Source organism: Diceros bicornis, chromosome 6, assembly GCF_020826845.1.
Source record: "Diceros bicornis minor isolate mBicDic1 chromosome 6, mDicBic1.mat.cur, whole genome shotgun sequence".
Lineage (NCBI taxonomy): Eukaryota > Metazoa > Chordata > Mammalia > Perissodactyla > Rhinocerotidae > Diceros > Diceros bicornis.
This window is the reverse complement of record NC_080745.1, coordinates 8502113-8790470: the sequence shown is the minus strand read 5'-3', so window position 1 is coordinate 8790470 and position 288358 is coordinate 8502113. Positions and strand designations below refer to the sequence as shown.

General features: G+C 40.0%; 1 protein-coding gene, 1 long non-coding RNA gene and 1 pseudogene across 8 annotated transcripts; 2 read left to right on the top strand and 1 right to left on the bottom strand.

Annotated features, from left to right (window-relative positions):
* Positions 1 to 4724: 4724 nt before the first annotated feature.
* On the top strand, positions 4725 to 6077 carry LOC131406757 (uncharacterized). The gene is made up of 2 exons (XR_009220342.1): positions 4725 to 5014; positions 5851 to 6077. It is a non-coding gene; the product is annotated as an uncharacterized LOC131406757 (long non-coding RNA).
* Positions 6078 to 71716: 65639 nt separating this feature from the next.
* CCSER2 (coiled-coil serine rich protein 2) lies at positions 71717 to 260118 on the bottom strand. Of its 7 annotated transcripts, XM_058542805.1 has the most exons (12): positions 259932 to 260118; positions 213308 to 214763; positions 211697 to 211899; positions 165298 to 165388; positions 156567 to 156729; positions 143968 to 144163; positions 117889 to 117972; positions 112390 to 112476; positions 105887 to 105976; positions 85654 to 85738; positions 76435 to 76546; positions 73644 to 73786 (listed from the first exon to the last, which is right to left on the bottom strand). In XM_058542805.1, exons 2-12 carry the CDS (start codon positions 214722 to 214724, stop codon positions 73723 to 73725), a joined length of 2592 nt encoding a protein of 863 aa, XP_058398788.1. In that variant the 5' UTR covers positions 214725 to 214763; positions 259932 to 260118; the 3' UTR covers positions 73644 to 73722. The 7 variants fall into 7 exon arrangements, with proteins under 7 accessions (XP_058398786.1, XP_058398787.1, XP_058398789.1 ...); XM_058542806.1 differs by lacking the exon at positions 76435 to 76546 and having other exon boundaries at positions 73594 to 73786; positions 259932 to 260117; XM_058542803.1 differs by lacking the exons at positions 76435 to 76546; positions 85654 to 85738 and having other exon boundaries at positions 71717 to 73786.
* On the top strand, positions 234872 to 238505 carry LOC131406881 (structural maintenance of chromosomes protein 1B-like; annotated as a pseudogene).
* Positions 260119 to 288358: the final 28240 nt, after the last annotated feature.

Below are 288358 nucleotides of genomic sequence, written 5' to 3'. Positions count from 1 at the left end.
GTTTCTTTTTCCAATCCAGAGCAGTCAAGAGTTTTCAGCGGGCCAGCCTGGTGGCGTAGTGGTTAAGTGCGCATGCTCCACTTCAGTGGCCCCTGGGTTCACGGGTTCGGATCCCGGGCGCTGACCTACGCACCGTTTGTCAACCATGCTGTGGCAGTGTCCCATATAAAGTAGAGAAGGATGGGCACGGATGTTAGCTCAGGGCTAATCTTCCTCAAAAAAGAAGGAAAAAAAAGAGTTTTCAAGACTCAACGTCCCTCTTGCCCTTCAAACACCTCCAGTGAGGAACGCCACACCAGGAACAGGAATACAAGACGAGTACCACCTCCAGCTTTGTCCAGAGGCCACCAAATGGTCCACTTGGTGGGGTCAGCCCAACCAGCCAAGAAAGAGAAGCTGAGGAGTGTGTCCAGCCCTTGAGACTGGCTCAAAGAGAGCTGCCTGCTGGGAGCCCGGCTTCCTCTCCAGCCCCCCGGGCTGTCCCGACAGATAACTGCCTCCTTCCAGAAGCTCAGGGACCCCACGAAGAGGTCCTGCTGCTCCTCTAGCTCAGCTGCTACAGCCTCTCCCTTGCCCCACTGCAGGTCCCACCCCACCCCTGTGAGGCCTGCACCTGCAAGGCAGGCCGGCCTGCCGGGGAGAGGGAGGCCAAGGCACCGAGCCGGCTCAGCACCCCCACGGGCCCCCCGTCTCTCCCTGCCTTCCTCCACTGGACACCGGGGAGGGACCAGGGCCTCTCCCCGCGACGCCGGAGCAAGGGGAGCCTGGAGCAAGGGGAGCCTGGAGCGGGAGCACCGCCCACCCAGGAACACACGAGCCTGAGACGGGCAGTTGGCCTCCGCGAGCCAGGCTCGGGGAGAAGCGGAGACCGGCCCAGGGCCCAGAACGACACACAAATTCTAGGTGCGCCAATGCCACAGAGCCCCTTCAACCCAGGTTTTTCAAAATTTGCTCAACATGGTAGAAGGAGAAAGCAAAACAAATCCTGTGTTAAGACAAATTGTATGTTTCTTTCTGTTCCAAATAAGGAGTTGCTTTTATATGCAGAACATCACATCCCATTTTAACAAATTTAGGAGTGTCTCTCAATTCAGCTTCTCTGCGCCTTTCTTGAAAGCATTCACTCTGTTACACTCACAGAAGATGAAGATAACCCACAGGATACAGTTCCAAAATCTGGTGGAAGATATATTTAAAAGTTGTTTTCCTCTGGCGTTTACCTCAGCAAAATATTCAGTTATCTGTGGTTCTTGTTCTCTCCTTGGATGTCTGTTTGTTTGTGGGGGTGTGCAATTGTCTGAAATAGACACCCTCTTGAATATAAAAATTAGAGAAAAAATAACCCCTTCTTCCTGGTTGTCACGCACTCTTAGGTCTCAGGACGGCAGCTGACGCGACCGCCAGGCTCAGGCAGCCTCTGGTTGCTGGTCTCGGGCTGAGAGGTGTGGCCTCTGGTTTCTTCTTCGGTTTATGTGTGTGTGTGTCTGTGTGTGTCACAAAGTGCACAGCAGAGACAGGTCAGCCCTGGAAGAGACAAAAGGGGAAAGAGAGAGAAACTCTGAGGGTGTAGTATGGGGTATGTGTGTGGTGTGTGTGTGGTGGTGTGTGTGTGTGGTTGTGTAGTGTGTGTGTGGTCTGTGTGTGGCATTTGTGTGTATGGTATGTGTGAGTGTGCTGTGTGTAAGTGTAGTGTATATGCCTCTGTGCGTGGTGTGCATATGTGGTTTTGTGTGTGTGTGTGGTGTGTGTGTAATGTGTAGTCTGCATATGTGAGGGGGGTGTGTGTGCTGAATGTGTAGTGTGCTTGGTGTATGTGTAGTGTGCGTTGTGTGTAGTGTCTATGTGTGTGGTATATGTGAGTCTGGTGTGTGGTGTGTATGTGTGTGTTATGAGTTTGTGTGGTGTGTGTAGTGTGTGGTGTGTAGTGTGTGGTATGTGCGTGTAGTAGATGTTTGGTGTGGGAATAGTGTGTGGTGCATATGTGTGAGTGTGTGGTGCGTGTGGTGTATTTGTGTGTAGTGTGGTGTGTATGTGTGTGGAATGTGTTTGTGTGATGTGTGTGATCTGTGTTTAGTGTGTGTGGTATGTGGTGCGTGTGGTGTATATGTATAGTATGTGTTTGGTGTTTGTGTGCAGTATGTATGTGTGTAGTGTGAGTGTGTATGTATGATGTGTATGATGTTTGTGTGGTGTATTTGTGTGGTGTGTGTATACTGTGTGTTTGGTGTGTGTACGGTGTGTGTGTAGTGTGTGGTATGTAGTATGTATGTTTGTGTGTTGTGTGTGTAGTGTGCACTTGGTGTGTGTGTGGTATGTGCTGCATGTGTGTGGTACGTGTGTGTATAGTATATGTTTGGTGTATGTGTAGTGTGTGGTGTCTATGTGTGTAGCATGTAGTGTGAGGTGTGTGTGTAGAGTGTGGAACATATGTGTGTGTTGTGTGTAGTGTGTGTAGTGTGGTGTGTGTGTGGTGTGTGTGTGTGGTGTGGTGTGTGTGTAGTGTGGTGTGTTTTTGTGTGTGGTGTGGTGTGTGTGTGCTTGTGTGTGTAGTGTGTGTATGTGGGAGGTATTATGTGGGGTGTGTGTGTGGTGTGGGGTGTGTGTGTGTAGTGTGGTGTGTGGTGTGTGTGTAGGGGTATTATGTGGGGTGTGTGTGTGTGGTGTGGGGGGTGTGTGTGTAGTGTGGTGTGTGTGGTGTGGTGTGCGGGGGGTATTATGTGGGGTGTGTGTGTGTGGTGTGGTGTGGTGTGTGTGGTGTGTTTGTGTGTGTAGTGTGGTGTGTGTAGTGTGTGTGTGGGGGGGTATTATGTGGGGTGTGTATGTGGTGTGGTGTGTGTGTGTAGTGTGTGTGTGTGGGGGGTATTATGTGGGGTGTGTATGTGGTGTGGTGTGTGTGTGTAGTGTGGTGTGTGTGGTGTGGTGTGTGGGGTGTGTGTGTGGTGTGGTGTGTGTGTGTGTAGTGTGGTGTGTGTGGTGTGGTGTGTGTGTGCTTGTGTGTGTAGTGTGTGTATGTGGGGGGTATTATGTGGGGTGTGTGTGTGGTGTGGTGTGTGTGGGGGTATTATGTGAGGTGTGTGTGTGTAGTGTGGTGTGTGTGTGTGTGTGCTTGTGTGTGTAGTGTGTGTATGTGGGGGGTATTATGTGGGGTGTGTGTGTGGTGTGGTGTGTGTGTGTGTGTAGTGTGGTGTGTGTGGTGTGGTGTGTGTGGGGGAGTATTATGTGGGGGGTGTGTGTGTGGTGTGGGGTGTGTGTGTAGTGTGGTGTGTGTGGTGTGGTGTGTGGGGTGTGTGTGTGGTGTGGTGTGTTTGTGTGTGTAGTGTGGTGTGTGTGTGTGCTTGTGTGTGTAGTGTGTGTATGTGGGGGGTATTATGTGGGGGAGGTGTGTGGTGTGGTGTGTGTGTGTGTAGTGTGGTGTGTGTGGTGTGGTGTGTGTGTGCTTGTGTGTATAGTGTGTGTATGTGGGGGGTATTATGTGGGGGGGGTGTGGTGTGGTGTGTGTGTGTAGTGTGTGTATGTGGGGGGTATTATGTGGGGTGTGTGTGTGGTGTGGTGTGTGTGTGTAGTGTGGTGTGTGTGGTGTGGTGTGTGTGTGCTTGTGCGTATAGTGTGTGTATGTGGGGGGTATTATGTGGGGGGGTGTGGTGTGTGTGTGTAGTGTGTGTATGTGGGGGGTATTATGTGGGGTGTGTGTGTGGTGTGGGGTGTGTGTGTAGTGTGGTGTGTGTGGTGTGGTGTGTGGGGTGTGTGTGTGGTGTGGTGTGTGTGTGTGTAGTGTGGTGTGTGTGGTGTGGTGTGTGGGGTGTGTGTGTGGTGGGGTGTGTGTGTGTGGTGTGGTGTGTGTGTGTGTGCTTGTGTGTGTAGTGTGTGTATGTGGGGGGTATTATGTGGGGGGGGGGTGTGTGTAGTGTGGTGTGGTGTGTGTGTGCTTGTGTGTGTGGTGTGTGTATGTGGGGGGTATTATGTAGGGTGTGTGTGTGTGGTGTGGTGTGTGTAGTGTGTGTATGTGGGGGGTATTATGTGGGGTGGGTGTGTGGTGTGGGGTGTGTGTGTGTAGTGTGGTGTGTGTGGTGTGGTGTGTGTGTGCTTGTGTGTGTAGTGTGTGTATGTGGGGGGTACTATGTGGGGTGTGTGTGTGTGGTGTGGTGTGTGGTGTGGTGTGTGTGTGTGATGTGTGTGTTATGTGGGGGCGTGTGTGTGTAGTCTCTCCTGCGTGTGCTCTCTCCCGGAAGAACAGGGCTGGCAAGCCCCGGCGGCGCGCAGACGGGCGTGCTGGGTCCCCGCGTCAGTAACTGCCGCGCAGTCGCCTCCTGGCGGGAGTGTCCCGGGAGCTCCGGGCGGCCGCCTGGGCGTGGGGCTCCCGCCCGGCGGGCCGCTGCTCCTGGCAGAGAGCTGGGCGCTGAGGCTGGGCTGGGGGGCAGCGGGCGCAGCTGGAAACCCAGGCACCGCCCGCCTCCCGGAGCTCCCCGCGGGGCCCCTGGGGCCCTACGGGGAAGGGCCCGTTCTCTTGGGTCAGGTTTCCACACAGACCCTGTGAGGCTTTGTCCCCGTGCCTCAAGGGGACCAAGGAGTCTCCCCGGGCCAAAGCCGGTCCCCTGTATTGGAGCGCAGACAGGCGGCTGTGCTTGCAGCCCCCGCGCTGCTCGGGGCGGCCGGCCTGCACCGCACTCACAGGGTCTATTCCACCTACCCTGGGGGGTGGGGGGGGTGGGGGGCAGACTCGTCTCCACCGGCCGCTCCTTCTGGATCGCGCCGCCTGCGGGTCCCCAGGCTTTCTCTCCACCGCTCCTTCCACCCAGGCCCCAGGCAGTGGCTGCGAGAGACGAATCCACGTGGACAGAGAGTGGGCGGCGGTCATCATCAGCACGGCGGCACGGCCCACGGTGCGCTCAGCACTCGCTGCCAGAGGGGAACGAGCAGAAACCCCAGAGATTTCCGTACCTCCGGGCAAAAGAACGGCCTGTCAGAGCACAGGGCTGTCTCCACAGCAGCATCACCCCAGTGGCCTGATGGCAGGGTAAGAGGTGGACAGGGAAGGGGAAGGCAGGGCGCGGCTCCTTCTCCTGGGATGACCTACCCCAAACATGGAGTCAGGAAGCACTGGCAGGGGAGAAAACCCTAGCCTCTGCTTTACCTGAAATCTTTCCCTCTCCCAAAAACCATCACCCTGGACAACAGAATTCAGTGATCAACCAACCAAAGCAGGGACCACCAGGTGCCACAGGTGTGGACCTGAGGCGGGCCTGTGGTAAGAAGGAGCCGAGGGCTAGGACCAGTGCAGGCAGGAAGGGACAGTGCAGTGCGGGAACCCAGGAGGGGGTCTTGCCCTGTGGGCCTGGGCTGGCCCGCCATCACGCTGCTCTGTCCTGCCAACCAAATTAGCCTTCACCCAAAACACTGGGGAGAGTGTGCAAATGGAACAGGAACTGGCATCAGTTTCCGGGCAGGACGGAGGCCAGTGTGCAACCACACAGCCCCTCTCAGACAGGGGTGACGGAACTGGGAGGGCTGGCCACCCTACCACCGGGACAGTCAGGACTCAAAACCTTCCCCGCAACTGAGTGGCGTGTTAGGGAGCTGAGCAGAGACACAGAGAGGGCGGGGCGTGGGCTAAAACCATCTGATGAAAGGGCAGTGGCAGCACAGGTGCGGGAACATGAATGTTCGCTGGCGGAGTATTTCATTGTTGCCGTAGGTTTGAAAATTGTTATAATAAAATGTGGGGGGGGGGAGATATTTGCACCTGCAGAGGACAGGAATATAGGGTGACAGTAGTTCATGTGACAGTCCCTAAGGTCCTCAGCCCCTGCTCCATGGCCCCCACCACCAACTAATCAGCTCCCGGTCCTCCAGGCCCTGTCGGGAAGGTCAGCCATCTGGTGGGCGTAGAGTCCTCTCCCTCCCAGGCCCGTGATTCCACAGCCACCGGGACAACCGGAATCCTGCAAGACCATCCTATCTTCTGCAACCGTGTCCTTGGTTTTGGCATTAAAATGTTATTCTTTGTGTTAAGTGATGGTGATAACAGATGATGATTTTTTTTAAATGCTTACATTTGGCAAAATAAAAGGTTGACAGCCCTGGGTCGGTATCTTCAATTATTTTTGGAAATGGAACTGGCCTGTGAAAACCAGATCTGGGGACTTCTGATACAGGGGAACACGTGGACTTGGGTTCCTACAGCCATGGCCAGGAACCCCAGGTCACTGACCACTGACTGCCTGACCCTAGGCAAGTTTCTTCACTTCCGGGCGGTGGGGGAGGCCTTGGTTTCCACATCCTTCAAAAAAAATTTTTTTAATTGGATATTTCAATGCATGAAATTTAATTGGATCCTGATTTCTAAAAAAAAAAACAAGAGAAGACAATTGGGGACATTTGAGTATGGACTGGATTTTAAATGATATTGGAGTGTTATTAATTTTCTCAGGTGTGAAAATAGCATAGTAGCTATGTGACAGAAGGTCCTTATTTTTAGGAGATACATGCTGAAGTATTTAGAGGTGAAATTTTATGATGCCTAAAATTTGCTGTGAAATAGTTCAAGGGGAAAAAAGAGCAAGAAGAAAATTCGGCAAAATGTTAGCAGTTGTTGACACTAGGCAAGAGATATATAGGTGTTCACTACACTGGTCTCTTAAATTCCTTATGGTTTAAATGTTGGCATAATAAAAAGTTAGGGGGAAAAGGCTTTAAAAATACCTCGTTTGCTGATTTGTTGGGCAGATTAAATAAAACAACGTATCAGAGAAATTCTTGACTGAGAACAAGGTACAGAAGGGCAAATCTGTGACCCAGCCAGTCACCACTCTTAGGGCCCCCATTCTCCCCCCACCCCAATGAGATGGCAGCAGAAGAGGATCTTGGTAAAATCCTGCCCAAGAGATTCATCACTTCTAGGATATTCTAAATTTTCAACCCTGTCAATAAGCTCACCATTGTGTCTCTGGGATCCCAAGTTATGTAAATTTGATGTATCTCTGCGGCTGGGTAGGTGGCCAAGAAATTCCGGAAATAACAATGACTTCTGAAGCAATTATGAGAGAGAGACAGACAGACAGACAGAGACAGACAGAGAGGAAAAAGGAGGAGGGAGGAAGGAAGGAAGGAAGGAAGGAAGGAAGGAAGGAAGGAAGGAAGGAAGGAAGGAAGGAAGGAAGGAAGGAGGGAGGGAGGGAGGGAGGGAGGATGGAAGGAATGAAGGAGCGAGGGAGGGAGGATGGAAGGAAGGAAGGAAGAAGAGGAGAGGAAAGGGGGAGGGGGAGAAAAAAGCCCCTGAGATCCGTGGTCACTGGAAGCTTTTCTGAAGGCCAGACAATCAGACCAGGAGCAGAATAAGAAATGTCTGCGCCCTTAGCTTCACTATTAATTTTGGTTATTAATTATCCTTCTTGCTATTGCTCATAAGCCTCAGCATACGTTTCTACCTTTATGAAAGGCTAAAGGTAGAAATCCTCTTTCAGACTGACCTATTTATGGTCCTTGACCACTCACGTGCTGAATGCATGCCCAGGTCTGGAGTTGACATGTCATGGGGATGACAGACTGACCTCCAGATGACTAGTGGGGGAATATGCTGTGCCTCAGAGAGATCTGAGGGCCCAAAGGGAGGAGACGGGAAGACTGCTCAGGCAGGAGGTGAAGACAGTGTATTTCTAACCATCTGATGCCCTGGTCCTTCCCAAAATGGGAAAGTTCTGGTCTTAAACCCATCTTAGCAAAACTGAGTCGAGCATCAAGGGAAAGTAATCCCAGAGCACCTGTGATACCTGCTCTGTTCAAGAGGTCCTGGAAAGGGCTCCTTTGTGCCCAAGAGGAAAGGAAGGTAAACCCAGTGGCAGGTCCGGCAGCAATCTCTGACTAAAGACCAGGGAGTGAGCATGAGGACTAGACTGCCTTGGCCAGAGCCTCTGGCAATAGTCCGCGGCCGCCCTCCAGACTGGTGATGTTTCCCATTCCTGGTCCAAGACCCAACCCAGGAGCCACTCTAACGGGGCTGGCCAATGGAAGTAAAGAGTAAAAATTGCCACTGCGATGTTGTAAGCATGGTTCCCTGGATCCTAGAATCTTCCATAAACTTGGAGGGGGGTCAGCCCATCTCATTTCTTTTATATTCCCAGCTCTTCCAAGATGGGGCCATCAGTGTCATTGCCTGCAGAACCCATTCCTCCCCAACCCTAAGCTCCCTCCACGTCAAGAACCTGGAGCAGGGGTTGCTGAGTCAGAGCTGGCTCCTCCTAACTCCCCCTCCAACCCTGCCAGCTCAGTCTACCAGTCTGAGCCCCTACCTTGGTCCCACACGTCTGTCCCTGCTTCATTATTCCTAAAACTCTGTAGGCCTGGAGCTTAGAGGGCAAGGTCAAGGATGCCTCGCCCTGCAGAGAAGGCCCGTTCATCCTTCCCATAGTCTTCCATTTCCTCTGGTCCCTCCCAGTCCCCAGTTCCACGTCTCAGTCATTCAAAGCCCGGCACAGACTCCACGCTGCAAAGAAATCAAGGGCAGGGCGGGGTCTCTGGTAGGCAGTCACAGAGTCATTTCACAGGGGGACCACCCAGAGATTGTGGCCATCACTCCTCATTGCTAGTCAAAGTCCTTTCACTTCTCTGAAATTTCACGTGGGATGGTTTGTCTCCATTTGCATGGTCGTGTCCATGATGCAGGGCCTGGCCCTCCTGAAGTATTGCTACAGTCTGCCATCCCTTTATTCACACATTCTTTGACCAAGCATGCCCTGAGCTGCAACTACAGGCCTGGCCCTATACTAGGCACTGGGGAAAACCACTCCAGCCACTGCAAACCAGGGAACAAGAGATGCCAAAGGTCAGCACTACCTTGTCACTTTCCTCCTTAAAACTTCTAGATGGTTCCCTTTATCTCATGAAATAGCTCTGTACCTAAGCGAGTTATTAAGAAAGAAACTAACCAGTGTTAGTGTTACTGCACAAAATTGGGGTTCTCTTGCCTGATACACATAAACAAGCCAATTAATTATGGCGCCAGCCTTTGGGAAAGAAATCAGCGTTACTCTGTGAGATCCATCTGCAGGGAGACAGGGGATGTATGCCATCAGATCTGTCTCCCCAGTTCAGGATTTGGGGTGAAATTTAAGAGGTTAGGGAGAACAGGCTGGCATGTGGAAATGCTGGCAGGACAGGCTTTGATTGATGGGCTTCAAGCATTTATGGTAAGGTTCTAAACATTTATGACAGGGTTCTAAACATTTATGAGGAGGTGGAGAAGGAATTTTAACACCGGATCTTCCTGAATGACAGAGCCCTCGCTTCTGATAAGAGTCCCACTTTCAAGTTCCGGTCATGTCCCAGTCCTTGGGTTCCATGGGGAGGAGAACCTTTGGTTCCACAGTCATTTCAGGTCAAGATTTCTTCTTCTGCACATGCTCTGGCTACATACTTTGCAAATTTTCTGAAAGACCACTTCTTAATTACTCTGTGGGTAAGATGAGGTCAGTTAAACTGGTCCTGGAGGGCCCGCAGGTACATTAATATCTCCTTTCCCAGTCCCCACTCCAGGAAAGAGAGCCCAGCCACGTTTCTGAAATGCTGAGCTGTCCTCACTTCTTTCTACTCTTGAGACAGCTTAAGAGTTTTGTGTGTGTGTGTGCCTGTGAGTTTATGTGTGTGTCTACATGTTTATGGGATGTGTGGGTGTGTTTGTATGTGTATGTTCTAGGTCCATTAAAGAGAATTAGTCTCAAGTTGGTCCTGTAAGATGCGAGGATAAAAGTGTGAGCTTTTAGGATAGGGTCAGAAGCCAGCAGAGAGAGGCATTTCCATCTGGGGGCCAGGACAAGAACTCCACAGCTGCATTAGGGAACTGGAGGAGCCAGTGAGACCACCATGGGAAAGACAGACCTGGGTCCTCTCCCAATTTTTCTGACACTGGATAAGCTTGAGATTCTTTGACGAAACTATGGAGGAGAGGATAAAGTCTCTGGGTCTCCTGGGTCTCCTGCCAGCAGACAGGTGGGATCTAAACGCAAATTAAATCTGATTAAGATAAATAATAATAATACGCCCTTGTGGTCTAGTGGTTAAGATTTGGCAGTCTCACTGCCACAGCCTGGGTTCACTTTCCAGTCAGGGAACCACACCACCATCTTTCTGTTGTCATATTGTGGCAGCTGCGTGTTGCTGTGGCACTGAAAGCTATGCCATATTTCAAATATCAGTAGGGTCACCCATGGTGCACAGGTGTCAGCAGAGCTTCCAGACTAAGACAGACTAGGAAAAAAGATCTGGCCAGCCACTTCTGAAAACATTGGCCGTGAGAACCCTATGAATGGCAGTGGAGCACTGTCTGATACAGCGCCGGAAGATGGGAGGATGGTGCAAAAGACTGGGCAGGGTTCTGCTCTGCTGTACACAGGGTCACTGGGAGTCGGAATCGACTTGGTGGCACTAACAACAAGAGAAATAAAGGAATGTGGCATGTCACATACCTTGTTGCTGTGGACTGATTCTCACTACAGGTCAAAACTCCCTGGCTGAATGCTCACACCTCTCCATGATTAGACCCCATCCTGCATTTCTAGTCTAACCCACCCCCCCACCCACTGCCTAACGTCTATCTACCATACACTACACTTAAACATACCCTGTGCTTTCTCACACTGTTGCCTTTACAAATGCATTTCCCCTGCATGGACTGCCCTTCATTCTTTTGCTATCTGTGGAAATTCTACCCAGTTCTTCAGACCCATGGGGTACCTATTTATGACACATAACTGGATCCTCTCTCCAGACAGAAGTGCTGTATTCCTTGCCTCTACCTCTACCTTTGCTTGTACCACTGTGATATTTAGCATGGTCTGTCTCACTATAGAGAACTGCACACTTGTCCCCACTTCCCTTCCAGACTGAAAACTCCTTGAGAGAAGTATTAACATGAATTTTATTCTATATTAACTTTCAGTGCCTAGGGCAGTGTCCTGCAAAATACAGATTCATAGTAAATATTTGTTCAATGTATTAATGTATGGTTCAGTGACTGAACAGAGTGTTGGATGGATGGATGGATGGATGGATGGATGGATGGATGGATGGATGGGGTGGTCTGACAATCCTACAGGTGAGATAAAAATAGAGCTTAGCTTTGTGTGGCCCAACTTCATGTTTGAAAAGACCTCCCTATGCAAGTGTGAAGCCTAGGGCTTGGAATACCTTGTCTATGCACATGGGGGAAAAATTGAAAACATATTTCTGCTTTTTGAGTTTGGGAAGACACGGGTTTGACTTCATTTCTCAGTTTTCACCCAGTTCCTATGCAGATTGACCTCTGACTTTTTGTCCAGGAAGGCTGAGTGAGAAAAAGCTGTCTTCCTACAAGAGAGACAAATAAGGCCTGGGGACTCAGGCAGCACCTTGCCGGGCCTCCAGCCACTGTCCCTGCACACAGAGCAAAGGAAGCCCAAGACACAAGCCACAATCTAAGTGGATTTGTTGTGGAATGTGGTCTTTCTGCACATCCCGCACTGGGATGCTGCCAAATTGATTGAGTCTCTAACAAAGAAAGACAGCAGAGAAATTTATCAGATTTCATCTTGGAAATTCCACAAAGCCCCTGGAGCTAGATGTCCCCAGGGCTTGTGGCATTATTGCTTTAATGGAGAACATATCAAGAGCCATATCACTGTGTGTCATATGGTCCTGTTCAACTTCAGTGGAGGGAGAGGAGGGGAAAGGGAGAGAGGGAGACAACTGAGTCAGAGAGAGGAGGCTGAGGGAAGAGATGGAAGAGGAGGGAAGGGACAGAGAGGAAGAGGGTTCAAAGCAAGGAAAAGGGGAGAAAGAACTCACCCCTCAGACCTGGCAGGCACTTTTAGGGATGGAGGGGCAAGACTGATGGTGCCTTCCTCTGGCTCTTCCAGAGCCAGGTTAGTGTGCTTTGGGTGAGCTCACAGAGGGGAAATATTTTATTCAATAATTTTATTATTTTTATTCAATAATTCAGGTGGTAATGCAGATAGGGAAGGAAACACACATCTGCTGACTGTGCCACTGTGCTGTGCCCTTGACTCATTGAACCCTCAGGACCTTCTGAAGTAGGTACTAGCACTCCTGCTGAGAGACAAGGAGCTGGGACTTGATGAGGTCAGCTGATGTATGGAAGGTCGACCAGCTAGCAAGCAGCAGTGTCAGAACCCATCTCCATTCTATCCCTCTCCAAACCACCACACTGACAAACCGGTGCCACCCCCACCGCTCATTATGTCCCAACCCATAAAGTAGACTTGACGTGTGTTAGAGCACTCCTTTCAGACCAAAGCTTGTGAATTGTTATATTAAAAATATAGTATTTTGAAGCTATTAAATGATATCATGTTCAGAGAATAGGAGATGTGCAAATCTTACCCAACTCTAAGGATCCTGAAGGCTCAGATAATGATAAAACAGGAACCAGAATGTCACGTTCTTATTGGCAGGGATGGTGTCAGGAACCCGCAGAGTAGAGCTCTAATAAATCTGGTTTCAGATTTGGCTTAAGGTCGAGTCCAAGCTAGCCCTTCAATTCTTTCCTAAGGCACAAAGCAAATCTTGTTCCCCTATCGTTGTCTGGTCACCACGTGGAGCTGTGACCAGGATCCCCCAGTGACAGTGATTTTATAGAGTGTAATCTGAACATGCCAAAGGGGATTTTCCCACTCCACACATAACTGTGTAACCATTAGTGAAAGGTGACCCTGCTCCCTAGTAAACCGGGCAAAATCAATGTCTTTCCTCTTCCTCCCTCAAAGAAAAGCTAAGAAGGTTGTGAGCAGAGAGAAAGGCTTGGCACGTGGGAAGGGAACTGTGTGTTTCCCCGACGCTACTTTAATATTCAGCTATTGTCATATCATGAAAAATGGACCCAAAGACACATGGCCCATGTACACAGGGAATGGACCCCAGAGAGGCAACAAGGGGGTAGCTTGGGTAGGAACAAGCTGGCAACGTGAACAGATACTGCGTCCGTATCGTGGCTGAAGGAGGTTCATCCTGTTTATGCTATTCCTGAGGGATGAATAAGTTCAACTCCCCTTAGTGGAATCAAGGGGCGAAAGATTAATTGAGGCAGCCAACCTACCGCCATCATGAGTAACCCGTACTCACTAGAATCATCAGCAGCATGAGCTCTACTGCTCCCAGGACAGAGCTCCCTTGTGCAGTGGAGCTGCTATGTGGAGTCAGAAACACTCAGTGACCTGCAACCCAGCCAGCAGGATAAACTGCAGACAGGAACTGCCCAGGGGTTTTCAATACCTCAGGTCCAGTGCGCTCCTTCTCCTTTATCCTCAAATCAAACTTGTAAAAATATATATGGACTCATTATACTCACCACAGATTCCTCCCAAACGTCACTCTTATGATGGCCAGAAAATTTAAAACCTAGCCTCTGTTGTTGCATACTGTAGGAAATTGCAAATGATTCTGTTGGTATCAACAAGATCTGGGATTTTCAGCATAAGAGAAAGGAGATCCATATATCATTGATATAGTTAAGTAAAAACTCAACAATCCTGAATCAGAATTGGAAGTAGTAGTATGCATTCATGATATATTTTATTTAAAAACAAATACACATTTCCTAGCTATGTTTATTGAAAATGTCTAGAAACAACAACCAACCCAATAGCAAAGAGCACCCCTAGTACTCAGGCAGTGGTCTCCAAATGCGATTTCCCATCAAAGGAGCCAGAGTTTCAAGGAAAAATGATGGATTCCAGATCAGAACATGAACAAGATGAGTCTGTTACATCTTATAAAACCAGAAAATAAGGAAGCTATCAGTGACTACCAGGCTCACATCAACTGGATTCAGAAGCCAATTTGAACAGGTTCTCTCAGGCAAAGATGGGACAATTTGAGCATCAATAAGAATAATAGCTACAATGGATTGAAACATATCAAATCTCAAATATGTTTCAATCCCTAAGTTCCATGAAGACGCTCAATGGAAGAAAAAAACTACACTGGTCACCTTTGGAGGATGTTATGAAATCAGCCCACTGTTTTGAAAGCTTATAAGTAAAGGGGAGAATTAAGCATAATTCTCTTCCTATACAAACTAGATTTCTGGGTAATCCAATAACCAATGAAGTGAAGTTTTTCTTTGTAGATGTTTTCCAGCTTATAAAAGAAGAAAATAAAATTAGAATGGCACCATGTTGCAACCCCTAATGAATTAATGGACCTAGGCTATGATCATCACAGCTGCTAATCACGAAAGAGAAACCACCAGACGCTACATGCCTCCTAATGGAAGTCAAATCATAACACCTCCTAAGAAGTAGCCTTGCCCACAAATCTCCCCTGAGCCTGGTCAAGCCTCTGCGTCTATTTACAGGCAATACAAGGAACAATGAAGATGTGATCAATCCCATGAGGATGCTGTCAGCCAAACCAACTGTGGAGAACTACAGGGGAGACAACAAAAGCAAAATGCAGTGAACGAAAGAGAGACTTAAAAGACATCAGCTGATCTGAAAATGTGGATCTTTTTTGGATCCTGATTCAAATAAACTATTAAAAAAATCACATTTATTAAACATTCAGGGAAATTTGAACATTGGCTGGATGTTGATGTTGAAGGAATTATTATTACATTCTTAGATGTAATAATTATATTTTGGTTATTTTTTTTAAGTCCATATAATTTGGCAGGGATTTGTTTCAAAAGAATCCAGGAGAAATAGAAAAAGCAAGGTTGGACATGGTTGATAACTATGGAAGCTAAGTGATAGATACATAGAGGAGTTTCTCGCCTCTGCCTTTGTGTAAGTATTAAATTTTTCACAATAAAAAGTTTTTTGAAAGAAAAGAAAAAGGTAGTCTCTTCCACTTTTTCATGTCTGCCTCTCTTGGTAAATTGTTCACCTAGATACAGTTATCTGATTCAGCTGAATCAATACATTCTAATTCTACCCCTAAAAAAAGCATAATTCACACAATACTTCTAAACACAAACACCTGACAAGATAAATTTCTCATTCATGTTACCTAACCCAGAAATTTCCTCTATTTAAGTTTCTTTTTGGATTAGCATCCCGCCTCACCTCCTCCTCACACCTGTTGCAGATGTCTTTCTAAGTGTCTGATCGTCCTGTAGAAGGAACCAACTGTTGAACGGACCCCCAACTCTTATCCTGACTAATATCCTCCAACCTAGAAGCACTACAACTGGAATTGTAGTTGCCTCACTCAGTAAAAGCGGTAGACAATCCCTGGTCAGAAAAAGGACGGGGCGGGGGGCACACAGCCCCTGCTCTCAGGCCCCCGCATCTTCACTCTGCCTCTCACCCGCTGTGTCCCTTGGGCAGGTTATTTCCTCTCTCTTACTCCTCCATAGAGGTTCTTGAAGACTGAGACGTTGTACATAAAGATTGAAAAGAGGTCCAGACAAAGAGAAAGTGCCCAAGGCAGGCAATATTCCTTCCCACTTGAAATCGAGGTCAGCAAAGACAAGGGGACCTGAATGACGATAAAGAAGTAGACCCCGAGTCAAGGGAGCCCAGAGAGAGTGCTGAAGATACAGGTACAATGGCCAAGTGACAGGAAAGGAGAGCTACTTGGGATATCGTTGAGTAGGGACTATGGGAAATCTTAGTGGACCCGAAGGCAGTTCATCAGGTCCCAGGAGAGGGGGTAGCCACCGTGAGATGGCATCCACTTGGGACATATGGGGCTGCTGTTCATTCCTGACCTGCTCTCTCCACACACCTGCCCCACACTTCATATCTGGCCACCCTGGCACTGACCCCATGCAGTTCAGCCCACTGGTGGCTCAGCCTTTCCAGTGTGACCCATCCTTTAGCCTTCCTCTCTGTGTTACTTGCAGACTCCAACTGACCTTTTCCCTGGCACAACCTCTTTGTGCCTAATAATCTTATCCATGTGTCTCAGGCAATAGAAAAAAAAGTTCAAATAAACAGATCCTGAGGATCGATGGAATTGGCTCCTGAAGATCAAAAGCTACAGCCATGCACCACCCACACAGAGCTGGGGTCCTTGCCACACGCAAATCAGATTCCAGGTCAAGCCGGCCCCCTCCTCCCTCAGCAGAAGCCCCTCCCCTGCCCTAGGACCTATTTGCATGAATTGGCACATGGGTTTCTAGGCAAAAGAGAAAAGTAGAGATGAACAAATGAAGGCTATGTTGATGTCTTTTTCTAACTCACCCCACAGAGACAAAGTGACCACAAGTGAAAGAGTGGCTTTCATGAGCACCTGTGAGGCTCCAGACTACAAGCTGGGCTGCCTGGGTCCCAGGCGAACAAGTGGCACTGAGCGTGGGCTCCATCTTCCTGGCGCAGGGTCTGCTCTGAGTCAGGAAGAGTGAAGCATATACAACATTGCAGAGCCCTATTTGGAGAGCACTGGGAGGCGGCACCCAGAGTGAAAATCAGGGCTCTGACGAAGGGCAGGGAGAAGAGGCAGTGATGAGGAGCCTCTCTCTTTCTGACAGCCAGAAAGGACCAACGAGGAGATCAGAGCAGAAGAAAATGAGTGGACAGATTGGGATCACATCTGACCTTCCTCAGGGACTCCAAGATCTCCGAGATCTCCATGCACAATTGGGAGGCTGAGAGCCTGCCTTAGCTACGGGAGTCATCAGCCACAGCATTCCGATTATTAATACTGAAGTTATCTCATTGTAATTGCATGCTGGTGGTCCTGGGGGCCATTCAGATCACACACACGTATGGGATAAGCACCTCTTTGGGGATATTCAAAGAAAAGAGGCACCATCTTAGGACTGAGCTGTGGTTCCAAGGGCAGAGCTGCTTGCAGGAAGGACAGAGTTTATATTTGACCTGGGAGACCAACTATAACCACACACAATTGTCCACAATCCAAGGCCAACTGAATAGCCCAGCCAACAACAAATTTGAAATTCAGAAAAGTTCAAGGTCACCGTGTGCTGAGGGCTCCAGAGAGGCATCTCAGAAAAAAATGCATTTGCTCTTTCTCTGAACAGCTGGGCACTGCTCCAAGCTCTGGGGAATGCAGCAAAGTCAGAGCTGCCCTCAAGAGGCTTAGAGCCTTGTAAGGAGAGCTGACTGTGGTCTTGCGACAATCTCTCTGGTGCAAGTCTAGGGGCGCAGGAGGGGACCACTCATGCCGCCCAGGTGGGAGGGAGGCACAGAGCCTTCACAAGGTGACAACTGCCCCAAGCTTAAAGCAAAGGAGCAGGGACAGTCCAGGCAGGGGGCAGAAGCAGCAGAGCCCCCGAGCTGTGATGATATGTCCATGAAAGGTCTGTGGGGTTAGGGGCTGGGCTGGGGAGTAAAGGAGGGAGCCCGACCCCACGGGTCTTTGAGCAGAAAGTGTCAGAACGCCAGTGGGACTCCTGGTTCTGGGGAAAAGAGAAAGAACAAGCTTCCTCAGTCAGAGCAAGTGCTGGAGGAGGAAGCTAGAGCATCAGGAACAAGAAGGCTGCATCTGTGCAGCCTCCGGCCAGTCTGCCACCTTCCCCCGGGCTTCCCTCTCTTCCTCTGTCACGCAGGAGCCACCCTGCCCCGCCTACCCCTGGAGATAAGCATATAAGGACCCCGTGGACGGTGGTTTGTGAGAGTCCCGGGACTGGTTCCAAGGGCCTTACAACTGCTGGGGCGGTGAGCGCTCAGAGGCGGCCTGATGCGTTCCAGCAGCATCGAGCAAACAAACACCCACTGAATAACCACCCTCTCAGAACTGTATCCCAGAGGGACCGCCACTCTCCTCCAGGTAGAAACCAAATCTAGCTGATTGATTTGAAGTGCGAGTTACACAAGTCATCACCAAGTATGGATTTAAGCTTTAAGAATTAATGAAAGGAAATAATTGCAAATGAGCCCAAACCACAGTCCAAATGAAGCTTTGTCCTTGAAGAACCGTAATTTAAGATTGTCAGCTGTGGGCCTGATAACGAAAAGGAGACTTTATCCAGCCCCTTCTCCCAATAATAAAAATTGGTTTTTGACCAGGGCCAATCTATTGTTCCAGATCATTAACTTCAGAGAATAAATCATTTTCTCATGCAGTAAAACTGGTTTCTGGGGGTTTGATGTTTCAGGCGGCTGGTAATGCAGAACTGAAATGCTCTTTCAGCTGGAAGCAGCTTTGGGGAGGGCAAAGCGGCCTCCCTTTTCTGATTCTTTGGGCTTCCTTTGTGGCATCTGAATTCCAGCTAGACCTGGGTGCTTTCAAAAAAATCCCATTTTAACCTTCTCTTCCTGAGGCCTGAATTTCAGACTTTCCTTCAGAAATGCCCTCCGCCCACTTGTATTCCGGTCCACACCAGCAGCAGCTGACCCGTGGGGCCCTGGTCACGCCAACCTGACCCCCAAAGCAGAGCAGAAGCAAGTGGAGTGTCCTCAAGGCCAAGATCCATGGTGCTCATTCTGAATCACAAATCCAAAATGCCATAAGCAAACCTCATTATTATCAAAAAGAAGTCCGAATTGTAAGACATTCAGGAAAAAACCCATTCTTCTCCCTTAGCCGTGAGCACACAATGATATTCTGCAGATTCTTGTTCTAAAGGACAAAGGCTTCTCTTCTCAGCAGGGGGAGAAGAAACTAGCATGGATTCAAAAAAGCAGCAAGACACGTAGGACTAGAACCCCTTACCCTGCCATCTCACATGATTCTCACAGTAAGGGCGTGAGGAGAATATTGTTGAACCTTTTGTACAGATTGAAAAACTGAGGCTTGACGAGTCTCAGTGACTATCTCCAGACCACACTTCTGTAAGTGGGGAGTCGCAGGTAAACTCAGGCCTCTGGAGCCCCAGGCTCCATTCTTCCCACCAGCCCAGGTGGGATCCAGGGAGAAGGCACTTCTGCAGCCCATCTTTCTGGAGACTAGGTTGGGACCAGGGAGGATGCCGGGCACAGTGGGGACAGCCACAACAGGCCTCCTGGGGCCACTCCCAAGTGCCAAGTTCTTGTCAGACACAAGGTCACCCGGGAGGAGCTTTAGGAGACAGGGTCAGTGGGCAGGGACCCACAGGCAGTGTGAAGAGCCCGTGTTAGACCGCTGCGGGGGGGAATGTGGCTGAGTGCTCCTGCATCAACACGACACTCCACAGCCCCAGCCAGACTCCCTGTGATGCTGGGCTTGGCCAAAGTGTCTCCCTGGCTCTCATGGCTATAGCATCAACATTCAGAAAACCTCACATCTGAGCTCGCCATAATCCCATGAACCACGCCTGTCCCATGGAGGTAAATCCTGATCAGCCACGTGTGTGCAGAGTAACACATGACACACTCAGGATCACACTGAAGTGACAGCTGAAACATTTAATTACATGGTATTACATGGGACCAACCAATCAGAACAGACAACAGCCAGGAAAGTCGGGACCTGGCTCCCCAGTGCACTCACCAGCGACACGGCGCTGGAGCCACAGCTGGTCACATCTGGTACAGACCCTGAAGTCAAGCTGAGCTGATGAGACTCTGTCTCTGAAAATTCAGAATTAGGAGAACGAGAGTCTGGCCTCTTAATGGAGAAGTGACTGGAACTGCGGATGACCGACATTCGACATCCTACAGACCGAGAATCACATGAAGGCCAGCTTCAGAGAGAGACGAAAGCTGACATGGTAGAAGGCAGCGGAGGGAGAGGCCCTTCCCACCGGCGTCTCTGCTCGTGTTCCCGTCCTTCCCTAAGCTCAGCTGCATTTCCGCCCTTAGAGGCCGTGAAATCACACTTGATCCCTATTTTAAAACAATCATTTCCCTTTGCTTATGTATCAGGGTCAAAATCATCCCCACAACTCAGATTTGAAAACAGAATAGCATCCTTATTTTTCATCTCTATCCTCATCTTCTTTGCAGTCTCCCTTCCTGGTAAGGAAGCAGCTCTCCCTGGTTCCCCATGCCTGCACACGTGGGGGTGGGGGGTTATACTCGACTTGCAGTCAAAGGTAAGTTGATTTCTTTTGAGATAAAATAGCCCCTTTCAGGTTAGGAATGAATGTTTAGTCTTGCAGGTGAGCCCTCCCCCTTCTTCTAGCCAAGGTCACCTGCGTTGACAGTCCTTGTGGCCCTTGCAGGAGATCTCAGGGTGCACCCGTCCTCCAGTCCTCATTGGCTTCTTCTGTGGGGTGTCGAATGGCCTTGCCCTGCCCCCTGACGGCCTCAGCTGATACAATTGGTGGCTCCATGAGCTTTGCCCCTCAGCTACATTATGTGTTCCCAGCTGGGAAGGCAGACCCCCAGTGGCCTCCCACACGCCTGCACAGGCTACGGGGAACCAAGAAGTGCATTTCAAACTCTTTCTCTGCCCAAGCATCCCAAGCTGCCATTTTGTCCCTCTGCCACAACCAGCCCAGGTGGTTCTCAGGCCCCCTGGTTCCAGAATTTTAACCGTACTGGAGGTGCAAGCCCCTGTGCTTTTGGCTTCCTTTCTCAGCAGCCCGAGTTCCTCTCTTCTCAGCCCCACTGTCCCGGCCACCAAGAATCACACCAAGGAGAGCAGGGTGCTGATTTCCTCAGGGCCCCAGGCAAGATTTCCCCCAAACTCCTCCATCCTCACCACCATGGGGGCATGGCACATCCCTGCATCTTGTCCTCCTTCTTGCCCACTAGGTGAGCATCCTTATCCGGAAATCCACGCTTCCTGGACCTCTGAGACTCACGGTCCAGCCTAAGAGTCAGATTCAACACAGAGAGAAAAACTGCTTTACCCTAAGAGAAGTGTCCGGAGGAGGCATTTTAAAATTATTTATTTAAAATTACCCCTGTTATCATTTGAATGGGCTTGAGTCTCTTTCTTTTACTTGTGATGATTCTTAATACACACAGGACTGGATGAGAAGTTCCTGTCTGGATCTTTCCAAAGACAGTCCTTCTGAAGGCCCCAGGGATGAGAGGGTGGAGGGGGGTTGCCCTTTGTGTTCATGTGTCCAGTGACTCCCAGGGCAGAGGGGAGAGAAGGGACTTTGGGCTGGCCTGCTATACACGCCGCTCCTCAGGTGAGGAGGAAAGTCGGGAGACCTGGCCCTCTGGGGTTGGCTGCACCCTGACACGCGGGCCTCTTTCCACTTCCTGTGGCCTGTACCCTGCAGAGTGGGGTCCTATCCCAGACTCTAGGTGCTATTTGAGGGCTTGAACCCTTCCCACCTGCCCAGTCCTTCCTTCCAGGTCTGACCTTGTTCCTCATGAGCCAAGCCACCCACCACAGTGCCCCCTTTCTGCTCCATTGTCACAGACTCCTCAAGATCACAGCCCTGGGCACCTACCTCTGGGCCTTCCAGCCAGGGCCCGGAGGAGAGCAGGATCAGGAGCATGCCAAGTCAGACCTGGACCACCACAGCCAGGACCAGCTTTTTGGACACTGTCATTAGAAAGCTCACCCCTCATACCTCCTGGGTCAGGACTCTCTCCTGCTGCCAGCCCCAGCTCACTGCCCAAGTCTGCTCACCCCACCCCCATGCCATCCCCGGTCACAGGGCCCCAGCAAGGCTCACATTATCTAGGACACAATGCACCTGAGTGCCCTTAGACCCATAAACACAGCACTCCTCACCAGGAGATCTACAAGGACACCACCAGAAGCTTCTTGCCTCCTCCTGGAAAGTCATTCTGGCCTCTGCTATTTGTGGCTTGAGGGCACAAGAGGTAGTAACCTCCTACAGGGACCTCGGGTCCCCCCAGCCCCCAGTCTCCCCTTGCAGGGGCTCTGCTCTTCCTCTGTGTGGCTTCACTGTGGCTCAGTAGGTTGAATCCACTTCTGCCATCCTGGGAGGCTTGCCCTGGGGGAGGGCAGAGGAGGGGCACCAGGTGAGCAGGGGTGCCGATCGACGGAGAGCAGCAGCCACTGAGCTCGCTGGTCTGGGGGCCGCAGGGAGAGGGCTCCTGTAGGTTTGCTCCCCAGAGACAAGTAGCGTCTCCAGCTGACTTGCCTGCAAATGCAGCTCTGTCTGGGATTGAGTATCTTTAATTGAGTTTAATATCTGGACTCAAAAATGCATTACCATTTATAAAGACATCTTTAATAATTTCATACTATAATCTTCAAAATTTAATAAGCCCTCCACAGATAATTAATAACAATGTGACCTAACTTAAAAAGTAAAATGTAGTGGCATACAATCTTCAGCTATTAAAAGGCTGCTGTTCCGAGGCGTCCTGTCCCAGGATCCTCTCTCCACCATTCAGGACCCCTTGGATCACCCCCTGGAGGAGGGAGAAAAGATTCAGACCAGAACAAAGAGCGAAATTCCTACCTTTGATCTCAATTCCAAGAGCTGGGTGCTTAAAAGGGAGCTGGTTTTCCTTTGAATTTCAAAGGCTACATTTGACTCAGATGATCAGGAACCAGAGCTCTGAGGAGCTTAAGTCCCAGAGTGGAGGAGGTGAGTGTGAAGAAAGATCCAGAATAGGACTAAGAATCATTTCCCTGCCAAGATGGGGCTGAGGATCATCGACAAGATTTGGAAGTGGTGAGACCAAGAATGGGACATCCCCTGTGTCCCTTCCAAGAGACTCAGAGTCTCTTGGAGACTGAGTTACGTTGAGGGGGAACCTGAAAGCAGGAGGCTGCCCCACTTCCTGCCTGAAATTCTGGAATATCATCGCCTCCGTGCTACAGCAACACGGGGCCCCTGGGGAGCAGAGCTGGTGGCACAGCATCTTTAGGCAACACATTATCAGGATTCTTGGTTTCAACAAAGAAGCCAATTCTGGCTAAATAATCAGAAAAGCCATCTATTGGCCGGGTATCAGAGTGCGCACAGAATGGACAGAAGGGACACTTCTGTGGTGCAGGCCTCAGTCGAGAGGTCAGCTGGGAGACGTGTGCCTTTGGCCTCTGTCCGTGTAGATGCCACGGCTGAGTGTCTGCAGCTGCTGAATTCACGGTCTGTGCTGGCTGCACTAAGCTGGCCTGCCTCCTGCTGCCGACGAGGCCACCATCCTTGCACTGCTGACCCTCTGAGACTCAGCCATGCCCACCGAGGTCTCCAGCCCACTCCTCACTCACCGCTCGGACCATCCCCACCCCACAGTGAGCTCTGGCAGGCACATCATCTCTGAATCCCTGCCAACATCTGCATTCCTCCTCCAGGGGCGCAGAAATTGTTGTGGATTTTCTGCACGCTCTGCGGGAGCTGAGAGATACTAGGGTGGGTGGGCAGAGGCTTTCTCGGGCCCTCTCTGGCTCCAGAAATATTTCTCATTCTGGCTACCCAGAATCCAAACAGCTTTCCTATTTAGGAGAATCCCAGGAGAGAAGGGAGCAGATCTACCTCTGAAGCCAGGGGGTGGGGGAGAGCGGGCAGGTAGCCCCTGTCCCCACCTGCTGGCCCATGGGGTGGACACGTGGCCTGAGGGTGGCCAATCAGGTACTACCGCCAGGTCTCAGCTCCTGAGGGAGGCAGCTGGTTTCCATGGTGGCCGAGGTGGGATGACGTCCAGCAGTCTGGTGGCAGCAATGTCTGTAGCCAAGTTGAAGAGGGCTCAGCTCTCAGCTGCCGGATCCACAAAGAGACAGCTCCGTGGTGTTGTCGTGCTGCACCCTGCCTTCTTGGTACTCACCCGAGCCCCGTCCTGCAGCCTTCCTCCAAAGCCAGGACAACAGAGAAACACACACTTAGAACTTATCTCACCCCAGAGCTGAGGACAGGAGGAGGGAAAGGGGTCGGTTCCAAACTTGTCTGAATATTTAACCAAATCTTCAACATCTTAAACCAGAAGAAACTGCATTACATACATGTATACAGTACTTTTCTGCTTAAGGCCCTGGCAGCCTTGGGGCGAAAGGCAGTAGAGAATCAGCATTTATTGAGCACCTTCTGTATCCCAGGTATTCACTCTCAGAGGCATCATTTGCTTGTAAGGAATGGAACCCAGTCAAACTAACTCCAGCAAAAGATAGAATTTATGAAAAAAATCAGTTGAAGCTCACAGAATTAAAGGGCAAAAGGTGCACCCTGGAGAGAGTACCAATATTATAAATTTTGACAATTAAAATAACGCAAGTACAGAAAATCATCACTAGAATACCACAGTAATAACTGCTATAGGCAAGACCCCATTGATGCATGCTAAGAATTAGTGGGCAAAACTTTCAGGAGAAACAGGGATATTTGCATAGCCCCAAAGCCTCTCCACCAAAATATTTATTAATTACTTGGGTGGTTTTAACATATGTCCAGAAATTCTTTGGTACTCCTCCCTTCAGGAGGTGGAACTTAATTCCCTCTTGCGTGTGGGCTGGACTTAGTGACCCACTCCCAAAGAATGGACTACGGAAAAAGAAAAAGAGTAACTTTACAGTGGAGAAAACTGCAGACGCCACCTTAACACTGTGATCAAGGTTAAGATCACCAGTAATAAGTCACTTTGACATCAGGTACCCCTGACGTGATATGATAAGAAGGGCACGTCCCCCTGCACCCTGTTGTATTCATAACTCCAGACTAGTCATGAGAAAATATCAGACAAACCTAAATTCAGGGCCATTCTACAAAATACTTGACCAGTGTTCTTCAAAAGCGTCAAGGTCATGGAAAACAAGGAAAGACTGAAGATAGTGACGAATTGGAGGGGACTAAGGAGACACGACGACTAAATGCAAAGTGATGTCTTGTATCGGATCCGGGCACAGGAACAGGACACTAGTGGAAAAACTGGGGCAATCCAAACAAGGCTGTGCTTTAGGTAAGAGGGGGACCAACCGTCCTGAAGGGGCACTTTGGGCATGGGACTTCCAGTTCTAAAATTAGGACAGCCCTGGTTTGTCTGGACTGGGGGGGAGGGGGAGGCAGGCGCGGTGTGGGGAGCTTCCTAGTATGCGAGGCTTTCAACGCTGAAAGCAGCAAAGTCTCGGGAAACCAGGCTGAGCTGGTTACCCTCGTAATCCATACTACTGTGCAGGGTTCATTTCTCCGTTTTGACTAGGGTATCACAGTCATGTAAATGGTAACATTAGGGGAAGCTGGTGAAAGGGGTACAAGAACACTCTGTACCATCCTTCCAACTCTTCAGTAAATCTAAAATTATTTCAAAATAAAAAGTTTAAAATAAAACAATTGAAATAATAAAAATAGTGGGGAGGAGGCAAGAGGTGAGAGGAAGTATAAATATCCTAATATCCTCACTGCTCACGACAAACGTCAATAGATGCAGGCAGGGCTCGGGAGAGAACCAGAAATGGAAAAGCCTGGAAGAAGTCACTTCTCTGTCCACCCAGGCTGCACGGGCTGATCTCTCTCCTCTCTCAGCCCTTTATCTCCCAGCAGCCCCGCTTCAGTCTCCTTTCTCCCAGCTTTCTCTCTCTCTGTGCACGTGGCCATCCCAGCTCTCCACGAAGCCCGATCCCGGCACTCAGCACTACGTAGTCTCTGAGTCTCACAGTAAATTCCAAGCTGAGCAAATCTGAGTCTTGTGTCCACCTCTGACTCCATCAGTTATAGCTGGGGGTGTGAGACACAGCCCACTGCCCCTCCATCAGCAGATGTGAGAAGGTGGATGACAGGCAGGCAAATGGGTCACCAGGTCACTGATGCTTCTAGCGGGGTGAAGTGAAAAAAATACAAATAATACTAAAGAATAAATAATGTTGTTGAGCACCTCAGTGTTATTTGTGACAACTAAATAAAGCTGTTTTGTTAAAAAAATTTTTTGAAGGTACATATCCATTACCGCTCAAGGCAAAGACCAACAGCTGTGGGAGCTCCCTGCCAGGGTCACACACAGACCCCCATGAAAGACCCATGCTAGTCCCCTCCTCTCCAGCCTAGGCCCCCTTCTCTCAGCTCCCGGGTGCCATGGGGGGGTGGCCTCCTCCTCCCTCTATTTTCTTTCCAGTCTTATCATTGTGATATAAATTCTGTACCTTGCTTCACTTGGGTCTGCCCTTTTGAATCTTAAAAGCCTGTTTGGGGAATCAAATAACTGAAATTTAACTATTTCTTGCTATTTTCCTCCCCACTTATCTCACTTATCCTGAAGAACACGTGAATGTCCTACTTGACTAGAGGTGGGGATCAGGGAACATGTAAAACAAATGGCAGGGAAGGCAGTAAGAGTAATATTTCAAATTATTATTGTACACACCAAACGTGTACCTGAAAAAAAAGTTTAATGTGACAAAAACCCGCAATAGACCTATATGTTTTAAGTGTGTTTAGGGGTGGTTCCATCTTGGAGAGGAAAAATAAATATACTATGTAACCCCCCATTGCTTGTTTCAAAAGGTACAAAATCTTTGCCTGTTTTCCTTAATTTTGTTCTTTTCCTTCACAACCAAACTCACAGCCAACTGGTTCAACCCCAGTGAGTATCTGATTCAGGTAAGAGATTGATTACTTTTGGCACGCCTAACGGTTGCCTTCTTTGATTCTATTGTTTTAAATTTATGAAACCTACACTTCTTATCTGCACTTTCATTTTTTCTCATCTTCCTCTCATTTTAATAAAAGAAGGATAAAACGCCACAAAATGCTCAAGGAGTTGCATAAGGTACATGCTGTGTAGACACAGAAGGTGTGCCGTGGTCAACACTGGGCTGTTGGCCAGTGGACTGTGCCACAGGCACCAGCTGAACGGGTCAGGTTTTCAGTTGATGGGCAAATGTGTGTGTTCAACAATGCGAGGCTTCTTCCCTTTCTTAAACAGTGTATTAGAAATGTTTAATTTCATAAGAGTTTGATGTGCTCTTGTAAAACATCAAACAATGAAGTCATACGAAGAAAAAGTTAATTCTCTCCCTCTCCCAATGCCCCTTCACCCCCAGTGCCACACCTGGAGATAACCAATGTTAATTGCTTGGTGTGTTTCTTTCCACATCTTTCTCCACTCAAACATCAATGTATATAAGCACATGTAGGCAAACATTATTTTATGCTTTGTTTTAATCTTGATGGAGTCATACTATGGATATTATCTTGCAACCTGCTTTTTCAGCCAATAGTATACAGTGGACCACCTTCTAGGCCTCTGCATAGAGATCTAGTTACTTTTACTTTGTGCATAATACGTCATATTATGGATTTATCAAAATTTATTTAACCATTCCCCAAGATGAACCTTCAGATTAGTTCCAGTTTTTTAATACCACAATAAATTTCCTTGCACATTTACAGAAAAAAAAAATGGTCCTATTATTTCTGTAAGAAAGATAGCCAAAACTGGTTTTACCAAGCCAAAAATTGTGTGTGTTATTTATATTATTAGATATTCACCATATTACATTCCCAAAAGTTATAGAAACTCATGCTCCCACCCACAACGTGTAAAAGTGCTTTTTTCTCACTATTAGGGTGTGTTATCAATTGTTTTAACATTTGCCAATTTGATGAGTGAAGAAAAGTATCTCATTGTGTTCATTTGCATTTCCCTGCTTCATTAGTGAGATTAAGCATCTCCTGAAATGTTAATTGGCTAATTCTGTGAATTGTCTGTTCATATTCTTTGCCTGTTTTTCTGTTGAGTTATTGGTCTTTCTCTTATTGTGTAGTTTTCTATTGCTCCCACAACAAATTACTATGAACTTAACAGCTTAAACAACACAAACTTATTATTTTATGGTTCTGGAGTTCAGAAGTGCGAAATGGCTCTCACTGGGCTAAAATGAGGGTGTTGGCTAGATGGTGTTCCTTTTCAGAGGTTCTAGGAGAGAATCTGTTTCTTTGCCTTTTCCAGCTTCTAGAGGCAACCCACATTTCTTGGCTTGTGGCCCCTTCCTCCATCTCCAAAGCCAGCAATGACAAGCCCAGTCTTTCTTACACTGCCATATCTCTGGTTCCCTGCAGCCAGGAAAGGTTCTTTGCTTTTAAGGACGCACTAGATTGAACCCTCCTGGATGATCCAAGCATCGTTCTCCAACTCAAGATCCATTAATCACATCCGCAAAGCCCTTTTGCCACATAAAGCAACCTATTCATAAGTTTGGGGGACTAAGGCATGGGTATCTTTGGGAGCCATGATTCTGCCTTATACTTTTCAATGTATGGAAGTGCTTTTTAAAAAAGGATATTAGCCCATTGTCAGTGTAAATGTTGCACACATTTTTTAACCCTACCATTTGTTTTTTTGATATTGTTTATGACTCTGCTCTCTTCAGACTTACAAATATTTTCCACTTCCCCCACTTTAAGGCTGTGTGATTGCTGTGAGGTGAGCAATAGTCTCCTGCAGTTTCCTCATTCAAAGTATAAGCAGCTCGAAGAGCCAGAATCACAATGTAAGTTGAAATCACACCCTCACCAGGTCTCTCGTGGGAAAGTTGGGGTAATAATTGGGATGAACCCTGAGAATCGGGTCATTTGGGTAGACCTGGATGAACCTGAAACCCCGGAATTCCCAAATCCTTCTCAGTCATCCTTTGCCAAGAGACATCTCCCCTCTCGCTCCTCAGTGATGAGCGCAGAGCTCTGCCTTGCTTCAAGACACTTGACCTTCCCTGGGATCAAAAGGAGAGTCTCACCTTCCTTACGATCCATGCCCCTCCACTCCTTCTTGCCTGGAGCCCCATTACTAGGATCGGATCCCAGCATAACCCAGGATGTGAGTCTAAATATGACACAATGTGGAGCTCTGCTGGCTTCAAGCTCGTAAATACTGAGGGAGAGATTACTCTACCAGAGACGCTGGAAGCAGAGGCTCCTACCTGGCAATTTTGAGCTCCCAATGCCGTTAAACCAGCAAGGGGAATAACTACACAGACTGGTTACCTGATCCTGAATATCAAGGACAAACAGGAGTGCTGCAGCCCGATGGGGACGAGGGAGAATGTCCGAAATGATGAAATGATAGATGCAAAGTGCTAAGGAAAAATAACTGGCAACTAAGAATTTTATACCAGCATAAAAATCTTCTATGTCCTTCAAAATAAAGGCAAAATACAGACATTTTTCAGATAATCAAAAACTAAACAGACCTGCATTAAATGAAACACTAAAGGAAGTTCTTCTGGCAGAAGAAAATAATTCTAGAAGGAAGCATGGATTTCTAGAAAGAAATGAAGAGAATCATAAAGGATGTACATACATACCTATAGACAGACATATATAAATTTCGAATACTGACTGTATGAAACAACAATAATAATGACATCATGTGGGGTTTAAAAATATACGTGTAATTAAAATACGTGACGAAAATAATACAAAAGGCAAGAGATACATTAAAGTACTCTAAAGCCCTTGAATTATTAGGATGTGAAAGATAATTTACATTAGATTTTAATATATTAAGGATGCCTACTGTAGTGTCTTAGGTAGCCATTTAAAAAACTGTAAAAGATTTTAAAGCCATAAAACCAATAGAGAAGAAGGAAATAAATAAAAACTACTTGATGAATCTATAAGAAAGCAAAACAAGAAAGAGAAAAGAACGTAGAACCTCTGGAACCAATAGAAAAAAAGCCATTAAGATGATAGATTTAAACCCAAATATATCAACAATTATATTAGAAAGAAATAAGTTAAATATTCCAATTAAATGTAAAGGTTATTGTATGGATTAAAAAGCAACTATTATATGCTTCTTACAAGAGACATACCCAAAATATAAGGATATAGAAAGGATGAAAGTAAGAGATAGAAAAAATACGTACCATGCAAACACTAATTAAAAGAAAGCTGGTATAGCTATAGTAATATCAGACAAAATAAACTTCAGGGCCAACACAGTATAAGTGATAATGTGGGATACTTCATATGATAAAAGAGTCAACAATCTGTAAGATGGGAAAGAGTCTAAAACTGCCTGCACCTAATGGCATAGCATCAAATACTAATTCAGGGGCTGGCCCCGTGGCTTAGCAGTTAAGCGCGTGCGCTCCACTACTGGCGGCCCGAGTTCGGATCCCGGGCGTGCACTGACACACCGCTGGTCCGGCCATGCTGAGGCCGCGTCAGGCCACATACAGCAACTAGAAGGATGTGCAACTATGACATACAACTATCTACTGGGGCTTTGGGGGAAAAAAGGAGGAGGAGGATTGGCAATAGATGTTAGCTCAGAGCCGGCCTTCCTCAGCAAAAAAGAGGAGGATTCAGCATGGATGTTAGCTCAGGGCTGATCTTCCTCACAAAAAAAAAAAAAAAAATACTAATTCAGTAATTGACAAACCTAAAAGGAAAAAAAAATGAATCCACAATTTTATAGTAAAAAATTTTAATACATCTCTCTCCATAACTGAAAGAATAAGTAGAAAAAAATTCAGAAATAGAGAATATTCAAACTAATTTAGCACAATTTATCTAATTGACATATATAAAACATTATATCCTGAATTGCAAAATATTCCATTATTTTCAAGCGCACATAGAAAATTTACCAATATCAACCATATACTGTTCATAAAGCAAGAATCAACAAATTTTAAGAGATTAAAATCTCACAGAGTATATTCCTTGACTATAATAGAAGTAAGCTAGAACTCAGTACCGCAAAAATAACTAGAAATTTCTCAAATGTTTAGCAATTAAGCAGTATACTTCTAAATAGTACGTAAGTGAAAGAAAAAGTTACAATGGAAATTAGGAAATATTTGGAGCTGAGTGGCAGTGAAAACATGGCATATCAAAATGTGTGGGATTCAGTTAAAACTATGAATAGAAGAAAATGTTTATCATTAAATGTACACATGAGAAAAGATGAAATGCCAAAAGACAACAAATTAAACTCAAAGTGCAAGAAAATAATAAAGAACAGGAATTAATAAAATAGAAAACAAATGTAGAACAGAGAAAAGTCAAGAAAGCCAAAGTCCAAAAACAAGGCTTGCTCTTTGAAAGCACTAATAAAATTTATAAATCCCTAGGCAGACTAATCATGGGGGGGAAAACACAAGGCACCAGAAATCAATATTGGCAAAGAAAAAAGGGGATACGACGACACCCCTGCCAGGCACTAAAAAGAAAATAAGTGGAAATAATGAACAGCCTTTTGCCAATATATTTAAATATTTATACGAAAATTTCTAAGAAAACACCAAAAAATAGAAAATTTGAATTGTATTTAATTAAAATTTTCTGCATTTTAGAAAAATTGAATTAATTTTTAATAAATTCTGCATTTTAAAAAATTAAATGCATAACTAAAAACCTTTCCTCAAAGAAAACTTCAGGCCCAGACAGCTGCGTTAATGAATTCTTCCAAAGATTTAAAGAAGAAATAATGCCTGTTACACCCAAACTCTTCCAGAAAACAGCAAATAGGAAACACTTCCCTACTTGTTCTATGCAGCAAGCATGACCTTTGATTTCAGAATCTGAGGTCATCGCGAGAAGGGAAAATCACAATCTCTTATACACATAGAATCTAAAATTGTACCAATCTAGCAATATATAAAAATAATAATACATCACAACCAAGATATGTTTATTTCAGGAATGGAAGGAAATGTAACATTAGAAAATCGATGAATTTAATTTAGCACATAAACAGAATAAGGGAGAAAAATCATATGATCATTTTAATAGATAAAGAGAAACCATTTGATAAATTTAATACCCATTCATGATAAAAAAAACTCTTAGAAAATTAGGATTAAAAGGCAATCTTCTTAACCTATTAATTTATAGGTACAAAAAAACCTACAACCAACATTACACTTAGTGAAATCCTAAAAGCTTTCCCCATGAAGTTGGAAATGAAACAAGAATACTTGCTGTCACAGCTTCTATTCAACATTATACTATAGATTCTAACAGTGCAATTAAACAAAAACAATAAATGAAAGATTTAAGGATTGGAAAGAAAGATGTAAAAGTCATTACAAATTACTACATAGACTACATAGTATACAATAGAAAATACACAAAAATCTATAGACAAACTATTAGAATTAATCAATAAATTTAGCAAAGTCACTGGATACAAGATCAATACACAAAAAATAGTTGTAGCTTTATATTCCAATGAACAAATATAAAATTAAATTTTAACATATTTAAATTACAGTATTATAAAAAAATAAACCTGAGAATAAATTTAACAAAGAAAGTACAAGAACTCTATGCAGAAAACTACAAAATATTATGAGAAATTGAAGATGAACTAAATAAATCAAGTGATACACCATATTCATGGCTGGAAGACAATCTTGTACAGATGTTAATTTCTCTTGAAATTGATCTATAGATTCAAAGCAAATGCTATCAGAACTCCAGCAGAATTTTCCAAGTCAGCTGAAAAGTTGGCAAGCTGATTTTAAAATTTATATGGAAATGCAAAGGGTGAAGAAAAGTGAAGAACCTCTTGAAGAAGAAGCAGCAGGTGGGATAATATGAGCTACTCAATATAAAGACTTAGGAAGCCAAAATAATTAAGGCAGTAATTAAACCAACGGAACAGAATATGGAGTCCAGAAACAGACCCATGCAATATGACCAGTTGGTTTATAGCAAAGGTGACATTGTACATCAGGGGGGGAAAATGATGGTCTTTTAATCAACATGGTGCTGGGTCAATTGGATAAACATTTGGACAAAATTGAATCTTGACCTCTATTTTACACCATCCACAAAAATCAAACACATCTGGATTGTACATTTAGATAAAAAAATAAAACTTCTAGAAGATAATATGGGGAAATTTCTTCATTATCTTGGAGGAAAGAAAGATTGCTTAAACAGGACCCAAAAGATATTAACTTTAAAGGAAGTGATTGCTAAATTGGACCTGATTAATAATGAGAACTCTTGTTCTCCGAAAGATACTATTAAGAGAACCAAAAATAAGCCACAGAATGAGAGAACTTCTGCAATATACATATATAAGTAACAAAAGACTTGAATCCAGAATATATAAAGATCTACTACAACTAAATGAGAATAAGACAATGCAATAGAAAAATAGCAAAGACACTTGAACAGGTACTTCACAGAAAAATATAGACAAATGCCCAATAAACATATGAAAACATACTCAACTTCATTTGTCATCGAGAAATTGTACATTAAAACCACAATGAAATATGATTTCACACCCACCAGAATGGCTAAACTTAAAAAGATTAGCAATACCAAGCATCATTAAGTATAGCAGTTGGAACTCTCATATATGTTTAAATAAATTATGGTTCAGGAGATCCACACAATGGAATACCACTTAGTTTTTTAAAAAGAATGAGGTATTTATATGTGCTTACTAGAAAGAACTCCAATTCATGTTTTGAAATGAAAAGAGTAAAAGGAATAACAGTATATTACCTCATACGTACTAAAAAAAAATGAAAGGATACAAACATGTATCTATGTTTACATATATTAGTATACTTATATAAACTTATTTGGAAATATACACAAGAAGGTGTTAGTAGTGGTTTCTTTTAAGCAACAGGACTGAGGATAGAGGGAGGCTTTCATATTTCATAGTCTTTGAACTTATCATGTGCATATATTTCTTTGTGTGTGTGTGTGTACACATACATATACACAATACACATCTATACAAACACATGCACACATTCATTCATACAGACATTCTTTGCTTTAATGTCTAAATCTCTTTAAAAAGTTACAGTAAACTTTTTTTTTTTTTTTTGGTGAGGAAGATTAGCCCTGAGCTAACATCCATGCTAATCCTCCTCTTTTCACTGAGGAAGACCAGCTCTGAGCTAACATCTATTGCCAATCCTCCTCCTTTTTGTTTCCCCCAAAGCCCCAGTAGATAGTTGTATGTCATAGTTGCACATCCTTCTAGTTACTGTATGTGGGATGCGGCCTCAGCATGGCCGGAGAAGCGGTGCATCGGTGCGCACCCAGGATCCGAGCCCGGGCCGCCAGTAGGGGAGCGCGCGCACTTAACCGCTAAGCCACCAGGCCGGCCCCAGTAAACTTTTAAATGTTGGCAGACATTTACAAAAAATAGTGATGGGTTTTAGAATATTAATCTAGTGCCCTCAGTCTGGCAATTAGATAATAGCCTAATCTGCCTCTGAGGAGAGGCTTAGTTCAGAGCAATGAAACATTTCATCCCATTCAGGAGCATAGTCCTGCTGCGAGCAGGTCACCAAGCCAACTGCAGGGTGGAGAGTCAAAGCAGGAGTCTAGCCCTCAGACAGAGAGAGGGTTCAGCTCAATAATCTCTGCACAACTATGACTTCCTAAAATAATTCATACGCTACTCTACTAATGGTTAGCAGACGTGATCCAGAGAAACTCCAGATCCATCACTGCCCACCATCTAGTACTTGCCTTGTTTTGATCTTAACCTTGTTCCTGATCCATCTTAGTCCTTCCTGGTTCCTGACTCTGGGTTCACCTTCTTTGCTTTATCTGTGTTTTAACCTAACTTTTATTATTTCAACAATCTGTTTTTTGGTTTGCCCTTTATTGTCCCTAAAGATTCTGGTTCCTTCTACTTTTAGCTGACTTGGGTAGATAACTATTCTAACTTTTAAGACCCAAATCACAGTCCTAGTGCCCTTGGCCACCACCAGGCCTAGTCTACATAACATCTACAAGGGAGTTTTGGTTCTGATTATGTTGGGCAAGAACTTGCTTTTTCCTAGATCACAGCATGCGTAGTCTGCTCACAGGAGAGCCTTGAGCAAAGGTGTACGGGAGCCCAGCATTTGCAGCCAGTTCAATAAACCTCAGGCATGGTGACTGGCTTATTCTACCATCAGTACTTTCATTCATTATATCACTTGGAAAAAAGGAAACAAAATTATCTTAATTTATACATGATATAACAGTTTCTGTTGACAATCGAAGACTTTATTTTAAAAATACTATTATAATGAATAAGTGAATGTGAAATGGTGACTGGATACAAGATAATTATACAAAGATCAATAGACTGTTCTGTTTTGATTTTTTTCCCCTGTAGCAGTCAGAATTCTTAAATGTACACAACCAACTTAGGCTAGTTTAAACAGAAAAGAAATGTATTATGAGATATGGAAACTCAGGGAGAGCCAGAGAATCAGGCTGGGCATTTAGTCAGAGTCAAATTACTCCTCAGAACTGGACCAATGGAGCCACCATCGCCACATTTACTAGGCACAGACACTGAAACTTGCACCATAAACCCCGGGGATGTTAGGCACTGAATGTTACAACTAGAAAATCGGCCTCTGCAAACTTCACGTAGCTGCCTCAAACCATGCCAGAAAGCTTCAGTGCCTCTTTCTATGTCATTAACTTCTGACGCAAAGTCTGGAAAAGTATAACTAATTGGCAAGGCTGAGTCAAATACCTGAGTCTCAGCTACAAGGGAGGCTGGGAAATTTCCACGGGGAGGTGGTCTCTGCCTCGCACCAAGATGCATAAAGTGGAAAATTCCTCAAAAGTAGGAAATACGTTCAATGCTCCTGGGTAGCCAAAGAGAATGAGAACTGTCTGTTGTAGTCCACCCTTTAACTGTCCGACATCAACATATGGCCTTCTTCCCCACTTAATCTTCCAAATCACAACAACAATAATGGTCCCACCTAAAATAATGAAACTATCTGCCCTGGAAAAACGTACTCATGCTCTCCCCTAAAACAGAGACAATCAAAAGCCTTATTAGATAATTTCACCCAACTCCATATCTAGGCTTACTAAATAATGCCCATTCCTGCTCTAGTTCTGTGATAATCATGTAATGATATTCTGTGAATTGACAGACTAAATGGTGGAGTTCAATATCATAAAACATCCTACATAAAATTAAAGAAAAAGTAAGATGGAGAAAGAATATAATCAGTTAAAATAGACCATTATATCTGTGACACTGGAAAGAGAAAATACCCATATTTAAACTTCCAAACAATAAGATGCCTCCACCTAACAGTGCGACTAGGAGGTGTGCTAACCCTCCCCCCGAAAAGGGGCAACCCAGATCCCACAAGTCACTGTGTCTGTGTTTGGATGATGTCTATTCTTCACATCATTTAGTCACGATTCCCTTTTGCTCTCCTGGGTAACCTAAAACCACATTATAAGGTTAACTCCAACTAACACACATAATATAAACTAGTATGGAGAGAAGAAAGGGAAAATTGATTAATATGTAAAAATATATACATATCAAGGTAAGGAAGAGTATGTGGAGACACTACAATCCTCATTTCTCAACTAGGTATGAGGCCATATTTAGTGATTTAGTGATTACAATTTTCTGTTTCCCCTACCCATCCTATAATCCCTTTGCCTTCAGCCGGTCCTTTAGCTGAGCGGGGTTCTCTTCTTGGGTATTTCTCAACCCAGCCTAACTTGTCTGGCAGTATTCGGCCAGTGCTTGCTGGAAAAGAAGTCCTCAGTGAGTTGGGGGAGTATGAGGCTAAGAAGGCAGGGTGTGGGAGCCCAGCTCTGCCTGCTGCTGACACCTGCGCACTGCACGCTCAGGCCTTCTCAGGGCCCAGCCCCTCTGTCCAAGGCCTACAAATACCTGGAAGGACCCACTAGCATAGGATGAGGTCTGGTGACTGCATGTGACTGCACACCAGCTCTGTGAAGCGAAAACGGGTGTGCTGGGTCTGTTCCCAGATCCCAGGGCAATGTTTGAGTCACGGTGAGAAGGCAAGGCAAAGTCTGCATCAGAAGCATAGATCTGTGACCAGACAAAGCTAGATGTGAAGACAGTCTCTGACTCTTGTTAGCTCTGTGATCTTGTGCAAACTTCTTAATATCTCTGAGCCTCAGTTCTTTGTAAAATGGAAATAAATATGGCAACTCCTTTATAGAATCGTCTGCATGACTAAGTAAGATAATGCACACAAAGCTTAGCATGATTCTGGGAACTGGTAAATGCTCAAAAGAGTCGGCTAATATTATTTCTTTTTACCATCATGGGCACACAATAGATTTTTTTACTTGATAAGCGAGGCTACATTCAGGGAGTCTGGGGTGCCAGAGCTGTCCCCAGGTCCCTGCCAATTCTGTTTTGCTCCTAACAGAAGGTCTGAGGCTGAAGAGGGACCCACCTCAGAGCCCTGACTATCGCCGTGGGCCCGGGTCACCTCTTCGGAGCTTCTGCACATCCGGGTCTTGGCGGTGTCTGGGTCTGCATGCCACAGGAACAGAGCACCACTACTGGCTTAGTCATCAATCCCACCACCTCCCAGAGGCACCCGCTGCTGGACCCCACTCCCCACCCCCAGGTTTCCCCACCCCAGCCCTAGCTGAGATGTAGACGCTGGACCGAATGCCACCTTCAGCCCCTGTTCCATATGGACGGATAGCTGGCCTCGCCCAACTGGCCTTTCACAGTTCAGTCTCAGAATACTGAGGGCCAAGGCCATCCTGGGTGAGAAAATAGACTGATTTACTGAAAATCAGTTTGCCAAAGCCAATTTGTAAATGATTGAATCACCAAATTAGAATTAATTTTCGTCTTAGTTTCATCATAGCTTTCTTAACCACAGCGCAGCCTGCCCAGGTCAACTGAGTATGAAATCCCAGCATGCTTCACTGTTCAAAGGCAGCGAGCTTCTTAAAGGTGAGCAGCTGGACTTTCTCCTAAATTCAGGTTCCCGCCTTCTTCATTTTACCCCTCACCTTTGCTTCCGCGCCTTCTCTGCACGTGCTTCTCGCTCCGCCAGCAGAATGTCTGCAGCCACTCGTCCTAAACACAGTCGAGGGTGTGACGGTTCTCCGCGAATTGGTTGTTCAGTGATTTAATGATTCAGCAAATTTATTCTCAGCAAATTAACGTTTGGTGAATTGGCTTTCAGCAAATTAGCCATTCAATAAATTAGCTTTCATTGAATTGACCTGGATCCACAGGCAATCTAAGTTCCCAAGTGATATTTTAGAATAAAATGCCAACTGGCAGCAAAGTAAGAGTCACATTTTTCTTACACTCTAAGAGAACTAGGACTCACTAAATCTTAATCAGTGTGTGTGCAGATATGGAAGTGTACAAACACACACACACACACACACAATACACTCTTTTAACAAAGTATGCAGTTGCCACGTTACAGCATCCACAGTCTATTTAAACCAATCAGGTAGTCCTCGAAGGAAAGGAGGTGAAGAATACGGAAAGAGGCCACTTGGCATGCCGCCGCCCGGAAATTCATTTAAATCTCGAGCCCAAGCCACACTGTTTCTCCCGTGGTGGTCAAAACTTGGTCTCAGCTCAGAGGGAGTGTTGGAAAAGATGGTGTCAGGGCTGCAAGCCCACAGTGTGGAACAAGGCCACAGCCCAGGAGTAGGAACAGGAGACCAGAAGGGAAAGAGAGGAGAGAGAGGGAGAGGAACTGAAAGGTACTGAGCTCCTGCTCTGTACTGAGTTGTGGCCAGCACCTTCTCCCAACAGTCCTGACACTCAGGCAACGTCCCTGCTGCACAGAGAAGCTGGCTGAACCGCCCAGGGCCCACAGCTTTGAAGCGGTGAAGCCCTAGCTTTCAAATGGGTCTGACTGTAACGCCCAAAGACATCGGGCTCAAACGTCGTACCGAGTGAGCTGAGAAGAGAAGAGAAGACAGAGAACGGCAAGATCATCTGCTTCCGGGGCAGCAAAGCCTGGTTCCGTCAGGAGCACCACCTCTTTTCCCAGGGGCAACATTTGAGGAAACCCAAGACCAGAAACCCATCTCTTGACTCTTGGAAGTGCTTCCCAAGGAGTAGAAGGATGTTCTAGAGGCAGCCTCTCTTTCCTGGAGGCTGTCAGCCCTTTTATAACCCCCCTCCCAGCTGTCAAACACAGCCCACCGAGCCGTTTAATTTGGCAGAGCAAACACTGGTGATCTGCTGGAGTGCTTATCAAATGCCAATTAGTACTCTGCTGTAATTGACGTCTAATGAACATCCCACCGCCTGTTGTTGGATTCCAATTAAATGCCTAAACAGTCCTTTCTATTTTACTGCACCAACAAGACAGTAATTGTACATTTCTCAGTTCAGTAACTTTGGAGTTAATTTTATATTGTGAGCCTTTTGGAATATGGAAACCCAGAGAGAACTCTTGGGCAGGTATTTAATTGATATGCTGCTTTGATAATGCTCAAGTCCACCTTCTGTTCACTACCTTCCGGAGACATTAAATTATTCCTTTCTGTAAAGGTTAAACTCTACTCAAGGTGTGGGTACCACCGCTTGGGCGAACACACGTGACAGGAAGGAGCTGGACGGGCTGAGGGGGGAGGGAGGAAAGCATGGAGTCGGCTTCCCTCCCTCCCCGCCCAGACCGACTCTCTGGGAAGGGGCTTGTTAAGGGCGCAGGACTCACAGCGGAACAGGGGCTCCAGGGTACCCAGGAGTGGGGATGGGTACCAGGCTGAGTCCCAGGCCCTGCACACAGGGGACACACTGTGTACATTTCTCAGTTCGGAGAGGGACCCTGGCGCTCGGCCATCTGCACCCCAGGGAAGAGTAACACCCGCTGCGTGGGAACCTGAGGGATCACCCGGCTACCGGAGAGCCGAGCAGAGCCCACCCGGCCTGTGAGACGAAGCGGGTAAGGGGCAAGTCCTGAGGTACGAGAGACGAGGCCTCCCTTTGGCCGTGGGAAGATGTGACGGTTGTTAAGTAAGCGTCGGTCAGCTCCAACCCACGCCATCTCAGCTCTGTGATGCTGAGGCGGGAACCCTGCAAACCACATTCGTGCTCCGCCAGCAGCTCCGTTAGGCTCCGCCAGCCCGGGCCCCGGAAGGGGACTGGGAGGCTGGAGAAGGGGCAGCACTTGCTCCTTCCTGTCTGCCCCTGTTCCTGTGAGGGTCACCCCAGCAATGCTCCTTCCCCCTGGCAGGGGCAGGTCCTTCCTGTGGCAGCAGCGAATTCAGTCTGCAGTTTTCTCAGCCCGCTCTCCCCGCACCCCACCACTGCAGACACTCCCCAGCAGTCTGAGTCCCAGCCCCACGGGGCTCCTCGCCAAGCTTTGAGTTTTAAGAATCCCATACTCTTCCGTTGTTCTTCCAGCCCTAAGAGTGGGTGCGGCTTCAGGCCACTTCCCCTGTGACACCTCAGAGTCCTCTCTGTACCCCGTCAGTTATGCAGTCAACAACTTCATCTCCAGCAGACAATTCTCCATAGTAAATACTCTCTGCTCAGATAACTGATGTGGTTTCTGTCTCCCAGAGGAATCCTGACTGACAGGGAAGGGTGGACTAGAATTGGAAGGAGGCCTAACGGGGCCATGTGAAAGACACATGTACCAAAGGGAGGGGTGGGGGGGTCGGTTAGCCTGCAGGGTTGAATGCCGCTCTGCCTCTTGTTCTCTGTGTGGCCTTGGGCAAGTTGCTTAGCCTCTCCATGCCTCAGTTTACCCATCTGTAAAATGGGTACAGACTAAACCTGTAAAAATACCAGTCCCTGCTTTGTATATTTAATGATATGTTATGTGAAAGCATTTGGCAGAGTGCCTGGCATGGCAATGTTCAATAAATCCTCCTATTATCATCATTATCATTATGATTATGATCATCAGAGGTCGATTGGAAGGAGTAAGGAAAATGATGCACAGAAAGTGCATTCACTTGTGCAAGACTACAGAGCCAGCTACTGCCAGCGACTGCCTTGTGAGTCAAGGCTGAAACGAGGAAGTGATCTACTCAGCTGGCCTGACGCTGAAGCCTGTGAGCAGGGAGCATGCTAGGCAGCCTCAGTCCACAGCCCTTGTGAGTGCTCCTAAACCCTCCCACCACCCAGCTGACCTGCTGTCCTCAGGGTTTAGGGCTGAGTCTGCGGCCCACACTTCCTCCACATCCTCAGCTCCTTCAGTGGCGCTTCCCACTTGGAATAAAGCCCTTGGGCAGAAACACCTCCTGGATCATCCTCCCCAAGAAGCTGAGGCAAGGTGACCACTCAGTCCAGCCTGGAGGTCTGCCCAGGCAAAGGGCAAGCTCTTTCAGACACCTTGGAAGGAGCCATCAAATGGTGGGAGCGGGGGCTATGCAGACATGACACTGCAGGGGACCCCAGCTCTGCAGTGCGGCTGCCAGTCAAGGGGAACTCTTGGCAAAGCCTGAGTGACATGGAGAAGGGAGCAGGAGAGCGTGTGAAGCCATGTGAGGCGGTTGCCTGTATGAAATGACACAAGGACACGTGAGATAATGCAAGCAGCACAATGCCTGGCCTGTGTGATGCGCGAGCAGCCGGTATCTGGTGGCTCTCAGTCCCTGTACTGTCCTGACAAAAGCCTGCACCAGTTCCTCCCTCCCTGGGCCCCATGCCGTGGTCCTCAGCCTCGGCTGCACATGACGCTCACCTGGGAGTTAAAGAACTACCTGTGCCCTGCCAGACCTCAAAACTAAATTAGAATTTCTGGGGGCGAGGTCCCGGTTTCACTATGTTCTGAAAGCTCCGTCACTATCGCCATCTCACCTCCACCCCAAACAGACTAATCTGCAGCTGGTCTGAGAACCACTGACCTGGGGCTGTGGTTTCCAATATGAGCTCACACATTAGAATCAGCTGGGAGCTTTAAAAACAATCCCAGCCTCTAGGCCCCACTCATGGGGTCTGCTCATATACAGCTCCTCCGGCAAGGGAGGAGGTGGCCCCACCAGCCACAGCCACTGAATTTGCTGAGGGGGACTTTGTTACATAAGTGAGCCAAAGATGGTCTCCGGGGATTGGCCTCCACAGGGCTTATTTCTTCACTGCAAGCTGAGACCCCTTAGCTCAAAAGCCTGCTGGCACCAAACTCAATGCTTTGCATACCCACCCCCCCACACCCAACAGCTGTTACCTGTTAATCAGACAAAGCCTTGAAATTCTAAGGCCCCGAGCTGCTAGGGCCACAGAGCTCAGACTCCCCACAATGCTGCTGAGAGACCTCACCAGACACATGAGCCCCCTCTGTGTCCCCTCTCGCCTGGGAGTTCCCTTGCCCTCCTCCCCTCTGAGCTGCCACAGCCTCTGGCCAGACTGCTGCTACCAAGGACTTCTTCCCCCCACACGCAACCCTGTCCCAGCACCACCCAACAAAGCTTATTGTGTGTTACTGCCTCTCGTGGTCGTACCTTTGTCCTTAATTAGCCCCCAAATCCCTCACACCCCTACGGGACTGCAACCACCTGAGCAGAAAGGGCAGGTGTGAACCAGGACCCACATCCATCAGGAGCAGTGGCCTTTCCTGACAGGCCAAGGAAGAGGGGATGGGCCCACGACCCCTCGATTGAGAGGGGCTGGAGGTGAGGAAGAACGCAGCCTGGCCCACTGGGAATTGGAAACGCACTGCAGAAAAGATCCCCCCAGGACCTGGAACTTATTTCTGCTCGGGGGATGAAGCCAACTTTCAACTGTTCTTGTTTTCCAAATATTTTGCCAGAGGTTGCAACACCATCAATTAGATAATCATTTTTCCACTATTTTGAGAGGCTATTTTTATTATGAACTAAATTCTGATATTAATTGAGTATATTTCTGCATTTTAATATTTTACATTAATATATCCTTTTCTGTACCACTACCATATTATTTCAATTATTGTCCCTTTATAACGGGTTTTAATATCTTAAGGACGTTTAACATCTGGAAATTTTTCATCTCAGGGTTTTCTTGGCTGTTCTATGTCCATTATTTTAGATGAGCTTTAGGAAAAATTTGATTAAATGTTTCAAAAAATAAAATAGGACCCTGATAGTACTTTAATTGAACTGGAGTTCTATTTATAGACAAATTGGGGAGAGCTGCATCTTTAGAGTGTTGGACGTTCCAGTGCCTTCATTCATGTACTGAATGAATCATTACTGAGGCCTCCTATGTGCCAGGCACACAGAGCTGGGACAGGGGGCGACGGCAGCTACGATTCCCGCCCTCTCAAAGCTTATTTTGAACTTCATTTATTTGAAGAATCGTTCACACATAGGTGAGAGTTGAACTGTGGCCACACAGTGGCTGCGAGTGGGTATCCGCTAACTGAGGACACGATGAGGACTCCAGACTCCACTCCACCCCTCCCACGGCGCACGCTGGGCGTGAGGGCCGCCAGCTCTCGGTCCCCACAGAACCCCCGGAGCCGCCCTCCCCCCAGTGTGTGTCCAAATGGAGAGAGCCTGGGAGCCTATTTAATGACTCAGAACAGTAACAAGATAGGAAGAAACTGGAAACAAAGTGTCTAAATCTGAGTCCCGAGGATTGTTGCTAATGGTTCACCTTGGGAAGGGGCCTGAGAACCTGGCTTGCTGTGGCACATTTCTTCCTCCCCGCAAAGAGCTTAGGGAGGCCCCTGGAGTAACTGCTATCAACAGTCCCAGCGATTCTGCGCCAAGGCTGGAGCTGAGAAGGGCCTCTGGACTCGGGCAGCCTCCCCACCCACCTCGTCCAGGCCTCCATCTCCTCAGCTCACCGGGCCCACTGCTCCTGCCCGGCCCCTTCCCAGGCTTCTGCCCCACCCACTCCTCAACACAGGCCGTCCTTAGAGCACAGCCTTGCCCTTGGCCCCAGTTCTTTCTCGGGGCCTCAGTTCCCATCTTCCTGCCCCGTCTGGCCCTCGCCTGCTTCCTGTTCACTCAGATCCAATTCCAGGCGCCTCGTTTCCAGGCAGACCCATCTCCTCAACAGGCCCTGTGCTCAGGCAGGCCGTCCCATTCGTAGGGTCAGGCCGTTCCCCTGGTTCCCGTGGCTCATCTCCTTATCTCCCTTCCCAGCAAACACTCGCTGCGGGCTGGCCGTGTGTCTGGCCCTGAGGGAGATGCAGGGACACACTGAGGATAAGACACGGTTGTGTCTAACAGACGAAGAGTCAGCTCCGGACACACAGCAACAAACAAGCCACTAGGAAAACCGGCACCTCACAGAGGAGAAAACTGGAGTGACCAACGAACAGGACAAGAGGCTCAGCCTCAACCGGCATGGGGAAAGGCAGGTGAAACCCAACATCCTTTTCCTCTAGTCAGACGGACAGAAATTCAAAAGTTGCATAACAGAAAGTGTTGGTGAGGTTTGAGGGCAGCCCGGGACTGGATCCCTTGGAGGCATGTGAAGAGGTACAAGACTTTGGCGAGGACTCAGGCAACGTTTATTCGAGTTGAGGATGCACAGACCCTCTGTATGTACGAGCCAATGATCCCACACCACCGGTGGGTCTGCCCACACCTTCTTGCCTGTGAGCCCAGAAGAAACAGACAGGAATGTCAGTGTGCAGGTTCATCACGTTGAAAAATCAGACACAAATCCATTCAACAGGAGGCAAAAGATAAGTAAACTATGGTTTATTCTTGAAATCAAAAGCACTCCATTATGGTACCAGTGAACAAAATATATTTACACAAATCAACACAGATAATTCTCAAGAGCGTAATATTGGAAAGAGATTCCATCCAACTTCATGAGCCTGGGGGCAGAGGGAAAGGGAACGGGGGACTGGGGCTTTAGCTGTATTTTTTAATATTTATTTCTTCAAAGAAAGAGAAAGATAAAATAAATGTGGCAAATTGCTATTATCTATTAAATCTGGGTTGTGAATACATATTTGTTATTTTCTGTGGTTTTCTAATGTTTCCCAATAAAAAATTTAAAAGACTATTTCCTAGCATAGTCCTTAAGGAGCTCCCAGGCTCCTGGGGACATGAAACCAGCAGCTGATAAAGTGACAAAGAAAGAGCTAGCAGAGAAGCCCGAGCATGGAGGACTTCAGGGAGATATCACAGAACGGGCCACACAGTTTGGGTCCCACGGGACACACAGGAGTTTTCCAGATGGAGGACGGGGTGGCTGGGCACCTCGGGCAGATGAATGTGCAAACACAAGCATGGGCAAAGCACGATGTTTGGGGGCCCTGGATTGTTCCGAGGAGGCTAGGGCGGGGGCAGAGGCCTAACCGGGAACTGCTCTGTCGCCACACTGAGGGCCTCATCCTACAGGAATGGGGATCACCCAGGTATTCGAAGAAGGAATGGCATGCTCGGGTTTGTGTTTCACAAAGATTCCTCAGACAATACTTCAGGAAGAAAAAAAGAAAAATGGGAGCCCCAAATACGGCAGAAGGAAAGCAGGCAGAAAAGGGGCTGGGCCTAAGAGCCGGATGGAAGGGAATCCCACATTTGTGGGATCCACGCTGATCTGCCTTCCTAAAACCTCCCAGGGGGCTCCCGCCTGACCCTGCTCCATCCGACCCGCCACCCTGTCATCCAGTGCTGGCGGGGAGTACGGCTCACCAGACTTCCGGCCGTGACTCACAGAGGACCATCATTTGGGAACCATGTGATTCAGGTGGAGTCCGTGCCCAGGCCTGGCAGAGCAGAGCACCACATTTCGACGGGCACAAGGGTTGTTCGGGATGAGCACACGGCCCAGTCAGAGTCAAAGGTGGGAATGCCACTTCTGCTGAGTGTCGTAGAAAGGGACTCTGCCCCTTTCCCCAGAGCCTGACAGGCAGTGACTGCACTGCCAGGGGTAGTAGCCTGCCCAAGAGGGTAAGCCTAAGACAAGACCCAACGTGGAGGAGAATGGAGCACAAAGAAGGAAACAAGAGAAAAGACACCCTCATGGCTGCCTTTAAGCTCATATCAAGCCACACCTGAACCCCTTCTGCTTAAGCCAGTCTGGAACTAGCTTGCTGTCATCTACTTGAGTCAATCGCATGGCTTCAGCCCTTGCCCAGCTTGGAGTCAGTTTCCCTGTCTTCAACATCAGGTCCCTTGCTTGGCCCCTTTGACCATGGTCTGTCTCCTCCCCGGCCTCCTGTTGCCCAGGCCGATGACCCAAGGTTTGCATCTCTCTCAAGGACCCTCCTTGGGTCACCTCCAGGAACCCCTGCCCCTAGGCCTAGAGGGCCAGACGCCTGATGAGAGAAGACCAGAGCAGCGATTGCTTGAAAGACTCCAGGGAGGGGGCTCACAGGGGCACAAACATCCTCTTCTCCAGGAAATATACAAGTCACACGCTGTTTCTTCATCCTGACTGAAATGGGGCCTTCCACCTTGGCTGCATTGCAACAGGTATATTTGACATCACCCCTTTCAATCTGTGACAGCCACTTCTGCATTCTCTTCTCATCACCATTAACACGGAAATAGCTCTATAACGACACCAAGCCTTACCGAGCATCGCTCTCCGTTTATCGCATTACAAATGAAACCATCTTATTATCTGGGTAAACTGAAAACAGAAACGTTCTGTGTCAGATGTCACGGGGCAACTGTCCCTCATTATTTCATCAGACCGAGAGGAACTGGAGCAGCTGCTAAAAATCTGCTCCTGGTTTTGAGTTTTAGAAGCAACATTTCAGAGAAAAAGCTCATCTGTCCACTGCGGTGAGTCCTGTGGAGCCCCTGCAGGCACATTTCCTTACAACTCCCAGGAAAGTTTATTTCCTGTCTGCACAAAGCAACGCCCAGGAAAGACACGGGGTCGTGGGGGATGAGGAGGGAGTGGAGATAGGGGAGAGGTGCAGACCTGGCCAGAAAATTCCCCCAGTCAGCCACTGTGTCCAGGTTGGCAGCGAGGGAAGAAGAGGCCGCAGTGATGGCCAAAGGCCAGCTGTTAGTGCCCTACATGAAGCCGTGGAGGCCCACCTCCAGTCAGGCCAGAGGGTGGCACCTTGCGAATCCACCTCGCCTCCTCCTTCTCTGGGTTCTGATGCTGAATCTGCAGGGGATGCGGCCTGCCCACCACACCTCCGCCCACCGCTCACGGCACGGCTTTTCCCGGCTGGTGGCTGATTGCTTTAGAATACCTGTGCTGGGCCCGCAGGTCCCCATGCGCAGTGCTTTATGGCTCTTGGAAGCAAAACCACTTATCTGGTGTGTAAACTGGAGAAATATCGGGATCTTTAGAACACAATGTTGTACTTTAATGACAGGAGGGCCAGGAAGGCCATCGCGCTCAGAAACCCTGATCTAACCGGCAGCGGTATCTTCCCCGGCTTCAGAATATTGATGGGACAACTGCCCCCCACACACACAGAGGAAAGAAACAAAACCAGAAGCTGTTCACGGTGCTCAGTCGTTTGGTACGGGAAGGCCGCAGGACTGGAGACGACGGATAATGAGGTTGCATACCAAGCTGAGCTCATCTGTAACGTCTAGGAGGAATCCCCTTCCAGGCTGACGCCGGGTGGGAACCCAGCCCCTCACATGTGCTGGTCCAGGCCGTTTACCTAAACCCTGACTGGAGATTATGTCCCCTCTCCCCGCCACACGCACACCACACACCACACACACACACCATACAAACATATACATGCCTCACACACACACCACATATACATAACACATACACAACACATACACACATCACACATACACACATACTCAACCACATACACGCATCATTCATACACACCATACACCATACACACACATACCACACACACACCCCACCCATACATACACACAACACAAACTCCTCTCCCAGGAACGCCAACAAGTGTCTGGCTTGTATAATCTTCAAAATATTATTGTCTCTATGATTTCCTTTATCTTATGGAATTGGGCTATAACTCATTCAAGCCTGAGCCAAAAAGGCATGCTAGGTAGCCAGCTTTGCTGGACAACAAGCACAACTCTGAGAGGCTTAGGACTAGCCGCATTTATTCTCTTGCTTCTGAGGGTGGCCCCAGGGGAAGCTCCTCTCGTGTTCCATTCCCAGAGTGCAGGAGGCAGAGCCGATCCGTCAAGCACTTGACAAAGCCACACATCTGCTAACAGTCCACTGGCCAAAGTCCTATGGCCAAGATCAAGGTCAGGGAGCAGGAAGCACACCCTGCACAGCACAAGGCCGAGGGTGGAGGTGCGAGCCCACCACAGGTTGGTGAAGAATCAGGACCAATAACTGAATCTACTAGGGTGCCTTCTCGGGGTTTTTATGCGTGAGATACTCAGATTCCTAAGCAGTCAGTTGGCAACTAGGTACTTTCACAAGAAGACAAGGAGTTTAAAACTGGGGATGATGCCGAAAATCAACCGTTTAATTGGGGGCGGCTGTTGGAGGACTTGCGTTCCAGAACTCTGACCCAGGAAACTTGTTATCACAATGGGTCACGGCGGGAAGAGGGAGTGGGAGCAGATGTACAGGTTGTGAACAAAGATGTGGGAGACAACAGCCTGGGACCCTGCCCACACACACCCCTCGCTCAGCCTAAGGGGGGAGGAGGGACTCAGCTGAGTCTAGCTGACCAGCCTGGAAGTTGTGGGTGTGTGTGTGTCTGCGTGTGGCAGGGGGAGGAGGAGACGCGCTGAGGTGGTATTGTGTTCCAAGCCCAGGCAGTGCTGAGTCTACACTCGGGAGGCATGGGCAAACCCATCTAAACGGGGATCTGGGTCAGGCCGGGGTGGGAAAGGGAGTTAAGGGGTGAATCTGGGCCTGCCTGATCCATGTGAGCTGACTGCAGACTTAGCTCAAGACTACACCTTAAACCCGCAGTGATGGACCTAGGCCAGGGCTGAGGGAGAGACCCCGCCCCAGGGAACTCCTCACAGACGGACAGCGGATGACACCCACTCCGTCGCTGTTACAGGCTGAATGTTTGCGTCCTCTCGAGATGTAACGATGTTGGAAGGGGGGACTTTGGGCAGTGACTAGGCTGTGAGGGTAGAGCCCTCGTGCAGCGATCAGTGCCCCAGTAAAAGGGACCGCAGAGAGCCCCCTCCCCCCTTCCGCCACATGAGAACACAGTGAGAAGACAGCCATCTGTAAAGCAGGAAAAGGGCGCTCACCAGACATCACGTCTGTCAGAGCCTTGATCTTAGACTTCCAGCCTCCAGAGAACCACAAGAAATAAACTTGTGTTGTGTGTAAGCCACCCAGTCTGTGTGTTCTGTTACAGTAGCCTAAATGGACTAACACAGCCACCCTGTGTAAACTCTCTCCCAAAAAGAAAGAAATGCAGCTGGACCTCTCCAAAAGGGTGGAAGAATGGCCATCCTTGGCCTCTTTTACTTCTTTCTCAATTTTTTCTTCTTTTCCCATTTACTCGATTTTACACCATCCTGTTCTCCTCCAGAGTCTGGGATGGACCAGGACTGTGGCCAAGGGCCGGCAGGTGCCCGTGGGAGCTGCCCCCATTACTTGAAACCTGATGCCTCCTCAGCCCCGGCCTCCGTGCTGCCACTGGCCCCGTTTGTTGCTGGAGTTCCCTCCAGTTTACCTTCCTCCCCGGAGTCCCATGGGCCGTGTGGACAGCCTAGGCTTGCGGTCAGACAGGTCTGGGTTTGACCATAACCTGCTCTCACCCCACCCAGCAATGAGATGGGAACAACACCTGTGGTACCCGCCTCCCTGAGCGGCTGAGAACCAGGTGAGATGGTGCACGTGGACGGGGCACCCCGCGAGCCATGATTTCATGCCATCTGTGCCTTGTTACCTCGGGTTTGTTCAGTGAGAGGTGACTGCTAGCAGCTTGGGTTTCCCTGGTTGAAACACCAAACAGGGGAGGAGAAGGCCTGTCTTTGTTTAGGACCCAGCACAACGGCCCTGGGTGACACCTGTCAGAGCACGTGTGCACCCACTGCCAGGAAAGAGGCCGTGCAGTTGGGATGAAGGGGACGCGAGGTGGAGGTGAGGGTGGGACCAGCAAGAGCTGTGGGCACACGGCCACCTGATCCTGGCTGGACCCCTCAGTTGAGGGTGGGGAGGACAGAAGTGCCCTCAGACTGGGTGTCCACTCCGCCCCTGCTCCCCATACCAAAGTCACCCCAATCAGGAGGGAAAGGAGGAAGAAGAGGATCCCCAGCCAATCGACAGGAGTATCCACCCAAAGTGAGTGCACTTGAAGGAAAAGTCACTGACTGACCTCGGAGTGTCAAGGTGATGACTCTCCAGGGGAAACGTGGGCCGTGAGCCAAGTAGAGTTCTGTTGTAGGGAAATAACTTGACTATGTTGTACACCCAAGTCCACGACGGTAAAATTCACCTCTGCTGCGTGCTGTGCAGGAATTCAGCAAGGAGACCTGATGGGGTGCCAGCGTGAGGAGTAACCACATGGAGCGTGGTCGGGAGTCCCTCTGAGCGGTGACATAGGGCAGAGAGGGCGATGTCCAGAGGTTTTCCCTCCCAAGTGGGCAGGAGCTGCAGAGTCGGCAAACGAGAGCTGAAGGACAGCCAAGAGAAGCCACAGCACCAGAATAATGAGAAATTGGGATGTGCTCATCAACGAGCCCGGGCAGTGGAGCTGCTCCATCTGCAGGACCAGCTCATATAGCCGACAGGACAAATGGCAGCGTCCCAGAGGGCCCTCACCTGACCCCTGCGTGAGAGGGGAAAAGGCCTGAGGGGCGTGGGGGTGGGGCAGGAGGGGCTTCCTGCGGGGAGGAGGGGCTGGAGGCACCCACGTGACGACCACGCCCCAGCCCGCGGGCGTGCCGCCTACGCCTCCCAGCCTCCCTGCCTGCCCAGATGCGCGGCCTCCCTGGGTGCTGGGCAGCCTGGGGCCCGCGGGCTTGTGGGAGGGAGGCCTGGCCCTTACACGTGGGTGAGTCAGGCGGAGTGTGGGCTGCGCGGCAAAGCCAGGAGCCGGCGTCGGGGGCGGGCGACACCTAGGGGTCCAGGCAGGAACTGACACCTGGAGCGCCTGGCCCGGAAGCCCAGGGCACAGAACCGAGCGGGCAGGAGCCCCGGGCCCCCGCACAGCTCCCCCAGGAGAGGCCTGGAGTGTGGAGCGACAAGCACTTCGGAGTCTTGGGCCTGAGCTAAAATCTCAGCTCACTGCTTCCGCCATGTGAAACGGATTAGGTGTTTGTCCTCCCTGAGCCTGTTTCCTCGTCTGTAAAATTAATACCAGTTAACAGAGATGGTCTGTGGAGTTAAAGCAGAAGATAGGGGACCCCTAAAAGAGACAGACAAATGGACTCTGTGTGGCCGACCGGAACCTAAAACGAAACCGAGTCAAGCGGCCACGCAGGACCGAGGTGCGGTCAGGGGCTGTTCTCGGGAAAACACAGCTCGCGCCTGGAACCGAGCGCCCCTCCCCGCCGGCGGCCCGGAGCCCGGCAGAGCTGACTTGAGAACGCCAGGACCTATAAGGGAAGCAACGAATCAGACGCCCTCAAAACAATCCCCGAGCGCTAGGTCTTTGCCTTTATAAGCTCTGCCCTCCCACACCCCGCCGGAGCGCACTTTTGATTTGTTCTGGAGGCTGCGTCTCCCTGGTTTGCAAACTGAGAAGTACAGCTTTCCTAGCCAAATCCCTGTGTTCCAGATCTTTCTTTGTTGACAGGTCTCTGCCAGACAAGCCGCTCTACAGCAGCCCCTCGCACCCCTTCTCCTAGAAGCGGCCCCTCCTGGCTGGTCAGTCAGCGGTGCCCAGATGGCCCAATCGGAGCCGTCCCTCGGGATTCCCACACGGAGGCTGCGAGAATCCCTCTTCCCTTTCCACACCGTCGCCTGGTGGGAGGCGAGTCTAGGACGACCCCCAGACAGGCTTACCCTCACCCAGGAAGGGCCCATCTCCAGAGCAGCAAAGCCAGTGAACCCTGCAAGCGAGGCGAGCCCAGGGGCAGGAGCCCACACCCTTGAGGCCAGCCCCAGTTCTGCCCCTGCGGGGCCAGCAGGCCCCCTCGTTTGCCGAAGCCAGTCCAAGTTGAGAGCTGGTGGCCTGGGAGAGCCTGGGGGAGTGGCCCTGGCAGAGGACCTGTCCAGGACAGCGCAGGAAGAAGGAGGCTCCCACCTCCTCCCCCTACAGGCAGCCCACCCATTCTGAGTAGGACGAGGGCTTGAGGACTCCTTTGGCAGAGGAAGGAGCCAGTCGCAGACCTTGTGCCGCATCCTCATCCTGGGCTCAGGGACAGCTGGGCAGGCTGGCCGAGGAGGCCGAGGCAGCACTGTTTCCCGTCCACGCTGTCACTCTGTCTGCCCAGACGGGCGTGGCCCTTGTCCTGCAGCAGAGAAAGAGCAAGGCAAATGCTGCTCCCTGCAGGGGGCTGGGGTCTGAGAGGCAAGGTGGTCACCAGGCCCAAAGGCCAGGGACGAGGCCTGGAAGTTGCTGCGTAGGACTGAGACATCCCCGTGCAGGACTTAGGGGCAGGCACATTCATGCCCCTTGTCCTGCTTGGCACAGGGCGGGGCTGGGTGGGGCTTCTTATTCTTTTCTCTCCCTTTGCTTCCAGCTGTGAACAAGTGGGTGCCAGTGCCACGGGAAGGGACACAGAAGTGGCCAGCTCAGCCCGAGTGCTGGCTCTGTGCCCCTCCCTGGCCCCTGCCCCTCACACTGCAGTCCCGGGAGGAGAAAGCAGCCAGCGGCCTCAGGACCAGGGCTGGGCGCACCCCAGACACTCCTTAGTCCTCAGGCAAAGAGAGGCAAACAGGAACTCCTGAGGCTGAGGCAAGTGGGGCTCCCCACCTCAGGCAGAATGAGGAACAGAGCCCCACACGTGGCAGCCCTGCTGAGGGGCTGGGCTCATGCATGCACGAACATGTGCACTCACACAGAAACACACATGCGTACGCACTAACACGCAGAAACACAGGCACACACACTCACACAGAAACACATGTACACACGCTAACACAAAAACACAGAAACACATGCACACTAACACAGAACACACACATAAAAACACATACAGAAACACGTGTAAACACATACAGGAGCACACATAGACACTCCCACACACACCCCAAGGCTTCATCTACTCATCTCCACAATCTAGAAGCCTTGCTGCTCACATCTAACAACACACACGCTCCACAGTGCTCACGAGCCCCCAGGGATGAAGCAGGCAGTCAGCGCGGAGGAAGGACCTTCTGGGCAGCGCACAGGCCACCAGAGCTGGTGCCACACAGAGAGCTGGCTCCTGCCTCAGAAACCAGGGCCTGGAGCCAGCCCCGATGGCCTCTGGCTACAGTTCTGCGCTCACAGCTTTGGAGGCCCGGGCTTGGTTCCCAGGCGCGGAAGCACACCACCCGTCTGTCAGTTGCCATGCTCTGGGGGTGGCTCACACAGAAGAACTAGAAGGACTTACACCTAGAATATACAACTGGGTACTGAAGCTTTGGGGAGGAAAAAAAAAAGGAGGAAGAGTGACAACAGATGTTAGCTCAGGGCGAATCTTTCTCCGCCAAAAAAAAAGAATAAATAACATTATTTTAAAAATAGATAAATAAATTAAAACAAAAAAAAAACAAGGTCTGTGCCCTGTTTCCGGGGGTGCTGGCAGTGAGGTGAGGGAGGCCTTTGATGTCAGCCAGAGAGAGGAGTTTCCAGATCTTAGAGGGAGGAAAATGCCACAGAAACCACACAAGATGGGTGCCGGCGAGTACCCGAGACAGGCAGCCCATCCTCAGGGAGCTCGCGGGCGGGGCAGGCAGGCCAGAGCCCAGCACCGGCCTGCCGTGTGGGAGAGTGAGGCCAGGCAAGCACAGGCGCTGGGTGTCCATCAGAGGGGGACTCAAGATATGCCTCCTGGAGGAGGTGATGCCCGCGGAGACCCCAGGAATGAGAACTCAGAGGAGGAGGTTCTGGGGGAGAGCTGAAGCGTTGGAGGTTAACTGCAAGAGAGACAGCAGTGCCATGGCCCCAAGGCTGTCTTAGAGGGGCGGGGAAAGGAGACCCACAGATTTCTTGAAACCTTCCTTTCTAGGCCCTTTATTCTTGTTATTACCACAAGACTACTGAGGCTCAGGGACGTTAACTAACTTGCTCAAGGTCACATGACAGTTTTGAACTGAGGTCTGTTGGCCTACAGAACTCAAAATCACATCCCCACAGCTCTCATCTGGAGTCACGTTTGGGGGACGCTCAGAGCCTGGGGCCTGAGTTAGGCCGAGTCCAGCCCAGTGCACGGCCCTTGCAGGAACGCAGCATCAACTGGCAGACCCTCAGAGCTCGTCCATGGGCCACAGATGGGGAAGCAGGTAGAGACCAGGGAGGGTGGCTGGGCCCCCAAAGTCACCAGGCAGCAGGGTGACCAACCTTCTAGGTCTTCCCAGGACTGAGGGGGCCTCCCTGGTGGGGGACTTTTCAGTCCTGGAGCTGGACTCCCAACTTGAATCACGCAGAGACTGGTGCCCATGCACGTGGGGCCAGGGCGTCTGCCCGCAGGGAGACGGCCAGCATTGTGCGGGCAAGGAGCCCTGACTCCAGGGCCGCCCCATGCCCCCTTGCAGGCTCATCCACAGGAGACCTAACAAGTTCCGGAAGCAGGACTTACTGGCACGACCCTGGGGGCACACACGTGCGTCTGGGGGCCATGAAGCTGCCTCCTCAGCATGTCAGCTGGTGGAACTCCTTATGCTTTTAAATGAATCACTTTTGGAAGGTCCAATTCCAGCATTTCTGCCTGCCATCCAAAGTTTCAAATTCTGCGTATCTCAGAGTCAAATACAATTGTAACCAGCTACTCAGCTCGAGGACATTCAGCTTTTTGTATAGTTTCTCATCTCCATGTCCCTAACCTTGCTTTTACAGGAATTGCTGTCTCTGGAGCCTTCCAGACCATGACCCACCATTTTCCTACAGATGCCAGCGCTGAGGACTCTGGAGGCCCTCCATATGCACCATCTGCACCAGAGCTGGTCAGCTGTGCTCCTCACAGGTTGGAGGGTGGGGTCACCTGGCTCACCCCTGCCAGGCCCAGGGATCAAGTGACATGGCCACTTCTCAGTGAGGCTGCCAGACCTCCCACTCAAAAACGGAATCCCACACTCACACATACACACTCTCTCACACTCAGACTCTCTCACACACACACTTTCACGCACACACACTCTCAATACACACACATACACATACACACTCTCACATACACACACTCTCACATACACACACTCTCACATACACACACATACACACTCTCACGCACACACACTCACATGCACTTGTCTCTTGTCCTGTTTTTCTATAGCACACGTCACCATTTAAAGGTCTATTTATCTGACTTATTCTCTCTCTCCCACCAGAATGTAAGTTTCCTGAAAAGAGGCATTTGTGTCTTTTTTCTCCCCCAACTGGTGTATCCCTAACACCTAGAACTGAGTCTGACATGGAACAAACACCTTACAAATATTTGTTGAATAAGTGACTCCAGACTTGCACCTATAAAACACAGGAAAACCCCCCGGGAGTTGCGAGACACTCCCTGGCCACCCCAATGGGAACTGCGCCCCTGGCTCTGCAGGCTCTCTGCAGCTGCCTGCTGCTCGCTGGAAAAGCCCTTTCTTGATCCCCCTCTGGGCCTGGACCTGCCCTAGGTACCCCGCAAGAAACTCACTTCCCCCAGCAGTGCTGGAAGGCCTAGGTGCTGTCAGGCAAGGACGCCGAGAGGCTGCCGGACTACGAAGAGCGCGGAGACCCACCCTCGTGGGTCTGGGTCCCGGGCCACAGGGAGGCTGCATCACAAGGGAAGGTCCGGACCCCTACCTCTAGGGAGCTGAAGGCAAGGGCCTTAAGCTGCCTGTGCTTCCGTTTCCTTGCCTGTACAACAGGGCCTTGAGCACCCATGTCCCCGGGTTGAAGGGGGAGGAAGTGAGGAACCGCGAGGGGCCCGTAGTAAGCGCTGGGTGCTGGAGCCATTACCGCGCAGGCCCCAGCCCCTGCCGCCTGGTCTGCACCTGGCCAGGGCCTCTCCCGGGAGAGCCTGGAGGCGAGCTCCCCGTATCACCAGCACTGGCGGGGGCTCGGGAACCCCCGCTTCCGCTGCAACTCTGCGGCCAGCCCATGCGCCTCTCCACGGAGCCTCCCACCTGGGAGCCTAGGCTGGGGCCTTGCTGACCCCCGACAGACAGACCCATGCCCAGGGTCGAGGCCAGTAGAGAGTGGGGACTGCAGGGGGGAGGGCAGAGGGTCCCTGGTGAACACCTCCTCCTCACCCCCCCGCGCCTGGAGTACCCCAGCACCTCGTGTTCTGGGGCCGACCCCTCAATCTCCCATCTCTCGACAGCCCCGCGCGGAGGGCGCCGGCGTCACCGTCCCGACAGCGGGCTGGCCCCCGGCTGCGCTGCGGGCGGTCCCCGCTGGGCGTCCTCGGCTCCTGGGACGCAGAGTCGGAGGAGACCTCCAGGCGCAGCGGCGTGGCCCCTCTGAGGCTCCAGGAGGGTGCCGCATCAGACAGGCGTCCAGGAAGGGGCCGGGGCTCCTGCGACCCTAACCAGAGACGTCCTCGGCCCTCAGCCGACCCAGGCGCAGACCCGAGGGTGAGGCCGCTCCGGAGCGGGAGCCGCGCGCCCCCGTGTGGCCGTGCCTGGGAACACAGGTCTTGGAGCCGGGCCACCCCAGGCTCCGGCCGGCTGGGGAGGGACGACCCTCAGACGGCCCTCTGCCACCTGGGGGGCAGAGGGGCGCAGAGAGGCCCCTGGAGCCCCTCGACGGGCCTTACTCTCATTGAAAGGCACTTGGCAGAACTGGATCTCCTATGATTGCCACCCCCTGAGGGGAGGACTGCCAGGTGGCACAACCCCCACTCCTGTACCCCAAGGCTCTTCTTCCCCTTGGGGCTCACGTAGCACCTAGTGCCCCAGGGACTTTGCCCTCCCATGAGAGCTCTAGTCTGAGCAGGGTGCAAGGCCCCTCCAGGGCTGCCCTGAAGATTCGGGGGCAGCACCAGAGAAATGGCCCGGAGTAACAGGCAACAAGACAGAGCACAGCGCACTCAGTTTCATCCATTCATTCAGCAGGGCTTCTGGAGTCCCCACCAAGAACCAGTCACCTGCAAGGCTCTGAAGCTGTGTCCTCTACAGGCTAGGAGAGGCTTTCAAATCCACCCACCAAAACTGAGACTTACCAAAGGGCCAGACCCCCACAGTGAATTCTGTGTGCCTCAGCGGGGGGGCTTCTCATTGCCCCCTTCCCACATTTGAGCCCCAGGAGGAGGCCTCATGCACCTCTGATATGGCGACTCATATTTTAGAAAGGGTTACTGTGTGGGAGGCACAAACACCTCTCTGATAATTTGGGTGGATACTGGTCCTACCCAGTCTTACCTATGAGTCAGAGTGTGACCTTAGATGCATTAGAAGTACACTGGAAAGTTTGAAGAAGCCATCCAGGTAAGCTGCCTTCACATTTTTGCCAGTCTGCCCAGGATACGTAGAAGAGCTTGATGCCATCTTTTGGATTTTGCCAAAGATACCAAAGCTGTGCTCTGCTGTCCTCCAACAACTCTGGGCAGGAATTTGGCATCACTTAGTAACTACGGGCAGCATGGTACACCAGGGTCTGTTGACATTCACTCCATGTGACGGTGAGCGTTTGTTACTGATATAATTGGTGCAGAGAAAAGCCACTAAAACTTCTGGGAAATGTACTCAATATTGTAATGCATGGAATGGAATCACAGCAATGAGCTGAGTTATGTGACTGGGGACTTGTGGTTCCTGCATGGTTGAAAATGTGTGCACTTGTATGCGCTTGGGATTTTGATAACTTACCAAAAGCCTTATGCTCTAATTTCCCTGCCTCCAGCCTTTTCAAAATCCAAAGGAAATTTGCCGAGATTGGCCTCTGAAAGCCATAACTGATGCGACAGCAAATCAGAGCCTGCCTTAGTGGGTGGAGTCCCAACCCGGGCCCCCAGACCTAGACCCCGCAGAGGCCTGAGCAATCTACTCCTGGAGATAGAGAGCCCTCTACAAAAGAGAGGCTCACTTCAGGTACACGGGGTTGTGCATTCTGGACTCCAGAAGACAAACCCATTTTCCCCCCCTCCTCCCCCAGGACTGTTTGCACACATACAGGGAACCAGGTGTCCCAACTGGCAGAGCAAATTGGGACTACTGAACATTTTAGCCAAATTCTCCAACTCTAACCCAGCGTTGGTACGCTTCATATTAGGGTCTTGACAATCTCCTCTGGAGCCAGTCTCTTTGGAGCACAAGGGCAAGGTTGCTCTCCTTGATTCCATAGAAGATTCTTAGGGGTCCTGGGCATTGCACATGGCGACCACACTGCCGAGTCCACCTGCCCTCCAGTAGGAGCCAGGCAGAGGAGGGTACAAGGTCTGGACGGTGCTAACAGAAATACAATGCCAGCCACGTATGTAAGTTTGAATTTTTAGGAGACACATTTAAAAATTTAAAAAGAAATAAGTGAAATTAATTTGAATAAAATATTTTATTTAACCCAATATGAAATAATTTATTTCAAAATGTAATGAGCATAAAAATTGTTAATGAGCTATTTTACCTTTTTTTCAATATGAAATCTGGTGTGGCTTTTACACTTACAGCACATCTCAATTCAGACTAGCCACACTTCCAGTGCTCAGCAGCCACACGTGGCTCACAGCTACCTTATTGGACTGTGTGGTGCTAGCGTCCATCTCTTCATGACACAACTGAGTACCATCATTGCCATCCTGCAAAGTCCAAACCAGGGTGTCAGGTCCTCAGTGCTGCTTTCAAAACATAACTGTGCCAAAAGTACCATAAATGTGGGCACCTGGACCTGAAAGATGCAGTGGATAGAGTCTGCTGAAGCCTTCACAAGGCATTCCCATCCAGGAGTGACTGCCTGAAGAGAGAAGGAGGCTGAACCAGGGTTCCTATATAAACAAGCGCATCTGTTCCACTGAGACTCTAAGGTTGGCTTTTCCAGGTAAAGGAGTGTCCACACAGAGGGAACCTCCCAAGTTTTTAGTGCTCTTGTTGTTGAATTACTAATGAAGTCCAAAACCAGGGAAACTCTTGTGATGAATTGATCTACTTTTTTTTTGCCAGTGAGAAAAATGGAACACATACGTTTCCCTCTTTGCCTTGGCTGCCAGGAAACTCAGAGTCAAGTCTGTTCTCAGTTAAAAGGCATTGCCTCGGCTATACCTCCATTATTATGTAGTTGTTGTCCTTTCCCTCTTATTTTAATACTTTAGGGGTCTTACAGGGTTTTTGTCTTCTGAAATTTTAAGAAACTTGGACGTCTTTTGGAAACGGGCAGGGTATGTGTGTGTAAGGAAGTTCCCAGGCTTTACCACTAGGTGGCAGCATTGTGCAATAGACTGTCTTGGCTTTGGCCGCCGCACCCCGCCCCCCCCCACCAGAGCCTGCTCTGCTATTTAATAGCTGTGTGACTTGGCGCAAGCGATCCTTAAAACGTCACGTCTCAGTGTTATCACGTGAGAAAGGAAGGGCTGCTGTGAAATGGACTGAGAAGAGACTCCCCTTGAGAAGTGGTAACAGCCTTGTGATTAACCGCATGGACTCTGAACCAGGGGGCCTGGTTTCACACTCTGTTGTGCCATTTAGCAGCTGTGAGCTCTCAGGCAGGTTATCTGACTTCTCTGAGCCTTGGCTTCCGCTCTGTAAGGCAGAGATACAAGCACCTGCTTCACAGGATTGCTGGGAGACTTCAAGGGTTGCATACAGAGTGCTAGCGTGACAGCTGTACACCAGAACACCAAGGGTTGTGAGCTGTTACCACTGTAACTAACACACAAAGCACCATCAGAGTGCTCAGCACAGTGCTCATTTAGACGATGAGGTCTGTACTGTGGGCCTGGGACTATCTAAGAACCTGGAAATGGGGCTTCCATCTGGCCCACGGGCTCTTCTGTGACTCCTGGCCCTGCTGCTCTGAGGGTCAGGGACTTAGTGTGGAGGGAAGTGGGGTGTGAACAGGGCAGAAAGGAACCTCAGAGCAGCTCAGGCCGTGGGGAAGGCTTGCGGGAAGCGGGCCGGACAGCTGAGCAGTCTTTGTGAATGTCGCCGTGCAGACTGTGTATTTGGGTTCCATCACAGTTTTTGACAAAGCAAGTAAAGAATTGACACTATTGTGAATTTACTTTGGGCTGCTGGACGGTGTCTGGGATTTTCCATTGCACCAGCATCAACACTAAACAAGATGGGTCCTTCATTTATAGTGGCTGCATTTATAAAGCATTTAACTCTGTTCTTGGCAAATAGAAAGCCCTCAGCAAACATTAAGTCTTCTTATGTGACCAAGCTTCCTCAGTCCGCACCAACCTCGGCACCGTATTAACGGTATTTCTCCAGCGCTCTCCACCTGCAGTCTGTAGAAACCCCCAAACTCCACAGTGCCTTTGAGACTCACTGTATCTTCTGCAGTTTTCAATAAAAAAGATGATTTTGTTGAATTTAATTTTTTGGTTTATGTTGCAGCCCAGAAGTTCAGATTTGGAAAATAAAATTCAAATTATAGAAGTGAATATTTTGTCTTTAGAATACACCCCCATCAGACATTGTAATTCACCACACTGACAGCAGCCTGACCTTCCCTAAGGCTCCTTGGTTCCCAGGAAAGTAATGTCCTCCCCACTCCACCCCTCATCTCTGTATCTCTTCCTGTGCTACATATATCTGCATCAGACTCAGTTTGGGTAGCATACATCTAAAACCATAGGCCCTACGGCCTGGCATGCTCGGCTTCCCAAATGACTCTATGTTTTATTCCTAAGATTCCTGCTACTTCTCTCACTAATAAGGGAAAACTTAAGATGACTTTTTTGTGTGTGAGGAAGATCAGCCCTGAGCTAACATCCGATGCCAATCCTCCTCTTTTTGCTGAGGAAGACTGGCCCTGGGCTAATGTCCATGCCCATCTTCCTCCACTTTATATGGGACGCCCCCTCAGCACGGCTTGATGAGCGGTGTGTAGGTCCGCACCTGGGACCTGAACCTGTGAACCCTGGCCTGCCGAAGCGGAGCACACGAACTTAACCACTGCGCCACTGGGCCAGTCCCACAGGTGACTTTTATTAAGACACTTTAAGGTCACTGTTTGGGGCCCAGGCGGTCAGCGCCTGCTGCAATGTGTGTCTGGAGGAATGAGATAGCAATAAGACACTTGAAATCTTTAGCAGGGGTCTCAGAACTAGGGGGCTCAAACTAGGGGGGCCAGACGCCCCACACCCTTTATGTGCTTCCTGGCCAAGTGGGCTGGTGTGACAGGCCTCTGACAAAGTGAGTGTGGGCTTTATCCTCCCCCTCAAAGTTGGAAGGCTGTGTCGACTCATTGCTGCTGTCCCCTCGGGCCACTGAAGGCCACAGCAGGCGTGGTGGCCACACGGAATCTGTCACGTATGTCCCAGCATCAGCAGTATTAGCCTCAAGAGGGCCGTGCAATCAGACAAGGAAAAGGGAAAAAACGCACCCACATTGCAAAGGAAGATGTAAAACTGTCTATTTGCAGATGACATGACCCTATATGTAGAAAATTCCACGGAATCCACAAAAGCACCATTAGAACTAATAAGTAAGTACAGTAGTTGCAGGATACCAGATCAATATACAAAAATCAATTGTATTTTTATATATAAGCAATGAACAATCCAAAAAAGAAATTAAGAATACGATTCCTTTCACAATAGCATCAAACAGAATAAAATACTTAGGAATAAATTTAACAAAAGAAATATAAGACTTACACACCAGGATGTATAAAACATTGCTGAGGGAAATTAAAAAAGATCTAAATAACTGACGAGATAATTCATGTTCATGGATTAGAAGACTTAGTCTTGTTAAGATGACTATTCTCCCCAAATTGAACAGATTTCATCCAATCCCTATCAAAATTCCAGCATGTTTTTTTGCAGAACTTGACAAAATGATCCTAAAATTTATAAGATTTTTAAATACAACGAATAGCCAAAATAATTCTGAAAAAGAACAACAAAGTTAGAGGACTTTAACTTTCTAATTTCAAAACTTGCTATAAAGCTACAGTGATGAAGGGCCGGCCCCGTAGCTTAGCGGTTAAGTGCGCGCGCTCCCCTGCTGGCCGCCCGGGTTCGGGTCCGGGCGTGCACCGACGCACTGCTTCTCCGGCCATGCTGAGGCCGCGTCCCACATACGGCAACTGGAAGGATGTGCAGCTGTGACATACAACTATCCACTGGGGCTTTGGGGGGGAAAAATAGGTAAATAAAATCTTAAAAAAAAAAAAAAAGCTACAGTGATGAAGACAGTGTGGTTCTTGCATAAGGACAGACATATGGATCCACAGAACAGAATTGACCAGAAAAAATTTTTTATATTTACAGTCAATTTACTTTCAGCAAAGGTGCCAAGACAACCTATTGGGTAAATGATGGCCTTTTTAACAAATGGTGCTGGGACAATTGGATATCCACACGCAAAAAGATGAACTTACACCATCAACTCACACCCTACACAAAAATTAACTCAAAATGGATCACAGACTTAAATGTAAGCTAGAACAAGAAAATTTTTAGAAGATGACCTAGGGGAAGACCTTGAGTCTTGAAGAACTTGGGTTAGGCAAAGATTTCTGAGAAACGACACCAAAAGCACAATACATTAAAAAAGAAATTGATAAAGTTGACCTCATCAAAATTGAAAACTTTTGCACTTTAAAAGACATGAAGAAAATGAAGACAAGCAACAGATGGGGAGAAAATATCTTCGAAATACATATCTGGTAAATGACATCTAGAATAGAAACAGAATCCTCATAGGTCAATAATGAGAGACAAGCACGCCCATCGCAAAACAGACACAAGAGTTGAATCCACTTCTCCAAAGAAGACCTGTGAATGGTGAGGAGCACGTGAAGAGACATGCAGCACGTCAGTCGTTAGGAAACTACAAAGCAAAACCACAGTGAGACACCATTTCACCCTGGAGAATGGCTATAATAAAAAAGACAGACAAGAACAAGTGTTACGACAGATGTGGAGAAATGGACCCCGCCTATGTGGCTGGTAGGGATGTAAAATGGTGCAGCAACTTTGGAAAACAGTTTGGCAGTTTCTTAAAAAGTTAAACACGAATTTGTCATATGGCCCAGCAATCCCACTCTAAGGTATCTCTACCCCAGAGAAATAAAAACATGTCCATACAAAGACTTACACGTGAATGTTAGCAACATTTCTCATAACAGCCCAAAACTGCAAACAATGTAAATTGCCAACTGCTAAATGGATAGACAGACTGTGGTATGTCCATATGATGGAATATGATTTAGCAATAAAAAGAATAAACTGATTCATGCTATAACTTGGATGAACCTCAAAACATTATGCTAAGTGGAAGAAACTATTCACAAGAGACTACATCTTGTATGATTTCATTTATACAAAAAGTCCAGACAAGGCAATTTATAGAGACAGAAAGCAGATTAGTGATGCCTAGAGCAGTTGGTGGGGCAGGGACTAACATTAAATAACCATGTGAGATCTTACCGGGGTGATGGAAATGTTCTAAAACTGATTTATGCTGAGGGTTGCACAACCTGGTACATTCAACTGAAAAAATCATTGAATGTATGTACGCTTGGAATGGGTGAATTATATGATATGTAAAATATGCCTTGATAAAGCAATGTTTAAAAAAAAACAAGGCCACACAGCTTTGGAAAACCAACCTACTTTATCTCCCTACCAATGAGGATCAGGTCTGAGGGAGGGGGACAGGCAAGGGAATGATGCCTTGTTTCAAGATGTCTAATCAACATCTAATACAAAGAACTGAAGGAAATGGCAGAATCCTCTTGCTCATTGGGAAAACTCAGAAGCTGGAGTGAGAAAGTATAGGCAACACGCATTCACGGGGCTAAAAAGAGCGCTGTGTCTTCTCACCCACTCCAGGCAGAAGAGAAGGAGCACCTCCCCCCCTTGCCCCCCCGCCCCCCACACAGAGTCCCCCGTGCCCTGATCTGCACAGCTCATCTTACTCTGCACACGAGTCTCTCCTCCTCTCAGGCTCCGCAGAGGATCAGACCTTGAACACACTTGATGTTCTGAACTTGTCACATTTGATTTACAAACGTTGAGTGGCAGACGAACAAAATGGTTAGGTATGGGGAACTTATTCAGAAAAAAGGAAAAATTACCATTTTCCCAGGAGAATAAAAATAACCATTGGTTGAATAACTTTATTTGCAGTTAGAAGCTGTTAGAAAAGCAATCGTGAGGTTTGGCCACCAGCTACAGAAAATTAAATATTGATAATGAGAAAAATAGTTGTCGTGGGAAGAATTTTATTTCTGCATGCAAACTGAGTGAATGCAGGCTTGGGTGTCCACCAGGATGCCCGCTTTGAGCCCCTTTTCCTCTCCTATTTCCTTACAACGTGCAGTTGTGTGCAGCTCTGTAGGGGAGAAGCTCACGGGCCTGTGAGATGACGGCTGGGCAACTGGGCTCAGGTGGACTTTCCTACTCACTCCAAACCAGAGTGAAACCTTAGTGCTAAGGAAACCATAAATAAAGGGTATAATTATAGGCTGGAGTCTCCCTCCTTGGCCCAAAACAAACAGAATTAGGTGGACTGTTCCTCAACTCATCCAAGAATCGGAGGCAGCAGGGCCGTAGCTGACTAAACCAGAGAAGTCCTCAAGTCTGGGACCAAAGAGTGGCGGGGCAGAGCCCTGAGACTGGCCTGTTCTGGTTTCCAGCATCACTGAACCACACTTTTAAAATCTATCCAATTGCATGATGCATTCTTTCATGCCAGGCATGAAAGTCCAGTTAACACATGAAGAGCTGACCTCCCACAGCACACGGCCCTAATAATGCAGCGGGACCCAGGTGAGGCTCCATCAGTCCACACAGATTTTCCCTCACGGCACTCTCATGTGGGAGGGTGAGATGGAGCTGATGACTAATAAGAAAGTACTACATGGAGAAGGGTTGGTGTGTGGGGACATGACTATCTCCAGGCCTAACTAGTACAGGTTAAGGGTTCAAACTGTTCAAGTTTGGGGGAAATGTATTTTGTCACTGACGGTGGACCCATCTCTGCTGCATACAGTAATGTGTTCCCAGCCCCAACTACTTGGACAAAGGAGTAAAACATAATGATGCACTGGCACTCATTTCCGTGTCAGGTAGATCTGCCATTAGCTGTGTCTTTGCATCAGTGACTTAACATTTGCTGACACATCATCTTCTTATAACAGGATGTTGTGAACAAGGGCTGCTCACTGACTCAGTGGCTGTCCTCCTGTCACCAGAGACTAAAGGGCCTGAGGACCCTCAAGGAGATGAAGGAGGCCCGGGACACAGGTATTCCTGCTCCAGAGAAGTGTGGAGCACAGGAGACAGGGCAGCCATGGGGCGGGGAGAGGTGCAGGTGGATTTCAACAGGGAGGCGAGGAGGGCCTGGCTCTAATGGACACTGACCAGTGCACTGACTGGACATCGAGGTCGCCAGGGTGAATGGGCCCACAGATGCTGGGAAGGGAGGCTCGCGAGCTCCTGCTGTTCTCTCCTTCTGGCTCTGCCTCTCTCTGTGTAAGGATCACCACGACCTGTCTCATCTCTTCTTTGAGGGCCTCTCTCTCTAGGGTTTCACTCATTTTGTTGAGTAGCTTCACATGGTAAATCAAGTTAACCATTAAAGAAAATGCAACAATTTTGTGTGCCATAGATTTTAGTAATATTCCCAGTTCGTGTCAGATAGCCCCCTAGACACATCTGTCCTTGCTCCAGGCAGGTCTGGTGAGCACAGGAGATATAGTTTTGCTGAGGCCAGTTTGACTATGTAGTGACATACTGGTGACATCTCACATCCTGTTAGATCACATTCCCAGAAAACGAAGTATCCTCCATTTCAAATGTTTTAACTTGCTGTTGTGAGTTAGTAAGAGAAATTTTAAAGAACTGAAATGCCCCCCTCCATCCCTCACCACTTTCCTACCTTCAGCTCAACTAGTCAGGGAAAGCAGGGGAGAGGATTTTCCAATTCCGGGTCACTTTTTCTGCCGGTCCCATCCTGAGCTTCCATTCGTCCGCTCACGTAACAAATGTGCCTGTGACCACAGAGGCGTGAGCATCAGGCCCAGGGGAGTAAGGCCTGGTGGGAGGGCACACTGACTCCCGGGTGGGGAGGGCTCCCACCGAGGTGACTGCTTGCAGGGGCTGTGCGAATCCAGCAAGGGCTGCACTGAGGATTGCAGCGTGAAGGACCAGAAGGAGGTCAAAGACAGCCCAGGCAGGACCAGGGGCCTCGAGGAAACCTGGCTGTGCTGTCTCCTGTGGCTTTGCTTTCATCCTACTTAATGTTCCCGGGTCACAGCCCATGTCAGCTGGGCTCAGGGAGGGCTCTGGGTCTACCCTGGGCCCAAAACTTAAATGAGAACCATAAGATCGTGGCCATGACTCAAGCCAGAAATCCCCAAGGACAAGGCGACCCAACTCTCCCTTCCTGTAAGACTTTTTCTAGGCTCAAAAGAGCGTGTGTGTTGGGGGTGGGGAGTAAAGCGGATCAATTATTGAAGTCCTCTGTGCCCTGTGCTTTACAAATTTTGCCTAGGCAACAGAAATGCCCGTTATTTAAAGAGCACTAGTCTCATAATTAAAAGAAAATGTATACGATGAAGATAAAAATACCATTCATAATACTATCATCATTCTTAACATGTAGTTCTGTTATGTAAGTATTTATAAGCACAGCCATATTGGGACTGCAGTGCATTCACAGCTTTATTTTGCTTCTGTCCCCAGTTATAATGAGAATATTTTGAGTAAATGTTATAATGTGAATATTCTGGTAAATATTCTTCAATAGCATTAACTGACTATAGAATTATTTTGTCATATGGATGAAATATTTTAATCATTCTCCTACTGTTGGACATTTATTTCTGATTTTCCATTCTTTTAAATAGCTCTTTGCATATAAAGATATATAAACGACCTGTCATTCTACCCTGCCTCTCTCTACTAGCAAAGGTCAATTTTTCACATTTTATTATCGTTTTGTACGTCTGTGGTTGGTCCATTCTGCGACTTAAGTAATGCTTCTTGCAATACACACAAATGACTGTAAGTCTATGGTCTCCTCTGCTTCTCCCTTAAATTTTTGGGGAGCTCTGAAAGGCAAGAGATCATTATGCTCTACTCCCCTTCCCTCGGCCCAAGCGTCCTTTACAATGAGAGCAGTCAGACCGAGGGCCAGGGTTCTCTGGGGGGCCTGAGATGAGCTGTCCCCGTTGGGCCCAAATCCATTCCTGAATGCCTCCTTTGAGCTCTGTCTAGCCCTGGACTTATGAACCTGACCACAGTAGCAAAGAGTTCAGATGCATGTGTTTGCATCTCGGCGTTGGTCTGGAACACAACTTAAGAAAGAACATGGATTAGTAATTCATCACAGGTCCTATTACTTTTGCTTTTCATTGCAATTTATATTTGCACGTAACTACCTTCAATTTATATACATAAGAGCAAAGCCTCAACTAAAATTTGTCATGAAAATTCCCTATAACTCAGAAGTATTTGAACTGATCATGTGTTTAAAAATGCCTCAGGTTGGTTGAATATATCATTGCTTAGTACAGATTATGTGATAATGGTCTAATTTTTGCTCAGCTTTAACTTTCTTCCCTCTGACACAAATGTACACCTGTGGAGGAAGAGAGGCGGTGGAAGTAAGTTCACACGTGATCGCAGTCATCTCTTTACCGCACACTTAGCTCCTACAGTTCTGTGCTGGGACCTGTCTGTTCTGCTGGAATATCCTGATCTCTTCCACGGCAGGGACTGTCTCCTTCATCCCCACTACAGGAGCAAACCCAGGGGTTGGTACACAGCAGGCACTTCAACAATGTTTATTGTGAGGAATGAAAGAAAAGCTGTTACCTTTCACTTTAGCAGATTAACATTTGAGGCATACATTTGCAGAAAACTGTAATCACCTAAAATATTACCAAAGGACCATTATTCATACTCAAAATGGATGTGTGAATAAGTGAATTTACGTATGGATTAAACAACAGGTCATGTTTCAGAATCTGGAAAACAGCAATACCATTTTTATGGTTGAGCTATCAGAGAAATGTCTGTGAGGAACTGTTTCTTCTCTTCTATTTTGTCATGGGATGGATGCTAATTTGAGGGTTGTTGGGGGGAAATTCATGAATAGGGAAAAGGTTCTTCTAGATGACCTCAATTTCTCCTCAGAATCCACATGGCAAAAAATAACAGGTAACCAAAACTATCAACTAGCCCACCCAAGATATTCTGTCTATATGAGAGACTGGGATGGAAGGAAAACGAAGACTGGACATACACTGAGTGTAAAAATAGACTTCAGAACAGGAGACCTTATGAGCCAAGGTTCTAAGAGGGAAGGTGGCTCAAGACAGTTGAGAAATCTCAACCTTAAGTCCTGACTAATCACCTCAGGAAGACAATGCAGAGTATTTAGGAATATCTGACATGGCTAAAGACGGGGTTCTTGAATAAAATCAGATTATAAAAAGCCAAGTTTTCAAAGGGAAATGAAGGCATGTAACCAAGAATTAATATAATATAGAAGCAAAGATGAGAATAGTGCAAGGGAATTAAAAACCAGAATGAAATGCAACTTGAGAGGAAATGTCATCAAAAAGGAGTTTTACTGTTAGGTTCAAAATACGATGATCAACATGGAACGCAAGAGCATTCTTGAACTGGATGGCATGATGTTAAAAACCACCTGTGGGTTCTCAAGCTCCATGGAGTAGGGACCACGTAGTCTTCATCTCTGGAGACCCAGCAACTTGCTCAGTGACTGAACAGGTAAGACATCCCACTAAAATTACTTAAACCCAACTAACAGGAGGAGTCAGAATTAACTTCTATTTGTCTTTTCGGTGGGAAAAAAAGATTTTCAGAACAGAATGAACAACATAATGAGAAACAACTGAAATGGCTATACCTGATGACAAACTAAAAAGGAAAAATTTTGACTTAGTCTATGAAAATACTTGCTAGTAACTCAGAGGACCTTAAAACTGATACAGGTGTCATAAGAGGTTCCTTAGTAAATGCCACTCTCAAATTTATTACTAATGAAATTTCCTTCAGTCTTTTTTCCAGCATTTATGTAACCATTTTGGATTAATAACATATCACTGCATCAATTTTTATATCCTATTATATGACTATCACACATAGTTAAATTGGAAAATAAATATAAATTCCCTATTCCTTTGGTTCCTAAATACTATGTAAAATTTCATTAAACATTCCTCTTGCTTCAAGCTATTTTGTACATGTAATGTTTAAAAACAATAAAACAAAATAATTAAAATTATGCGTTCCCCTTTTATGCAGCTTTCCTAACTTAAAGTGCTAAAATTTTTAAGTAAAGATTACCCATTCTCTCAATATTTTTCTAAGCAGATATTTGATTAAAATGGAAACTGAAGTATTAGATCACTAACAGAGTCTGTGAAAACACAAGCAGCTTGTCAACTCCTACTCAATCAGGACTCGGAGTGTGATGTGCGTGTACAGGGGACTATCTGAAAGGATAGAGTTTGAAAACAAATCAACCAAGTGAACAGTCTTTCAGATCTACGTGGGAAAAGGATACCCAAGAAAAAGTACAGCGTGGACGTCAGTGTTGACAAGGACAAGAACACTTTCATAATTATGAACTTTATTTTTATTTACTATGCCAACATTTTCTGGAAAGAGACTTTACATTGTTTTTATAATTCATTTTACAAGCAAATTCTAATATACAGTATTTACTCTGAATTGGTTTTTTAAATCAATGGGAAAAACAATACTGCAGATATTAAAGACTGTGATGTTTTTGTTTTTAGTTAGTAATGACTTAGAGACCTTAATTCTTAGGGGTCAGTATTATTTTGTTATGGCAAAGCTTTACCAAGGAGAAAATGGGTAGCTTTTCCCCAGCAAGGGTAAAACATATGATGTATCTTTAATTAATAGCATAGCTGTAGATTGGCGCCCACCACAATTTTTCTTCCAAACGTACTGTTTCAAATTGCTGCAGCAGAAAAATTGAAGAGAGGTGTGAAAAAAAACTGTAATTCAAGCATCAGAATTAAGAAAAAGAGCAAGGCGATCACCCCCAAGGAAAAACATCAGGTATCTGTGTTACAGCTATAATTAATTTTCAGTGTGTGCATAAGCATGCAAACATGACCACCCCAACTAATCCATAGACACGAAAACTACTGTGTGAGACGGCAAGTGAACTGAGCCTGTGCTGCAGTCTTACTGATCCTCACTGCAAGTCCATTCAGTGATTCCAAACTGCACCCTCAGTGCCCTAGAGAGCAGGAAACCGCCGTGACAGCTCTGCTCAGGAACAGAGTGCACCTCTGCGTCTGTAACGCCCTCTATGCTACAGGAAGACTGAGAAGTAGCAGCTATAGGGGAATCATGTTCTCTTTGATGCACTAAGTAAAACACTTAAGGGGATAAGGAAACATTCAAAGAACTTAGTGCTTTAATGGGAAAAGTGACATGCTGAGGATATAATTCTGTGAAAGGCTGTGCTTCAAACGGCAACAATTATAGAGAAATTCATTTCAACAAAGAAAGCCACACCCAATAGGAGGCATTTCGATATTTCAGGCACAACTCCAAGCAATTAAGCTCATTTAAAGTGCAAATCTGATATTTTCTTTCATATTCAGATTTTTACTTGTTAAAATACTTAAGTTCCTTAATATCTATATAAATACAATGAACAGTAGTCTATACGCCTGAAAATATTGCACAAATTAAAATGAGACTCCAAAAGAAAAATGCTAAAAGGTCTCAGTTATTAGAAACATTCTAAACGATATAACTATATAATCCTTTGTTTAATGCCTTAAAATTATCTGCACCTGTACTGATTAACTCCTTAGGCCAAGCTTTCTTTACAGAATTTAATATGCATCCCATTAACAGCCAAATGTACAATTCTACATACTCTATTAATTTTCTCTTTCACAAATGTGAAACTTAACCCCCATAAAACTTCTTCCTTAGGATGTAGAATTCATACCTTGCAACCATCTTCACCGAAATCACAAGAACTAAGAAAAAAAGTGATCAGAGTTCCTGTGGAGGAGGATTTGGCAGAGCTGACTTAAAGAAGCACTAAACAGAGATCAGGCCGAATCAGAGAGTGTGACCTCTGATTACTCAGGCGAGCTACATCCTCATATCATTTGTGACTTAACATTTACTAATGAGCAGACTAGTGCAATAATTATTCTTGCAGTTTTTAAAAACTGCAAATACTTTGCTGTTTTGTGCAAGCATCCTAGATTGTTTTTCTCTTAAATACATTATGCTTCATAATTATATCGATGAGCCTTCGATTAAGGCTCAACAAAAGCACAGAGAAGTTGAACTGATTGGTTAATATTTCTGCAAATTCATCAGGGGGGAAATAAGAGCAGAAAAAAGATCAGAATAAACAAATACAGGAGTCCACATTTTTATATAACAAAGACATTTCCCTCAGACTAGGGGGGTAAAAATTTAAAACTTTTCCCCTAAAGATAAAGGCCTACTTGTCAATTATGTTTCACAAGAGTCTACAGCAACTTCTAAATAAACCAAAAACCTAATTCATCAGTATGTTCTACTTCAGGGAAATATGGTGTGATAACATCCCCTTTACAATATATGAGATCAGTTTTCTTTCTCACATGCACCCACTTACAGCCGCAGCGATCACTGCTCTTTCCAGTGAACCAACAAGAGTTCTGCGGACATCTCTGATCACTTACACTAATAATACTTGGATTGTGTGGAAAACTTTCTGAAATTCAGTGCTTCTGCGGCAGAAGTGCTATCAAATGAGAGTATGACGGTAGATTTGTGTTGCTCACCTGTCACCAAATCCTAGAATGGTCTGTACCCAGTGAATGGCAAATTCCCTGGAATGGTCCTCTGGTAGGTAAGGGAAGACTGCCTCAAAATGTAATAGACACCTCTTTTGAAATGTCCACTAAAGCACCTGCTGTTGTTTCTCTAAAAAGGCTCTGACAACTTCAACAATGCACATGTTTTAAAGGAATCCCTAGAAATTTGAGTGACTTTTTGGCCATAATCCCTTTTGATACATTTTTGGTCAGCTGATCACAACCAAAACTGACTTTGTAAAAGGCTGTCTATCTGAAAGACACTAATTCCAATTAAAAGAGCTGCAGGCGAAGAGCCTAAAGATGACATGATTCAGGCGAGCAGGAGGCACGTTCACGGAGCCATCGCCGAGCGGCCCGCAGCATGATTAGGTCAGTGCACGTGGTCCCTGGGAGGCTCCACAGCTGCCTTCCTAGCACACTAAAATAAATAAGCACAATGCCATCGAAATATCTTTTAATACCTTTTAATACAACACAATTTCTCCTCTCCAATTCTATTTTTCTTCCCGAATCTACTTTTCAAGAAACTGTCATTCAAACACACACCGACATAAAAGGAAAATCTGGAAAACTCAGAAAAACAAAACTTATGAATTCCAGCTTTCTCAAGATAGTCATACTTAAATTTATACTCATTCTCAAAACATTTTAACTTGTTTGGCTATAGAAAATAGTTTTAAATCCCTATGTATGAGATATTTATATCCCACCAAAGTTTTGTGCAAACATTTCAAGTCCATTATTCCAGTCTTCGGATATTAGCAGAAAGTCAATAAATATAAATATTACAGTAAGACTTAATTTAAAATATATGCTGTGGAACCTTAAAACAGCTATCATGGATCCATAAGCCTACAGGGTTCAAAACTGAATTACCAGCAAAACTCGAGCACAACATGTCACAAATGAATAGATCTTTAAGTACAGGTTTCAAGATGTATCTCAAGCTTTCCAAAATTTATCCAGTAGCAAAAAACAAACACAAATGGAGTGTGTGTGTGTGTGCGCGTGCACGTGTAAAACAAGATGTTAGAGCAACATATAATTGGTTTATATATAATACGAAACATTTTTAGCCTGGGGAATTTGTCTGGTAAATAAATAAATACTGAGACTAGCTTGCTGATCCTAGCAAGGAAAAATAAAGCTTACATAGGCTTCCCATTAAAAGCTGGATCTCCTTTATTCATCACAGAGCTTTTGCATAGACCTTTTAAGTATACAAACACTGGCCAGAACTGTGTTTACAGACTACTATCTTCCATTATCATCAAACCTTTAGTTAAAATAGTAACCATATTCACAGGAGGGACAAGTGAAAAAGGATGAGGCTCTGAGAACCACCATTAATACAGACCTTAAAAGGATTAAATCAGCAAAGCACATTTCTTGCCTGCTAAGTGGAATATCAGGAATTTTCTGATGTGCAGAGGAATGGATTACATGATTAGAGCCTTCTGTAGGCCTCTGAGATGGCTAAGCAAACTTTTGTGTTTACCTGAGACAAATATGCTCAAGTGCTATGTACTTCGACCAGGATATAAAATGGAAGAGCCAAACTAGTAGAAGCTTCCACATTTTAATTTTAAGATTTGCAAGCTTTCAATGGAACCTCCATCATGGTAGCAAATAGCACATAAAGCTATTACAGAACAGATTGTTTTTTAAAAAAACAAATTGGCAGGTGATGGCTAGGTAGTTAATGTATCTTTGGTTTAGGAAGACGAGAATATCGTGTAGAAGCCAAACAATCCCCAGAATTCAAATTGCCATTTGGATTCTGCATGATTTCTTTCTTTCTTGTTAGTGGCCTTGGGAGGCTTGTCTTGGCCTGGAAGTTTTGAGGCTCTAGTCGGGGGTTGCTTATTTGTTTTTGTTTGAAAGAGCCAGAAGGGGGGCGGAGCTTAGATGCTTTTGGATTTGGATTATTTGCAAGACTTGTTTGACTAGATGTTGGCTGAAGTTTAGCTGAATTACATGGTATGATTATTGGTGACTTGTTACAAGTGGGAGTCCTACTTGAAGATGATTCAGAAACTGGAGGAGGTACCAAAGAATTCAAGACGGATGGCTTAAAAAGCTGCAAGGACTTGGGCTGTGACATGTGGTCCTCCGGTGAAGACTGATTTCTTCCAACTCTCTTAGCCTGGTCTACTGTTCTTGACTGGGGAAGCGCCTGAAGAGAAGTGGGTACAAACTGCATGTCACTAATTTGATTATCCACCAAATGATAAGGCTCTTGAGCATTCGTGGTCATGTTCAAGTTTGCTTCAGAAGGGGTACTCTTTGCCACATCTGTAGTGAATTGCAGGCTTGAGGAACAAGGCCGGTCTTCCAGACCATGGTTGCTTTCTTGCGGCAAGCCGTGTGTGCAGCTTTCATCCAGACGTGCCTCACCCTGAGCTGTGCCCTGGACTGTGCATTCACTGAGGGCCTCGATACGTTGTGGCTTTATTAGTTTTCCCTGGGCGGGGTCTGTGAGTCTGGGAAGGCTGCTGGAAGGCTGTAGTACTTGAGGCTATTAAAATGAAAAACAACATTAGCAACAATTCATTTTAGAAATGCCACCCAGAATTAATATAAGTTCCAATTAGGCTGTGTTGGTACTTATTATGTTTTAACATGAGAAATATGTGAGAATTTTTTAATTAAAAAATAAATTGCAATATTCAAGTGAATTCATGAGACACACACAAGAGTGATAATGGAAACAAAAAATGATACAGGCAGGAAACACTAAACAAGATCCAAAATCAAACAGGGGAAAAGAAAAATCTTAAAGTACTGATTTATTGTAGAAAAAAGATTCCTGCCTTAATTGATCCATTAATATTTAAAACTTTACATATAATAGAGCTTACATAACGACTTCTATAGCACTCAGGTTTGATCTCCCTAAAGCATTCAGTTAGTAACTGTGACCATCAGGATATCACCCATTTTGAAGTTTTTTTTAAAGGAAAGCTGTTTAGCATGTTATCACACTTGACTAGTTGATGTGAAATTCTAATTACTTAAAAATAGGTCAATACATTTAGCTAATGCTAACCTACCTTTAATATTCTTGTTGAAAAGTTTCAGAATACAACGTTTTCACAGCTTATTTGTTCTGTCTCACTGCCATATGAGAGACCAACTAAGGTTCTGTTATGTGGAAAACAGACTTACCCTGCCCAAGAGTGGACATCCACTTAGTACAATTAAAAATGATCAGCCTTTTGAATGATGGCGGAGAGTAAAACAAATGTGAAATTGCCTGTAACTTGAACCAAAGCGCAGAAGCCTACAGGACAGCAAAGTTCTCAAGGCCAATGTGCCGACGTGCCGCTACTCTGGAGTGCACTGTGTGGTTCTATTCTACACAAATCAGAGGAAACAGGCAACTTCCATTACTTTTGGGCTAGGAGGGGAGTAAGAAATATGAATCTTAAAGTTATCTTTCAGTGGCCCAAATAGTTAAAGTATATGGGGCAGAGCCTATTGTTCACGTTCTGATACAAAGGTGGTTGCTATAAATGTATAAACACACACACACACTCACACATACACTTTCTATTAAATAATGCGGGCTGAAAATGTCAAAAACTTTGGCAAAGGGCTTTGAAACGTGAACTTTAAAGGACCATTTTTAACTAACAACTTTTTTTTTTACTATGCTAATCTACAAACAAATCTACACAGTATATCTTTAATTTCTCCAACAGAAGGGGCGAATATCTTTATACTGCATCATTTGTGTGTTGTCACTTTTTTCACCTCCTTGACCAGCACTGAACGATGGCTGCCAGGGTCAGGAGTCTCGGATTAGATCATGGCAGGGTTACAAGTTACTGAGAACAAAGTTCACTGACTCATGGAGAGATGGCTGGCCATGACAATATAGGGCTAGGGTTTTAAAAAAGAGTAAAATGCAGACAATGACCACTCGAATCCATACAGAATATGTTACATTAAATTCCTATGTTTAAAATAGGTAAGCCATCTCAGTTTCTGCTTCAAGCTAAACATCCTAGACTTTCAAGTCACTTGGCATTTTCACAATAAATCACCACAGAGACGAATAAACTGTCCTTCAAGAGAAAGGCACTCAAATCACCAGGTAACTAATTCAAAAGACTCTCCTTGTGGTTCCCTAGAAAAAAAATAACCATGCCAAAGTGATCATACACTTTAGAAAGATGAGTAAAAATATAGAGCAGGACCATATTAAGCAAATCAAAATCTACCAAAGGAAAAAAAAAGTAACCAAGGAGGAGAAAGGGGCTCCATCAAATGGTTGATTAAATGGGGATCTGTTTTCCCTTTTCACCTTCACAAACACTAAGATATTCTAGTCTAGAGTTAAAAATCTTGGAGCAACTGAAGACCTTTGAAAATAGTGACAATTTAAAAAATGACTTCATTGTAACATGTCTATTGCCACTAAGAAAAAAAAAGGTATAAACGTGCTATCAGCTCAAAGCATAAAAAGTTATGATTTTATAATTAAGACAAAGTAATAAATTGATTATTAAGATAACCAAACATCCAGAAAAGGAGTACTGTGAACTGTAGATCAGTTATCCATTTGCACTGTTCTGATCACTTATATTACCCAAATGACCATGGCTTATCAGAGCACTTAAGGGAAATACAGCAGATAGAAAGATATGCTGCTTGCATGCAAGAGAGCTCCATATCAAATATTAAAGAATTAGAAAATTATCAGGTTTTTAAGAATAAAATTTTGAGTCTTTTAACTGAGAGGAGTTAGAGCGAACAATTATATAAAAAATGTCTAAACTATCGCTTAATTACATTAAATAAATTAGTGGTTTCTAAATGCTGAATAAATAATGTAGATTGCATATTTTTATTAAAAGTTTACTTTAGTGGTATAATTTCCCCATCCCAAAATAAATCTCTTGTTTTATTAATTATTTGAAAATAGTTTGGAAATCAATTCTGTTAATGTAAAGAAAAAAGTCTTTGACTTTTTTCTTTAAAAAAGTCTTTGATTACAAGTTACAAAGACTTTAAAAAAGTCTGACTTTTTTAATGGAAAAAAGTCTTTCTTTTACTTTCTTTAATGTAAAGAAAAAAGCAAGGACCAAGGAAACAACCTGCTCCTGATACATGGAAGATTGTGTAGAACTGGTTACCCCACTAAGGTCTGTCATTACCTACCTGCTGGCAAGCAGAACAACAAGCTGCCTCGTAGCCTCTAGCAAGTAAAGCCAGGATGTGTTCTGATAGCTTGCTGCTTGCAGTATAATTTCCCCAAATTGTAAACACTCAACTGTATTAACATAAAGGCAAGATGTTAACAATTCATCTTGCCCACATTCACGACTGCTTCTATGCCCTCAGACATCTTTAGAATGAATTCCAAATATAAAAAGAAAGATCCCATGTTCTCATGGATAATAAGATCAATAAAGGAACATCAAATACCATTTATTTATTTTTTAAAAATGTCTACAACGTATCCTGCATTGTACTAAGTGTAGGAAAATATGGAACTGAACACAATGCTGTTCCTGTGGTTGAGAGGCGTAGTGAGGGAGATAGGTAAACAAATGATGAGACCACGCCTCAAGAATTACAACATATGGGAACAAAAAGAATACACGTGCCCGACTGGAGAGGTCACAGAAGGCATCCAAGAATTGCAAACATCTGAACTGAGCTTTAAGGTGAGTAGGAGTTTGCCAAGTAGACAAGAAGGGAAGAGCATTAAAGGCAGAGGGCCAATACATGCTAAGCAAAGAAGCAAAAAAAGAACATGGTTTGTTCTAGTAATTTCAAACAGTTAGACTGAATTTGGAGAGCACAGTGCTGATGGGAAAGTGTAGGCAAAGGCAAACTCATAAAGGCACTCATGTCAGGCTAAGCAGTCCTGACTTCGTGCAGTAGGTGATGGGAGAGACTGATGAATTTTGTTTAAGCAGAGGAATTAATGTGTACTGCAGAATGTCACTCTGGTGGAATCTGTGAGGGACGCAGTGGGAGGGGATGAGACTGGAAGCAGAAGAGCCAGGTAGTATGCTACTGCCAAGAGACCAGGTGACAAATTATAAAGGTCTAAAATTAGGATACTGGAATAAAACTGGGAAAGATTAGAAGAGATTTTGAAGGTGGGACAAATAAGTGGCTGTTTGGGAGGAATTAAGATGAATTTCAGGTTTCTGGCTTTGGAGATGCATGATGAGGTATTACCCTGTATCGAAAAAAGGCCTCTGGGGAAGTTGCCCATCAGCCCATTCGTTTTATAGCCTCAGCAGCCCACAGGACACAGAGGGCAAAAGGAACCCCCCACTACTGGGGGAACTTCAGGAAACTCCCTGTGGTCACAAATAAATAGAACTTTAGTATTCCATCCTTGCAACTTGTAGAAGGGTTGTTACTGAAGCTTCAAAATGTGGAACCATCTCCAGACTTAGAGTCAAGTGCTTCTAACTGGACTCAGCAACTTCAAGTCCTACTTTAGTTAGAGACATACACTGCAGCACACCATTCTGAGAATTCTCAGATGCAACGGTTACAGGTGTCAAGGTCTAGAGTGCCAGCAACAGGCACTACTGGGCAATTGTGCAGGGTATCGGTAGGCATTTTCCATGATAATTTTAAATGCATATTTTGGGCTGCTTACAAAGATAACCAGAGACTACGAGCTCCTTACAGGCATGCACCAGGCTTTATTCATTTTGTTGATGTAGTGGGTATCCCTAGTATTTGGTACATAGCAGGCATTAAATATATATTTGCCAGATCCCTGTTAGGGCAATGATGCAGCACTAATAATCAAATAGAAACAAGTTTAAAAAACACTGATGAAAAATAAATCTTATAATAGAAATAAAAACGTTTTCTCTAAATAAGTTTGGGGTTAGCTTAATGATTCATGTTTAGACTAGCAGGAAAGATTAATTAATTACACGTTAACCTGAACACAGCACCTCCCATAATGATGTACACCAGCTAAGCCACAAATGTTTCTTACTTGAAGACTAGACATTGCTAGATGAAATGAGCTGGGCGTTCAGCTCTTTTCCATTTCTAATTCTAATAATTAAATATGATTATACCTGTTAAAGGCTCAGCACAGGACCTCCCAGCACATCACAAGTGCTCAATAAATATCATCTATGATTATTAAAAGGTGTGTGAATGACGAATTCGAGCCATGGCCCTTTTGTAACAGGGACTTGAGGGAAAAAAAAAAGACAAGTTCTATAACAGTATAATAAACTAGTTGCTACAGAATAAGAGGTTTCTAGGGTTCAAATACATATTTCAATAATGTCGGTCCCATCTAAATTTTTTTTTTTTTTGTGAGGAAGATCAGCCCTGAGCTAACATCCAACGCCAATCCTCCTCTTTCTTGCTGAGGAAGACTGGCCCTGGGCTGTGCCCATCTTCCTCTACTTTATATGGGACGCCACCACAGCATGGCTTGACAAGCAGTGCGTCGGTGTGCGCATGGGATCCAAATCTGCGAACCCCAGGCCACCAAAGCGGAGCACGTGCGCTTAACTGCTGCGTCACTGGGCCGGCCCCACATCTAAATGTTTTAAATCCATAGCAGGCATATCTGATATGACACAGAGGTCAAGCTTCCTTAAGTGCCTCCCTGGAGATAAACCAGAGCTAGGACATGCAAGGCACTTTAAAGTTAAGGAAGAATTTACTTGTGGCAATATGACGAAGCCAGTACAACACAGTACTGAATCACCTGGCTTCTGGAGTCAGACGGATCTGGGTTTGAGTCCTGGCTCTATCTCTTACTATTGGTGAGATACTGGGTAAATTATCTTTCTCTTCTGAGATGGAATTTCATAATTAACAAAATGAGAGTAGTAACAGTATCTATACCTCACTGAACTGTTGTAAATAATAATTGATGACATGCATACAGAGTGCTGAGTATAATGCCTGACACATTACAAACCCCTGAGTAACCTTCTACTCTGGGCTCTGAGAGAACGCCCCGGGGCTTCCCTTCTTTCCAGGGGCAGACAGTCCAACTCTTAAGTTCACATACATGTTCTCCAATTATCCCAAGATCCTAGGTGGAAGGTATTGTCTTCTTTTTGTAAATGAGTAAAGTGAGGTTTAAAAAAGTTATGTAACATATCCAAATTCACACACTTTAGCAAATGGCAAAGCCAGAATTTGAACTGACAGAGAATTTAAAATGTAGCGCTAAAATTTTATTATTCTGTGCTATTTGAGTAATTCCAATGAGTTCACAGACTTTCAGAATACGCAATATAGCCAGATGATTGTTTTAAAAACTCCATAGGCAGATTCAGTACCAACATTCGGGTACTAACTTTTGTGGATCGTGCCCTATTTCTTTCTTAGCCGATCTATCCTACACAGGATAACTCTCAGACACCAAACTCAGGCCATGCTGTGGAGCAGTATTTCTGGGAAAAAGTAGTTCCAAGTGACCCACTGAAGGGAATACACTGAACACAAGGAAAGGCAAATTAGCACTCAGCACTGAGAAAAACTCTTCACCGGTTCACACCACTTCAAAGATTTCTAGCTTAAGAAAAAATATTCCTATCAGTTTCTGTAAACATTCTTGTTCTAGAGTCACCAACAATAAAATGGCAGCTGGAAACATCAAGTCCTGATTGAGTAAAAATATGTCAAAGTGTGTAAAGTAGAAAGCAGGAAATGTTCTCAAGTGTAATGATGCTACTGCATAACAGACACAGGAATTATCTAAAATTATTTTCTTGGTACATACAAGTTTATTATTATTAAACACATTTTAAAGGTTAAAAAGAAGATGGAAATGGAGCCATCTGTACCATGCCTGTAATTTCATGCAGGCTCTACATGCATCATGCAAACTGGGAAACAAAAACAAAAATAAAAAAGTGATTATGAGGAAGGTGGTAAGAAAAAATCTGAAATTGTACTGTACCACGCTTTGTCAGAGAAGTAATGGACTAACTTCTCAACTCCTTGCCAATGGCATAATGGGAGAGCAGAGACAAGAAAAAGACAGGACAACGGTGTCAGAGACCACACACAACACCAAGGCACTGCCATGACTGGGTAGCAGCCAACAGTATTTGCTTTGCTTCTGTTGTGTTTTTCTAGGCATTATTATTTTATTTAATATATTTGTATAAAATGAAAACATATTTTTAATGGATTTATACTTTCTTGCTGAAGTGGTTTGCAAATTAATGCAACTATTCATATCTACAGAATGGCGTATGTAAAACTTCTCAAACTTAAACTCCCTTGAAGAATCTCACCAAATAAAATACCAGAAAGAATTTTGATACAATTTAATATTCATACTCCAAAGATCCAAAAAGGTTTAGTTACTGTAATCTCTTACAAAGGAATAGAAATTTTTTAGTAATTTTAGAGAGTCTTGCACATTATACACTAAATACAACCCAATATTTATGTTTACTTTTATTACTGCTGCTGCATTAAAGAACAATAAAAGTATAATCTGATCTTCATGTATGTCTTAAATATGATGATCTAAATTATAAGCGAGGCTCCACACATCACTATAGAGATGGAAGACATAACTGGATCCCTAGTGTAACTAGATTCAAAGAATTCTGCTCTGTAATTCACAGGAACCCAATCACAGCTTCCAAGGTTTCTTGGAACCAGGAATGCTCTTACTCCTCTAGATCTCAGAGGACTTACAGAAGATACCTGATTGATAAATTTGAATTATAGATGAGCAAATTCTGAAATAAGGAGTTCAACAGCTTTTCTAAATCTATCAGTTAACTGCTTTTAAAAACTATCAAAGTGATTAATAGTGAGTTAAGTAAGCATTTACTATACAGGCACAATCAGTGTGAGATGGTTAATTTTCATGGGTCTATATCTCTAAACACAGAACCCATCAGCATCTACCTCTGGGATGCAGAGTAGTTAAGAAAACAAAACTAAATAGCATCATAATAGTACAATTCCATTGGTATGGCCAATATGCATGGTATATTTATCCAGAGTAGGATACTGCAGGCACTATCGTATAGCACCATATATGGCTAACAAAATGATCCCACAATCTGCAGAGCAGGCTGTTTTAAAAGGCTTGCACAGAAAACAGTAATTGTTGTGTTTCTCATAATTGCAAGATGTTGAGAGAGAAACTAACCCATGCCTAGGTTTACAGGACGGCCTCCTGGACCATGAGTTGGATGCACATTTCTAGCCAATTAACCAATGACTATACTAAACAGCACTTGAAATTAGCTACAAAAATGGACACAGTGCCATAGCCTATATTAACTACACTTAAAAAGATCACTGTAAAATGTAATTGTTCAGTTTTTACTGAGTTACTCTAGTTTCCATTTCACTGGAAAATATTTTATTTTTATGAAAAGTCACTCCCAGAGCTAATTTCTCATTAAAGCACTGAAATTGACGCTATCCTTACATTCAGAATTGACTACAGTCACAGGGTGGAGCCAACCAGATGAAGTCGCGTTAATGTATACCTTATGAGCATGTTTGACAGTTAATGCACATCATTTGTCCCTAGAAAGAGCACACTCTTTGATTAAGTAACATCCTTCTAGTAATCTAGCTAAGAGCGTGCTGACACTGATCTGTACTCAAGGACAAACTGCACTGCAATACTATCTCTATTTAATAGGGAAAAATGGAAACAACATCAACGCCCAAAATAGGAAAAGATTAAATAAATTCGAGTATATCCACATGACAATGTATTATCACGCAGCCATTAAAATAATGTTTTAAAGAAATATTTACTTATGAAAAATGTTCCTATAATGATACTATGTGAAAAAAAGCAAAATAAAAAATTGAGAAGAAAATATGCGAGTATCATATGTCCTAAGAGAAAGTACTGTTTTATGAATCTTATTGGAATTTTAAATACACACACATATGTGTGCTGGGTTGTAAATACATAGTTTTATTCAGTGAATACATACTGGGTTGTGATATAAAATAAATTTATAAGTGTCGCTTGTCAAAAAGGTTTGCAAAACACTCCCTGAAGGTTATAAGTGGAAAAGGAGGATATAAGACAACATAATTGCCATTCTTAGTGTAATTCTGGTGAATACAATTAGTTATTATAATAATATAAATTGAGAAATCAGGCAACACTACATCAAGAAACTGCTGGGTTATTGAGACATATGACTATTAAGACAAAAACATGCATTTATGTTATTTTTGTTGTTTAAAAACAATTTTTTCCTCCACATCTAAGTTATTGCACATAGAAGGTAAAAGTAGATAAGATCTCTAAACTTTTTCAAGCAAGGTGTTAAACAGCAAATTTTAAAAATCTTTTTAGGCATGATAAGAAATAGGTATTATTTCAAAATATACTTTTTGAAAAGTCAACTATCCCTAGAAGCATATGCTCTGGCAAGAAATGCTATTTGAGATTACCATTAAGACTTTTTACTTGCCAACAATAATTATTTCTATTAAATTTTCCCTCTATGAGGTAGGTTGTTTATCATTCCTAATTTACAGGGTTGGAAATTAGAAAGACTAACCCAACGCCAGTTAAGTCAATGTGGACAAAAGCTGAAGTGCCTACTGAAAATAGAAAGACCCCTGTAGGTCTAAATGTAGATAATTTCTGCTAACCCAAAGAAAAATTTAACTTGAAACGACAAGACAAACATCATCATGTTGAGACTAGTAATATACTCAAAAAAACAAATGTAAGTCAAAATTTCCTAGAAAGAAAAAAAATGCTTAAAGATCAGGATTTTCCTTTTATCTCCATTTTTCTAGAGTTATTCTTAAATTCAGCAAGAACTTCCTTGGTCAGTACAGCTTTCTTGAGGGACTAGAGCCAATATCTCCTGTAAGCATTAATCATTTCACTCTGCATATCTAGAACAGGCTATCTTTTTATGCTGAAAGGTCTACTACTCTTCTACATTTAAAAAAAATGAAACCAAAACCGGATTGCCTTACTGAAAACTAATAGCCAAGCCTACCTGGCTTCTGCATTTAGAAGAAAAAAAAGGTTAGGTTGATGTTCAAAAGGGCATCAGAAAGAACTTATTAATGAAACAGATTATAATACAGAAGAACTCTCAACTATCTACCATCACCTACAGAATTACAACCCCCCAAAATCAGCACTAGGAATCACATACTGACTAAACACAAAGACTAATAATATTTCACTGAATATAAGTTTAGTGTAGGAAAAGGAAAAATCTATTTCAAACCCTCTGAAAAACCACTGGATTTTACTCCCCTAATTCCATACCCTTCTCCTTCTCTATATTTTATCACTAAAAAAAAAAATTTTATTTGTAAACCGCTTCAGCTGCTCTCAGGGTAAATCCAAAGTAGTGCTGTAGTTTAGGACATTATTTCTCCTCTAAAGGAACCTCTCAAGCTCAGTAAGAGCTGTCAAACAGCTGTGAACAAGTTCCAGTTATCACTCTCCACAAGTAGGGTCCTATGAGTCTCAATGATCACATCCCAGGGCAGTTCTCTTAGCTGAGGAAGCCATAAGAACTTACCCAGGGAAAGACTCCAGTGTATACATCTTCCCCTAGGTGGCTAACACATCCCAACTCTGGAGAACCCAAACTTTCTTTTTGCTACCTTGGAGATGCAGAGGAAGAAGGTTTGCCTTAAAAAAGCCAGAAAGACAGATCTTGATAGCAGTGTTGCAGGACAGAGCTGCTTCATAGCTGGAAACGAAAAAGACAGCTCTGACCCAAAAGGAAAGGAGGAAGAAGCATTTGAAATTGGAGGGCCAATAACTCAGGGGAGGGACAAGAAAATTCTAAAGCTATACAAATAAGAAACTAGTGAAATGGGTGTTTCTGAGAAACGTGTTTTAAAAATAAATCTAAAACTATTTGCAATACAGAATAATTAACCTTAAACTTCAATTCCATATTATAACTAGCTGAGCGGAAGGAGAATGCAGGAGAATGGTGGAGGAAAAAGATGGGGACTGAAGGAGGGCTCCAGTACACTCAAGGTAGTTGTGTTAATCTGAGGTAAATCTGTCAAACCATGCTGGTTACAGGCTACAAGCCTAAGAATACATTATCATTTGTTACAACTGCCCTTTGAAATTCAGATTAGTTCACTAGCAATTTAGTGTAATTCCTTATACGCTAGGAATCTTTAAATGGAGGAGAAAAAAAGCAACTTACTTGAAGCTAAGACAAGTAAAAAGGAAGGCAGTGGGAGATGGAAAAGGAGGAGGAGGAGGAGGAGGAGGAGAAACTCCTTACTGCTTCCACTAAACAAATTAGCTTGCTGCTAAATTACCTGATATAAAAGCCTATATAAACTCTCCACTCTATTGTTCTTTAAAACTGTGCACAAGGGAAGGAGAGGTATAATAACCAAAATATAACTTCAAACCTTGTCTTGAATTCATGTTGATACTTCAAAATTTTGCCTAATTCAAGAAATAAATTTTTATTTGAATAAATCACATTTCTTAATTTTAATTAATTAAAATTTCCCCTTTTGGACCTTTGATACTTCACATAGATAAGGATAATTTGTGAAAAAGTTGATATGAATCACAAATCAGGGTAAACCCATGGAGAAAGCAATTCAAAGTGACTCTGACAATATTTATCTCTCTTTTTCATTAATATTAGCTTTTTTGGGTGACTTTTCAAAAAAGATAAAATATAACCAACTTACCAGGTGTACTTAAAGTACATAATACAAAATGATAAACATTGTTTTGGAAAGCAGATTTAATGTAAACAAAAAAAATTTTACAGTCAAATAATTACTAAATCATTAGAAATGTTAGTAAACCATGCATATTCAAAAGCCATTTCTTCTGTACTGTAAAGCAGCTGATAAATTACAGAGACACATTAGTTGTTAAAAAACACCCTGCAAAAATGATTTAAAAGCTGTTTCTTCTAGATAACAGTGAAATGCAATCAAAACCTTTTGATTAGGAAATATTTAAAGAAATGTGCAATGGTCTAGTAAGCCTGCTCCCTAAACAGTATGCATCTGTCCATTATACCACTGCAGATAGGGTGTGTATTTTTAACATAACTAGATTAAAAAAACAATTTTTCTTTACATATCTCAAGGTCATGAAAAAAGAAAATGCATTAAAAACAGATGCATGTCAGTAGGTCTAGGGTCACTGGCAACAGGTGTAAACAGCATTAGAGTGAAATTAACTTCAGACAGCTTTCCTAAGGCTCTAGTGGAAGTCTATTCACATGCAGTCACAGAAGTGTTAATTACGGGAGGAGAGCCCAGGCAGAGCAGGTTTAGCACATGCCTGCAGGTCCCTCTGGACGGGAGAGGAGGTGCTGGGGAGGGACAGGTCATGCAGAAGGGAAATACCATCAACGGGAAGCCAGAGCAGGATAGGAGTGAGAGACACAGACTCACTCTGTCTGCGGTGCGGCGGAACAGTCCGTGGGATCCCCTGGAAGGAGCCCTGCCAAGGAGAGAAGGAGGGAGCAGAATACCCACTCTGTGCAGAGAGAGACGGGGGTAGGGAGGTATAATAAAAAAGGGAACCGAAAAATAGAGAAACCAAAGTCATATTTTTTTAAAATAATAACACAACAATAGTGTTAACGAGAAGACAGATTGCATTTTTTTTAAATACAGGCAGCTCAAATTACGAAAAACACATCTAATCCAAACCTAGTTGTTTTTCATATATTTTAAGAAAAAAATTATTTTCCTCTAATATTTATAATTAATGCATAAGAAATAATATATTCTTTCTGGTATACATTACATTTATTATCACATATTCTCTTTTTAAAGTAGGAGATTCCAGCCTTTTGCAAAAAATGAAAGCATTTAAAAGGGGAGATAGACTTTAGGTGTTAAACACACAGAGACTGCATCAATTATAAAATCAGGCAATAAAAAAATTACCATATGAAAAAGCTTTCTTTTTAAATCATACATTTTCAGAGGATTAGTAGGTAAAATAAAGGTCAAAAAATATTAACTGAAGATAGCAGAACCAACATAGCTTAAAAAGACTGAGGATGTTGTGAGAGTGAGTACTGTATCAAGAACGTGACATATAGGCCACAGGTTACACATGCAAGCTTTTTGATTTGAATATTTGTGGCTTCTTATCTTTGCTTTTTTTAATCACAGATTATCAGAATTGGAATACACTTGAAATGTTGTTTACTTAAATTTCCTTACTTCCCAAATAAAACTGGGTCTTCAAGAAACAAAGAATTCGTTCAATGTCTGTAAACAGAACGAGATTGGCTCTCACGTCTCTCTGTTTCTAGCCTCCTCACTGACTGAAACATATCCATAAATAAAACTACTGGAACACTCACGACATCATCAAGGAAAATGAGCCTGTAAAATTATCATCATACCCAGTTTAATTTGCAAAAGAAAGTACGCATACTTTTTCAGACTAATTAATCTGACACAGAAATGATATATTAAAAGATTATTAACATAGTTTATCGGTGTTTACAGATTTCACCAACACTGGTCCAAATAAAATTTTTTTCACCTCTGAATCAACATTCTTTGGCTCAGTTCAGTACAATCAGACACTTCTTTAAATGTAAGAGTAATCCTACATTGCTCACAATACAGCAAAAACAAAGATCCCATTTTCTAAGTTGATGAAGGGAAAAAATAGCTACAAGAAACTAAGTAGAATTAACGATCTTTAGAATATCCTAGCAAATAAAGATCTTGTCTTTGAGATTATTATACTTTCTCCACTAATTTAACCAGAGATGTCTGCAAAACTAGCTTAGAAAACATTTAATAGGGTGATGACCCCAGGTGCTCTCCACAGATATTACCTGATATAACTCCATTTTGCTGTTTCAGGAATGTTTTGGTTCAAAAGCTTTACACAAAACAAGTCCTCAACCAAGAAGAGGCATGCACTTTCCTGCCTATGAGTTGCACCAGGGCCAAGTTTCTACCCACTGCCCTGGGTAAAAAGTCTTTCAGATAGGGATTTTGTATGTAAGCTAAACCAGCAGTCTCTCACAGAAATAAGTTCTCTCCGGAGGTCTGTGGCAATAGTACTCACTGGGAGTCAGGGGAACCGTGTTTTTCTTGGATCTTCCATAAGACCTGCAACTTTGATAAAGCCACTGACTGATCTTTTCTGAGCTTCAGTTTCTTCATTTGTAAGATGTAGATGGAATATGCTATAGATTGAATATTTGTGTCCCTCTCAAAATTTCATAGTTGAAATCTATTCCTCCCGATGATTTGGAGGTGGGGCCTTTGGGAGGTGATTAGGTCATGAGGGTTGAGCCCTCATGAATGGGAATAGTGCCCTTATAAAAGAAAGGGAGAAAGGAGAGAGTTCCCTCACTCCTTCCAGCATGTGAGGACACAGGGAGAAGACGGCCATCTATGAACTGGGAAGTGGGCCCTCACCAGACACTGAATCTGTCAGAGCCTTGTTCTTAGACTTCCAGCCTCCAGAACTGTGAGAAATAAACTTCTATTGTTTATAAGCCACCCCGTCTTTGGTATTCTGTTATAGCTGCCCGAACGGACCAAGACAGAATGATTTATCTCTAAAACACTTCTCACTTTTAGTTCTTATAATTCAGTTACTCACATATCTGTCCTTATCCCCACTCCAGAGTCACTGTTATCCTTTTATAACTCTATTTATATGGCATTCAAAACAATCAACTTTGTATGAAATTGTCTCTCCTGACGTATCATTAGTTCTTTGAAATAATTTAAGTGAAAGTATCTGTCACAATACCTAGAACCTGGCAGGACGTTTAAAAGATGATAAATGTCCCACCTTCTCTGCCTAACAGTCTCCAACACACAGCAGACTCTAAATAATTGTTTACTGATTTAAACTGAATTAAATCAAGTTATTGTGTTTATCTAGAGATGAAGCTATAACATCTGTCAGGCCTGGGACACACAGTGTAAGCACCTAAGAATCTTAAAAAAAAAACAATGATAACAATGATACTCATCTTCATTCCTCCAAGAACAACAAATCATGATCTCTGAAATGGGCCTGAGCATGAGAAGGAGAGAGACAATCTTGTGAGGTAAATACATCAACAGCTCTGCCTGCTATCGCCAAGGGGCACTTGTTTATTAAGCTGACTAAACAGTTGTCATTTGACTTTATGCCTAGAAAAGCAAAAAATGTTACTCGTCTTATTTCTGCCACTTAAAATGCCTCCTGCCACTTCCCTATCCCCATCTGTCAAAATCCTATCTAGCCTTCCCAGCTCATTTTAAACCCATTTCCTAAAAGCTTGTCCTGATCCTACCTAAATTAATTATGACCACTCTTGTTTATAAGCATCCACATCTCTTGGTGCATACTTGTCTCAGGGAATTTTTCTTCCTCTACTCATTATGTTGATTTGAATATTTTTCTTATTCTTCTATTAAATATAACCACTCTGACAATAATAGCTTTCTTACTTTTCTTGTTGTCAACTACAGCTTCTTGTTAAGTGACTTATACAGAGTAGAACCAACACACTGTTATTAAAATTTAATACAAGCAGAGGGGCTGGCCTGGTGGCGTAGCAGTTAGGTTAGTGCGCTCTGTCTCAGCGGCCCAGGGTTCGCAGGGTTCGGATCCTGGGCGCAGACCGATGCATCGCTTGTCAAGCCATGTTGTGGCGGCGTCTCATATAAAGTAGAGGAAAATGGGCACGCATGTTAGCCCAGGACCAATCTTCCTCAGCAAAAAGAGGAAGATTGGTGGGGGCCGGCCCCATGGCTTAGCGGTTAAGTGTACATGCTCTGCCACTGGTGGCCCGGGTTTGGATCCCGGGCACGCACCAACGCACTGCTTGTCGGACCATGCTGTGGCGGCATCCCACATACAGCAACTAGAAGGATGTGCAACTATAACATACAACTATCTACTGGGGCTTTGGGGACAAAAGGAGGAGGATTGGCAATAGATGTTAGCTCAGGCCTGGTCTTCCTCAGCAAAAAGACGAGGATTGGCATGGATGTTAGCTCAGGGCTGATCTTCCTCACAAAAAAAAAAAAATTTAATACAAGTGGGATTTCCAGTTTCAGCACAAGATAGAATACATATACTTTTCCCTTTTCCTCCTGCAAAATACAGCTAAAAACCTTGGACATTATGTATAAAACTCTGAAAGGTGGAGCTAAGAACACAGACCAGGTAGGGAACTTGAAATTCAGGAAGAAACATGGTAGATAATTCTCTGGGCTTTCTTTTCACCTAATGTATCCTAGACTAGGTGATGGAAAAGCTAGCACCTGGAAATGTCAATGGGCACAGACAAAAACAAAGTCAGTCTCAGAAAAACCTGCACCCTGCCAAACGACCAGGAAAGAAGTAGCCTAGTAATACACAAAACTTGTACACTATAACCTGCTAAACGCCACGGGAAAACCTGCCGCCCTCGTCCCCATCCCGATCAGAAAAGACCAACTGGGAAACCTAGGCTTCCACCCTCACCTGGCCCTAATATTATCTTACGTGGTTCTTAAGGTATGTATAGGCAAATATTAAGATATTTATATTATAAATGGGGGAGAGGAGGGACTTAAAGGGTAGTAAGGTTTCTATACTTAGTAGACTACATAAAGTTATGTATATATAATGTAATACCTAGAGCAACCATACATTTCCATAAAAAGAGTATGTAAAGTAAAACAGAAAAGATATACCATGAAAAAAAATCAAAAGAAAGCAAGAGTGGCTATATTAATACCAAATAAAGGAGGATTCAGATTAAGTCACCAGGTACAGAGTGGGACCTTATAAAATGATAAAATGGTCAATCTACCAAGAAGACATAGCAATCCTAAATGTGTATGCACCAAACTACAGAGCTGTACAATAAATGAAGCAAAAACTGAAAGAATAGCCAATCCACAATTACATCTGGAAGGCCAACACCCCTCTCTCAACAATTGATAAAACAACTAGACAATAAAATCACTAATGATATAAAAGAACTCAAGGACACCATCAACAGTCAGGATCTAATCAACATTTACAGAATATTCCATCCAAGAACAGCAAAATACATATTCTTTTCAAGAGTCCACAGAACATTTAACAAAACAGACCACGGTCTAGGCCATAAAACAAACCCCAACAAACTTAAAAGAACTGAAATGATACAGAATGTCTCTGACCACACTGGAATCAAATTAGAAATCAGTAACAGAAAAACAGAAAAATTTCCAAACACTTGGATACTAAACAACATAATTCATGCGTCAAAGAAGTAGTCTCAAGGGAAATTAAAAAAAACACACTGAATACAAAATATAATACATAATATCACAAGTTGTAGGGCACAACTAAAGCAGTGACAGAAAAGAGAAAAAAAAATCTCAAATCATTAAATTAAACTTCCACCTTAAGAAATTTGGGGAAAAAAAAACAAAATAAACCAAAAGTAAGCAGAAAGAAGAATACAACAAAGAGGGGCTGGCCCAGTGGTGTAGCAGTTAAGTTCACGCATTCTGCTTTGGTGGCCCGGGGTTCACTGGTTCGGATCCTGGGCGCAGACTTACTCACCGCCCATCAAGCCATGCTGAGGCGGTGTTCCATATAGAAGAGCTACAACTATACAACTATGATACACAACTACGTACTGGGGCTTTGGGGAGAAAAAAGAAAGGAAGATTGGCAACAGATGTTAGTGCAGGACCAATCTTCCTCAAAAAAATAACAAAATAAAGAACGCAATAAAGAGTAGAAACTATTAAAATTGAACACAGAAAAATAGAAGTAATTAAGGAAACAAAAAGTTGTCCTTTGAAAAGGTCAATAAAATTGGCAAACTACCAAGACTGATAAAGAAAAACAGAAAGAAGACACCAATTACCAAAATAAGGAGTGAAACGGGATATCAGTACAGATCTTCCCGTCATTAAAAGATAGTAAGGGAATACTATGAACAACTTTACAGTCATAAATTTGACAACTGAGAAGAAACGGACTAATTCCTCAAAACCACAAACTATCAAAACTTATCCAAGAGCCAGCCCTGATGACCTAGTGTTTAAAATTCGGAGCGCTCACTGCTTTGGTGGCCCAGATTCGTTTTCCTGGTTGTGGAACCACACCACCCATCTGTCAGTTGCCGTGCTGTGGCAGCAACTCACACAGAAGAACTAGAATGACTTACAACTAGAATATACAGCTGTGTACTGGGGTTTGGGGAGGGGAAAAAAAAAAAAACAGGAAACGGCAACAGATGTTAGCTCAACGCAAATCCTTCTCTGCAAAAAAGAAACTTACCTGAAATAAAGAGATCATTTGAATAGGCCTATAACAATTTAAAAACTCCCACAAAAGAAATATCAAGGCCCGGATGGTTTCACTGGTCCAAACATTTAAAGAAGAATTAATACTAATTCTATACAATCTCTTCTAGAAAGCAGAAGAAAGAACACTTTCCAACTCATTTATGAGGCCAAAATTACCCTAACACAAAACCAGACAAAGACAGTACAAAAAAAAAATTATATATATATATAGGCCATATATATATATATATATAGATCATTATCGCTCATGAATACAGATGTAAACAATCCTTAACAAAAAAATACTGAATAGAATTCAGAAATATATAACAGAATTATATACCATGACCAAGTGTGGTTTAGCTCAACAAGACTGATTCATTATTCAAACATCAGTGAAGGTAATCAATAGACTAAAGGGCAAAAAATCACATATTCATATACATTAGTAAAACAAAAGCATTTAACAAAATCCAACACACATTCATGATAAAAACTCTCAGCAAACTAGGAATAGAGAAGTTCCTCAACTTGATAAAAAGAATCTCTCAAGTGTCTACAGCTAACATTTACCTAATGTGAAAGACAATGCTTTCCCCTTTAGATCAGGAACACAGCAAGAATGCCTGCTCTCACCATTCATATTTAACATACCAGGAAGTCCTCGCCAGTGGCATAATGCAAGAAAAGGAAATAAAATGCATATAGATCAAAAAGTAAGAAAACTGTTCCTATTTGCAGATGACATGATGGTCCACATAGAGAATCCCAATTTACAGAAAAATCACCAGAACTAATAAGTGAGTTTAGTAAGTTCAACAGGATACAAGATCCATATACAAAAGTCAATTGTATTTCTAAATACCAGCAATAAACACATGGAAATTGAAATTTAAAATATAATACCATTTATAACCACTCAAAAAATGAAATAATAAATCTAAGAAAGCATATGCAGAATTTTTATTCTGAAAACTAGCAAATGCTGATTAAAGAAATCAAAGAAGATTTAAATTAATGGAGAGATATACCTTATCCATGGATTAGAAGACTCAACATACTAAAGATGCTATTTTCCCCAAAATGACATTTAGGTAGAACACATTTCCTGTCAAAATCCTGGCAAGACTTTTTTTTCTATAGACAAGTTCATTCTAACATTATGTGGAAAGGCAAAAGAACTAGAATATATAAACAATTTTGAAAAAGAATATTAATAAAGTAGGAGGACTCACTCTACTCAATTTAAGACAAATAGCTATAGCAATCAAGACAGTGTGGTATTGGTGGAGGGGGAGACACATGGATCAGTGGCACAGAATACACAGAAGCAGATCCACACAAGTACAGTCAACTGATTTTTGACAAAGGCGCAAAAGCAATTCAATAGAGAAAGGACAGTCTTAAACAAATGGTGCAAAGCGACTGGATATTCATAGGAAAATAATGAACCTTGACCTAAACCTCATATCTTACATAAAAATTAACTCAAGGTGGATCATAGATTTAAATCTAAAATATAAAACCATAAACATTTTAGAAGAAAACAGAAAATTTTCAGTGTCTTGGGCTTGGTGAAGAGTTTAGACATAACACAAAAAGCATAATCCATAAAAGAAAAAAATATTGAAAAGTTGGACCTCATCGAAATTAAAATTGCTTGCTCTGTGAAAGGCTCTGTGAAGAGGATGAAAAGACAAGCTATTGGAGGGAAATACTTGCAAACCATATACCTGACAAAGGACTCATATCAAGAGCAAATAAGGAACTCTCAAAATTCAACAGCAGAAAAATAAACAATCCAATTAGAAAATGGGGGCAAAAGACATGAAGAAACATTTCAACAAAAACGGCAAATAAGCACACAAAAAGACGTTAACATCATTAGCTGTCAGGGAAATATAAATTAAAACCACAATGAGACATCTGTACACACCTACCAGAATGGCCAAAATAAAAAAATAATTACAACACTAAATGCTGGTGAGGATGCAGAGAAACTGGATCACTCATATAATGTTGATGAGAATCTAAAATAGCACAGCTGCTCTGGCAAATCGTTTGGCAGTTTCTTTGAAAACTAAACATACAGTTACCATATGACCCAGAAATTGCACTACTGGGCATTTAACAGAGAGAAATGAAAATTTACATCTACACAAGATCCTCTACACAAATATTCATAGCAGCTTTATTTGTAATAGCCAAAACCTGGAAACTACCAAAATGTCTCTCAATAGACGAGTGGTTAAACAAACTGTGGAACATCCATCTCATGGAATACTACTCAGCAATACAAAGGAACAAATTACCGATAGACACAACTACTTGGGTGGATCTCCAGGGTGTTTCCTGGGTGACAAAAGCCAATCTCAAAAGCTCACACACTATATAATACCATTTATAAAAAATTCTTAAAATGATAAAATTATAGATACGGAAAACAGATTAGTGGTTGCTGGGGGTTAGGGGTGGTAGGGAAAGGAGGGAGTGGTTGTGACTTGTAGCACACAAGGGAGAAATTTCTAATGGTGCAATAATTCTGTATCTTAAATACAGTGGTTGTTGCAAAAATCTACACAAGTGATAAGATGGCATAGAACTACACATACACTAATGTCAATTTCCTGGTTTTGATATTGTACTATAGTTATATAAAATGTAACCACTGTGAGATATTAGGTGAAAGATACCAGGGATCTTTCTGTACTATTTCTGCAATTTCCTATGAATCTATAAGTATTTAAAATAAAAAGTAAAAAAAATAGAGGAATAAAACCATAATGTACATTACAGTAAAACAGAGGAAAATTATTTGAAATGCTGATTATATTGGTAGGGTCATATTTTCTTGGGGAGAGAAGGAAAACATGTTTAAGAACCTTCTCATCTCTATAAACTAAAGGTAATTTCCCTGAGTAAGAAAAGAAGAAAGATTGTGTATTCCTTTCAATAGCAAAAAACAACTGAAATAGTTATAAAATATGATATGACTGACTAAAGCTTGAGACCAGGCAAGTTCAGTGACAGCAGACATCTGAGGAACACTAAGCAACAGCACTAAGAAACAGCATGCATTAGCTTCCCTTGATTCCATGTCTACTGGAAGTGTTTCTACAAAAAAGAGAACTTGTAGGGGAAGAGCCTAACTCAGAAAGACTTAGGGTTTATAAGATGGAAGGAAATGGTGGGAGACCTGACCTTGAGTAAAAAGACAGCAGAAACAAAGAAAGAAAAAGCTCCCAGTCAGATGGACTTGTTCCAGCAGTGAGTGCTGGAATACACTATGTTCTAAACTGAAGACCACCAGAAGTCATGGCAGCTTGAAGATGGATTTGAGAGCCAGAAGGTCTAGTTTCCATATCTGGAAGAGACGTCCACCATCCTCTGGTCCAGAAACAGGGCCTCACTGTCCTATCATTTTTCATTTACCCTTTGCTCTCTATGAGTAACATCAACTAAGAATCAGGCAATGGTTTTGATTTAGTATCCAAAGCCTGTAGCACTGGGATTGAAATACAGAAAAAAACCAGTCAAACTTCACTGTATGAATGAATAAACAGACCTATGGTTTGCAAGCTGAAGGAATTTACTATTTTTTTGGTCAGTTCCTGGTACTTAATTCAGGTTTAAAGCCTAATCCAAGAGCTGCCTGTCCAATACAATAGCTAGTAGCTACAGTTGTGGATAGGCTTAATTGAAACGTGCTATAAATGTAAAATACACACCAGATGTCAAAGACTTAGTACAGAAAGCAAAAAACAAAAATTGGAATGTAAAATATCTCAGCATCTTCTTTATATTGATTATATGTTCCAACGGTACTACTGGGTTAAAGAAAATATTTATTAAAATTAGTTTTGCATGTTTATTTTTACTTTAATTTGGATACTAGAGATTTAAATTATATATGTAGCTCACATTATATTTCTATTGGAGCACTAATCTTAGAGGGCAGGAGACTGCATAATTCTTTCTTAGTTGATGCCATGAAGATCCCTAAGCTCCGGCAAAGAAAGGACCTTACGCTCATATGAGTCTACTTGAAATCTTCTGATGACTTTTAAGATGAAATGGTAGGTATGAGATGCTTTCTGCTAGAGAAACCACGGTGGTTGTATATAAAAACAAAAAGCAGTAAGTATGCATATGAATATATCCCATCCAAGGGGAAAAAAAATCTACTCGAAGGAAAACATAGAATATCTGACATATTGTTTAACCATATGCATAATATTCTAATTACACTTTAAATTGGCGGGACAGAAAAACACAAACAAAAACAAGATAAAGGAACACCAACAAAAAAAAACAGGCATGTCTAGACTCAGGGTTTTAGAGGAAACTCCTTGTTTCTCTCAAGATAAAGCCTAGTGAAACTAGTCTTCGTATAACAACACCTTTCTGTGAACTCTAAGGGTAGGGGACACGGCAAGGAACTGTGAGCCAAGTCCTCCAGAACATGTGCAGCTCTTCCTCAGACAGTTGCTTTTTCTTAAAGTGGAGGTGATGGGATGGGAATTACCACTGAGGTTAGAGGATGGGGAAATTTTATCTTAGCACTGAAGAGAGAAAACTCCTCGATTCACGAAGATTACTTTACATAGTCCTCCCTCTACTGAGAGCTTAGGAAGCTTCCTGGAATGGTCTGACTCGCTCCCAAGAGTCTGTGGCACTTGGCACTGTAGCACTTTATCCCAGTGGATAAAGCTCTATTACCACAGATTTCTGTCTTCCATACCTCAAGATCTCCACACACTTTGAATCCACATCTTTCCCTAACTTCTCCTGCACCTTTCAAGCGCCAATCCTATATAGTCAAACTCCTCTACTCCCTTCTGTCCTGCCAGAATTTCAAACGCAAGGGATTAAAATATAATCTAAAACCTCCTGCAGTTTCCTTCCCTAATAAAATCCTTTCTCTTGGTTTTCCTATTTTTATGACTGACATGCCATTTTCCCAGTCATCCAGGCTTGATAATTTATATTCACCTTCTTTCCTTTCTTCGCACCCTTCTCATCCAATCACTTATCAAGACAACAGATCCTGCCTGAGTGATCTCCTCTCTGTCTCCCAGAGAGATCACTAATCATAAGTCGGCCCTCATCTCCTCTTGCCTGGGCTATCATGATAACCTTCTCAGTTGTTTTCCCTGCCTTCGTCTGTCCTCACTGAGATTAACTCATTCCTGCTGCCATAGGCTAGACCACCAAGCACACAGGAGGAATGAGACACAGCCCTTGCTTCAAGAGACTCAGTGCCTCCTCTCATATACTCTTCCTGTAGCAAATACGGTTAAGCCTGGATCCTGCTAGAACCTTCTGGCTACAGGATTAAGTAGAAAGTTCTCAGTCTAACATCTAAATCTCTCTTTAATGTGATCCAAGTGTAACTCTCCAAACTTCTCTCTTCTCTCACCATATTCTCATGTAATCATTACTATTACCACCACCAATAACTACACTAAAATATGGGAAAGTATGGTAAGTGATTTAAAAAAATGGATAACAATCCAAATGTTACAGAGTTTTAATAGCAGAAGAAATTTCATCTGGTTGGTAAACTTTTATTTAACCCTTGCCCAGGTATTCCTTCTGAGAACGATAACAGGCAGCCCCAGGTGTCCAGAATTGATCTCATAAGCAATCTCACAGAATACCAAGGTTACTCTGAGACCATGATAACATGAAACAAGGCCACTTCATAATTTTGTCTAAGTACAGATAAAAACAAGGTCACTGTGCCGTCCAAAGTACCCTAGACTTTTCCACTTTCTGATAGCACCTAACAAACAAAACTCTGCTTCCTTAGACTCTCTCCTAAATCACCCAAGAAAAGCTCAAATCCTATCAAAAGTTCTTTCTGACACACATTTTTGAGATGGTTCCTCATGGTGTGTATTCTCCCTGGCCGCAACAAGTAATCCACCCAACTTGTTTCACAGGTGTGTTCCGTTTGTTCCTGGTGGGCTTTAGCTGAAGGTCACTGACACTTCACTGCTCTGAATGATCAGGACAGCTATACTTGTTTAGAAACTTTAGGACTGGGTAAGAGAAGTGGCATTATTTTCTGCCATATCAGGAATAGTAATGTAACTTTCTGAAAAACCCTCAGAGCATAACACTAAAGAGACATCCTCTAGGAAAAAAACGTGTTACATTTGACATTTAAAAAATAATACTTTTCTAAAACATCTGTAGAAATGTTTTTGTAATTATCTAAGACAAACGAAAAGTTAGAAAGTTCCAGCAAATAAAGACTTAATAAATTACCACTCTGCTAAGCACAGACTAAAAGAGGAGCAACTTTTATTACCTCTTATGGAAGCTGATAAGTTTCTTCTGAAAGACTGACTTGATCATGCTGTTTCTTGGCAACTAACAGGATCATCCACGTCTCACTGACTGCTAACATTCAATTCTAACAGTAAAACTGTGTTCTGCCTACACTCTCAATGTACGAGTCAGTACATTAAACTCTACATCACACAAATGAAATGGATCCCAGTAGTGGAAACCTTTGGTGTTATCCTTTGTTTTCTAACTGCAGTGCAGACAAACTTTGCTTCTTTTAATGGATACTTTAAACAAAGTTTTTTTTTTGTTTTGGTTTTTTATTTTTGTGAGGAAGATCAGCCCTGACCTAACATCCATGCCAATCCTCCTCTTTTTGCTGAGGAAGACTGGCCCTGAGCTAACAATCTATTGCCAATCCTCCTCCTTTTTCTTCCCCTTTTTCTCCCCAAAGCCCCAGTAGAGAGTTGTATGTCATAGGTGCACATCCTTCTAGTTGCTGTATGTGCGATGCCGCCTCAGCATGGCCGGACAAGCAGTGCGTCGGTGCACACCTGGATCCCAACCCGCGCTGCCAGTAGCAGAGCGCGGGCACTTAACCGCTAAGCCACGGGGCCAGCCCCTAAACAAAGTTTTAAAAATGCCTTTTATAGTTCTGGTATTTGGTATTGAAGGACACAAATTTAGATACTATTAAATTTATGACCAGATAAATCACTCAATTGTTATAATATCCATATTTAATTTGTTCCTAGCCTTGAAAAACAATTCTATTTTTCAGTTATTGGTGTTAGATGTATCCATGAAAACTACAGAACTATTGTTTATAAAAATCATTGTAAAAGATGCACATAATAGAATTCATGTTGTCATAAACACATGCATGCTAGAACGAGATGTGTCTCAGCAACACAGATTGCTCCTGTCAGCATTTAGCTCATTGAAACACAGGCCCGTATTCAATGGTCAATATCTAATACTGACTAAACATTAAACAATTTAAAAATAATTGCATGACCATATCATAAATATTACTTGTTTAAACACCAAAGTATATGTATATTTCACTTAAAATATCTCTAGTGGCATATTTTAAATACAAGTAATAGTGAATATAAATAAACAAAAGACCTCATCAAAGAAATAAATTCCTTAATTACCTTTGGAAACACATATGAATAGTAATGTAACATCTTTCCCATTGGGAGAAAATGGTACATCTAAGTTTAAAATCAGGACATTAATCTCACCTAAAAATTAAGCAACAATGCTGCCCACTTCCAAATCAGGAAGGCATATGGTCTAAAAGAAAAAGAACTTAGTTGAGATTACCCTTAAGACAAATCTTTGGGTTATATTGTTCCTTTTATTTAACATTTCATCTTATCTCCCAGGCAAGGAAAAAAAAGAAGCAGAATTCTGCGCTAGTACATTATCATGATTGCCAGAAGCTAGGTACACTCCTTCTCCTTTGGGAATTATAAACAGTTGACATGGTTTTTGGGATATGTCCATGATAAAGTTTTCTGATTTTCTCTTCTATTTTATAAATAGCTATGACAGGGACACACCTGATTCTGTATTTTGAAATACATGCATAATCCAGTACATCTGAGGCATAAGAACCTAACTGTAAGCACAAAGGACTGCTGATAATGTTGATCACGTTCCAATTGCTGAATTTATATAATTATATGCATATCTATTAATTATGCTATAAAATGAATTAATCTTTGATTCAGTACTAGAAACTAATTCCAAAAGAGCATTTTAAAATTCGTATTAAATCATCTTTTCTCATCCCTTTGCTACAGATAATAGAGTTTGTTCTTTTTTTTAATAATTTTATTTATCTTTTTTCCCCCAAAGCCCCAGTAGATAGTTGTATGTCATAGTTGCACATCCTTCTAGTTGCTGTATGTGGGACGTGGCCTCAGCATGGCAGGAGAAGCGGTGCATCGGTGCGCGCCCGGGATCCGAACCCGGGCCGCCAGCAGCGGAGCGCACGCACTTAACCACTAAGCCTCGGGGCTGGCCGTAGAGTTAGTTCTTAAAATATGAGAGAAAACTAGTATCAGACCAAATTGCACACACTCTGAGTTTTAACTGGTAGGCATATTTCCCACTGACACTGATATAACGATGTTTATCCTACACTCAATTTTCAGAGTAATCCACGTCAGGCCATTAGGTGATAGGCCAGGTGGATCCTTTGGGTCCATCTTGAAGTCCCTTCTTTGAGATTCAAGGGAATAAAAAATAAGATATTTGATGGTGTCAGTCTAGAAATGTTTTCGGATATTATGGCTTCTCTAGTTAATTTAAGATGTCTGAACAAATGCTCTGTAAAAAGTATATATCATGAAAATTTAGAATTTACTTAATGTGCAAAATAACTATTCAAATCTTCAAATACTGATATTAAATGTTTTTAAAATATTGGAAATACATTAAAAAAATCTTATAATGCAGTCCAAGATAACATTATTTATAAGAATATGCTTGTGCATGGATCAGTAATATCATACTATCTTTATAGTTTTTTAAGTTTATATGTTTAAAATGAACCTTGATTTCTCACATAATCACCATCTTCCTGCAGTACTCCTAGTCTCTTCAACCATTTATGTGTGAATGATTAGGCACCTTCCATGTTGTTATTCTTTCCACATTATCCATGTCACCATTTTACCTGGGTATTCTATCCCTCAGATGAGAATATTTGGTCAGAAGAAGACTCATCTACTTTCCTCTAAAGGTACCATCTTCTCTTACAGCTCATTTTTACTTCTTTTCCCTCTTTTTTCCCCTATCTAAATCTGTACTCCATCTTCATTTTCCTTTATTTCTTCCAAAAATTGCCTTCACTGACTTCCTCTTTACTTATTGCTCCAGGTAGTTTTCCTATATCCATCTAAGTAGACATTATTAGCTCTAGAGCTGCTTTGTCCAATATGGTATCCACTAGCCATACATGGCTATTTACATTTAAATTAATTACAATTAAATAAAATAAAAAATTCTCTTCTGCAGTTAGACTAGTCACATTTTCACGTATTCAATAGTCACATGTTGCCATGGCTACTGCACTGGACAGCACAGAAAGTTCTACGCGAGAGTGCTGCTGTACAGTGGCCTCTCATTCTCAATTCTGGATCTCAGTCCTACTGTGCCTGCCTTCTTTTCATAATGCAGGGCTCTGGGCAGTTTACGCCACCATGTTATTCCTTTCGCAAGCACAGGGTAGCCTCACGTACCCTTTATTCTACAAGGTAAGAGGTGCTTCATATTGGAACAGCATTTCCAATATGAAGCAAACTACAGTTTCTTGAACACAAACTATACTCGCAAGTGTCCTGTAATATGCCCACAGCATGTCTTAGGCAGCTCCCTGTAGCAGCAGGCACCTTTGTCACACCCTAAATGAAGAGTATCCAGCAGGTGATTAACTAGTGTCCTCTTGCTAGGGTTCAATTTCATAAATAACACCCCAACTAAACCCAAAACAGGTCTGATCTTTATCAGTAAAGCTCCAACACCAATAGTACCTGTAACATGAAAGCCAAATGTCACAACAGGCAGAAAGACATTCCCAAAATTCTAAGGATTAAAATACATAATGAATATATAAAAGCTGAGGTTGAATACATGCAAAAAAGAGCCTAATGAAGTGGTTCCTCGGGCAGGAGGAGGAAGGTCATAATTTGTAAGGTAAGAAAACATCACAAAACAGGAATGGTCATAACTAACATAGTTGAGAGTGGCCTCCAGTGCCACCTGAAATGATGGTGTGGGGACCAACGGGGAGCCATCCCGGCCAAAATGTTACCTGGCTTGTCAGGGCAGCAGGTATTTCTCTTTTGTACAGGTAAATATCGTAGGCTCTTGTAACCTGATGACATCAAACACTTGAGTCTACAATCTAACATCACGGCCATTTTCTGATCATAACTTAGCTGGTGGTAGTATAAACTGTATAAATCTTTCAGAAAAAAAAATGGTATTTCAAGAGCCTTACAAAGGACTATCCACTAAGAAAATTCATTTTTCATTAAAAGTAATGCATTCCTTCAATTTTGGTTTAGCAAAAAATCAAACAAAATAGTAATAACATCAACCACCTAAGCAGGTTAAAATACAGCACATCCACAATTCCATCTAGATAGATGATAGGCATTACATAAAAATTCTGGAAGACCAGATACAAAACGTTAACAATGACTGTCAGTGATTAGTACAATTTGAGTAATTTAAATTTTTCTTAAATTGTGTGGTTTCTTTATTTTCTATTTGCTATAGAATGAATACATGGTTACCTCTCAATAAAAACAGGGAGGAAGAAAGCCATTTTATTGTGTTTCTCTTGTAAGCATATACATTTTTTGACTCTATGTCATTCATAAAGTATCCTTAGCATTCTATTTTTTTCATATCTTTAAAGGCGTTAAATTTTATTATTCTTTCTATTGAGAAAATTACTTATGCAACCTACTACGTCAATAGATTTCTTCACACTAACATTGGAATTGAACCTAACTTGGTTGTGAAGGACTTTTCTTTTACACTCACCCTGAAACTATGCCTTTTCAACCATAAATACTTTTCTCCCAGCAATTTTAAATACCACAGGTACGTTCTATAGATTATCACTACGGACTGCTAAAATCTCTACCACACAGCGTAAACCTGGGCACCTGTTTTTCTCTCTCAGGAAAATAAGTCCTTATCATGATCTCTCAATGAGATCAAGTCTCTGTCCTTCCTTCCCAGAGCTATGACCCTGTTCTCCTCTCTCTTCCTTCTACCCACCTTGCCTCTTGCAGCCACTCAAAAGTGAGGCAAATAAGATGTTACCTACAAGGTAGAAAACCTGGTCTCTGGCATAACACAAGTTGCCTAAGTATTTGCACAAGTGGTCACTTCTTACTCTTAGCTTCTTCACGTGTAGGAAAAGAGTGAGATTAACACCATTTAGGCACACTAGAGGTTTCTGCAAGCACCCTAAGGGCTGGGACTGTAACTTTTTCATGTTTACACTCTCAGATTAGGACAATGCCTAGCATAGAGAAGGCACACAAACATCTGCTGAAAGAGTAAGTGAATATCTGCTTTTCTCCCTTTCTGCTGTTCTACTTCCTTGTTTCCTCCTCTTATTTCCTGTTGGTTCTCTACTTTAAAAATTTCATCTGTAGCCAGTAGGAGATACCAAAATTCTCTCGGGCAAATTTATGAACACTTAATGTTGGGCTCAACACATTCCAATTTCCATTGCTCTGCTGCTGCTGTTGGCCTACCACTCTCCTTCCTCTGAGTAAGATGTTTATATTATTATTTTTTTCCATATTTCTTTCTACCTTCTAAACGGCTGCCAATAAGTATTACAGGCAGTAGCTCTCTCTCCTCCACCATCCTTCTCTGCCTTCTATTGCAGCCAGATTCCTTCCTCCGATTCCAGGAAATGTTCAGAGGAAATGCTTAAATATGCCTCGCACTCTCTGAGGTAGATTCCACAATCCTCAAGTAACTGAGAGAGTATCAAGAAGGACATTTAAATTTCCCACGATATTACAGGGAACGGTGAAGAACAAGGACTCAGATTATAACTTTCAATCTTCCTAAAGGCTTATCTGGATCAAAAAAATTTTACCTATAATAATCATAGGGATTTTTTTAATATAACGTTTTGATTTCCAAAATCACTAACAAACTAGATGTTGTCAAAGAAGAATCCCACTGCATCTCCCCATCCTCATCATCAACATCTTGTTTAAATATGTTGGGTTCCTGCTAAAAAAAGAACGTGTAGAGTCAAGTGTAACTTATAGTAAATGGTTTCCAAAATAAAGTAATTTATTTCAAATAAATCTCACTAAGTTCAAAGAATGTAAAAATCAGAGAATAAACTCAATATTTAACGTTCATATTTAATAATTAGCACATAACTAAGTAATAAATATATGTAACTATTTCTTTAACTAAATAAATACAACTTAGTAAAACTATTTTAACAGCAATTCCTGAATAAAATTTTGAATTCTACCTTCAAGTGAGCTTTAACACTAACTTCAACTATTTCCCTAAACATACATCTGTGTTTCAGCCAAAATCATGTACTTACTATTGCCTAACTTTATCTTCCCACCTCTTTGCCTTTACTTGTACTGTTCCTTTTGCCAAGGATATTTCTCCCATTTCAATCTGCAAAACTTCTCCCAATCCTTCAAGGCTTCTCAGTGTGCTTTTAGGGAAAGGAACCTTGGACGAGCAGGCAGGAGTCTGAAGTTATAGGACTATCTCAGCCACTGATTAATTATGGAAACTTCAATATGCCATTTACTCTTCCCAGCTTTTGCTACATTATCTATAAAACAAACGTATTAAGCCAAGTGATTCCTACAGTAATAGATAAGGAAGCCTGAAGTCTGGGTTTGTGAGGAGTGATAGGCTGGAAAACTGACCTTCACTTCACCCAAGATCACAGTAAAAGTAACTCAGGAATACATTCAGGAATGTCTTGGGGTTGTTTTGCACCACACTTTTGTCTGATGAGCAGGCTGAGTTAACAGCTGGTTTCCAGGACGGTGAGGTTGAGGGAGCCAGAGATGGTATAATGACTCCCATGAGGATGGCAAAATGGAACTTCTCACACATAATGAAATCACCCTTCTACTGAGTAAGCCAGAAAGTACAAACATCCCTGTGAGGAACTGGAGAAACCTAGAAAGCCCAAACTTCCATCTAGAAACAAGAAGCATGTCTTTTATCTTGTAATCACCTCCAAACAGATTAAGTTTCCATATCCTTTGTCATTAAAGAAGTATTACATCATCTCTGACTACTGGCATCTTCTGCTCTGTATGATTCAACCACTACCTTCACCTTCTTCACCAAGCTCCTTGATTCTTCCAACTAGACTTTCCCAATCCTCTGAACCTTACAGAACTTCCTACACTTTAACTATTATCACATCACCAGTTCCTTTAATAAGCACTTGTTAATGGAGGAATCGTTATTCGTCTGTGTATTTCCTTCCCCAATTCCCTACTTCTACTTCAAGAGCCTTTATATAACTGAGATGGGAGAGGCTCACCAAACTTTGGTTGAATAAATTAATTATTAGCATCATACCTTATACAGAGCACACAAAAACTATTAGAATGAAAAGAAATAAGTATTGTATAAACTTTTAAGGCCTATAGCCAAGTTTTAAAAATTGGATTGCTGATTACATTAACCATTATAGTTCCCTGTTTATTTGTGTTACTACGATTCCACTGCCAAAGTAAGGCAAAAGAAGAGTCAAGGCTGGCTTATTAGGCATTCTCTTAAGAAATATCTATTACTTGGCACCATACAATAGGATAATGATGACTGATGGCCATATGATTATTCTCTGGCTCAGGCACATCCTGAACTGAGTTCAGAAGAACTCAGATTAAATTATGGTCAGTGTATTCTAGCACTAAATACGTTTTGAGATGTAACTTTTTTGAAAAACAACAAAGACACATGGAATGCATGGGTACCTTCGACTGTTTAGAAGAAACCATTCCCTAACTATGCTCTAAAACATAACCTTTACTGTCTGTATTTTAACGCATTTATACTTCCCAATAGCCTCAACATTTATTATAATAGAATTTTTATAATATACTATAATAATAGAATATATCTGAAAATAGAATATACTTCAACAAAAAACAGAATATGCTACATCATGTATTTTCAAAGAGTCATATGCTGCTAGAGAGGGAAGACTGCATTTTGGACTTCATTTCTTTTTGGGTAATCTACTCTCATAAATACACGCAATGAGAGGAGACTGGACACTCAAATAAAATGGGCTACAGTGAGCAGGATGGAAAAGCTATTAAATGCACATTCATTTATATAACACACACAACAAAAGCTTTAGAAAGCACGCAAACACCTAAGAGACAAAAAAAATCAACTTACCTAAAAGTAATTAACAGCCATGGCAAATTCAAAATTATTAGAGATTAGAGTAAAAAGAGTAGAACAAAACATCAAAATAGTAAATGACAAGAGAAGTTGTTAAGGGCATATGATTACTTACAGGAATTTTTCTCCAGGGTGTTTGGGTATATTTATCAGCATATGTGCATTTTTCCTCTTTAGATTTTTGGTGGCAGTTACACTGAGTTGCCTGAACAAAAACACAAATTTTTACATTGGCATAATTCTACATATACACATACACGTACAGACAAAAGTAATTAGGGTCTCTCTTAGGGGGTTAAAAAAACAACAACAAAAAAGGGCAAACATCAAAGTCTATTCAATAGTCTCCCATCTTATTCAGAGATTGGGTTCTAGCGTCCATCAGTAATACTAAAATTTCGAATAGTCAAAATTACCTTTGGCAATCTCTTATATTGTCCATAAATTACATTACCTATAATTTTATGTATATAAATATATACAGTACTATGTGTATATATATATATAGAATATATACAGCAATATATAGTATGTAAAGAATATAACTATAAAATTTTAAATATTTTCCTAAACTATTATGGTATGACAGTCACTACAGCATAGTTTCTTAAATTCATTTTTGATGAGACTACAGGATCTCATCAGTCCACAAGTATGGCTGTCTGTTCACACGGATAGTGCTTTTAAGCCCCTTTAATGATGTGTTGACTTTTTTGGACTGGAATATTTTGAAGGATCTCTGGCCTTTGACGAGATCCATCTGACCATCTCAGTTCACAAATGAATTCTCTACACATGATTCCGCTCAAAGCACGCTCACTTAGTCATTTATACTGTGTAAACTCTGGTCTCTCAAATATCAAATTAAAAAAAAAATGAACAGATTAATAATGAGAATTTCTCCTTACTGTGAAGTTGGAGTATAGCCATATTATTTGTTACACAAGCCCACTAGAGGTAAATATACTTTCTTGTAGGAAAACCCATATAACAAATTCTTTAAATTTTTTTTTCCAGGGGAAGATTTGCCCTAAGCTAACATCTGTTGCCAATCTTCCTCCTTTTTACTTTCTTTTTTCTTCCTTTTCCCCCCCAAAGCTCCAGTACATAGTTGTGTATAGTTGTGAGCTCCTCTGGTTCTTCCACGTGAGCCGCCACCACAGCATGGCAACTGACAGACGAGTGGTGTGGTTTCACGCCTGGGAAACAAATCTGGGCCGCCGAAGCGGAGTGCACTGAACTTTAACCACTAGGCCATCAGGGCTGGCTCACAAATTCTTGATTACTGCATCAAGTTAAAATTATAAGTTTCTACTTTAAAAATATTTACCAATATTCAAAATTTTTCTTAACGACAATCAGATTATTCCTATTTTCATATACAAAATAAAATCTAATTAAAAACAAAAATCTCTGTAGTACAGACCTATTTCCCATTCGTAAAAAATGGGATAGTCATTGAAACAAAATTCAATATATAAACAGGTCACCTTAGAGTCTCTTGGAATTCTCTATAATATGGCTTAACTTTTAACATATATGGTAGATAAGTAAAGAAGAGAAAAGAAAATATAGAACATTTATCTTAATGCAAACACATTACTTATTCTATCCTGACTAATGCAACTCCAGAAATAATTTCCTTTCTGTGGTCTGCGTGTTAACATATGAAGAACATTTGGCAAATATCTGAATTTTCCATAATTCGGAAAACCTAGTTTTTAATGACACTTCAATAGATGTAAAACGACTACCCAAATCATTCCCTCTGCAACTGCTTTCCTTAGTACTGACAGATTCTCTTCAGATGCTCACCTTCTATGTGGTCCCGTATTCAGGGAAGTGCATCCTCTCTCTTTGACCCAACGATAGATTTTGATTAGTCTGAACCAATCTGGTTAATCCTATTCCTCTATGCCTAGGAGGGGACCAAGAACCCAAATCTAGCCAATAAAACATGAGGAAAGTCTGGGTTATTTCTGAGAAAGTGTTCTTAATTTTAAAAATAGGCATGCTAGAGAAAACAGGCCCTTCTCCTACCTTTGGGGACTACTTTGTAAATATGTGACACACAGAGCTACAGCAGACATCTTGTAATCATGAAGGGACAGCCAAGAGGATTCCAGAAAAGCCAACCTAGAACTTCATCATTACCCAAATGACTAATTAAGCAACCATGGAAATGGATGAGACCATTTCCTATACACACACACACACACTTTCCTGTTATTTAAGTTTACAAATGTTCTTATTTTTAAGTCACTTTTAGTTAGGGACTTTTACTTGGAACTTAAAACATCATAAGATATGCACTGATTTACTAGCTGGTGATTTAGGGTAAGACATTAAATAAGAGTTACTATTTACCACCTACCTATGGCCCAGGTATAGCATTAGGTAGTTTACATACATAGTTCATTTAACTATTACAACCCTACATGGTCAGTATTATTTTTATTATCCCCATATACAGAAGAGGCTTAAGAGAAATTAATTTCCCTAAGAAAACATGGCTATTAAGTTTCAGAGCCAGGATTTGAACCCAGGTCTATTCAGCTTCAAAGCTGGTCATGGTTTTTCAAATATATTACATGCTAGCTATGTCTCCATAAAGAAGTTTGACATGGGGCCACCCGGTGGCGCAAGCGGTTAAGTGTGCGCGCTCCGCTGCAGCGGCCCAGGGTTCGCTGGTTAGGATCCCGGGCGCATACTGACGCACCGCTTGTCAGGCCATGCTGTGGCGGCGTCCCATATAAAGTGGAGGAAGATGGGCATGGATGTTAGCCCAGGGCCAGTTTTCCTGAGCAAAAAGAGGAGGATTGGCAGATGTTAGCTCAGGGCCGATCTTCCTCACAAAAAAAAAAAAGAAGAAGAAGTTCGACACTAGTAATTTCATAAAATTATTCTAAACTATTAATTTAGATAAATTATTATGTAACTGGTGTACTGAAGTGAAAATCAACTGGCATTCTTGCATGTTGGAATAAGGTTTGAATAGTCGATGTTCTACCTTTCAGTTAAATTCCTGGAGCACTGAAATCTGACGTTATATCTGCATATTTCACATAAAATATGAATTCACCACTTTATTTTTCTGAAAGTTTGCACGCAAACATAGGTTAGAGTTGAATGCATATTTTCAAAAAAAAGATAAAAAGCATAGAAAGCCAGAACTGGAAAGGGACTTTGAAATCACCTAGAAAAACCTCCACTTTTTTTTTTTTTTTGTGAGGAGATCAGCCCTGAGCTAACATCCGCCAATCCTCCTCTTTTTTTGCTGAGGAAGACGGCCCTGGGCTAACATCGGTGCCTATCTTCCTCCACTTTATATTGGACGCCGCCACAGCATGGCTTACCAAGCAGTGCGTCGGTGCGCACCCGGGATCCGAACCAGCGAACCCCGGGCCGCCACAGCGGAGCGCGCGCACTTAACCGCTTGCGCCACCGGGCCAGCCTGCAAAAAAACCTCCACATTTTTGATAAAGAAAACACAAGAGAGTGATGGAAACTGCCAATGTCAATCAGCTAATTAACACTGAAGATAAGAAAAGTCTTCTAATTCTCAGTCTACGGCTCTTCTTCTGCTACTTTAAGAAAAGCAGTTTAGTGATGTAAGGAAACAAAAAATAAATAAATAAATTGTAAATAGAAAGAATAAATTGCAAATAGAAATCAAAATTTTAATCTTGATAACGTAAAAAATGCTGTTAGCTATCTCTACTTCCAGAGGTTTATATCTTTTTAAATTCCCTTGATGTGAACAGGTGAGTTTCTAGAGTTCCATAACTAAACCAAAGATAGGTGATGAGTTTTTCCAAAATAAAATATGATTTCCAGGTTTCATATATCAAATACAGAGAATTTCAAAGCACATATTGCTAGAGTAACGCTTTCACCTTTCTTCTGTTTTCTTTCTTTAGGATTCTCTTAGATATTTGTAAAACCTTTCTAAAAATTAATTGCAAGGTGAGATATTGCTCAGGACAACTGGCCCAGTCTCTTCAACGAGTCAGGACAACAACAAAAAGAATGGTTTTAAATTAAGAGACTCAAGAGATATAACTAGATGTAATGTACAATTGAAAGGATATTTTTGGAACTGGAGAAATCTGAATATGGACTGGAATAAGAAGCTATTAAGGAATTAATATTAATTGGTTAAAGATGATAATATTTCAGCTACGAAGAGAACTGTTCTTATTTTATAAAGAAGTACATTGGGGTTAAAAAAACACTAGTAAAACTTCTCAGAACAAAAAGCTTTATCTTTCATTATTTATTAACCATATATCAATATAAAGTGACCTCTTTTCATAATTCTTTCAGTCTTAAATTTTTCTAATTTTAACATTACAACCCCAACTTTTTTGATGAGAATTGCATTCTGTCTGGCCCAACCTTTTATGTTCAGGATTATTGTGCCATTTTATTTCATCTAAATTTCCTTTATACAGAGAAAGTTAATGGATTTGGCTTTAAATCCTCAATGAAACTCTCTCCATAAGAAAAGATCATTTGCATTTACTATTATATTTATTACATTTGGTCTAATTTCTGTCACCTTAGTTTTGCTGTTTTTAGATATCCTTGGTATTTTTCTACTTTATGTCTTTTTTTACTTTTATCTTTTGCAAGATACAATATTCTAACCTACTAATAGTTATCTTAAAGTATTTCACGTTTTATAATTTATCTAAGTATATAAAAAATAGTCTTAAAATAATTTAGAAAATAATTTTAGATACTCATTCGTAGAAGATAAAAATTCAGTTCTTCTGACTTCTTCAGCATAGTCCTTATCTTCTTACTCAAACCTATTTTATTTAATCTAAATACTTTCAAAAATTAATAGCAATTCAAAATTTTAAAAATTAAAAATATTTTTTTAATTTCAAAAAAATTAAAATTGTATAAACTCAAAAAAAAAACGCCAACATTCAAATGACGTATAATTACATTAAGATGAAATAAAGCACAATAAGTCTTCTCCCATTAGTGGTTGGGAAGTTTATGCCATCTACTCTCTCTAAAGATGATTTTCGTTTTTTTTTTTTACTGAAGTGCAAAGTCCACTTTGGGACTTTACACTTTATTTATTTTTATTTATTTATTTATTTTCTGTGAGGAAGATCGGCCCTGAGCTAACATCTGCCAATCCTCCTCTTTTTGCTGAGGAAGACTGGTCGTGGGCTAACATTCGTGCCCATCTTCCTCCACTGTATATGGGACGCCGCCACAGCATGGCTTGCCAAGCGGTGCGTTGGTGGGCAACCGGGATCTGAACCGGCGAACCCCAGGCCGCCGCAGCGGAGCGCGCAGCACTTAACAGCTTGCGTCACTGGGCCGGCCCCTCTCTAAAGATGAATATCATTTTACCACTCATTCATTTCAATCTTTACTTTCTTATTCTTGAGTTATTTTTTAATTTCTCTCTCAGGTATTTCAAATGCATTATTAAGCAATTTTACAAAGATAACTGGGTGGTACGTTTTTCAAAACATTAAAAGTACGAGAATTTACCTTTGTTTATAAATAAAAATTTGTTTCAATATAAAATATGGGGGTCATAACCTTTTTCTGAAGTGCACTAGACACAACAACCTCTTGTGTTTTGTAGTACATCTTTGCAAAAATTGAAGCTTTCTCTATTTCCTAACACTGTCTTTTTTTCTTCTTCCTGAAAATTGGCTGGGTTGGTTGAGTCCTTGTCTTTAGCTTTGAAAAATAAAAATTAGGCTTACTATTTTATTTTTTAATTTTATATTTAATAGGTGCTCAATTCGCAATGTTCAATTACTCTTTTTTTTAGATTCTTAAGTTGTCTTTGTACCCTTAATCATAATATCTGTCTGTCCTTACTATTTATTCAGGAGCTGAATCTGTGATCTGACCTCAATGGCTCAGAGATTCAACATATCACATCCTTTACATTCTGAGTGAGATCAGTATTTTATATTGCTGAATTGCTTTGCTATACCAACATATGCTTTTGATTTCCAACAAAGATCTTCCTTGGCCTACTGTGATTTTTATGCCATTATGTTCTTATTATCCTGGCCTTTTAAACTAAATTATAACTAAATTCAAGGCACTTCACATATTGTTCTCATATGGGACTAACATTTGTCATTGTAACAATTACAAAATTAAAAAGGTTCAAACATGGCTCTGAGGGATCACTCAACATCATCCATGGGGAAAAAACATTTTTTTAGAATTTTTTACTGATGGACCTACAAATACCTAAGCCTGAATTCCCAATTTCATTCTGCTCTCAGAGAGAATATGCCCTGTTCTCAACTCACCAGTACTCGCATCTTTAAACATACATGAAGGAAAGACATTTACCCTGCATCAATAAATGTATGTAAATTGGTGAATTTCAAACCCCCAAAACAGAGGCCACTGAAAATGGATTGACAAAGATTTTCTTTCCACCTTGAAAACTTAATATTTAGACTGAGAGTACTTTCAAAGTACATATAATCTAAAAATACAATAGTACAACTTTGAAAGCCAAAAATAAAGTCAAATTTCAATTCTGACTAGAGTTTTATAAAAAATATATACTGCCAGTTTGAAAAGCCCCCACTTTACATACTACTCTATAATACTCACAAGCTGATGTTCTAATAGTTGAATTTTTTCATCTTTTTTCTTTATTTCCTCTTTAAGTTGTTTTATTTCATTTAATAAATCTTCATTCTGAAATATTTAAAAAAATTAACATGAAGTATTTAACTGTATTTAAAATACCCTAATGCGAAGCATTAAATCAATGATGAAAACTGAGTCATGAATGGTCTGCTCATTTAAGGGAAAAATTCTTCTTAAATATGCCAGCTATTAACCTATAAAAAAACAAACAGAAAAGCCACTTTAGTCTTCTAAGAATTCGGTCTAAGGGAATCTGACATGTAAACAATGAACAATAACAGCAGCAACAGCCAACTGCATTGCGTAGTTACCAGTGCCAAGAACTAAGTACACTTTTAGGTATCTAAGCATTCGATCCTGACTACATCCCTGAGGTAGGTACTATTATCCCCATTTTATAGATAACAAAACTGGGATATAGGCTATACAGCAAAAGAATTACAGACGAAACAGTATCTTGAGCTAGATTTCAAAGGATGTGTAAGAGTCGCCTGTCAGAGAAAACGAAGGGCACAACAGCAAAGGGAAGAGCGTAACTAAAGGCACAAGGTCATGTCAAGGCTAGTTAAGAAGTCAGCAGCAAGATAAACGCGCCTGAAGGGTAAGAAGGGAGATTCTTTTTCCACAAGCCACTTTCCTGAGAACTGCCTGAATCAAAGGGAAAATACCCTGTCAACTTAGTCTACAAGAAATTCCTAATAGTATTAAATGGAAACCTATTGTTAAGTTAAGCAGGAGTCCAGTTACATTTCATATACCCTATATACATATAGGGTAAAGTATCTTTACCCTACAGTTAGTGCAAGCAAGGAAATTAGAATATATAGGTGAATGATCTATCTTTCCAGAGAGAAAAATATATAAACAAATAATTATAATGTGTTGCTAGTGAGCAAAGTATGCCATCTCCTTCAGATATGTTAGAACAAAAAAAATATATTGTAGTTTCTTTAACAAGAGATCAGAAATAGATATTTACAAAGGCTTTAACATATCAAATAAGCATCACAAACAATGGGGAAGAAAAGATTTTTTTAAATGCTATTATGTATACTGCAATTGGGAAAGATTGTTTATTATATATAAAAAATTATTTCCAGTTGAATTTAAAAAGAGTTCAGGAATTTTAAAAAATCATAAATCAAGACCAATAAAAAGATGGACTGCAGATCACAAAGGATACATTTTTAAGCTATGTGGCAAATGAAGCTATTAAGAAATGATAAATATATTTGATTATATAAAATTTTTGAGCATCTATAGAGTTAACATTAAGTTAAAAGCTGGTGAAAACCTATGCAAATATGACAAAGGATTTATAGCGCAAGTATATTAAGAGGCTGTTCAAATTTTTAAGATCATTTTCTAGGACCTGATAGACAAATAACCAGTTCTCACAAACATACATATAATTGGAAAAATGTTCTTGAAGAAATACCAATTAAAGGATAAAAGGTATTGTTTTACAGGTATTGAATTTAGGGGAGAAATACTCAATGTGATTAACAAGACTGCAGAAAAAAATGATTCATTATTGAACATCACAGCTGACCTTTCTGGACAGACATATGGCTGTGTATATGAGAGTCATGAAAATATTTGCACTCTTTGATTCAGTTATCCCACGCCTAAGAATCTGTGACAAAGAAATGATCTTAAGTATGAGAAACCTACAACAAGGTATTACCTGAAAGTTCACAAATTTACAATTGTCCTAGAAGAGGACAATTGAAATAGAATGTAGCAACTTGATGGAAAACTACACACATCATCATTTAGTCATTGCTAGGTTCTGCCGGTACTGGAGAAAACGGACCCAAAAACAAAATCAAAATACAATGTGGTAATAACATTAATAGCCAACATGACATGACAATATGACTTTATGACAGGCACCACTCTAAGGATTTTACACATAAAGAGAGGCAAAGGAGAACACGTTAGGAAATGGGTAACTCCAGGGGAGTCTTAAAGGACGAGTAAAAAGTGCTGAAGACACAAAAGTGTGGCAGGCTTTGGATTTTAGGGTAAGGGATTCTAAGTATTGTATGACAACAAAGAGATGAGGACAAGCATAGCATATTTGGAGAACTACAAGTAGTGATGCTGTTGCACAAAGGCTGTGGTGAACAGTGGGGAGCAATGTGTTTAGTAAACTGGGTAAGGGCCAGATCATAGCGGGCCCGGAATCTCAAGCATGGCAGTGACAGATGGATTTGCATTTGAGATGGCTTTGACAGCTGTCTGGAGGACCAATTTAATGACAACAACAAAACCATGCTAGGGAACTTGTTATCAAGATGTTGTAATCCTTCAGATGAGACTAATAGCCTGATCCAAGAGAGTGATAATAGGGAGAAGGAATCAAAATTAGGAGATTTTGGCAATTGACTACACGTGAGAGAATAGCACAGAAGAGCAATCAAGAGTGACATCTGTATTTCTAGCTTGGGTGATATGGTGAATGGTTGGGCCACCAAAAGAAATGGAGAATAAAAGAGGAGAAACATGTCCAAAGAGGAATATTTGTAAGTTTTAAATATATTGTTAGAGGTACCTGTAGGTGGGACATACAGTGGAAACGTCCAGCAGGCAACTAGATTACCAAATATGAAAGAGAGATTTTACGTGAGATCAATATATATGTCATAAGTGAAATCATGACAGTAAAAAGTTCGAAGAGGACTGAACTAAAGACATAAATCTACATCCTAAAGAAGAGAAGGAATCTACAAAGGAAACGGGGGGAAAATGTTGAGGGGTATAAGGAATTTCACAGAGAAGTGGCACAAAAACCAAGAGATAAAGCTTTTAAGACAAAGGTCATGCAAATGTCTACAGCATTAAAACCAGTATCTATTTTCATTTTTCCAAGTTTCCATGTTAACTAGAAAGGGGTTTAAGGAGAGTCAAGGAAAGGTATATCTGATTTACTGAATTTAAGATAGGTAAAATATAGAAATTTATTAACTGAGAATGAAGAGGCAGTAGAGAAAGCACAGTGAAGAAGGATGAGAGGACAATGTAGTCAGGTCCTTAACAGCATCAGAAAATAGAGTCAAGAACACAAGAAAGGGTGGTCTTCCACAGCATAGCGGCCACTTTTGCCCTGTAACTGGAACGAAGTGAATGAGAATGATGATAGATACAGGTAAGTCAGAAGGCAAGAAGGGAGGTGACATAAGATCTGGCTTCATGAATACAAGGTTACCTGCAGAAGCTGAGAAGAGTGGCTGAGAATGAGGCCTGAGGAGAGTGGTCAATGTCTGGAATAGCTCATCAAGGGAATGGGAGAGCTGTCCCGAGATAAAGGATAGATAGGAGACCTGCAAGTCCAGTGGAGATTTCAGACTCTAAATTGGCACAAGTCACCATATTTGTATCATTTGAAACCGAACTGCTAAACCATTTTGGAGGAGAAGGTGACATAGTTGGGGATTTGCCAATGAAGGTGCAAGAGAGTCTAGTGTACCGGAGAGACAGTATCAGCTATCAAATCTCACCTGGAAAAAGAAGGAAGAAAGAATAGGAATGATCTGCCTGAAAGGAAATGGAGTGAGGATAAGAAATAAATACTATGTAACAATATTTCTGTCGTGTAATATTAAATATATAGACAAACTCCAAAGGAACATAGGAAAAAATGAAGACACTAGTTGTGGAAAAAAGATGGAATTAAATTTTTTTTCTTTAAAAAGAATTTCTTGGGCCAGCCCTGGTGGCCTAGTGGTTAGGTTTGGTGCGCTCCGCTTCAGTGGCCCAGGTTCGGTTCCCAGGCACAGACCTACATCACTTGTCTGTCAGTGGCCATGCTGTGGCGGTGGCTCACATACAAAAAGAAGAAGATTGGCAACAGACATTAGCTCAGGGTGAATCTTCCTCAGCAACAACAACAAAAAAAGAATTTCTTCACATGTAAAAAACTTTTCACAAAAAATTTTTTTTTTGGTGAGGAAGATCGGCCCTGAGCTAACATCTGCCAATCCTCCTCTTTTTGCTGAGGAAGACTGGCCCTGGGCTAACATCCATGCCCATCTTCCTCTACTTTATATGGGATGCCACCACAGCATGGCTGTGCATCGGTATGCGCCCAGGATCCGAACCGCTGAACCCTGGGCCGCTTGCGCCACTGGGCCGGCCCCACAAAAAAATTTTAAGAAAAAAGTCAACTTTACTTTTAAAATATCAGTCACAATACTTAAAAAACTGAGAGATAATTAGAGATCATCTAAGTCAATGGTTCCCAACTGGCACAAGTGTGTATGTAAAAGATTTTTAAAAAAGAGAAGTCGTGCTACAGACCTGCTGATTTAGAATATTATTATACTCAAAATAGGATGAAGCCCAAAGATGGAAAGAAATGTGAGCAAGGACAGGCATGTAACATGTTGAAAAGCCCAGATTAGATAACTAGATACGACTACCATCCTATATTCTTTTGATTTGATTGATTTGCATACAATCTTGTTCCCAGTAAGTCACTGCACATCCTATGAGAAAATTATGCTTCTCTGACCCCTAATACTAGGCTTGGCCATTTGACTTGTTTTGGAAGCGACCTATGCTACATCCAAGCAGAATCTACATGTGGTTCTGCCAATGCTCTTTTCCCTCAGGTACAAAAACAACACGTCCCAGGATAGAGGCTGATCCTTTAGCCTGGATACCAGAATGAAGAAGACACATGAAGCAGAGTCCTAGCTGATCTCCAGCCAATATGTAACATATTGAGAAATGACAAGTGAGAAATAAACTTTTGTTATTGTAAGCCACCAATATTTCAAGGTTGTTTGCTACTACAGATGACTATCAAACACTGACTAGCATACCCTGAAAATAACAAGAAAAGCAACCAATAATTTTACTTGGAAATATTTTAAAAAATCAAGAATACTTGTGTGTGCTTAAGAAATAAATATGTGCTTCAGAAATAGTTGCAAAAAAAAGAGTTTTTTCCAAGTAAAAATAGACCTAAAGATGAGAATTATAAAAAATATACTTCGAAACACTAAGATGCACCTGCATCCTACAATTATATTTTTAAATATGAAAAAAGAAAATCTCATTTTCAGTATATTTCTTCAATGTTGTGATTATATATGAGAAGTACCTATTAACCATTTTAAATTTTACTGGTAGTCATATTTTAAAAACTGTTATTCATAATTATAAAAAAAGAATTAAAAAATTTGATGATTTAAGAAAAAGAATTCTGTACCAGTAGTACTACAGGGACAACTGATTATCCAACTGATAAAATAAATTCAAAATAAAACACCACAGGGATATCATTTTAACATAATAAGGTAGCAAAAGTTAAAAGCAAACCTGATTAAAATCCAAGACAGCAAAGCTGCAGGTTTTAATATATTTCTTATTAAATGTTTTAATTGCTATTGCTTTATAATTTTAGTAATAAAAAAGAATTTTGAAAAATTCAGCATGACTATCTAGTCATACCTTATATATTTGATCACCATCCTCTGGTTCTGGACTGGATGGCAATGATAGTTGGATATCATGCAATGAACCACTTCCATCATGCTGTCAGAAGAGAAGGAAAACATGAGATTAATGTACAATAACTGCAGACATTCAGTTCAACTTGAATTCACTCTAGGCCAAATGCTAGCACAGCAAAGAACGAAAAGGAAATAAGATTTTAGAAATCTCCTTTCCATCTCTATGCACTGGTAGTAGGAAATGGGGAAGAGGAAAAAAAGAGAGTTAGGCCAAGAATAATCTGTGGAAATAAATAACAGACACTATATTAGTGGATGAAGCAGAAGAACACTGAAAGTTTTAGAGTGGCAAAAGGAATATGGGAAATTTCCTAAAGAATTTTAAGATTATCTCGCCTACGAAAAATGTAAAATAAAAGCCAAATTAAATCTGCTTTGATGTTTTGAGTATAAAGGAGTCAGAAACAATAATATTAAATAACTCAACAAGGCATGGCCACAAAAATCATCTGATTAAAAATACTAGGCACAAGTACCCTATTACATGACTATTTAAATGAAGTCTGAGAACTGGTAAAACTAACTTATGGTGCTAGAAATCAGAAGAACAGTGGTTGACTCAGGGGAAAGGATTACTGAGCAGGAAGGAACACTCGGGAACCTATTAGCGTGCAGGAAATGTTCTATGTCTTGACTGTATGGTGGTTACGTGGGTACACACACATGAAAAGTTCAAGCTAGACACTTAAGGATTGGTACACCTTAAGCACTTCACTGAATATATGCTATACCTCAATGAAAAAAAGCTGAAAAAGAGGCCGGCCTGGTGGCATAGCAGTTAAATTCGCACGTTCTGCTTTGGCGGCCCGGGGTTCGCCGGTTCAGATCCTGGGCACAGACCTACTCACCGCTCATCAAGCCATGCTAAGGTGGCATCCCACACAGAACAGCTACAACTCTACAACTATGATACACAACTATGTACTAGGGCTTTGGGGAGAAAACAGAAAAAAGAGGAAGACTGGCAACAGATCTTAGTGCAGGGCCAATCTTCCCCTCCCCCAAAAAAAAAGTTGAAAAAGTTAAACTTTTTATCCTTAAATGCAATAAAGAAAATGACAGGATAGTGTTAAGTCGTACCCCTTGCTGAACTGGTTTAGGAATAACCAGCTAAGAAATGGTATGTTCACTGATTGACAGACAACCTCAAAAAAGATGCACCAGTGAAGAATATTCCTGGGATGATGGTGAGGCAGTACAGCTGCGGTTTGACACCTTGTTTCTTCAGATGGTACCCAGCTGCCTTGGGACACCCACTGAATCAACAACCTTCGAGGAGCACTACCATTGCAATCTTCCTCAGACATATCTGCCCCAAAGGAAACTTCCCAGACCAAGGAAACATCCTGCATTGAAACAAGAGTGCTAAAATAGGAGACATAAGCATGTAGGTCATTTTCTTCTTTATTTATTGTACTGTATACCTGGTAAATCAGAATCTCTAGGGATAGGGCCTAGGGATGTGTATTCAGAAAAGTTCAACAGGTAATACTGATTGACAGCGAAGAATAAGCATCTGCCAAATTTCTAGCACAGGTAAACTACATTTTTATTGGTGATATGGACATTAAGAACTTGACCTGAGAGGGGAGGCAATGTCCTAACGCACAAAAAATGTTCTCAACGCCACATTAAAAAATGTTACAAAAAAACAAAGAAATTTTACAAGACTCATCTCGGTAAAAAGATCATCTCTGCTGTAAATGCCTTGACATATAAAAACAGGGCCAGTCCTACATACAAGGTATATATTTGATAAAAGAGGCACTGTAAAATTTGACTTATTTCCAAACATCTATATCTTCCTGTCCACTGCAACACAGGAAGCCCAAGGAATGGGAGATAACACAAGCATACACTGCTTTACCTTGGACATGGATGTAGTTGTGGGAAATATGCAGCAGAACAGGAAAAATAAAACATCAGCTTTCAGGATGGAGAAACAAAAAGGGGAGCCCAAGGAAAGCAAAAATATCAGGGAGATCACAAAGTACCAGGAACTCAGGAAAGTGAGCTAGAAAGTTGTATGTAAATTTCTAGGTTCACCCCAGAGCAGCATTTACTTGGATCTGATCCTAAATAGCATAGCAAAGACTTTCAGAAATAAACTAAGACCACTGCACAGGTCCCAAACTAGCCTCTGGAAGGTGTACACTCAGAACTGATCTGGCAAGCACGGCAAGGGCTTTGAAAATAGAACTGACATTACAACTACAATCCAAAGGTTGCTAGTTGGAACTTGTAGCTTAAACCCAAGCAGACTGTTTGCCTGCTTAAAAAAAAAATCAATATTCTCCATAGCATTTAAACAAAATGAAGAGCCTCATAACACAACATCCAAATACCTAAAATACAATCCAAAATTACTCAACATATAAACTACAAAGAAAATCTCAACTCACACAGGAAAAGACAATCAACAGACACATCAATGCCAAAATAACACAGAAGTTGGAATTAATTGGAAAAGATTTTAATAGATCTATTATAAAAATTCTCCAAAAGTAAGGGTGAACTCTTAAGGGGAATGTTAAGAAAGTATCAATAAAGAAACAGTGGAAGTGGAAACAGTTTCCATATAAAGTGGAAACAAATGGAAATTTTAGAACTGAAAAGATTCAATAACCAAAATTTTAAAATGCACTAGATGGACTAAATACCAGCATTTGAGTATCATTCATAGAGTGAACTCGACAGATCAAGAGAAATCAATCAATCTGAACAATGGAGAGAAAAAAGACTAGCCAAAAAAAAAAAAAAAGAACAGAACAGAGCCTGCTGAGGGAGCTGTGGGACAATAACAAAAGATCTAATATTCATGTCACCCAAGTTACAGAAGAAAGGGTGTGGGGCAGAAAAAATATTTGAAGAAATAATGGATAATTATACCTCAAATTTGGTGAAAGATCTGAACCTAACTATTTGAGAAACTCAATTTGAAAAAAGTGAAAATAAACAAAATGTGCTCTCTGGACATAAGGGAATTTTACCAGAAATCAATAACCCGAAAGATAATCTTCACACATTTGGAAAGTAAACAACAAACTTCTAAATCATCCACGGGTCAAAAGAACAAATCTCAAGGTAAATAAGAAAATATCTTGAGTTAAAGGAAAATGAAGACAATACATCAAAATTTATGGAATGCAACTAAAGCAGTGCTCAGAGGGAAAATTACTGTATGAGGTGCTTGTAGGAAAACAAAGGTGTTAAATCCATAACTGGAACAAAATAAACCCAGAACAAGCAGAAAGAAGAAAATAACAAAGAGCAGAAATTAATAAAATTGAAAATCAAGAAATAGAGAGAAATCAATGAAACTAAAAATAGGTTCTTTGACAACTGCAAAATCTCTGCTAAACAGCAAAAGATAGAAGGCATGAATCAGACACATTATCAGGACACAGAAGACATATATCAGGAATGAAAGCAGGGATAGAGTACAGATGTTTCAGGCATGAAAAGCAAACAAGGCAATAATACTGTAAGTGACTCTGCGCATACAAATTCTCCATGACATGGAGAAATTACTCAAAAACCCCAAACTATCAAAACTCACCCAAAATGAAAAAGACAACCTGGATAGATCTATGACTATTAATACAATGAATTCATAGTTTAAACCTTCCATAAAAGAAATATTGAAGGCCAGAAGTTTTCCTGACAAATTCTTCCAAAATTTAAAGGAATAGTATCAGTTCTAAACAATCTCTTAGAGAAAACAGAAATCAATTAGAAAATTAATCAAATCAATTAATGAGGCCAGCGCTTCCCTGATACCATACAAAGACAGTATAAGAAGACTATATAGATCAATATCCTTCATGAACAGAGACACAAAAGTCCTTAATAAAATATCTGAATCAATTTCAACAATATATAAAAAGGAAGACACATCATGAACAAATGGGGTTGATCCTGGGAATGTAAAGCTGGCTCAATAGTCGAAAAGCAACGGAATTTACCATATCAAGAGACAAAGGATCTATACAATTATCCCAATAGATACAGATAAGGTTTCTGACAAAATTCAACATCCATTCATGATAAAAACTCAGCAAACTAGGAATAGAAGGGAACTTGCTCAACCTGATAAAATCTATCTAAAAAACCTTACAATTAACATTATATTGAATGGTGAAAGAATAAATGTTTTACCCTTAAAACCAGGAACAAGGCACTCCTGTTCAATATTGTATTGGAGTTTCTACCCAGTGCAATAAGGCAAGAAAAGAAAAAACAAAAGAAGACAGACAGGTAGGAAAGGAAGAAATAAAACTTTCCATTCAGACAATATAAGTTTTGGTGTAGTAAACCCCTAAGTATCTACAATAACATTACTAGAACTAATATACGAATTTACAAAAGTCAAGATCCAAGGTCAATATACAAAAATATACTACTTCTATGGCAAAGAACAATTCGAAATTGAAATTTTTTAAAAAGATTACTATTTACAATAAACCAAAATCCACAAAACAAAAACCAAACAAAACCAAGAAACAAATGAAAATCCAAAATTAAGAAAAGAAATATTTAGGTACAAATCTAACAAAATATAGACAAACAAGCTATATTAAAAACAAAAACAAAACTGATGAAAGAAATCAGAGATGACCTAAGTTAATGAAGAGATACACTCTGCTAATGGATTGAAAGACTAAATATTGTTGAGATGTCAATTCTCTTCCAAATTCAACTACAGATCAATGCCCTCCCAATCAAAATCCCAGCAGAATTTTTTGTAGAAATTGAAAAGCTACTTCTAAAATTTATATAGTAATGCAAAAGAACTAAAACAGTCAAACAGTTTTGAAAAGAGGAATGAAGTTGGAGGAGTCACACTACTTCAAGACTTACTATAAAGCTATGGTAATCAAGAGAGTATGATATTGGCAAAAGGACAAACACTGATCAAAGGAACAGAACAGAGTCCAGAATTAGACCAACACATACATGCTCAAAGGCATTTCTGACAGAAGTACAAAAGCAATTCAATAGAGAAAGGACAGTCTTTTCAACAAATGGTGTTAGAACATCCATATGCAATAAAATTAACTTCACCCATACTTCATACCATATACAAAAATTCTCAAAACAGACTGTAGACCTAAATGTTAAACTTAAAACTACAAAAATTCTTCGAATAAACACAGAAAATCTTTGTGACCTAGGGCTGAGCAAAGATTTCTTAGATATGATACCAAAAACATGAACTGTAAAACAAAAACTGATAACTTTGACTTCAAGAGCAGAACTTCTCTTTCAAAAACTATTAATAGAATAAAAAGAGAAGCCATGGACTGGGAGAAAATATCTGCAATAATTCAGATAAAATACTGAACATAGTGCCTAACTCATAGAGAGCATTTATAAATTGTTAGCTATTTTTTAAACAATAGCAATAACAAAAATAATTATCATGTGAAGGTTTAGGGTTTTTACCTGACTTCATTAACTCAGAACTGCACACAGTTGCCCAAAAAGCTAATTCTATTTCTTTCAATATTCATTTGTTTCATCATTCACATACCTAATAAAAGACTTATATATAAAAATATAAAAAACTATCAAAAACCAATAATAAAATAGACAACATTTTTGTTAAGGGGCAAAAGAATAGACATTTCACCAAAGAAGAAATACAAATGACAAATAAGCATATGAAAAGATTCTCAACATCATTAGTCATTAGGCAACTACAAATTAAAACCACAGTGAGATACCACTGCACACCTATGAGAAAGTCTTTTGAAAAACACTGACAATATCAAGTGCAGTCGAGGATACAGAACAACTGGAACTTTCATTTATCACTGGTGGGAATACAAAATTGTACAGCCACTTTTGGAAAACAGTTTGGTAGTTTCTTAAAAAGTTAAATATACGGTCATGTGTCACTTAACAATGGAGTTCATTCTGAGAAATGCATCATTAGGTGATCTCGTCGTTTCATGAACATCACAGAGTGTACTTACACAAACCTCAATGGTATACCCTAATACACACCTAGGCTGTATGGTACTAATCTTATGGGACCACTGTTGTATATGTGGTCTGTCACTGACTGAAACATTGTCATACAGCACATGACTGTATACTTACCATACAACCTAGCAACCCCACTCCTAGGTGTTTACCAAGAGAAATGAAAACATGCTCACATGAAAATCTGTGCGTGAATATTTATTGTAGCTTTATTCATAATTGCCACAAACTAGAAAGTGATACAAATATCTTTCAACTGGTAAATGGATAAACAAACTATGGTACACGGATACAATGGAATACTACTCAGCAATACACAGGAACAAATTACTGATACATGGAATAGCATGAATCAATTTGAAATGTATTATGGTAAGTGAAAAAAAGCCAGACTCAAAAGGCAATATAACATATAATTCTATTTATGTGATAGTCTTGAAAAGGCAAAACTATAGAGACATAAAACAGATCAGTGGTTGCCAGAAGCTAGCAGTGGGTACAGGGACTGACGACAAAAGAAAAAAAAAGGAATTTTGGACGGTGATTGTAATAGCTGCACATTGTATGCATTTGTCAAAGCTCACAGAACTGTACAACAAAAAAGGTTGAATTTTACTGCATGTAAACTATACCCCAACAGAACCATACTAGGTTGAACAGCGTCCCCCTAGAAATTCATGCTAACCCAGAACTTGTGAATATGACTTCATTTGGAAATAGGGTCTTTATAGATGTCATCAAGTTGAGGTCATACCGGATTAGGGTGGGGCCTAAATCCAATATGACCAGTGTCCTTATAAGAAGAAAGAAATTTGGACACACAGGTCATGTGAAGATGGAGGCGGAGACTGGAGTGATGCATCTACAAACCAAGGAACGCCCAAGACTGCCAGCAACCACCAGAAGCTAGAAAGGCAAGGAAGGTTCCTCTCCTAGAGCCTTCAGAGAGCAGATGGCCCTGATGAGACCTCAATTTCAGATTTCTAGCCTCCAGAATTGTGAGAGAATAAATTTCTGTTATTATACGACACCTAGCTTGTGGTACTTTGTTATGGCTAGAAAACCAATATAAGACCTGACTAAAAAAACAATTAAAAGCAAACCAAAAGAGTAACACCACATAAATCTCAACAATAACAAGACAAATAAAGCTCATACAGCAACATTATTATAACACAAGAGGCAAGATGAAAAGTATTAATAACGATAAAGACTTTAGCAATCAGAGGAACAATCCACCAAGAAGGTGGGCCAATAATAAACATTTATATACCTAATAAAATAGCCTGAAGATACTAAACAAAAATTGACTAATTAAAAGGAGAAATTGAAAAATCCATAATTATAGCAGGAAATTAACATACTCTCAGAAATTCACAGATCAAAGACAAAAATTTAGTAAGAGTAAATAAGAATGAATGATACAATTAAAAAGCTTCATATAATAGACATACTACTACCTAAAACAGAATATATATTCTATTCAAACAAACACAGAACAATCAAAAATTGACCATGCTCTAAGCAGGGGTTAACAACTATGGTCAATAGGACAAATCCAGCCGGTTGCCTACTTTTATTACAGTCCATGATCTAACAATAATTACTACATTTTTAAATGGTTGCATTTTAAATGATTTTATAAATACCTACATAATAGCCTCAATTTTGCTTTTGCTTGAAAAAGCTAAAATATTTACTATCTGGCCCTCTAAGGAAAAGTTTTCCAACCCCTGCTTTAGGACACAAAGGGAATATCAACACATTATAAAGAATTTATATCATAGAGCTATTATACTTTATTATTAATGTACTAGGATTAGAAATCAATTAAAAAGATGAAAGCCCCATAAACCAAACCAATATTTTTGAAAATTGAAAAAAAATAGCTCAAATAAAATAAATGTATGGTATAGCCCAAGACATTCATGTTTAAGCTATTGCTATGCCTCAAAGAAAAAAAAAATCTTCCTTTTCTTTTTTTAACTGTCTAGCAGTCTAGATTCAGGAGATCAAAGAGGGAAAATACTATTATTTCCATCAAAGCACAAGAGCTTAAAGATCATGAATATAAGCTCCAACTGAATCAATTAATAAAACCACCTCCCCTCCAAATAACTCTGACACTAACCAATGGTAGTACTCTCTATAAAACTTTGACCAAGACAAAACGTGTCCAGGCCAAAAGTAGGAAACATTTTGAGAAAAGCTTCTTTAATCATTAGAAGGGATAAAAATCATAAAACAGACAGAAAACATTCTCTTTCTAAAAAACACTGAAGAAATAACAATCATGCATGCAATGGTCATACTTTACATTACGTAGACTAAGGAGCTAACATTTACCGACAGTGCTGGGCACTGTTCTAAGCATTTCGCATAAACATATTTAATAAATGTCTAGATGCAAAAATAATACATAAAACCAGAACACATCGCTGCACAAAAAATAAGAAATTCATAATTAACTGACTGTCCAAGTATTCTGGGCTGCTTTACTGAGTGAAGTGTCTCAGCAGTTTCGATGGGTTCCAGTTAGGATTTTTGAACTCTGAATGCAATTAACCTTAAGTTAATTAACTCTTGTGTTATTAGCATCTGATTAAGATTCAAAAAGATAAACCTTCCTCTATTCTAAGAGCATTAGGGGTCTACTGTCAGCAAATCATCTTCCACTTTTCTTTTCTGACATAGCATCAAGGTAAACTTTTCTTCTACTATTATTACTCTCCTACACATTAACTTGTTAGAAAACCCTACAACAAATTCCATCTTACCCAGGTGGTTCTTCCATGAGTTTGCAAAAACTGGGCTCTTCCTATGAGTTCCAGAGCAGCCGCAATGGACATGGACACTTAAAATGACTAACAAAAAAGTTTGGCAGCGTTGACCCATCTCTGCTGACAAGCATCATCAGTGATGTCAACAAAGCTGCCTTGTGTTTCAGATGCTACAACACAATCACTAGAGGCATCCTAGGAAAGGGAGCACAGGAAGAGGAGTGACTGTTTTTTCTATTTCTATTCAAAAAAGTATCTTCTAAAAATACAAAGGTATATAGATGAACAATCACATCACAACACATTGACTCTACAACGTGCACTGAGAATAACTTTTGAGTAACGCTGTAATTCACCTATGAAATTTAAAATCTAATAATTGAAACTATATTTGAGAGGATTTAAGAAATACAGACTTAGAATGCCTGATTTTCATTAAGTGCTTCAAAGAAGAGGTGATCTTAACAGATGGTTGGGACAAAGACATTTTAAAACAGAAAAATCAACCTGGCATTCAAATTGACTAGAATGTTATATATGGATACACTCTTTATAATATTCTAAGCAAATATTACTTACAAATTTCTTCTGTTTAGATTTAATTAAACATGTTTAATTTGTACATATCTGAATCAGAATATCCTTTTCTATAGGTTTCTTTTGTCCCTTAAAATTATTGTGTTGTAAATTTCTTCTAATTTTTCTATATTTAAAAAAAATTCAAGTCTTCAAACCATCTGAGTTTACTATAGCATAAAACAAAAAACTAAATAATTGCTTCTATACTACTGAGTTTTTCTCAACATCTATTTTAAAATCCATCTCTGTCCAATCGTTTTCATCAACACCTATTTCTGGGTTTTCTCTTCCCTTCCATCACTCTAGGTTTCTATTTGTGTCAGTATTACATCGTGCTCTAAAGGGTATGTCTCACCTTCTCTTTTTGTCTTTCTCAATGTACATAAACCTTACCCTCTAGTGCTAACAATTTTGGAGTCATTTTGATGAATCCCCAAAATAAAGCTGTTGTGATTTTGGATGAAATTATATTACATCTATATACAGTACTAGGAAGAACTATAGGTTCCAATCATATAGCCACTATAAAGTGGCTGTCTTGGTTACTATACTAACATCCATGGATTAAGTTAATGTTTACAATATTTAGCCTTCTTATAGAACATAAGTATTTTCTCTACATTTTTTACACAAAGTTTTGTAGCTTTCTTTACAAAACGTCACAAACAACTCTCAGCAAATTGATGACAATGTTTTATTGATGCAGTAATTATTTCCAGTTTAAATCTAAGATTTATTATCCTTGGAGTCTTGAACATAGTACTGTTTATCTACTAGAACAGGTCTTTTTTTTTTAGGCAAGGTCACACAATAAGAAATACATTTTATATCACAACCAAGTACACATATATATACACACATACACATGCATATGTGTGCGTGTGTGTGTGTACATATATCTACATAAGGATGGATGGTGGACAGACAGATATAGATATCATATTAAAAACAAGTTTCACAAAACAGTATTTGTCCTTATTACATGTGATGTCCCCTGATAGTTTCTATACTGTTCTACTTTATTAAGAAAAAATAATAGTTACAATGGAGAACAAAACTGATTTCAAAACCCACTAAACAGCTGTAATGTGCAATTTTAAGAACAATGCAGTAGGCAGGGGACAAGAATTGTGACTTCTTTCTTTTTATCTTCATTACACCACGATCCTTGGTGCTCAACAAGTGCTTAATAAAGCATACTGAATGATGGAATAACAGTAACTAAATGAATATTAAATTGTGAGCAATTCAAATAATTAAAAACCCTTGACATTCCCATTTTTATCATTATTGTTCCCATTACTGTTATTAATATAACAACTTATATACAGCTAACATTTATTAATTACTTTCTATGCATCAGACAGCATGGTTAGCACTTTATCTGAATTTCCTCATGCATTCTTTTTTTTTTTTTAACATCCACAACACACCAGGCAGACATCTCATGCATTCTTTACAACAGTCCTGAAATACAAGCTATTATAATCTCTATATCTTTTATGAGGAAACTTAGGCATAGAAAGTTTAAGTCATTTGTCCAAGATCACACAACAAACAAGCGGAAGAACCGGTCTGATTTCAAGTCTCAACTTTGGAATTGTCTAATTTTTTGAAATTACATTTATTCTTATTAACATTCATCATTAATATGCATAGAATTAGCATTATTCCAATTACCCTACAACTAAAAACAACTCAAATGTCTATCAACAGGTAAATGGATAAAAATAAAATTTTGGTATATATATGTACAATGGAATGCTATTCAATAAAAAGGAAATGTACTGATACTCACAAAACACAGATGAATATCAAAACCATTATGGTGAGTGAAAGAATCCAGAAACAAAAAGAGTACACGTTGGATGGTCTCATTTAGATGAAATTCTAGAAAAGACAAAACTTTAGTAACAGAAAGCAGACCAATGGCTACCTGGGCCAGGTTTGAGACAGGACTAACTGCCAAGGGACATGAGAGAATTTTAGCAGCTATAGAAATGTTCTATATCTTGATTGTGGTAGTGGTTACACAACTATATATATTCATCAAAACTCAAGCTGTATACTTAAAATGGGTGCACTTTATTTAAATGTAAATTCTACCTCGATAAAGTTGATAAAAGTTTTTTTTTAATTTGCTTCTTTTTCCACTTCATTTTCCTTTCCCTTCTTGAACAAGCCAAAACAGAGTAAGATAGGTCTTCACCCAAAAAGAGAGCCCAGCATGAAATCTGAAAGCCTAAGTAAGTTGAGGAATATGACCTTGCGGGGGACAGCTTACCAAAGCATGTCAGAGCCTAAAAGGGTGAAAAGGACATCCCCAGGGTTCTGCAGGGTATGAGGGAACAATATGATACCAGAGTCAAGCCTGAGTAGAATGACCAGGGCACGTGCACATATGGGCAAGCTGGTGGGCTGTCAGAGTCCAAGTAGAGTGAGGTGGGCATCCACACACAGGATGGCCTGGAGAGGGCTGCCAGAGCTCAAGCAGCATGAAGAGGGCATCTATACAGGAAAAGGCCCAGTGTCAGACCCAAGTAGGGAAAGGAGGGCATCCATATGCAGGCATTAACTGACATGTGGTGTCAAGCCCAAGCAGAGTGAGGAGGCATCCAAATAGAGAGAGAGACTGGTGTGGAGTGTCATAGCCCGAGTTGGGTGAGGAAGGTTTATACAGACAGTGGGGAGCAGCCAGGCATGGGGATTCAGAATCTTAGTGAGGAAAGAAGGACAACTACACGGGAAAGGTGATGACAGCAGTGGTAGGAAATCGGTTACACCCAGGAGGACTGATCAAATGAGTAAATATATTAAAAAAAATAGAAACCAATTTTCACACTGTCAGAGAAGAGAGTTATAAATATGGGAAAGTAAAAATGCTTTATTTAGATTGGAATTGAAGTTATGACTACAAACTCACTGTTTTCAATATATTTAGACAGATACAGAGATACAGTCACAAGTATGCATATAAACACCCACAAACACATGCACACACGTGTGTGCGCACACACACACACACACCCCCCCTTGGAGGGCTTAAGGGCACCGAGGCCCCAACAGCAATAAGCACACCTAGCCCCCAGATCTTGGCTTCTAAATACCATTCTCCACTAAAAGGAACCAAGGCTCCTTGACATAAATGGCGGTTTCTAGGTTGGGATAGGGAAAATACTAAATAAGCCTAGACATCTTGTATTGCCAAAAAGGAAAGAAGTGCCCAAAGAATGATGGGTACAAGTCAAAAGGACATAGGAGCCAGCCTAAAAGAGCTCTCAAATGCCAAATCTTGGATAGTCTGAGCATCAAAATAAATTATATCAATAGATTATAACTGATCACATAATATGAGAAACCAAGAATATATACTAATATAAATAAATCACTGAATAAGTAGGAAATTTGACAATAGGGTATTTGTATAGTTTCAAAATTCCTCCCTACAGAATACTAATTTTAAAGAGGAAAAGAGTAATTTTACAGTTGAGAAGGCTTGCAGACAACACCTTTATCAAGTGATCAAAGTTAATATCACTAATGGGACAAACCAAAATCATGTGCCACCTGACAGCATGCAATGAGAACTAGGCAGCATTTGCTTCTGTGACATTCCTGTCGAAGATGCATAACCTAAATCCAATCATATGGCTACATACGACAAACCAAAATTGAAGGGCATTCTGCAGAATAACTAGCCTATAATATTAAAAGGCGTCACGGTCATCAAAGTTAAGGGAAAACTGAGGAAGTATTGTAGTTTGAAGAAAACTACGGAAACATGACAACTCAAAGCAATATGCAATTCTGAAGTGGATCTTTCTGCTATAAAGGATATTACCAGGATGAATGGCAAAATCTGAAAAGGCTCTGAGGATTACATGGTATTAATGTATCAAGGTTGATGTTCTGATTTTGATAACTGTATTGTGGTTATACAGGAGAAAATCCTTATTTGTAGGAAATGTACACTTAACATTTGGGGGTGACAGTCTTTAACAGGCAACTTACTCTCAGGTGGTTCAAGAAACAAAGTTCTTGAAATTTGAAGAAAGTACCTGAAATGTTTTTGTAAGAAAGAAAATGTTCCAAAAAAATTTTTGTTTCAAAAAAATTAAAAAAAAAAAAACAAACACGGGAAAGGAAAAACATAATTGTCATTACTGCAGATTACATACTTATCTAAATAAAAATTCCAAATAAATCTATGTTTAAATTATTATAATTAATAATAATTGTATCAAGGTTGCTGGATACATAAACTCAATAAATAAAAGTCTACTGCACTTCTGTATACCAGCAACAATCCATTAGAAAATGGTAGCATTCACAACAGCAAAAAAAACTTTAGGTACTAGAAATAAATCTAACAAAATTGTACATCTTTTAAGGAAAAAAGTATAAAATTTCACTCAAAAAATTTTTTTAAACTAAATCAATGGACCTATATATCACGTTTTTGGATACAAAGTCTAAATATTCTAAGATGTTAATTCTTCCTGTTGACCTATTGATTCAATGCTATTCCCATTAAAATCCCAAAAGAGTTTTTCATAGGACTCAACAAAATGATTCTAACATTTTATGGAAAAGCAAAAAACTAAGAATAGTTATGACACTCTAGAAGAAGAGTAAGATAAGGAACCATGATGATGTATTATCGAGTCTTATTATAAAAGCAACAGTTAGATTATATAACCTGGCACTGGGATTGTGTCACGCATATGGACATCTGGCTTTTTTAAAGAGTAGGCACTGTATATTAGAGGAGAAAAAATGCACTCAACACTTTTAGTACTGAACCTACTGATTATCTACATGGAGAAAAATGAAAGCGGATCTCTATCTCACACCTGATGTACACCAAAATCAATTCAAAGGTATTTGTAACTTAATTGTGAAGGTCAAATCTCTCAATTTTTTGAAAAGAATACATTATTTTTATGACTTCAGAACAAGGAAGGATTTCTTAAACAAGAATTTCTACAAGCACAAAGAAAAAGTCTGATAAAATCAATTACATTAGAATTGAGAACTTTTGTTCATCAAAGGATATCAAAGAGTGAAAAAGCAGGCCACAGAATGGAAGAAGACTTTTAACACACACAGCCAACAAAATACTTACATCCAGAATATACAGAAAACTAAATCACATACACACAGACAAACGATATGCTCAGGCAATAAACACTGCATAAGCATACAAGGAAGCTCCACTTAGTCAGGAAAACGCAGAGTAAAACCACAATTAACTATCACTATATGCTCACCACAAGACCAAAATTAAGAAGTTGGATAATACCGAGTGTTGCACAGATGTGGAACAATGGAAAACAGCATCTGCTATTTGAGGGGAGTGAAACAGATTGAACAATTTTGGAAAATAGTCTGGTATTTCTAGAGTAGAATATTTCCATGCCCTATGATTCAGAAATTCCACTCCTAGTTAGTTAACTCCAGAAGAATTTTTGCACATGTTTACCAGGAAAATGTTCACATCAATATTATTTGTCACAGCAAAAAAACTGGAAGGAAACAAAGTTGACATCAAGAGTAAAATGGACAAAGAAATTATTGTTTGCTCATAGAATAGAACAATATAGAAATGAAAATTATGGAAATAGAACTAAATATAAATATGAATGAACCTTAAAGAAAACTCTGAATAAAAGAAATGTCACAGAGAAATACGTACAGTATAATTTAATTTATATAAAGTTCTAAAAGAGGCAAAACTAATATTCACAGGGATACAAACATAGGTGGTTCCAACTTAGAAAAACCAGGGAAGCGCAACATTCTGGAAAGGGAAGGTGCTCCCATCAGGAAGGAGCCCAGAGGGAGCTTCTTCATGTCTCATTTCTTAACCTGGGTGGTGACTACAAAGCTGTTTTACATTATTCATTAAATTGTACCCTTATACTGTATACGTTCTATGTATATTTCATAATCTTTTTTTCTTCTTGAGTGATGAGAAGAGTCTAATGATAGAGAAGCATGAGCTCCCTGGCCTTTCTGTGGGTCTCTGCCACCAAGTGGCAATCATTCAGCAGCTCCTTAACTCTTAGTGCACTCAGCCAGAATGCTGCTGCTCTAAATATTTCATCCACCTACCACTACACACACACACACACACACAAACAAATAGGAAAATTATGTGAAGGAAAAATTACTGATTTTATTCTCAACATGGGAGATGAGAGGAAATAAAACATCTCTATACCATACTTGACAATTCATAAAACACTATTATATACTTCTTTATTTTTATCCCCAAAACAGGTAGACAGGGCATGAATCATTGGGATGAAATATTTTGCAATCCCAAAGAAAATGTAAAAAAGAGGTATCATCATGCTCTTCTGATTATTTCACGTCAGATTGTTCATTTCCTACTCCAAGGTCAAAACAGATGCTGAATGTGATAATATAATAAATGCAAACATGGAAAATAATGAAACAAAAGGGAAGAAAGTAGATGAGCATAACCAAACTGTTCTGCAGTATTTACTAAAGCTAAATATCTACATACCTTATGACTCAGCTATGTATTCCACTCATAGGTATACACCCAACAAAAACACACACATATGTCCACCAAAAGACATATACTATAATACTGTAGCAGCATTATTCACAAAAACCCAAAACTGGAAAACTGCCTAAATACATACCAACTATAGAACGAACGAAATAAATTGCGGTATATTCATGTCATGAATTACTCTACAGCAATGAGACACACTGCAAAAAATGGATGACTCACAAATCTAAACGGAACAAAAGGAGCCAGAAAAAAAGAGTATATAACATATGATTTCATTTATATAAAGTTCAAACACGGGCAAACTCATATGTTTTCAGAAATCAGGTAGTCACTGTTAGAAAAGCAGGGCAGCAACTAGAAGGGGTTAACGTTCTGGGGTTCTGGTAATGTCCTGTTTTTCGTGGGTGCTGGCTAAATGGGTATTTTCAGTTCGTGAAAATTCATTGAGATAGACATTTAGGAATTATACCCTTTTCTACATGCATATTATGCTTCAAGTGTTTGAAATGGGATACAGCAAAAAATTATTTTTGCTCCATGTTCCCATGTTCTTCAGATCAGAATCGAAATCCTTATTTAAAATTCTCTAAATTGGGTGACAGAACATGAGAAGTATTAAGTTAAAATAATTCAAAAGCCCTAAGTTTAAAATGCATTGTGGGGGCCAGCCCCGTGGCATAGCGGTTAAGTGTGCGCACGCCGCTGCCGGCGGCCGGGGGTTCGGATCCCGGATGTGCACCGATGCACCACTTGTCAGGCCATGCTGTGGCGGCGTCCATATAAAGTGGAGTAAGATAGGCACAGATGTTAGCCCAGGGCCAGTCTTCCTCAGCAAAAAGAAGAGGATTAGCATGGATGTTAGCTCTTCCTCACAAAAAAAAAAAAAAAAATGCCTTGTGCATTCAATCTGAGAATCTCAGTTCTCTGACCATTAAAATAGGATTACTACTGCTGTCCTCCCTATCCCACTGTATTGTGATTAGGAAAACAAGGTACATGAAAGTGCTGTTTAAACCGTGAAGTAATCTTGAGCTGTGTGTAACAAAAACAAAAAATAGATCAAAGGCCAATACAATGGTTTACCATTTTTAAATTTATATGTGTGCAGTGAGAACTTCGTTCAAGTGAACTCAAATACAGAGGCCTATTTAATAAAATAAAGACTCCATTGCTCCGGGTTTGGCTGAGGTGATACAGAGCAATGGTGAGGAGAGTGCTGGAGCCTGCCTTCACACTCTCCTCTCCCTGTTGTCCCCCAAGGTATCTCCTAGAATGCTGCTGTGTGCAACAGGCCTTGGAGTCATACAGACTGGGGTAAAAAGTCCTGGTTTTATCACTAATTAGCTTTCTGGGCCTCAACTTATTCAACATGAGATGAAGTCAGTATCACCTACTTTTCAAGGACTAGAGATAATGTATGAGAGAATCTAGAAGAAGGCCCAGTATGCAGTGTATGACCACTATATAAAAGTTTTACATACACAATCTGTAAAACATATGCATGAAAAAAAGCACTAAAATTCAACGATTTTCAAAGCAATTAAATTTAACAAATTTAGGTTAACACTTGGATGTCTGCAACAGCCACCTAAATATTACGACTGAAGTCATTCCTTCTGCTATTCATTTTCCATAAATCTCTTCAAGTAATATTTTTAATGTACCAATTTGGTCATGTCACTCATTGGCTTACTACTGCCTACAGGATAACACCCAACTCCTCTTGTGGCACACAGGACCTTCACAGTCTGCCCTAAGCCTCTCCATCACTCCTGCCTCTTCTCTAACACCCAACATTTTAACCATACCCAATTATTAATTGACCTTTAAATAGGACATGTATTTTGTCAATAACCTCTTATTTTTTCAGAAATAATAAATACATATTGTAGAAAATTAGAAATTATAAAATGTAGATTTAAAAAAAAATTATAGTCTCACCATCCAGGTATCATCACTATTAACACCTTAGTGCATAACCTTCTGGAGATATAGATATATAGATACATAAAGATACATGATCATAATGTACATACTGTTTTACCACTTGCTTTCTTCAGTCAACAATCTCTGTCTTTCCATTTCAGTAAATTTCTACTTATCTAATACAGAGACCACATTCAAATTTCCCCAATTGACCCAAAATCTCCTTTAGAGTTGATCTGTCCAACCAGTATCCAATTCAGAATCTCACATTACATCTATTTGTCCCTTAAATTTCTTTTAGTGTAGCACTGTAAACTCCCTGCATCAACTTTTTAGGACACTAACAAGCTAAAAAGACATCACTATTTTTCTTACAGAATTTCCAGCCATCTGAATTGGTCTGGTTCCTTCCTCTCTTAATACTTCTATCACTTGTTTTTCCTGTACAAAGGAAGTTGTAAGTAATGACTAGAAGAATTAAAATTAAATATTTTGGGCTAGAATGTATTATATATAATTCTGTGTATTATACATAATTACGTATTTTATACATAATTCTGTGTAGCACATAAGAAGATACACACTATCTGGCTAACTCAACTCATTAAAGATGAGAAAACTAATCACTGGATTAGAGTGATGACAGTTTGATCTCGTCAATGAACAATTATGTGTTTTCCTCTTGCAACCATGAAGTAATTTACATAGCGTTACTCTGGCACTATATAAACTGCCTGGGAATCCATCACCCATTCACCTAATGGTTGTAACAACAATTACTAATCCTGGCATAAAGCAAGAATTTCATCAAGGTTTATAAAATGATGTTTCTCTAATTCTATTACCCCTTCTACATTTGTTTGCTGGCATTCTTCAGCAAAACTGAATTATCTTGCATCAATGATCTCTAAAGAGATATAGATACACAACCAACTATAAATGCAACATAAATGCTAATTCTTTCCCATTAATAGACATTTTTAAAGTAAGAAGGTGTATTACTAGTCACCTCAAAGTGCACTAACTGAGCACTGGTTTTTCTGGCTTTCTCTTTTTTGAGTATCTTATGTTCTCACAAGTTTTCTGTCAGTCATTGTGAGGAATGCAACTCATACTTTCAATAACCTGCACCTTTGCTCATGCTGATCCCACTGATCTGCCCAAAATTCTTCACTTGATAAACTCAACTTCCAGGAACCAAAATATCAGTATCATGTCTTCTCTATAATGGCATACAGTGAATTTCTTCATTTCCATTCCCAGAGCAATTTTTTCTCTCTGCAATACTACATAAAGATACCTCTGATAGAACATGCGGTTGCATATCTTTTTCACTCCCTGAATTTGTCTTTTACAGGTCAGGACAGTATTTCACACCAATGTTATTCACAGTTTGATTCATAGATCAGTTCTGGCCCATAAACTGTTTCCTGTCTGTGACACAATAAAAAGCTTGAACCAGAATATAAATCAACTACTCACTAAACACACTGTTTAGTTCAGATCACTTGTTTTCTTTGGTAACAAAAATATGCAGAAGAAGGATGAAATGTGCTGATTTCTATTCTGGCAAGAGCTACTTTAACTTTCAGTGGATCAATAACAAACATTTCAGTATAAGCTACTTTGAAATGTACTGTCTAACTGTCAATTTATCCTTACTGCCAGGAACACAAAAGGAATATAAGTAACTGTTTGTAGAGAGAAAAGGCAGTGTAGCAGAAGTGGGGACCAGGGGCATGTTGAAATATCTCTTCTAAGAAGGTGAGGATAAGTTGTCACATCTGGATCTTCCTACAACAAAAAAGATGTACAACACTTAATGGGCCTCTTTGGATTTTGGAGGCAACATATTCCTCATTTGGGTTTATTATTCCAGCCCACTTACGAAGTGACTCGAATAGCTGCTAGTTCTGATTAGGGCCCAGAAGGCTCTGCAACATGTTCAGGCTGCTGTGCAAGCTGCTCTGCCACTTGGGTCATAAGATCCAGCAGATCCCATGGTGCTTGAAGTATCAGTGACAGGGATGCTGTTTGGAAATGTTAGCTGGCCCCTACAGGTGAATCTCAGTGCAGGTCCTTAGAATTTTGGAGCAAAGCCCTGCCATCCTCTACGGATAACTACTCTCCTTTTGAGAAACAGCTCTTGGTCTGCTAATGGGTCTTAGCAGTAACTGAATGCTTAACCTTGGGCCACCAAGGTACCATGCAATCTGAACTGCCCATCATGAACTGGGTATTATTTGACACAAAAAGTCATCAACTTGGGTGTGCACAGCAACACTCCATCATCAAATGGAAGTGGTGTATACTTGATCAGGCCAAAATAGGTCCTGAGAATATAAAGAAGTTACAGGAGGAAGTGGCCCAAATGCCCATGGTCCCCCCTCCTGCTACACTGCATTTTCTCTCCCAGCATACACTGTGACCTTATGGAGAGTTCCCTACGATCAGCTGACAGAGGAAGAGAAGACTCAGGTCTGGTTTACAGATGGTTCTGTATGATATGGAGACAACATCCAAAAGTGGACAGCTGCAGCACTATAGTCCCTTTCTGGGACATTCCAGAAAGACAGCAGTGAAAGCAAATCCTCCCAGTAAGCAGAACTTCAAGCAGTAGAGCTCATTATTCACTTTACTTAGGAAAAAAGATGGCCAGACATGTGATTATATACCAATTCATGAGCTGTGGCCAATAGTTTGACTGAGTTGTCAGGGACTTGGAAGGAACATGATTAAAAAATTGGTGACAAGGAAATTTAGGAAAGAAGTTATGTGGACAGACCCCTCTGAGTGGGCAAAAAATATGAAGATATTTGTGTCATATGAATGCTCACAAAAGGGTGACCTCAGCAGAGGAGGATTTTAATAATCAAGTGGATCAATGACCCATTCTATAGACACCAGTCAACTTCTTTCCCTAGTCACCCCATTATTGCCCAACAGGCTCACGAACAGAATAGCCATGGTGGCAGGGATGGAGGTAATGCATGGACTCAGCAACACGGCATACCTGGCTACCATCACTGCTTAATACCTAACTTGTCAGCATCAGAGATCAACAATGAGCCCCTGATATGGCACCATCCCCTGGGTGATCAGCCAGCTACCTGGTGGCAGGTTGATTACAGTGAACCACTTCCATCATAGAAGGGGAACAGACACTTACTCTTTTGTCCTTACTGGAATAGACACTTACTCTGGATATGTATTTGCTTCCCTGCTCACAATGCTTCTGCCAAAACTACCAGCTGTGGACCTAGAGAATGCCTCCCCAATGTGGGTGGGCCTCATTCAATCCGCTGAAGGCCTGAATAGAAGAAAAGGTGGAGTAAGGGAGAATTCACTCTCTCTCTCTGTCTGACTGTCTTCAAGCTGGGACATTGGTCCTCTCCTGCCTTTGGACTCAGACTCATACTAAAACTTATATCACTGGCTCTTCTGGTTCTCAGGCCTTCAGACTCAAGACCAGAACTATACCATCAGCCGTCCTGGGTTTTTAGCTTGTCAACTGCAGATCTTGAGATTTCTCAGCCTCCATAATTGCATGAGCCAATTTCTTATAATCAATCTCTTCATATATATATGTACATATTATATATATGTGTGTGTATATATATGTCTCTCTGTCTCTCTCTCTATATATATATACACACACACGTATATATACACATACACAGACACAGATATACACACACCACATATACACAACATTAGTTCTTTTTCTCTGGAGAACCCAGACTGATACAACGGCAATTCCTTCAAACTGGTAATAGGCACTAAGGGAAAGTCTAGAAAATGCAAAGGTGGTTTCTCATTTGTCCTTATCAAGCAGGGCCTCTTGATCAGGTTCTGGAGATCAAGAAAAAGACAGCAAGAGAGTGTACTGGATTAAGGGATAACCAGCAACTAAGGAAGCTAAGGTACTTGTAAAATTGTTTGATTCAACTCAATCTAACACATATTTATTGAGTACTAGGTAACAGAAATTTTATATATTTATATGTACAGTTCTCAGGAGCTCTACAAAATTCTGTTGTTTCCAATAAGAATCAAGCTGCAGAAATCATTTTTATGCTATTTATATTTTCAATAATCATTTCTCTTTAGTTTTCTTACATAAATTTAATTCAATCTTATCAAGGAAATAGCCTAACTAAACTTTGCTAAAAACAGTCAAGGAAAAGAATTCTGTCTGAGTTTAAGGAACATTGCCTTAGGGTAAGCCACCTGGAGGAGAGAACACAAAAGTAACAGAACAAAAGAGATTATGCAACTACATCTTTCTATGTGGACATTCGTCTTTCTGAGCTAGTAGTTAGTCAAATCTTGGAAAGCTTCATGTTTTACTGAAGTAAGAGTGACTCCTCCCCATAATATCAATCTCTTATGGGTAGCCCCCCAAGCAGATACTGGTTGCTCGTGCTTATTTAAGTTCTTATGTTTGCAAATGAGTGTAAAACCCCACCTCACTACCGGCAAATCCAGCAAACAACATCAATGTGCAAGGATTAAACCAAATGTTGAGCTGTGATACACTGAAGTTTGGTAAGAAGCATTCACACAACTTAATTTTTAAAATATTTTTCTCTATTTTTTAATAAGGAGAGGGCTTTTGATTAGAGATATTTTTATCTTCTCTTTCTCTTAAACCTATACTAAAACGACAGTAAAAATTTTTTGAAAACACATAAACCATAACAATAAAGGGAACTGGGGAGGGGACATAGCAGACAGAAACTTTCATAACTGATTTAGCAGGACCAGAGGAAGACACACTAAAGTGTGTATAGATGAGGAACTAAAGGGGAACCAATTTGCTCTGCAAAACCCCAAAGAGGGTCAAAATGCTAGATACAGGAAAAGGTAAGTATATGACCTACTAGGGTTAAAAATACAGGACTTAATTGGAAGTCTGCATAAGGCAAGAGCAGACTCCCAGTCCTCTATCTCTATTTCAAGCAAAAAAAATTAGAGCTTTCTTCTCTGGAGAAACTGCAACGACCTCAGAAGGAAAAATCTTCCACTTAGTAAGTATTGAGGGTCCAACAACATCCATCCATCACTATATAATGAAGCCAGCAGGCTGACAAGCCCAGTGCATGTACAAAGAGTCCTGAATCAACTTTTTAGTTCCTTACTCTCAAATATTAATAAATAAAAAAGAATCACTACATATTTGAAGAAAGATTCCAAAAGAAAGAGAAACCAAAATAAAGAACAAAATGACCATGTACAAAGAGAATGCAGGGAACCTGAAAAATCTTAACAAAACAGGAAAAAACAGTCTACTTAATGTAATTACAGACAAAACAAGAACTGAATGATATGAATAAGGAATGGTATACAATAAAGAGTTCTTGGAAACTGAAAATACAATTGCCAAGATAATAATTCAACAGAAACAGCTGGAATATGAAGTTGAGGATATATACCAGGAAACCTAATCAAACCCAAAGAAAAGGAAAATATGAAAGAAAAAATAAAAGATTAAGAATCCATTCAGAAGTTCGAGTTTGTGATTACCAAGAATTCCAGAAAGATACAGAGAAAGTGGGGTAAAGAAAATAATCACAGAAATAAGAAAATTTCACACTACATGAATCTCCAAAGAGCCCATTAATTACCCACACATTAAGTGGAAAACAAACAAACAACTACAACAAAACTCAAATCCCAGGACATACTGTGAAACTGCAGAATGCCAGAAATAAAAGATTAAAAATCTCCCAGAGAGATAAAAACAAGCAAAATACAACTCAAAATGAATCAGAATATAGTGGGCTTTTCTCAGTGGCTAAACTGGATCCTAGAAAAGCAATGCCTTCAAATCGCTAAGGGAAAATGCACCTCCATCCCAGCCAAATTATTAATATCAACTAAATGTGAGAGTAGACAAAAGAAATTTTCAGTCTGTGGTAACCAAAAATCTTTACCATCCATTTGCCCTCTCTTAGGAAGTAAATTAAGGATATACTCCAGCTAAATGAGGGAGTAAACTGAGAAAAAAGAAGACATGTTATCCAAGAAATAGTGGACCCAATCCTAGAGAAGCTTCAGACAGTAACCTGTTCAGATTAGGAAAGGCTGACTGAGGTGGGAAGAGTGACAGAAATACTGTTCTTTCATTAAGATTCCGGATACTATGTTAATTTTTTTTGTATTATGTATCAAACTGAACTTTTTAAAATTTAGTAATATTAAAAGGGAAAAAATTAAGAGGCAGTTATATGAAATCTTTAACTCATTCAGCTTTTAACTTTTATTAGCATTTTGGGAAACTTTAAGATGCCCTAAAAAGATTCTGCAATTTTCTCCTCCTAATTTTGTTTTTACTATATAAACAAAAAGTAAAGTCAATCTGATCAGTGCGTACTACCTACAATTTCAAAGGTCATAACGACAGAAAAGAGACATTAAGAGATTCACAGCTGGGGCCAGCCCAGTAGCATAGTGGTTACGTTTGTGCGCTCTGCTTCTGCGGTCCAGGGTTCACGGGTTTCGATCTTGGGCACAGACCTACACATCACTCATCAAGCCATGCTGTGGCGGCGTCCCACATACAAGACAGAGGAAGACAGGCACAGATGTTAGCTCAGGGACAAGCTTCCTCAAGCAAAAAGAGGAAGACTGGCAACAGATGTTGGCTCAGGGACAATGTTCCTTACCAAAAAAAAAAAAAAAAAGGAGATTCACAGTTTTTCTATTTTCATAGTACTTATCACTGGTTACCAATTCACCTATACTGTCCTTAATTATGCTACTTCTCTCATTATTAGAGGTGGCCTGGTCTTATTAGCTGATATTTAATCATGCTTCATGTTTCAGGGCAATAACCCCGGTACAAAAGAGGGTATATGATATAGCTACTACAATGACTGACTCAAAATAGATATTTAACATATTTTAGCTATTTCCCACCCTTTCTACCTCCTCTTTGTTTTACTCTGAAGCTCCTGATCAGAAAATCTTCTCCCCAGACCAACGAGCAGAGAAATACTATAAAACAGAGTCTATCTCCTAGTTACAGTTGAACTAAGTTGTAAGTCCTATGTCTGGATATTTCAATCATGGAAACTCTTTCTGTCTTGAGAGGAGTCCAAGAATCTCAGATCCAAAAAGGATCTTCCACTTTCTTTCTTCCAGCCTTAGCACAGAACAGTTTCTCTTCAAAACGTAGTCAAATATCCACAAGAATGGAGAATAGTAGCCCAGAGAATCCATAACTGAGTAATATAAAACCATATGCATGACTTCAACAGAATATTTACACTAATCATCATTACTAACACAGGAGCCATACTTCACTTCAACTAGCCTTTACTGAGCATATATCATGAGTTGGTTTTGATGGCCACCAAGAATTCTCAGACTTGGGCCCTGTATATAAGAAGGTAGAACATACAATCCTGAGGAAGGTAACTCGCAAAGCTGAGCAAAGAAGCCAGACTCTTCTTTCTCAACCATAATTTTAAGCTAATTTGGCTAGTCTACAAAACACAAATACAGATTTAAAACTAAACAAAAGATATCTATAATTTAAAATTAGTATTTTATTTCTCAGTTTCCTGCTATGCATCTGACCTTGTCTGTAAGTGCTAAATGTTCAAGCAAAGAAAGTACTATTGAATCAGAAGCCAGGTTCTACCATCAGCTCACCTTGTGTCTTTGGACAAATCACATCACTATGAGTCTAGATTTCTCTCAAATAAAAAAATGAGACGACTGGGGAAGATTAAACTTGAAGGTTTCAAACAAGAGTGAAATTATATGACTATGATTATCTAAGTAAAAACTACTATTTCTTATCTCCCACTTAGCTGGAAGTCTAGTAGCAGCCACTGATGACTGAATGCCTGCTGTCTCAGGTATCAGACTGTTCAGGTTACAACTACTATTTCTAACTCTTTCAACAACTTTATTGTAGGTACTATAAAAATGAGGACGCAGAAACAGAGAGATTGGCTTACCAAATATCACACAACTCAGAAATGCTGAGGGCTGTACTGAGACCATCATGTCAAATCCCATGGTTTTTTTTCTCTCAGAAAAGGTTCTATTATGTACTATTTACAAGCATTATTTCTACAGAAATCTAAATAGACATAAGAAACCCAATTAACTCTTTTTTTAAAGTCAAGTCACCCTATTTTGCAATTCAAAATATCAGAGCTGAAAATGTTCATTATACACTCACCTGATGCAGCAGACGTTTCAGTTTGAGTAACTGGGTTTTGACAGCAGTGCAATCCTGGACCATGTGCCGGAGGGTCATCTCATCCAGTATCACTGTATTTTCGGGTACATCTACAAACATCTTCTGAGCCTGGAAAAAGGGGGTCCCTCCATAGCTTTCAAAATGTCCCAAAGGAGATTCTCTATAGGGAGAGCCTCTGGAAGGGTAGGGGAAGAAATCGGAGGGAAAAGATATACAATATAATTTCAGAAAGAAATAAAGGTAATGAAATTATCGCAATGATTATTACAAATCATTTATCATATCACAAAGCCTCTGACTTTTATTCACCTCAAACACTGAGTTTGTTTCCACTGAAAAGTCCTATCAGTTCTAGCTGTCATTAATACAATTGTCTTCTGTATTCCCCCTTTTGTGTGTATTTCACACATTGGTTGAATAAATCTTCTTCCTTAGGAACTAGAATAGAAACAAAAAAATCTGGGGAAAGGCCTTGCCTGGAAAAAATTATACTTATTTTCATTTTCTGCACCGATTTGTCTGCTCTTTATTTAGCTTTTGACTTGAACTGGCCTCTTAAGTTTCACATCTTTTTTAACCCCATAACTATGCTACCCACATTAATTCCTAGTTTGGACACAGTCCTGGACTCCTATTCCTTGAAAGTCCCAGTAGATAGTTAAGACAGACAAACTATTATTCCTTCTTTTGTTTTTACATTGTTAGTAAGTCATCTTTTCCAATAAAGATTAACAAAGTTTTATAAAAGTCTCATACACACCACATACTTTCTAATACTAAATTATATTTAAAAAACCTACTCTAAAAAATTGAAACTTACCTTTAGTTTCATATAATAACATACATGCTGAATAAGAGAAGGAAAAAAAAAGAAAACTAGGGATAATGTGTTTCATGGACATGAGAAACACAATATTTTAACCAGAAGTTATAGCTACAGCAGTCCAAAAATGACTACATTCACATTACACATAACGCCAGCTGGTTCTTAAGACAAGAACTTGTTATCTATGTGAAATCTCAATATTTATAATAACACTGAAAAAGTATTCTCTGCAATATAATGGCTATGTTAATATATCAGGATTAAAGTTAAATTCATGATGCATCAAATCTGCAAAAGTCACAACACATTAAATTTTAACCATATTGAAAAAGTATAAATATGGTTTCTACTAAATTTTCTAGCTTTTAACAAATATTCCCAAATCTCTAAATTCTCAAATTTTCAACACAAGCTTGGCTTTCACAAGATTATTTTTCTCTGAAACTACTTCTCAATACTTGATTTTAGGCCGATTTCAGGCCTGGTTTTTCTTTCAACTCAAGAAAAAGATTTTTAAGAACTTTTAAATTGTTGATCCATAGGTAAGACTCTAATTTGTTCACATATAATTGTTTTATTTTTATTGGTTCAAAATATAGTTGAATGATTAATTTCAAATACTAATCAATTAATTAGTAAGAATTTACAATCCATGACTGAATAGATGGACAATCTAGACATGGACTGATGAAAAATGTATAGTAATAAAAAGTTAACAAAATAATCAAGACAAAAATATAGAATCACCTGGCAAATGAATTAATAGAGATGATAAGAGCTATGTTTTCAGACAAAAAAAGTTGACATACTTTGGGAAATTTTCCCAGGTAGAAAATAACTTGGGATGAGCTATAAAGTATGAGGTTTGAGTTTCACTAAAACGAAAGGCTAAGGGTTTCTAGAAAAAGACGACGAAAAGTAATGACATAAAGTGTAAGGCACATTTTTCAGGGTCAAGGAGACTCTTAAATATGGCTTATGAGGCCATAGATAGCCTGAATCCAAATTTATTCTTCAATTTCATCCCTTAACGCACCTGCCTCCCTCAACTGACTTCTTAATCCATAGCCAAATACTTGATTTTGCCAAAGCATGGGACAGCCTTCCTCATCTCCAAACTCATGTCCTCAACCTCTCTCTACTCTCAGCAAGTCTACCCATCCTGCCCGCCACCGCACACTTGATCTGGAGAACGACAACTCCTCTTTATCTGAAGTTAGTTGGCATTTCCTCAGGGAAAGCTCCCTTAATCCCCTAAGGCAGCACTTGGTACTCCATAGGTGTCCGCATAGAGCCCTGTACTGAGTCCCATTACAGTACTTGTCACAGTATATTGTGTTCATTTACAATCTGTGCTAAATTATAAACTCCATGAAGAGATGGACTATGTATTCATTTCCTCTGTATCAGATAGAGTTCGTTTTTTTTTGTCTGTTTGTTTTTGTTGTTGTTGTTTTTTGTAAATGAGTAAGAAGCACTGATTTTACCCACCAGGTTGATTTTTTTTTTTAAGCTTCCATCTCTGAGATTCTAAAATTCTTTTGTTGCGACATGAAAAAGCATTACTTCAGAATTATAATCTAGAAGCAGTCACAATAAAAAGTTCCAGTTAATAATCAAATTAAAATTTATTTTTTATTTTACCAGTTTAGTAAAAGAAAGATTAGAGAAGGAAGAGACTAAAGGAGATTGGACTACATGAGAATCAGGTACAAAATGAGGGTTTATATTAGACTGACATAAATATGAACCACACGCATGAAACTAATGAATTAAAAACTTCAAAGGAAAAGGCAACAAGTCTTGATCACTAACTGAATACAGGGACAAAAAATTAGCATTTAGAAAAGCCACAGTAGTGTAAAAGAGCCAGCTCCAGCCTAGGATTTAGGTTTAAATTTTGGCTGACAGTAACTAGCTACTAAAAATAATTAACATCTTTGGGCCATAGTTTCTTTAACTCTCAATGTTCTTCAATGCTTAATGAGTAAAACATGCCTTAGGGGGCCGGCCCCGTGGCTTAGCGGTTGGGTGCGTGCGCTCCGCTGCTGGCGGCCCGGGGTTCGGATCCTGGGCGCGCACCGAGGCACCACTTCTCCGGCCATGCTGAGGCCGCGTCCCACATACAGCAACTAGAAGGCTGTGCAGCTATGACATACAACTATCTACTGGGGCTTTGGGGGAAAAAAAATAAATAAACTACACTGGTCTTTAAAAAAAAACAAAAAAACATGCCTTAGGTTGCATTTCAAAATAATTCCACCATTAGATCCAAAAGTAAACTTACATCTATTCTTAGTACTGAAATGTTACTTCCTCTAGAAGCCCTTCCTAATCCCTTCAACTAGATAAGACCTCTGTTTTATGATCCTTAATTTATTTTACAGCACAAAGTAAAGAAATCTGTGTATGTATCACCTCTAAGTACACTGTAAACCCTTTGAATATAGGGCCATATCTTATTCATTCTTATGTTACTTGCACAAGTTATCTGAGCTCAAATCTCAGCTCTGTCACTTACTAGATATATAACACACAGGGTACTTAATCTCTCTATGCTTCATATTTCTGATCTATAAAACGGGGATGATAAGAGTACTTACCTCATTAGGTTGGTATGAGAATTAAATGAGGTAATATATGTTAAGTGCTTGGAATGGTGACTGATACACAGTAAATGTTAAAAAAATTATTATTGTTAGTATCAATAATTTCCAACTTCTTTATATTGAAAAGATTTTCTAACAGAAATTCAAAAGAATACTATAATGCCCTATATCCTCCACTTATATTCCCCAATTAGTAAATGTTGGACACATTTGCTTTATATCTGTGTATCTGTTGTTAAACCATCTGACAATAAGTTGGAAATAACACCTCACTGGAGGACCATCTGAAGTCTGCTGGAAAAAAATAAATATAATTGAGAAGGCCAAGAGGCAGAAGAAGAAAAAGATGGAACAGAAAGCAAATATATGAGGTTATTTTCAGAAAATAAAAGGATATTATTAAGACAGGAACAGAAAAAATATAGGATAGGAAGAAAGCTAATGAAGATTCTGAGATTTCACATTCTGAGAAGATAATGCAATTCACACTTGAGAACTTGAACCTTCAAAACAGAATGAGAGGTAAAATCACTTTCCAAGAGTGCAAGCACAAACCCAGGGACAAAGGCATAGAGAAGGTGATGAAATACGAACACGAGACAATAGAGGAATTAGTGGCCACAACACTTTGTATTAAGTTGACAGGCATAAATTAGTACTTGGGTACAAATTTTAACAATCACAGATTTCTAGTACAGAAATTAGATGGTGAAAGCAACAAAAGACTGCAAGCTGCTTTGGGGAACACACTGGAAGGCTAGCAGTGTGTTAGTAAAGGCAGAACCTATGTGGCGGATCACAGGCCAGATGGGCTAGTAGATAAGAAGAACTGAACCAGTACAGAGATGGATGAAAGCAAAAATGAGTTCGGCTTACAGAAGCAAGAGAAAGAAATGCCCACTATCACTAATACATTGTTCTGTAAGTCCAGCCAATAAAGTCAACAAGAAAAATATACGACCAGAATAACTACAAAAAGGAATCTTTAAGAGAAAGCCTTTTTTTTAAAACTCATTTAAATTGAACCCACATACAGTGGCAGCACCTGATATTCAATCCATATGCCTAATAATATATGCATAATCACTTATTGCGGTTTTAAAGGAATCTCCCCTAATGACATGACTGTATCCATATACTCATATTTTTCTCCACTTTCACCCAAGCTTCTTGATTACTAAGATGTGTGATTCTGTGCTAAAATTAAGGTTTGTGATTCGTAAGTTAGACTAGCAAGTGGAGGGGTGTGTGTGTGTGTGTGTGTGTGTCTGCATATGTGAGAGAGATTTTTCTTCTTCATTTATTCGTTATTTATTAATCTGAGTCGCAGTTTGACTTTTACAAAATCTTTAGCATTTCTTTCTTCACCATTAATAAAGTTTCTTTCCTCACCATTAATAAAAACTAGACATTTTATGTTCACAGTTATATATTTTTAATGGTAAATTCAACACAATCTCAATCAAAATCCTAGCAAGTCATTTAGTGGATACCAATAAAGTGATTCTAAAGTTTATATTAACAAGCAAAAGACCCAGAATAACCAACACAATATTGAAGAAGAAAGTTGGATGCTGACACTATCTCACTTCCAGACTTACTATGTAAAATGAAATAATCAAGACAGTGTGACATTAAAGAACAGACAAATAGATCAATGGAACAGAATAGAGAGTCCAGAGATACACCCGCACAAATGTAGTCAAGTGATCCTTGACAAAGGAGCAAAGGCAATGCAAAGGAGAGATGATAGTGTTTTCAACAAATGGTACTGGAACAACTAGACATCCATATGCAAAAAAAAGGACCTGTATATACCTTTCACAAAAATTAACTCAAAATGGACCAAAGACCTAAACGTAAAATGCCAAACTACAAGATAACAAGGGAAAAAATCCAGGTCACCTTGGGTCTGGCAGTAAGTTTTTAGATACAACATAGAGAGCACGATCCATGAAAGAAAAAATTCATAAGTTGGACTGCATAAAATTAAAAACTTCTGCTATGTGAAAAACAGCATTAGGAGAATGAAAAGGCAAGCCACAGACTGGGAGAACATATCTGTAAAATATGTATCTGATAAAAAACTGACATCTAAAATATACAAAGAACTCTTAAAATTCAATAAAACAAACCCAATTTAAAAATGAGCAAAAGATCTAAACAGATATCTCACTAAAGAAGACATACAGATGGCAAATAAGCATATAAAAAATACTCAACATCACATATCATTAGGGAATTGCAAACGAAAACAACAACGAGATACCACTACACACCTATTAGAATGGTTAAAATCCAAAACACAACACCAAATGCTGACAAGGATGTACAGCAACAGGAGCTCTCGTTCATTGCCAGTGGAAACACAAAACGTACAGTCACTTTGGAAGACAGTCAGGCAGTTTCCTACCAAACTAAACATACTCTTACTATATGATCCAGCAATCATGCTTCTGGATCAATATTTACCAAAATGAGATGAAAACTTAAGCACATAAATGTCTTGAGCAGCTTTATTTATAACTGCCATATTTTGGAAGCAATCAAGATATCTGCATATAAATGTTTAGAGCCATTTTATTCATAAATGCCAAATTTTGGAAGCAATAAAGATGTCTTTAGGGCCGGCCCTGGGGCTTAGCAGTTAAATGTGCTACTGGCAGCCCGGGTTTGGATCCCGGGCGCGGATCCCGGGCGCACACCAACACACTGCTTCTCCAGCCATGCTGAGGCCGCGTCCCACACACAGCAACTAGAAGGATGTACAACTATGACATACAACTATCTACTGGGGCTTTGGGGAAAAAAAAGGAGGAGGACTGGCAATGGATGTTAGCTCAGAGCTGGTCTTCCTCAGGAAAAAGAGGAGGATTAGCATGAATGTTAGCTCAGGGCTGATCTTCCTCACAAAAAAAAAAAAAAGGTCGTCCTTAGGTAGGTGAATGGATAAACAAACTGTAGTATATCCATGCAACGGAATATTATTCAGTGATTTAAAAAAAAAAAAAAAAGAGCTATCAAGCCATAAAAAGACATGGAGGAACCTTAAATGCATATTGCTGAGTGAAAGAAGTCAATCTGAAAAGGCTACATACTCTCTGTTTCCAACTACATAGCATTCTGGAAAAGACAAATGTATGGAGACAGTAAAAAGATCAGTGATTTCCAGGAATGGGGGCAGGGGAGAAGGAAGGGATGACTAGTGGAGAACATGAGATTTCAAGGGCAGTGAAATTATTCTTTATGATACTATAATGGTAGATATGCCATTACACATTTGTCAAAGACCAAAGAATATACACACACAGAGTAAGCCCTAATGTAAACCATGAATTTTAGTTAATAATAATGTATCAATATTGACCCATCAATTGTAACAAATACACCACACTAATGTAAGATACTAACAATAGGAGAAATTGTGTATAAAATGATATGAGGGAATATATGAGAACTCTCTGTACTTTCTGTTCAATATTTCTATAAACTTAAACTACTCTAAAAAGTGGTCTATTAATAAAAAAAAAAAAAAAAAAAAAGCATGACAGAAGAGAAGGAAGTACTTCCAGAACAGCAGAATAAAGATCTCCAAAAATCCACTCCTCCATCAAAGCACTGAGAACAGTAGTAAATTTATCAAAACCAACTTTCTCAGAACTCTGGAAATCAACCAAATGCTTACAACAACCAAGAAGCACTTATTCAAAAAAACCCAGCTGAATCTCAGAACAAGTTCTGTGGCATTTTAATTTATTCTATTGCCATGCCTATCTTCCTAGCTCTGTGATAGCTTGAAAAACAACAGCCTTACAAGCATGGTAGCTGTGAAATTCAGCAATCACTGGGCAGATGTAAACTGGGTTTGGAATTCTCCAAAAAGTGCCATTTCCAGGGAACTGTTACTATTTGACCTAACTGGCACCTCCCTAGAAAAGCCTCATTCTCAGGAGTTGTTTTATTTGACTGGATTCAGAGCTCGCTCAGCCGTAACAGCCTTATCTGCAGTACATTTGTTGAAAAAAATTAGCAGTGATTGTTTAAAATCTCAGCTGCCTGAGATGGCAATACCAGTTGGGGCAAACAAGAAGGTGACCAAAAAACTCAAAAACGAAAACCTGAGGAATGAGATGTCCATAGGAGGATTTGAAATGCTCCACCATATTCTTGGGCATAGAGAAGGCCACACACAAGGGCTGTGTGCATGCCAAGGAAGTACCTGAGAAGGCCTTCATCTCTCACCTTTGGCTGACCTTGAGCCTTGGAGCAAGCAGGAAACTAAGGCCAAGGCAGAGCTGCAAATGCTTACTAGGTTGTGGAATTCATCTCTGAACACACACACACACACACACACACACACACACACACACACAGCTCCTTGGCAAAGGCTGGAAGACTTATCGGTTCAAGGCATCTAAGGAAATTGCTATCTAACCGTTAGCTCAACAAACTCCAAAATATGATAAACTTGAGGAGAGACATATCATAGTTAAACTGTCGAAAGACAAAGAAAAAATGAGAATCCTGAACACAGCAAGAAAAACGTGACTTGTGACTTATCATGTAGAAGACATGCTCAATAAGATTAACAGCTGATTTTTCATCACAAAGCATGGGAGTCAAAATGTTAAAAGGAAGACTTTCAACCAAGAATTCTATATCCAGCAAAACTATCCTTCAAAATAAAAGAGAAATTAAAACATTCCCAGATAAACAAAAACTGAGAGAATCTGTTGCTATCAGACCTTCTCTACAAGACACATTGAAGTTGGATACTTCAATACCTCCTTTTCACTAATGGATAGAGCAACTAGGAAGAAGATCATCAAGGAAACAGAAGACTTAAACAACACTACAAAGTAATAAAAACTAACAAATATCTGTAGAACATCTATAGAGATTAAATTAGTAATCAAAAAACTTGCCACAAAGAAAAGCCCGGGCCAAAATAACTTCACTGGTGCATTCTATAAAACGTTCAATGAAGAATTAACAAAAATCCTTCACAAACTCTTCAAAAAATAGAAACAAAAGGAACACTTTCCAATTCAATCTATGTAATCATAACAGCAAATATATCTCAAGAAAACTATCAACCAATAGTTCTTATGAATATATACTCAAAAATCCTCAACAAAATACTAGCAAATTGAATCTAGCAACATATAAAAGGTTTATATACCATGACCAAGTACGATTTACCTGACAAATACAAGGCTGGTTTAACATCTAAAAATCAGTCAACGTCATATACCACATTAAGAGACCGAAGGGAAAAAAATGATTATCTCAATAGACACAGAAATAGCATTTGACAGAATCCAATACCCTTTCATGATAAAAAACACTCAACAAAATATAAGCAGAAGGGAACTTCCTCAAACTGATAAAGAGTATCTACGAAAAACCCACAGTTAACATCATACTTAACATTGAAAGACTCAAAGCTTTGCTCCTGACATCAAAAACAAGACACAGACGTCTGCTCTCACCACTCCTATTCAACACTGCACTGGAGGCTCTAGCCATAGCAACTATGTAGGAGAAAAAAAGAAAAGTATTCAGATTGGAAAGAATAAAGTAAAATTATCTCTGTTTTCAGATGATATGATCTTGTATATAGAGAATCCTAAGGAACTAGAGAGCCAGAGAGTTAAATGAATCACGTACATGAATAGTGGAGCCATTGAGGATTGTAGCAAAGCTTACGATGAAGAGGGAAAGTGAGCTGAGGGCCAAGATTTTTGTGAGGTAGGAGCTGATACAGTCAAATGCTCTAAGTCTCAAGAGATAGAGACACAAGAATACTTCATTTAGAAATGACAATGAGGAGTGAAAAAAAAGACCCCACCTCTAAACAGTAAAGTACTAGAGTGACTGGAAAAATAACACTTCTTCATGAAAGAATGCTACTGGAAAATTAGTACATTTAGGAAAAACTTAGATTTCAGCTATGTCCAGGAGAATGCAGGCGAAGAGGTCAAGGATGTGAGTTTGTTAGTACGTAAGAGAATTCCATATAGCAAAGTGGAAGGTCTAGGGAAATAGGGAGGTCTGGGGAGAAAAGAGGAGTGGAAGGTTAGGCCAGGGGAAAAGAGAGAGCAGTATTATGATGAAAATATAGAGAAAGCAGATCAATGGTTCTCAACCACCAGTCTTCTGAGTTATGGATAAGACATAATTCTCTAATTAACTACACGATGGGAGATGAAGGACAGACAGGAAAAAGAACCAACATTCGAGAAGCTATAGAATGGGATGAGGGACTTTTTACACATGTAACATTAAAAAGGCCCTGTGGTTAGTGCATCCAAACCTTTTTAATATGAAGGCACAGAGAGAAAATGATAGTTTTAAGGTATGCTGGGCTAAGGCTTGTCTTGGATGAGGTTTCTCTCTCTACCACCCATTCCCATAACTGGCTTTGGGGATCTAGATGTCTCAAACCCCACACAGCCACCCCAAAGCCTGAGGGGATCAATAAACTGGTTAACCTATAACTAGTCACAACAAACTGGTGTGCCTCAGCCCACTTGTTGGGAAGTTCTGCCCTAAGTGAGTCAGATTAGCAACCTCCAAGAATGCTGTGCATTTCTCTCTTCTCATTGACAATCACCAGTGTGGATGATCCACAAGTCACTAGTCCCTCAAAATAAATGGTGTAGAAGGGATTTGTAGTCATATGTTTTGGGAAATAGCTACATATTCTATTCTACCATCTGTTGCAAAATCATAGTACTATATTTATATACTAAAGGTCCTGTGGAGTCCACTATTTAAAAAAACTCAAGTAAGTTTGTTCCCATACGTATTTGATCAGAGAATCTCTCTTTTCTGCACCTACTGACATCCAGAAACAGAGTTTTTGGAAAATGTTGCTTAGCTTTCCTGACAGAAAACTAATCAGCCTCAGCTTGATCATTCCCAGGACAGAGATGACTATCTCTAAGTAATTCCTTCCATTTTGAAAAGTCTGATTAATAGGCTCACTTCAAGCTGAAATTTGCCACCTTTTATCTTAAAATGCATAGACGTTTTGCTATCCCAAGTTACAGATCATATCTATTCGTTCCTCCAAATGACCTAGCCAATCCAGCTATGAACTTAGAGTAGTTGTCTGAAAATGCCATACCATTTCCTACATGATTTTCCACATGCTATTTCTTCCATCTGAATACTCATCCTCCTCCTCGAGAAACCAGTCCTCTGCAATCTCTACAGTCATACTTATCAGTTCAATAATAACTTCCTTTATACAACACTATTCTAGACAAAAAACAGTTGCTGCATGTTCCTGGAGTCCTATATACATCACTTTAGTGAGGCACCCATCATCATTGCTTTGCACTAACACCACATTGCAACTATCTGCATGCCTATCTCTCCCACAGACTCTGAGCATCCTGGAAGCAGGAAGTATCTACTACTACTCTTTGTACAGAATGGAAGAGGCACACGAATCTTCTACCTAGCCAGTAATTGCAATGATTCCAACTGAGCTCACAGACTACATAATTCTTTTTATCGTCCTCAAAATAATGCTCCAAGAAGCCACTATCAATCCACAGCTTTCACCTCTCACACCATCTCCATATTTACCCCAGCTTCAGAATTTAGCACAGGATTCAACATACAGGTTCTTAACAAATATTTGTTAAATAGATGAATAAATCTTATCTGGAGTATAAGCAATGGTTCATGTTTTAGTTAGGCTTCTAAATTTTCTTAACTTGGCATTAAATTTATCTTCTTATAAACCAACCATCAAAGATGAGGGAAGCATAATCTTCATTATTAGCAATGAAAACTATCTTTATATCAGATTCTTGACTAATAATACCAACTCTCTGATGTCCATTCCTTATCAAAAGCCCAGATATGAGAAACAGAATAGCCAAAATAATGCCCAGAAGGTTATGTGCCCCGTGCATTCTTCCAGACCTTCTAAATTTTATCCTTGCATCAAATTACACCAACAGAAGGATCTTTAGCTGGACCTCATCATTTCATGACCCACTGCAGACCTGCCTTTTCTTACATGGACTAGAGTTCTTTGTAGCTTGCAATGAAGAACATAAGTAAGAAACAGACAAGGAATTTATCATTATTTCTACTTTGGGAAGCCGTCTGAGACCTGTCCACTATACCACAAGGTACTCTCTCTATAAGAACTCATGCAAAGCAACCTCTTTCAGGTTTCCATCTCATAAAAGCAAATCAATTTGGAAGAAACATATCCTTTATCTTATTCACACTAGAAATCTTGTAAAGGATCAAGTTTTGTTCTTTGCTTTTGCTGCAAGGAATCTTAGAACAAATTTTTTTTCTTACTTTAAGAACTATATGGGGCCATATATTTCTCTTCCATTATTTCTTTATCCCAAGTTTATTATTTGTACTGTTAATGTGCTCCAAAATGACCTCAAATCCCTAGTGGATTGAGAGTGTAGAAAGACAAAAAATGAATAACAACTACAACCGGGTGCCTACTGTAAGCAAGATATGGCTCCCGGCACTCTTATCCCTGATCCTCGAACAGTGAGAGAAAGGTATTATTAACCATGTTTTACAGATGGTAAACTCAAGTAGAGAGGGGTTAAATGAATTATCGAACCTCGCAAAGCTAATTTGTGCCAGGCCAGGGTTTGATCCCAGGTGTGAATTACTACAGAGCTATATTACACATAAAGTCTGATCAAATTAAAGACTATGCTAGCATTATACAGTACCTTCTTCTGTTCCTAATAGTACTTGAGGAATTCTTAAATTTCAATTTATTATATAAGTAAAAGAAGACAAATCACTTGGTACTAAATTTATACATTATTATTTAAAAAATAATAAACTTTAATAAAGTCAACATTTAGTCATTTCCAAATGAGAACTAGCAAATCACACCAAAACTTACAGTCCAAATAGCAGACGTAAATATTTATATTTATAATAAAGCTAATGAAAAAAGATTTGGACCAAAAGTAAAGAATTAAACATATTTTTCCAATTAATACCACACATAACTTGAAATGTTTTTTGGTGCCTCTAAAAACCAGACCAAAAAAAACACACAGTTTTTGAGGGGTAGGGAGAGAATTAGGATTCAAAATTAATCAGAGGATAGAAAATGTAATCTAAAAGAGACGCACCTGCTCAAGTCACTTTTCCCGTGGTGATGATAGTGGTCAGGATGGCTGAGGTGGTAATGTTCCTGTCCACTCCACCTCTGGGTCGGCCTTTTCCAAAATCCCTCCTGAGACTGCCGAACATTCCTGTCTGATCGGTCAAAGCGGTTCATATCGTCACACTCCACTAGACAGATTCAAAAGCAGAACACTATAAATATGTACACACTCCATAAAAGTTAACTACTTACAGGTTGATAATGAAATGCTGCTCAAAATATGAAAGTAATATTCTAAAAATACCAGCCATTTATATCAGTTAATCACAAAATCAAGATTTCCAAAAGAAATATAACCAGAAATAATGTTTTGGTGAAAACTGAACTTTATGTTATTCAAACTGAAGTAAACTATAAAACTTCCATATCACAGGCACTTAAGTAACAATGGTCCCACTGTTTTAAAACAAACAAATTATCCTTGAAATCGACATCATACATTTTAAACACCAGTAATCAGTTTAGGTCATTTTCATTATTATCACTAGTTGGTTCTGACTTCAGAATGAAAATAAGAAAAAGCACAAGATTTTAAGTCTAGTAGGGAACTTATTCCTAAAAATGAAGGCCACAATTAATTTTCACTGATTTTAAGAAGCAGAAATTAACTTTTCAACACAAACAAATCAAATGCTTTCAGCTCACAGTTTTAGAAAGTAAGACGCTTCAATCTGCCTGCAATAGAGCTTGTTCAAAAAGTCTAAAATACCACTGAAAACAAAGCCAGTACTTTGCAGCAACAAACAGTACACTCCCTGAAATCCAAATGCCACAAAAAGACGAAAAAAATCTCTTTGAAACACCCCAAGCTTCTCCTTCACTTACCCAAACACTTTTTCATCACATATCTGAGCACTCACTAAGACAGTTACCGTGTACAAGGGAGACATTGTGTCGCCGACTGCCTACTCAGACATAGTTGCATACAAGGCACTGACAAACAGGCCTTCCTTCCTGCTCAACTCCCAGCCCTCCCTGTGGGAAGCAAGCCCAGTTTACCCTGTGACTCCATCTTCGCTCAGTGCTTACATAGCTACTGAGTTAGGACTGTTACTAAAAATACAACTAAACACTACCCCAAGCCAGAAACAGGAAAGGTTTCTCTAGTCTGAGAATTATTACATGACAAAGTTCAATCCTGCATGTTCAGAATTCCTTGTGATAAAAAAGGTTTAGAAATCAATGTAGTCCCCAATTAAAAAAAAAAAAAAAACTCACTATTTAAATGATTGTTTTCACTTAACCTAAAACACAAACTTGAAATATGGAAAAAGTGTTTACATTATAGTACACCAGATAAAAACAAACTTTCTCATTCCAAAAAAGATGATGTAGTTAAAGTGTAGATGTTCTATTTGCATAAACACTGAACTCGCTAACGTATTTCTTTTAAATGCATAACAATTTAATTAAAGTTTTAAAAGACATTGAAATTTTGTTTACATTCATTAGAGGAATCAATTGTAGGGAAAAATGATATTTATTATAGTTTTTAAAAAAGTTTTGTAAAAATTTTTTTAAAAGAAGCCTCACATTTAAAATTATTTCAAGCAATTTCTTGTCATCTTATTGGGATAAATTAAGATCTACTTTTTTTTAAAGTTCAATTACAGAAAACCTGACTGTTAGGTAAATAAAGGCATGGTGACCAGCAGGCAGAAAAAAAATCAGGAGTAGAAAACCAGATTGCAAAAGAAAAATAAATTTAAAAATAAACCTAAAAACGCTTCAAATTGCTTTAAGTTCACAATTGTATTATACTCATAGTTTCCGTTAAGTTCCTTAAGTATTTCTACATGGTATTAAAATGTTACTTTAGTTTAAGGAACTCTGTATAGCTGAGGGATAATCTACATTTACTTTTAAATACTCTGAATTCATATTTTTTCTTAATTCAGGCAAGTAAAATTCCACTTACTCCCCAAACAAGAAATTCTGTGACAATAAGAACCTGATACATATGATACATAAATCGGATATCATCAACACAGTGCCCACAGAGCAACAAGAAGCAAACAAACCAGACAAACAGGCCAGGAGATGGGTTAAATACTATGGGAAATCACAATGCAGAAATTGATGTGTTGCTTTTGTGTTTGCTAAAGGTTGTTGGTACTACACACAGGCTCCAAATTAAAGTACCTTTACTGAAACATGAACTCAACCATGTGCATAACGGCAAATAAGCACTGGAAACAAACATTTGCCATGACCACAAAAGACTACTATTAGAAACTGAGACAGAGGGGGCATAAACTCGCAGAGAAATGACTGCTCCAAGACCCTGTAGGAAGGGCCCTGCTTATACTCCTACCTGAGGCATCCATCAATCACGTTTATATACTTTAAAATGTTACTAAGAAGATAATGTGAAATAACATTAGCAGTGGTTTCTTAGAAAAGGTTAAAGGCTCTCTGACACAATCAAAGAAATAACACAGAAAAGAAAATGGAAAGCAAATAAAATTACAAGATGGAGATAAATCAAAACCAGAGCCAATGAAGGAACAGGACAAATGAGACTAGGAAAGGAAATCAATCCCTCTGAATGTGTAATACCATAGGGAATGATGGGGTGAACCTAAAGGCATCCCAGTTCCAAAATTTTTTAACTCAACATGCTGATCAAAACTATCTATACACCAAATTTGGCCCTAACTATGAGTTTAGGACTAAAGAATAAATAAAGACCTTCTGAAGGAGGGTTCCAGCTCCAAAAGTAAAAGACAGCAGATTTTTGTAGTTCTTTCACTATGAGTAGGAGACAGAAAGATAATAGGAGGATTTTTACCCTCTGGAAAGGGAAAGAAGATCTAACATAGCTAACTGAAAGGTATGGGATGTGGGGATACCTTTATCTAATACTCATCATACCTATTTCTTCTGATTTGATAAAGGCACAAAATACGACACCAAAAGTAACCGAGATTATTTCTCTAATAACTTCAAGTCCTAAGAAGATAATGGATGACATAGGTAGTATTACCATCTGTGACTGACAATTGGCTATGAAGATAAAAAAATTACACATCACAAAGCCTGAAAAGAATGTGCTTTGCAGGAGGCTTTACAATTTGATCAGGAAAGCCTTTAACTGAAATTTGGGTTGAAAGAAGAAAAACTCAAGTAAAAAAAAAATCATGAACCTTATTATTACTAAACACAATTAGTACTGAAAAAGAAAGATAAATTTCCAGAAGAAAATATAGTAGTAACTGGAAAGTGGCCAAGACAATACTACTGACCTCACAACTCTATCTCAATAACAAGTTTAGCAAAAATGTGGTCTTAGGAAACATAACATGAAATAAGTACATTTTAATAAGCACCATGACTTGGTAGGGTAAGATTCAGGAAGTAATTAGAAAGACATCTTCTTCAACAGAGAAATGTTTAACACAGAATGAGCAGAGGAAACAACACATGGAAGAAGGTATACACTATGGAAATTTCATAAACCTGAGGATTATACTAAGAATATGCTGAAGGGGAACAAAATATGTGACTCCAAAATATGCCACTTCGACACGTAATTATTTTGAGCTGAAGGCAATCAAGATCCAGCAGATTCGGGGCTGGCCCGGTGGTGCAAGCGGTTAAGTGCGCGTGCTCCGCTGCGGCGGCCCGGGGTTCACCGGTTCGGACACCGGGCACACACCGATGTACCACTTGTCAAGCCATGCTGCAGCGGTGTCCCATGTAAAGTGGAGAAAGATGGGCACAGATGTGAGCCCAGGGCCAACCTTCCTTAACAAAAAGAGGAGGGTTGGCAGATGTTAGCTCAAGGCTGATCTTCCTCACAAAAAAAAAAAAAAAAAAAGATCCAGCAGATTCAAGAAAAACTTTTACCTCTCCCTTAACCATCTAAAAGACTTTAGATAGGGGGCCTGGCCCAGAAAGAGAGCTATTACCAGAGATAACGTTTTATCTGAAAGATCTATCTGTATGGCAGTGCAAACATCTAATTATCAAACATCTGCTGTTCCCATTATCCTGTGAATTATCCTTCTCTCCTCTGAATCTCCAGCCTCCTATCTCATTCCTCAGCTCAGGAAAGCATATGAGCCTCAACTGCCCGAGTTGTCCTTGAGTCTCACATTTTTATGGGGCTCCTGTACATACAAAATGAAATTTGTTTTTCTCCTTTTAATCTGTCTTATGTCAATTTGACTATTAGACCCGCCAAAGAATCTAGCAGGGTAGAAGGAAAAATTTCCTCCCCTACAGTGCTAGGCTTTAATCTGTAAGTAATGAGTGACCATTAGAAGTTCCTAAGAAAAAGAAGAAAGCAATACCAACTGTGCTTTTGATATAACAAAATTATTCATTTCAGGAACATTTTAGAAGAAAAAAGGAGCAAATTTCAAATACCCAGTGGTCTACCAAAAGAAATTCCGATTCCAAAACTGTTTAAGAGATTCCTTGACCAAGGTAAAAGAAAAACATAAATGAATTAAAACATTTTTTCTTTTAGATCTTCCCAAATCACAACTCAAACCTCAAGTCCTTTCTCCTTTTATTCGTCTGTCATTCTATGCTCTTCGATTTCCCTCTGTCCTATCTCTCCCTCTGAACTGTTCCTCTACCTCTCAAGCTGGTCAGAAACCTCAAAAGCTCAATACCTCATAAATTTAAACCTCCTTCAGAAGAGGGAAGAACTCCTTAAGGTTGATTTTAAGACCTGGTCTCATTCTGGGCTGAGAGCTATGGCTACCTACTTTCAAAGATCTAAACATGAATGGGAGAAATTTGCAGAGGAATTTAGAAGATTTAGGAATTGATAATCCAGAGCCCCCTGATCTATACCCATTAGTTCATACATCAGCGGGAACTCCAGGTGCAAAAAAACAGAATGGAAAAGTACAATGTGAAGAACCTGAAGAAGATTTAACAACCTGTGATTAATTGTGTAGAGGAGGAACGTTTTTCTTGATCCTTTTAGGGTATGAAAATGAAACTGACAAGACAGATTAACAGGAGAAAAGGATACAAATTTATTTAATATAATACATGGCACAAGAGCCTTCATAAGGAAATGAAGACTCAAAGAGACAGTTAGACCTATGTATTTTTATTCTAGGTTTGATGAAGAGGGGATAGTCATGGAGGAGTCTGACAGGTTAGGGAGTATGAGGTAATTGCATTAAACTAGGGGAAACTTAGCATGGCCTGTCTGTTAGGATTCTTCTTGGTGTCCCTTTATCTTTGAGGATAAGGATGCTCCTTTCCTCCAGGTATAGGGAGGAGGGCACCGCTCGCATGAGGCTTTTATAATGTCTCAGGGAAGAAGGCCGAAGCAGGGAGGAGGTCAGAATTATCTTCCTGTTTCTGCTGTTTTCTCAAACTCCTTCAGCTTAAAATATTCAAAATGGGGGCCAGCCTGGTGGCGTAGCGGCCCAGGGTTCGGACACCGGGTGCACACCAACGCACCACTTGTCAAGCATGCTGTGGCGGCGTCCCATATAAAGTGGAGGAAGATGGGCACAGATGTTAGCCCAGGGCTAGTCTTCCTCAGCAAAAAGAGGAGGATTGGCATCAGCTGTTAGCTCAGGGCTGATCTTCTTCACATAGACACAAAAACATTCAAAATGCCAAGGTGCCATATTTTGGGGTAGTGTGTCCTGAACTTCATGAATTGCATAGGAAACCAGAAGAGGCCTTTCAGAAGCCAAAAGGCCTTTCAGAGGCTGTCAACAAAGTGTTTTCTGTGAACACAGATTGGGCTCTAACTCAGTTCTGTAAACAAAGGACAAATCCACTGCAGACTTCAAGGACAGACTAACAGCTGTAGATATCATTCAGAAGTAGATTCTGAAAGAGATGTGCCCCTGTCTCTCTCTCCACTTTCTGTGAAAGATTTTAAGGCAGAAAGAGGGTAAACAGCCTCATTGTTAGATTTCCAATGCTTGGGAAGAGCCTTAGGAAAAAAACAGAATAAGACTCAGAATAAAATGATGTCCTTCACATATAACAATTAGACGCCTCCACCTCAGTCAATTAAACACTGAAGGAAGGAGTCTCATAGACACACTTATAGATACCGTAAATAGCAGGGCATTGGAAAAACAAGTGGTCTGCCTCGTATAAGAAATAAAAGAGAAAAGATAAGATAAAGTGGGTGATTAATCAAAGTATTCTGAGGGGGAAATCAAGCACCCAATTTCTGGTTTTACCCTTACACTCAAAGATAAATTTCTCTAAATATTAAAGGACGACCTTGCAAATGTTTTACTGCTACAGGCACTACAATATCAACCTTAAATCCTACTACTGAACCCATCCAGGTTCAAAGTGCCTCATCCAAAACTCTACCCAAATTTGCATAATGGCCTCAAAAACCAGAATCTAAAGGGAATTGAAACCAATCGTCCCAAAGTATATTAGAAAACTCCTTAAACCTTGTACCAGTGCTTGTAACATTCCTATCCGCCCAATCAAAAAACTCCATGAGTGCATATAGTCATTTAGGACCTCAGTGCTATAAAGAGAACAGCCATTCCCTACTTCCTAGTGGTAGCAAACCTCAATATTATTATCTTTGGTGTCTCTGAAGGCTACATATTTTAGATCCACGTTTTGCTTTCTTCAGTGTTCCATTAGCTCAAAATAGTTAATACTTGTTTGCCTTCTTGTAGGAAAATCTATATCTGAGTTGTTACATTTCAGGAGTTCCCTCCTACTTTTCACAAGTCCCCAACCAAGACCTCAAAGACTTTAAATTTCCCTGTGATTCTACTTTTATCTAAAATGTGGACAACTTTTTGTTGTACTCTAAAGATGAGGCAGGCTCTAACACCTCTACTTCTTTTTATCTCAGAAACGGTATTAGGTTTCCAAAGGGAAGTTGCTATAACTGTGTCAAAGTAACACGTATTATCTAGGATGTGATTTATTCCAAGGAGGTAAATCCCTCACACCTCACTACCAGCCCTTTAACTCACATTAAATTTCCTGAGTCATGAAGTCTCATTATTTTTTCCCCTACAATTTTCAATGGTTTATGTTTTTCCTCTGTGTTCTACAATATTTTTCCACTTGATCTTCCTGGCCACTAATTCAGATTTCAACAGCAGCTATGCTTTCTGTCATCTACTGAACTGTCGAAATCTTTTATAGCTCCAGAAAGAAATGTGCTGCGATTGAATCTCCCTAAATGCTTTCATCATCTCTTTCGGCCACTCTGATCCTGAGAGTTCTGTTGTTTTCCCTGTCCTTCTTCCTGGGTGTTGGCTGCGATTTTTCTTTCTTGGTTCACTAGAACTCAGCTCTGGTTGCTAGAGTATCCCAAGCGACAGCAGAAGCACAAGAAGGTGCAACAGTCTCTACCCCTGTGGTAGAGCTGATATTGTTCTCAGCTCCTCACTCTCTCCTTTAATAGAATTATACATCCAATGTCCTCTGCTGCAGAGCTTCTCACTGTGAAGAGAGTATACTTTCCAGTCCCACTGGTGTTAGGCTTGGCTGTGTAACTTGCTTTGTCCCAAAAGAATGTGGGTAGAAGTAACAGTGTGCTGGTTCTAAGTCAAGACTTTAAGAGATATTATCTGTATGTTCCTGCTCACCCTGTAGTCCTGAAATCTGCCATAAGAACAACCTGTTCCAAGTAGTCCTGGTCTCAAAAAGAAAGAAACAAGGAATCGATCTGAACTCAGTCTCACAGCCTGAGCAGCCTCAGCTGATCCACAGATCCAGGAATGAGAAAAATAAATGTTTATTTTGAAAGCCACTGAGATTGTGCGATTGATTGTTACCTAGTATCCTGGCAATGCAAAAAAAGCCTGACCAATATGACAAACATGAGCAGTAAGCAGGCTCCTAGTACCTCAGTGAAGCACTAGAACAAACACTACCCTCTCTAAAATATCCTTGCATTTTTCTAGCATCATGTATAAAAAGGACTTCACCATCCTTTTTAATTCATGCCTGGCCCCTAGGAGGCCTGAGAGACCAGGCGAACCGTTGACTGATAGGGACTCCATAGATCTCTGGAGCCATTCCTCTTCCCAGGAGGATCTCCATTTCAACCCGTGCCCCAGGGGCTTTCCTAGGCTGATCTCGGCTTCTTAACCAGTCTTTAAGATAGAAAATCCTACAAATGCTATGTCAGTGGAGGTAAGAATGCCTAGGCCTCTCCTGCATATGGATTATCTAAAGCCCCATTCCAGCAGTTACTGGCATCAGGAGAGGAAAACAGACTGGATTTGGGATTTAAAAGGGAAGAATAATTCATTCAGAAGGTCATTATTTTCCCCAAATTGATCTTTTTATAAAATATTTACCAACTTAATGATTTTTACTGCAGTTTCACAAGTCAAATGATTTTCTCTGTTTCTCTAAATGTGTTTCTTCTTAGAATCAAAACGAGACCAAGGGAGGAAAAACTGGATACATACACAGGAAAAAAAATGACAAATCCTACCTACCACTTACTTTATGGTATAGGTATACAATGTTATTGGATCATACAATGTTACTGGATCAAACAGAATTATATCTAAGACCTACAAAATCAGGTTTTAAACATTTAAATAAGTTTTCAAATGAACCTACCTAACATATTTAAGATTGATTCTCAGTCTGAAAATGAAAAGGCTTCCTCTCTTGAGATTAGGAAGTCTGTAAATAACATATCAAATTGGGTGTAGTCAGGTAGCTCCACTATATGTCTCTGGAGGTTCAATACTGTCCCCACTTACCATTGTCAAGAGGTGCATCCTCAGGCAAATCCACATCAAGCATAAGGTCATCATCCTCAAGGTCACATGATTCAAGATTATTCAGAATATCCTGTGGAAAAAGCAGTAAAAAATGCCATAACCTAGATCAAAATATGTGTGTAATCATTGGTTTTGAAAATATAACTATACCATAATCTGAATTTACTCAATGTTTGTGTTTTAAGAATAGATTGTAAAAAAAATTTTTTAATGAAAAATGCAGATTCAACTATTTTACTTGCTTCAACTATTTGTAACATCTTTCTCGTAAGTCTTCCTCCCCATCAGGAGATTTTTATTTTTATTTTAAAAAACTTACAGTGCTTACTATCTACAAGATATTGTTCTAAGCACTCTACAAATATTAATTCCCTTATTTAATCTTCAAAATAATCCTATTATTTAGTGACTAGTACAGTCCCCATAGTATATATCATGAAATCAATGCACAGAGAGCCTAATACCTGGCCAAAAAAGGATGCGAAAACAGGAGGACTGTCTCCTGATTCCATGCTTCTAACAACTTCCCTGATAACACAAATAATCAAAAATGGTCAAGAATCTCCCAAAATTTATTCATATTCAGTGTGGAAGGTTGTTTTATTATCTCTAGGGATTGGACCACTTATGTAAAATAACGAAATAAGCCTTTAATGATGTGATTATTCCATTTCTTTTCTTGTGCCAAACCTACCTACCACTACCTTGGGCACCACTGCTACCTCCTTGGTTTGCCTTAATTTGTTCTTTTTCTATAACAGAACTAGACTATCAAATTGGTATAGGTAGCCCTTCCAGGATTCTATTTGCAACCTTGCTAGCTATCATCTATCCTTAGAAAAGCAGTGTTTTGCTTTCAAAGACTCTTGTTCTGAAGTCTAAATAACTAAATTAACAAAAACTAAGTTTCAGGTAATGAACTCAGTTTGACCTATAGCCCACTAGAGGATCCTACCAATCCAAGAACTAATCCAATACTGCAAACCTTTCCTTAGTATAATATAAGTAAAAAGATCACAAATCCACAAATTTTTAAACGACTTACAGATTATAGCCTTGAAAAACTCTTATAGAAAGGGAATATCGGGGCCAGCTCCATGGCTTAGTGGTTAAGTGCGTGCACTCCGCTACTGGCGGCCCAGGTTCAGATCCTGGGTGCACACCAACGCACCGCTTGTCCAGCCATGCTGAGGTGGCATCCCACATACAGCAACTAGAAGGATGTGCAACTATGACATACAACTATCTACTGGGGCTTTGGGGAGAAAAAGGGAAAAAAAAAAAAAAAAGAAAGTAGGGGGGCCGGCCCGGTGGCGCAAGCGGTTAAGTGCGCACGCTCCGCTGCGGCGGCCCGGGGTTCGCTGGTTCGGATCCCGGGCGCGCACTGACGCACTGCTTGGTAAGCCATGCTGTGGCGGCGTCCCATATAACGTGGAGGAAGATGGGCACCGATGTTAGCCCAGGGCCGTCTTCCTCAGCAAAAAAAAAAAGAGGAGGATTGGCGGATGTTAGCTCAGGGCTGATCGCCTCACAAAAAAAAAAAAAAAAGAAAGTAGGATTGGCAATAGATGTTAGCTCAGGGCTGATCTTCCCCACAAAAAAAAAAAAAAGAAACAAAGGGAATATCTACTTTATTACAGACAATATGAATAAAATTAGAATTGTCCTTATGTTGGATATTCCACGCAAACCTTTCCCATTTTGTGTTGCTGGGCCTTCCCTTCCAGGATTCACTGAGGACTAAAAGTAACTGGAATAATTGTTATTATTAAAAAAAAAAGAAAAAGCTGGATAGTTATTTAACCTTGGCACAAAAAAGACATATTTCACAGAACCCCTTTCCATCATGAAATGTTTGCTGTCCTTAATACTCACTCTTCCTAAAAATCAAGAAAAAACATGAACAAGAAAAGAAACTGGCAAAGGTCACAATGGACAATTCACAAAATAAGCATAAAATAAATGGCCAATAAATATGATGTAGGAAAAAATACTAACACAAACGTTGATTTTTCACAATTGAGAGGACTCTAGTACTCATCTATACTCCAGATAGGACTAGATTCATACAACCTTTCTGGAGGTCAATTTGTTAAAATTTAGCTAAAACCTTTTTTAAAAAGATAAATTTTTCCTTTCTAAGAATTTATCCCTTAGAAACAGACAAACACAGAATAAGTATGTATAAGTGTGCTTATTGCAGCATTGTTCAGAATGGCAATAAAGTAGAAATAACCTAAATACCCAACAATAGAAAAATGGTTAAACAGAAAGTATGATATAGTCATACAGCAGAATATTATGCTGGTCTTAAAAAAAGATAATAAAAATATATCTTACAGAGAAGGAAAGATGTTAATTGGGGAAAAAAACAGACTGGGTTGATTCCAATCTTATGCTCTTACAATGAATCTCTGTAAGTCAAAAGTAAATTGAAATACATGAATCTAACTGTGTATCAAGCTGATGGCACAGCACTCAGAGCAACTATTTCAAGTGCAGAAAAAAAAAAAATCCTCAAACTGTTTTAAGTAATTATATTATCAGTATGGTAGTACTGGTGTTATTATTCTGAGATGGTTGTGTATATACATGGGTATAAATGAAAGGAGTTATATTGGTGTTTGTGGAAAAATGGATTCTCATCTTAGGAAAAAGGACATAAGGATGTAAAAAACAATGAAATTAAAAAAAAAACTCTATGTTCCTGGATATAAGTGGGAAGTATCAGTATGAACACAAGAAATTTTTCACCTTATAAGAAAAAGTGCATTTCTTCCACTGAGAAGGCCTAGATGTTAACTGAAAAAAAATCAAGTCTCTAAAATAGCATGTACAGAATTATCCATTTTATCAAAAAAACACTGTATAATATGCATAGAAAAAAGTAGGAAGGAAAACAAAACACAGGTGAACTCTGTATTTTAGGATTATGGATTTTTTCTGCCTTTTTTTGTTTAGAGCACCTGTATTTTCTCGTTTCCTGGAATAAGCATTATGAATTACGTAATTTTACCCAAAAAAATCACATCCTCTATACAAACATTTGGCTCTTTATGTATGTGTGAGTATGTGTGAAACAAGACGATACTAGGTGGCCCAGGCCAGATGAACAACTGACGACAAAGCAAAGAATCAAAGGCAATGGAACTGCATCTTCCAAGTCCAGAGCAGGGCTTGCTGAGACACAAGTCAGCAAAAGGAACACCACCACCACTGCCAAAGAGGTGCTCAACTTCTAATAACTAACTAGACTCTTCAATTTGTTTTGTGTGGTTTTCTGCAGGTTTCATTTTATAATGAAAGGTTTAAAAAAACAGTCTTAAAGAATGGGAATGAGCCTGTTCTAATTAATGCAAAAGTGGTGGAATAATTATGATACCATTTTGAGAAGTTATTAAGAAAGCCCAGTGGAAAAGGAAGCGGAACACAGTTACCAATAGTTACAGGGAGGAAGGGAGAGAAAACTATCCATATTTATGCCTCAAGTTAACACTCATCAATAAATTATTACATATGATGTTTAGGAAACTTATCTAGTCACATGGAAAAATGCTTTGTAAAATGGGGGTGGAAGGGAGAAACAGATCACATATGCACAATATGACTTCACCTTAAATGCTGAAAAATACATTTAAATAGCTGAATGGTGGTAAACCAAGAGATTGATATAATTTTCCATTATGCGAGATAATATGTACTTATTATTTTTATATTCTTCTTGATTTTTATGTAATAAGGACATAGTGCTTTTATAATCAGCAAAACTTCATGTTGGAAAAAATCTACCTCCCTTGGCATCAGCCAGGAAGTTCAAACCATGCAAATCTAGCCTGTGTGTGGGAGCCCTCAGCCCAGCCCTTCCTCTAACCACAATAAAATCCAGAGCCATCTGCCCTCCCCTCTTTACCCAAGCCGTTCTGGACCATTCTGGACGTTCTGGGTGCCTGCCCTGCTCTCCCCACAAAGTCTCATTAGGTGAGCAATAAATCCTTTCACACCCTCTTGGTATACGTGTGGCACTATCAGTCGTAACATCCGAACAAATTTTGGTGGAGAGGAGTTGATCCTGCCCCTCCACGTGGCAACCACAAGACATACTCCCAATAATTCAACACATATAAAAACCAATACATGTGAGGTACAATTCTGAGCACAGGATATACCCATATAAAAAGACAATCTCTGTCTCTGTGGAGAGTTTAGCCAAACTACTCCATGCTATTGCTGCCTCGGCATCCATTTTGTGTGGCCAAGTAGCCTGCAGGGCCCTTGAACTGAAACTAGCCCCGCCACAGGCCCTAAGTAACAGCGCCAGAGTTACAAGCAAACGTAAGTTCTTGATATGACCTCCCCAGCAGCTCTTGTGAGCAACAGTCTCCTCAGCCTCCCAGGGCGTTCCCCTTGTGCCCCCCTTAGAGAAGACCCCCATGGAGCTTCCCAACACCCTGTTCTTTTTGGTTTGAACTGACAATCCAGTCTCACCCTGGGAACCCCAAAGCATTCCACCACGTACCCTAATAAAGCCATGTGCCCCAGGTCCTGCTGCTCTCTCTGTTTGCACTTGTATGGCCCCTTAAAGCATGCCAGGCCCTCAAAGCCTTCCTCCAAGACCTGTAAGTAATAAACTTTTCTATTTCAATTTCCCTTGTGGTTTTTTGTTGAACTGACGTTCACCATCCAACACTCCAGGGCTCTAGTTAACAAATGTTAATTTAACAAAGTCACAACAACCCTCCAAGGCTACTTGTCTCCCCTCAAACAGACAGTTCCTTTAGAGTATGTAACTGCTCAAGTGCCAGGAGAGCACATCAGATGGATATCTAAGTCTCAGCAAGTCAGAGACAACCTAAAACAAAGTCAAGTCAGAGCCAATCTAAAGAACTAGCAAACTTGGCCTCTAGAAAATGAAACAGGAGAATACCTTCTGTATAAACAGTATGGTAAGCAAGGAAGTAGAAAGCATAATCTAGTCCAAGTGTTGGCAAAAATTTTTTCAAAGTCGAGATGTAAATATTTTAGACTTTGCAGGCCTACAGACAAAATCAAGCATATTATATAGGTACTTATATAACCAGTTAAAGTATAACTAATTGAAATGTAAAACGCATTCTTAGTTTGTAGGCTGTGAAAAAAGATGGTTGGTCAGATTTGGCTTACAAGACGTAGTTTGCTGACCTGATCTATTCAAACAACTGTAAGTAGTTCATTAATCCTTGTTATGGACTGAATGTTTGTGTCCCCCCAGTTTTATATGTTGAAGCCCTAACCCCCAATACGAGGATATTCGGAGGTAGGGCCTTTGGGAGGTAATTAGGTTTAGACAAGGTCATGATGATGGGGACCCTGTGATGGGATTAGTGTCCATATAAGAAGAGAAAGAGACCAGAGCACATACTCTCTCACTCCTTGCCATGTAAGGGTATAGTGAGAAAGCAGATATCTACAAGCAAGGAAAAGGACTCTCACCAGAATGTGAATATGCCATCACCTTGATCTCGGACTTCCAGCTTCCAGAACTGAGAAATAAACGTCTGTTGTTTAAGCCACTCAGTCTACGGTATTTTGTCACAGGAGCCCGAGCTGACTAAGACAACATTCAAACACAGAGTGTAAGGGGAAGAAACAGAAGTAGATCTACACCATGAACAACTATCTAGGCCATATTAAGACATCTGGACTTCATTTGAACAACAGGGGTATGATGGATGAATTCTAAGAAGTGACAAATTGAGATTTACGTTGAAGAAATATTATTCTGGCTGCAATATAGAGAATGGATTTTAGTGAGAAAGAAAAACCAGTTTTGTGGCTATTGCAGAATCCATGTGACATATAATGGTAGCCTGATTATGATTCAGTGTCAGTGAGAATGAAGAATAAGCAGTTATGAGACACACTGAGGAGTTAGGATCTATAGAACCAAAGTTAACTGAGAAGTAAGAAAGGAACCATGAATGATTCCTTGGTTCCTCGCTTGAGAAATAGATGGATGATTCCCATTTACTAAAATAAAGTATCCCAGATCTAGTAGGAGATGAAAGAATTAATATATAATTTTTAAACCTACAATTTTGACATACTTGCTGCATCTTCGAGAAGACATGTCCAGCAGATAACTGAATATACAGGGGTGTGGAGGTGAGCAAAGATTTGAGGTGTGGGAGTCACCACCACATAGATGACAAATGAAAGATGTTGAATAATGAATTTGACAAGTGACACAGTGCAGAGAGAGGACTGGACTCCAATACAGTCATGCATCACTTAACGACGGGAACATGTTCTGAGAAATGCATCATTAGGCTATTTAGTCACTATGCGAACATCTTAGAGTGTACTTACACAAATCTAGATGGTATACTCTACTACATGCTCAGGCTATAGAGTACTAATCTTACGGAACCACCCTTGTATATGCGGTCCGTCTTGACTGAAAGGTCATTATGCGGCCCATGACTGTGTCCGTCTTAGACAATTTTTCCCCTATTCATATTCATAGCAGGTCTATGTTTCTCCAATAACAGATTTTGAGAAAAGTTATATCAGAGATATTATTAAACCTTTCAGTAAGGTTCTAGGCAAAGAGAGAAGGAAACAAATTAATCTGCTATAACTTTTCTTCACCGGTTTAGAAATTTACCATTTGCACAGGCTAGCAGCTGCATTACTACAGGAAGAAAGGAAGCCAGGTAATGCGGAGACTGGTTAACGTGGTAAAGAGCTTCTGTTCCATGTTTGTTATGGCAGGCTCTTTTTCTAACTGGCAAGTCTGCACTTGTTGGAAGCCAACATCTACATACCTGTTTTAGTTGGGAGACCAGCTAACACAACCATTAGGTGGGAGTACGACAATGAAAACCTAAATCTGTATACTCTTGAGCTTCCAGAGGCCTTCCAAAAGCTTCACTGGAATTAAAACTCTGATGAAGCACATATTGGCAGAATTGCCACAGAACTTCCCTGACCTCCGAGAATGCTGTTCCATTCAAACAGAGTGAACTACAAGACAGTGAGCCAACACTTCCTTCAACAAGTTTCTCCTTCACTAAAAAATTGCAGAAAGCCAAAATGTTTTTGACAAATGAATGGTACTATCACTAGATTTGTTTTAATTATCATGCAGTAAAATTAATTTTTTCTTTTCGTATAGTTTATTAATTTTAAAACACATATAAATTTGTGTAAACACCAATACAATCAGGACTCAGAACAGTTTCCTCACCCCAAAAAACTCCCTTGTACTATCCAGTTATAGTTACATCCTCCTCCCACCTATAACCCCTGGCAAACAATGATCTGTTCTCCATCACTACAGTTTTGTCTTTTAAGAATGACACATAAATGGAATCATGCAGTATGTAACCCTTTGAGACTGGCTTCTTTCAATCACCAGAATGCCTTTAAGATTCATCTAAGTTACTGAATATATCAATAATTCATTTTTTTTTTGGAGGAAGATTGGCTCTGAGCTAACATCTGTTGCCAATCCTCTTCTTTTTTGTATATGGGACACCGTCACAGATGGCTTGATGAGCTCTGTGTGGGTCCGTGCCCATGATTCGAACCGAGCGAACGGCAGGCCGCTGAAGCAGAGTGCACAAACTTAACCACTATGCCACCGGGCCAGCCCTCAGGAATTCATTATTTTTTACTGCTGAGTAGTATTCCATTGCATGGATGTACCGGTTTGTGTATCTATTTACTCATGACAGACATTTTGGTTTTTCCAGTTTTCATTTATTATAAGTAAGACTACTACGAGCACTCATGTAAAGGTGTTTGTGTGAATATAAGTTTTCACTTCTCTATGGTAAATACCCAGGAGTGGGATTGCTTGAGGTAGTCAGTACATGTTTAACTTCATAAGAAACTTCTAAACCATTTCCTGGAGTTGCTGTAACAGTCTACACTCCAATCACTAATGAGACTGGCTTTCCAATAGGTACCTCCTCAGGCTGACTACAGAGTTGAAGCCTAGTTTGAGATCCTGGTCCCTTGTTCCAAAGGGTACAGTGGAGACCTTATTCACAAAGAATTGTATTTGTCTGCTCTAACCCGTCTGGGGTTCCCTGAATGACTAACACAAAATGCTGGTCTTTGTTTTGCCTAACTCAGAATTCACTCAAGGCAGAAAAGTGGTGGGCATTGCTCAAAAACATTGTAAAGCAAACAGACAATCCACAACCACCCTGGGGCAAAAGATTCTAGTTCAGACATATAACAGAATGCTGAAAGACTGAGAGAAAAGGCTGGGGAGAGAGTTTCTTTGGGAAACTAGGTAATTCGAAAGTGCCATGTATACTGGGTAATTTAGAAAGCCACAAAAATGACCAGGGCAGGATGCACGCTCAGTAATGGCCTAGGAAGGCTCAAAGCTTTCAACTCTGGCTGATCTCTAGGCTCAGAAGCAGCAGCCAGTGAAGGCTATGGTAGAGTCGTAAACGCTCAGGCTAAGCACTGAAGGAGTGCCCCAACACAGAGACAACATGCAAAGACAAAGACAAGAAGAGAGTTTTTTTTTAATTTTGAGATTTTTTTATTCTTTTTGTTTCTTTGTTCTTTCTCTGCCTCCCTCCCTCCTTCCCTCCCTCTCTCTTACTCCCACTCTCCCTCTTTTTTCTTTTCTGTTTTTCTTTTTTTTTTGGCTTCTGGCATTCAGGGGTATCTCTGCATGAAAGACTAAATAAACACAAGTTAAAGTAACACAGACTCCATAGACCACACGTTACAAAAAGACTCTACAAAAATAGTTTAGAAAAGTCACTAAAAAAATAAACAACTATAACCTAAGGCAAGTAACAAAAACAAACCCTAAGGAGAGTGAGGAATATGATTTCCATTGTTGCCACATTAAAATATTCAGAATGTCCAGTTTTCAACAAACACTTAGGGGTATGCAAAGAAAGCATCATCCATTCACAGAACTATTAAAAAATTAACAGAAATGATCTCTGAGGAAGCCCAAGCATTGACCTTAATAGGCAAAGACTTTAAATCAACTGTCTTAAATATGCTCAAAGACCTAAGGAAAACCATAGAAAGGACATCTAACCAAGTACAGAACATCAGTGAAGAGGCAGAACATAAAGGAATGAAAAACAGAAATTCTGGAGGTGAATGTATAACAACTTAAATGAAAAACTCACTAAAATTTCTGGGTCTATATCCAAAATAACTGAAAGGAGGATCTCAAAGAGATATTTACACACCCATGTTCACTGCAGTATTATCCACAATAATCAAGAGGTAGAAACAACTTAAATGTCCATCAACAGATAAATAAATAAATAAAATGTGGTATATACATACAATGGAGTATTATTCAGCCTTAAAAAGAAGGAAAGCCTGTCACATGCAACAACATGGATGAATCTTGAGGACATTATACTAAGGGAAATAGACCAATCACAAAAAAACAAATACTGCATGATTCTACTATTATGACGTACCTAGAGTAGTCAAACGCATAGAAACAGAAAGCAGAATGATGGTTACCAGGGACTGTGGGGAGAGGAAAACGAGGAGTTTATTGTTCAGTGCATATAGAGTTTCAGTTATGCAAGATAAAAAAGTTCTAGAGATCTGTTGCATAACAATGTGAATATAGTTAATGCTCCTGAACTGTACATTTTAAAATAGCTAAGGTGGTAAATTTTGTGTAATTTTTTTACCACAATTAAAAATTTAAAAAGAAAGAACAATTAACTGACAACTCTTAAGAATTAAAGGGATTATACAGTTGTAACTTACATTTACTGCATACCTACTTGGTGGCAGGTATTGTGGTAAGCATTTCTAATAAATTATTTCATTCAGACCTCATGAAAAAAAAATCACTACAGAGTTTCAATACCACATTTGAGCAGGAAGAAGAAAAAAATCAGCAAATCTAAAGACTGGGCAATTGCAATTATTCAGGCTGAGAAGAAGAAACAAAAAAGGAAATAAAAGTAAAAAGCCTAAGAGACTTTTAGGACACAGTCAGGCATTCCAAAACATGCATGATGAGAACTTCAGAAGGAGGGATGAGTGAAAAATGAGCAGAAAGAATATTTGAAAAAGTGATGGCCCCAAACTCCTCCAGCTTGAAAAACAGACATGAATCTATGCACTAAGGAAGCAAAATCAATTATAAAAAGGATAAATGTAGACAGCCACACCAAAACACATTATATTCAAACTGTCAAAAGACAAAAAGAAAATATTTAAAGCAGCAAGAGACAAGTGACGCGTTATGTGCGAGGGATCCACAGTAAGGTTAACTGCCAAGTTCTCATCACCAAGCACGGAAGCCAGAAGGCACTGGGATGGCAGTTTAAAGTGGGGAAAGAAAGAAATTCAACCAAGAATTCTATACCCAGAAGAACCATCCTTCAGAAATGAAGGAGAAATTAAGAGATTATAAAATGATGGAAAAAAAAAAAAAACTGAGTTTGTAACTAGTAGGTTTCCCTTACAAAAAATGCTCAATGGAATCCTTCATGTAGAAATGAATGGATAACAGAGAAAACTTGAAGCCATACAAAACAAACAAAAAAAAGAACTCTACTAAGTTTGAACTACATGGGTAATAATTAAACCCAGTATTATTGTACTTTTGTTTGTAATTGCTCTTCTTATTTCCTACATGATTTAAAAGACAAATACATAAAACAAAAATTATAAATCCATGTTAACAGGCACATAATATATTAAGATATAATTTGTGACAATAACATAAAGAAAAGCAAAATAGAATTGTATAGGAGCAGCTTTTGTATCCTATTGAAGCTAAGTAGGGAACAATTCAAACTAAACTGTTACAAATTTAGGATTTTCATTGTAATTCCCAGGTAACCAAAAAGAAAATATTTTAGATATACACATAAAAAGAAATTAGAAGAGAATCAAAATGGTACACTGAAAAAAATCAATTAAACATAAAAAAGGGCAGTAATAAAGGAAACGAGAAATAAAAGAAAGTATAAGACATACAGAAAATAGCAAAATGACATAACTAAGTCATTACTTATTAGTGATTACTGTAAATGTAAATGGATTTAGCACTCCAATCAAATGGCAGAGATTGACAGTGTGGTTTAAAAAAAAAAGTGAGTCAGCTTAGACTCACTTTATATCCAGAGACACATACAGGTTGAAAGTGAAAGGATGAAAAATATATTCCACGTAAATAGTAACCAAAAGATAGCTGGGGTGGCTACACTAGTATTAGACAAAATACTTTTAAGTCAAAAATTATTACAAGAGACAAAGAAGGATATTATATACTGATAAAGGATCAATTAATCAAAAAGATATACCAATTACAGACATATAGGTACCAATCAACAGAGCAAAACATATGAAGCAAACACCTACAGATTTGAAGGAAGAAACAGTTCTACAATACCTGGAAATGTCAATACTACACTTTAAATAATGGATAGAATATCTAGACAGAAGATCATTATGGAAACAGAAGATTTGAACAATACTATAATCAACTGAACCTGAAAGATATATATAGTCATACATCGCTTAATGATGGGATTCATTTTGAGAAATGCATCATTAGGCAATTTCATCGTTGTGCAAACATCATAGAGCGTACTTACACAAACCTAGATGGTATAGCCTACTACACACCTAGGCTATAGAGTACCAATCTCATGGGACCACTGTCGTATATGCAGTCCGTTGTTGACCAAAGCATCATTATGTGGCGCATGACTGTATAATTAAAATTCACCCGACAAAAGCAGAATACACATTCTTCTTATGTGCACGTGGAATATCCTCCAAAATATACCATAGTTATTCACAAAACAATTTTCAATAATTTTAAAAAGACTGAAATCACAGAAAGAATCTTATTGGTCCAAATGCAATGAACTTACAAATCATAACAGAAAGAAATCTGGAAAATTCACACATATGGAAGTTGAACAACATATTCTTAAACAATCAATGGATTGAAAAGAAAAAAGAAGATTGAAAAGAAGAAAAAAAATCACGAGAGAAATTAAAAAATATCCAGATTCTCTAAATTTAAATGAAAACACAACATACCAAAACTTACATGGGATGGGGCAAAAGCAGTGCTCGGAGGGAAACTTATGGCAGCAAATGCCTAGATTAAAAAGAGAAAATCCAAAAATCTAAAAATCAGTAACCTAACTTGAAAGTTTACAGAGCTAGAAAAATAACAGAAAACTAATCCAAAGACAGCAGAGGGAAAGAAATTATACAAATCAGTGTAGAAAAACATAAAATAGAAAAATACAGAAAATCAATGAAACCAAAAGTTGGTTATTACAAAAGAACAAAACTGACACACCTTTAGCTATATTGACAAAGAAAAAAGAGGGAAAATAAACAAATAACTAAAATCAGAAGGGAAACTAGGGACATTACTACCAACCTTACTGAAATAAACAGGATTTACAAGAATACTATGAACAATAGTACACAAACAAATTAGATAATTAATATAAATGGACAGATTTCTAGAAGCATAGAAATTACCAAAATGACTCAAGAAAAAATAGAAAATCTGAACAAACTTATAAAGAGAGGCAGAATCAGTAATCAAAAACTTCCCAATAAAGAAAACTACTAAATCGGATTGCTTAACTGATGAATTCCAGCAAACATTTGAAAAATAATTAACACCAATCCTTTTCAAATTCTTCAAAAAAACAGATGAAGAAAACTTCCTAACTCACTCTATGAGCCAAGAATTACCCTGATACAAAAGCCAGACAAAAAGACTACAAGAAAAGAAAACTACAGACCAATATCCTCATGAATATGGAGTAAAAATACCAATAAATACCAGTAAATTCAATCAATCAGCATATCACAAGAATTATATACCATGAACAAGTCAGATTTATCCCAGGAATTCAAAGATAATTCAACACATGGAAATCAATTAATGTTATACATTCCATTAATAGAAGGAAAGAAAAAAATCACATCATCTCAATTGATGCAGAAAATGCATTTGACAAAATCGAACATCCTTTCATAATAAAAATACTCAGAAAGGTGGGAACTTTCTCTACATGACATAGGGCATTTATGAAAAACTCACACCTAACATACTTAATAGTAAAAGACTGAGAGTTTTTTCCGTAAGATCAGAAAGAAAACAAGGATGCATGCTTTCCCCACTGCTATTCAACAATGTACTGGAAGTTCTAGCCAGAGCTAGAAATGGCTAGAAGACAGGAAAATGAAATAAAAGGTATCTGAATTAGGAAGAAAGAAATAAAACTCTCTCTTTTCACAGGTGAAATGATCCTATATATATAGAAAACGCCAAAGAATCCACAGAAGAACTATAAGAGCTAATAATAAACAAATTCAGCAGAGTTGCAGGGTAACATACGAACACACAAAAATCAGTTGTTTTTCTATACAACAAAAGGAACAATCCAAAAGACAAATTAAGGAAACAATTCCATTTATAATAGCATCCAAAAGAATAAAATACCTAGAATAAATTAAACTAAGGAAGTAAAAGACTTACGACACTGAAAACCACAAAACACTGCTGAAAGAAACTAAAGACGACCCAAACAAATGGAAAGACATTTTATGTTCATGGATTGGAAGAATTAATATTGTTAAGATGGCTACTACCCAAAGTGATCTATATTTTCAATATAATTTCTTTCAAAACACAAATGGTCTTTTTTGCAGAAATGGAAAAGCTGACCCTAAAATTTATACAGAAGTGTAAGGGGCCCCAAATACCAAAAACAGTACTGAAAAAGAACAACAAATTTGGAGGACTCACACTTCTTGATCTCAAAACTTACCTTTGTGTAATCAAAACCATGCGATTACAGATCACCACAGTAATCAAAAAACAGTGAGCTACTGGCAAAAGGACAGACATACAGATCAATAGAACAGAACTGAGAGAACAGAAATCAATGTTATCCATGGCCAACTGATTTTTGACAAGGGTGCCAATATCATTAATAAGGAAAGAATCGTCTCTTCAACAGTCGATGCTGAGAATTAGATAACCACATGCAAAAGAATGAAGTGGGACCATTACTTCACACCATATACAAAAACTAACACAAAATGGATCAACAACCTAAATTTAAGAACTAAAACCATAAAATTTTTAGAAGAAAACATAGGGGTAAATCTTTATAACTTTGCATTTCGCAATGAATTCTTGGCTATGACATCAAGAGCATAAGCAAAAAAATAAATTATACTTCATCAAAATTAAAAACTTCTGTGCAAAGAATATTATCAATAAAGTGAAAAGACAATCTACAGAATGGGAGAAAATATTTGCAAATCATGTATCTGATAAGAGTCTAACAACCAGAATACATAAGACATATAAACAACCCAATACATATAAACAACCCAATTTAAAAAATGCGCAAAGAACTTGATAGACGTTTCTCTGAAAAAGATATACAAATAGGGGCCAGCCAGGTGGCTAGCAGTTAAGGGCGCACGGTCTGCTGTGGCGGCCCGGGGTTTGGATCCTGGGCGCGCACCCATACACCGCTTGTTAGGCCATGCTATGGCGGCGTCCCATATAAAGTGGAGGAAGATGAGCACGGATGTTAGCCCAGGGCCAGTCTTCCTCAAGCAAAAAGAGGAGGATTGGCAACAGATGTTAGCTCAGGGCTGATCTTCTTCAGCAAAAACAAACAAAAAAAAAGATATACAAATAGCCAACAAGCACATGAAAAGATGCTCAATATCAGTATTCATTTGGGAAATATAAATCAAAACCACAACAAAATACCCCTTAACATCCAGTAGAATGGCTATAATAAAAAATCAAAAACAAAAACCAGAAAATAACAAGTGTCCTCAAGGATGTAGAAAAACTGCAAAACTTACACACTGCTGGTGGAATGTAAAATGATTCAGCTGCTATGGAAAACAGGTTGGCAGTTCCTCAAAAAGTTAAACACACCAATTACTACGTAACCCAGCAATTTCACTCCAAGGTATATATCCCTCAAAAATTTAAAGCAGGTACTCAAACAAATACGTGTACATGTGTGTTCATAGCAGCATTATTCACAATAGCCAAAAGGCACACACAACCCATAGGACCACCAGTGGGTGAATGGAATAAACAGACGATGGAATATCATTCAGCTTTAAAAAGGAATGGACTACTGATACATGCTATACTGTGGATGAACCTTTAAAACATTATGGTAAGTAAAAAAAGCCAGACACAAAAGGTCACATATTGTATGATTCCGTTCATATGAAATAGCCAAAATAGGTAAATTCATACAGACAGAAAGCAGATTGGTGGTTTCCAGAGGCTGGGGAGGGGCTAATGGGGAGTAACTACTTAATGGCTATGAGGTTTACTTTGGGGTGATGAAAATGTTTTGGAACTAGATAGCGTAGTGGCGGCACAATTTGCAAATGTACTAAATGTCACTAAAATGTTCGCTTTAAAATGGTTAATTTTATGTTATATGAATTTCACTCAAGAAAAAAAAGAACTTTTGAAAATTAAAAAATGTTGCTCAAATATCTTACAAAAGTTTACTTGTACATTTAACATTTAATCCAATATCACAATTCTATATATCTATTCCCAAAATACAAAGACAAGGCTATTTATTAAAGAATTATTTGTAATAGCAAAAGCATAATATATATGCTTAGAAACTGAGAAGTAAATATATTCATATTTGCTTACTTTTTCTAAAAAAAGGGTAATAAAAAATTTAAACAAAAATCCATATATTCACACCCTTTCCCCTACTTAGCCTCATATAATATGCTATTCTTATGTAATATGAATATTATTTGGATGTTTGGGTTGTTTCCAATCTTCTACTATTACAAATAATGCCTAAATAAATCTATAAAAATCAAAAGTAAAATGATAAACACAAATCCAACTGGTTATTGGAATAACCATACAGAGAGAAACTATTTTAAGAGGGAAAAAAAAAATTCTCAAAAGTTATTTTCAGTAATTATATTATTGGTGGTGGGATTATTATTCTGAGACCTTCATAGGACAATAATCCCATCAACCCTTGCATTCCTAACAGTAGCCTCCCTCTATGAAGACTTCACCAAGCAGTTTTGGTTTTACAACACTAAGTAGGACATACTATCCTTTTCCATAAAACATTCAGGTAAAGGAGACCAACCACTTCACATAAAGCCCGTGTAGGCATACCAGTTTTCATCTGAACTTTCACCTTAACCCCATCAACCCATGCATTACTATACTCTGTCAGTCTAAAAGTGGCCTCGGTTAGGACATCATCAACAGGTTTTAATACCAAAATACAGGGGGCTCCTGTGTCAAGGAGTCCCAGAAAGGTCTCTTCTACACGCGGTGACCATTTTACCCACACATAAACATAAAACTTTAGGTCTCCGGAGAGGAAGTGTTAAGAGCTAAGGGATCCTGGCCCCTCTGTCAATCTTCATTTTAACTAATCTACCAGACCATTGTCCCAGGTGATTTCAAGTCAGGTTCCCCATTTTCATCTTCATGTTTTAGCTTTTTAAATTCCTCCAAACTGGGGTAAAAAAAGTGGAGTTGTTTAGGGACCTTTAACGTTATGGAACCAGCATTGGCTCCCACTGGTGCACTCAATCTTCAACAGTGCTGCATTAACACCTTTGTTTCAACCTCGTCAATGTCCGATATATTCATCCCATTTCTTTTTTTTTTTTTTTTGTAAGGAAGATCAGCCCTGAGCTAACATCCAATGCCAATCCTCCTCTTTTTGCTGAGGAAGATTGGCCCTGGGCTAACATCAGTGCCTATCTTCCTCTGCTTTATATGGGACACCTCCACAGCATGGCTTGACAAGCGGTGCGCCAGTGCGCACCCGAGATCCGAACCTGCGAACCCCGGGTCGCCAAAGCGGAGCGCAAGCACTTAACCACTATGCCCCTCACTCCATTTCTTAATAAACACTGACCCCTGATGGGATGAGTCCCTTGGCTCTTCCCTTCTGTCTTTCCCCCTTCCTTGTTCATGACTTTAATTTTGTGTGCATCTTTAATACCTACAAAGGAAACTGAGACAGCAAATATGATAAAGTTTCTCAGACAGCTGCTTGGTTTTACAGAAGTATAGTTACATGGGGTGCCCATGTAAAAGTGGCCCCCTTAAGCACAGCAGTTACAATGACCTGGTTAAGACGCATATTCAGGGCCGGCCCCGTGGCTTAGCGGTTAAGTGCGCGCGCTCTGCTGCTGGCGGCCCGGGTGGCGGCCCGGGTTCGGATCCCGGGCGTGCACCGACGCACTGCTTCTCCAGCCATGCTGAGGCCGCGTCCCACATACAGCAACTAGAAGGATGTGCATCTATGACGTACAACTGTCTACTGGGGCTTTGGGGGAAAAATAAAAAAAAATTTAAAAAAAAAAGACGCATATTCAGTAGCTGAATATCCCAATCACCATAAAGTCAGTCCAGCATGGCTTACTATAAAGTGTACAGCCTCTTCATCTGAGGTGTTCCACTTGGCATTTAGAGGAAAAAGACAGTCCCTCTTCTCAGGTAAACAAACTTTACTGTAGCTTTTATCCCGTTCACCATGCTACCTGCACCCTTGGGAATAACTTGCTGTGTATAGCCATCTGTGATTGTTCTATAGTAAGCTGTGGATCCTATATCAACCCATTCTCTTCTACTCTGTAGCATTCAAAACCAAAAATACCGCCCCCAAATTAGTCACTCTCTCAACCCCTTTTAGTAAAGGTCCTTCAGGAAGCTGATGACACAGATCTACAAAATGAGACAACTCCTTGGCACTGTAACCTCTGGTTTCAGTAGTTTCTAGGTTTTGCCCTCCCCCCAATTGGACTATCTTCCTGGTAATCAGAGGTCACAACAGTACTGGGTGTTGTCCTAGAATAATCTTTCCTATTGGGGGTGGCTTTAAGGCTACTGGTCATAGCTCAGACTGACTGAAATCTAAGCCTGGCCCAGTATCAGGATCAGCCCCAGCACTCTCTATACTTTTGTTTTAACGACAACAGGTAACAAAAACCAAAGGATTGTATATTTAGTTTCTTATTATCCTGCATTTCCTTATGTATCCAGTGCACCATCTCATTGGGTCTTGAATCCACCACCACTTCTAAATTCCATTCCACAACTTTTGCCTTTAGTAATGGATCACAGCACAGTTGCAGTTTCATATCAGGAGAGACTAGATAGCCATCCAAGAATCAAAAATTCCTCACCCCTGCCCTTTCATTCTTTCTTTTTCCAAACCGTATGTTTCAGTGAGTCAAGCTTGATCTAGCAAATTCCACTTTTTAAGTCACCAACTACAGTGACTTTTGATGCTAACTACCCAGAGTTAGGACAAACTTCATAGGTTAAGGGCACAGTCTTCCACAAGGCTGACCTTAATTCAGATACAACCAGCCAAAGCTCAGGGGTTTCCAGGCCCTGTACTTCTGACCAACTGGCTACAAATTCAGAGGTTCCCACTACCCCCTCAGGTTCAATAATTTACTATAACAGCTCAAAGAACTCAGGAAAGCACCACATTTTATGATTCCAGTTTTATTATAACAAAAAAGCTGTAAATCATGACCAGCCAAAAGAAAAGACACACAGGGCAAGGTCTGGGATGGTCCCAAACGCAAAACTTCTGTGTTCTCTCCCCATGGAGTCAGAACAGGTCATCTCCTTGGCACACTGATGAGTAACAAGATGCAGAGTATTGTTAACCAGAGATGCTCACCTGGGATTCAGTGTCCAGAGTTTTTATTGGAGTTTCATTACACAGGCATGATTCACTGAATCACTGGCCACATGCCTGAACTCAATCTCTAGACCACTTCCCCTGCTCCCCAGAGGTCAGAAAAATATCACATGGCTCAACGCCTCAACCCTTTAATCACATGTTGTTTTTCCTGCACGGCCTACCCCTATCCTAAGTCACCTTGTTAGCATAAACTATTAAGGCCCATGAACAAAAACCATGAACTATGAAACATGGTTCATGGAGAAAACCATGAACAAAAACACTCCTATCACTTGGGAAATTCCAAAGATGTAGAGGCTCCCACACAGGAACTGGGGCCAAAACAGCTGAATTCTTTATTATACAACACATGACTTACTATAACACAAAGCAGGACAATCATCAAGACAGCATGTTATTGGTGAAAGCAGAGACAAATAGATCAGTGGAACAGACCAGAGAGAGCAGAAGTAGACCCACACAAAATACACTCAACTGATCCCGACAAAGGAGCAAAAGCAATTCAATGCAGAAAGGACAGTCTTTTCAACAAAGAGTGCTGGTAACTTTGACAACATTATATGCAAAAAAAAAAATTAACCCAAACACAGGTGTTACACAAAAATTAATTCAAAATGGAACATAGACCAAAATGTAAAATGAGAGACTATAAAACTTCTTGAAGTAAACAAAGTAGAAAAAACTACATGACCCTGGGTTTTTTTAAAATACAACACCAATAGCATGATCTGTGAAAGAAAAATTAATAATTTGGAATTTATTAAAACTTCTGCTCTGTGAAAGACATTTTTAAGAGAATGAAAAGACAAGGCAGAGACTGGGAGAAAATATTTGCAAAACACTTATCTGATAAAAGACTTATAGCCAAAATATACGAAGAACTCTGAAAACTCAACAAGAAATCAATTAAAAAATGGGCGAAAGATCTAAACTAACACTTCATCAAAGATATACGGGTGACAAGTATATAAAAATATGCTCAACATCATTTGTCATTAGGGAATTGCAAACAAAACAATGAGATACCACAGTACACCTATTAATATGCCTAAAATCCAAAACACTGACAATACCAACTGCTGGTGAGGATGCACAGTAACTGGAATTCTCACTCACTGCTAGTGGGAATGCAAAATAGTATAGCTACTTTGTAAAACAGGTTGGCAGTTTCTTACAAGGCTAAACATAATCTTACCATTATGATCAAGCAATTGTACTCTTTGGTATTTTCCCAAATGATTTGAAAACATGTGTCCACAGAAATACCAGCATGTGAATATTTATGGCAGCTTTATTCATAATGGTCAAAAATTGGAAGCAGCCAATATGTCCCCTGATAGCTGAATAGATAAACCAACTGTGGTACCTCCGTACAATGAAATGTTATTCATCAATAAAAAGAAATGAGGTATCAAGCCACAAAAAGACATAGATAAATCTTAAATGTATATTGCTAAATGAAAGAAGCCAGTATGAAAAAGCTATATGCTGTATGATTTCAAATATATGACATTCTTAAAAAGACAAAACTACTGAGATGGTCTACAGAAAAGTGTTTGCCAGAGGTTCGCTGGGGAGAAGAATAAATAGATGAAGTATAGGGGATGATTTAGGATGGTGAAACTATTCTTTATGATATTGTAATGGTGAATACAAAACATTAAGCATTTGTCAAAATCCATTGAACTTTACAGCACGAAGAGTAAACCTTAATGCACACAAATTTTTAAAAATCTTTTAGAAGGTCAGGGGACCTAGATGGAATGCAAAATGTAACAAAAATCTAAATGTGTTACAAATTTATGAAACAACCTCACTTAAAGGGAGTGAGGGGAACAAAGTGCTGTCCTAAGTAATTCTGGAAATGAATGGGATCTGTAAGATTAAAGGCAATGGAATTTTATATAAGCACCGTACTCTAGTCGATACAGGTGTTTCCTGTGGGGGTACAAATTAACAATTCTGAAATGACTATACATGTATACTGGAACTGAACAATTAAGTAACTGGATGGCCGATGGTAAGCATAGGTGTCTTACTGCTGGAGTGGGAGGTTACAAATAAGCAATGGCAAAAAGCAAGAATGATGCATGTGGTAATGGATCAGAGCTAGAGACATCAGTATTTAAACTCACATTTACCATAAAACACAGGTGGTTACATACCGAAATATTTATAGATACGTGTATATACATGGGTGAGTATACACACATATATCTCCTTGCTCTTTCAGCTGACAGAGCCTAGAAGCACACCTCACATCCAAATTTTGGTTTCCAATACTATTCTCCAATTCAAAGAACTAAGGCTCTTTGGAAAAATGGCTAAGACCTAAGACTCTAGGACTGAGGCAGGAAATATACAAGATGAGCCTGGAGCATCTTGTAGTGCCAGAAAGTTAAAAAAGTGCTAAAAAAAAAAATAAAAAAAACACACAATGATGAGAGTATGGACTAGAACCAAAAGTATAAAATATGTAAGTCCATACTGATAATAAAGAAATGACTGAATAAATAAATAAATGAAGGAAAAGAGACAAATCCTTTTCAGTCTTGCAGGAGAGATCCAAATAATTTATGCAGATACTTTGCCCTTAAGCAGGTGGAGTATAACCAGCCACTCCTTAGTGTGGGCTGCCCACAGAGATTTTTTTCCAAAGAGTAGAGTATAGAAAGAGAGAAAAAAAAAGAGCAATCTTTCTGTGGAGAAACCTGACAAACATCATCTCAAGCCAGGCAATCACTGTTAACATCAACGGTGATACATCATATCCATATATGTATCCTTGATATGATGTGATGAGAATGCAATTCCCCTCTGTGGTCTTCCTTCCAAAAACACATTACCCCAATCTAATCACAAGAAAAACATCAGACAAATCCCAGTTGGGCAACATTCTACAAAATACTTGATGAAAACTCCTCAAAACTGCCAAGGCCATCAAAAACAAGGAAAGTATGAGACACTGTCACAACCAAGAGGAGCCTAAGGAGACATGATGACTACTTGCAGTACAGTATCCCAGATGGGATCCTGAAACAGAAAAAGGAGAAAACTGAAAATATCTGAATAATATAGACTTTACATATTAAGATATCAATATTTATTAATGTGACAAATGTACCATATTAATGTAATACGTTAATAATAGGGGGAACTGGGTGTGGGGGATACAGGAACTCTACTATATCTGCAATAATTCTGTAAATCTTAAACTGTTCTAAAATAAAAGTTTACTAAAAAAATTAAACATTTACTGGGTTCTTAATGATATTAAGAAATTATTGTTAATTTTTTACAGGTATAATAATGAATTATGTTGTCTTAACAAGAGTCCTTATCCATTAGTAAGACATTCAGAAATATCTACATATAAATGTTTAAGTACACATTTAAATATAAATATTTTTGTACTACATTTAAATTATGATGATACTCAAATTAATCCCAGTTGGGGGAGAGGAGTAGGTGAATAGGGATATAAATGAAAAAGGACAGGCCATGATTTGATTTGATCATTGCTGAAGTTGAGTAACTGATATAGGGAACTCCCACGTCTCTTCTCTCTAGGTTTGAATATGTTTAAAATTTTCTATAAAGAGTTAAGTAATTGCCTGATTTAAAAATTTAACAGAAAGGGCCAGAAAAAAACTCTAGGAATAATGTCTCAAAAAGACAAAGGACAAAAGGAAAAAAGTGAAAGAACAAAGAAACAAAGGTTAAAAAAAAAAAGAACAAACAGAAAACAGGAGAGAAAACAGGCTCATGTGAGATATAATATCTATTAGAAGTTCTAGAAAAGGAACACAGAAACAGTGGAGGAGATAAAATAATTTAAAAAAAGCAAAAAACTTACAGATCTGAAAAGGATAATGGAGTAAATTCCTCACTTAAGAAGGATTAAAAAATACTATTATCTTGTTTACAATTACTACCTAGTAGGTACCCAAAACATATTTAGTGAGTGAAAATAAATCAATTCAGACTAACACTCAGCTCTAGTAACTTCTAACACAGTGTCCTTCTTTATCTCATCTCTCATCATGACACCCAAAAACACCACCCAGAGAAATTTCAGCTATAGTATTGCTACAAGACTCTTCATAGAAAAAAGGCTGAGGCAGTTAGTGTAACCCTAAGGAAACCTGAAATGGCCAGATACAGTGAGAGTGACCAGGTTTAAATAAGCTTACGGAACATCACCACAATACAAGCATTATAAATAAGAAACTTCCTTAAAATAGAGCTGGTTCCCAGACCTGGAGAACAGAAAAACAGGGATCTGCTGATGTGTCTACACAAATTCTTTCCAAAGAATACCCTATGAAACAAAATCTTACTTAAAAAAAAAAGACTGTTCATCATTGTATTCCTTGTGAATTCTAACCAGAAAGGGAAGACTTCAGCTATATCTAAATTCTTTATAAGTTTTTCTTCTGCTTGCAAGAAATGATTATCTTAGATTTTCCTCCATTCTTCCCAGGAACAAAACTACCGTCGTTAACACCCAGAAACACCTTAAAAATAATAAACACAGCATATAAAAACACAAATCTAAGAGCTCCAGAGGAAAAAATGACTACTCACTGTTTCATTTTGGGGTCTCCATACTGAAATTATGATTCCTCACAAAGTACTTTAAGAATTCTACTACAATAAAAATAGGAATTCCAGAGAAATGGAATCATTTTCCTGATAAGCAGAATAATCCCTGGAACCTGTGAATATGTTCAGTTACATGGTAAAGGGGGAATTAAGGTTGCAGGTGGACTTATGGTTGCCAGTCAGCTGATTTTAAAATAGGGATATTATCCTGCATTAGCTGGGTAGGCCCAATGCAATCACTCCTTAGAATGGAAGAGGGAGGCAGAAAAGAGCCAGAGGAAGAATGGTCAAAGAGATGCAGTGTTACTGGCTTTAAAGATGAAGGAAGGGGGGCCATGATTCAAGGGCAGATGCTAGAAATTAGTAAAGAAATGGATTCTCCCCTAAAGTCTCCAAAAAGAAATGCAGCCCTGCAGACACCTTGATTTTAGCCCACTGAGACCTGTATCTGACTGCTAACCTACAGAACTATTGATAACTTTGTGTTGTTTTCAGATACTAAGTTTGTGATAATTTGTTATTGTTGGTAGCAAGAGAAAACTAATTTATCTGTTTCCTTGAACTCTATAATTAGACTTATTTCTGTTACTTTTAAATCTAATCCTATTCCTAACAGCTGTACTTTTTATACTTTAAATATTTGTTCCCTCCTTTCTGTGGTACTTCCCAGTGGACCGAAAGAGAGAGCTAGGCCAACACACACGCAGCTGAAAAGGAAGGAGAGAAGAGTCAGTGTGATGTGAGGTCTTGTGTGGGATGGGATCTCCAGTGGCTGCAGGTAAACTCACCTGGCCCTGACCGTCTTGTATTATGTTGTGAACCTCATCAGTAAGTCCAAGTCAAGTTCTGTTTGACCTGATAAACATTTTAAAATGTATTTTATTTAAGCCTTTATAGGTTTCAGATGAATAATTTTAGCCACAGTGATTATAACGGTGGTTGGCAGATTTCAGTTAATGTGTTAATATGTTTGTCGACAGTTTAGCTAAGCTTTACTCCATGGTACTGCTGCCTGAGCATCCCTTTTGTTTGGCCAGGCCGCCTGCAAGATCCTTAAACTGACACTAACCCCTCATACAAGTGCAAGCCCTGGATAACAGCCCACAGAGTCACAAGTAAATGTTAAGTTCCCTGCCTCCCAGTGCCTTCCCCTTGTGTGCCTCTTAGACAAAACCCCTGTGGAGCTTACCAAAACTCCCAATGTTTTTGGTCTGAATTGACCAATCCAGCCTTAGCCTAGGAACCCCAAAGCACTCCAGCCATGGACACTAATAAAGGCATGTGCCCCAGGTCCTACGGCTCTCTCTGCCTGTACTCTGCCTTGACCTCCCGGTGTGGCCCCTCAAGGTGTGCCCTGTACTTCCTCCAGGACCTCTGAGTAGTAAACTTCTCTATCTCAATTTCTCTTATAGTCTTTTGTTGAACCTCAGCTCAACATCCATCACCCTAGGGCTCTACTTAACAAATGATGATTTAACAAAATCAGAACAACGTTTAATAAATCAAAATGCCAAGTGCATTAGTGATTTACTGTATCCTTTGTTGGATGATAGAAAAATGAATGTATTTAATGGACCCAGTTCCTTCAGCAGCCTGATTTCCTTCTTTTAGATTCAATTTTCTGTCCTTAAACCAGTCAAGTTACAGTGCACCAGCAGTGAGTGCCCATTTTAGCTGAGCATCAGAATCACTGCATGTTTTATCAAATGGAGTTTCAGAAATATGAAAAAAAGCATTTCCTTTTGTGGGGCCGGCCCAGTGGCGCAAGCGGTTAATTGCGTGCGCTCCGCTGCGGCGGCCCGGGGTTTGCCGGTTACGATCCCGGGCGTGCATCGACGCACTGCTTGGCTAAGCCATGCTGTGGCTGCGTCCCATATAAAGTGGAGGAAGATGGGCATGGATGTTGGCCCAGGGCCAGTCTTCCTCAGCAAAAAAAGAGGAGGATTGGCAGATGTTAGCACAGGGCTGATCTCACAAAAAAAAAAAAAAAAAAGCATTTCCTTTTGTTTCATTACATTGTAGAATTTCACATCTTAAGGACACTGTACTTTTTTAGAGGGGGGGAGGTGGCAGTACAAAAATATCATGAGATGAAATTTATGAATATATTCCAGTAACTCCATAGGTTTATTAATTAAAGAATTTAAGATTTGCCGATAAGTTTTGGATAAGAGTCGAAGGTAACTGGAATGTTCTAGGAAAACAGAGTATCAGGAATAACAACCATCATATTGTAACACTGAAGAGCACTTTCCTATGAAAAAATTTTTAAACAACTGAATAGGAGCTGGTATGGACATACGTAAGGCAACAAGAAGCTTTCCTTTATTTAAATTATGAAAATAAATATGCACTAGGATAGTCATTGCAGCACTTTATAATTGCACAATATTGGAAATACCCTTACTGTCCATTGTTAGGAGACTAATTGAATAAACAATGTATATCTTCAAAATAAAGTAGTATATTTCGGTAAAGGAACAATAAGGAAGATCTCTATAAAGTGATATAAAGTAAATAAATAATTTAAATGACCATGATGTGGAGGGAAGGACCTCAAAATGAAATACAAACCTAACAAATGAACCTAACGGTTACAAACGAGTAACACAACCGCGCTGAAGGGGATGAGAACTAAAAGAGCTAACCTAAGTAAACTTGGAGAACAGTATTTTGACTGTATATTGTAAGGCTAAAGTTAAAAAAGAATGGTACAAAAATATTCCAAGTTAGTAAATTTATTCTTCATGGGGTATGGGTTAGCAATTCTGAAACTGTGTGTGTGTGTGTATACATATACACACATAATATATATAATATTTATATATATACATATATACACATACACTAGGATTGAACAACTAAGTAAATATATTGTGATTAACAAGAGCCAAGTTTCTCACTTCCTGAGAAAAGGGTTAAAAATAAGAAAAGGAGAAAGGCTAGAAAAAATTTTGTTACAATAGATTGGAAGCAAAAGTATCAGTATGAACTCTTGGTCTTTAACATACTAATAAATGGATACATAAATAAATATACAGTCACACACCACATAACGATGTTTCTGTTTCTGTCAATGACAAACCACATACACGATGGTGGTCCCAGAAGATTAGTACCATATAGCCTAAGTGTGTCATAGGCTATACCAACTAGGTTTGCGTAAGTACACTCTATGATGTTCGACAAGGACAAAATTGCCTAACACCACTTTTCTCAGAATTTATCCCCATCGTTAAGTGACGCATGACTGTAGGTGTGTGTATATACATACAATTTCCAGCTCTGCCTGTTACAATGCCTAAGAGCAATTACACGTCACTAGCAACAAGCACGCCTAGCCCACAGATCTTGATTTCTAAATATCATTTTCCAATAACATTCTTCCTTGGAGAAATGTTGATTCCAAGGCTGTAGGAAAAATACAAGATTAGCCTGGAACATCTTGTATGACCAAAAAATAACGGGGGCATGCCAGAAACACAGAGGAATCAACCTGAAGCAGCTCTCAATGACCACATCTAGAACATTTTGAACAAAATAAATAACAATAATAATGGATTATACATGTAGAATAAAATAAATATCCATGAGCCCATACTGACATAAATAAATAAATAAATAAATGGGAGACAGCTCTTCTTTATAGTAGAATTCCAATTAATAAAGAATCAACAGATGCTAAAATTAATAGGCAAAACTACAAAAAATAGAACACTTGCATAGTCAAAGTATCTGTCCACAAGACACTTATTAATAATAAAGGGACATACAGTAACTTTGCAGTAGAGAAATCTGGCAGATCCCCCCCTTAGTCAAGTGACCACAGTTAACATCATAAGTAACAACATATATTGAAATCACGTGCTTCCTCATAAGATGTACTGAATAGGGTACAACATCACCTTTGTGGCATTCTTGCCAAAAATGCATAATCACAATGTAACCATGAGAAAACACTATACAAGCCTACACTGAAGATTATTCTACAAAACAATTGGTCAGTACTCTTCAAAAGTATCAAGATTATGAAAGAGCAGGAAAATCTGAGAACTGTCAGAATGGAGGAGCCCAAGGAGACAGGACAAGCAAATACAATGTGGGATCCTGGATTGGATTCTGGACCCGATGAAAGACATTAATGGGAAAACTGGCAAAATTCGAATAAGGTATGCAGATTAATTAGTACTGTATCATACTTAATTTCCCAATTTTGACAACTGTACTATGGTTATGTAATATGTCAACATCAGGAGACGATGAGTGAGGAGTAGACAGAAACTCCTATGTATTTTTTAAAATTTCTCTGTAAGTATAAAATTATTTTGAAACAAAAGGCTAAAAAAAAAAAAATCAAGCTATATCATATATCCCACATGGGCAAGTAAAACATTCTCATTTGTCACCTTCAGATTAGCCAGAAAGCCTTTTAACGACTAACAAAGAGACTCCCAAACAAACAGATATATTTAGGAAATGAAAATTTTTCAAGTAGAGAGAATTTTCAAAACAAATATCCCCATTTCTTCTAGCACTAAAAACAAGAAAAGAGACAGTGAACCCCAGAAGGAAGAAATTAGAATTTCAAAGCTGGGAAAAGTCTCAGATCACTTGATGTTACCTCTTACAATGAAGACCACTGGTAGGTTATGTCATATGAAACACTAATTGATATAGCTAAGGCTGAAACATGGGCTTCTCGATGGTTGGTCTGATGTTCTCATGTTATTTTCTACTTCATCACATACCAAAAGGTAGAAAGTTTCCATACACCAACCTTTCCACTGTACCTCCACGCAACCCAACTTAAGCTACCAAGTTGGTAGCTTCTGCAAATACAGGCTGCCTGACTCCTAAAACCAGGAAAGGGATAAAAAGATTGGAGGAGTACCACCTAAATGCCACTAAAAATTGAAAAGCCTAAAGGCAATACATTCTGGCTTTTGTTCTAATCACCACAGGACAATAAAACAGAATAGCCTGAGTTGGAAAATACTTACTCATTCAGGCTAGAACACCAACTTCAATAACTCCTAAAATTCGTCCAATTAGTGAAAGGCACTTAAATTCTCAGCCTCAGTGCCTTCGTTAACCAAAACTAGTTTATAATATCTATCTGAACCGAGTCACTCAATTCAATATTTTCTTCATAACTATTACTAATTACGCGTCTACTCTATGCCAGATCTTATGCTAGGTAAAAGGGACTTGGTAGTGAACAAATCACTTTTTTTTTTTTTTTTTAAACAAATTACTTTTAACTAACTTTTTCTCTGAAACATAGGCTTTAACCCAGAAGGAGTTCAGATAGCCCAATAACCCCATTTTTATGAAAGAAGAAAAAATACTCAGAAAAAAATACTCTGCTCGTGGTTCCATACCTAGACCAGAAGTGTGTATGAAGATCTGAAGTACAGATACTGATATATTTAAATCATATCTGTCTTACACTATTTTAAAAATATGATTTGTAAACATCATTTGCCTTTTCAGTTTGAGATACAAGATTTTTCTTCCTTTCCACCTTCTTGATTCCCTAGCTTCATCTCTAACCACTCTCCGCCTCACACTCTGTACTCTTAGTAATTCTGGTATTCCTCTCGCACATCATGATTTTATGATACTTCCATGCCACTGTACATGCTGTTCCCTACGCCTAACATGCTCACCTTCTCTTTTCTTCGGCCGGTGGGTCAACTTTGAATTCATGCTTAGAAACTCAACTCGAATATCACTTCCTCTTCAAAACCTTCTGAACACATACAGACACACACACACAATTAAACCTACCTTCTGTGTTATTTCGAGACCACATGCATACTAATCATAGCATGCATGATATCACTTATAAAACTATACTACGAAAATCTATTTATAATATATCTGCCTATCATACTAGACTGAATTCATTAAGGACAAACACAACCTTATCTATATCAATATTTTTAGCACTTAACAGTATGTCTGGGACATAATAGAATAGAATGCTCAATAAATAGAAGCTCATAACAGAGGCTCAATAATTACTGAATTGACCTTCATATTGTAATAGACAATCTATAAGAAAAAATATGGAGTGAAGAAAAATATGTTTAGAGGGTCACAAAAACTTTATTTGATAAATTTAAACTTTTTTCCAATAGAAAAGTTATATTAACAGACCAAAAAGAAGCTATGCTAATAATTAAATGCACATGAAAGACTCACTAGTCTGGCAAAAAAATGTGAATTAAGAAAAATTTAGTTTCCTCATCTGTCCCTTTATCTGTAAAACAATAGAATTGGATTAGATCCCTTTTATGACTTCAAATTCTGTATGTATCAGAGGATAGCCAAAAGTATCAATATCAGTTCAAGATTTTCATTTACCTATATTAGGACGTCTCAACTTTCTATAAGCCGTCCCTCCACTATCACATCTATGCTAATGTCACATTTTTAGTTACTTTGCAGTTTGCTATTATGACACGTGGTACCTTAGAAACTTCCTTTGTAAATAGGTTATGTCACAATGTGTATGGAAAAATATTGAACAGTATTAAACAGTACCTTTAGTTTAAGTGTTTCTACTTATTTTGAATTAAATGGAATGACATCGTGGCACCCATTTCAACAAGTATATAGTGAGTCCTTACTTAGTGTCAGAAACCTACCAGAGTAATGAGATAATGAAAATATCAACTACATTCAAAACACGCAGGAGCAACTGCAGATTAAAAGCAACTAGATAGACCAGTATAAGGTGAGAACAGATCATGGACAGCCAGTCAAAGGAGTTTAGATTTGTCATTACAAGGAATTGGAAAATAACAAGTCAAACTAGCAATTTAGGATGATTTTGGCAGAATGAACGGACACAATCTTAGTCATAATTTCTCAAAAGTGAGGAAGTGACAATTTTCTCTCCTACGGTCAATGAATAATGGAATTTTTCCAATTGTACTCTCTAAACCCATTTTCAAAACTGTCCACCCCTCTACATCCCACTCTGCCACCATCTTAGCCCAAGCCACTACCATCCCTCACTTGAATGGTAGCTTCCTGTCTAGCTTTCTCCTAACTGAATCTTTATACAGAACATTTTAAAAATGTAAATCCAATTATGTCCCTTTCCAGCTTAAAATCCTCCAAGAGCTCCCCTTCCATTTTTAGGATAAAGACCCAAATCCTTTGAGCTCCATAAAAGCTGTGTGTCAGTGCTCAGGCTATCCTGGCCTTCTCACAGTTCCTCAAACACTCCATGATCCCTTCCTGCCTCAAAGCTTTCCCGTGGGCCATTTACTAAAACATGCAACATTCTTCCAATTACACATACCCTTTTTACCTACTGTATTTCTGGACCAACTTAGCCTAAATATTGTTTCCTGACAAAGCCTCACCTAAGACCCACACGAGACCAGGTTTTCCAATAACATTCTTTCACACTTTGTAATTTTCTTCTGTAGCACTTTCCTCAGTTGTGAATTGAAGATAGTTAATGAGCTAGCTACATATTACAACTTCCTCATTATAATACAAGCACCACTAAAACAGAACCTGTAGTTGTCTTGATCACTATCATCCTCAGTGCTTTGCACATAACAGTGGCTCAAATATGTTTAATGGATTGATGGATGCCTTCCACTTGGGCCCAGAGGAAGAATGGCACTAGGAATGACAATAAAGAGAAAATTCAATGCCTAAAAAGTTTACATAGACTTGTATTCGGCTTAAAAAGCTAATTTCTGAGGAGCTGGTCCAGTGGCATAGTGGTTAAATTTGTGGACTCCGCTTCGGCAGCCTGCGGTTTGCCGGTTTGGATCCCAGGTGCAGACCTACGCACCACTTATCAAGCCATGCTGTGGCAGGCATCCCACATATAAAGTAGAGGAAGATGGGCAAAGATGTTAGCCCAGGGCCAATCTTCCTCAGCAAAAGAGGATTGGCAGCAGATGTTAGCTCAGGGCTAGTATTCCTCACCAAAAAAAAAAAGAAAAAATTTAATTTCTGAATCTTTAGAATTATCTGCAGTGTTCTAATGTAGGGGTCAGCAAGCTTTTTCTTAAAGGCCAAAGAGCAAATCTTTCAGGTTTGTGGGCAATACAGCCTCTGTTGCAACTACTCAATCTTGCCACAGTAGCATGAAAGCAGCCATAGACTATGTAAATTAGAGGGCATGGCTGTGTTCCATTAAAACCTCATTTACAAAAACGGGTGGGCAGCCTGCAGGCTGTAGCTTGCCAGCGCTGTTAATATATCTCAAAGAAACAGGAGATAGAAATTAAACAAATGCAAAAAATATTTTCTCTTCTCACTTTAAAAATAAGCCTTTCTTGAAATACCATACAAACCTCCCCAAACTCTGAACTCAAAATGGGTTGGCATATATTGTTAATCAGAAACACACACCGAACCTTACTTTAATAGTCAGAATTCAGTATGTCTCCTCTCTGAATTTGGATCATGAGTTTCTGCTAAGGTAGCAAATTGTCTCTTTCTTCATATGTATTTCTTAGGGTAGCAGTAGCACATAGTGGGAATTAAAAAATACAAGCTGAACAAACGAATGAACCAAAAACAAGAAATATATAGAGGAAGTCCTCCATATATTAGCCTTTTCTCCTTTCATTCTCCCAGTCTACTATAGTTGGGTGTAGAGATGAACAAGAGGGGAAGCAGACACTCTAAATGATTTGATTTGGTATTCTCCAATAGGACTGCAAACGAACCATTTTCCAAAAAGGCTGACATTTGATAACAAACAGAAAACAGAGGACAGCAGTAAATAGGTACTTCTTTACCTTAAAAGAGAAACCCAGTATAAATCTACAGTGGCACATGGTACAGTAGAGACAATGACATGGGAGTCAGTTATTCCAAGTTTTAATTCCTCTGTGTCTCTTAAGTGATTTGTGTGACTTAACTTTCTAGGCCTCAGTATCTTTATCTACAAAATGAGTGGATAAGACCAACTGATTTCTATGTCCTTGATTCTATGGCATCTAACTTTTCTGTATGTAAAAGACACTACTGGGGCAGGCCCTATGGCGTAGTGGTTAAGTTTGGTGTGCTCCACTTCAGCAGCCCGGGTGAACAGGTTCAGATCCACATGTGGACCTACACCACTCATCAGCCATGCTGTGGCGGCAACCCATAGATAAAATGGAGGAAGACTGGCACAGATGTTAGCTCATGGCAAATATTTCTCACCAAAAAAAAAAAAGAGAGTGTATGTGTGTGTATACACACACACACACACACACACACACACACACACACACACACACTGGAATACTACTCAGCCATAAAAAAAGACAAAATCGTCCCATTTGCAACAACATGGATGGGCCTGGTGGGTCTTATGTTATGTTAAGTGAAGTAAGCCAGAAAGAGAAAGACAAACACTGTATGACCACACTCATATGTGGAATATAAACCAACACATGCACAGAGAAAACTGTATTGTGGTTACCAGGGGCAATGGGGGTAGAGCGTGGACACAAGGGGTGAAGCGAGACATATATATGGTGATGGACAAACAAAAATGTACAACCCAAAATTTCACAATGTTATAAACTATTAAAACATCAATTAAAAAAAAAAAAAGACACTACAGCTTTGCCAAACATTTGTAAAAGGCCAAGTGGAAGGAAGCAAATGCAAAATCTCATAAAACTGAATAACGGGGGTGGGGGGGGATAGTATATAGCCACCATTGTGATAGGTGTAACCAATATATCTAAAACGAAAATTCAGAATAAATGTACAAATCAAAAGTCACAGAGTATACATATGCCTAATGTCCAGGAAAACAAAAGCTGGGTGTTATAAAGTAATCCCATCCTCCTTTTATTTTAAATCATAGGGCAGCCATACCTAGTATTCTGAGCAGTCACAATACTCACATCTCAACAGAAACACAATGGAAATGCCAGACAATTAAAATAATCAAAGGAGTAAAAAGAGTCCATAGGAACAAGACAAAAAAAAGAAAAAGAAAACAACGCTTTATCCCTCAGTCAGAAGGAATCTAGATCAGTAATTATTTTAAGCAGCTATTGATGTAAGGCAATCAATATCAAACAGATGCATTTATCATGTACATTTTTAGTAAATAAAGAGTATATCATTACACTTTGTAATCTACAGAGTGCTAATCTAGTGTTATATGTACTTACTTGACAGCATGGACACTACTTTCAAGTCAGTGTCTATAAACAATTTTTCCTAGAAAATAGAGAGTTGAAAATATCTAAAATCTAACAAGGCCAATAACTTCATCATCCTATTAGTCCTTAATTGCCTTTCTTAGAAATGAAATCATCTTTAAATTCTATGTCAATTTACAGAAAATACAAACACACATATACACATACATATAAGCTGCTACAAGTTATTTCCAGCTGTTATAAGATATTAAATATTAAGATTAAAAATACTCAAATATCTCCAAATAAGAAAATTTATGATTAGCTATAGCACTATCATTAGTGAAGGCCACCTGAATAACTATGCCATCAGTTTAGGTTAACTTAAACTGAAAAAATTAGTTTGGCTAAACTGTGATTACAATTCACAATTTTATTCTTTAAATCAAATTTATAACTTATTAGAGCTAAATCTGTCAACCTCAAAAGAATAAATTTTTTAATTTTAAATTTAATTTTTAAATTTAATAAGAGTATTATTTTTAAAAAACACTGAGAAGTATGTCTCCAGCTACCTTAAGCAGAATAACGGCACCCTCAAACATGGCCACATCTTAATACCTGGAACCTGTGAATATGTTAGGTTATGTAGAAAGGAGGAATTAAGGTTACAGATGGAATTAAGTTTGCTAATAAGCTGGCCTCAAAATAGGGATAGTATACTGGATTATCCAGGTGGGCCCAATGGGCACAATGGTCCTTAAGTGGAAGAAAGAAACAGAAAAAAGGTCATAGTGACATAATATGAGACTCAACCCACCACCACGGGCTCTGGAGATGAAAGGGGGCTACAAGCTAAGGAATATGGGCAGCCTCTAGAAGCTGGAAAGAGCAAGAAAACTGATTCTCCGCTAAAACACTAAAAAGGAAAGCAGTTTTGTCTACCTTGCTTTTCTTTTAGCCCAGGAGATCCATTTTGGACTTCTGAGTTCTAAAACAGTAAGATAATAAGTTTATGTTGTTTTAAGCTACTAGGTTTGTGGTAATTTGTTACAGCAACAAGAGAAAACTAATACACCAATAGATTTATAAATGTGTTTTTCATTAAACTCTAAATCTAATTACAAAAACAACAAACATCAGAATGCCTACATTCTTAATGAAATTCTTTTAGATTAAAGAACAATAATTGTGTAGTTACCTCTACAAACTCATAAAAAAGATAGTATTTACATGTGCAATTTTTGCCCTTTGAAACAGTTTTGAAATAAATGCCTCTTGAATCTTTAGGGCTAAGCTGATCCCAGATTCTTATAAATCCTTCCAATACAAGATACTGTGCACCTTCCTGATTAATTATAAGTAAATATATTCACATTATTATGTGAATTATATATGATTATATAATTATGATTATATAATTCACATTTCCTAGAAATCACAGTAGTTTACACCAAATTTTGAATTTAACTAGTTTGAAAAATGAAGCTTTTAGCTCTCTGGGCACTTCTAGACCCAAGCTTCCATATTAATCACATAAAATGATACAGATCCTATAAAACTTATTACCCGTCGAATCACTTTTCATGATTTTTTTCTCATTCATTTTGATAATAAAACAGGTATATGTACAGGTCTGGGAATGTTTATACTGTATCTATATTATTAAGATTAAGATGTCCAAGAACCATCTCCATAAATATTTCTTCAGATTGGCAGGTATGACTGTAGGTGGGGGAAGTGAGACATGAGGACTCAGAGGCTGAGCAAGGTGAGAGAGGCATACACACAGAGGGGCAGCCAAACACAGGGAATTAGAACCTAAGTAATGTGAAAAGACCATCCATGAACAGGTTGGCCTAGCACATGAGGGCTTGAGCACATCAGGGGAAATGATGACATTCATGCTGGGGCATGGAGAGGGAGGATCTGAGGCATGGCCTGGTGTGGGGTATGAGAATTTAAGCAGAGTACATATGGAGGATGGCCTGATGTGGGAAGTCAGAGCCCAAACAGGGTAGGGAGGTCATCCATGCATGGTGGTGGCCTACTATAGGGGTTTCAGAACCCAAGTAGGGTGAGAAAGATATCAACAGGGAAGAGCAAGTGGTGGCAAAAAAGGGAAATTGGTTACATAGAGAGAGGTTGATCAAATAAGTAAATATTTTAAAGATAATAGAAGCCAGGTTTATCACCATCAGAGATGGGAGGTTACAAATACAGAAAGAGAGAAAACTAGATAAGAATCCTTTGGTGATGGATTGAAATGGGAGGTATTAGTGTGAACTCATGGTTTTCAATATACATAGGTAACAAAGAAATAAATATGGATGTAAGTGTATGTTTGTGTGTGTGTGTATATATATACACTCAAATATAGATACATATATTCCCTAGCTCTGTCCACTAAAGATGTCTGGGAGCAGCAACTTTTCAACAGCAATGAGCATATCTAGCCTCCAGAACTTGGCTTCAAAACAGCATGTTCAATTGAAAAGAACCAGAGCTCTTGGAGAAATGGCTGATTCTAGATCTAGGACAGAAAAAGTGTAAGATGAGACTAGAACATCTTGTACAAGAAAGCAAGGGAATGCTCAAAGAATGACAGATACAGAAGACAAGGACACAGAAGCCAGCTGAAAGGAGCACTCAACTGGCCAGGAGACTGAAGAGACTGAAGACCATGAGAACCAAAACCAACATGTGATTCTAACTTGGATCTCTGCTACAGAAGATATTATTAGTCAACTGCAGAAACTTGAATCACATCTGAGGATTAGATGGTAGTGATGTATCAATGTTAATTTCATGATTTCAATGGTTATATAATGGAATGTTCTTGTTTCTAAAAAATATACATTAAAGTATCTGAAAGTGATGGGGCATCAGGTAGGGAACTTACTCTCAAACAGCTCAAGGAAAAAAAAAAGTCATTTGTACTGTATGCTGTCACTTGCTAATATGTGCAACTACACTGATCTCTGCATCACTTTGTAGAGATCATCAATACTATGATCCCACCGTTCTCACCATCATTTCATGAATATGAATGAACAGGGAAAATAATAACACTGTCTCACCCACAGTGGCCCTGGTAGAAAGATCATAAGGAGGCTATTAATTCAGAGTGAAAGAAAGGACAAACATGAATAAGTTCAAAAGTTCAGCCATGAAACTCGTCCTATGGACCACAGACTGAAATTTGAGACTTTATTCTAAACCAAAACAATAGAATTTAAACATAAATAACAAGGAACTTTGCAAGATCTATGGTAACACCTGAGGGAAGTGGCATAAACATCAGAAAATGAGAATTTTACAAAGTAAATTAAAAAATTTAAACATAATTCACATCACTGGCACTTTAGTTATCCAGGTTCCTAATTTCATTTCAAAATACCAACAGGTTCTACCCTGGGATAGGAAAAAAGACAAATAAGATACAGTCCAGTTCTTGCCTTCAAAAGGCAAAACTTCAGTGTAGGTGAGGAGACCAATATAAAGTAGCACACCACAAGGCAAAATAAAGTGCTAAAACTGGGAGGAAGCAAAATGGTTAGAAGCAAACAAGAAAGAGTGACTAATTCTAACTGAAAGGAACCATTTACTGAGTACCTACCTACACACAATAAGTCAGTATTAGGGCAACAAAAGATGAAAAGAAGCAGTCTTCATTTCACTATCTAGCAGGAAGAAGAAAAGCAGAAAACCAGGATGTGATTTAAAAGTGCCATGAGGTCTCACCATTGAGCAGTTAACCCTTAGGGGGAGGGAAGAGAAGAGAAGTCTGAATTAGCCCTAGAGAAGGAACAAACTGGATAGGCAGAGGAAGCACAGGAAGAGAGCATGCGAGGCTAAAGAACAGCAGAGGCAAAGGCACAGAACGGGAGTATTTAGACAAATGTAAATAATCTCAAATGGTCTTCGTGTGGGGATGCAGGTAAGACAGAAGCAGCATAATAAAGGGCCCCTGAACATGCAAACAGACTTAAAGCAGCAGCAGCATGGTCTCACAAGAGTTAATGAAAATAGTTCCGAGAGAGAGGTATGAAAGACTGTAAAACAGTGTCAAGCAGAATGGAGACAAGTTGCCACCATTTCTGAGATAATATACGCGAATAACTTTAAAATGATTAAAGCATTTCCAGTCTCTTGCTTAAAGTAAAATAAGCCAGGCTAAATTAAATGACAGCAAGACCACTGATACATAATTAGAGAATAAGTTAACAACTTCCTGGAATTTCCTCTAAAATTCAAAGTAAAACCAAATAAGGAAAATACAAGCCAGATTTGACATTTTAAAATTCCTCTGCTACATTTTTAGACTACAGAAAATTACAAAATTCAGTACAAATAACCTAGGGAACTCATATTCCCACATAAACTACTGCTAAGAATATTATGACATTCAGCATACATTTAAGTCTCTATAATAAAGTCTAACAGCATCTGTCACCAAGGTAGAAACCCCAGTCCAGCTAGTTGTTCCGTTAGTAAAACACAGGTAAAGAAATTTGCAACAAAATGTTAGACCACAAAAAATGAGGGCATAGCTACTTATTGGAGTGTCAGAAGCATTCAAGCAAGAATCTGAATCTAAATTTTAAAGGAAATACTGTATTTAAATGATAAGGTTAAACTTGCCTACTATGTGAAGGTAAATCAAGGCTGATAAAACAGAAAAATAAAGCTAGATACTTCCAGTGATCATCTGGTTTGACCACTTTTTTTTTAGGATTCCTATAAAAATCCTTCCAAAAATAAAAGCACTCCATGTGATGATTTAAAATTATCAATTCCTAAATATTTTAGTGTTAGGAAATCAGTCATCACGACATTGTAGTTCAGCTCCTCTTCAATGAGAGCTCTCATTGGTCATAGTACTGCAGCAAAAAGGATTCTGAGTATGGCTCACTGTGCTTAAAACAAGAGGGAAAATGTCTTTTCCTAAAACCGTGCACATACAATATGATTCTGATAATATTTACCAGGAAAAAAGTTGCTGTATTTCACCTTTAAAAAAGTTAAACATCAATTAAAAGTTTATTGAGTTAAAAAATGCTCAGTTATCTTGAATAGATATAAGGCTAAAAATCAAGAATACCATAGTAAGAGTATAATAATTAGTAAACTAATGTCCGGTCTATCAATATCAATTTACTCAACTCCTCTGAAATTCATCCAAATCCAGAACAGGAGTTAGTAACTGGTCCATAGCTACTTCAAAGGACTATTATAAAAGATGATGAAAAAAAAAGATACTGGCATGCAGGGAACAAAGATAACTTTAAATAAGTACCTATGTCAGAGTCCTCAAGACCACCCCCAAGTTAGACAATTCACGAGAAGGACTCACAGGACTCAACATACACTCATATTCACAGCTATGATTTGTTCCACCAAAAGGACACAAAACAAAATAAGCAAAGGAAAAGGCACATGGGGCAAAGTTGAAGGACACCAGGTGTAAGCTTCCAACAGTCCTCTCCTACTAGTCACACAGGATGTGCTTAACTCCTCCAGCAACAAGCTGTGACAACACATGAAAAGTGGCGGATGTTCTTACGAAATCTGGTGTTTATTAGGTGCTGGTCATGTGGGCACCCTCTGCCTAGCACAGACCAAAACTCAAGAATCCCAGAGGGAAAGCAGGTGCTCAGCATGAAGCACACTGTCTGTACAGTTTAGGCACAGTGAGCCACTCTGACCATTGAGAGGAAGCTTTATATCAGTGTAGGGGAACCATTTACCAGCAAAGGGTCAACCTTTCTAAGGACAGGCAATCAGGCTCGCTACGTTAACTCTTTTCTGCACAGTACTCCAAGTATATTATGAAGGAATATTAATGGGGGTTAATTACTATGCCTCATACCAACTTCAGATGGATTAAAGTCTTAAATGTAAAAAAATTAAAACAACTAGAGGATAATGAAATAATAATAAACAGCTAACATTTACTGAGCTCTTGCTATACCCCTGGCATTAAGTATTTTATATGTATGACCTTATTTAACGTTCACAGCAATCCCCTGAGGAAGTCAAAGACGATACTCAAAATACTCAAAAAGCCAGTATCACATGGCTGTTACACCATTCAGGCATGTACTTCCTAACATCAGCCCTGGAGGTAGGTACTATTATTATCTCCATTTTATAAAAAAAAGGAACAAACAGAATCCAAGGACACACAGCTAGTACATGACAGAGATGGGATTTTTAACTGAGCTTGTTCCAGAGCTCTGGCTCTTAATGGTTGTGCTATATTGCCTTTCAATACACAAAATACCTGTATGGTGCTAGGATGGAAAAGATGTCCTAAACACACACACACACACCCACAGTAAAAACCATAAAGAAAAACATTACTAAATGTAATTACAGCAAAATTTAAAACTATCATGGTAAAAGGCACAAAAAACAAAATTATAAACCAACGGCTAAGAGATTATTTGTGACATATTTAACAAGAATTAAATTTAGACCACCTAAGAAACTTTTCCTTATCAATAGGAAAAAGGCAAACAACACAACAGAAAAATCAGCAAAGTATATAAGTAATTCACATAAAAAGAAACCAAACAGCAGTAAATACATGAAGAAAATGATAAAATTAGTAATGATGTAAATGTAAAATAAAATAACATACCACTTCACACTTCAGACTGGCTAAAATTTTAAAGTTAGATAATAGCAAGTAGCATGAAGACAAGGAGCAAGAGAAATCTTCATTCACTGCTGGGAAGTATAAAATGGCAGAAGCATCTTAGGGAGATATTTGGCAGCATCTAGTAAAGCTGAAGATCCATATATCCTCTGATGCAGTAACGCTATTCCTAGTTTTTATATCCTAGAGAAACTCTGACATATACGATCAAAGAGTCATGAGTAAGAATGTTCATTACTGCACTGTTTCAATTTTATAATTATTAGTGAGAAATAACTCAAATGTCCATTAGCAGAGGAACAGAGAGAAAAAAAGTATAAATGATATTACACAGCAGAAAAATGAATGAACTAGACCTATAATATAAACACAAATGTATCACAAAAACATAAAACTGAGTTAAAAAAAAGGATTTGCAGAACATTATGTATCACTTATATAAGTTGTAAAACATATACAAAACAATACTACGTATAGTTCATGGATACATAAATGTATAAAAAGTAAAAAAATGAAGATGGCTTATACAACATGGCTTAGAATTCATTGTTTTAAAGTAAGACACATTCGGGCCGGCCCAGTGGCTCAGCGGTTAAGTACACGTGCTCCGCTGCTGGCGGCCCCGGTTCGGATCCCGGGCGCGCACCGACGCACCACTTCTCTGGCCATGCTGAGGCTGCGTCCCACATACAGCAACTGGAAGGATGTGCAACTATGACATACAACTATCTACTGGGGCTTTGGGGAAAAAAAAAAAATAAAATTAAAATAATAAAAAAATAAAGTAAGACACATTAGAAGAAACTCACTCATATTTACTACTGGGGTGCTATTGAATGCATTATTTACTACATACTAAAGCCTTTTCTTTATGAGAATCCATATATATGTCAGAGGAAAAAAAGGCTGAAAATTGATGCTCTAGTTTACATGTCAAGAATTTTGGAAAAGAAAAAGCAAATTAAACTAAAAGAAAGTGGAAGGAAGGAAATACAAGTTATGAGCCAAAATCAATAAAACAGAAAAAAAGTAAACAATAGAGAAAAATCATCAAAGCCCAAATTTGGTTCTTTGAAATGAAGAAACAGACAGGAAACACCAATTACCAATAACAGGAATGAAAAAGTGAACATCACTACAAGCCCACAAAGATGTTAAAAAAATAAGATAATCCTGAATAACTTTCACCAACAAATGACAACATAGGTGAAATAAATTCCCAAAAACCAACACAAGAAGAAATATACATATAAATCTTAATGGGCCAATATCTATTTTAAAAATCAAATCTGTTATTAAAATCCTTCTCACAAAGAAAACTCCAGGTCCAAAAGGTTTTATTGGTGAATTCTTGAAACATTTCAGGAAGAAGTAACATCAATTGTACATAAACTTTTTCCAAGGGCAAGGAAAAAAAGGAAACACTTCTCAATTCATTTATAAAGCCAGCATAACCTTGATACCAAAACATGACAAGAACACCAAAAAAAAAAAAAAAAAGAGAGAGAGAGAAATTGCAGAGCAATCTTGCTCACGAACATAAATGCAAAAAACCTGAATAAACTATTAGGAAATCGAGTCTAACAACATTGAAAAGGATAATATATCACAACCAAATGAATTTATTGCAGGAATGGAAAGGTAGTTTAACATTTGAAAACCAAGAAATGCAATCTACCACACTAACAGAAAAAATAATAATAATTTGATCCTTTCAATAGATGTAGAGAAAGTATTTGGTAAAAACTAACATTCACTCACAACAAAAATTCAGCAAATGAAATAAAAGGGAACTTCTTAATTTGATGAAAGATATCTACAACCCGGCCCCCCAACACACACACACACACACAGAAACTTTAATGCACACACACACACACACACACACACACACACACACTTTAATGGTGAACTATTAATACTTTCCTGAAATTCTGTTCACCATTCAATTCAGCATTATGTTGCGGGTCCTAACCAACGCAATAAAGGGGAAGGTAGGGGGACAGACTTTGCAAATGGCAACATTGTATAGTATATGCAGAAATTCCAAAAACATTCACAGGCAAATTATTAGAACTAGTAGGTGAATTTACCAAGGTCATTGGAAAAACAAGTCAAAATACAAAAATCAAGTATATTTGTATATATTAAAAAAACTTAGAAAATAAAATCTTAAAAGTTTTTTTTTATTTATAGCAACAAAATCAAATTTATTTATAGCAACAAAATCAAATACCTAAAAATAAAGCATATATGTATATGTATGTGTATGTATAAAATTTTATAGAAAAGTACAAAACATTAGCAAGAAATATCTCTAAAGACTCAAACAAATGTAGAAACATACCATATTCAGAAACTGGAAGACTCACCATAGTAAATTCTCCCCAAATTAATCTATAAATTTAGTGCAATCCCATTCAAAACCTCTGCAGGTTCTTTGCCGAAACTGACAAGTTCATTCTAATATTTAAATAGGTTACAAATGGCAAGCTAGGGCAATCAGTACTTAAAAATGCTACAGTAATTCAAACATTGTAGCACTGACACAAGGATAAACAAAGAGACCAATGAACTAAAAAAGAGTCAAGAAATACATAGATACAGTCACTGATTTATGACAAAGATAACCCTGTGGTAGAGTAGGGGAAAGATGACTTTTCCAAAAAAGAATAAAATTAATCTTGACCTCTACCTTACATCATGCACTAAAATAATTTCCAGATGGCTTGTAGATCTAAATGTGAAAAGTTAAAAAACAAAGCTTTTAAAAGAAACCACTAGAACATATCTTCATGACTTCAGGGTAGATAAAAATTTCACACAGTTCAAAAAAGTGCGAACAATAAAGAAAAAAATAGTATATTGGACTATAGTAAAATTGTTAACTTATATTTGTCAAAAGGCACTATTAAGAGATTTAAAAAGCAACCCATATATACATAATATATACACATATATGTACATGTGTATATATGTCTGTGTGTATGTATATACATAAAAAATTTATATCCAAAATATATGAAGGATTTTTACAAACCAATAAGAAAAAATACATACAGCCCAATAATAGGCACTTTACAAAAGAGGATATCCTAATGGCAAATAAACCTATGTGAAGGTGTTTAACAAGCAGTTATCATAAGACACAAGACAAAAATCTCAGTGCAAACTATTGTACCTCCACCAGAAGAGCAAAAACACAAAAAGACAGACAACACCAAGTGTTGACTAGAAAGTGGCATTCCTGGAATGCTCATTTACTGCAGTGGGAGTGTAAACTGGTACAACCACTTTGGAAAACTGAAAGCATCTAAAACTATATACAGAAGTATATTTATAATCCAAGGATTCCTCTCCTACATGTTTTACCACGAGAAATGCATAAATGTTCACCAAAAAACATGTAGCAAAATCTTCACAGCAGTAGCAGTAGCCAAAAACTGGAAACAACCTAAACGCCCATCAATAGCAGGATAAAATAAGTTGTAGCATATTCACATAAAGATATATTATAAAACAAGAAGAATGAATAAACTACAACTAACAAATACATAACACTGATTCAAAGAAGCCATACATAAAATAGCATATTTATAGTTTTATTTATATGGAGTTCAAGAATATGCAAAACTAATTTACAGTGATGGAAATCAGAACAATGATTGAGCCTCTGGGTCAGAGGGTGAAAGAATGACTGAAAAGCACAGGAAACATTTTGAGGTGATGGAAATATTCCATATCATAATATGGATGACTGTTAAACAAGTATACACATTTTCAAAATTCCCTGTGCAGTATGCAAAAGATTTGTGCATTTTATTGTATTTAAATTATACCTCAACAAAACACTGTTAGTATTTAAACAAAAAGCCTAAATTCTAGACAAGTGCTATGCAAAGTAGTCTGTCCACAAACTGTTAGGGTCCACAACAAGATAAGGGGCTTGCACCAGAATGTATATAAACACACTGCTTACCTCAAAGAGAAGGTCTTGCTATGAAAATGATGTCAGCCAAACTAGTGGATTGAATTAAACTGTGTCAGTAGTGACACAGTTGACTTATAATCTAGTGAAAGCTCCCTATCTTGGACCTGGACTGGAATGAGCACTGTTGTAAAGACCATGGGGGGTGGGGCGGACAACACAGTGTCAGGAAATGTCTCTGGTGAGAGGCAATGGAGGGACCAAGAAAAATGAGAACACACTGAAGTTCTTTTTGGGTTAAGTTAGATACTAATCTAAACTACTTTAGAAAAAGAAGAAACAGAAAAAAGTGAGACAATTTAAATAAAAATAATAAGATGGCAGAGTGAAGTCCAAGTATATCAATAAATGCAAACATAAAGGACTAAACTCACCAGTTAAAAAGACAGAATGCACTTTTTAAAAATAATAATCTATTTGCTATATGTCAAAAAAGGCTGACAGTAAAAGGATGGAAAATATATAACTAAAACTGATAAAATATACTAATGTCTGAATAAAAGGGCCTTAAGACAAAAAGCATAATGAGGGATAGAGAGATCATTAAATAATAACTATAAATTCAATTCACCAAGAAAACAATTCTAAACAGGTACACGCCTAAGAAAATAAACTTAAAATATAAAAAGCAAAAAACTGATAGAATTTCATAGCAAAAATGGTAAATCCACTATCACAGACCTTAACACACTCTTCAACTTTTGGCATTAATTCTCCATCCTTTTCTCAGACTGTCTTCCTCTTAGATCAGAAAACAAAGACACAGAGACACCACCTTGTTCCAAAGCACAGAATGAACACTTTTGTTGCTTCCCATCCCATATGCACAAGCCTAATGATCAACGAAGAAACTCATGAATCTTGAAGACTAATAGTGAACCCAGGTGCATACTGAACTCTTTTATAGGCTGTTTTGTCATTAAGTTACAGGAACAGTGACCCGAAAATGGTGAGCCTCTGAAAAATGTTAGGTACCAACTAGCTTACTGCTGCCATCTGCTGGACACAATGTTCATTTCCACTTCAACCATATTGGCTTAAAAGTCCCAGGAAGAGAGCACATAAGACCTCAAACTGCAATCTTTTCTGAACTTCCTTTCTCTAATGAGACAGAGACACTTTCTCTAAATTAAATGTGTCTCCTCTCTCTGTTAGCGCAACTCAACAAGCCTCTAGTAGTGATGTTTATTTTTTCCAAGTCACAGGTTTATATGAGTGTAGAAAATTACATTGCCTGAAATCCACCTGGAATTAACAGACTACCAATTTTCCCATACAACTACTGGAAAATCGTATTTTGTATACTAAGTAATCACAATGAGTCACTTTAAGCACATCAACTACGCTTATTCACATGGCATATTATCCATATTACCTGCAATGTTTCTTAAAATATGCACGTACAAATACTTAGTAGGTCTTCTAGTGGTCACGCACATCTGGTTCCCTCGCAGGAAAACTACACTTCCTGCCCACTTAGTAGATAAGATTAGTTCAGGTCAACTGGCTGTGAATGAAACTGCCCTGTGCCATTTGCAGGTCAAAGCAAGTAACTGTATGCGTGAGGCCCTCCAGCACTCTCTTCCTATATCACAGGGACAAGACTGGGCCTCAAAGGGAGGTGGTGAAGTTCTAAGATCAAAGCAGTTTAGAACACTGAAGACAGTTGCCCTAGAGAGTTGTCCAGATCTGCAATAGACTTTCTAAGAGTAAAAAATAAACTTTTATTGTGTTAAGCCACTGAGAGTTGGAACCTGAACGTTATCTCAGCACAGCTTAGTCCAGGGTTTCTCAACAGCGGCACTAATGACATCTTGGGCTGGATAATTCTTTGTTGTGGGTGCTGTCCTGTGCATTGCAAGACGTTAAGCAGCATCCCAGGGGTCTATCCACTAGTTGCCAATAGCACCCCTAAATTTGACAACCAAAAATGTCTCCAGACATGCCCTCTTCCTCCACTTTGAGAACCATTTTGAGCTTAACCTGAACAATACAGTATGTATATATGTATGTATTACGAATATGTGTGTATGAGATTATATTCAACTCAAGTGTCACATGACACAAATATATGCTTTATTACATATTAAGATCAGATGTTTTATAGGCCCTTAACAGATAGGAATTCTCATTTCTCAAACTAGGAGAGTTAATTCATAAACTTAAAAAATCCAACCAATATCACAAGTCTCTCTACAGTAAGGTAAACAAAATGTTCCAAAAGCGTATATAAATCCATACATACTATGCTGTTCATTTCAGAGGATTCATAGCTCCCAACTGGATGGACATTTCCAATGGGCTCCAAGCCCTCTTCATCCCACATGTATGTTCCATCAGAGCTATCAGACGGAGAGAGTTCAAATGAAGAACCAGCTCTGTAATCTGTATCTGGTGAAATCAAGTTATTCCCAGAAGCATGTTTTCTACTTTCACTCCTGTCTTCAACTGATTTTTTAAAAAGAGAGGGAAAAAAAGTTATTAATTCACAAAAATATAATTATTTCATAGGTTCTAAAAATATAAGCTCTAATAATATATTACAGCAAAAAAGTTGGCCAAAAAAGGCATTCGTAACTGTAGCATTTTCTAAATCCTAAACAATAAAAAAAATCAAGAGGCAAAAATCTTAAAAATAACCTACTGAAATGTTTCCCAATAAACATGAAGAAAATTCACCGAGCCATGTTTCACTTTGCAACATTTCTAGAAATGTGAATAAAGTCTCATATTCTGTTAATATTTCCTAAGATATTTACTTTTTTTTTTTAGTGAGGAAGATTGGCTCTAGGCTAACACCTGTTGCCAATCTTCCTCTTTTTGCTGAGAAGATTGGCTCTGAGCCAACATCCCGGCCCATCTTCCTCTATTTTGTATATGGGATGCCGACACAGCCTCGCTTCATGAGCAGTGTGCCAGACCATGCCCGGGATATGAACCAGCAAACCCCAGGCCACTGCAGCGGAGTGCTCGAACTTAACCACTACACCACTGAGCCAGCCCCATAAGATATTTACTTTTAAGCACTGGCCAGGACACTCCTTACTCTGTGTATTTCATTTAACCTCACAGTTGCCTCCTTTATAAAGAAAAAACTTGTCCTGGCAGTTGCTCCTGACTAGCAGACCCTCAGAGAGTCAAGAGCTTATGCACATCTCTACGCACGGCCTAGTCTCCTGACCAGACCACACACCTACACCCAATCCCTTCAGTCTGTTCTTTTTTTCAGGCTATCTGGGCACACAGATACATTTTCTCCAGCATTTAGTGCCAGGATAACCAAGTATAAGAGGAAATGTCTAACAGGTGCTATCTCAGTTTCCTCAATTAAAAAAATACATAAAGCTCCTCTGAAAGCATAACTATAAAGTTTGCTAAACAAGAAATCTAAGTCCTCCCTTAAGAAAATGAAAATTTTCTAGAATAGAAAAATTCATTAGCTTGGACATAACCTATATTAGCTCATTTACCCTTTGGTACACCTTTACTCTTAACAAATTGCAATGATCTACTACCCTAAGGGAACAGATGGTTTAAAATGGCATGCCATTGGTTGGGGAAAGTGGGGAAAAAATAATTTTGAAGCAACTAGGAATAGGCCTGTGTATGACAAAAAAGAACAAAGGTAAGATACTTTAGGGGAAGAGCATTTTTACTGATGATGTTTTAGAGTGAAAAACAGGACAGGGAACAAAAGATACAAGGAAGAAAAAGGCTGCCCCACTCCAATTTTATCTAGACCCATCCCTCCATGTAATTGATAGTGTCTTGGAATTAATCAGATAATAATCCTAAATGTAAGTTCAGTTATATTATCTAGGAGAAAGCAAACAAACTTAAGGATATTAATATTTACCAGAGACACTTATATCTATCCACTCATCAGTTTTACTGAAGGATTTTTCATTTTCCTTGGGGGAATCAAATATATCCTTTGGTGGTACATTTTCATGCTTTTCTTCTTTGAGAGCAATTTCCTCTGGAGTTATTCTAGTTCGGTTGGAGTCTTCTACATCTATAAAATCATCACTAAAGTCTTCACTTAAATCATTCTTATCAGAAGATGACAAAGAAGACAAGGAAATGTCATCCACATCATCACTCAGGAATCTAGTTTTAGCATCATGCTTCATGGTCTGGTCATTTTCTGTTCTGTAACTATCATTTTCAATTAGTTCTTGGTCCTTATCAGTAGCTCTGTCCTTAGCCAAAAGTGCAGCATCTTCCTCTACACATGCATCAGCAGGTGAATTTTTATTACCATCAACTGTGATAGTCCCAGAAAATGGAGGTCGGCTAGATTTTAGTAGAGAGGGAGGAACCATCCTATAACCCAAAGTGGAAGTTACACCTGGGCCATTTGGTAAAGCCAACTTCTTTCCAGCAGCAGCGTAAGGCCTATTAAATCCATACCCTAAATGTTCATTCGCATTGAGTACTTCTGACTGCCGGGAATTTCTTGTTAGCATACTTGACCTCAGAGGCACTCTAATGGGTAGCTGTTGGTTCTGATAAGGCTTTGTAAGATCTGCAGCTCTATTGAAGGAATGTGATCTGGTTATAGATGACGATGGAAGGAATGAATTCTGAATGGAATGTGAAAAACTTTGTGACCTTACCATTTTTTCACAAGTAAGAGACTTAATGTTGTCTAGGGATTGTGCTAAGCTTTCTCCAGAACTGCTTCTGGTGGCACAGGAGTTTGCTCTAGGCCTTTGTATGCTACCACCTGATCGGTTTCCATAAAATCCATTCAACTGCGATTTCGGTGCACTGATTGAAGAATATGAAGTCCTTCCCAATAATTTGCCTTTGGTGAATTTACCCAAATTAGATGTTCCAGACAAAGTCTTTTGGTTTAACTCCTCTGTAGATGACACAAACATAGTGGACGGCTTTGCTAACTTTGATGTGAGTAAAGAAACACTTTTCAAACCTCCCTTTATCCCATTTTTATCAAACATTCCTTGAGTAGGTGCATGTTTCTCAGGATCAATTACTTTATCATGTGAACTTTGAGTATTGTTAGGCTCTTCAGCACTCTGTGCACTAAGCTGGTATTTATTTGCCGTTCTCCAGTTAAATGAATGGGACAACAGACAATCAGAGCCATTATTTTTGATGTAACTTTTGACATTGCCATTCTTGGAAGTTCCCAATAAATTAACAGGTGTCCCATTTGGCATTGGCTGCAGTGTACTTCTTACAGATTTTGTTCCATACTTTGGCAACTTGGAACCCAAAAATGTCTTGATTTGTGTTTTTTCTTCCATGAGCTATAAGGTGCATTTGTTCTTAAAATTTGACAGAATCTGAGGAGACAAAAAAGTAGATTAAACACTCCTAAATAAGGATAATTACATGGATTATTACACAATATGAATGCATATTCTTATACAATGAAATGCAGCAAATCCCAAAAGCTAGTCATGATTCCTACAGAACTCTTAATAAATATTGAAAGCACTAATTAAATTAATAACTTCAGGTTAGAAGAAAATAACATTTTTATAACACGTTTATAAACTTGGGCTATGGATGAGAATAGCAAAATCCAGAAATTAGACTACCAAATTTGATTGCATAAAAAAATAACACCTCTACAGCACAGCTTCCAATTTCCAACCCAAATTATTTTTTCACTTTGGGTAATATATCTCTTTAAAAAACAAGAACATGTGAATTTGTTTCTTTTTTTTAAAGCACACATGATTGTATAAAAACTGGAATAAATTTTTAAAACTTTCACTATTCAAGTCAACGGAAAGATGTAGGTAAAGAATACAATAGCACCAAAACAATTCTTCCGGCATTAAGGGCTGAGATATCAGCTGTCATTTGAAGCAATATCTCAAAAGAATTTCCATCCAGTAATATAAACAGACACTAGAGTACATGCCAGGGTGAGAAGTATAATAATTTAATAAAGTTGATTAGTCCATCAATTTCAACCTCTCAAATTTATTTTAAAGGTAATACAAAACAACAAACACAAAAAGGTTCAATATACACATAAAAGCATAGAACTAGAAACAACTAGTGTCCTCTATTTGAGTAACTCTTCAACAAATTATGACATGTCAGGATGAGATTACGAAGATGATACAGAAATACTAAAAAGTTTGTCCTAACATTAGCAGAAATATAATATGGTATGGTCACTACACGCTCACTGCAACTATATAAAAATTCAGTAAAAGCACAAACGAGAGCAAAATGCAAATAACAGAAAAGACATGCCTTAGGGCCATTTATGTTTTTCAATATTATGTATCTTATGACACTGTCTTCAATTTGTTGGGTTTATTTTTTTAATTAAAAAAAATTGATTCCAAGCCATCCCTGACCTTAAGAATTAAAAATTTCAAGAGTACACATGTGTTATTACTTATGTCAAAAGTAAATATTTAGGAACTCATATAGACTTGCAAGTAAAGATGGAGTGAAGTAAAATTACAGAACTTCCTGTCCCCAACAACTAATAAAAGGGACAGTGTATATATACATATATGTGTGTGTGTGTGTGTACAGTTTTTTAGCCAAAACTCATCAGCTGCAGTCAAACAAGAAACCATTTAAACTAAGAACCTCTGAACTTTAAAAAGTAGTGGCCAGAAAAAGATTCTGTATGGTGTGGTCTGGCTCGTAGCCTGATTATACTGCCTGGAAGCACTAATGCGAAAAATAAGTGAGTTAAGAAAACTTGAAAATTTTAACAAACATTCTCAAGTTTCGATAAAAAGATCTGATTTGCCACACCCTAGAAAAGCCCAAGAAAACATCTATAGCACAGAAGCTTTGAAACCTCAGCTGAGGCAGAGTAGCCACCAGAACCTGTCGACTTCCAAGGCACTATTCTGAGTTAAGGGAAGGGTCTGAAGCCCCTAAAAATATACTACACCCTCAGCACGATGGACCAGAACAGGACACTTAAAACCTAAGGAAACAGGAGAGCCTGGGACTCTAGAACAGTCCTCCCACCACCACCACCTTATACCCTTCAACTACAGAGAAGCAGAGAATAACACACTGCTCAAAAGGTGTACTGATGGGCTACAGTAAAAGGAGGAGACAGTCACAACTAAGGTGGGAAAAGTGTGGGAAAGAATTCACCTATGTTCTATCAAGGCAAATACAAAGTCTTGACCTAGCTATCCAAGTCTTTACCTAGCAAGACAAAAAGAAACGATCCTACAACTGTAAACAAGGGAGTGAAAGGAAGGGGAGAAACAAATACAGTCATGCATCACTTAACAATGGGGATATATGCTGAGAAATGCATCGTTAGGCAATTTTATCGTCGTGCGAACATCATAGAGTGTACTGACACAAACCTAGACAGCACAGCCTACTACACACCTAAGCTGTACAGTACTAATCTTATGGGCCCACCATCATATATGTGGTTGGGCACTGATGAAACGGCATTATGCAGTGCATGACTGCAATGACTATAGCACACAAAACAAGGAAGAACCTATTCTGAAAGAAAACATAATGCGAGGAAAATAAGGAAATCTCCACTGAGTTCGTTGTAACAAAGAACAACCTAATAAGAACATATATTTAATAAAATAAAAGCTCAAAGATAAAAAGACAAAACAGTGAGGCTGGCCTGGTGGTGTAGTGGTTAAGTTTGTGCATTCTGCTTCCATGGCCCGGGGTTCGCGGGTTCAAATCCCGGGTGCAGACCTGCACACTGCTCAGCAAGCCACGCTTTGGCAGCGTTCCACATGCAAAATAGAGGAGGACTGGCACAGATGTTAGCTCAGTGACAATCTTCCTCCAGCAAAAAGAAGAGGATTGGCAACAGATGTTAGCTCAGGGCCAATCTTCCTTACCAAAAAAAAAAAAGACAAAACAGGTAAATTGAAAAGTTATGGAAACCAATTAAGAAGAACACTGAATTTGTGTTCTTCTAATGGTGATGCAAACAATTCTTGTCTACAGACATGCAAATAAATTCTGTCCAGTTCAGCTGACTTTCCTCCGCCACTGTAGAAGAAGCCAGCTTTGTATCCATTTGCAAATTCACTTCAATATTCCTGATCTATAAATGTACCTGTTCTTTGCATTCTTCTTTGAAGTAGCTATAACATCTCTCTGACTCTCTCATTGACAATTTATAAAATATTTAACATGTGTTCATTTGATATCTGAATGGGAGTCATGATTTTATTCTCTTCTAAAATTTATCCTTTAAAAGTTTTGGAGATTCCAAGAGACCCAGTGTATGCACCAGACAGACACAGCTGGGTAATCCTTTGCCAGAGTGGTACATCTCACAGGCAGCTTAAGCCCAGACATGTCTTTCCTGTCTCCCAGAAGTGAAATGAGAACAGCAACAGAATTTTGCTAGCTTTGTCTACTTTAACTTTCCTCTCTTCTAATTTTGTTTTGTTTTTGTTTTTAGTTTATTTACAGCCATTAACTTCTTCCCCAGTGGTGATAACAACAATTGATAATTTGATTTTATGGACTGCCATTCAGTGATCTCTGTAAACAAATGAATAATTTATACAGATCTATTGTGTGTTGGGTGAGAGAAAAAGGAGAATCTGATTCATTAGTCATCTCTTTTGTTTACCTGTTTTGGGCTCAAATCAATTAAGAATTTCATGCTGACCAGGAAGGAGAATAGCTATTTGGGATCTGGACAGGTCAGGTTTTACGTTTCTGTAGCCATGGCTAAAATTTAGAATTGGAAATGATAAGCTCTCTCAGTATCTGTGTGGCTATGTGTCTGCAATTCAAAATGGTCTTTACTTCTCATTGTGAGTACATAATGCTTTCCTACCTCTAGAGGGTATTAATAAATTGGATTGTGAAGCATCTCGGAGCAGTTCTGTTACGATTGGCTTATAGAGATAAATATGCACTTATATAAGCTGAATATTACCCAAATTCCCAGAAAATAAGTAAATTGATCATCTAACATTTTAAATGTGTTATACTTTTTAAAATTATTTCTACAGAAACTAACTCAGAAAGGTTTTAAGAACCAAGTTCACATAACTAAGGTAAATGGCAAACAAAATTAGTTTAATAAATTTGTCTTCTGATTTTTTATCAGTGTTAAGCATAAGCATACATTTTTATTCCATTACAGTAACTTTTCTAAAACATATATAGGCAGGGCCAGCCCCGTGGCTTAGCGGTTAAGTGCGCGCGCTTCGTTACTGGCCACCTGGGTTCGGCTCCCGGGCGCGCACCAACGCACTGCTTGTCCAGTCATGCTGAGGCGGTGTCCCACATACAGCAACTAGAAAGATGTGCAACTATGACATACAACCATCTACTGGGGCTTTAGGGAGAAAAAGGGAAAAAAAAAAAAAAAGGAGGCTTGGCAATAGATGTGAGCTCAGGGCTGGTCTTTCTCAGCAAAAAGAGTTGGATTGGCATAGATGTTAGCTCAGGGCTGATCTTCCTCACAAAAAAAAAATATATATATATATGTATATATATAGGTGTACTGATCAAATAAGCCAATGTTACTGATAGACAATGTATATTATGAAAATGTAAACCTATGTTTAAATTGAATGATTATTCTGACAAACTTTTTATTTAAATAGTAATAATGTTTTATAGTATGTCAGCTTACAGATAATTTCCAAGAACTTTAGAGGTAACTTAAAACCTAGGACTAATGTTAAATTGAATTAATTAATGGATAATCCTTGGCTGGCTAGATGACTTCTAAGTAAGACAGAATACTAAAACATTAATTACCAAGTATAATTTCAAGTTTATATACTTTTGCTTCCTGTTATTGTATGCCACAGAAAGACTATATCTTTGGGACACATAAATGAATGTGTTCATTTTTGCTATTTTGAGAAATTGTACACTGGATGCCATTTTCATAAAAGTAACACTATAGATGATAGATAGATAGATAGATAGATAGACAGATAACACATAAAGATGCATGTGCACATATATATTTAAACACAACAAACAGTTAATAGTAGTTACCATTAGGGAAGTGAGAATTAGGTGAACAGAAGACTTCTTTTTACCTTTAAATCATTATTGTTTAAATATTTTAAATATGACATTGTTTTTGACAATTAAAAGGCTTTAATTAAAAAACTGCAATTTAAAAATAAAAACCATTTAGAGTGACATCAGCATCATGGCAGAGTGAGCTCTTCCCTTTGACTCTCCCCAATAAGATACAATGAAAAGGACATTCATATACCAACAGAGGACATTCACACAACACAAAAGACATCTGAGAGACCCATGCATCCATATGCCTGAAGGTGGAAGTGCTGGACCCACCAGAGGAAGTGGAAGGAGGTGAGGGGATCTTTTCTCCCTCCCCCAACGGCAGCGACCCAGGGCTCTGAGAGCCGAGGGCGAGGGGCAGCCTTCCATGGGAACACCTTCACTCTTGAAGTTCCCTCACAGCATGTGGGAAAGGCCCACACAGATGTGACTAAGCTATTGCAGGGGTGTCTTCATCAAGCCAGCACCACAGGAGAGCAGACAGCAAAGGCAGAGCAAGAACGTCCCCAGGATCCCACCAGCAAAAGAAAGCACCCCTCCCCCCGCCTGGTGCCCCAGCTCAGCCTGTCGGCCAAAGCACCCACATGTACAATAGAAAAGCCGCAGCTGTGAGCGAGTGAGCCCCAGTCATGGCAGGCTCAGAATACACAGCTCTTGACCCCCAATCAGTGGTGGCAGATGGACTATGCAACCAGATATTATCACTATGTAAAGGCACAAATCCATGGCATCAAACAGTATGAAAAAATATATTAATACTCCAGACCAGAAGGAAAGTGACAAGCACCCAGAAACCAATCCTGAAAGCACAGAAATTTATAATCTAAATGACAGAGAATTCAAATTCAGCTATCATAAAAAAACTCAATGAGTTACAAGAAAATACAGACAGACAGTTCAATGAAATCAGGAACTTCTTCACAAAAGAGATTGAAACTCTAAAGAAAAATGAATCAGAAATGTTGGAGACGAAAAACACAATGGAGGAGATAAAGAAAATTCCGGACTCCCTGAATAATGGAGCTGGTATTATGGAGAAGAGAATCAGCAGTCTGGAGGACAGAAATGCTTCAGATGGAGGAGGAGAGAGAACTAAAACTAAAAAGAAATGAAGAAATTCTCCGAGAAATATCCTACTCAAGTAGGAAAAGCAACATAAGGATTATAGGTATTCCAGAGGGAGTAGAGAAGGACAATGGAGCAGAAAGCTTGTTCAAAGAAATAATAGCTGAGAACTTCCCAAAACCTGGGGTAGGAGCTGGAAATATAAGCAAAAAAAAGCTAATACAACCTGTCGCTGTATCAACGTAAAAAGAGCTTCTACAAGGCATACAGTAGTAAAGCTGGCAATAGTCAACGACAAAGAAAAAATATTAAGGGCAGCAAGGCAGAAGAAAATAACCTACTAAGGAACCCCTATCAGGCTTTCAGCAGAAATCTTAAAGGCTAGGAGAGAATGGAATGATATATTCAAAATTCTGAAAGAAAAGCTTTCAGCCAAGAATCCTCTATCCAGCAAAAATATGCTTCAGATTTGATGCAGAAATAAAAACTTTCCCACATAAACAAAAGCAAAGGGAGTTTGTGGCCAAAAGACCCCCTCTACAAGAAATACTCAAGAAGGCCCTCACACCTGAAAAAAAAAAAAAAAAAGAAAGGGGTTACAAAGCTTGCAGCTCTCTATCAGAACAGGTTAGCAAACACTTAATTATAACATTAAACATCAAGGGAAGGAAAATGTCAACAATAATCTCATCATTTTAACCACAAATTCACAACACAATATGGGATAAGTTGTGACAATAATAACTTAGAAGGGGAAGAGGAAGGGGATAGAATCGAGTTAGTCTAAGGAAATAAGAAGCCTCAGAAAATGGACTATCTCATCTATGAGATTTCTTATACAAACCTCATGGTAACTATAATCAGATAATCAGAACAGAGACACAAATGATAAATAAAGAGAAAACTAAGAAAACCATCATAGAGAACTACCAAAGTGAATTGGTAGTCCAAAATATATGGGATGAGAAACAAGGGAAATGCAGAACTGGAAAATGAGTGATAAAATGGCAGCATTAAACCCTCATATATCAATAATCACTCTAAATGTAAATGGATTTAATTCTCCAATCAAAAGACACAGAGTGGCAGGATGGATTAAAACACAAGACACAACAATATGCTGCCTCCAGGAAACACATCTCAGCTCTAAAGACAAACACAGGCTCAGAGTGAAGGGATGGAAGACGATACTGCAAGCTAATGGCAAACAAAAGAAAGCAAGTGTTGCCACACTTATATCAGACAAAGTAGACTTCAAGACAAAACAGGTAATGAGACAAAGAGGGGCAGTATATAATGATAAAAGGGACACTCCACCAAGAAAACATAACACTTATAAATATATATACTTATATATAAACATACACTTATAAATATGTGGGCAGCATCCCACATGCAGCAGCTGGAGGGATGTGCAACTATGACATGCAACTGGGGCTTTGGGGAGAAAAAGGAGGAGGACTGGCAACAGATGTTGGCTCGGGGCTGGTCTTCCTCAGTAAAAAAAAAAAAAAAAAGAAGATTGAAATCATATCAAGCACCTTTTCTGACCATAATGCTATGAAACTAGAAATCAACTACCAGAAAAGAGCTGGGAAAGTGACAAATATGTGGAGGTTAAAAACATGCTACTGAACAACCAACAGATCACTGAAGAAACTAAAGCAGAAATCAAAAAATATCTGGAGACAAATGAGAATGAAAATACCCCATACCAACTCATATTGGATGCAGCAAAAGCAGTCCTAAGAGGGAAATTCATACCAATACAGGCCCACCTTAACAAACAAGAAAAATCTCAAATAAGCAATCCTGAACTACACCTAACAGAAACAGAAAAAGAACAAAGCCCAAAGTCAGCAGAAGGAGGAAAGTAATAAAAATTAGAGCAGAAATAAATGAAATTGAAACAAACAAAAAAAAACAGTAGAAAGGATCAATGAAACAAAGAGCTGGTTCTTTGAGAAGATAAACAAAACTGACAAACCCTTAGCCAGAGTCACTAAGAAAAAAAGAGAAATACAAAGGATTATAAGAGAATACTACGAAAAACTATATGTCAACAAATTGGACAATCTAGAAGAAATGGATGAATTCTTAGTTTCATACAACCTTCTAAAACTAAACGAAGAAGAAATAGAGAATCTGAATAGACCAATCACAAGTAAAGAGATTGAAATAGTAATCAAAAACCTCCCAAAAAATACAAGTCCAGGACCAGATGGTTTCCTTGGAGAAGTCTACCAAACATTCAAAGAAGACTTAATACCTATCCTTCTCAAACTATTCCAACATCACCCTGATAACAAAACCAGACAACGACAACACAAAGAAAGAAAATTACAGGCCAATATCCCTGATGAACACAGATTCAAAAATCCTCAACAAAATTTTGGCAAACCAAATACAGCAATACAATAAAAAGATCATACACCACGATCAAGGGGGATTTATACCAGGGACACAGGGATGGTTCAACATCCACAAATCAATCAATGTGATACACCAAATTAAGAAAGTGAGGAACAAAAACCACATGATCATCTCAATAGACGCAGAGAAAGCATCTGACAAGATCCAACATCCATTTATGATAAAAACTCTCAAGAAAATGTGTATAGAAGGAAAGTACCTCAACATAATAATGGTCATACATGACAAACCCACAGCCAACATCATACTCAACAGGGAAAAACTGAAAGCCATCCCTCTGAGAACAGGAACAACACAAGGGTGCCCACTCTTGCCACTCTTATTCAACATAGTCCTGGAGGTTTTGGCTAGAGCAATTAGGCAAGAAAAAGAAATAAAAGGAGTTCAAATAGGCAGTGAAGAAGTGACACTCTCACTGTTTGCAGATGACATGATTTCACATACAGAAAACTCTAAAGAATCCATCAGAAAACTATTAGAAATAATCAACAACTACAGCAAAGTTGCAGGGTACAAAATCAACTTACAAAAATCAGTTGCACTTCTATACTCGAATAACGAACTAAGAGAAAGAGAACTCAAGAATACAATCCCATTTACAATCACAACAAAAAGAATAAAATATCTAGGAATAAATTAAACCAAGGAAATGAAAGACTTATACAATGAAAACTATAAGACATTATTGAAAGAAATCGATGATGACATAAAGAAATGAAAAGATATTCCATGCACATGGATTGGAAGAATAAATACAGTTAAAATGTCCATACTACCGAAAGCAATCTACAGATTCAATGCAATCCCAATCAGAATCCCAATGATATTCTTCACAGAAATAGAACAAAGAATACTAAAATTCATATGGGGCAACAAAAGACCCCGAATTGCTAAAGCAATCTGGAGAAAAAAGAACAAAGCTGGAGGCATCACAATCCCTGACTTCAAAATATACTACAAAGCCATAGTAATCAAAACAGCAGGGTACTGGTATAGAAACAGACACACAGATCAATGGAACAGAATTGAAAGCACAGAAATAAAAACCACACATCTACGGACAGCTAATGTTCAACAAAGGTGCTAAGAACATACAATGGGGAAAGGAAAGTCTCTTCAGTAAATGGTGTTTGGGAAAACTGGACAGCCACATGCAAAAGAATGAAAGTAGAACATTACCTTTCCCCATACACAAAAATTAACTCAAAATGAGTCAAAGACTTGAAGGTAAGACCTGAAACCGTAAAACTCCTAGAGGAAAATATAGGCAATACAGTCTTTGACGTCGGTCTTAGAAGGATCTTTTCAAATACCATGTCTACTCGGACAAGGGAAACAAAAGAAAAAATAAACAAGTGGGACTTCATCAGATTAAAGAGCTTCTGCAGGGCAAAGGAAATCAGGAACAAAACGAAAAGACAACCCACCAACTGGGACAAAATATTTGCAAATCATATATCCAACAAGAGGTTAATCTCCAAAATATATAAAGAACTCACACAGCTCAAGAATAAAAAAGCAAACACCTGATCAAAAAATGGTAGAGGATATGAACATTTTTCCAAAGAAGATAAACTGATGGCCAACAGACACATGAAAAGATGTTCATCACTAATTATTAGTGAAATACAAATCAAAACTGCAATGAGATATCACCTTACATCTGTCAAAATGGCTATACTTACTGAGACAAAAAATAACAAATGTTGGAGACGATGTGGAGAAAAGGGAACCCTCATACACTGCTGGTGGGAACACAAACCAGTGCAGCCACTATGGAAAACAGTATGGAGATTTCTCAAAAAATTAGAAATAGAAATACCATATGACCCAGCTATCCCACTATGGGGTAGTTATCCAGTATTATTTGAATTGTAGAAATCAACAATTCGAAAAGACTTATGCACCACTATGATCACTGCAACATTATTCCCTATAGCCAAGAAGTGGAAGCAACCCAAGTGCCCAGTGACTGATGATTGGATAAAGAAGAGGTGGTATATATATACACAATGGAATACTACTCAGCCATAAAAAAAAGACAAAATCATCCCATTCGCAACAACATGAATGGACCTTGAGGGTATTATGTTAAGCGAAATAAGCCAGACAGAGAAAGACAAACACCACATGATTTCCCTCATACATGGAAGATATACTAACACTTGGACAAAGAAAACAGTTCAGTGGTTATCAGAGGGGAAGGGGGTTGGGGGGTGGGCACAAGAGGTGAAAGGGCACATTTATATGGTGACTGACAAATAATAATGTACAAGTGAAGTTTCACAACGTTACAAACTATTATGACCTCAATAAAAAAAAATGAAAAATATAAAAAAAAATAAAAACCATTTATTCAATACCAAGACTCTTAACAACAGTTCGATCTAACCAAAAAAATATTATTTAAAAATAAGTTTATTATATAAAAGATACTTAAAAGACATAAATATAGAAGATGCTTGCATTAAAAAGAATTTTTTTATTCAACAGACATTGTTTCTTCATAAGAAATTACCATTTCAATTTCTCCAGACCTCAACCTCAATTTAATATGTTTCACTTATGAATTTTATAAAATGTATTCTAAATTCACTATTTCCATTCCACAATTCTAGTTCTTACCCTTGTCATCATTTCCTGTATTCACAAAGGCTTCTTCTTACATTATCAAGACTCGGATCTCACTTCTATTCCAACTGTCAACAGTTATTCTCTTAAAGTACAGATCTGATATGTCATTCTATGGATTAAAAACTATGCATGGCCCAGGAACAACAAAATAAAACCCAAAATCCATTGTACAGAGATCAAGCTTCTCTGTTTGGTTCTACCCTATCTTTGCAGTACTATCCTTTCAAGCCAAGATGCATTGTTTGTCACTTCCCAAAATCCATCCTACATTTTCTACCTCCTATGCCTTTGCTAAGGTTGTAAAGACCACCTTGAAGGCCCTACCCTCAAAGTCCAAAATCCCTGTACCCAGAAACCTTTTCATTTAAAATTAATCTTGCATCCTTCTCTATTCCCTTCACATCAATGATACAGCTGAGTCTATCTTATAATTGTGTGCATGTCTACTTGACCCATAGGAAGTAAAGCTGTTGAGAACATAAACTGAGTCCTATATACTTTAGGGGCCTGCTATAGGACCACAAATTTGATAGATCATCAACTTTTAAGTCAATTCATAAGCTCTTAGTGCAAATTAATTTAATAAATAGTAAGTCAAGACTGAAAAATAACTTTGTATTCTGTGCTTAACTGGTAGTAGTTGCATTGAGCAATATGTTGAAAAAGATTCTGAAGTCAAATCTAGATTCTAGAATAAAGCATCACGCTCAAACAGCAATATCTGCCATGAGCAGAAAAAGGGACAGCGGCAATATCCATGCGAGATGACTGTTATCGCTTTTTTTTTTTTTGGTGAGGAAGATTGGCCCTGAGCTAACATCTGTTGCCAATCTTCCTCGTTTTGCTTGAGGAAGATTGGCCCTGAGCTAACATCTGTGCCAATCTTCCTTTATTTTGTATGTGGGACACTGCCACAGCACGGCTTGATGAGAGGTGTGTAGGTCTGGACCCAGGATCCGAACCTGCAAACCCCAGGCTGCCGAAGCGGAGCACGCGAACTTAAACCACTACAGCACCGGGCCAACCCCCATCTCCATTTTTGATAATGGTCTTTACCACAAAACATACTTTCACACCTACAAACACTTTCAGCATAATCATAAGGAAACTGATAATGATATTAGATATAAGGGTCACTCTGCAAATCACTAAATAATACATTAAAGATTCTGTCCTCTAGTGAGTCAGTCTATGAGTCAAAGAGGCTTTAACATTTCCCTGCCTGTCACAAGTAGACTGAGGACAGAACATTCTATTCTTTCACTTCTCTATGCCTCTATTTTACTGCCTAAAATCAGGATAACGTATGTTAATTTTCTAAGAACATCTTAAGTATTAATAACTTAGAGGTACAAGATAAGCCCACAAGAAAAGACACAATGTTACTACAAAGTGTTTGGGGTGCTACCACTCGGAGAAAAAAAGATTACAACCTGAATGCACTATTTTCTATCAAGAATATTTATTTCTAAATGCACAGATAATTACAACATAAATGAGATCATCTTGGACTGTGATCCTAAATCTAAGCTAATCTGATGTCTCAACCACAAAGTTTCCATATTTGCTCATAGTAAGAATATTGTCACTTCATCTGTTGATGAGCTACTGTCTGTCTTTAAATATTCACGAAATTTTCTCCTAATGTGCTTATAACTTTTAAATGAAATAATATAGACATTTTAGTAACTATGCCATCTTTGATGTACTTTACCTGATATGCAGTCTGTTAAGTGATTAAAAAATGCAGTCATAACAATTTGAAAAAGTACATGTTGGCTACAAATCTAATGATATAATCTCTGAAACACTTCAATATTGTCTGTGAGCTTTAATTTAATGCTGAACTAAGAATACCTGGTATAGAGCTTGGCAATGTCTGAGATTTTCTCAGTTAGTTTAAGAATAATTTTTAAAACTATAGCACATTTACAGTACTGGTATTTCACATTTGAAAGAATTTTCAAAACTACTTATAAATTCCTTTTTAAAACACTAGTAAATCAGATTTTTTTGCTTTTAAAATCCACAATTGGATGGAAAGGAGTAAACGTTATTGAGCACTTACATGATAGGTACCAGGCCTAACACTATCCTTGTCGTTTAATCTTCATCACATTATAAGGTGGTAGATTTCATCCCATTTTAAATACATAAACTAAGATTCAGAAAGGCTAGAATACTTGTCCAAAGTCACAAGTTCATTAACTAATGAAGAGGATTCAAGTTCAAGTCTACCTGATGCCAGGGTCCATGCAGACTGCCTTCCTGACAAAGGAATGAAATATTCTGAGAGGTTTACTGATAGCTAGGGACAAGCGTGAAGGAATGAACTGGACAGCTAAGGTTTGAGAAACATAAAAGACTACAAAGAACCTAGGTACAATTAATTAAAGGAGAAGTTTTGCAGAGGAACAGTAAGAGCTTTCACTTTTTCAAACTCCTTTCATATCCATTACCCTACCATCTGAGGAACCACCCACTCACATTCTTTTTTTAGTTCTTCAAATAGCTTTTTAGAAGGTATGAATTGCCTGTATTTTAGGGATTTACATAGGCATAAATTCACTACTGAGTCCAAGAGCATTTTAATTGAATAACAATGCTGATGACTACCTACCCATAACCAGTCACTTCTTGAAACTTGCTTTCACCTTCAGCTAACTACATCTTAATTTAAAAAAAAATTTTTTTTACCTTGTGTTACTCAACCACTTCCCCCATATCTCCTTCTCCCGTTTTTCCAGGCTTTCATCTGTGGCAGAAGCTGATTCAAAGGCTTGATTATAGCAATTAAATAAGCAAAAATGACACCTTCAGCCTAACGTTAAAGGTTTAAAAAACAGTACAACTTCATTCCAGATTCTCGGTTTTAAAGAGAGCACGCCAAGCTCAACACAAAGCCCCATCACTGTATCAAGCTGACCTTTCTGTCCTCCAGCTACAACTTTTTGCTCAAGTAGATGGAGATCAAAGCAATTTGTGAAAGTTATTTGCTCTAAATGAATTTTTGGCTTAGGAACATTAAATAATGTTATTAAATGTAGACTCAAGGTGTATTACTTTCTTAAATTTTAATTTAAGGGACAAGGAGACTACAAGCAGATAAAGAGGAAACAGAAGCTCTCCTGGCCAAACCATAAAAACTCTCCCTCCAAATTTTACCATTTAGTTCAGGTAAAACTCAAATAACTGTGTGGGGCATGCAAATGACATTAAGGTGATGGGGCCAGGTAAAGATGACAGGTGCCAAGTTGCTTGAATAATGACCAAGCCTAACACATGAGTAGTTACACTGCCTTTTAAAATAGTATACAGCCATAACAATTAAACGTAGACATTTTATAAACACTGGGTGCCTGAATAATCACAGCATGCAATCGTTTAGCATTTTAGTCTATTTAGGACCTGCTCCAGCAAAGTTCCTAAATTAAATTAAATAGGCAATGAGGACAGGGCTATAGGGGGTCAAGTGTTATGGAGAAGAGTGACATGGGCAACATTAGCGTGTAATTAACATAATCACTAGGCTGTAAGTTCACTGATGGCACAGACTGGATTTGACACACCAGTATACATTACCTAACCCCAAGCTTGTTCAGTATATGAGACACTCGATAAATACCCCAAAATGAAACATTTTGTTAATATTCACATGTACTGAAAGTATTATACGAAAGAAAAATCAATTTCAGTGGTAATTTTGACATAATAGAATACAACATGGCAGTAAAAAAAAAAGAGCTAACTATTGGTTACATGCAACAACGCAGATGAATCTAACAAGATCCTTTAAACAAAAGAATCCAGATACTTAAGAGTACATACAGCGTGGTTTCATTTATAGGAAGATCAGACTTCCACTTCCACTGAGGATGTAGAAAGCTGCAATGAATGTCACTACTACCTAACAACCTGGAAGAGCTAAATAATCTTCAAAATCCTAACTTTTCTGGAGCCCATCAGAGAGCTGATGCCTTCTTGGATCCTAATTTAATCAAACCCCCAGTAATAGAGAATTGTTCTTGAGACACTTCAGGAAAATTGAACATGGAATGGGAGATGGATCACATTAAGGATTTTATTATTTTTGTTGGGAGTGATAAGAGCATAATGTTCATACATTTTTTTAAGTCTGTTTTACACTAGAGCTACAAATACGAAAGTATTTAAACACGAAATTATATATTGGGATTTGTTTTGAAATACTTCACTAAAGATCAAGCCCCCCACCCAAAACAAGTGTTACAGACAAAACAATACTGGTAATTCTTAAAAGCTGAGTGATAATACACTAGGGGGTTCACCATACTGTTTCTCTACTCATTATGTTTGAAAGAATCTATATATAATTTTTCCTTTAAAAAAAGTAAACCTCAAATAAGGATGTTTCTGTTACCGCACAAAATTGGAGTTCTCTGCCTGATGCACATAAACAAGCCAATTAATTATGGCACCAGCCTTTGAGGGGAGAAATCAGCTTTATTCTGCAAGATCGATCTCCAGGGAGACGGGGGCGTGTGCCCTCAGATCTGTCTCCCCGATTCAGGATTTGGGACAAAATTTAAGAGGTTAGGGAGAACAGGTTGGCACACAGAAATGCTGGTGGGACAGGTTTTGACTGGTGGGCTTCAGGTATTTTCGGTAAGGTTTTAAACATTTATGATGAGGTTCTAAACATTTATGATGAAATTGGGAAGGAATTTTAACACCAGCTCTTCCTGAATGAGGGACCCCTTGCTTCTGATAAGAGTCCGGCTTTCAAGTTCCGGTCATATCCTGGTCCTTGGGTTCCACAGAAGGAGAATCTTTGGTTCCAAGGTCATTTCAGGTCACAATTTCTTCTTTCAAGCATGCCCTGGCTATGTGACTTTGCCGTCTTTCTGAAAGACAATCCTTAATCACTTTGTTGATAAGAGATAGGGTCTGTTGGAACTGGCTCTAAATGGGCCCGTGGTTACACTTCCATAGGAGGAAGAGATATGTAATAAACTACAGCACAATCCACATTATCCTCCTCCTCCTCTTAGCATTCACTTCCTCTCTCTCCCCCATCCATCTCTCCCTCCCTCCCTCTCTCTCCCTGCCTCCTCTCACTCAGGTGCACCTGCATACTTCTCCTATTCAGAGAACTCCTAATGCCTGAATCTCTACACGTAACTCCTCCCACAAAGGATAAAGTCCTCTTGATTTAGCAGTACCATGAGCCATAACCTGCTCTAATCAAGCCTTGAGAGGTTCCAGCAAGAGGAAAACTATCTTGGACAGTGGTAATGGGTAATGGTTAAGAGGGTTGTGGAGTTGCCCAGATTAGAATCTTATGCTTACCACCTCCTAGGAGTGTGGCCTAGGTCAAATTACTTGGGCTACCATTAAATCTGTTTTTTCATATGTAAATGATGGATAAATAATAGGACCTAATCATGGCTTTTATCTTAGGCTGCACTGTTTTCAGATTAACAGAACAACCCCATGAAGCCAATCTGGCCTGCTGTTTTGACATTTGCCAAGGGACATTTTGTGAAAACAGTATCAACAAGTAATATGAACAAGAGGCTTCCTTGACCCTTACCACACCTGAGTACTAGCTACCCTGATACAAAGCTCAGAGACGATGCAAAAGTGGCTGTGTCACACATTACTTTGTGGTTTACGAAAGTGAGATATTTAATAATTTATTTTTAAAGTACAACAAAGTGTTTCCACCAAAATGGTCAGGTCACAATGCAACGTATCCAACCTAGTCACAATGCAACCCATCCATTTTCAGCTTCATATCAGCACGGCACACAGCCTCTCTTTAACAAGCCCAGCTCCCTTCTCATATGCAAGCTTTAAAAGGACAGTATTTAATACAAGACACTACATTAAATCACAAAGCTAATATTTTAATATTAATCTCAAATATTACTGAACAACAAACATTTAAACAATAAACCAACCTGGCAAAATTAGGGAACAAATTGTTCTGATAACCTAATACTGAGTAATATCTAAAATTGACACTTGGTGATAGACCTATAGTGATGTAAGCTTTCTCTGATGATTCAGAAAGCACCTTAAGATCGTAGAAACTGTCTCAGAGTTATTAAAATGACTCAGTTATTTCAATGAAAAACTGATTAGAGATTTCTAGCCAAAAAAACAGCTGGATTGCAGTCCTCCATTCTTACACAATTTCAAGCAGGAATGGACATTCATCTTGTTCCAGATCCTGCAGAGTTGCAAGTGCCCATTAAGCAGATACATCAGGTTTCCTATCAACTCTTCAACTGTATAAAATATTATTAATACAGTAATGCCTGAATTAACTAATCCTTTGGGAATAACACTCTTTTTTAAAAAAAAAAAAAGTCTACCTATGAGCTAAGAGTTAGATGTTCCCATCACTTTGAATCAGTAACAGTGGGAGGAGGTTACAGAAGTCGTTTTGAGAAGCAAACTTCACAAAGCAAATCAGGGTCCCAGAACCAGGAGAAAGCAAATGCTAAAGGTTCACAGATCCCACACACACAGAGTTCCTCTACTCACTTTCAACTCATAAGCTTTTTGTAAATGTGAACAAAGCAAAGTGAACATATGAGGAAGAAATGAATCTCTTTTTCCCTCAATAGGTCTCAGTTGGTACATGCTTGTCAGCATGAGCATGTTACCAACAGTGTGATAGTACTATGTGAAGATAAGATTTTCTTGCAGAAGCCAACTACTCGAACTCACGCTCATGCAAAGCTGCAAAAAAAGGACTAGGTTGACCTTAAGTCACTATCTGTTTTTTTTCAAGGGCAATTTTGGCTTTACAAGATTTTTAACCTACATGCTAACTAGAATCTAAGCTCACACAAGATGTCCTATTTTGTAGTTATATATGTCCTCTGAATCACTGGAGGCAGGGGAAACATAAGCAAACAACTTAAGAGACAAGTGTATTCTCTATGAAGTCTAGAGGGCTAAACTCCATCTAGGAGGAAAGGAAAGAAAATCTGAACTGAAATTAAAAGGAAAAGAACCCATAGCTAAAAACATGCATTAAGTCACATTCTCTTCTCCAACAAAACTATTACTTACTGTATACTTTCCATAACACTATTAAAATGTTATCCAGAATAGCATTTATTTGTTGACTAAATATTACTGAGCACCCATTGTGTGCCAGTCACTGTACAAGTTACTGGGAATACAGCTATGACTAAAACAGACATGAACCTCGTGTTCACAGAGCTAATGGTCCAGCAAAGACTAGATAGTAAAATATGCATAAGAATATAATTTATGTTATAAAAAGGCGGTATCAAACACACTGCGAACCAAGTCCAAGGAAAAAGGGAGTCAGGGAATTTTCAAGGTTTCTATGGACAGTGTAGCTAGTCATTAGCCCAAGATTATTCCACTAACTACTTATAAAGGTTCATGGTTGATTTGTTGAGGAGTTTTGAGACCCACAGCTCCCACAACAGACCATGCTCTCCCATCAACTTGTGTTTGCACATTGAGTTTCTTCTGCCTGTAATGCACAACTCTTGACCCTGCACACATTCTTCATAGCATCAAGAAATCTTTGCAGAGCCCAGGCCCAACTCCTATTTCTTGTCAACAAGCCAAGAAGTGCTCCTCAGACCACTCCAGGTTTATGTTCCCTCCACTGGAGGCCAAGTTCTTTGAGAACACAGACTATGCCTTTCACTCATCTGTTTCCTCACTCTGGCCCTAGGACACAGCCTGGCACATAACTGGTGTTTTAGAAATGTAGGTTGAAAGCAAGAATGAAGAGCATATCCCTTAACATTGTCTTGCTGAGAATTCTGTTAGTTTTACCTCAAATCCACAATATCAACATTTATATATTTAAAGCATAACACAGCTTGACACAAAATAGGTAGTATATTTCAACTAATAGCTAAGATCCTATAGAACTGGCTTATAAGCTTCTGTTTAAAAGTTCCTTGTTTTCCTAGGTAAAACAGGTACCCAAATTCATGATATTTTTTCCCAACCCTCCACAAACCACACTGGGTTATTAAACCCAATGAACAAACCAGTCTCTCTTCCTTGATGGCTTCCTTCTTATTTAATAATTTATTCTATTTTGGAATCTCAATCCTTACCCATTACCTATGGCACCTAACTCTTTAGTTTTTTTCAACAAGAAACCTAAAATTTGGGGCATAAAACGTTGTTTTCTTTTTTAAAAAACACTAAATTAGAAAAGAAATGGGACATGACACAATCACTCCGTCTGACTGCTCTTTCAATGCTGACTCCTTGTGTGATTTAATTACAAAGTATTTTAGATAATTACTCTGCAACTTTTAATAGCAACTAGGACACTCACACTTCAACATTTTGAAAAAGTAAAAATCCTCAAACTAGCTAACAGTATTTAATCAATCCCCAGAGTACTGACACTGAGACTCTTCTTGATGTGGCAAATACCAAAGTGATTAAAGTTAGGTGCAGTGTTTCCATCCATAAGTTGATCATGACCTAAGACATGAGGACCACTGACTATAAGAGCAATCTTACTGTGCGTAGGACTAATGCAACTCAGCGTCTTCCTCGGCAGGGAAGCCCCTTAATCCACTGCATACCCCCACCGCAGATTACTACACTTTTTTATTAAGCACCTATGAGACAAGATCCTGAAAAATAAACAAGGTAAGATACAATGCTTGCCAGGAGAAGATTATGATCTTGTAAAGGAAGAAAAGTCCTTATTATGGCAATGACTTACAATACATTCATTCAGTCAGCAAACATTTATTGAAAGCCTATTATGAATCAGGCTCTGTGCTAGAGGCTGTGGATACAAGAAGACATTCCAGTATAGAGAAAAAGACATATAGACAAGAAAAAGGCAATGAAGTGCTATAACTGCTATAGGAGAGTGTGTGGGGTAACACATGGGCGCACAAAAAAGAACGTGATTAATTGGGAGAAGGGGATATCATAAATGGCTTCGTCTCAAATGATAAATAGTAAATAATAATAAAGACACTGAATGTGAAAAGCAATACAGGGTAAGTTAAAAGCATAAACAAAAGCACAGAACCAGCATGGCACATTCAGGAAACTGTTACTAATTAAACAAGAGTAGAGAACAAAGTTCAAAGAAATGAAGCATAAAAAGGGAGAACACTAGAGAAAACACAGCCTGTGGAAGCCCTTATATGCCAAACTAATTTGGGCTTTATTATGGGCAATTAGGCAATCAATGGATGTTAAGATGATAAAAAACAAAGATCTGACCTTAATTTTGAAAAATCACTCTGATTTCAGTATGGAGGATGGACCAGAGGAAGACGGAGAGATAGGTGAGGAAGTTATAACATGAGAAAGATGGCAAAGGTTGTAGCAAAAAGGTTAGAGAAAAGGTACAAACACAAAAGATATTAGCAATACTGAATCTTAAGAATTTTATCACAATAGTGAGCACAAAATGAGAGCACAATACTTAATAAATAAATGGAAGAATAACTGATTGATTAGATGTATGAGATGAAAGAGAAGAAAGGATTCTGGATTCCAGACTTGTCTGACTGGACAGAGGGTGGTGCCTTTAACTGAGAGCAAACATTATGTCTGGGGAAAGATATCATGAACTTTACTAGTACGTCAAGCTGACTTTGAGGAACCTACAGGGGATGCATGTGGGGTCTTTACTACTCACATAAAGGAGTCTGAAATGCAAGGACAAGGTCTGAATGGGAGAGAATGCTTTGGGAATTGTCAGCACAGAGATAACTGTCAAATGTTCCACCAGAAACAGATGAGGTCACCTGGGGAAGATGCAGAACAAGGAGAAAAGGGCTAAGAGCACTGTCCAGAGGATCGATCAGCAACACTTAAGGAATGGAAAGAAGAAAAAATGGCAACAGAGAAGGCTGAGAATGTATAGTCTGAGAGGAAAGAACAGAACTGGAAGAGAATTTGACAATGGTAATAGGCAGTAGTGTCAAATTCACAGATAAGCAAAGAAAAACTAAAAACTGAAAACAATGATTGGACTTGGTAGTTTGCAAATTTGTTCACCTTTGCCAGAGCACTTATGGGAGAAGATGAGAAAAAGAAAACTGACTACAAGGAGTTCAAGAGCAAAAAAAGATAAAGAAATGGAGTCAGGAAACATAACCCACCCTTGCAAAGACAAGAAAGAAAAAGGCAATGACTTGAGAGGATTACAAAGGCAATAAGGTTTGTGTTTTTTTCTCATTTTGTGCCCTCTTTTCTGTTTCTAAGATGCAAGGAAAGAGCTAAAAGAGAAGGTTAAAACTAAAGAAAATGGTGGGAACAATAGCTGGAGCAAGACCCCACAGGATATAAGATCAAGGTGGGCTTCCAGTCCCATTACGAGACCCGGAATGCCGGACAGGAAAACAAGGCAGAGGTTCTGACTCATGGCTGAGTCTCAAAGAAGGTGGCAGCCCGACAGGCACACTGCTCGGGGCTCCAGCCCCGGACACTGAGCACTGTACCTACAGCAGTCACACACAGAACTGCAGGCCACTCACCTGGTCAGCCTGGCGGGACCCGCAGGGTGTGGGGACTGTGCTTGCAGCTGAACAGGGCTGGAGAAGGCAGGGACTACGTCTTACTAAATATCATGAACAAATTCAACCAGTAAGAGCATGGCAAACTTAGGCAATACAAATAATCTCAAAAAGATAAGTATAATGAAAATGTCTATAATACATACTCAGCAGCTTAATTAAAAGACTCATTTTTTAAATTCTCAGCATCTAGCACAGAATCTGACACATAACAGACACCAGTGCACACAAATGAATGATGTTCTGGGTCTGTTGCAGGCCAATATCCCAAGAGACAGGAACACCTGTGGAAGGCACGCTCTGCAGTGTCTCCACAACCTGGGGAGGAAACTCTCCCCTCCTACAGGACCAGGAGGGTGGAAAGATCTAATTGTCTTTGCCGAAGACAAAAAAGGACAACAGAACTGTGAGGGGCCTTAATGATAATAGCTAATCTTTATTAAGAACAGTATGTGCATGGCACTGTGCTAAGCAGTTTATAAGAATTATCATATCTTAACCTCATTACAACACACAACAGGTACATTTATTCCCATTTCAGAGATGAGGAAACTGAGGTTTGCAGAGATTAAGTAACTTGTCCAGTTCATATAGATGATAAGGGACCAAGACCACTGAACCCAAGTCAGTGGCACTCAATAGGGTGGGTAGCGGTAGTAGCAGTAGCAGCAGCAACAGCAGCTAACACTTTGATGGCTCTTACTATGTGTTACCCAATGTTCTAAGGGTTTCATAAATATTAACCTATTTAATCCTCACAACTACTTTATGAAGTGTAATCTTTATTGTATAAATGAGGAAACCAAACACAAAGAGGTTAAGTAGTTTTCCCAAGGCCACACAGCCAGTCAGTGGTGGGGCCAACACTCAAAGTTAACCATTACCCTATATGACCTCTCTCCAATTCATTTTCTTAAGCTAACACTCAATATACTTGTGTTTTTCAAACTGCTGATCATAATATCAATTTATTGGTTTACGACAAGCAAGTTTTGTTGTAAATTAAAAGACTAAAATAGAATGGACTACCACATTCTTTTCCCAGCACCTTCTCTAGTGCTGGACGAGACGGCTGAGCTCCTGGGCACGGCAAACTGCAGGAAAAGCATAGACAGTGGATGTGTTTAGTTTTGTAACGGGTGTGGAAGGAAACAATCAAATTTAACAGTGAAAAATATTCAAAAACTTATTCATGGAGCACAAGTGAGAAAATCTGTTTCTTCTATAAGTGTAAAAGTTGTGTAGAAGAGGGAAAATGTTTAAGAATTATTCGAAGTACCTGCAAAGTCAATTTCAATGAAAATACCCAAAGAATAACCTGTTTTTCAAAGAAATCAACACTTTAGGGAAACCTTTAGAAGAAAATGAGAAAAGGGGTGGGAGGTTGAGAACAGAAAGCTGAAGAAGATGCTCAATTTAACTCTAATAAAAGAAAAAATGCAGCCACCAAACACAAACAAGTATGCAAAATTAGAAGAAAAAAAAAGTTACCAGAGCCTCCTGAAATGAAAATAAACAATGTAAAAACTGCAGTTTTTTCAAGAATATCACAATAAGAAAACAATTCATTTTTTAACAATAAATAATAACATGGGTAGGAACTCTATCTTAATGCAAACATAGCTAAGCCAAGAAAACATAGCTAAAGCCAAGAAAATGGAACGTGGAATACAAATCAGACTACCACAAACAAAAAAGAATTAAAGTCTCATACACTGAGTTAAAGAAGATACTTTTCACCACCTAAAGAATTATAAGTAGCTAAGAAATCAACAGAAGAAAATGAAAAGCAATGCTCTAAACAGGAAGATGACATAAAAGCAATGGAAGTAGAACTGGCTGATTCAGATGATGAAGAGAGAAGGTTTGAAAAGGAGTTTGAGGAAGAAATCTTAAATAAACGGAGAGATACTGAACTGGAAGCCAGTCAGCTTCATCATTAAAAGGAAGTTAAGGAACAAATAAGGAAAAAAGTAGCTATAAAATGACAACTGGACAATTTTCAGTGAGAGAAGACAGAGGAAGGAAGACATATTTTTGTAAAGAGGAAGCAGGTCACGTTCAGGAAAATCTAAAACTACCTGTTAAAGAACATATAGAAGGCAAAGAGTTGTTGGAAGAGTATACAAACACATGCAGACATTGATTGTCTGAAAAAGAAAACAGCAAGTGGAAACTCTGATGTAACTGAGATATCAAAACTGTCTGAAGGTAAAAGAGAATTACCTTATTCGGAGTGAATTACGAAATAATACTGGAATGGACCACCATGAGGGAAAACGCCAGGAAGGGAGGACAGAAGTTCTGGATTACCTCAAAAGGCTTTATCCAAATTCTATAATGAAGCCGTCAATGAAAGATTAAAGTAGACTAAGACTGTGAAAAGGTGACAGACTCAGTCTCTTCACATGGAATAAGTGATTCCGTTTGTGTGTCGTAATGGTCCTATTTGTCAGATCAAAGAAACAAGGCATGTCGCATTCAGTAGACTTAAAGAGACAGAGTAAGAAATTTGCCTGCAATGGTTTTTAAAACCTGAAACAGTACTATAAAATGTAATTATTTTATGTAAACAGTTTTGCTTTTGTTAAGTGTCTCATATAAGGAAAACCAACATAGAACCTAAGATGGTTACAGCTTCAGCAGTTTTTATAATGTTCAGCTGGATTTTAAAAATAATTTTGCAACATTTCACAGAACCATTTTATATTTTGGAAATCAGATTTATTGTAGTAATATCCTAAAGCAGTCTTTTCCTACTTAGTAATGAATCAGTCAATACCCTTGCTACACATACAACAATAAGAATGAACAGAATAGAAAATATCAGAAGGCATCATGCAGAGTGAGGGTGTTTCATGACACTTTAGTTTCAGTTATACATGTGTGCAGCATGTAAAATGTTCTGAACATCGTAAGATTTAAAATACACAAGGATAAAACATTTTTATGTAATGTCTAAGAAAATTTTCCTGCATAGGTATTCCTGAAAACATAAAGACCCTACCAACAAACTTTTGCAAATACAGAAAGCTTGCACACTGGCTGCCACTCATCCAGAGGACTGCTCCCCTCATTCTCCCCCCTTCCCCAGTGCTTCTCCCATAACCAGCTGACCTGAGCAGACACTGCCACCTGACCACCAGTGCAAAGAACTGTATGTCTTGGGGCCCTGTTCACACAGCTCTTCTCACTTACTCCATCTTCAAGATTTAGCCTCTTCAGCCTTAAAAGGACTGTGTGCACGTAAGTCAACATTTCGTCTGTCTTCACTCTCATGAGCAATCACATTCCATACAATCTCTTATTCTAGCACTCGCTATAGAACTTTCTGCAATGATGGAAATGTTCTATATCCACCCTGTCCAACACAGTAGCCACTAGCCACATGTGGCTATTGAGCACTTAGAATGTAGCTAGGGTGACTAAGGAACTGAATTTTTATTTTTACTTAGTTTTAACTCATTTAAATTTAAATAGCTACATGTGGCTAGTGGTTACCATAATGGACAGCACAGTCTTATGCACAAACATAAAAACAAAGTATTTGTCCTTCTCTTCTTCTGTCTTTTCAAACTCTTGCCCAGATATTATTTCAGAGAGAAAAAGCCTCCTGTTTATTTTCACTCCACTTATGAATCACAAAATATGCCTAAGGAAGACAGATAAACCTTGCAAGATAAACCAGATAAAAACAGCTTCTCACCAAGAAAAATATTTTAAAGTGAAATTAGATGTAATAAATAAATGCGCTAATAACCTCTATATCCTTGAAAAAGCCACTCTATCATATAGTGTACTTTGATAAACCACAATTTTAGAATTGAGAAATTACATCATATAGGAAATTACGTCCAGAGAAATTAAGGGAATTGCCATTCACAGAGTTTGTTGACCACAGAGCTAGCTTTTCTGACACACGATGGGTACAGAAATTCTTTCAGAATTCACTCAACAACCACTTACAGCAAATTACTAGATACAGAGAACAATAAGATAGAAACCCTACTCTCAAGCCTCTCATTCTTTCTAAATGTCCACCTATCTCCTTAACACTCATGTAATAAAACTTGATTTTCTTCAATTATCAATGAAAAGAATAATTTCAATCAACTTTATTTTCTGGATTTAATTACTAATAACCAACTGTTATTTTCTATTATTTTTGGTTGAAAAATATAAAATAATACTTTTATGAGAAAAAAAGTTTTGCAAGTACTAAATAAACAACTTTAAGTTTTGACATTACTACAACAATTTTAAAGACATTTTTCTGTAAAGACAAAATATGGATTTATTTTTAAGTTTGCTTTTAAATATGCTAGCTATAGCGTTTTAAGTGAGCTTTTTCTCAGAAATAACTTTCTAAACTTTAGTTATAATTACCACTTAATTATTAGTTTTAATTGAAAGTAATATTAAAATATTAACCTATTTCAAGACAGTAGGGAATATAGTACTGATACAGAATATTCAAATAATATACTAGCAGTCCAGGGCTTTGGTACCTTTTTAGACAGCAAAGAATGCCCTGAACCACCCCTTGGTCACTCAGTCTACCTCAGGTCTCTAAGCCAATTTGATATGCCACCACAGAAAATTAGAACGTTTTTAAATCTCAAGGAAACACACTTTGTGCCTTAATTACTTTAGCAATTTCAGTTGACGAATTCAAAGGGTTAACAGTGTGATAAGGCCACACAACAGGCAATCTTAGACTACACTAAAACAAAGTATCTAAATCAGAAGAGCTAATGCAGACTACTGAAGTCTCACTTAACTTCTAAGTGGAATGACATTAACAGTTGAAAGCATTAAATTTTATCCTTTCTTATTAAACTAATTATAAAATACTCTTTATTTAAAAATTTCTTCCTATAATTCCACCCTAAAACAACTGTTCTCATTACTTCACGTACCCTTCTAAATTACAACTACACACTCAATCGGCTATAACTATCTAGATACAATTTAATGTTCTACTTTTTAAATATCATTATTTCATAAATATTTCCCACATTTCTATAGTTATATTTATATTTTAACACTTACAATATATTATATTGAATTAATATGCTATAAACCATGAATTACTGGACCCAAGACTATGAACATCTTTATCCTTCAATATACTACTTTTAGAATTACCCTGACAAAATGGATACATACGGGGGGGTAAGGGTGAAGAACTACATTACATGATGAAAAGTAAAGCATTTACAAATGTTTTAACTTACAAAACCAAGAGAGTATACGAGTGTTGCTGTTAAATAGTTTAAGGTGTCAGAGAGGGGCAACTAGGATCCATGGACGGAAATAACAGAAAGACAGTTTTCAGTCCAAAATAAGGAAAATCTTTCAAACCCTCAGAATTTCTCAACAAGGTAATAAGCTACCACATAAAACACTAAGCCGTCCACCTCTGAAAGCATTCAAAAACAGGCTGGATAATCACTTGTCAGAGGTAGTGCAGACTCTTACACTGGATGGGCAGTAGTACTAGACAACCTCTCAGGTTTCCTTTCTCTATGTAGTGTTATTCAAATATTCATTAATCACCTGCCATGACCCTAGCAATGTGCTAGGTGCTAGGTATACAAAAGTTGACAAAATAGACAGGGCCCCTACAGTTTTTGCAATTACAGTCTAGAGTAGGTGACAGAAAAAGAAATTAAAAAAAAAAAAACACAAGCAAACAAATAATTATGAATCACAAGGAAAACAATGAAATGCTATAGGAGAAAATAGCATACTGGGCATCAAGGAAGGCATCTCAGGGGGGGAATAGTCAAGGTGTGACCTAAAGGAAGAGGAGCTTGCAATACAAAGAGCACTCCGGCACAATGGAAAGCCACTGAAGGTTATAAGCAGAAGAGTGACATGATCTGATTTTCATTCCTAAAAGACCATTCTGGCTGTTATGTGGAGAATGAATAGGAAGGGAGAAAACATGGAAGCAGGGAAATCAGTTAAGAAGCTGGGTAGGAAGGAGTCCGGAGGAGAAATGATGACAGTCTAGGCCGGTTGAAGTAGATGGATAGAAAGGAATAGAAGAGTTCAAGACATATGGGCAAGTCAGGAGCAACAGCACTTGCTGGTGGATTAAACACAGGGATGAGGGAAAAGGGAGAGAGAGAAATCAAGGATGACTCTAAGGTTTCCGGCCTGAACAACTAATCAAATGGTGCTGCCACTTTCTGAGATGCAAAGACTGAGGGAAAGACAGTGTGGAATGAAAGGAGAATCCAACTTTAAGTCTCCATGATTTTCTTTAGATCCTTAATAGAAAATTTCTACCAAAGCTCTCTCATGATTCATTCTCTGCTCTTTAAAAAGCAGTCTGTGGAAAGAGAGGGGAAATACTATAAAGTAGACTTGGTCAATTGAAAAAAAAAAAAAGGAACACAAAAGGTAGATTAAATTATTTATTGTATCAATGTTAAATTTAGTAAAGTCCATAACTGTAGAGTGGTTATGTAAAAAAAAAATCCCTATTCTTAGGAAATACATGTGAAAGTATTTAGGAGTCAAGCGTCATGATGTATGCAACTTTCTCTCGAATACTTGGCGTGTGTGTGTACGAGAGACCATATATATGTATTAGACATACGTACACATATACATATATAAGTACGTATGTGAGAGAGCAAAGGATAAGCCAATGGCATAAAATATTAGAAATAGGTGAATCTGGCTAAAGACTATTTGGACATTCTTTGTACTATTCTTACTCTTGCAACTTTTCTCTGAGTACAAAATTATTTCCAAATAAAAAAAAAATTTAAAGTAGTCAGTTCTAGACTGCTCTTATTCATGCTAAATAATTCCAATTCTTTTCAACCCATCTCATAGCTATTTCCCTCCAACCAGCCATCTTGTCTTTTCCACTACCCAGAGCAGTGTCCCCATCGGGAAGACAACCAGCATAAACAGCTCCATAAAGAGATGGCATGACAAGAGGTGAGGACTGTAACAACAGGCTACTTGCAATTTGCAATCTCCTGTGAAGTACAATGTCTATATCTCTGTCCTCTGGAATGCACTATGTCCTATGTCCTGATCTATCAGGCTGCTAGATGACAGCTCTTCGGGTTTGTATTTTCTCTTCTCACGTAATATATAGCAATAAATCTCACTGTAGAATTAGCATGTTCATGTGACATCTACCTGGACAAAGTGCTTCTCCTATAAGCTCCCATATCTCTCTGGGTGTAGCAATTATCATACTATTTTATTTTTAAAACCATGTCTACACGTGTTCTATTTTCTCTACTAGCCAGAGAGCTTCTTGAGAACAAAGACCACAATATAGCTGGGTTTTTTTAATTCCTAAGGACTATCATAATATGCAGAAAAAACATTCAAGCTATTGAGTGAAGAAATAGAGGTTATTGAAAAATCTAAATATGCTATGACTGCAGTTCTACTAAAAGGTATTTTTTTTGGCCTTGGACATAGCAATACATAGAACGAGTCCCACTCTAATTCCATAGCAAAGGAGACATAATGTCTAGGAGCTGCTGATCAAGAACTAAAATGCCAATAACAGTACACACAATACCACAATCTTGTTTAATTCAATAACAGAAATCATTATAATTTTATAAAATATAATTGATAAAAAGTAAAAGGGTATCTTAGGCTGAGGCCTGAGTATCAACTACACCTTAAAATCAAAGTGGATTTATATTTAACCTGTACTAGCAATTGGTCGATACAATGCAACGAATACTTTAGTGACAAGAACATACATGTCATAACACTCTAGACAGAACTTTGTTCTCTATTATCAAAGAATCTTTAAGTAAAATTATGTAAGGTAATATTCAACTTATTAAACAAATTAAAAACCAATCATTTTACTGTGAAAGGCAATTTATCAAATGGTACAATTAAACTTATCAAAGAGAATATGATTAAATGAGAATATACAAAAAGTACTCCAAAAACAAAGCTATAAAGTAGAAATGCATCTTTACCCAAAATGACTACAGGATAACACTTCAAAATGTCCCACTATCAAATATTAAAATACCAAATGCTGAAAGGATATTTCTGAGCTTGCAAAATTAACAAAACTTAGGTGAGTCCCTCATAGGGCCTGATCCTCTTTTAGCACTTAGAAAGGGCAGAACCTAGAGATGCAAATCCAAATACTATGCAACACTGTCTGTTTGTCCTTCTAGCCCCTTAGGAACTAGTTCTTCCTCTGTTTCATGCCTGGTGCTGCTTCGGTCTACTGTGGTTTATGCCATGTCTCGCCTGCACTCAGGAGAGCTTCCTGATACTTGGCACATCATCCCTGTGTGCTGCCCAAAGTCACTGCTCTGCACTCATCTAGAGTTGCCCAAATGCTCCAGCCCCATCTGAGGAACAGTGGACAGCCCAGCTCAGCCATCAGATCACTGGCAATGGTGAGCATGTGCCTCTAACCACTCTCTTCTGCCCTCTCCTATTACTAACAGGAGAGCACAATGTTTCGTACTCAGCTGGGTGCTCTGTCTTCATCCTCGCTGTCTATTCTCCTAGGTCCGTTTAGATCTCCCCAACTCACGGAATACAACGCACAGGTCAATTTGTAATAATTCTCAAATCTATCCTGTCCTCTCCAACACCACCTTATTTCTTAATGTAGAATCTTACCATCTCTAGCCAGTATTCTAGCATAGGTTTCCTTAATTCCCTACCTTCAGTTTCTTCCCCTTCAATTCATCCTTTATACTTTTCACAGAGTTAATATTCAAAATTGTAAACCTGATCATGTCACTCTTCAATTTAAAATCCTTCAGTGGCTTCCCAAAGAATGAATGCCTTAAAACAGTACTAACAACAGCAGCTGATACCTATTGAGTACTTGCATGCCAGGTAACGGAATTATCTCATTTAACTCTCACAACAATCCTACAATGTAGATATTTTTATTATTCTTATTTTGTAGATCTAAAGAAACCGAAACTGGGAGAAATCACATAATCTGTCCATAGACACATGGACAGTAAGTAAGTACAGCTAGGATTACAAAGGCCTTCAGAATCTGGCTTTGGTATTGCTTTGCAGCTGCTCTCTCCCACTGTGACCCAAGAAACCCTGCCTTCCACTCACAGCAAACCACCCAAGGACTGTGACCATACTATGCTCTTTCAGGACTCCTTACTACAGCACACTACTCAGTCGGCTCAAAATGCCACTCACCTACTTTGGTCCAACTTGGGAACTCTGATGCTTTTTCCTTTCTTTCTCACTTGCTCCACAGGGGAGCTGCTAGGTAGAACAATATAAGCCAAAACGATACACACACTCTACTCTCAGCTTCAAAACGCTACAATAAGAATGCAGAAATATGGGCCGGCCCCGTGGCTTAGCAGTTAAGTGTGCGCGCTCCACTACTGGCCGCCCGGGTTTGGATCCCGGGCACGCACCGACCCACCGCTTGTCCGGCCATGCTGAGGCCGTGTCCCACATACAGCAACTAGAAGCATGTGCAACTGTGTCATACAACTATCTACTGGGACTTTGGGGAAAAAAAAAGGAGGAGGATTGGCAATAGATGTTAGCTCAGAGCTGGTCTTCCTCAGCAAAAAGAGGAGGATTAGCATGGATGTTAGCTCAGGGCTGATCTTCCTCACAAAAAAATAAAAAATAAATAAAGAATGCACAAATAGATTTTCCAGGTAACTTCCAAGTGAGAATCTAGTGCCAGCCTCATAAACCCTAAATTCATCAGAAAATAAATAAAGATCAACAATATAACAACAGCAAAAGCTAATAAAAACTCACTTAACACTTTTGTAAAATATTCACAATATATAAAATACAACTATTTTGAAATATGTGCTAAATCATTCAGACTATAGGGACTCAAGTTTTAATGCACTTTCTTCTGCCAATTTGGACTTTTTTAAATGTTACAAGCAAGACAAATTCTATCTAAAATCTACTGTTAGAAAATCAAGAAAAAATTCAAGAAACTAAAGAGCTCTTCTATATCTGGGTTCAGAAAATGATGATTCAATACTAAACTTGTGCTTATGAAACATATTAGATAATGTAGAGGTACAGTGATTATGTCACCACATCTGTAGCATTAGCACATTAGGCCAGTAACTTCCAGGAACACACAACAATATCAGGAGTCTCTCCTGGGTATTAACTGACAGCGAAACAGCATCTCTTCACTGTACTACTCAAACATATTAGCTTACCATTCCCCACGCTACAGCTCTCATTTCTGTCTATCCACAGTCTGTTCAAGATCTTCCTGTAGTTAACTGCTCTTTAACTGGCATTTGGACATAATGCACCAAGTGTTATTTCAAACTTTTAATCTCTTTTCTAGCTCATTAAGAAAATGTCCTATAAGATCATTTCTGGCACTTATCCCAACCAGAAATCTGTTTCCATATATCTTTTCTTGCTTTTTCCCTCTAATCTTTACAAATCATATTCTTAATCCTTAAGAAAACTTCTTGTAAAAAGCATAAATTATTTTCTAACAATGTCATCTAATACAGATATTTAGAAAATTGACCTTTAATGGATACACAAGGATTAGTCTATGGTTCAAGAACTATTCTAGGGGCAGACCCAAAACTATTTTGCCTTTGGCATTCCTACAGAATACAACCAACATGCATTTCCTATAGAATATCCAGGACCTGGCAGAAGACTTACTTTAAAGGGGCATTTTACAATGATCTATTCAGGATATTAGAGCCTGGCCCCAGGAAACAGTAAAGGGAACGGAGAGGGAACAGCTCCATCAGCAGGATTTGACAACTCACGGAAAATGAGGGATAAGAGAACAGAAGTCAAGCTGATTCCCAGGTTTATAATTTGAGTAACTGAGTGACTGGCAGCATCATTAACCAAGACAGGAAAACAAGGTGAATACATGGGTCTGGAGAAGACCACGGATTTAATTTTTTTTTTCTTTTCCGGTGAGGAAGATTGGCCCTGAGCTAACAGCTGTTGCCAATCTTCATCTTTTTGCTGGAGGAAGAATGGCCCTGAGCTAACATCTGTGCCACTCCTCCTCTATTTTGCAAGTGGAATGCTGCCACAGCATGGCTTGATGAGTGGTGTAGGTTCACGCCCAGGATCCAAATCTGTGAACCTGGGCCACCCAAGTGGAGAGCGCCAAACCTAACCACCACGCCACCAGCCCAGCCCCATGGACTTAATTTTTGATGTTTTAAGTTTCAGGTTTTCTGCTAGACAATCAGGTGGGCATTCTAAGAAGCAAACCTAAGGACTGGAGTGCTCAAGAGAGAAAATGGGCTAAGGAAATGAATACAGAAAGAAGATAACGAAAAACAACGTGTGTTCAAGAAAGTATGACACAATGAAGAAAAAAGAGGTCAGCTTGAAACTCTGGGAAACATGAACATTCAGGGATATGAGTCAATAAAGACAGCTGAGAAAGAATAGGTAAGAAAGAGAAACAGGAGAGAGTGATGTCATGAAGGCAAAGGAAGACAGGGTGCTAAGAACATGGGCATGATCATCTAAAAGGTTCACACTGGGTTTAACAATTAGGAACTACATCCAAGGACACATATGACTTCAGTAAGCAGAGGAAGCAAGAGTAAAAATACTGTCGAGAGGCAGAATGGCTCAAGCAAACAAGGCAAAGAAGGAAAAGTGTGAAGTGTGTCTGGAACACAATGTAGAAGAGTTTTGCTGGTTCAGGTAGCAGAAGACAAGAAAGGAAGTCTGGGCCAAAGGCTTTGAATCCCAGACTTTATTCTATTTTGGATTTTATTCTGTGAGCAGGAAGAAGAAAAACAGGTATTTTTTTTTTCTTTTTAAGACCACTACTCTGGTGACAGCGTCCATGATGAACTGGAATGACAAGAGAGTTAAGGTAAGACAAGCTATCAAACAGTCTTAAAATTATCTAAACATAGTAATGAGCCTGAAAGAGGGTAGCAGTAGCCAAAGTAAGAATTAAGGGATACACGAAAGAGAGACACTCACTACTCCCAGGGTGCCCTAAAGATTCCACTATTATTATATTATTATACTCATCACATTGTATCATAATCATTTGTGGACTGAGATCCTCTCCTCTTCAGCTTCTCATCACCAGCCCTAACAAATCAGGAACATCAAAAGTGGCCAAAAAATGCTTGTTGAACTATAATAGAACTCAGTAACATAAGACATAGAAATGAGACTAAAGATACTTCTCTGAAGTATCAGAGTGACCTACAATCCTAAGTGACCTACAAGACAGTGATACAGAAAACAGTAATGGAAAAGTCAAGATCAAGTTTAGGGAATAAGTTTAAGATACGTTTAGGGTGGAGTGTGTCTAAGGACAACATCCAAATAAAAATATCAAACAGAAAAAAATGAAACTACGGTGGAAAAAAGTATTCAGATATTCAGACAAAAATAGAGATTTGAGATATATAATGAAATCATCAAGAAATCTCATTATTTGCTCTTAAGAAATATTTAATAAAGTATTAATTTCCTAAGACACTTTAGGGTATGACTTTGTCTTTAAGAATGCTATCTGATGGCCAATAGGCACATGAAAAGATGCTCAACATCACTAATCATCAGGGAAATGCAAATCAAAACCACACTAAGATACCACCTCACGCCTGTTAGAATGGCTATAATCACCAAGACAAAAAAACAACAAATGTTGGAGAGGATGTGGAGAAACAGGAACCCTCATACACAGCTGGTGGGAATGCAAATTGGTGCAGCCTCTATGGAAAACGGTATGGAGATTCCTCAAAGAATTAAAAATAGAGATGCCCTATGATCCAGCCATCCCACTACTGGGAATCTATCCAACGCACCTGAAGTCAACAATCCAAAGAGGCTTATGCACCCCTATGTTCATTGCAGCATTATTCACCATAGCCAAGAAGTGGAAGCAACCTAAGTGTCCCTCGACTGACGACTGGATTAAGAAAATGTGGTATATATATACAATGGAATACTACTCAGCCATAAAAAAAGACAAAATCGTCCCATTTGCAACAACATGGATGGGCCTGGAGCGTATTATGTTAAGTGAAATAAGCCAGAAAGAGAAAGACAAACACTGTATGATCTCACTCATATGTGGAATATAAACCAACACATGGACAGAGAAAACTGGACTGTGGTTACCAGGGCAGTGGGGGTGGGCACAAGGGGTGAAGGGAGTCATATATGTGGTGATGGACAAACAAAAATGTACAACCCAAAATTTCATTTCACAATGTTAGAAACCATTAAAACATCAATAAAAAAAATAATAATAAAAAAAAAATTAAAAAAAAAAAAAAGAATGCTATCTGAATTGCTCATTTGTATATTCTGTACAAATTAAATTGACGTAAAAGCCCAACCAAATGGGTCTATCAAAATTGGGTCAATGTTGAATAGTTATTTGCTTTACTCAATCATTCATTCAACAAAAATTTATTGAGTGACTATAAATTTGTGTTGGGGTAACGGGGACCAGACATGAAAGCAAACAGAGTAAAATACAACAAAATAACTGCAAAATGTTAGAGCAACACAGGCAACAGCAAATATAATGGAGGATGCATAGAAGAGGCATGATGAAAATATGCCTAAAAGCTTTCCTGCAAGAAAAGACATCTATATTCGGCTTTTAAAAAGATGACGTGATTTAATAAGATAGCTAAGAAGCTGAATGGTATTTGCAAAAAAAGGAAGAGTATATGCAAAAGCATAGAAATGTCAGAGTTTCTCATCTTCCTGTAAACATGACAGCAGATGAGGGCCACAGCTCATGGAGAACTTTCTGTACACTGATAACGCATTTGACAGTTATCCTGTAGTCCTGTGGTAAGAAACATCCCATGTGCATCAGGACCCCCTAAGGAGCACTCCAGATCCCCTCAAGTAGAGCGCAAGTACAAGCAGGCGGTGGGCAAGAAGCTAAAAAGAGGGCGTATTAACTTCCGTAGACAACAGCGTACCACAGATTTTTAAGCAATACAGGACCTGATCACACCTGTGTTTCAGAAATCCAAAAGTCAGCAGCATGGATCAGCGGTAAGGGAAGAAAATCTGGAGGAAGACCAATGAGGAAGATTAAGAAGCGACTGCAGGGGCCAGCCCAATGGCGTAGTGGTTAGGTTCACGCGCTCTGCTTCGGTAGCCTGGGGTTCATGGGTTCACAGGTTTGGGTCCTGGGTGCGGACCTACGCACCGCTCATGGAGCCATCCTGTGGCAGCATTCCATATATAAAGCAGAGGAAGACTGGCATGGATGTTAGCTCAGCAACAATCTTCCTCAAGCAAAAAGAGGAGGACTAGCAACAAATGTTAGCTCGGGGCCAATCTTCCTCACAAAAAAAAAAAGAAGAAGAAGAAGAAAAAAAAGAAGCAGCGGCGATTGCAACAACGCTCCAGCACTAAACATTGACAACTACTCACTCAAACATAAATGAACCACAGAGAGAGGCAGCTGAAGTGTCGTGACTGTAACATGGGCTTTCAACACAAGTTTCTGAACTCATCTCAGACATCAACTCAATAATCAGAAGCAATTACAGTAAAAGTGCAGTCAGGTGCATTTAAAAAAAAGGAAAAAGAGTGGCTATTAAATTTTCCCCTTAAAAGTACTTCATTTATACAAGTTTTTTTTTAATTAAAAAAATTTTTTTTCCTTTTGTAAAAAGGTAACTTCATACTAAAACTACCATATTGGACAGAGATCACCAAATCAAAATTTAGAACCTACCACGGGGCAAGCACTGTGCAAAACTGCTGAGAATGATAACAGAGAAAAGTTACCAGAGAAAAATGGATTAGCAAAAAAAAATCATTTAACTCATTTCCTAAGGATTCATAAAAAATTTTGTTACCCACATACAAAAACTACAGTTTTGAACTGATAAAAATTCACCAAATTGGAGGGAGGGGATGTTCTTTAACACCTCTCCCCACCAGCCACTGCCTTCATTTGAAATAAACAGGTCAATACACAAGGAAATATATATCATAATGATAGACCTCGGGTTCACCAATTAGGATAAAATTAATTGCATTTATTTTTCAAAGAAATGGCTCCTGTCTTCTTTTTCTCTCTCTCTATTGGGTCATTCCATCAGTTATAAATACTTTGTATTTATACAATATACTAGAAAAGTACCCATCTTAGAAAAAATAAAAATTCCTTGACTCCACATCCTCTCCAGCTATCACTCTGTTTCTCTCAGCTTTAATTTATAATAAACTCCTCGAAAGAATTGGCTGTCTCCAATTCCTCTCCTACAGTTCTCTCTCAAACCCATTCCAATCAAGTTTTCATCTCCACCACTCCACCAGGAACAACCTGTGAAGGTCACCAATGATTTTCACATTGCTAAATCTAACCATCACATCTTAGTCCTCGATCTAATAGCATCTGACACAGCTGATCACTCACTCCCTCATTAAAGCATTTCACTTGGCTTCAGGGATACCATTCACTCGTAATTTTCCTCCTTCTTCATGGGGTGCTTCTTAGTCTCTTTTGCTAGCGCTAGCTCTAACTCTCCCTCTCCCTCTCCCTCTCCCTGTCCCCCCCTCTCTCTGTAAACATTATAGGACCGGAAGGCAAAGTCTTTGAATGACAACTTCTCCAGCCGCACTTACTCGCTAGATTATCTTAATCAGTTCTCATGGTATTAAATACTATCTCCAGCCCATATCTCTGCCCTGAACTGCAGACTCATGTATACCCAGCTGTCTAGATAGTTATCTCCACCTGGATTGCTAACTTAACGTGTCCAAAATTGAACTCACTATTTCCCCCTATAACCTGCTTCTCCTGCAGTCTTCCCTATCTCAGTAAACAGCAACTCCATTATTCCAGTTGTTCAGGCCAAAACTCAACCCACATCCAATCCACCATCACATTCTATTGCCTCTGCCTTCAAAATGTATACAGAAGTGGTCACTTCTCCCAATCCCTGCCTAAAATCACCATCATCTCCTACCCCTGATTGTTGCTGGAGCCTGCTGAATGATCTCATTATGCCCCACCTCTGACAGCTCTACATAGCAGTCAAGAGATCTACTTAAAACAAGTCAAAAACCCTTCAATGACTTCCCATCTTCAGACTAAAAGCCAAAGTCCTACTGGCCTACAAGGCTATACACGATCTTTCACGCACCCCTCTCCCATCCCCCTATGGCCCCCACCTCATCTTCCACCAATCATTCCCCTCAATGCTTCCACTGATCTACTTGCCACTCCTCAAACAGGTCAAGCACGCTTCAACCAGAAGACATCTGCACTCTTGCTCCATCTTCTTCAAAAGCTCTCCCCCAATATCTGCACAGACTGGGTCACAGTATCACTTCTTCCACATCTCTGCAACTCATCATTTCAGCCTTCTCTAACCACCTTATATAAAACGGCAGTATCTCCCTCACATGCTCTTTCCACCTTATTCTGCTTTGTTTTTCTCCACAGCACTATAATAGCTGACACTTTACATATATACTTGTTTATTTTCTGTACCTTGTCATTAGAATGTAAGTTTCACAAGGGCAGAAAATGTGTTTTCTTCACTGCACTATTACTAGCAAGTGCTCAGCAGGTATCTCTTGAAAGGATGGATGGCAGGAACGAAGGAGATCCAGACTCACGATCTGGTGTCAAGGCCTGGGTTGAAGGAATTGACAGTACATAACTTCTCAAGACCTTGAAAAATGTCGACTGCAAGAGTGGCCACAACAACGGCAAAGTCTACAACTCTAGCTGATGCCAGTAATAAATAAGAGTTGACAAGTCCAGACTAACCTAAAATGAAGAAAATAAACTTGAGGAAAATTTTAAAAATAAAAACAAAAGGAAGAATAAGAAAAAAAATGGCCATCCCTGCCTCCCCACTCCCTGTAAAGAAATACCACATGGATATGTTTCCTGTAAGCTGGCCTACCAACTTGAACCAAAATATCACCAGACCCATTCTGCACACTAAAAAAGCTGTTATGAATAGTTCCTGCTTTTCTAAGCTATGGTCTTCAGAGAAAATCGTAACTCCCAATCATTAACACTGGCTGCCAAGACATAATGGTCAGAGAAAGCTCTCAAATTTCCCCAAAGCACTCAGGCTGCAATCAAATATCATTAATACGATGACAACAACAATTCAAAGTACCTTCTGGTGTCTGCCTATCTTTGTTGTCCCTAGTGTATCCACTAGGGGCTCAGTCATTAAAGATTGCGATATCTTGGTATGGGGGGAGGGATGTGAGTGAGAGAGAGAGAATGAATTCAAAGAAACAGGACCTGATTTTAGTTTTTGCATTTTAAACATAGATTGCAAGGGAACAGAAAGCATCTGCTAAGATATGAGTTCATCTGGGCTTTTCAATACCAGACACCAAAATAGAGATCACAGAAGGACCAAAACCCTAAAGAACTGTCTCGAATCTCCCATGCCCACACATAGAACTAAAGATATGGGGCAGGAAGCCATGCCAAACTGGACAGCTGGGAGCAGTGATTGGGGAGAGAACGGTGGTAACAACCATGGAAAGGAAGGGAAGAGAGACGTAATAATCCATGTTTTTTTCTCTTCCCACTGTACTTACCAAGTACAGAAACCGGGCCAATAAAAACTGAGAAGGAGAAGGCAGAGAATGAAGGGTAAGGATGCTCCAAAGCAAATGGTAGGAGAAGAAATCAAGCACAAATTCCTTTTCTAAGTGACTCTTTGAAAAACAGACATATGAAGTAAGTTAGGAACTGACCAAGGAAATTTTAAACAAGCCCCCACACCTCAGACAACTATAGAACTGTATGAAGAGAAGAGAGATTCTTAATTATTTGGAATGATGGTCTTGGGGCATTTTTAAGATCAACAATCTTCAAAGATGATCCAACTATATTCAAACTAATCTACTGATCAACATGGAAAAATAAACAGGTGAAAAACTTCAGCTTTCACAGATACAGCCTTTAAGAATCCTCTGGCTTCCCAATGGCACCAAATCTCAAAATAAGCAACTACAAGGCTTGAAAGTCACAGAACTAACTCTGGGGTCATTCAAAAGGAATCAACTCATCAGAGAAGAGCCGAAAACTCAGAGCCTACATCTAACATACTCTGATTGGTCAATTCACTTAAAAAGAAAGGAGAGTTCTGATTGGTTGCTCTCAACAGGCTGAGTCATGCCCCAGCATCAGCACCTGTAGCAAGCAGATGTTAGAAGCTAAAAGAGGCTGGCCACCACAGGATACTCCGAGAAAGGTCTGAGGGGAAAAAAAGTCAGTACCGAGGAAAGACAATTCAGCTCTACACAACCTCTGGTCATCAGCATATCACATTAGGGCACACCAACCTGAACTGTGTGTAGCCTGAGGCAGCATTTTGTGTTTACTTCTGTGCTAATATACTTCCCTCTCCTTAGCACTCCTCCCTTGCATCTGGCACTGATGGCTCTCCCCCCTCCTCCCTGACAGCTGTCACTTTCTCGACCTCCTCTTCCTCCATCCACTCTTTGATTTTGGTGATTTGGTGTTTCCTACCCCCAATTCAGTCTCTTGCCCTGTTCCTGTATTAGCTCATCCTGAATTAGCTCATGTCTTCTACTCAGCCTCTGTCCTTGACATGCAGACAGTCCACTGGGGGAGCTAGATGTGTCACATGATTAGGTACAATACATCATAGTCAATGCTATAACAAAGTGCTGTGAGCACATACTCACCTGTCATTACCCCACTCAGTATCTTCCAAATCAACACTCCAGCTTCCCACTCTCTTGTAAGTCAGTTACTAAGTCGTGTATCTTTCCATAATATCCCCTGATCTCCAAATCCACTTGCAGTTCAGGCTTCATTTCTCATGCCCTATTTCAACCACTACTTATCAGAAACACAATTCAATATATTTCCACATTGCCACATCAGCCATCTCCCTAAAAGACATACCATATTATCCTCCTGCTTTGAAACATCTAATACCTTTCCAATGCCTAAGAGATAAAGTTCAAATCCTTAGCACAGAAAATAAGATAATATAATACATTTTTCAAATGGAGCCTTTTAAAAGCAGGCAGACTGGGTTCCAGTTCCACTGCTTACTAGCTTTGTTACCTTTGGTAGGTTACTTCATCTCCCTAAGTTTTCTCATGTGCAAAATGAGGATATGAAAACAACTTACCTCTTACCATAGAGGCAGAACTTATCATAGAACTTACCATAGCACTGTTATGAGGATTAAGTACCTCATAGCGCTGTTATGAGGATTAAGTACCTCATAGCACTGTTATGAGGATTAAGTACCTCATAGCACTGTTATGAGGATTAAGTACCTCATAGCGCTGTTATGAGGATTAAGTAAGAAACTACCATGCTGGTACCCAGCACTCAGTGTTAACTATTACCCTGAAATATCTCATCTATCTAGAATGTCTCACTCCCCAAAGGAAGCGGATAACCAACGTTTTACTTTCATACGTTTTAGAATGAAGAGTTTAGAATAAGAGTTAAATCAGAAATGCCTTCTGGTGAATCCTGAATCAACAAAAACTTCAATTAACCAAAATATTGCTTTCATGAAAGTTTTGGTTCATCTAAATTTACTATAATTTATTAAAAACAAGTACTCATTTATAAAAAAGATAATTAGGTAGTTTTGTTTTGTTTTGTTTCTTATTCAAGTTCAAGAAGGAAAAAAGCAGCAGCTTACCAATGGAAACTCGCTTAGATATTTATAAGAATGTAATTCTCTTCAGTATAAAATTCACATAAATTAAATTCAATCTCAATTGCATATATAATTTGTTAAAGATATATATATATATAAAACACAAACTCTGGAGGCTTAAGAAAATAAAAGTGTGCATCAGATGGTGGAGTGACATTCATTCTCAGACCTCACAATCAAAAGATGAAATCACAAAATTTTTTTAAAGTCAGTGATTTTAATAATTTTAAAAACTGCAAAGTTGGGGCCAGCCCAGTGGCATAGTGGTTAAGTTGGCGCACTCCACTTTGGCGGCCCGGGGTTCACAGGGTCAGATCCTGGGCACAGACCCACGCACCACGTATCAAGCCATGCTGCGGCGGCATCCCATACAAAGTAGAGGAAGATGGGGACGGATGTTAGCCCAGGGCCAGTCTTCCTCAGCAAAACGACAAGGATTGGCAATGGATGTTAGCTCAGGGCTAATCTTCCTCACCAAAAAAAAAAAAAAAAAAACCTGCAAAGTCTACAATAACAAAAATAAAACAGATCAGAAGCATATTTCAAGAGATTAATATATTTATGATGTTAAATGGTAATGAAAATTGGTAAGACAATTCCAGTAAATTTATGGGCAAAGGACAAACAATTCATACAAAGAAAATAAAACTACAAAAATACTGCATTTGCTTTTCTATTTTGGATAGTGATGTTACACAGCAGGTACCTTCATACCCATTTTTAAAAAACAAACTTTTGAAAACAAAAGCCTATAAAAGTATGATAAAACTCGTCAACCAAACTGCAGGAGACACTGTAAATCAATACAACCTGTCAGAAATAAATCTGGCAATATTTTTCAAAAGTGACACAAACCTTCATACCCTCTGACCTTGTAATCCCCCTCCTGGGACTTTAGCCAGAAGGAAAGAAGCAAAATGAAGGACAGCTATATGTTAACTGCATCGCTTGCAAAACAAGAAGCACCTTGGATGTCCAATTATTAAAAGTAAGTAACTCAACTCACTGTAACACTGTATAACACTTCAAATGTAGAAAAACTATAGCAAAATGAAAAAAAAGAAAGCAAATATTAAACATTATATTTATGCTTTGATTATAGTAAAAAATCATTTATATACGGTAATAAATAAATGAAAAGAAAAATTTTATTTTGATTTTTTTTCTTATTTCTTTGACCATTAAGTTGTTTGTAAAATAAAAAGCGTGTTGGAAGTGATCATGTCCACCACAGTAAGTACACACTTCAAAACTGACTTTTCAGAGGCAAAACCACAACTATAAATTTTTTTACCAAAAAGCCTATCACATAGGAGAAATCCATAGGCTCTTCTCACATACAGCCTAGACATACGCGTAATTTTAGCCATGCTATTAGCCAGCTGTAACCTTATTAAAATCTCAGTTTACCATCAAACTGTAATTGTATGTGGGATCTCCATATGGTGAGCAGAAGCCACTTGCTATGGGGCATCTGGAGATAGGGCCCCAAGCACTGATGTTAAAAACTATCTGGCTGAGTAGAATGGTGAAGGTTAGGTTTCTCCTACATCCCCAAATGAATTATCACGTTTCCCAGCCACTCAAGGGTTCTAAACCCCTAGGAGTGGCGGCTAAGCATTCAAGGACAGAGAATGTACAAGCCGACTTGCTCTCCCTCTGAAAATTGGCAACTTCCTCATTTTCCCTGCAAAGCACCATGCAGTAATGAAAAAGACACAAGCATGAGGTCAGGAGACGTGGGATACAAGAGACTCTAAGTAACCTCAAGCAAAGCCTTTCAGGCTTTAGTTGTTTAATGGGTAAAATTTTAAAAGCTGAACCAAATAATCTGTTAATTCATTCAAATTCAATATTCTATTAATTTAATAGACCCCCTTTACCAGTACATGACCATGCCTCTCAAAACCCCCCACTCAGGCTGTGAAACAATTATTAAGACTGAGAATTACAAAAGTAAAATACACAGAGGGTCAAAGACCTGGACTGTATCCCAGCTCTGCCCCTTCACCTGCATGACCTTGAGCATATTACTTTGCCTCAAAATAAAGTCCTAAGATCAAAGCAGCAGCAATCTTTACTGGCCACGTCCTTGTCATTCTTGCCTCATAAAATGTATTGGTTTTTCTGTCATAACTGGGGTTTCGTTCCTAACCAGCAACAACAATAATTTTGACTTCATTCTTGGAAATTTAAAGGTACCTTGTGCATTCATCTTTTCTAAGTTTTCTGATACTGAAACAGGTAGTTAACACATTTTGCCCTTCTTAAAGCTATATTCAAGACTGAGAGCATTCCTCAAAAATGTACTCAATAAATGGTTTTTGAGCACCTGTGCCACACACAGTATGTGCTAGAGTTGCAAAGGTCCCTTCCCTTAGAAGCCCAAAAGTCTAGTGGAGGCAGACATATAAACAAATTAACTACCAGTTGACAAACGCTAACTGTAGAATGTACAATGTACTGTTGGATCAGTCTAGATAAGGGGGAGAAGACATCTGGACAACATTCAGACGTGATGTTTGGTTAGGTCTTGAAGAGCAAGTTGTTTACAGGTAGAGAAGAAATCTCCACAGAGGGCACAGTGTAAAACCACACAGGAAGACGTCATCTTCAGAGAACTCTAGTAGTCTCTGTATGGAGAGGGCAGACGAAATGGCAGAAATGAAATGAGAAATGTAGACAAGCACTAGAAATTGTGAAGGACTTTGACTTTTATCAAATACAAATTATGGAGAATCAGTGATGGACTTTAAACATAGAACCAAAGGCCCCTTCTTCCACCAGACAGTGAAAAGCATTGAGTCAAGGCAACAAACAAAAAAAAAAGCAGGTCTGGATGTGGAGAGGTAGAATAAAATGTTTTTTTTAATGGAAAGTTCCTGCTCTCAGGATTGCTTCTAGCAGTTTCTTAGTCTGGCATATTAATGCAAGACTGGGGTAAACCAGTACAAATTACTGCTAAGGGGTTCAAGAAAGTGTGTTTTTCACCTAAAGATTAATTGAAGTCAATGTTGAGAACACTAAAGAAAAGAACCAAGTAAGAAAATACTGAAGAGCTACAATAAATTAAGAGAGGCAAACAGTACTAACATCAGAGGAGATGAAGACTGAATTCAGGCAAAACATTCAGGAATGTTTAAATTCTTATCATATATTGATTACAGATAAAACATGTTTTTGCAGAAGGAGAGTATCTTAAACTCCTTTTGGTTAAACAGCTGCCACCACTAAACTCCTTAAACTAGTCTAAAAGATGATGATTTCAAAACAAAAAAAGGCAAAATTAATAGGTTCTTTTATATTTTAACGCTAAGGAGAAAAGGAATGCCTTTTCAAATGGCTACTTTGAAAAGCCGAAAGCTCCATTTATCTCACCAACGGGAGTGAAACATCCACTTTCCAACCTGGTCCCAGGAAGAGTCCATACATGAGTAATTTCCAGGGGCTAAGGCCTAGTCTTGGAACAGCAAGCCTAATTGGCTGGGCAGCCTACAAAGATGAATTTGCAATTATTGAAATTCAAACGCAAGCTTCGCCACCAACGACCACCTCAAAGGAGACAGCCTCCTTCTACTTTGACAAAAAAGTAGGTGCATAAAAAATATACATATGTATAAAAATAGCAGACGTCTAAAACGGAGTGAGAGGCAGCATCTGAACCTATGGCAACGCTGCGGTCCTCCAAAGTTTGATCTCAGGATGTGTTTTAGGGTGTGTCTTTGTTGTGGCCCAGCAATAAAAAAGAAAAAAACCCCGTCATTCAGGGCACTCCGGTACCTGACCCTGTGAACGCTCACCAGCATCCCGGCTCCGAACCCACTGGGTATCTCGGCCTCGCCCCATCTCCCCAGAGATGCTGCAGCCCCGGCGGCCCGAGGCCGCGCGCCTGTCACAGCCGCGGGCAGGCGGCGTCCGGCCTCCGGGTCCACGCCCGCCCGCCTCAGGCGGCTCGCGGAGGGCTCCAGGAGGTCGCCGCGGAGGGCCGGAGGGCGCCAGTGCCCCACCCCGGGCGCCTGGGCCCCCGACTGCGCCCCCCGCCCGGGCTCCGCGGGCGCTCGCCCCTCCCGGACTCCGGCCCGGCTCCCGCCCCGACCCCGGCTCTCACCGTGCGGAGGTCGCGCTGCCTCCTCGGCCGCGGCCCGCGGCGGGTCGCCCGGGGACCTACGGGCCCAAGGACCGCAGGTGAGGCGAGGACCGCCCGTCACATCCCCGCGGACCCCGCCGTCCGACCCACAGCAGCCAGCATCGCCTCCGCGGCCTGAGGGAGCACAGGACTCCAGGGCCACCGCGCCCCGCCCTCGCCGGCGCCCGCCCGGACTCCGCCCTCCAGGGCCCGCGCAGCGCGCGCGCGCAGCCCCGCCCCGGCACGCCCGTGCGCAGGCGCGAGCCCCACGGGCCCAGGCCCCGCCCCCGGTCCCGCCCCCGCCTCCTGACTCGGGCCTCAGCCCACCTCTGGCTCCGCCCCCGCCCTCTCGCCAGCCGCTCCTAGGCTCCGCCCCCTCGTCGGGACCCGCCCCCCTCCACTGACCTTGCCTGCCTGCCCCCTGACTCAGGTCTTTGCTACACCCAACCCGTGACTTCAGCTGGGTGGCTGACCCTAGCTGTAGCCGGCCTCCTGGTTTAACATTTGCTGCTCGACCGCGGTCAAACCTGCCAACTCCACCTGCTGACCCGGAAAAGTTAGGAGTAATCCGAGCTTTGGGACTGACATGGGCTCTCCCCCCACCTTTCGGTGATGGGGACATCTCCGGCATTTTGTTTGCAAGTCTATCCCTGTTCCCTGCGCCCTCGTGCTCTGGGGCATGCCTGAACCATACATCCCGCCTACCACACCAAAACACGGGATCTTGCTGAGGCTGAGAGGAAGGAAGGGCCCCCCCAAGTGCTGAGATTTGGAGCAACTCCATGGCGCCATCAATCTAGGTTCCTTCTGCCGGGAGCCAGGTCCTCCTCCCCCTTGGGGCTTCCGTCGCCCACAGGCCATCTCCCCCTCCTTCTTCCCCGATGCCTGGGCCTGCCTTGAGTGCCCTTACCCTGCAGGCCTCTCCCGTCTGGCTGGGTGTGAAAGCCCTGGAGCTGCCATTCTCTGGGATAGACTAGCTGCTCTCCGAGATCCTTGTGGGGCGTACTTGTCAACAGCTCGACTACAGTAAATGGCATTGAAGGAAGATTTCTTGAAAAGTATCCACTTCTTCCATATCTCCGGATCAGTGATACTCCAAAGGGAAAAGGAATGGGAATTACCAGCCTGAGATGAGGGGGCATGCTTGATCTGTAGAATCACATTTCACTTAATAATATACTTTTATACTTGGAAAATAAAGTGTCATTTTTAATATCAACCCCTAAAAGTAAAGATTGAATTTCTTGGGTGATAAGATGCGTGTTTAAAATGTTGAGAAAGACTGGATCTAAACACTCTACAGTTTATCTTTGCGTCCAGTCAGATCATTAGAAAGGCAAACGCCAGACTGAACTCTTGAACGCACTCCTTAAGAACATCCTGAGGAGACACTAACGTGTGCTTTGGGGTTTATGCCGTCAGCTACCTTAAGAGGTGGTACAAGACATGGCTCCCAATAGCTTGTCGGTGAGAACTGGGGAAGATGCTACATACTTAACAGTCTCCATAGGAGGATCTGGAAAAGGAACATCTCTCAGTTCCTAAAACCAGAAAGAGCTAGGCATCTCCCAACTGCTGGGTTGTTATCTTGTGATTCCCCAAACACTTGAGGCAATCATATTTTCTGTTTTCTTTGGCAGCTCTTAAGGACTAAGTTACCTTTCCCTTCCTCCTTTACAAAGGTTACTGGGTACTGCTGTGTAGGAATAGTTCCCAGCTTCATCTAAATTTCCTTATTGCTATTCTGTCTTTGTCCCAATTTCCTCATTTCCTTGGTTGTTATATCACATTAATTATATCAGCCACATCAAATTATATGTAGAAAAAATTTAACATTAAATATAAATGTTAAATAATATAAAATATAAATAATATATATATATGTGTATCCCTAGAAGTCTGACCTCTGAAGGTCTGAAGGCTGCTTATGACTAAGGTTAAGGGTAAGAGGGCAGACCAAACTGAGCAGTGGTTCACATTTTAGCATGTATCAGAATCACCTGGGGGGCTTGGTAAAACACAGATTGCTGGTCACCACCCCCAGTGTTGCTGATTCAGCAGGCCTGGGTGGTACCCAAGAATTTGTATTTCTAGTAAGTTCCCAGGGGAACAATATCCCAGGGACCACACCTCAAGAACCACGGCACTAAAGAACCTCTTCAACAATCTGTGCTACAATCATCCCAATCAGGTAGAAGAAGACCATCTCCCAGGAACCCTTGAAGGACTGAGGAGAGACAAAGGTTTAAGTGTCATGTGCTATCATGTGGACAAATGCCACAACTGTGGCAACCTTCATCACAGGCCAGGCAGGAAAGAACAGCTGAGAAAGCCAGGGTGTGACCCCAGCCCATGAGCTGCGAGAATAGAACAGAAGATGAAGAGTCGGAGGCAGATAGTATAAAATGCTGTGATGGGCATGCACGTGGTGCGAACGACCCTTCTTATGTTTTTTTGGATGGGCCCAGTGGTGTCAGAGCACAGAGACAGGGAGTCAGTTGATCTTGCGGGATCACAGCCCGGACTTGCTTATTAAGAAAAACAGTATGACAGCCCAGAACGTCTGGGGAATGAGGCATCTAATTTATAGACATCTGTGTAGGGATGGGTCTAGAGAAGAGTCAGCGAGCATATTATACATTTTACTATGTATTTTTTAATTAGATTAAAATATATATATAGATACAGGATAATCATAATAGACAAAACAAGAAAAAGACTTTCTCACAATTCTCACACACACACAAACACACTTAATACCGTCACAATAATATTTCAGTGTATTTTCTTAATTTTATAGACATCGTTAACATGTTTTATTAGTTTGGAGTTAATGTTCCTGGGGACTTTTTGTATTTATTTATTTGTTTGTTTATTTATTGCTTAAATAACACACATTTATTATCTTTGAAAAGATGCTCAACATCACCAAGCATCAGTGAAATGCACATCAAAAACACGATAAGATATCACCTCACACCTGTTAGAATGGCATTATCAAACAGATAAGACATAAGTGCTAGCAAGGATGCGGAGAAAAAAGAACGCTTGTGCACTATTGGTGGAAATGTAAATTGCTGCAGCCACTATAGAAAACAGTATGAGGGTGCCTCAAAAAACTAAAAATAGAACTACCATATGATCCAGCAATCCCACTTCTGGATATATATCTGAAGGAAATGAAACCACTATCTGGAGGAGATATTTGCACCCCAATGTTAGTTGCAGTATTATCCACAAAAGCTAAGACATGGAAACAATCTGAATGTCCTTTGATGGACAAGGAAGATGTGGAATATATATACAACGGAGTATTATTCAGCCGTTAAAAAAAGAAGGAAATTCTGCCATTTGTAACATCGATGGACTTTCAGGGTATTATGCTAAGTGAAATAAGTCAAATAAAGAAAGACAAATACTGTGTGATTTCACTTATATGTGGAATCTAAAAACAGCCAAACTCATAGAAACAGAAAGTAGGATGGTGGTTGCCAGAGGCTGAGGGATGGGGGAAATGGAGTGATGCTGGTCAAAGGGTACAAACTGCTAGTTATAAGACAAATAAGTTCTGGGGTTCTACTATACAGCATAATGACTCTAGTTAACAACACCATATTGTATATATGCAAGTTTCTATGAGAGTAGAGCTTTAATGTTCTCACCATAACAAAAACAACAAACTGGTAATTATGTGAAGTTAAGGATGTATTAACTAACCTTATTGTAGTTATCATTTTGTAATATATAAGTGTGTCAGATCATCACGTTGTACATAAACTTACACAACATTATGTATCAATTATATCTCAATAAAACTTGGATGGCGATAACAAACTTATTACCTTAAAATTCTGGAGGTCAGAAGTCTGAAATGGGTCTCACCTGACTAAATCTCCTATTGTTTGGTGTAAGGAATGAATGCAATTTTCTTTTTTCATATGGCTCTCCAGTTATCTCAACACCATTTACTAAAAAGTACACCCTTTTCAACAAATGGTACTGGAACAACTGAATATCCACATGGACCAAAAATCAACCTTGACATCTACACAAAAATTCAATGTAAAAGTTAAAATGACAAAGCTTCTTGTAGAAGAAAACATAGGAGATGATGTTGCAATCTTGGGATAGGCAAGTATTTCTTAGGCACAACCCAGAAAACACTACTCATAAAAAAATAAATTGGTAAACTGGGCTTCAGCAAAATTAAAAATCTCTATTTATCAAAAGACATAATTAAGAAACTGAGTAGGCAAGCCGCAGAGTGGGAGACAATATTCACAAGAAAATTGTGAATCTGAAAAATCTGTGAATCTGAAAAATAACTATTGTATTAAGAATATTTAAAGAACTCACTCAAATCAATAATGAAAAGACAACCCCAAGGGCCGGCCCCGTGGCTTAGCGGTTAAGTGCGCGTGCTCCGCTACTGGCGGCCCGGGTTCAGATCCTGGGCGCGCACCAACGCACCGCTTCTCTGGCCATGCTGAGGTGGCGTCCCACATGCAGCAACTAGAAGGATGTGCAGCTATGACATACAACTATCTACTGGGGCTTTGGAGGGAAAAAAGGAAGAAGATTGACAATAGATGTTAGCTCAGAGCCGGTGTTCCTCAGCAAAAAGAGGAGGATTAGCACGGATGTTAGCTCAGGGCTGATCTTCCTCACAAAAAAGAAAAAAAAAAAAATGACAACCCCAAATTTTAAATGGGCAACAGTCTTGAATAGAATCCATAAAAGAAGGTATGTGAATGAGCACATGAAAATTGCTTAACATTATTAGTCACCAGGGAAATGCAAATTAAAATCCAATGAGATATCACTTCATACCCACTCTAATGGCTAAAAACTTTAAAAGATTGACGACATCAAATGTTGGGAAAGAATATAGAGTAAGTGGAACTCGCATACACTGCTGGTGAGAATTTAAAATGGTGGAACTGTTTTGAAGCTCGTTCCGGCAGTTTCTCATAAAGTTAGACATACCCCTGCCCTATAACACAGCAACTTCCCTTTTAGTTATTTCCTCCAGAGAAATCAAAACATATCCACAAAATAAGCAAACAAAAATGTTCGTAAAGGCCAAAAACTGGAAAAAATCACACATCTATGAACAGGTGAATGGATAAACAAATTGTGGTATATTCATAAATGGAATACTAGGTCAGCATTAAAAAGGAATGAACTACAATACATGCAAAAGAAGCCAGACACAAGAGAACACATATTGTATGATTTCATTTATATGAAATTCTAGAACGGGAGAATTAACCTATGATGATAAAAATCAGAGCAATAGTTGAGTGGTTGCCTTGGGGGTGGGGGGTGGGATGATGTTGAATGGAAAGTGGCAGGAGAAAACTTTCTGGGGTTCTGGAAATGTTATATATTTTGATTGGCATAGTGGTTTCATAGGTGTATAAATTTGTCAAAACTCATTGGATTATACAAATAAAAGCTGTGCCTTTTTGTATGATAATTAGATCTCAGTTAAAAAAGAGTGTTTTTTAAAGTCCATCATTTTCTCACTGATTTGAGATGCTGCCTTTGTTATAGATTAGCTTTCCAAATGCAACTGAGTCTATTTCTGGATTTTTAAATTCTGTCTCATTGATCTTTCTGTATATTAATGGACCATTACCAAAATGTTTTAAATATAGAAGCTGTATGATATATTCTAGCATCCGGTAAGGTTAGCTCCCAGCCTCTCCATTGCTCTCTTTTTTTCAGGCTATTTTTGCTCCTCTGTTCTTCCACATAAATTTTATAATCAACTTATCTGGTTTCAGAAAAAGAAAACCAGATAGTATTTTTATTGGAATTGCTTTGAATTTACAAATTACTTTAGGGAGAATTGTCATTCTATGAGGTTGAATCTTCCTATCCAGCAACTTGATATGTCTTTCCATTTTTTCAAATTCAATTTTGTAATTTCAGAATTATCTCACAGTTTTCCTTCTTCAGATATTATCTGTTATATTTATGCCTTGGTATTTTGTGTACTGTAATAAATGGGAACTCTTTTCCATTATGTCTTCTATCTGTTTCTTGTTTGCATGTATGAAAGTCTTTGGGTTTATATGTTAATTTGATAAAATTTTTTTTGGTACTTTACTAAATTATCTTGTTTGTACTAGTTTTCCCATTAATTCTTTGGGGTTTTCAAGATATATAATTTGTCCTCTGTAAATAGCCCTGGCTAATGCCCTCCCACTCTATGTTATATAGTAAAAGACGTAATGACATCATTGTTTTGTTCATTACTTTAGCATAAAAGCTAGTAAGATGCTGACTTTTGAGCAACAGTATATATATTTTTATCATGTTAAGGACGTATATGAATTTCCAGATTACTGAGTGTCTTGATTTTAAAAAAGAAAACAAAAATAGATGTTGAATTCTGTCAAATGCCTTTTCTACATCTGTGGAGATGATTACATATTAATGGATTTCCTCATATTGCATTCTTGAAATAAACCCCACTTGATCACATGTATCTTTTAAATTTACTGTTAGATTCTATTTCAAGTCTTTTGCATTGAAATTCTTAAGTAAGAATGGCCTGTGGTTTCCTTTTACTGGAATTAAAATCTTTGGGATTTATTCCAAATAAATTTGAAATTTATTGGAATAAAAACCTGGCCATCTTTATCAGATTGGGGAATTAATAATATATGTGCTGCCTAAAGTGAAATGCTCTGCATTTGTTTAAGTAATGATGGAATTATCTGATCTTTAAAGATTATGTGGAATTCCTTTGTGAAACCATTTGGCTTAGTGATTCTTTGTGTATTTGTTTTTGTGGAATAAATCATTAGCCTTTCCGTTTCTTCTACAGTAATTAGTTTGATTAGACCTCCTATCTCTATTAGCATCAATTTTGGTAGATTGCGTTTGCCTAAAAATATTCTTATTTCTTCTAAGTTCTCACATTTATTTGCGTAGAATTGTATAAAGTACTTTCTTCTTAAAAATCGTTTTCTTTTTTTTATGCTATTTCCCCCTTATTTCTAGTTTTGGGTATTTGTGCTTTCACCCTTTTTAAAGTTTAAGTTAGCTAATGGTGCGTGTACTTTGTTTGTGTTTTTCAAATAACCAGCTTTTGGATTTATTAGTTCTACTCTTTTCTGTTTTCCAAATCATTATTTATAATTTTATCTTTATTAATTCGTTTCTTCTTCTTTCTTTTGGTTTACTTTGTTATCTTTTTTTCTAGTTTTCCATTTTAGATGTTAAATTCATTTCTATTTATGTTTTCATTTATATCGCACCAGGTATTTAAAGCTATAAGTTTTCCTGTGATAACTGCTTTGGCAGTATTACAGGGATTCTATGTCATGTTTTCATTATTATTATGTTTAAGAAATTCCACAATTTTATTTTGTATTTTCCCTTTAACTCAAGAGTTGTTTAGTATAGTGTTTTTAAATTACCAGGGAAAGGGAATTTTAGATTTTTAAGAAATTCTATCATTAATTTCTAGTTGTATTGCATTATGATCAGAGAATGTTATTTGTATATTTCTATTCTTTGGAATTTCTTGAGATTTTCTTGGTGGCCTAATATTTGGTCAGTTTTCACAACCGTTTCACATGCACTTGAAAAAAGAGTATATTCTCTTTTATATAGGTATAGAATTCAATATGGTTTTACAGGATCTATTAGATCCCCCTTCTCACTTAACCACAAACAGAAAACCAAAATTACAAGACACTAGAGGACAACCTCTGACATGGAAGACAGAGACTCAAAAAGAGAGACCTGAAAGGAACCAGAAACTCTACAGGGAGAAGAAAACTAGCCCCCTTAACTCCCCTCCCAAAAAACTATAAATATGTTCAGAGAAATGAGAAAGATATTGCATCAATGAAACAAGAGTAGATGCCATATAAAAGAAATGTTCTGAAAACACAAAAGAGTCATTGGAAATGAAAAAGATAAAACAGCAATGAAAACTCAATAGAAGGGATGGAAAATAAAGTTGAGGAAATCTCCCAGAAATTGATGCAGATAGAAAAAGAGATTGAGAATAGGAGATGAAATGATTTAGTTAGATCTCCTAAAAGCTTCCCAAATTCCTGGAGTTCTAAGAGAAAGCCCCTCACTGCAGATGATTCACTGTGGGACAAGGGTTTCAGAAGCTCTGGCACGAGGCTGGGCAGGCAGGGTCTCAGGGTCCAGCCAGGGGAAGTGCTCACTCCTGCAGTTTCCTTTCCCCACTGTACAGCCTGCCCTGGCTAGTTGCCTCTGGGTGCAGGACCACCCTCCTCTGGTCTGATACCCCTCCTTGCACTCCAACAGACCCTCCTATGGTCCGCTGCCCTATTCACACTAGACTTGACCCTCTCCGGTCTACATACCACAGATGGGACCACTCAAGGATGGGCCAGGCACTGGACCCCAGGATCCAAAGGCCTTCTTCCTGTCCCCTGCCCCCAGCCATTTGTTAGGGTGCCAGCTCCAAATCTATCAAGTACCTCTCCTACAAACCCTCATTTTGCTTCTTTTTCTGTCATAATGTGGCTTAAAGTCCTTTAAGGCAAAGCTTCTCAAAAAGGAGCTCTAAGAGTTAGCAATGCAAAAGTATCTATGCAGTTAAGGAGGGCCCATCAATCCTTAGAAACACAATGGCCACTCTGCTTCTGTGGGGGTGAGAGGAAATGCCTTAATTTTTTCTGCATGAGTCACCATTCCAGAGGATGGACAGAAGGCTACTTGCTAAAGCACCAAAGATGCCAATGCAGGTTTAATTTTTATACTCTGGAATAAAAAACAGAATTCTACGTGGCTCTTAAAACAAATACAGTAGGTATACGTGTACTAACACGGAAAACTACCAGAGTATGATGAAGTGAAAAACCAAGTGGCCCCGGGCTAGTGGAGTACACGGCTCCACAGCCTAATACCTGGCTCTGAATCCTGGCTCTGCCACTTACCACTTAGCTTTGTGAGGCTTTGGTCAAGTTACTTTCTCTGTCCCTCAGTGGTCATATCTTTAAATGGGGATTAAATATGTTTGTCATAAGAATAAAATGATTTAATATATGTAGGCCCTTAGAACAATGCCTGGCACACAGGAAGTGCTAAACAACTGGATATTATTATAACATGCTCCTCTTTATGTAAAAAATTAAAGATGTAATGGGGATGTAAATTTATTTACACTATTATTCAGATATGCAGATGTATTAGTTTGCTATGGCTGTCATAACAAAGTACCACAGACTGGGTGGCTTAAACAACAGAAATGTATTTTCTCACAGGTCTGGAGTCTGGAAGACCGAGATCAAGATGTTGGCAGAGTTGGTTTTTTCTGAGTCATCTCTTTCGGCCTGTAGACAACCATCTTCTCCGTGTGGCTTTATATTGTCTTCCCTCTGTCTATGTCTGTGTCCTAATCTCCTTCTTTTATAAGGATAGCAGTCATAATGGATTAGGGCCCACGCTAATAATCTCATTTTAACTTAAATACCACTTGAAAGACCCTATCTCCGAATGCAGTCACTTTCTGAGGTACTAGGGGGTTAGGACTTCAATATATGAATTTTAGGGGGACACAATGCAGCCTATAACAGCAGTGAAATTTAAATTCCTTTATTTGACTCTAACTAACCTGGTTTTTTTCCTGAGTCCTTACCTGCCATTTAAAAAAAAAATTACTAAAATATCAATCTGTTTAAAACTTGGATATAGCTGATCTTTTAAACAATACGTTTTAAGAAATCTTTGATCATTTCTGGGTAAAAAGGCTCAATATCTCAATGGCTACCTCCATTCCCTACTTCTCTCTCTAAGAAAGTATCTGAGTGGGTGGGAGGAGAGCAATAGCTTTCAAGACTTTATGGTGGTGGGGAAGAGTTGGGGTCCTCGTGCATGATGTCTCCTGCCTCCTCTGGTCACTGGAGCAATGTCCTTTGTCTACCCTTCCAGACAGAAGACTCCGGGGAGGTAACAGGAGTTATAGTTCTCTTGGCTTGTTCGGAGCTCACTAGCTTTCCCTGGATGACTTGGCCTCACCTCAACTCCTGCAAACACAGTAGACCCTCTGAAGTCTGTCTGTGATCCTGGGTAGTTGGCTCAACAATGGGCCAGGGAGGAAAGTGATGATGGATGACTCCAAGGCTTGGTTCACTGAGGGCATTGTAGAGAGGACTTCCAATAGAAGGGGCAGGGATTCCAAATTAGCACGCAGGGTACATAGCAAATGTGAGTTACATTATGAGCTGGCATCTACCTCAGTCAGGTACAGTGCATGGAGCCCAGTAGCAGCTTCTCCACGCAATATGGACACTCTAAGTCAGTTGGCAGCAGCTGAGCACTTTCAAGTGACCCATCTGGTTTAGAACTGGGGGCCAGGCACCAGCAACCCAGAGAGGCTTCTCTCAGAAACTACGCAAATTGCCCTGGACCTTTAAGCTGGATAAGTGTGCCCATGTGCCACCAGCCAATGGTGGTGCCAGCGACAGGAAAGCATCTGCTTAGTGACATGTGGACTACCTTTCTCACTTCTTCCCAGCTGGCTCCTATGCCAATTCTGCTTCCAATTTCCCTGGTACTTGGGACGAGTTATGGAAAGGATCCCTGTCCCAGGCCACTGACCAGTAGCCAGTTCTTCTAAGAGACATAAGAAGAGGATGTGTGCCCCTGAGGAACAAGAGACCTGCTCATGATGGAGAGGCAAGAAGCCTGTTTCTGATACGATGCGTCATGTAGGTGTTGGGCTGAGGTTCTATGAGCACAGAGGTGCCCAGGGTGTTACCCGGGTGACCTGGGCATATTGGAATCCAGCATCCCTAAAGAACAATTCCAAAGTGCTCTGTACACCCCTGCCCTGCTCCACAAGCACACTCCACACCCCTTCTCGGGCTCACCCACTGACTAGGGCTGAGGTTTCAAGCTGAAAGATTTACTATGTAGGTTGGAAAGGTGGGGGCTGAGAATGCTGATAGCTTTTAGATCAACAGCTCTGAATTAACCATTGCCATTATTAGCAGCAGAGATTTAAAACTAAACATTAAAATCTATTTCTTGAGAATTCTGAGTGGGTGGTAGTTTATTACTTAGGATAAGGCAGAGATGAAAAAAACAACAAAATTCAACCTGACAGAGGTTGCAGATAGACAAAAATTTATTTCTCCCTCCAGGACAAGGAGAGCATATGTAGTCTAAGGTTGGTATGGGGGCTTGGCTCCACCAAGTTCTCTTGAAGCCCCTCCACCATCCCTAATGCGTGGCCCTAATCTTCAAGATCTAAGTCAGCAACCGCGTTCTTGGTGGCAGGATGGAGAAAGGACTGAAGAAAGGGCAAAAGGTGCACTCCAGCAGTCTCGTAGGGAGGGTTCCCGAAGGTGGCCAGAGGACACTTCCTCTTATATTTCCTCAGCCACACTTAGTTCATGGCCACACATACTCCCTAGTTATAGAGAGGCTGGCAAATGTGTTCTTTCTTCTCTACAGTTCTGTGCCCAGATACAAAACCTACGACTATTGAAGAAAGAGAGAATGTGTATTAGGGACAATTTCTGCCACAGATGACTTCAGGGCAGTGTCTGATTCCTTCTCCCTTCAGTTTCCTCCTTTGCATTATCCTGAGCACAAGGGCACTAAGCCAGGGAAGCCAGGAACCTCTGCTTGACACGGCTGATCCATGGAAATCTCTAGGGGAAGGAACTGAAAGCAAGCAGGAAAATTGAGCAAAATTTTCTATCCTTCCCATCAAGTTACCCTCCAATGGTAACAGTATACAAGAAACAGCCGACAGACAGGTTTTAGAGCGTGTGAGGAAAGATTGCAGAAGAATAAAACAGAAGCTAGACTGAGAACAGGGACCATGCCTTTCTGAACACTTATATTCTTGGTGCCTAGAATATGACCTGTAATGTAGTGAGCATTCAAAAATATTTGTTGACAGGGGAGAAAAAGGCTAACTTTTTAGGAAGTGATAATGCAATAACCAGCATGATCAAGGAGTAAGGACATTGAGACATCCTGCAGCCCTGGGCCCTAAGAAGGATGCTGGCTGTTCCTTGTGGAAAGTGATCCATTGTTTTTCTTACTGGATAAACACTCAGATAAAGCAGGAAGGATTGCTGATTTGATGTTGTTGAGCCTTGCCCTCCGTGTATAAACGCCATTTGTCTGCTATGGCTGGGGAGGTTTTGTGACTCTGGGCTCCTTGCCAGGCGTCAGCACATCATTGTTGAAGGGCCACAGAGACTCCCTTCCAGAAAGAGCCATTTCCCTTTTCAGCTCAGCTGTTTTGTGGGAGAAACAAAAGTACTGTGGCTAGAATTGCTTCATTCCTCTCCGCCACTGGTGGGAGAGCTGCAGGGATGGTGCTAGTCCCCGATGGACAGCAGGGGGTACCTCTTACTGGAAGCTGCAGTGTAGGGAGCAGAGGGCAGGTTTGAGGGGTTCTCAGCATGACACAAGACATTTTTCCAGAAGTCAAAGCCAAAGAAACATATTGGCATTAAGAAGAACCATCAGCTCTCTATGCTATGAAATGGAGCTCTGTCCAGATCATGATGTCAAACGGGAAAGGCCAGGTGCAGAGTTGTACGGATAGCAAGCTACGATTTGTATAGGGAGAAAGAAATATGTGTATATACATAAATATTTGTAAATTCAAAGGCCATCTCTCGGAAGATACTCAAGAAACTGCTAATGGTTGCTTTCACAAAGGGGGATTCCTTTACTAAGAGATGTGGAGTGAGAGGAGACTTTATATGCACTGTACACCTTCATGTAGCTTTTCAATGCTGTATCATGTGCATAAAATATCTATTCAAAATAGAAAATAATAGTAATAAAACACAACCGAAAAGGAAAGTACCAGAATCACTGGATTGAAACTGGTTTGAGGGAGGAAACTACAGACAGGATTAGGAGCCAGCGGCGTGAGGTGCAGAAAAGCCAGGAGCCAGGACCACAGTGTGATGTGAGCAAGTGGGAAAGAGAGCAGTGGGTGAGTGAACATCAGAGACCGGGAGCTGTTCTCCAGCGCTGGCTGTTCACGGCATAGGGGGTAGGAGCCGACTCAAGTATATTTCATCCCACAGTAGAACCCTACCGTAATTCACTTAGAAGGTTCCAAAAAATTCGATTTTATAAAATGTACAGGGTTATGTTATTGTGAGTTTAATGAGATGAAAAGAAGAGGAAGTAGTCTTTAGAGCTGGGACTTCCCCAAATCCATCCAGGTCCTGCCTGCATTTGGTGCTACCTGCTAGCAGATGGCTGCCCCAACCTAAATACTCATGAGGGTGATTCTGGGTTCTATGGCTGATTCAGAAGTCCAGGACAGGAGCAAAACTCCCAGGATCCCTCAGCTGGTTGGTATCCAATTGACCTGGGATGAATGGGCCAGGAGAATCCCAGGAAGTTGGAGCCCACATTCTCTTCATTTCATTGCCTAATCTCACATCTTCTAACATCCCCCTACCCCTGAGAAAGATAAGAATTTTAGCTTGCCCCATTTGAAAAGGAGGAGGAGGGCCAAGAGGAGGGGAGAAATGAAGCACCAATCTCAATAGATCTAAATTTGCATTATGTCCAAATTTACATTATTTGTGCGGCAAATTATGGCAAGATTGTAATGTCTATAGAAATTAAAGACAATGAGAATGCTACATGTTGAATTAATGGGATACAGCCAAACTATATGAAAAGATAAACTTTTAACCTCAAATGTTTTATCATGTAAGAAGAAAGATGCATTGAGTGGTGGTGATGTGAAGGGATGATACAGTGGAGGGGTAGTGGAGAAGGTGTCCACAATAAAAATGGCACATATCACATGAGACCATTTGCCTAAAATTACATATTTGTATGTAAGTGTGAAATACATTGTTAAAGATCAAGATGATGAAAACAAACTAAGCTTTCCATTCAAGATGTTAGAAAAAAATCTCAAAATGAAGAACATCATAAAGGTTACTGAATCTGATTCAGATTCAGTATACAGATTATTGAATCTGAAAATAGGAAAAGAGTAGAATTAATAAATAAAACCAAATAAAGAAGCATAAACAAGTAGACAAATGGTAGTAAGTGTAATGAAGAAAAAAGATAACACAATTACTACATGTATTAGGGGCAGTATTTCAAAAACATTAAACTACGTATTTTTTAATATTCTCTAAATCATGTTCCCCAGAAGCTGCCCTGCCATTATGGCCCCGGGAAGGTAGCCAAATGTCCACCACAGGAAGGAGGCATTAACAATGGAGAAGCAATTTCCAGACAAGAGGGGAAATAAAAGAAAGCCTTTCTGGTTCTGGGAGGAAAAGAGAGGAGAGAGAGATACTTACGCTGCCAGATGTCAGTGTCCTTGTGCTCACCTCTTTCCACATTTGGGTTCTAATGTTAAAATGGGGGAAGATGATAGAGAAAAATTACACCTTCAAATCAAAAGCCTAAAGCAAAAGGAGCTTGTGTTTCTTTTCCCATTTGGCACTTTGGAAGGATGCCTCTCACAGGGAGCTCTCACATCATTTTAGGGAAGAGGATGTGGCATGGAGTGCTCATCAGAGGGAGAACTAGAGGAAGCACTCCCCCATCCCTGTTTCTCTTGTGGGATGCAAGGAATCCAGAAGTTCTTTTGAGCTCCCAGTAATGTGTGGGGTAGACAGCTGAGCTGAGAACAGTGAGCCAGCCATATGACCACCTCAGTGAGAGCAAAGGGACCCCAAAGCAGAGGCTGTGGTGGAGATGTGGACAAGGGCCCCACAAAGCATAGCCCTTGGACCTGCCTCACCTGGGAGCTTATTAGAAATGGAAACTCTCAGCCCCACCCCAGACCTACTAATCAGAATCTCTAGGTGTGGTGCCCAGGAATCTGTTTGTTTGTCTGTTTCTAGTTTTATTGAGAAATAATTGATATACGTCATTGTATGGTTTGATTTACATATATTGTGAAATGATTATTGCAATAGGTTCAGCTAACATCCATCATCTCACATGGATACAATATAAAGAAAAGAAAGAAGGAAAATTATTTTCTTATTGTGATACAAACTCTTAGGATTTACTCTCTTAACTTTCTTATATATCATATGACAGTGTTAACTATAGTCATTATGTTATACATCCCTAGTACTTATTTATCTTATAACTGGAAATGTGTGCCCTTTGACTGCTTTCCTCCAATTCCCCCTCCCCCCACCCTTCTCCATCACTGGTAACCACATCTGATCTCTTTTTCTATGAGTTTTTTTTTTTTTTTTTTTTTTTTGATTCCACATGTAAGTGAATCACCAGGCTCTCCTGGTGATTCCTCTGCATGCTGAAGTTTGAAAAGCACTGGTGAAGACAGCCTGGCCAGGAGCCTGATGGAGAAAGTGTCTAGACTCAGAGGGTTTGCACAAGTTGGGGTGGGGGGCTCAGTTGACAGAGAGGGGCTCCCAGAGACTTCAGGTGTGTGCTGGACCCCATGGCCAGATGTGACACAGTACACAGCTGGGAGGCCTGCCCGGGGACCAGCCCTCCCACATCCCCAGAACACACCATGCTCCCGTCAATCCAGATACTGATTTCAGAAGTAGGAAACCGAATATTGACAGAAGATTTATCTCTAATAAGCGACACAAACCAGAAGAGAAAGCTGAGCTTTTAAATGGCTGGTCTAAGTTTTTCTCATTACTCCACATGACAGAGACTATCATGTGATAATTACAGAGAAATCTCAAAGCTGCACTCTTTTGTACCTAAGTAGACCACGCAAACTTTTTACCCCACCACTGACACACAATTTGAAACAATAAAATGCTGTTTGTAATTGACAATGGATGCTAATAAAGAATGATACAAACATGTGAAGAAATACTAGGCAGCCACTAAAAATTATGTTGTTGACTTTTTCCTGAAAAGTATTCATGACTTACTGTTAACTGGTAAAAAGAAAATTACAAGATGGTATCACAAGATTCATTTTGTAAAGAGATGTGTGTGTGTGTATATACACATATGGGAAAAAGACTTACAATATATACACAAATATAATGTGATTATCTTTGGTGGGTAATATTACAAGTAGCTTTTGTTTTCTTTTTTTGCTCATCTGCGTTGTCTATTTTTTCTATAATGAATATAAATTATTTGTGTAATTAAGTTTCACAAGAAAATTGTACAAGGATTTTGTCAAAGTGAGCTTTAGGAGAAAGTAACTCTAAATTTTAAAATGAGGATGGCTAAATTTAGAAAAAAGTAATAGCTACAACTTATCAAATGCTTACTAAGTGACAGATCCTGATCCAAGCACTTTGCACATATTTGTTTACTGAATCTCACAACCACCCTGTGAAGTAGGTCATTTTACAGAGGCAGAAACTGAAGCTGAGTGTCCCCAAGGTCACACAGCTGGAAAGCGGCAGGTCGGGGCTCCAGCCCAGAAGATGTGACCGGTACACCTGCACTCTTAACCAGCACAGCGTTGTGTTTTTGGATTTGCCACTAACATGGTGTATCTACAGAGTGAGACCAGATCTCATTTAGATCAAATTTCCAAAGGACACATATTGCATGAAAAAAAGTGCCCATAAGACAATGTTAAGTGAAAAAAGCAAAATACAGAGCTGTGTGAAACATGTGTGTCTATCTTGCCTTCCCCACTTGAGGCCAGCTTCCTCTCACAGAGGTGGAGAGAAGGTTCAGACCTATGTTTCTTGGGAGGGGTCCTTGTGGGGGGGTCCTCAGCATCAACAGCTCTTCCCTGGCTGCAACCTGCTGGACCGCTGGTTGCTGCTCATCTGGGCCCTGGCAGCTGCTCGTCCTCCAAGACGGCATAGAGATGTAGGGTTGTGCAGGAAGCCCCTCTCCTCCACCTCCCCCCTGCAGTCCCCAGGACACCCTCTCCCTATGCCAGCTATACAAGCAGGCACACTTCCATTTTCCGAATAATTTTATAGATTTAAAATTTTTTGTAAAAGTCATACACAAACATGGCTAAGAGTACTAAGAGGGTGATGAAGAGGACTACGGTAAAGCAATACCTCGCGCCACCTCTGACCACATCCCAGCTCTCCCTAGACGACCACTTTTGATCATAATTTATTAATTTTAGACCTCTCTGTACTTCCTATAGATCATGATTTAGCTCTCTTACATCACCTTCCCCTCCTTTCATTCTCCCAATATAGCTCTATTATTATATTTGGTTAAATCAATGAGCAGAGGCTACCTTGTTATGTCTATGCTGACAATGTTCTTGGTAGCGCTAGAGGGTGTGTTGTGACTGCGTTTCCTTTCTTATATATCTTTGTGTCTTCTTTCCTGGAGTCTTAACATTCTTTCTTTTCTTCCATTAAACAATAACCACAAAACCAAGGCCCCCGTGATGTCAGGTATGGCATTATTCCCTTTTTTCGAGGAGACAGAGCACCCTCTCAGTGGCATCTGTCTGTCTACTCTGATCTGGACCTGCTGCCCTGATGTCATTTCAGGGACTTTGATTAGGGCAGGGGAGGAAGATCTGCAATGTAGAGGGTGGTAATTAGCACTTCTCCCCAAGATCTAAAGGACAGCACCAAGGAGATGAGCCCCTCACAGAAGGGAGCCCTCAGGTCATGATCCAGGTCCTAATCCAGCTCTGGGCCTCCTGCTCACACCTGCCCACTGTGGGGATGACTCTCTCTTTAAACCTCCACCCACATTTTGGGCAACACAGTCCCATGTGAGGAACAGGATCTCACTCCCCACACCCATCCCTATACGTGGCCCCAGTACCTTTCCCCAAGTCTGAGTCTTTCACCCCAAGCAGCCCCCAGGGCTTCGGAAGGATAATGGAGAACCCCCACTCCCTGACTTAGGCCCCTGCGCATCTTAGGTGGGGAGGGGTTTGGTGCTCAGATGCCAGTGGTCCAGGTGGCCGCTGCCATCTGGTCAGCTTTCCTTTGCCATATCACCACAGGTGTGACCCTCGGGCTCGTCTGCTTCCTCAAATTATGCACCTGTTAAATCCAACGTCAACAACCACATGTCCCAAGGACAAACACCAATGCTAATTGTCAGGGGCAGTGCCCAAACCCACAATGAGGAAGGCGTTCTTCCCTGAACAGCCTCATGATTAGTAGCGCACCTCCCTTTTCTCTGGGAGTCAGTACGCTGCATTGTTGTGCTGTGTTGTGTTTGCTTCATATCCTGCCTTTCCTTGGGGCCCGCCTGAAAAATAAAGGAGCCACATGTGCCTCAGAGGAGGCTCCCTCAGTTACCCTGAGAGGGGCTGTGGAATGCCCCTTCTAAGAACGCCTTCACATCATTCTCAGCCAAGAGCCTTCGGTCCCCCAAGCCCTTCTGAAAGAAAGGGAGATAATGGCCAATTCTTCCCATTACAAGGATGTGTGGTATATTTCCAACTTTATATATATTGGGAAGAAAGAAACAGTAAGGAAATACACCAATATGCTAGCAGTTGCTATCTCTAGGTAAGGATGTAGAAGCAATCATTTTGTTTTTTATACTTTTCTACTTTTTCCTATTTTTAAAACTATATCCACTGCGAGATGCTATTTAACAAACGTTAAAAAAATTTAAAAAAATATATATAATGTTGGTGGGGTTAGAGAGCCCATCCAGAGTTTGAACTGGAACCAGGCCTATTCGGACACATCTGACCACTGGTGCGATGGGAGCAGAGGTCTCTTTCAAGAGTGGGACTCCAGAGTGGCGGAGACTGTGGTCATTGCTGAATCCCCAGCACCTAGAGCCGGGCCTGGTGCATTACAGGCACACACAGTATGTTTTTAAAATACACTCCTGAGTGAACGAGAGGGGAAGAATTCCCACAGGTGGAGCCTGACCCAATCAGGAGCTTGGTCATAGGGAGGAGGCCAGACCCGGCATCTCTCAGTTTTGTCTCTCAGCCCAGCCTTTAACGTCCAAGTCCCGGGAGAACAAGATGTTGTAAGCACAACTGAGGGAGCTGCCCTTCTAAAGACAACACCCTGCTTTATAACCACACCCAGAAAATGCATCACAGAAGGCAGGATGACTACACTCACTCCCGTGAATCTTTGAAGACCCCCACAATCTTTGGCAGGAGGGACGTGCCTGCGACACGAGGGTCGAGCCCACCCCAGGGGCGCTGAGGTGCAGGGGAGGTGGCAGAGCTGCAGCGGCGGCAGTGTGGGCTGGGTTCTGAGCAGCTGAGCTCTCACAGCAGGGATCACTGTTGTTGAGATCCAGCAGAGTAGCAGGATGCTCACTCACAGTTTCCTATCTGTGGGGAGGGTGGTGGCAGCTTCTATCCGTGTGTTTTCCCACCTGACCAAGTCTACAAGCTCATTCTTGGGAGTCAGGAGACATAACTGGAATAGGAAGTGGGACTTCCCACCTCAGTCATCCCTGATTATTAGGTCTGTGGCCTAATCCTTCCTTGTTCTTACCTCGACTAACATCACACTGCCTATGTCAGTGTTCTCAGCGTCTTCACCAAACCTCAGCTTCTCTAGGACTGAGACCCTACTTTCAGGTTCAGGTGACAATTTTTTTCTCTCCTTGGTAATGCACCTGTATGAAATGCCCCAAAACGTCATTGCTCAACAGGCAGAGTCTGAGGGAGGCAGATGTTCCCAGACCAGGGGGTCTCTGGACAGAAGATGTCCACTTGAGGAAAAGGAACAAATATTTTCTACCTCATTTTTATCTCCATGTTATAAAGAGAGGCATTGTAGAGGAGAGGGGTCCTTTACATTGTCTTCTTTAAAAATGGGATCAGGAGGCAAGTGAGCACCCCTCAGAAGCCAAAGTGGACTGAACATGCCCAGCTGTTCAGTGATGGACCGTTTCCTTGGATGCTGTGATGGTTAATTCTATGACAACATGGCTAAGCTATGGTACCAGTTTCTGGTCAAATTTTTGTCTAGATGTTGCCGTGAAGGTATTTTGTAGAAGTGATTAACATTTACAAGTAGTTGATTTTGAATGAAGCAGGTTACCCTTCATAATGTGGGTGGGTCTCGTCCCATCCGTTGAAGGCCTTAAGAGCAAAAACTGAGGTTTCCCAGAGAAGAAGACATTCTGCCTCAAGACTGTATCATGGCAATTCAGCCTCTGTCTCCAGCCGGCGGGCCCGCCCTATGGCTTTCAGACTGGCCAGCCTCCACAATTACATGAGTCAATTCCTTAAAATAAATCTCTTTCTCTCTCTTCCTTCCTTTCCTCCCTCCCTCCCTCCCTTCTCTCTCTCTCTGTCTGTCTCTCTCTCCGTAGACATAGTCCCGCTGGTTCTGTTTCTCTGGAGAATTCTGATTGATACTGACAAAGACTCCCTGCTTGACCTTCTTGACTAGGTCTCACATTTGGCCTGCTGAGCCCAGTTTTACCAAAGAATCCTGCTAAGCCAGTTTATGAGGAATATTCCCTGCCCACCCCCCTCCAATATCGAGTCAAGTTTTTCTTCCTCCACCCTTGATACCTAACCAAGTTCCTCTTAGTAAATTTTTACCCTCTCTTGCACTCTGCCCTGGCTATAAATCCCCACTTGTCCCTGTTTATATTCAGAGTTGAGTTTAGTCTCTCTCCTAGTGCAACAATCTTTCTCCTGTTGCAATAGTCTCGAATAAATTCCGTCTTGGTATTTCTAACAAACCTTCACTGAATAATTTCTCTTTAACAACACAGACTGGAAACCCAAGGCCAGTTATTATAAGGGATTTATAATACTCCAGAGTCAAACTCAGTTTCTCATGTGGCTACTATTTCCCATGTTCCTACAGCAATCAGAAATACTGAAATCAGGAACAGCACACAGGCTTGGCTGGGGTGCAGCAAGCAGGTGGAGGGGAGAGACTGCATTTTACTGTGTCCACTAAGGGAGGTGGTACAGAACGGAAGGTGGTAGCTCTAATGGATGGGAAAGTTTCTGAATCTCTTTGGCCCGAGTGAGTAAACCAGACAGCTGGCTGCAGTCAGGTGGGAAGTAGGGCCCAGGAACTGAAGATCAGGCTTAATTGCAAGCAGCTTCTTTTGTGTATAGGATGTTCTTTGTGAGTTTATCTGCAAGACGTACAGGGACCTCAGCAATATCAAATTGTGGGAAAGATTGGGAAGCCAGATTAGGTCATCACAGGATTGGAGACCCTCTCTAGAAAGCAGCTGGTGATCCACAGGGGTGTGGCGAGTACTCGTCTGGTGAGGGAGTCACAGTGACAGCTGGCACATTAAACAGATAGTGCCATCATTCTTCTGACAGTTGGCACTCATACAGGACTGAGCTCAGCTGTCATGTGAGGGCATGGGAGCCTCTTCCCTTCAACCTCTGGGCAAGAGACCGCAAGAGCCAGGTGGGAATCCGGCCCCAGCCAAGTGTCCAGCAGAGAAAACCAGTCAGGGACAAGGTTGGATGGACAAGGACAAGAGAAGGGGTGACCTGGGATTCAGTGGCCACCTGATAAGAGGCTTAACTGTGGCACAGCTGGTGGGTTGAGGCCGTGATGTCCTCCTGTCCTGGCTGGGAATGGTTCAGGACGTGAGTGGGGCTGCTGGAGAGGAATGCCACTGACACTCCAACAGGGAGGGTCTGGGGCAGCGAGGCCAAGTCCATCCTGTCTTTCTAGCTCCACTTCAGGGAATATGGAGACACACTGAGGAGTCGCTTTCTTTTATTGTTGAAAATCTGCAACTTTTCTTTCAGTGACCTGCATCACTGCACAGAAATGGTAATAATAAAAATAGCTAAAGTTTACTGAATACTTTCCATAGGCCAAGCACATAAATACATAACTGCATATGAACAACCCTATTATCCTCACTATACATGGGAAAACTGAGGCTTATGGAGTTAAGTAAATGCCCCCAAATTACACAGTTAGTGGAAACTTAATCTGAGTTGACACTTAACCATCACGCTATTATATTACCTTACCATAAAAGGTTCAACCCAAAGTGCAGTTATTGTGAACTGACCACATTTCAGACATGGCTTCAAGATGGACTCTGGTATTAGTGTGTCAGGCCCATTCTGTTCCCTGGGGACCTAACCACACACCAGGAAATCCCTAGTTGCTGTCAAGTATTGATGCTCTTTGGCTTAAGTCACTGTCCTAGGGCATTGCCAACACAAGTCTTCAGGGATGGCCTCACTTTCTGCCACTGAGTCAGAATGTAGCTATTTGTAGGCTCTTTCTGGCACCAAGAAGAGCTCCCCTGAAGGCTGAAGAATGGGGTATGGAGGGAGCAGGATCCTCTGGCTTCAAGCAGACCACCACAATAATAAATAATCAGTGATATTTATTACCCAATCCAAATCTTCCTTAATTCTTCTTACATAGATCAAAGGTCTGCAGTGACATTAACTTTTGGGAAATAGCAGCATCCAGAGTGTAAGGAGCTGGGGCTTTGGACTGAGGGAGACCTGGAATTAAATTCTTTCCCCACTGCTGATTAGCTAGGTGACCTTCAGTGAGTTCCTTAAATTATCTGTGCCTCAGGTTCTTCATAAGTAAGGAAACACTACATAGCACTGGGAGGACCAAATATAATAATGTTTATAAAGTGCCTAGCCCAGTGATAAACATAGATCCTGAGTTCTATCAACGTCCACTCTTTTCTTGTTCTTTGTTAAAAAGGTATCTGGGTGCAAAGGCAGCTCACATCAGGCCAGAAGGCCTTGGCTGATTCAGGTTTCGTTTCGTTTTGTTTTAAGAGACTTTTTGTTCCCAGGGGTCCCCAGCTCTGCTAGGCAGTGTTCCCCATGGCTCCTGGGAGGGAGCTGAGTCCATACGTTGCTACTGGGCAGAAGTGGGACCTGTGGGATCATTCAGCACTGAGGGGAGGGACAGCACCTCTTCCCTGGGTTCCCGTACTCCAACTCCCTGGGGAACAACTTTTGGCCATGGTGCTGAAGGACATTTTTCTAGATCCCCTGACTACTTTCCCTTCTCTCCACTTCCGTGGGTTGCAGGTTGGCTCACAGGTCTTGTGGTCAGCCTGAGTCTGGCCTCTGGTCAGTCTCTGCAGTTAAGCTCCACAGCTCTTCATGGGAGTCATTTCCCCAACTGAGGAAGAGGCTGAGTAAGGTTGGAAATTAGAAGAAAGGCCAGTTCTCATAATTTCTGATTCAGCATTCATCCTAATAACCAACTCCCTGCTCAGAAATGTAATAAGAATAACAATGCCGATAGCTAGCATTTATTGAGTCTCTACTACATCCCAGACACTATACTCAGTGTATTATTAAATTATGTATTGACATATAATAAGCTTGGATTCCAGCCTGATATACAGTAAGCACTCAATAACTGTTGCTTTTGCTGTTATTTTCATTTAATCTTCCCCAAACCCTGATGAGTAGATATCGTCATTCTCATTTTCCAGATGAAGAATCTGATGCTTATCATCAGTAAGTAGTATATACTGAGCCCGCTCAGATAGAAAACAGCAGAGGCAAAGTTAGACCATAGGTGGTTAGGTCCCAAAGCTATTGTCAAAACATTATGATACTTCTTAAGATGTCCCTTGTGACGTGGGTGGAGGTTAGGTGGACTACTTGACCCCATTTGTTTCTTCCGAGCTCAATCCAGTGGTGTACTGGAGCTGACTCACAGGGTCTCTCAAGAGCCAATTGTGTGCAACTCTTCCCAACTGTGTTGGAAGCATGAGATTAGTCATAGTGGGAGTATTTATACCACAGAACTAGGTAAACATTACAAGTCATCACTTTCTAAATATTTCTAGAGATATAGCTTACCAGCACACCACTGGCCCAGTCTGTTAGAACAAGACATGGGCAATGTCAAGGGCTATCATTTACGCTTGTGGTTTTTAGTCTGTGGTTTTCTGACTACCTATGTACCACACAAGGGAAATGGGAATTAACATAATTGGTGCATTAGCTATCTATTGCTGCATAACAAATTGCCCTGAAATTTAGTGGCTTAAAACAATAGTATGTATGTATTCTTTCTAAGTTTCTTTGGGGCCAGGAATTTGAGAGTGACTTAGCTGGGTGGTTCTGGCTTGAGGTCTCTCACGAATTTGCAAGCAAGATGTCAGCTGGGCTTCCAGTCATCTGAAGCTAGAACTGGAGGATCTCTGCAAAGTTGGCTCACTCACACGGCCAGCAAATTCAGGCTGGCTGTTGGCAGGAGGCCTCAGGTTCTGGTCACATGGACTTTGCCATAGGATTGATTGGGTGTTTACCCGACGTGGGAGCTTACTTCCTCCAGAACGAGTAATCCAAGAGAGCAAGATAAAAGCTACAATGTCTTTTATGACTTAGCTTCAAAAGCCAAATTCAAATTTTGTCCTTTTCACAATATCCTATTAGTCGCGCATCAGCCCTATCCAACATTGGAGAGGACTACACAAGGGCCTGAATCACAGGAGGTGAGAATCATTTGAGGATCTCGAAGGCTGCCTACTAAAATTTGTATAGAGAAATTGTAATTTGTTCATCCATAAGGGCTGGTAGCAAATCATTCTCTCCTAAATCCCATGGCCACCTGCCTGATATCCGTAGCAAACAGCTTTTTTCTCAGCATTAAAGAGGAGGATGGCTGCTGGATAGCCAGATAAATGGAAGTGTCTGCCACATTACACCCTCTCCAGACGAGAAACCCTTCTTCTGCCCACCACACAATTGGCCTCTACATGTTTTCTCCCAGCTTATTAACCAGAATAAATTGCTCTTGTGTCTTTTAGGCTTGGTTTGCACAAGCCAACTTTGTGTCTCTCTGATTGAATAGAAGGCCTTTTCACGGGGTGGGGCTGCATCTCCGGGCAGAGGGTTAAGGAGAAAAAGGAGGCTGATGTGGAAATGGAGTTTTCTGTCTCTGAGGAGACAAGAGTAGATACTTCTTCTACCACATTTGGCTTGATCACAGATTGCAGAATTCTGAAGCTGCTGCTTGCTGTTAATATCCAGGTTGAAGGAGAATGTTCCGTGACTGCTCCCAAGACAGTTGTCTTTGGAAATATGTGAAACATTTTCAGAGCAGTGTACAATGAAGGGAAGAGAGGTGAAAGCAGTTTTTTATAACAAAGTGTTTAGATTACTAACATTTGATTCCCTGATAATATAAATGGCACAAATGAGTTCTGAGGTAGGAAGATGCTATTTCCTTGGCCTCACAGACTGTGCTTTTCACTCAAAACTTTAATATGAAGAGCTCAAAACAATAAGTAGTCAATAAACTTCACCTTGTAAAAAGATTTGGATAAAGTAGATGCCGCAAATTCCCCTCCTTATTCCCTTCAACCCCCAAATTGAAGACTTAAATCCAAGGATTCTCAAGTAGAAAACATATGTTCCTTCTAATGGAGATAGCTGAGTCTGGGACAAAATGCTCCGAATGTAGCTTTCTTTATTAATTTGATCATTTGTCCCTTCCCCCTATGATGAGTGCACTGTGTAGAAAATCACAGCAAGCACAAGGCGTGCCATGCTCAACTGAGCGCCTTGTGATGGGATCGCCAGACAGGCCGAACAGAGAACTGCTTCAGACGGTGGGTACCTGGACTTCAGCAAGGCGCAGGAGGAGCACCCTCTCATTGCTGAGGACAGGAGTGAGGGATGGGGCTGGAGGACGATATCCTAGAGAGTCGTAATCGGTTGTTTTGAAAGGGTCCCAAATGACAATCTCTATCGACCTGAAGGGAGGTTCCCTTTCTTCCTCCTAGAAACTATTAAATATGTTCTTGTCAAAATCCCTCTTCACAGGGTCTTTTGTAGAGCAAAGGTTTTTAATTTTGATGAAGACTAATTTACCAGGTTTTCCTTTTATGAATTCCCCTTTTGCTAAGTCTAAGAACACTTTGCCTGGCTCTATATCCCATAGATTTTTTTCCTAATTTTTTTTCTAACAGTTTTATAGTTTTACATTTTATATTTATGCCCATGATTCATTTTAAGTTAACTTTTGTATAAATTTAACTAAGCATGAGACTTAGGTCAAGCTTCTTATTCATTCATTCGTTCATGCATTCATTCATGCCTATAGATGTCCAATTGCAGCATTTGTTGAAAAGCTTCTCCTTACTCCATTGAATTGCTTCTGCACCTTTGTCAAAAATCAGTTGGGCATATTGGTGTGGGTCTTTTTCTGGGTTATCTGTTCTGTTCCACTGATCTACGTGACTATTCTTCTGCCAATACTACAGTCCTGATTCCTGTAGTTCTATAATAACTCTTGAAATTGGGTAGATGGATTCCTCTCTGTTTATTATTCTTTTTGAAAATTTTAAAGTTATTTTAGTTCCTTTGCCTTTCCATATAATACTTTGAAAAATCTATATCTATAAAAAGTTTTTCTAGGATTTTAATAGGAATTGCACTATACCTGCATATCATTTTGGGAAGAATCAGCATCTTTACTGTGTGGAGTCTTCCAATTCATGAACAGGATGAGTCTCTCCAGTTATTTAAATCTTTGATTTCTTTCATCAGCATTGCATAGTTTTCAGCATACAAGTGCTGTATATGTTTTGTTAGATTTACACCTAAGTATTTCATTTTCTTTGAGCAATTGTAAATGGTATTGTATTTTAATTTCAGTTTACACATGTTAGTATATAGAAATACAATAGATTTTTGTATGTTTTTCTAGGAGATTATTTGTATATTCATTGGGATTTTCTACATAGACAATCTTGTCATCTGCAAATAGAGGCAGTTTTATTTCTTCCTTTCTGATCTGTATGCTACTTGTTTCCTTTTCTTGCCTTGGTTACACTGGCTAGAACTTCCAGTACTATATTGAATAAGACTTGTGAAAGTGGACATCCTCTCTTTGCTCCTGATCTTAGGGAGAAAGCATTCAGCTTTTCACCATTAAGTATAATGTTAGCTCTAAGTTTTTGTAGATGCTCATTATCAAGTTAAGGAAGTTCCTCTCTATTCCTACTTTTTCCAAGAGTTTTTATTATGAATGGGTGTTGAATTTTATCAAATGCTTTTTCTACACCTATTTCTACATCTAAGATCATGTTATTTTTATTCTTTAGTCTGTTAGTATGGTGGACTACATTGACAGATTTTCCCACTTTGAACCAGCCTTGTACCCTGGGAATACACTTTTCTTGATCATGGTTGTTTTTATGTATTGTTGATTTCTATTTGCTGATACTCTGCTAAGGGTTTTTGCATCTATATTCATGATGTATATTGGTCTGTAGTTTTCTTGTCCTGTCTTTGTCTGGTTTTGGTATCGGGGTGATAACAGCTTCATAAAATGAACTGAGAAGTGTTTCCTCCTCTTCTCTTGTCTGGAAGAGATTGAGTAGAATTGATGTTAATTCTTCTTTAAACATCTGATAGAATTCTCTGGGGTGGAGATTTCTTTTCTTGGAGATTTTAAATTATAAATTCAATTTCCTTAATAGTTGTAGGGCTATACAAATTATCTATTTCATATTGGGTGAGTTATGATAGTTTGTGCTTTTTAAGGAATGTGTCCATTTCATCCAAGTTATGAAATTTATGTGTGTAGAGTTGTGTGTAGCATTCCCATATTATCCTTTTGCTATCTGCAGAGTCTGAGGTAGTGTTCTTGCTTCATTCCTAATATTCGTAATTTGTGTCTTCTCCCTTTATTCTTTGTCATACTTACTAGAATATTGCCAATTTTATTGACCTTTGGGGAAAAAAACTAGTTTTTTGTTTTATTGATTTTCTGTATTATTTTTCTGTTTTCAATTTAATTGATTCAGGCTCTTCTCTTTATTATTTCCTTCCTTCTGCTTGTTTTGGGTTTATTTTGCTCTTCCGTTTGTAGATTCTTGATGCAGGTGCAGGGACAATTCAGTTGACACCTATCTTCTTTCTAATGAATGCATTTATTGCTATCCATTTCCCTCTCAGCACTGCTTCACCTGTTTCTCACTCATTTTCATATGTTGTATTTTTATTTTCATTCAGTTAAATGCATTTTTAAAATTTCCCTTAAACCTTCCCCTTTGACTCATAAATCATTAGAAATGTTTTGTTTAGTTTCTAAGTATTGGGAGATTTTCCTGTTATCTTTCTGTTATTGATTTTTAATTTGACTCCAGCATGCTCAGAGATCATACTGTATATGATTTTAATTATTGTAAATTTGTTAAGGCTTGCTATATGGCCCAAGATATGGTATCTTGGTCTATGTTCTGTGACCACTTGAAAAGAATGTGTCTTCTGCTGTTAGTGATTGGGATGTTCTATAAATATTGATTAGATATGTTGTTTGGTGGTGGTGTTGAGCTCCTCTACATCCTGGCTGATTTTCTGTCTGGTTGTTCTCTTGATTATCGAGAGGGAGGTATTGAAGTTTCCAATCACAGTTGTGTATTTGTCTAGTTGTCTTGCCAGTTCTATCAGCTTTTGCTTCACATATTTTATGGCTCTGTTGCTTGGTGTGGACAGTTAGGATTGCTGTGTCTCCTTGGGGGGATTTACACTTATATCATCATAGAAAGTTCTTCTCTGACTCTGGTAA

Bases quoted from the DNA above. Each gene is read 5' to 3' on its own strand.
- CCSER2 (XM_058542803.1), bottom strand. From the start codon at position 214,724: ATGGAAGAAAAAACACAAATCAAGACATTTTTGGGTTCCAAGTTGCCA. The intron at 165,389-211,696 runs GTATGTATGGAT...CTTTTTCCACAG, and splicing joins CCTCTGAAATGAACAGCATA to GATATTCTGAATAATCTTGA. The intron at 73,787-105,886 runs GTAAGTAATCAT...TCATTTTAATAG, and splicing joins CACCCTGGAGAAAAATTCCT to CCTCAAGTACTACAGCCTTC.